At 38.7% G+C, this 266,958-nt stretch overlaps 43 protein-coding genes, 1 long non-coding RNA gene and 1 other non-coding gene across 59 annotated transcripts in view; 18 read left to right on the forward strand and 27 right to left on the reverse strand.

The window, feature by feature from the left end:
- LOC126634536 (uncharacterized) overlaps positions 1–4,703 on the reverse strand; it is a 6,003-nt gene extending 1,300 nt beyond the window's left edge. Inside the window, exons 1-10 of one of the 2 annotated variants that reach the window (XM_050305051.1) lie at positions 4,247–4,703; positions 3,209–3,590; positions 2,981–3,117; positions 2,418–2,531; positions 2,225–2,308; positions 1,849–2,016; positions 1,498–1,654; positions 819–979; positions 615–741; positions 1–430 (exon numbers count right to left, since the gene is read on the reverse strand). The exon at positions 1–430 is cut by the window's left edge and continues 1,300 nt beyond it. In XM_050305051.1, the coding sequence (XP_050161008.1) occupies positions 1–430; positions 615–741; positions 819–979; positions 1,498–1,654; positions 1,849–2,016; positions 2,225–2,308; positions 2,418–2,531; positions 2,981–3,117; positions 3,209–3,502 (1,672 nt within the window). In that variant the 5' untranslated portion in view covers positions 3,503–3,590; positions 4,247–4,703. Of the gene's footprint in view, positions 470–614; positions 742–818; positions 980–1,497; positions 1,655–1,848; positions 2,017–2,224; positions 2,309–2,417; positions 2,532–2,980; positions 3,118–3,208; positions 3,591–4,246 lie in introns of both variants that reach the window. The other variant, XM_050305050.1, reaches the window with a different exon arrangement.
- A 1,782-nt stretch (positions 4,704–6,485) lies between these two features.
- Positions 6,486–7,450, reverse strand: LOC126634552 (N-alpha-acetyltransferase MAK3-like). The gene is made up of 2 exons (XM_050305071.1): positions 6,945–7,450; positions 6,486–6,834 (listed from the first exon to the last, which is right to left on the reverse strand). Exons 1-2 carry the CDS (start codon positions 7,371–7,373, stop codon positions 6,628–6,630), a joined length of 636 nt encoding a protein of 211 aa, XP_050161028.1. The 5' UTR covers positions 7,374–7,450; the 3' UTR covers positions 6,486–6,627.
- A 1,009-nt stretch (positions 7,451–8,459) lies between these two features.
- On the forward strand, positions 8,460–10,168 carry LOC126634551 (cytochrome b-c1 complex subunit Rieske-4, mitochondrial-like). The gene is made up of 2 exons (XM_050305070.1): positions 8,460–8,808; positions 9,249–10,168. Exons 1-2 carry the CDS (start codon positions 8,634–8,636, stop codon positions 9,890–9,892), a joined length of 819 nt encoding a protein of 272 aa, XP_050161027.1. The 5' UTR covers positions 8,460–8,633; the 3' UTR covers positions 9,893–10,168.
- Positions 10,169–10,308: 140 nt separating this feature from the next.
- LOC126634549 (protein COFACTOR ASSEMBLY OF COMPLEX C SUBUNIT B CCB1, chloroplastic-like) lies at positions 10,309–12,115 on the reverse strand. Its single transcript, XM_050305066.1, has 4 exons — positions 11,574–12,115; positions 11,361–11,479; positions 10,741–10,893; positions 10,309–10,629 (listed from the first exon to the last, which is right to left on the reverse strand). The coding sequence occupies exons 1-4, from the start codon at positions 11,973–11,975 to the stop codon at positions 10,443–10,445; spliced, it is 861 nt and encodes a 286-aa protein (XP_050161023.1). The 5' UTR covers positions 11,976–12,115; the 3' UTR covers positions 10,309–10,442.
- Positions 12,116–15,472: 3,357 nt separating this feature from the next.
- LOC126634541 (histone-lysine N-methyltransferase, H3 lysine-9 specific SUVH4-like) lies at positions 15,473–22,353 on the forward strand. Its single transcript, XM_050305056.1, has 15 exons — positions 15,473–16,205; positions 16,313–16,402; positions 16,504–16,566; positions 17,097–17,151; positions 17,406–17,515; positions 17,792–17,968; positions 18,375–18,473; positions 18,688–18,786; positions 19,510–19,559; positions 19,651–19,739; positions 20,027–20,186; positions 20,332–20,437; positions 20,568–20,750; positions 21,331–21,567; positions 21,896–22,353. The coding sequence occupies exons 1-15, from the start codon at positions 15,786–15,788 to the stop codon at positions 22,007–22,009; spliced, it is 2,052 nt and encodes a 683-aa protein (XP_050161013.1). The 5' UTR covers positions 15,473–15,785; the 3' UTR covers positions 22,010–22,353.
- Positions 22,354–22,607: 254 nt separating this feature from the next.
- On the reverse strand, positions 22,608–24,290 carry LOC126634546 (FK506-binding protein 4-like). The gene is made up of 2 exons (XM_050305062.1): positions 23,830–24,290; positions 22,608–23,624 (listed from the first exon to the last, which is right to left on the reverse strand). The coding sequence occupies exons 1-2, from the start codon at positions 24,247–24,249 to the stop codon at positions 22,752–22,754; spliced, it is 1,293 nt and encodes a 430-aa protein (XP_050161019.1). The 5' UTR covers positions 24,250–24,290; the 3' UTR covers positions 22,608–22,751.
- Positions 24,291–24,508: 218 nt separating this feature from the next.
- LOC126634535 (alpha-mannosidase At3g26720-like) lies at positions 24,509–39,419 on the forward strand. 2 transcript variants are annotated; one of them, XM_050305048.1, is made up of 27 exons: positions 24,509–25,051; positions 25,135–25,309; positions 25,405–25,524; positions 25,662–25,745; positions 25,830–25,901; positions 26,012–26,125; positions 26,248–26,348; positions 26,428–26,521; positions 26,622–26,789; positions 26,895–26,984; positions 27,455–27,520; positions 27,612–27,668; positions 28,028–28,247; positions 28,358–28,503; positions 28,832–28,900; positions 28,991–29,050; positions 29,184–29,255; positions 29,681–29,728; positions 29,832–29,951; positions 30,225–30,290; positions 30,686–30,798; positions 37,941–38,025; positions 38,261–38,371; positions 38,444–38,539; positions 38,631–38,678; positions 38,786–38,854; positions 38,948–39,419. In XM_050305048.1, the coding sequence occupies exons 1-27, from the start codon at positions 24,660–24,662 to the stop codon at positions 39,161–39,163; spliced, it is 3,072 nt and encodes a 1,023-aa protein (XP_050161005.1). In that variant the 5' UTR covers positions 24,509–24,659; the 3' UTR covers positions 39,164–39,419. The 2 variants fall into 2 exon arrangements, with proteins under 2 accessions (XP_050161005.1, XP_050161006.1); XM_050305049.1 differs by having other exon boundaries at positions 24,510–25,051; positions 28,364–28,503.
- Positions 39,420–39,871: 452 nt separating this feature from the next.
- LOC126634534 (probable alpha-mannosidase At5g13980) lies at positions 39,872–48,066 on the forward strand. Its single transcript, XM_050305047.1, has 29 exons — positions 39,872–40,335; positions 40,431–40,514; positions 40,714–40,802; positions 40,890–41,064; positions 41,185–41,304; positions 41,499–41,582; positions 41,681–41,752; positions 41,855–41,968; positions 42,247–42,347; positions 42,432–42,525; positions 42,618–42,785; positions 42,876–42,965; positions 43,255–43,320; positions 43,428–43,484; positions 43,770–43,989; positions 44,103–44,242; positions 44,460–44,540; positions 44,708–44,767; positions 44,855–44,926; positions 45,046–45,093; positions 45,190–45,309; positions 45,755–45,820; positions 46,291–46,403; positions 46,511–46,595; positions 46,764–46,874; positions 46,968–47,063; positions 47,237–47,284; positions 47,441–47,509; positions 47,589–48,066. Exons 1-29 carry the CDS (start codon positions 40,132–40,134, stop codon positions 47,814–47,816), a joined length of 3,075 nt encoding a protein of 1,024 aa, XP_050161004.1. The 5' UTR covers positions 39,872–40,131; the 3' UTR covers positions 47,817–48,066.
- An 800-nt stretch (positions 48,067–48,866) lies between these two features.
- On the forward strand, positions 48,867–52,936 carry LOC126634540 (uncharacterized). Of its 2 annotated transcripts, none has more exons than XM_050305055.1 (9): positions 48,867–49,171; positions 49,383–49,435; positions 49,556–50,863; positions 51,164–51,252; positions 51,504–51,606; positions 51,703–51,807; positions 51,897–52,014; positions 52,301–52,477; positions 52,651–52,936. In XM_050305055.1, the coding sequence occupies exons 1-9, from the start codon at positions 48,952–48,954 to the stop codon at positions 52,803–52,805; spliced, it is 2,328 nt and encodes a 775-aa protein (XP_050161012.1). In that variant the 5' UTR covers positions 48,867–48,951; the 3' UTR covers positions 52,806–52,936. The 2 variants fall into 2 exon arrangements, with proteins under 2 accessions (XP_050161012.1, XP_050161011.1); XM_050305054.1 differs by having other exon boundaries at positions 48,868–49,171; positions 52,648–52,936.
- Positions 52,937–58,707: 5,771 nt separating this feature from the next.
- LOC126634545 (sialyltransferase-like protein 1) lies at positions 58,708–62,217 on the forward strand. The gene is made up of 11 exons (XM_050305061.1): positions 58,708–59,008; positions 59,110–59,189; positions 59,420–59,506; positions 59,612–59,689; positions 59,776–59,867; positions 59,987–60,188; positions 60,408–60,498; positions 60,663–60,721; positions 60,840–60,988; positions 61,152–61,233; positions 61,340–62,217. Exons 1-11 carry the CDS (start codon positions 58,882–58,884, stop codon positions 61,721–61,723), a joined length of 1,431 nt encoding a protein of 476 aa, XP_050161018.1. The 5' UTR covers positions 58,708–58,881; the 3' UTR covers positions 61,724–62,217.
- Positions 62,218–62,283: 66 nt separating this feature from the next.
- Positions 62,284–65,193, forward strand: LOC126634537 (putative pentatricopeptide repeat-containing protein At2g01510). The gene has a single exon (XM_050305052.1). The coding sequence runs from the start codon at positions 62,616–62,618 to the stop codon at positions 65,103–65,105; it is 2,490 nt and encodes an 829-aa protein (XP_050161009.1). The 5' UTR covers positions 62,284–62,615; the 3' UTR covers positions 65,106–65,193.
- On the reverse strand, positions 65,155–69,310 carry LOC126634542 (aspartokinase 2, chloroplastic-like). 2 transcript variants are annotated; one of them, XM_050305057.1, is made up of 13 exons: positions 68,476–69,310; positions 68,292–68,374; positions 68,151–68,191; positions 67,769–67,923; positions 67,477–67,626; positions 67,295–67,390; positions 67,088–67,204; positions 66,729–66,848; positions 66,551–66,643; positions 66,347–66,469; positions 65,967–66,083; positions 65,757–65,819; positions 65,155–65,528 (listed from the first exon to the last, which is right to left on the reverse strand). In XM_050305057.1, exons 1-13 carry the CDS (start codon positions 68,881–68,883, stop codon positions 65,388–65,390), a joined length of 1,707 nt encoding a protein of 568 aa, XP_050161014.1. In that variant the 5' UTR covers positions 68,884–69,310; the 3' UTR covers positions 65,155–65,387. The 2 variants fall into 2 exon arrangements, with proteins under 2 accessions (XP_050161014.1, XP_050161015.1); XM_050305058.1 differs by having other exon boundaries at positions 66,353–66,469; positions 68,476–69,309.
- Positions 69,311–69,645: 335 nt separating this feature from the next.
- Positions 69,646–72,931, reverse strand: LOC126634543 (transcription factor ICE1-like). Its single transcript, XM_050305059.1, has 4 exons — positions 71,526–72,931; positions 70,815–71,036; positions 70,536–70,706; positions 69,646–70,011 (listed from the first exon to the last, which is right to left on the reverse strand). The coding sequence occupies exons 1-4, from the start codon at positions 72,627–72,629 to the stop codon at positions 69,928–69,930; spliced, it is 1,581 nt and encodes a 526-aa protein (XP_050161016.1). The 5' UTR covers positions 72,630–72,931; the 3' UTR covers positions 69,646–69,927.
- A 2,577-nt stretch (positions 72,932–75,508) lies between these two features.
- LOC126582876 (short-chain dehydrogenase reductase 2a-like) lies at positions 75,509–78,213 on the reverse strand. 2 transcript variants are annotated; one of them, XM_050247107.1, is made up of 3 exons: positions 77,909–78,213; positions 77,717–77,800; positions 75,509–76,554 (listed from the first exon to the last, which is right to left on the reverse strand). In XM_050247107.1, the coding sequence occupies exons 1-3, from the start codon at positions 77,926–77,928 to the stop codon at positions 75,747–75,749; spliced, it is 912 nt and encodes a 303-aa protein (XP_050103064.1). In that variant the 5' UTR covers positions 77,929–78,213; the 3' UTR covers positions 75,509–75,746. The 2 variants fall into 2 exon arrangements, with proteins under 2 accessions (XP_050103064.1, XP_050103063.1); XM_050247106.1 differs by lacking the exon at positions 77,909–78,213 and having other exon boundaries at positions 77,717–77,826.
- A 2,238-nt stretch (positions 78,214–80,451) lies between these two features.
- Positions 80,452–83,812, forward strand: LOC126582875 (uncharacterized). Its single transcript, XM_050247105.1, has 2 exons — positions 80,452–81,291; positions 82,719–83,812. The coding sequence occupies exons 1-2, from the start codon at positions 80,743–80,745 to the stop codon at positions 83,433–83,435; spliced, it is 1,266 nt and encodes a 421-aa protein (XP_050103062.1). The 5' UTR covers positions 80,452–80,742; the 3' UTR covers positions 83,436–83,812.
- Positions 83,813–84,748: 936 nt separating this feature from the next.
- Positions 84,749–88,643, forward strand: LOC126633690 (pentatricopeptide repeat-containing protein At3g26782, mitochondrial-like). Its single transcript, XM_050304263.1, has 2 exons — positions 84,749–86,712; positions 86,819–88,643. The coding sequence occupies exons 1-2, from the start codon at positions 85,795–85,797 to the stop codon at positions 87,860–87,862; spliced, it is 1,962 nt and encodes a 653-aa protein (XP_050160220.1). The 5' UTR covers positions 84,749–85,794; the 3' UTR covers positions 87,863–88,643.
- A 1,546-nt stretch (positions 88,644–90,189) lies between these two features.
- Positions 90,190–93,436, forward strand: LOC126582112 (mitochondrial phosphate carrier protein 3, mitochondrial-like). The gene is made up of 6 exons (XM_050246116.1): positions 90,190–90,690; positions 91,301–91,662; positions 91,786–91,829; positions 92,507–92,721; positions 92,804–92,928; positions 93,020–93,436. The coding sequence occupies exons 1-6, from the start codon at positions 90,385–90,387 to the stop codon at positions 93,078–93,080; spliced, it is 1,113 nt and encodes a 370-aa protein (XP_050102073.1). The 5' UTR covers positions 90,190–90,384; the 3' UTR covers positions 93,081–93,436.
- Positions 93,437–93,845: 409 nt separating this feature from the next.
- On the reverse strand, positions 93,846–97,411 carry LOC126582111 (V-type proton ATPase subunit C-like). Its single transcript, XM_050246115.1, has 11 exons — positions 97,120–97,411; positions 96,942–97,010; positions 96,566–96,693; positions 96,353–96,452; positions 95,900–95,967; positions 95,669–95,810; positions 95,364–95,480; positions 95,032–95,157; positions 94,589–94,672; positions 94,425–94,504; positions 93,846–94,252 (listed from the first exon to the last, which is right to left on the reverse strand). Exons 1-11 carry the CDS (start codon positions 97,231–97,233, stop codon positions 94,150–94,152), a joined length of 1,131 nt encoding a protein of 376 aa, XP_050102072.1. The 5' UTR covers positions 97,234–97,411; the 3' UTR covers positions 93,846–94,149.
- A 347-nt stretch (positions 97,412–97,758) lies between these two features.
- TRNAK-CUU (transfer RNA lysine (anticodon CUU)) lies at positions 97,759–97,831 on the reverse strand. The gene has a single exon. It is a non-coding gene; the product is annotated as a tRNA-Lys (tRNA).
- A 228-nt stretch (positions 97,832–98,059) lies between these two features.
- Positions 98,060–100,776, reverse strand: LOC126583894 (B3 domain-containing transcription factor FUS3-like). The gene is made up of 6 exons (XM_050248437.1): positions 100,421–100,776; positions 99,194–99,283; positions 98,965–99,065; positions 98,797–98,843; positions 98,629–98,705; positions 98,060–98,533 (listed from the first exon to the last, which is right to left on the reverse strand). Exons 1-6 carry the CDS (start codon positions 100,766–100,768, stop codon positions 98,243–98,245), a joined length of 954 nt encoding a protein of 317 aa, XP_050104394.1. The 5' UTR covers positions 100,769–100,776; the 3' UTR covers positions 98,060–98,242.
- A 2,031-nt stretch (positions 100,777–102,807) lies between these two features.
- Positions 102,808–107,113, reverse strand: LOC126583067 (long chain base biosynthesis protein 2a-like). Its single transcript, XM_050247366.1, has 12 exons — positions 106,639–107,113; positions 106,480–106,545; positions 106,242–106,330; positions 105,991–106,136; positions 105,780–105,904; positions 105,606–105,699; positions 105,053–105,216; positions 104,599–104,760; positions 104,021–104,147; positions 103,690–103,856; positions 103,485–103,592; positions 102,808–103,333 (listed from the first exon to the last, which is right to left on the reverse strand). Exons 1-12 carry the CDS (start codon positions 106,762–106,764, stop codon positions 103,235–103,237), a joined length of 1,473 nt encoding a protein of 490 aa, XP_050103323.1. The 5' UTR covers positions 106,765–107,113; the 3' UTR covers positions 102,808–103,234.
- Positions 107,114–108,160: 1,047 nt separating this feature from the next.
- On the forward strand, positions 108,161–109,108 carry LOC126583923 (uncharacterized). The gene has a single exon (XM_050248467.1). The coding sequence runs from the start codon at positions 108,336–108,338 to the stop codon at positions 108,900–108,902; it is 567 nt and encodes a 188-aa protein (XP_050104424.1). The 5' UTR covers positions 108,161–108,335; the 3' UTR covers positions 108,903–109,108.
- Positions 109,109–116,764: 7,656 nt separating this feature from the next.
- LOC126582141 (protein AUXIN SIGNALING F-BOX 2-like) lies at positions 116,765–120,096 on the forward strand. Its single transcript, XM_050246155.1, has 3 exons — positions 116,765–117,895; positions 118,565–119,060; positions 119,162–120,096. The coding sequence occupies exons 1-3, from the start codon at positions 117,444–117,446 to the stop codon at positions 119,924–119,926; spliced, it is 1,713 nt and encodes a 570-aa protein (XP_050102112.1). The 5' UTR covers positions 116,765–117,443; the 3' UTR covers positions 119,927–120,096.
- Positions 120,097–120,348: 252 nt separating this feature from the next.
- Positions 120,349–122,296, reverse strand: LOC126582142 (cysteine-rich and transmembrane domain-containing protein WIH2-like). Its single transcript, XM_050246156.1, has 3 exons — positions 122,132–122,296; positions 121,725–122,028; positions 120,349–120,586 (listed from the first exon to the last, which is right to left on the reverse strand). The coding sequence occupies exons 1-3, from the start codon at positions 122,172–122,174 to the stop codon at positions 120,535–120,537; spliced, it is 399 nt and encodes a 132-aa protein (XP_050102113.1). The 5' UTR covers positions 122,175–122,296; the 3' UTR covers positions 120,349–120,534.
- A 1,491-nt stretch (positions 122,297–123,787) lies between these two features.
- On the forward strand, positions 123,788–125,724 carry LOC126582403 (GEM-like protein 5). Its single transcript, XM_050246546.1, has 2 exons — positions 123,788–124,587; positions 124,964–125,724. Exons 1-2 carry the CDS (start codon positions 124,041–124,043, stop codon positions 125,491–125,493), a joined length of 1,077 nt encoding a protein of 358 aa, XP_050102503.1. The 5' UTR covers positions 123,788–124,040; the 3' UTR covers positions 125,494–125,724.
- A 201-nt stretch (positions 125,725–125,925) lies between these two features.
- LOC126582404 (uncharacterized) lies at positions 125,926–128,629 on the reverse strand. Its single transcript, XM_050246547.1, has 6 exons — positions 128,322–128,629; positions 127,028–127,126; positions 126,825–126,933; positions 126,669–126,740; positions 126,538–126,543; positions 125,926–126,387 (listed from the first exon to the last, which is right to left on the reverse strand). The coding sequence occupies exons 1-6, from the start codon at positions 128,501–128,503 to the stop codon at positions 126,268–126,270; spliced, it is 588 nt and encodes a 195-aa protein (XP_050102504.1). The 5' UTR covers positions 128,504–128,629; the 3' UTR covers positions 125,926–126,267.
- A 19,878-nt stretch (positions 128,630–148,507) lies between these two features.
- On the forward strand, positions 148,508–149,808 carry LOC126634019 (uncharacterized). Its single transcript, XM_050304503.1, has 5 exons — positions 148,508–148,790; positions 148,925–149,014; positions 149,104–149,258; positions 149,351–149,452; positions 149,532–149,808. The coding sequence occupies exons 1-5, from the start codon at positions 148,686–148,688 to the stop codon at positions 149,635–149,637; spliced, it is 558 nt and encodes a 185-aa protein (XP_050160460.1). The 5' UTR covers positions 148,508–148,685; the 3' UTR covers positions 149,638–149,808.
- Positions 149,809–150,036: 228 nt separating this feature from the next.
- On the reverse strand, positions 150,037–151,448 carry LOC126634018 (CASP-like protein 1F2). The gene is made up of 3 exons (XM_050304502.1): positions 150,872–151,448; positions 150,638–150,764; positions 150,037–150,543 (listed from the first exon to the last, which is right to left on the reverse strand). The coding sequence occupies exons 1-3, from the start codon at positions 151,081–151,083 to the stop codon at positions 150,319–150,321; spliced, it is 564 nt and encodes a 187-aa protein (XP_050160459.1). The 5' UTR covers positions 151,084–151,448; the 3' UTR covers positions 150,037–150,318.
- Positions 151,449–156,625: 5,177 nt separating this feature from the next.
- On the forward strand, positions 156,626–162,154 carry LOC126582925 (phytyl ester synthase 2, chloroplastic-like). The gene is made up of 14 exons (XM_050247152.1): positions 156,626–157,534; positions 157,804–157,855; positions 157,980–158,035; positions 158,254–158,412; positions 158,667–158,771; positions 158,904–159,004; positions 159,296–159,417; positions 159,793–159,901; positions 160,201–160,331; positions 160,609–160,978; positions 161,091–161,204; positions 161,340–161,425; positions 161,556–161,665; positions 161,790–162,154. Exons 1-14 carry the CDS (start codon positions 157,105–157,107, stop codon positions 161,978–161,980), a joined length of 2,136 nt encoding a protein of 711 aa, XP_050103109.1. The 5' UTR covers positions 156,626–157,104; the 3' UTR covers positions 161,981–162,154.
- A 5,613-nt stretch (positions 162,155–167,767) lies between these two features.
- On the reverse strand, positions 167,768–168,947 carry LOC126582492 (zinc finger protein 3-like). Its single transcript, XM_050246647.1, has one exon. The coding sequence runs from the start codon at positions 168,945–168,947 to the stop codon at positions 167,997–167,999; it is 951 nt and encodes a 316-aa protein (XP_050102604.1). The 3' UTR covers positions 167,768–167,996.
- Positions 168,948–171,356: 2,409 nt separating this feature from the next.
- Positions 171,357–175,471, reverse strand: LOC126583890 (uncharacterized). Its single transcript, XM_050248432.1, has 6 exons — positions 175,202–175,471; positions 173,356–174,943; positions 173,016–173,267; positions 172,730–172,810; positions 171,713–172,309; positions 171,357–171,511 (listed from the first exon to the last, which is right to left on the reverse strand). The coding sequence occupies exons 2-6, from the start codon at positions 174,637–174,639 to the stop codon at positions 171,458–171,460; spliced, it is 2,268 nt and encodes a 755-aa protein (XP_050104389.1). The 5' UTR covers positions 174,640–174,943; positions 175,202–175,471; the 3' UTR covers positions 171,357–171,457.
- Positions 175,472–177,328: 1,857 nt separating this feature from the next.
- Positions 177,329–180,039, reverse strand: LOC126582352 (probable inactive shikimate kinase like 1, chloroplastic). Its single transcript, XM_050246493.1, has 10 exons — positions 179,259–180,039; positions 179,127–179,173; positions 178,967–179,021; positions 178,795–178,867; positions 178,614–178,701; positions 178,454–178,536; positions 178,217–178,343; positions 177,999–178,077; positions 177,847–177,911; positions 177,329–177,739 (listed from the first exon to the last, which is right to left on the reverse strand). Exons 1-10 carry the CDS (start codon positions 179,431–179,433, stop codon positions 177,671–177,673), a joined length of 861 nt encoding a protein of 286 aa, XP_050102450.1. The 5' UTR covers positions 179,434–180,039; the 3' UTR covers positions 177,329–177,670.
- A 154-nt stretch (positions 180,040–180,193) lies between these two features.
- Positions 180,194–185,426, reverse strand: LOC126582351 (uncharacterized protein At2g33490-like). 4 transcript variants are annotated; one of them, XM_050246490.1, is made up of 11 exons: positions 185,031–185,426; positions 184,567–184,639; positions 184,008–184,082; positions 183,672–183,733; positions 183,492–183,560; positions 182,993–183,021; positions 182,706–182,913; positions 182,360–182,611; positions 181,915–181,968; positions 180,765–181,806; positions 180,194–180,443 (listed from the first exon to the last, which is right to left on the reverse strand). In XM_050246490.1, exons 1-11 carry the CDS (start codon positions 185,142–185,144, stop codon positions 180,433–180,435), a joined length of 1,989 nt encoding a protein of 662 aa, XP_050102447.1. In that variant the 5' UTR covers positions 185,145–185,426; the 3' UTR covers positions 180,194–180,432. The 4 variants fall into 4 exon arrangements, with proteins under 4 accessions (XP_050102447.1, XP_050102448.1, XP_050102446.1 ...); XM_050246491.1 differs by having other exon boundaries at positions 180,194–180,597; XM_050246489.1 differs by having other exon boundaries at positions 180,194–180,452; positions 185,031–185,425.
- Positions 185,427–189,573: 4,147 nt separating this feature from the next.
- Positions 189,574–190,886, reverse strand: LOC126582904 (uncharacterized). Its single transcript, XM_050247131.1, has 3 exons — positions 190,154–190,886; positions 190,004–190,068; positions 189,574–189,893 (listed from the first exon to the last, which is right to left on the reverse strand). Exons 1-3 carry the CDS (start codon positions 190,509–190,511, stop codon positions 189,690–189,692), a joined length of 627 nt encoding a protein of 208 aa, XP_050103088.1. The 5' UTR covers positions 190,512–190,886; the 3' UTR covers positions 189,574–189,689.
- Positions 190,887–193,985: 3,099 nt separating this feature from the next.
- On the reverse strand, positions 193,986–195,616 carry LOC126583408 (NAC domain-containing protein 83-like). The gene is made up of 2 exons (XM_050247749.1): positions 195,031–195,616; positions 193,986–194,812 (listed from the first exon to the last, which is right to left on the reverse strand). The coding sequence occupies exons 1-2, from the start codon at positions 195,215–195,217 to the stop codon at positions 194,208–194,210; spliced, it is 792 nt and encodes a 263-aa protein (XP_050103706.1). The 5' UTR covers positions 195,218–195,616; the 3' UTR covers positions 193,986–194,207.
- Positions 195,617–200,002: 4,386 nt separating this feature from the next.
- Positions 200,003–203,057, forward strand: LOC126634188 (uncharacterized). The gene is made up of 2 exons (XR_007627244.1): positions 200,003–200,276; positions 201,191–203,057. It is a non-coding gene; the product is annotated as an uncharacterized LOC126634188 (long non-coding RNA).
- A 2,372-nt stretch (positions 203,058–205,429) lies between these two features.
- On the reverse strand, positions 205,430–208,047 carry LOC126583817 (glycerophosphodiester phosphodiesterase GDPD1, chloroplastic-like). The gene is made up of 7 exons (XM_050248340.1): positions 207,772–208,047; positions 207,498–207,679; positions 206,902–206,961; positions 206,520–206,801; positions 206,300–206,395; positions 206,006–206,202; positions 205,430–205,910 (listed from the first exon to the last, which is right to left on the reverse strand). The coding sequence occupies exons 1-7, from the start codon at positions 207,866–207,868 to the stop codon at positions 205,667–205,669; spliced, it is 1,158 nt and encodes a 385-aa protein (XP_050104297.1). The 5' UTR covers positions 207,869–208,047; the 3' UTR covers positions 205,430–205,666.
- Positions 208,048–213,222: 5,175 nt separating this feature from the next.
- LOC126633691 (double-stranded RNA-binding protein 5-like) lies at positions 213,223–215,368 on the reverse strand. Its single transcript, XM_050304264.1, has 4 exons — positions 215,161–215,368; positions 214,788–215,036; positions 214,449–214,668; positions 213,223–214,355 (listed from the first exon to the last, which is right to left on the reverse strand). Exons 2-4 carry the CDS (start codon positions 215,031–215,033, stop codon positions 213,370–213,372), a joined length of 1,452 nt encoding a protein of 483 aa, XP_050160221.1. The 5' UTR covers positions 215,034–215,036; positions 215,161–215,368; the 3' UTR covers positions 213,223–213,369.
- A 6,910-nt stretch (positions 215,369–222,278) lies between these two features.
- On the reverse strand, positions 222,279–226,001 carry LOC126582852 (probable protein S-acyltransferase 7). The gene is made up of 5 exons (XM_050247078.1): positions 225,571–226,001; positions 224,839–225,021; positions 223,835–224,131; positions 223,183–223,416; positions 222,279–223,072 (listed from the first exon to the last, which is right to left on the reverse strand). Exons 1-5 carry the CDS (start codon positions 225,667–225,669, stop codon positions 222,548–222,550), a joined length of 1,338 nt encoding a protein of 445 aa, XP_050103035.1. The 5' UTR covers positions 225,670–226,001; the 3' UTR covers positions 222,279–222,547.
- Positions 226,002–228,309: 2,308 nt separating this feature from the next.
- Positions 228,310–232,830, reverse strand: LOC126634246 (probable serine/threonine-protein kinase PBL7). Of its 7 annotated transcripts, none has more exons than XM_050304760.1 (7): positions 232,456–232,828; positions 231,418–231,563; positions 231,112–231,304; positions 229,972–230,360; positions 229,338–229,686; positions 228,869–228,996; positions 228,310–228,728 (listed from the first exon to the last, which is right to left on the reverse strand). In XM_050304760.1, the coding sequence occupies exons 1-6, from the start codon at positions 232,604–232,606 to the stop codon at positions 228,980–228,982; spliced, it is 1,245 nt and encodes a 414-aa protein (XP_050160717.1). In that variant the 5' UTR covers positions 232,607–232,828; the 3' UTR covers positions 228,310–228,728; positions 228,869–228,979. The 7 variants fall into 7 exon arrangements, with proteins under 7 accessions (XP_050160717.1, XP_050160716.1, XP_050160718.1 ...); XM_050304759.1 differs by having other exon boundaries at positions 228,310–228,733; XM_050304761.1 differs by having other exon boundaries at positions 228,310–228,733; positions 228,869–229,037.
- Positions 232,831–233,424: 594 nt separating this feature from the next.
- LOC126583930 (uncharacterized) lies at positions 233,425–236,422 on the reverse strand. Its single transcript, XM_050248476.1, has 7 exons — positions 235,972–236,422; positions 235,609–235,771; positions 235,239–235,439; positions 234,911–235,153; positions 234,391–234,538; positions 233,996–234,227; positions 233,425–233,905 (listed from the first exon to the last, which is right to left on the reverse strand). The coding sequence occupies exons 1-7, from the start codon at positions 236,309–236,311 to the stop codon at positions 233,568–233,570; spliced, it is 1,665 nt and encodes a 554-aa protein (XP_050104433.1). The 5' UTR covers positions 236,312–236,422; the 3' UTR covers positions 233,425–233,567.
- Positions 236,423–237,973: 1,551 nt separating this feature from the next.
- On the forward strand, positions 237,974–240,853 carry LOC126634215 (exocyst complex component EXO70B1). The gene has a single exon (XM_050304708.1). The coding sequence runs from the start codon at positions 238,074–238,076 to the stop codon at positions 240,495–240,497; it is 2,424 nt and encodes an 807-aa protein (XP_050160665.1). The 5' UTR covers positions 237,974–238,073; the 3' UTR covers positions 240,498–240,853.
- Positions 240,854–245,067: 4,214 nt separating this feature from the next.
- LOC126634411 (GRAS family protein RAM1-like) lies at positions 245,068–248,313 on the forward strand. Its single transcript, XM_050304923.1, has 2 exons — positions 245,068–246,063; positions 247,192–248,313. Exons 1-2 carry the CDS (start codon positions 245,068–245,070, stop codon positions 248,311–248,313), a joined length of 2,118 nt encoding a protein of 705 aa, XP_050160880.1.
- A 1,461-nt stretch (positions 248,314–249,774) lies between these two features.
- Positions 249,775–253,369, reverse strand: LOC126583261 (membrane-anchored ubiquitin-fold protein 4-like). Its single transcript, XM_050247588.1, has 4 exons — positions 253,159–253,369; positions 252,780–252,989; positions 250,684–250,854; positions 249,775–250,173 (listed from the first exon to the last, which is right to left on the reverse strand). The coding sequence occupies exons 2-4, from the start codon at positions 252,907–252,909 to the stop codon at positions 250,118–250,120; spliced, it is 357 nt and encodes a 118-aa protein (XP_050103545.1). The 5' UTR covers positions 252,910–252,989; positions 253,159–253,369; the 3' UTR covers positions 249,775–250,117.
- Positions 253,370–259,718: 6,349 nt separating this feature from the next.
- On the reverse strand, positions 259,719–260,470 carry LOC126634385 (glutaredoxin-C5-like). Its single transcript, XM_050304894.1, has one exon. The coding sequence runs from the start codon at positions 260,312–260,314 to the stop codon at positions 259,934–259,936; it is 381 nt and encodes a 126-aa protein (XP_050160851.1). The 5' UTR covers positions 260,315–260,470; the 3' UTR covers positions 259,719–259,933.
- Between the last annotated feature and the right edge of the window lie 6,488 nt (positions 260,471–266,958).

Raw genomic sequence — 266,958 nt, forward strand, 5'->3', positions numbered from 1 at the left:
CATAGTAAGAATGTGGCACATTAACTGCCTTCCAGACATCTCCACTAGCACATAATTGTGCTCCCTCGTTTACTGGAGTATCTGCAGTATTCAGATTCTCCGTGTAATCAGGTACATTTGGAGGAAAATGATCAGATTCTATAATGATATGCTTTTCTGAATCATTATCCGACTCTGCACTGAAATGTTCATCTGAATCTATATCTGTGGGGTTGCACTCATGACCTCTAGTAAGCTTCTGTGGAGACTTGTCATCTTCTTCCATGTCTGTGGGGTTGCACTCGTCACCCTGTATGAAACCGGGTACAGACTTTTCATCATCTTCCATGTCTGTGGGGTTGCACTCATCACCATGTAGGAGGCTGGGTACAGACTTTTCATCATCTTCCATGGGAGATTGACAGTTTGTTGCTCCAATATCTATCTCATCCTGAAGCACATGTTCAAGGTTGTGATTGCCTTTGTCATCCTGAACACCCCATCACAAACAGCCCAAAAAATATCGCACAACAATGGAGACAGGTTCATTAAGAAACGGATGGCTATGACGTCCGCTAAAACAGAAAAGAAAAAAAAAAGGAGGGGGGGGAGGAGATAAAGGCAGAATCACAAACCTCTATCAGAGACTTTAACCTCCTTTTCATGTCCTTCTCCAAAGACTTTGTCATTTGCCATCTGTGTAAATGCGTTTCTATCCAGTTTGCATAAGCTGCCGGGATATCTTTAATTGCCAATTGCAACCTGTATAAACAACACTATACTATGAGGAGGAAGACAATCAAATATAGAGTAAGATATATATTTCATTAGACACTAACCAGTGCTGATGCAACTTCTTCTGTTCTTCTTCCACAAAGACTTCATATGGTTGTACAACAAAGTTATCAAGGTTACCTAAAACCCGCTCGAGAGACATGGACTGAATGCTTTTGCCAGACTGCTTCAGGTTCTTAACAATTTCATACTGCTTCTTGCTAATCTGAAATAGTTAAAAGTACACATTCAGCAAGAGCCTCATTACAATTGGAATGTTATATATCATGACCCAGAGCAACAGGTATACAGAAAAAAGATGGCTGTGTGTGTGGGGAGAGACAGAAAGAGAAAGGAGTGTCTTGTCTATGTGTTGGTTTACTGGGCTCGAAAAATAAAACAAAGTATGGATGTTAATATCTGCTAGTTGCCAGCAGTTATGTAGGAAAAAAGTTAAAACCCATTCAAATAAACAACTTAGAGGCAATGAGTTCCAGACATAATTGTGTTCAAAACTTAACAACGTTTTTTCTACTTGAATTATTTGTCCTACTTAACAGGGAAACTGGGATGATTCTGTGTCTCTGCTCAGAAGCCATTAAGGTATGTGTCTGGCCATTTAAGTTTAACACACGAGCACTGATCCTAAAACTCAAGCCTGAGAGGTGACTGTTTAGGTTACGCAGACTTACATAATCCATCCATAATTTTATTTCGTTTCAGAATTACCAAATGAACACCAACCTTAACATACGACATGTATTTAGCACCATCGCTACTGTGGATATTGCGCTTGTGTAGATTGTCTCCTTTTTTGGATCTTGCTCCTGCATTAAGTGCTCCATCTGGTGTAACCCACAAATTTCTACCTTTGTCCTTTAGGAAGCCTTTCTCACGGATCCTGACACAATAATAACTTATAGATCTCATGCACGTCCAAAGTAGATTGATATATAAATGTGGCAAAAATTATCAAACGTCAACTGAACATACAGTAAGTAGCCATAGCCAAGTACATTTATAATTTAAGAAAACTAAAATGAACCTGGAGCACATAGGTGCTCTGGTAGGACTAAATGTGGATAGCTGAATTACCTGTTCTGAAATTCTCCTCCCTTGTTCACTGAGGAAATCTGGTTATCACTACTGCATGCTTTCTCCCAAGAACAAGATTCAGATGTAACCATGGCATTTTCCTCAAGATCATGCAATCTGGATTCATTTGCATGTGAAAAAATTGGTTTCTCAACATCAATTCTTAACCTGCATAAAGTATAACCCCCATGAGAATAGCACCCAAAGTCTCCAAGCAGTCTGTCAAATGACTAAATGAAAGGAAAAACACAATTTGAAGAAGAATTCCTCCTCCTTATAAATTGGTACTTGGTTGAGCATCAAAGGGAAGGTTTGGCATTCATTAAGCTCATAATTATGAGATGAAAAAAAAGAAGAAAATACAGTGAGCATCAACCTCCACATATTCTGCACAATTTCCTTTTCAGGATCCTTACAGCTTGCGCATCTCTCCTTCAACTTCTGTAAATATGCAATCATACTGCCACAAAAACCATAAAAAGGATTGTGACAGTATGTTTTAGCACAAGAGAGCCTTTCGAAAACAGTATTAAATGTATTACAGAAAAAAGTGGAAAAGCGTAACGTACTCATTATGGTACATCTGCAACTCATTGTAGAATGTTTTCTTATCAGTTATTAGATATTGTTCCCTACGAAGTATGGCATCAGGATGGAAATCACCTGAGCAAAGTGCAGCACCCCTGAAAGCATATATCTCAATTAAAATCATTGGTACACTATGGTCTTAAATTATTATTAATAAAAGAAGCTACTATTTAAAACTCACAAAGCTACAATAACTTCTTTCTTTTCTTTCATGTTAGAAATTAGAATCATCTAAAAGTGATACCTAGTACATGCACAACATACAATGTGTGAAAAAAAAAATTTAACAGAAAAGTTTCTTGTTTTAAATTTTCTGATCAAACAAATGGAACAGTAAAAATTTGATGTAACAAACTTTTCCCAACCACTTGAAACCCATTTTCTTACAAGAAACATGAACTAATTTAAATTTTGATTAGTCTACAAAAAGCAATATTCAGCAGTGCCGCATTTATTTACTCTTAAAAATATAAAACAAACTAAATTAATGGAAAAGAGGAGGAAAGGGACTGCATCAATACAAGTATAACATAAAAATACGTACCATTTAAGTAAAGGGTTTCCAAAGTCAAAGCAATCCCCAGCAAGCAATGCTTGCACAACTTCCTCTGCCTCTTGTCTGCTAGGAAGAAGCTCCATAAGATGATTCTTCTCATTCTCAGACAGATGAGTATTCCAAACCTGCATCATTGTTTAAACAATAGCATATTAGTTGCACTAATACAACATAAAGTAGATACATAATTGTGGCTAACCATAAATTAAAAGCTACCTCATATGAAAGCACATCTTCCAAATTTTCCAAATCATAGATTCCCTCAGGAACAGCAAAAACATCTGCCAATGTATTAACACTGTTGAAAGCAAAATCAAAAAAAGGCTTCAAATTTCTCCTACTTATGCCAATTTGATCCCTTTTGGCGACTACCATGTTCTGATTCCCATCCCACTCAAGAGAAATATGAGAGTTTACGTCTGAATCATCCTGAAGCAATCCAATATTTTTCTTTTTTGCTTTATGTTGCTCCCTAGAATTGCAACCCTTTCTCCACTGATCAGCCGCCATTAGCACAAGATGTCAAACAAAGCTCCGTCAAAGCATTATACCGTCATACATTATTACCTTTAACACATGCCGTCGTTTTTAATTGAACCTGAGATCAAATATCAAACATTTACAAGTACATTATAATCCATAGCTACAAAATGCCTCATAAATCAACTCAAACTGTAACCCGAAACACGTGGTGAACAAAATCAATGCAGCTAACTGGACTGGAGTGAGTCCATCTATCAGTTTGAACCGAGTACTTGCTTTGTAAATTGTAAGGCACTTTAAAGGAGTAAGCTACTATAAAGATAGAGTCAACGTCCAACGTCAATTTATTTATGGAGAATTCAATGGCATTACTTGAACAATTTAATCCCTCAAATGCGAATCAAAACACCCCTGAATTGTGCCAAATTAAAACAAACAAACAATTATATTAAAAAGATTAAAGATTGCACGCATTTGAAATAAAGAAAACTGAAATACCATAAAAAGATTAAAAATTGAACGCTACAACAGCAACTTATAGATGGAAGACGCAATCCCAGATACCCATACATACAAATTCGCTGACGATTGGAAGCCCACTCAGGAATCAAATTGACAATGAAAACCAACCGGATATGAAAAATTAAAGAAAAAAAAGAGGATAAAACATACAAGAAACGCATTCAAATACCTCATGCAGAAATTGAAAACCGGAACCCAAGACAACGAAATGCGTAATTTGACAGGAAAAAGAAAAGAAAAAGACAATACCTGAAACATCTGGTGATTGTTTAAGGCCTCGAACAGAAAGCCAATTAAATGCGGAGAACTGCGGTGAAAACCCAGAAAAAAGATTGGGAATTTGCCCTGAACAAAAACCCAATTAAAATGCGGAGAGAGAGAGACAGAGAAAGAGAGAGAGAGAGTGTGTTGGAGGGGGGGGGGAGCGTTTCGTATTATCGGATTGGGTTGAGGAGTTGGGAGAGAGACGTACGCCCACACCACACAGCATAAGAGAGCGTGAGAGAGAGAGACAGATGAGACGAGAGAGTGTGTGTGGCTTCGGCAAAACCGTTAATTTAACATTGAACGGTTCATTGGCGCGCTGGGGCGCGGCGCAGCGCGGCTCAAGTCTCAGCTTCTGCGCTTGCTCGGAGGCTGCGTCGATCCCGGATTCCTGATTCCTGATTCCTGATTGCAGCAGCAAGGTATGCGGTTAAGATAGAGTTTGAGAGAGTTCAAGTGTCTTTCGAAAACGTTTTTTATTCTTTTTATTCTTTTATTTTGTAGGATAAAATACTCCTCTAACGAACTTAAACTTTTAATTTGAAGGTTACACGGTTCAATTTGAGTTTGGGTCAAACCACTGTTATAGAAGGATGTAAATACACAATTAGCAAAAAAATAAAATAAAATGAGTCGAATCAGTAACAAATAAGAAGGCAAGAATTTGTGCTTTGTGTAAACTGTTGGGTTAGTAATGAAATTAATCTTTAAAAAAAAAAAAATACAAATTTGTGCTTTGTGCATGGCTTGGCTGCTGACATGACATTGATAGCGAGCCGTTCGAGTTGCCGTTAAAAACAAACTGGTAAGTTGACGGCAGTGTTTTAGGGGATTGGAGGTTTCTGGAGCCCGTGGACTTCTGGCCCCCGAGTAAACGGTTTATCCTTTTCTTATTCTTCCGCTTCCGGTATTCTCTCCCTCCATGGATAGTAATACGCCTTTACCATTTATGGTTTTTATATGTTTATTTATTTATTTATGAAGAAAATGGAGCCAAAAAAAAAAAGCAATATACAAAAGTTGTCTCCCCTTTTAATTTCCTTCCCATTTTTGGTTAGAAAGGCACCGAAAATATTTTTTTATTAAAAGTAGTAACCTTGATTTTTCATTTTAGTTGGACATTGAATGATGATATAATCGACGTAATTTAGAGGCCGGGCCTCGTTCGTAAAGCCCATATCCAAATTTCCCCGCCCTTGTTGGCCAGGGGAGGGGAGAGAAGAGTTCCAGAAAAGGGAAGTAAGGTAAGCGGATTAGTTGGCATTAATGGAATTCCAAAATAAAATAAAAAAGATGACAAAATTTTCAAGACAATTCATCATCATCTCTGCTTTGTGTAATTGTGTAATTTCCCCGCCTTTTTTGCACACTCTCTCCCTCCATCTCTCTCATTGTTGTTCTTCTTGTTATTGCTGCTGCTGCTGCTGTTGCTCCCTCTGATCAGATCTCTGGGGGCTTAGTTGTTTTATATTGAAAGACTATTACCTACTGTTTGGTTGTCGAGAAAACTAACAAAGTGACTGGAAAAATTAACTACTTTTAGTTTATCCAATAAACATTCAACTTAATTTTTGAAGGTTTTCGACTGACATTGAATGGTAATGCTGGATTTTGAGCTCCTCCGGATGATGAAGAAGATGAATCTTTCCTAGCCTCAAGCTTTGAGGTATTACATGCTGCGGCAGGACAGCCAATCACCAATCAATATCTACAACCTCAAGCTCCAGCCATTGATCTGTTGCAGTAGCATCTTCGTCCCAGACAGATTCTCACGCTGTACCATCACATATCATCAAGACAAGTGCTTGTCTTGGCGTTTCTTTTATTTGTTTTAACTAACTAATTAGTTGATGGTTATTTAATTTACCTAGTCTCCTACAGACAAGCAACAAGGAACACCCTTGCTAAGAGTAAGAGTCTAAGAGCCTAGAGGAGCAGGAAAGATGCTTGAGAAACGAATTCTATTTTTTCTCCCAGATCAACCTATAAAAAGACTACTCCAGCTCATCGCTATGCCTCTCCTCATCGCTGGGCTCCTGTTTGTCACATTGTTCCTCCCCATCACTCTGCTCCTCCTCATCGGAATATTGCTCCTCCTCCTGCTGGCTAGAATAGATATCCTGGATTTGTATTCGAGTGTAATACACCAATTAAGAGGGAGTAGTGCGCCACAAATTGTAATGTTGAATTGCATGAGATGAGCAAATTGTAATCTATCTTGCCGTTTTCAACCAAATTCTCCAGCTTTGAATTGAATTGTTTGATCAAGTAGACCACATTCGAATGAATCATGTGAAAAACAGATGCTTTTACATAACAAAAGAAATGGTCTGAATACAGGAAACCAAGCTTCTTGAAGCTCTTCGTCAATCTTCAATGGCCATGGCCATGCTGTAATTATTAGGCTGGGATTGGGAAGGAAGAGAGTAAGGAGGGCGGGGAAACAGCAGCTTCAGACGGAAAGCATCCACGCCGTTCAAGTAGTACCGGAATAGCCTCTTTGCCCGTATAAATCCAAGACGCCCGTACAGCGCCAGCGCTCCTTTATTTGTCACTTCCGCCTCCAACGTTACCTGAATCCAATCCAATCCAATCAATCGATCAATCAAATCATTCGTGACAACGGTGGCGACGCTAGGGCCCCAAAAGCAGATTGATTTTATTTACGAAATTAGAGAGATACCTCTTCGCAGCCAGATTCCCTCATGACTTGGATAGATCTGGTAACTAGTTGGGTGGCGATGCCTTTGCCTCTGTAGGGTTTGATGACGACGAGCATAGCGATGTACCCTCTGTAGGTGTTGCGGTGCTCCCCCATCTTGCACACCACCGTCCCCACGCACCTGCCTCCGTGGAACGCCATGAAACAGAGCTGCGGCCACAGATACACGAAGTACCGATAGGTGAAGATGGAGTACGGCTCACTCAGTTCTTGGTCCACCAGGCCCATAATTAGAGGCAGGTGCTCTTCTCCTCCATAGCTCAAGTACTCTATCTCCAACGCCGCCGACGACGACAAATTTACCTTCTCAATCTCACCCCCTCGTCCTCCGCCGCCGCAGCTTTCTTCTTCTTCTTCTTCTTCTATCTTACTGATTCCTTCCAGTTCCATATTTTTTGGTCAAAATTCCAATTCCATCACTCTCTCTTTCCTCCCTGTTTCGTTCTGTGTTTATGTGCGAGTGGACTCGACGATTTTCAGACGACGCAGATGACAATGCAATTGGATTGGATTGGACTGGACGGGGCCACACCTTTTATCCATTACGAAAACCCAATTTAAATGTTTATATCTCTCCATGACTCGGCCCAACACAATCATTAGCTTTGTGTGACCGACTCCATTTTTCACGTTTTACACTTTTACTAGGATCATTTAGTCAACAATCAATTTCTAACGGTGATTGAGGACAAAACTTCAAAAAAAAAAATTCACCTAGGCCACTTAGTACTACGATCTAGTAATATTCTCTTATTTGTAAGTGAGAAGTCTTAAATTCGATCATCACAAAAAAAGAATTTGAACCACATGATTGCTAGCGTATTGTGAGATTAAGTCCACTCCCCTTAGTATATATAATATAGTTTGTTCAAATAAAAAATATATATACAATCATTTGTGATAGCTTAAGTTCACACGCGAGAGTAATGTACTTAATAGCTCGTTTATGTTTATATGTTTATATATGAATATGCTCTTATATATTTAGATTGAAAACGTGATTTGCAACAACGCTTGTATTTTTTTTTTTTCCAAAGCGTAGTTTGGTACTTAATAACGTAGTGTAATAAAAAAAAGGCAAATTATGATTTTAGTTTTGGGAAGGTTCCCCCTTGTTGTCATAGGCTTTAATTTCATGATTTAAACTTTACAAATTAAAACTTGTTGAAATTTAAGAATAATGACTTAAATTTGTTAATTTTTTAACAAAAATAGAAGTCAGCACGCTTTGAGCATATGCGATGTGTTTTAGACTAGTTAAATGTCTAATTTACTTTTACATTTGTCACTCGTGCTTGCTAATTTGTGTGATGACATTGACTAAATGAAGTTATTTGTCCTTTTACATAGGTTAAATCACAAAACTAAAATTTAGCAAAATAGAAAAGTGAATCGATGGGATATGACGTGCCAAAATCAGGGCCGCCCGCTAAATATATCGACGACAAGGTCATTTCCATATTGGGTTTGTTCCAAAATTCCAATTTCCCATCGCGAGAGAAAATTGAGTTTGCCCGTTTTATCCTATCCCTCTCTCTCTCTCTCTCTCTCTCCACAGGCAGCATTTGTTTAGCGGCGAAGCCCAAAGACCATTTCGCAGCGCAACAGTAACAATAATTACAAAAAGAAGAAAAATAAAAAGGGAAAAAAATGTTGAGGGTTGCGGCGAGGAGGCTCTCTTCTGTGTCCGCGTCGCCATGGAGGTCCAACCAGGCCGCCACCGCCTCCTCCTTTATCCTGTCCCGAAATCTCATCGACGGCCGTGACTTCTCCGATGGGCTCAGATCCGCCTATTTCATCCCTGACTTGTATCTTCCGTCCAGAGGTTAGGGTTCCCCTCATTTCTCTTCCTCTTTCGTGGCTACTGCTTATTTAGGGTATTTTCCCCAAATTATTCGGCAGGAATCTGTTATTTAGGGTATTTCATCAGAATTTAATCGCTATTTTTTTGGGAATTGTTTGATACTATGCATTTTGGGGATGTGCAATTAGTTTAGTCTTATATTTAGCTGCCATTGATGCTGAATTTAATTCGCTACAATAATAATTCTGTATATTTCTGTTAAAATTACTTATAGAAGAAGAAAAGAAAAGACCAAGGAAAAAGGTCATGAAGCATCAAGTTTCAGTCTGAATGTTATTGGCTATTCGACGTCTTTAATAGCTGTTCCAAAGTTCACAGCTTTTAGTAATTATTCAAGTGTTGGGTCAATCAATGGCTTTTATTCTTATATTTCTCATGCTCTAATTGATCCATTTCTTCAGGTTTTGCGTCTGGTTCACTGACCCCTTCGGGGGACAACAATCTAGTTCCAGACGTTCCGCCAACTGTGGCAGCTGTCAAGAATCCTAGTTCAAAGATAGTTTATGACGAGTACAACCATGAGCGTTACCCTCCAGGTGACCCCAGCAAGCGTGCATTTGCCTACTTTGTCCTCACAGGTGGTAGGTTTGTCTATGCTTCTCTGATTCGTCTGCTTATCCTTAAGTTTGTGCTAAGCATGTCAGCCAGTAAGGATGTTCTTGCCATGGCGTCACTCGAGGTTGATCTCTCCAGCATTGAGCCAGGTTCAACTGTGACTGTTAAGTGGCGTGGAAAGCCAGTCTTCATCAGACGCCGAACTGATGATGATATCAAGCTGGCAAATAGTGTAGATATTAATTCTCTCCGTGATCCGCAGCAAGATGCTGAGAGGGTTAAAAACCCTGAATGGCTCATTGTTGTGGGAGTCTGCACGCATCTGGGTTGCATTCCCTTGCCGAATGCTGGTGACTTTGGTGGATGGTTTTGTCCATGCCATGGTTCCCACTATGATATTTCGGGAAGGATCCGCAAGGGACCAGCACCATACAATTTGGAGGTACCCACTTATTCCTTCTTGGAGGAGAACAAGTTACTGATTGGTTGAAAACTGTCGTTTCTGGATGAGTTCTTTTTCATAAGTTAATCAGATAATGTCGAAGATTTGTTACAAACACTTTTGCTTTTACTCTCTTTCCCCCTTGGTGGTGTTTAGAAATAGGGTTTTCATATTATGTAACTCTCGCTGGGTGGTGTTGCTATGGATTGTCAATAAGTTGCCTTGGCTTTGCTGAGCATCAACTGTACCAAAAGCGCCGAACTTTGCTCAACTGAGGATTCTGTTATTTATTTGGTCATTTATGCATCAAGAAAACTTTACTTATCTGTTGCGGCTTATTATTGTTGTTACCAAGTTGCGTTATGGTGCTCTCTGCCTCGATCATTAGATGCTGTGTTTGGATGAGGGATTGCAAAGTATCAAGGGATATGGAGGCTACTACGGTACTACGGAAGTAGTATGAATAGGTCAAATCGAATGATTGTATATACATATCTGAAAATCTTTCAAGGATCTAATACAGGAACAGCTTAATTTCCTAGTCTCCTCTATGACTCTGAGCAAAACATTGAATTTGACTAGAGATAGAGGTATTTCTTTATCTCTCGAATATGCCCTTAACATACACCATTCCTTTCTCACTCAGTTGAAGCTCCTTTCTCATTTGCTCTACTTGCTGATCATCCCCTTGAACGATGATCTCTGACTCTGCACCGTCGTCTTTGACCATCATTTTGACCTTGATCTGCTCCTTTCGCGATGCTCGCTTCCAGTAATATGCGCCCCTGTGTTCCATTTTGAAAACATCAGTACCTTTTTTGGTTTTGGAGCACACGTGCAATTTGACACAGAGAAGTGAAATGGAATTGAAGAGTGAGGTTGCAGGTAGTGCTTACGCCAATGGACTTAAGGCGGTGAGCAAAAACCAGTTATTGCCGAAATCAGGAACAGTTATGGTAAGAACAAGAGCTACGCTTGCGAGGCTGATGCAGGTGCAAAAAGTAAGCAATGCCGCTTGGCCTCGACTTGGAACCATCATGCCTTCAAACCTTCATACCATTCGAAGGCAAGACATAAGTATTTGAACAGATCTACGACTACATAAGGTCGTACCCAGTGCACAAGGCTCCCGCTTTACACAGGGTCTGGGAGAGGTGAATGTCGGCTAGCCTTACCCCCATTTATGGAGAGGCTGCTCCCAAGTCTCGAACCCGAGACCTACCGCTTATGGGCGAAGGCGCTTGCCATCGCACCAAGTGCGACCTCTAGATCTACGACTACATAGATGTTAGAAAAAACTTCTTGCCAATGGCAGGCAAACAATAAAAACCGTAGTGCAAACAAACACACATCAAATATGGAGATTTCAAGAAGAAAAAGAAAACATGCTATAGTTCATGGATAGCAAGTATGTTTGGTGACCTCGTCACTAATTCAATTTATATCGAACGAAGAAATTGACGTCAACTTTCAAATTGAGTAAGTTGAATGTAGATAAGGTGGAGGTGGGGCTTACGTAATGGTCTCCCCTCTATCAGTGACCACAAAATTGTTGCGAGTGAAAAAGGATAAGATTTCACCAGCGACTTGGCTTGGTGCCTTCTTCTCTTCACCTATAAACGTCTTTTGAACTACCTGAAATTCCACATATACGTACATATTAACAACTATAAGGGAAATCGAGGAGGAGGGCATAATTAATCTATACATGTAACAAGAGAAATTTGACCTTGGATTTAACAGAACGTTTGATGAGGGACCAAAGGCCAGGAACAGAGATGACGAAGAGACCCAGGGATGTGTAGTAACTGGCCAACGAATAACCCACGGCGCCTTCTGCAGCTCCAACCACAAACATGAGGGAGCTGCTGATGCTGCTGCTGGATGCGTTCAGTTGCTGCGGTGGTTCCAGTAAGAGTGGTACCAGATACGACGACGTACTAACAAGAGACTCGTGGAGGGAGCTCATCACCACCTCTCTCTTCTTGTTGGTTCCTAATGAACGCTGGCTCAGCCGCCATGGCTGCAGCTGCCTCTGCTCGTGGTGGGTTACGTGGAGTATTTTCAGAGAACGAGAACTAAGAGGGGTTGGATGTGGGTGCGGAGGGGATGATAGCACTTTCAGTGCCATTGCTCGCTCGCTCGCTCCCTCCCTCCCTCAAGAAATAAGGGTAGAGACAGATGGAGAGAGATAAGGATTTGGTTTTTCTGTTTACTAGCAGAGGGAGGCCAGGCTCTTCCTGTCTGTGGTCCTGTGGAATGTGGAGGTCCAACTCCTAAAGTACAGGGTGAATTATATGTGAACGTGATAGACTGACTGATAGCCGAGCCAAGCAAACTGCCGGCTCCCTACAAACGAAATGGACAATGGACGTGTTGCTTTTTGGGGCCTATTCCCTCGCAAATGGCCCAAATCCATTAACGATGAGGCAAGTAGGTACTGGTAATTTATTTATCTTATTTTAAGAAGAATAGTATTATTTAGACACAAAAATGAGTAATGTTACATTTATCAAAATTTTCATATTACATATGTATTATCTCTCTAATATAAGTAAGGCCCACTAATATTGGTGGGCTTCATCTCCATTAAAAAAGTAATATAAATGTGGTAACGATAGTATTTTTGTACAAAAATTGACATACTTTTTAGTACAAGTAACCTCACATGATAGTAGAGCCCGCCTTTATTAAAGAGTTGTCAAACAAATGTACCACTTCACTGTGTCCAAGTAGTTTTATTGTAGACCAAATGCAACTCGATAAGGTCTTTCATTGTGGTAAGTTTGAGTTTCTACATGTAAGATTAAAAACACATCAAAGCAAAATCTCATATCTTTTAATATAATGATATATTTGTGGATGCAAATTTCCGCCGTCTTCTTATTTGATGAAAATGCACCTGCACAATAATAACATATAAGATTAAGACCAAAAGCCTCACGCGCCTATGATGAATGTGAGGCTTTTGCCCAAAAATCTCCGATGCCAAAGTTAGAATTATGAAAATAATGTGTTTAGAAGTTTGTGGGTGGCAAATGCCTTAACTTTTTAGTGGGGAAACATAGTCATTTATAGGGGAGTGGCCGGCCTTATTTAGTGAATAGGGGTCGGCCATATATGGTCAAATTGTGAGTATAATTGTAAGATATTATATGAAATAATATCTTGCAATTAACTTGGCAATTAAACTTAAATTGAATATGAAAATTGGGAGCTACTTTTTGAATAAGGATTTGATGAGGAGTGATGAGATGTATTTGAATAAATACCATTTTGATTACCTTTGACTTTTCCTTGATTGAGCTGTTGTCACATCCCGACCCGGGGCGGACCACTTCCCGGGCCCACTCCACCACCGTAGTACGATATTGTCCGCTTTGGGCTTACCATTCCCTCACGGTTTTGTTTTTGGGAACTCATGACCAACTTCGTAGTGGGTCACCCATCCTATGAGTGCTCTGGCCTCCTTCTTGCTTAACTTCGGAGTTCATACGGAACCCGAAGCCAGTGAGCTCCCAAAAGGCCTCGTGTTAGGTAGGGATGTGAATATACATTTAAGGATCACTCCCCTAGGCGATGTGGGATGTTACAATCCACCCTCCTTAGGGCCCCGACGTCCTCGTCGGCACACCACGACTAGGGTTAGGCTCTGATACCATTTGTCACATCCCGACCCGGGGCGGACCACTTCCCGGGCCCGCTCCACCACCGTAGCACGATATTGTCCGCTTTGGGCTTACCATTCCCTCACGGTTTTGTTTTTGAGAACTCACGAGCAACTTCCCAGTGGGTCACCCATCCTATGAGTGCTCTGGCCTCCTTCTCGCTTAACTTCGGAGTTCCTACGGAACCCGAAGCCAGTGAGCTCCCTTTCACACCACGACTAGGGTTAGGCTCTGATACCAATTGTCACATCCCGGCCCGGGGCTGACCACTTCCCAGGCCCATTCCACCACCATAGCACGATATTGTCCGCTTTGGGTCCCGACTATGCCCTCACGGTTTTGTTTCTGGGAACTCACACAAGAACTTCCCAGTGGGTCACCCATCCTAGGAGTGCTCTGGCCTCCTTCTCGCTTAACTTCGGAGTTCCTACGGAACCCGAAGCCAGTGAGCTCCCAAAATGCCTCGTGCTAGGTAGGGATGTGAATATACATTTAAGGATCACTCCCCTGGGCGATGTGAGATGTTACAGCTGTTATATAATTTTGTTTTTTTCCCCAAAAATCCACATGTCACCTTCATAATTTCTTTGATTATTTTTGGCTCCACAAATACTTATACCAAGGAGTGAGAGTTTAGGCCACTTGACGTGAATGCAAAATCTCATGTTCAAACACCAAAAAGTACCAATAAGAAAAACACTTAAACTAAGTATACGGCTTGTAGTTCGATAATAGCGCTTACCTTTGCATCAGATGTCCAAATTTGATTAACCGTCTCACACTATTGATTGTTTGAGAAAAGTTTAATAAATAATTAAATTAAAGGATATGCAAAAAGTATTACTGAATGGTAGTTACCTTCTCATTGAATGATTTATATGCGTATTCACTAATGTTTACCTACCATGAATGAAGTGGAAAGTAACAAGTATCATGTGTTCACTAACATTCAAATGAATAACAAGTGGATAGGTCTTGATGAGTTTGTGTATGAAAATGAAGGTATCCTAAGTAAACATGCCTTAACAGCATATTCAACAATTTATCTAAATGTGACTTTTTAAATACAATTTTGTTGACCCGAACAGCAGTTTAAAAACTAAAATTTGTTGATTCACAAATTTACTTTTGCATACTCTATTTTATATTACTTTCCATAATGTGAACTCTTTTCAATATTTCATTTTTAGAAAAAAGTCAGACAAAAACATGTTAATATAATATAAATAATATTTAAATTTAAAGAGCACACGACATTTTCTAAATTTAAAACTCATTTGACATCTTTATTTTTTTTTTGAACAACATTTGACAGATATGTTGAAGCACAAAAGATTCTATGTAGCACTTTAAAAATGCTTTTATTTTTTATTATTTTTAAATATAAATTTGAGCACATATAACGAGGTATCCTTACTTTGTTTCTTTGAAAAACAAAGAGACAAAAATATTTTTATTTTCGCATTTGCTTGTTATATTTTTCCTTTTTTAAAAGGAAGGTGGTTTAAATGTGATATACAAAAGAAAGTGACTATTTCTTACATGATGGAGTGTGTTCAAATATCATCAATGATTAATTTAATATTTAATTTAATAAAAATTTATCGTTTAACAAAAAAAAAGAAAGTAGAATGCAAAATGAGATCTCCGAACATTTAATCTGATAATGTATTTTATCTTCGTTACCTACCTAAGAGTACCGTGCCTTTACTGTCAAAGAGTATTGTATCTATTGTTTTTTGAGGACCAAGAATATCCATAAACATATTAAAAACTTTATTTTACAATTTAATTATCTTAGAAAAATATCAGAAAAGGAATTTTACAAGTAAGGAAAAATACCCATAAATGTCTAAAATCTGACAATACACCAATTTACAAGGGAAAATGTATCTAATTATGGAAACTCTAGTTTCGATTTGACAAGAATACCCTTCCTTCCTCGGGAAGAGGCCAAATCTGAGGAGCGTTCAAGCCTCAAGCCTAAAGTGAAGGAGAGGGAGGGAGGAATGGTGATGAAGGGGCGAGGGCGGGAATCAAGGCCTGTCCGTACTCTTCCGAAACCAGTACACGACAGTCAACAGTGACGCCAGCAAACCCACGAATACGCCCCCACGCTCCCCCACACACACACTCTCTCCCTCTCTCTCAGCTCCCTAAACCAAGGCTCCAATTTTCATGTGTGACTCGACGCCTCCTGATAAACCCTAGAATCTCAAGTTTTTCCCAAAATCACTCTCTCGCTTCTGCAGATACCTTCGAGTGAGTGAAAAATGGTGGTGAAATCTCTGGTTCAGAGCTCCGCCGATGCTGAAGGAGGCGCTGACGCTGCAGACCCACGTTCCAAAAACGAGATTTCTTCGCCGCCGCGAAGGAGAACTAGTTCTCGCCTTAAGGGCAAAGAGAAACCCCAGAAGCAACTCCTGATCCGCAAGAGAGTTGCATTACTTGATGAGCACAGAGACGGAGGAGAGCAAGACGGAGGGGGAGACGGAGGTAGCCTCAGCAAAAGACCCAATGTCGACGGTGGAAAAAGCTCCCATGCTAAAAATGAGGCTGGCGACGCCGGCTCTAACGGTGGTTTAGAAGGCGGAGCCAGCAAACCCACCGATTCTTCGGTTGAGAAGAGCGACCATGCTAAGGTCAAAGAGACCCTCAGGCTGTTCAACAAGCATTACCTTTATTTCGTACAGGTTTGTCCTCGTGAGGATTGAGCTCAGATTTTACCCTATTTGCATGTTTAAATGTTGAAAATGTTTGTGTAAGAAGTACGGTCAACTTTTAGAAATTTGATTCATAGGAAGAAGAAATGAGGTGCAGAAAAGTGGAGGCTGATAAGAAGGCCTCCAAATCCGCAAAAAAGGGCTCGAAATCTTCGAAAAAATCTAAGGTCAGTTTATCTTACTTACTCTTTTGCTTAACATGCATGTGGTCTCGAGACTGAGCATTTTGGTCTTTAATATGTTTCCCTAAATGAACAAATTTCCGCAGAAAGAGGCTTCCCCGCCAGAGGCAAAGGCGTCAAAACGACCTGATTTGAAGGCAGTATCCAAGGCAAGTCAGAATGATTCTTGCCTCATCACTGTCTTCTCATGATAGACATATTCTTTGTGTTTTCACAATGTCATATATTTTAAATTCAAACGATCTTAGGTGCAAGTGCTGTGCAGATACTTCTGTTTTGTAAAGTGATTCTGATGTACTATTCTTAGGAATTCTGAAGTAACGTGAAAATGAATGGAACATTGGTGCTGGTGTTAATCGTTGTGACACGACTCTGGTTTTATGAGTTTCCTACTTGATATCAATATGACAACTTTGTTTTGTAATAACAGTCAATGATGTTCCTTTTAGTGTTATTCTTGTTGATTGGGGAATTTTTATTTTATTTTAATGCAATTAGCTTATCCTGATTTTGATGGACATGTTTGTCTTTCTTGTACCTTTCTTTAATAATAAAATTCGTGTTAGTGAGTAAAAGAATGATGTTCCTGTTGGGAATATGATGGTCACATTCATGATTATAAGGTCTGATGTAATCTGCCCCTGTTTTTCTCTTGCTTTTAAATTATAATGTCTAGCAGATGATGGAGAGAAAAGAAATTTTGAATGCCACTAAAAGAATCGGAAGCATTCCAGGTTTGTGATTCTCACTTTGGTTGATTGTGCCTTTATGCCATGTGCTTTTATTGGTTTTGTTGACTGAAATACATTTTGGTTTGATTATGATATGTTTATGAGATTGATAATTGAAAACAGTTACTCTATTCTTTAATAAAATTGTTTCTTCTCAAAAAAAAAAAAAAAAATTGAAAACAGTTGCTTTTGAAATATGTACTCTCTTTTTTCCGAAGATTTTTATTTGTGGGTGCTAAAGTTTCCCTTCCTGGCAGGTATTGATGTTGGGCATCAGTTCTATTCTCGGGCTGAAATGGTTGCTGTTGGTTTTCATAGCCACTGGCTGAATGGGATTGACTATATGGGGCAAAACTACGGCAAAGGGGTAATGCATACTTTTTCCTCTGTGGACTTGAAAACTTGAGAATAAACCTACAATTTTTTTTTATTTATTATCACTTGTATATTTATTTCATTATTAACAATTTAACATATTGTTTGGTGGGTAGGGGGTTGTCTCTACTGTGATTAGTATGTAATATACAAACGTCCAAAAGTGTTGATGTTGATGTTGGTCCTCTTTTCTTTTGCTCGTATGATGTTCTAGTCTAAGTTAATAAATAAGAAGCAACTTCAGATTTTCCCCTTGTTGTTAATGCAGGAGTACAGTAACTACACATTTCCACTCGCAGTGGCCATTGTTATATCTGGCATGTATGAGGATGATTTGGATAATGCTGAGGATGTTGTGTATACTGGCCAAGGTGGTCATAATTTGACAGGTGATAAGCGTCAAATTCGAGACCAAGTTCTAGAACGTGGTAATTTAGCGCTCAAGGTGTGCATATAGAGTCTTCTACTTTTTGTTTTACAATTTTGTTCTCCTTTTCCATTTGGAATGGTAGTTGTTTATACATTCATTTTATTGTTCGTCCTGTGTGTTTGCAATGTGAGTTGGCTATATCAGAGTAGTTAACTTGTGTTGGTTTCTTGTTAGTTGTCACTGCTTCAAAGTAACTTAGTCCTATATATCAGGTATTCTTATGAATCAATCTATAAATTAAACTGATAGTTATAAGTTCTCTTTTCAAATGTATGAGTTATTCTCTAACAAGGACCACAAGTAAGGATTTGGTTTTTAACGGCAGACATGAGGATATCCAATTATCTGAACCTTTGGTCTATAGGTTCCAATCGATAATCACAAACAATCTAAGAATTTTATATGTTCTCACAAATTGCAGAATTGTGTGGACCAATGTGTACCTGTTAGAGTAGTTCGTGGGCATGATTGTAAAAGTAGTTATGTTGGCAAAGTTTACACTTACGATGGTTTGTACAAGGTAAAATTCTCTGAAGCATGTTATTTACTATTTTTACTATTTGTTTTCTCTATATCTCACTAAAACCATAGCTATCACTTTAATTATCAAGCACTACTTGTTTGTTGAACTTTCTGCTGATGTTAACAATGAAACAATTAGTCAAGTAGTTGCATATAAAGAAATGGTAGATCGACCTTTTTGCTTCTGACTAACTTTAACTTTCATTTTACAGGTTGTTCAGTATTGGGCAGAGAAGGGTCTTTCTGGATTTACTGTTTTTAAGTATCGTCTTAGGCGTATTGAAGGGCAGCCAGTGTTGACCACTAACCAGGTTATATTTTTTTTCAGTAGTACTTTTTTCCATTACCGACAAGAAGAGCCTTATTTGAGGCAATTTTTGTCCAGACTATGTGTAGAAATTCTTCTGTTATTAGTTAGCAAACGGAGGAATTATTTTGTTTTGTCACATAATCTGTAATTTTTTTGTGTGCTACCATTTCTAAGTTATTACGATGGGATTAGTGTACATTCAAGATATAAATATGTATCTTGATATTCATAATACAGAAGAGACTATTAGAGTTTACTTAAGTCTTATTTGGTACTATAATTATTCATAATAAGGTGCACCAGAGTCCTCTTTTTTCTTAGTCTGCTCTGGTGTCACATCATTTGAAGACAATTCTATTTTAATATCGGAAATTTTCTCACTTTTTTCTTTCCTAGCAAGCATGCTTTAGTCCTTAATGTAATTTGTTATGCTACTGCTGTTATTTTTAATTCCTCTGTTTAACTTTAACCAATGTTTTGGCCCTGCTTTTCTATTTCAATTTTTTTGCTCAATTTTGTTGTTGTGCCTGTGCTCACAATTGAACTAGATTGCATTATTATCTCTAGGTATGGTAATATATCTCAGTGGGTTATTCCTGTTTATAGACTCAGAATTTCAGAATGTCTTGTCTCATTTTCATTTCGACATGTCTAGCATGGTGAATCAGTGAGCAACTATGTATTTGAGTTATTATTTTCTTTAACATGCTCAATCGTTTAGCAGGTTCAATTTATCAATGGACGTGTACCGCAGTCTGTAGCAGAAATACGCGGGTATTTGGTGGAACACAGTTAAAATGTTAACATATTTTAAACTTCGTTTCAAATTGTAATTGTAATTACATTCTTTTGTTTTATTACTAAGATTGGTGTGTGAGGACATCAGTGGGGGCCAAGAGGATGTTCCCATTCCGGCTACCAATTTGGTTGATGATCCACCTGTTGCACCCACAGGCAAGTTGAATTATCAAATTTTAGAAATTTTCCCCGTCTTGGACGCACATGTGCATCTGAATAAAATAAATTTTCCCTAATTATCATTGAGTTGTCAATCTCAAATTTTAACATCTCATTAATCATCTATTTCACACTACATGATTGTGTCCAATTCCTAGATGTGGCGGTTGAACTTTTTCATGGACATGTGGTCTCCTCCAATTTGTTCAAACAGTCACTTGAATGATTTTCTATTCTAGACTAGGGCAAGTACAATAATCTGGTGTCAAATTCTTAAATTTCAGGTTTCACGTATTGTAAGTCTATCCAAGTTGCGCAAAATGTGAAGCTTCCCACAGATGCCACTGGATGCAATTGCAAAGGTTCTTGCACAGACCCCAAGACTTGTGCATGCACCATGCTTAATGGCGATGATTTCCCATATGTGCAGCGTGATGGTGGCAGGTGAGCAAGACATTAAACATGATGCTGTATCAATGTATCTACATGAAATTTTGATATTAGATGCCTAATAGTTTTGGCTGATGTTATTGCTTTATGTTCTTAACTTCTTATTTGAGGCTACTTTTGCATATGTTTTATCTTCCAGATTAATTGAGGCGAAGGATGTAGTGTTTGAATGTGGTCCAAAATGTGGTTGTGGACTTTCTTGCATCAATCGTACTTCTCAGAGAGGGCTGAAGTATCGTTTTGAGGTGGTGTTATTGCTGCTACTTTGTTTGGTTATATCGAACATAAACACATGATTACACAAATATCACTGCTTAGCTATTGTCAAAGTGGTACATGTTTAAAATGAAGGTTCTAAATAGTGGGCATTAGCAGGTTTTCCGGACACCAATGAAGGGATGGGCTGTTAGATCATGGGATTTTATACCTTCTGGAGCACCAGTCTGCGAGTACATAGGAGTAATTAGAAGGACAGAAGATGTAGATAGTGCCTTAGAGAACTATTACATATTTGACATGGATTGCTTGCAAACGATGAAGGGGCTGGATGGAAGAGAGGTATTTCCACTGCAGCTGTATTCAACTTTCCAATATGAAATGCATTTGTCATTTCCAGTTTGAAGTCTCTCTGTGGCTTTCTGTACTGTTTGATAAAAGATCACATCTTTATTTGATAGCTTTAAAAACCTAGTGCGTGCAAACTGAATCTCCTACTTGGTTTCTGCATGCATGAATTAATTATCTCGGTAGTTAATGGTTGTTCTGATATATTTTTAAGAATTGTTGATGATGGTTTATATTTTGGCTTTGATGTATGGAAGAATTTAATCACAAAGTTTTTGTATGTACAGACAAACTTGATAATGAAATGTTGGCAGAGAATGACTATTTTGTAAACTTGTAGTTGTTAGAACATATGACTATTTTTGGATGAACACTGCCCACAAGTGGCTTTCTATCTAATGACGTCACCTTCATGACCATGTGGATCTCTGTGAGGAAACAGCCATTTGTATGTTTTGTGTTAAACTCAATTACACTCTGCCATTTCATATGACATCTTTCTTTGTCAATTAATGTATTTTGATCTTGCTGAGGGGCACCCCAGAGATATTTGTCTCATTTATCTTTTTGACAGAGGCGATCACAAGCTGTATCCATACCAGCAGTTCATTCACTGGAGAGACCTGATGATCAGAGCTCTGATAGCGGGCCAGAGTTCTGCATTGATGCAGGTTCAAGTGGAAACATAGCAAGATTTATAAATCACAGTTGTGAGCCTAATCTGTTTGTCCAGTCTGTGTTGAGCTCACACCACGACTTAAAACTAGCTCGGGTGATGCTGTTTGCTGCGGACAACATACCTCCTCTGCAGGTCCCTCTTTCTCTATCTCTCTTTCTCTTGGTCGTTTTCATCATCAGTCAATCTTGTTTGTTTGAGGTTGAAAATGGGAACGTTCCGAGATAAAAATGCTGGTAACATTTTTAAAAGGAGTAATGGGTTGTGTGTTTATGAACTTTGTAGCCAACAAGGTTAATGTCTTGGTGCTTTAAATTCTGTTGATTTTAGGATCCTGATATGAATTTGTTCTCTGTTGGACGTGCTTGGAATCTTCTTTATGTGGACTTTAACTGCGAGTTCCAGTACTTGGATCTTAAACTTAATTTTGGAGTGGCTGACATTATTTTTGGATTTATGACAGGAGCTCACATATGACTATGGCTATGCCCTTGACAGTGTCATGGGTCCCGATGGGAAAGTGAAAAAGATGTTCTGCCATTGTGGTGCCACAGGTTGCAGGAAGCGCTTGTTCTAGGTGATGAAACTGTTATTTAGGCTCTTGACTTTGCAACAACTCCAGGTTGTGGGTTTATTGTTGTATTGTTCTGTAATTCCGTCGGGGCTGATCTAACCTCTATGCTTTGGGAGATTGTGCTTCAAATGCACAGAAAAGGCACATGTCAAACCATGGAAACATTTTGTAACTCACATGTCAAGAGAGAAAATTGAATTGAAATATCAGTATTTCGGTCAAAAACTAGGAACCTTGCATTCACCCCCGTTCCCCGTCTGCTCTTTTGGGCATATATAGTGGAATGGGATGGGGTAACGATGCATTCTACTCATCTAATATATCATCGATCCATATTTCCTATGTCATTTATTTATTTATTTTTGTTTTGACCAAGTCGATCTTAGATTCCCTCGGGAGTCCAGAAAAGTAGATTTCAGTGCAATGCGTGAAGGCATTTGCTATTTCCGGCATGAAAAAGCTGCTCCCCGGACTGCTCAAGTTTATTTCCCTTGTCTGGAAAAGTTTAATTCTTGCTTGAATATTATTCACCCTTCCTTAACAGGGGACTTGGAATTAGGTTTTTATCATTCCAGAAATTATCAAGCAAATCACGTAGGGGTTATGAAGAATGCAAAATTGCAAACCAGTAAGCATTCAATCGCAGCTTTGTTAGAGAAATACATCATTACATTACACGAAAATGAAAATGGCAGTTTACTTAACTCTGAAATGTCACATGTCCGTCTATCAGTGAAAAATTTATTCACTCATCGAATTCCAAACTGGTTTTTGTCCGGTATTGGCGTCCAGTTCTCTGTATACTGCTTCTTCCATCCGTTGTTGTATCCGGTTCATCTTCCTCCATTGCGCAAACATCTTCGTTATCCTCCGCTGCAATGGCAAGTGGCATCACTTTACAAGCCGCAGATTCCCTTCTATCACCTCCTGGTCTCTCTGACTCCCCATCGTATTCTATCATTACAGCATCGCTTGATTTCTTTCTCGGTATAAATGTGACAGGTTTTGAAAGATCAACAGAAGCATCCTCAGCCTGTGGTTCCATAGAATTTGATTTCCTCACCAGATTAAGGAAGTCCATATAGGCTTGCTTGTTAGACTCCTCATCTACGTCACCTGATGAATCAAACGTATAATGCGTATATCTTGAAGGATTTCGTATATAATCCGGAACTGCAGGATTTTCATTTGAATGAGTTTCTACAGTAACATCTTTGGCTCCCTCACCCTCTACATCTTCATTACTTTTGCAGTTAGAGTCAAACCGGACGCGTTTTTGTGTTTTAGACGAGTCTAACTGATTATCATTCTTCCTCTTCAGAATCGACTTCGGGTTGGGAGCATCTTCAGAGATGTTTTCAGCAGCTATGGCAGATGGTGCACCGTTCCCAGAAACCCTGAGGGAGTCAATTTTTTGAGCTGCTTCAGCATCTTGTTGGAGCCTAATCTTAGCTGCCAGGTGATTGGCACGTGGGTCTCTAGTGAAATCCTTGATGGAACTAGGAACCTCATCTTGAGTGTCTATGTCGATACCATAGTCGTTGACATCCCTCATATACAAGCGATCTCCAGCAGTTTCCTTGCCAACAGCCACTTTGTCATATCCATCTTCCTCATCCTGCATACACAAGAAAAATACAGGTTAGGTTAATACAGGCAGTCCCAACCCTCAATCATCATTACAATTTGATTCAGCACTTATTTAATGTTCACAGGAATTAGGATCAATCATCATTACAATACTGATTTCGGATTTGCTCAAACATCGAATTACACTACATAGTGATGGCATGATAATCTAATCAAGATAGAATGATAAATACCTCGAAGTCGAGAGTACAGTCCCAGCCGATTGAGGATTTAATTTCCCACTCCTCTTCGTTGTAGTCGTCTGGCTTGGGCTTTGTTGCAGGCTGACTGGAAGAAGAAGCAGATGCATCTTCCTCCTCGTCTTCTTCTTTGTCTTCCAAGTCGTCGTCAAGGTCTAGAAGGTCCTCCTCCAGGTCGTCACTGAAATCATTCTTTGACTTTGGCTTTGATTTTGAGTAGAAGGGTAGGGGTTCAGCTTCGGGTTCGGGGCTGCCCTTGTCTCTGTTCCATTCCCTCCTCTCCATTTCCTCGTCTGTTAGGGACCATAGCGAACTCAGAGACGACGGTGGACAGCTCGATGGCGACGGCGATGGCAATGAACCGGCTAGCGAGCCGAAGATTTTGCCTACTCGAACTTTAAACGTGTCTTCCATGGTTGGGATTTCGAATTCTGAATTCTGAAAACCTCAATTAGGGTTTAAATGGGAAACCTATGGATTGCACCGACCATACTACAACGGCACATCCCGATTTGAGTGGGCCTAATCCAATTTTGGGCTACATATTGGAGATTGCCATCAATAGCCCGTGGGTTAAGCATGGGCTGGACTTGTCATAGGATAATAAGTGAAGAAAATTTTGTGTATATCCGTTGGAAATTAAAAAATAATTAAAACCAAACCATCACTTTCATGATCATCATCATTAAAATGACACGCGCCAGACCTCCGGTACTAGACAAGAAAAGAAGTTCTCGCTTTCCGGTGAAGCAAGTCCAGTGAGAGAGACCGATCGCTTATTGATATGCTCTTTCAGGCAATCTCTGAGTAAATAATTTCAGTATATGGCTTCTACCGCTGCGGCGTTGTTTCTGTTCACGGCGGTGACGGCGGTCTTATTGGCTGGGTTACCGGGAGCAAAATCGGAGTACATAGCTTATAACACGACGGCGGGAATTGTCCCCGGAAAAATCAATGTTCATTTAGTTCCCCACTCTCACGACGACGTCGGGTGGCTTAAGACCGTTGACCAGTACTTCGTAGGCGCCAACAACTCAATTCGCGGCGCTTGCGTTCAGAACGTCCTCGACTCTGTAATTTCGGCTTTGCTGGAGGAGAAGAATCGGAAGTTCATCTATGTCGAGATTGCATTCTTTCAGAGATGGTGGAGACAGCAAAGCCCGGCCTTGAAGGCTAAAGTCAAGGAGCTGGTCAGCTCTGGTCAGCTCGAGTTCATGTAAATATTTCTTTCTTTGCACATTTTTTTAACTCAATTGTTACTTAAATTCTTAGAAGCATTTTTTGGTTTGGGTATTGAAGAAATGGAGGAATGTGTATGCACGACGAGGCCACCCCGCATTACATGGACTTGATTGATCAGACAACTTTAGGCCATCAATTTATTCTGAAAGAATTTGGTCAGGTTCCTCGAATCGGCTGGCAGATTGACCCTTTTGGCCACTCTGCTGTTCAAGCTTACCTGCTTGGTGCTGAGGTATGATATGTAATCTACCCACTTTTTCTTTCATCAATCATCGCTTATTGGCTTATTGCAATTGGAACTTACTAGAAAATTAATGCTCATTGCAGTTAGGATTCGATTCCCTCTTTTTCGCTCGAATAGATTACCAAGATAGAGCTAAGCGACTCCGGGATAAGACTCTTGAATTTATATGGCAGGGTTCTAGATCCCTTGCTTCATCTTCGCAGGTCATCTTTCTTTAATTTCCACAGTATTCAACTTGATAACACACTTTTCTTTCTCTGTTCCTAAACCACATTTATAAAAATGTACTTTCAGTTATTTAGAATTCATTGGCTCTCTGTGTTGCAAAATTCATTTGCAGATTTTCACAGGCATTTTCCCCAGACATTATGATCCCCCTGATGGTTTCGTGTTCGAAATAAATGATGTGTCACCCCCTATTCAGGTACGGTTCCTAAAAGGTTCATACAATGCATTTTTTATTTCTTGAGTCTTGAGCTCCTTTTTCACTTGGGAAATTTGTATGAAGGATGACGTTCTCATGTTCGACTACAATGTTCAAGAGCGAGTCAATGACTTTGTAGCAGCTGCTTTAGCACAGGTAGGGCCTAAAACAAATTGTATCAACTATAATGTTTTTCTGTTTTCCCTCTGGCTTCTCTTACTTGATTATCAGTTGCATTCAGTAAATAATTTTTTTTCCCCCTTTAGGCTAATGTGACAAGAACAAACCATATTATGTGGAACATGGGGACAGATTTCCGCTATCAATATGCATATTCATGGTTCAGACAGATGGACAAATTCATTCATTATGTCAATCAGGTACTTATAGTACGGCGTCTAGACAATGAATGTACCAAGAAGACTTATATTGTTTCATCCCAGCCTTTAAACTATGAGATTGTAAGTGATAATTTGAAAATTTGGTTTCATTTGGAAAATAGGATGGGCGTGTCAATGCATTGTATTCAACCCCATCAATCTACACTGATGCAAAATATGCGACAAATGAACAATGGCCTCTAAAAACTGATGATTTCTTCCCGTGAGTTTAACAAATCTTTCCTTTTAATCCTACTTATCATACATTTCTAAGTCTTTGTATTAAGCGGTACCAATTTCAGGTATGCAGATAAACCTAATGCATATTGGACTGGTTATTTTACAAGTCGTCCAGCCCTTAAAGGTTATGTCAGAAGTATGAGTGGTTACTATCAGGTAAGATCTCCCGTCTCTTTTTGTGATGTGGTTCTAGTGTCAAGTAGGTTGGTCCTTATAGGTTTTCTAACTACTATTGCTTTCCTTGTTCTGCTAATAGGCAGCTAGGCAATTGGAATTCTTTCGAGGCAGAAGTGATTCTGGACCAAACACTGATGCATTAGCTGATGCTTTGGCTATTGCTCAACATCATGATGCAGTTAGTGGTACAGAAAGACAGCATGTTGCTGCTGATTATGCAATGCGACTGTCAATAGGCTATTTACAGGTCAAAGTCACTTTATCTTCCAATGTTCCCATTACACTTTTTCTTATCGTTGTTGGTATTTATTTTGATTTAATATGTAAATCATATATTCATATCTCTCTGCAGGCTGAAAAGGTGGTTGCTTCCTCTCTTGCTTACCTTTCCAAGTCAGAATCAAGATCCGGACAGGAGCAAACTGTCACAAATTTTCAACAGGCAATATATTTTAAAACTTAGCACGAATTTCTTTTATACTATGAAGGTTGAAAAGTGTGTGCACTGACTCTTTATAAAAAAATTGAAATTTGAAAAGTTCGTGCACTGGAAGAGTAGACAAATTACGTACAGTGGTTGAATTTAAAACTTGTACGTGCATGTCTATCTTTTATGCATACTATGCTAGCAAATCCTTATCCACAAGGGGTAAAAAGACATTTGAATCATTATATCCTTTTGTTTTTGGTATTTTGGTGAAAATTTGACAGGGACAGGACATAAACCAGTTGGTAGCCACACCACTCCTGGGAACAGGAGATACCAAGTTCAAATTACCCCTTCCCCAATTGTCATAACATTACTATTTTTTTTATAAGATCATAACTTTACTTATGAAATCTCTTTTGTACATTATTTTCCAAGAACTGAGTTGAGCATCTATTTAATCCGGCATATTGATTTGTTGGCAGTGTCCTCTCCTAAATATTAGTTATTGTCCTCCATCAGAAGCTGTCTTGTCTAATGGAAAAAACTTGGTAAGCATGCTATAACTTCTTAAGCTGTATGCTTACGTCAAACTACTGGCCTTTCATATCATTTTAACATCATACGGAATCCTCCTTGCAGGTTGTTGTTGTCTACAATCCACTTGGTTGGAAGAGAGAAGAAGTGATACGTATCCCCGTGAGTACTAATTTTACTTCTTCTTTCTTTCTTTAACCTTTAATGATGTGCTTATTGATATTATATCTGATCATTGTCTCTTATTGACAGTTTTAATGTTAATCAAGTCTTCTTATATCATCCATATCTTTCATCATCTTTTTGCTTTTCTTAGAGCCATGACGTGTATTTCTAGCAACTTACGATGAAAGGCACCATTCTGTACTTTGTTTAATAATCCGATAAATGTAGATGTTGTATCATCTGAAAGAGCCATCTTTTTTATGGATTAAATTTTACAGTGCTTGTTGGAAATTAACATAACCTTAAAATTTGATGGTCACTTCTATGTGGCTGACTGCAACACAAATTTGTTACAGATTTCCAATGAAAAGGTTACTGTTCAGGATTCCAGTGGAACAGAAATTGAAGCTCAGCTTCTACCCCTATCAAACGCTTCTTTGAGGTTAAGGAGTTACTATGTTAGAGCATATTTGGGTAAAACTCCAGGTGAACCACCCAAGTATTGGCTAGCATTTTCAGTGACAGTACCACCAATTGGTTTCAGTTCTTACATTGTCTCAATTGCAAAACAGACAGGTTAGTAATGCTACTTACATTGTAATGCATTGTTCATCTACAGCTGAACAAATTTATCTTGCCCTGTCACACTAGCAAAACATGTTATCTTATATTATTTTACTTTTGAGATAAAGGTAGTGGTTCAACTGTTTCCAAAGTATACTCGTCAGAGAGAAGTATGAATAAGACCATAGAAGTTGGGAAAGGAAGTTTAAAGCTGCATTATTCTGCAGATGAAGGAAAACTTGCTCGTTATGTTAATAGCAGAAGTCAGGTAGGCTTATGTTTTTTTCTTACTCATACTTTTATGTTGAGTTAATATCATTTTCTTTATCCCTTGGCGTCTCTTTTGTAGTCTAATAGCATGCTCACTGCATAGTTTTGACACTGCATAAAAGCAGAAGTTTATAGTTTCATTTCCTTTTCCTTTTCATGTTCCCCAATTCATATATATATATATATATATATATGTCTTTGAATCTTAATTTTTTTCACTTAATTCAGGGTGCACCTTTTAAAACATTGATTTTCACTTAATGTGAGTTTCTGATTGATGTATCAATAATGCTAACATTTGTTATGTAATATATTTTTAATTGAAGGTTACATCATCTGCTGAACAATCATATAGTTATTATAGTGGAAATGACGGGACTGACAAAGATCCTCAGGTGGTAACATACAGAATATCTTGTAGCTTTCATTGTACTTCAAATATTTTTGTGATTGATTATCATTTGGGATTTTAATTCTTTCTGAAGGCGTCTGGGGCATATGTGTTTCGACCAAATAGCACAGTTCCTATAAAGTCTGAACGGAAGGTAGTCAAATATATTAGCACTTGACCAAACTTTTTGTTGATGAAGAATGATCTTTTGCTCCTGATTTTTTTTTTTTTTTCAATTTAGATGAACTGAATGACTGAGGTTAAGCAAAGTTTTAACCTTTTTCCAGGTTCCTCTAATTGTCATGCGTGGTCCAGTTCTAGACGAAGTACATCAACAGCTCAATCCATGGGTATCTCAGGTGATTCAATTGCCAAAGAAAATGTAGTTGATGCTCTATGTTTATCAGCAAACCTTCTTAACTTTTGCAGTTCCGATTAATTAGGAGACAAATGTTATGGTCCTTACTCTAGATTTTCCTCTTTTTTCATTTGCATAAGAAATTCTATAAAAAGTTCACCTAGGTGCCTTGATAAAAAATCTTTTGGGTGTCATGCAATGTACATTAATTGAGGTTTTGCAAATTTCCATATGAATAGGTGAACTTTAGTGTAATGGTTTTATTTGATCCTATAATACTCTTCTTTTTGGTGCATGCACAACACTTAAACAATACGAGAGTGAGTGAGTTTTTACCGAGGAAGTGCACTTGTTTAAATTTTTTTGGATAGTAACTATTGCAGAACAAGTTGGTACTTATATTAACACAATGCCACGCACAAACAGATTACAAGGGTGTACAAGCAAAAGGATCATGCTGAAATTGAGTTCACTGTAAGTTTACAGTTGTGTACTGATGTAGTTAAAAGATAAACAAATTTTCATGTTGTGGTTATTATAGAACTTGTCTTTTTAACTGTTATGGTCATCACTTTAGATCGGGCCTATACCTGCGGATGATGGGATTGGGAAGGAAATCACAACTCAAATTACAACAGCCGTGAAGACCAATAAGACATTCTACACAGATTCTAATGGCCGGGACTTCATTAAACGGGTATTTTGATACTTGTTACCGCTTAGATCTTATTGTTTATTGTTTAATATACTGTGGTCTTGGAAGTTTTAGTTGCATCATTTATCACTGTGACAAATACAGGAACATCCTATTTTGATGTTCTCACAATAATTCTTAACCTGGCTATTTTGCCAAGTTTAAATTTCATGGATGGATAACCAGATATCTTGGAAGCTGCAGTATGCATAAGTTTGTTTTGGATTACATAGTGTTTCAGGGTAACTTAATTTATTCCTTTCAAATGACTGGCAGATTCGAGATTTCAGGACAGATTGGGACCTACAAGTGAACCAACCAATAGCTGGAAACTATTACCCTGTATGCTTCCTTCTGTGGCACACTTCAACTTTGATCTATTATGATTGCAGTCCATATTAGTGTAGTATGCATTAGTATTAGAGGATCTCTTGTTCTCTATTTCCTCAGTTAAGCCAGAAGCTCCCTATGGCCTGTTAAATTAAACTTTTAAGCTTGACATTGTAATACAATTATCAATCCAATCCAATCCCATGATAGCTTGGCTCAAGTGATTAAGTGTTGTTTCAGGTTATATAAACCAAAGATGTTGATTTAGGTAGGATTAAACCTTTAACGCAAGAGCCAACCCACTCCATGCCATCCCTCTCTCATTTATGTTACCCCCATTTGAGCTTGACTTGAATCTGATGTTCTCCTCATCTTTTTGACTTTTTCTCCTTTAATCATTCTTTCAGATTAATCTTGGAATTTATGTTCAAGATGGCAGTACAGAAGTTTCAGTCTTGGTTGATCGTGCAGTGGGAGGAACTAGCTTGGTAGATGGTCAAATAGAGCTGATGCTCCACAGGTGTCCATCAACTTTGCTTTCTTTCTATTTGAAGAAATAAATATAATGCTTGTTATTCTACTGTAATGCATATTACTTAAATTATTAGGATTGTCCAAGGGCTTTGCCCCACACCAAAAGGAATCTTGGTGGTGGAATGAGGAGGTACAAACAAAGGTGAAGGCTAAGAAGGAATGTTGTAAAGCCTTATACAAGGAGAGGACCGATGAAAATGGTGAAAGGTATAGAAAAGCGAAGCAAGAGGCGAAGAAAGCTGTCAGAGAAGCTAAGTTAGCGGCTTACGACGATATGTATAAACGACTAGATACCAAAGAAGGAGAGTTGGATATCTATAAACTAGCTAGAGCAAGGGAAAAGAAGACAAGGGACCTAAACCAAGTGAGGTGCATCAAGGATGAGGATGGAAAGGTTCTTGCTACAGAGAACGCGGTTAAAGACAGATGGAGAGGTTATTTTCATAATCTTTTCAATGAAGGACATGAAAGGAGTGCTTCTTTAGGGGAGTTGAGTAACTCAGAAGAGTGTAGAAACTACTCCTTTTATCGTCGAATCCGGAAGGAAGAAGTGGTTGTAGCTTTGAAGAAGATGAAGCATAGAAAAGCAATAGGCCCAGACGATATACCAATCGAAGTGTGGAAAGTTTTGGGAGAGACAGGTATAACATGGCTCACTGACCTTTTCAATAGGATTTTGAAAACGAAGAAGATGCCAAATGAGTGGCGAACGAGCACTTTGGTGCCTATCTTCAAGAATAAGGGCGACGTACAAAATTGCATGAACTATAGGGGTATTAAGCTAATGAGTCATACAATGAAGCTCTGGGAGAGAGTCATTGAGCATAGATTGAGGCAAGAGACACGGGTTTCGGACAACCAATTCGGGTTCATGCCAGGGCGCTCAACCATGGAGGCAATCTATCTCTTACGAAGATTGATGGAAAGATATAGAGATGGGAAAAAGGATTTACACATGGTCTTTATAGATTTGGAAAAAGCGTATGATAGGGTCCCAAGAGACATTCTTTGGAGGATTTTAGAGAAGAAAGGAGTACGAGTAGCATATATCCAAGCTATAAAGGATATGTATGAAGGAGCAAAGACTGCCGTAAGAACTCATGAAGGACAAACCGAAAGCTTTCCCATAACTGTAGGATTACATCAAGGCTCATCCTTAAGTCCTTACCTTTTTGCGTTGGTAATGGATGAGTTAACAGGACATATTCAAGATGATATTCCTTGGTGTATGCTTTTCGCAGACGATATAGTGTTGATAGATGAAACTCAGGAAGGGGTAAATGCAAAGCTTAACCTTTGGAGAGAAGTGTTGGAATCTAAAGGTCTTCGCCTAAGCCGATCAAAGACAGAATATATGGAGTGCAAGTTCAGTGCAAATGGAGGCCAAAACGAGTTAGGGGTGAGGATCGGAGATCAAGAAATACCAAAGAGCGACCGTTTTCGTTACCTAGGATCTATCTTGCAAAAGAACGGAGAATTAGATGGAGATCTCAACCATAGAATACAAGCTGGATGGATGAAGTGGAAGAGTGCATCCGGCGTGTTGTGTGACCGCCGTATGCCACTGAAGCTCAAGGGAAAATTTTATAGGACGGCAATAAGGCCGGCGATGCTGTATGGCACAGAATGTTGGGCGGTGAAACATCAACACGTACACAAAATGGGTGTAGCGGAGATGAGGATGCTTCGTTGGATGTGTGGGCACACGAGAAAGGATAAGATTAGGAATGAGGATATCCGGGGTAAAGTAGGAGTAGCCGAAATTGAAGGAAAGATGAGAGAAAATCGGTTACGGTGGTTTGGACATGTGCAAAGAAGGCCTACTGACGCTCCGATTAGAAGATGCGACTATGGGACAGAGGTTCAAGGCCGAAGGGGTAGAGGAAGACCTAGGAAAACTTTGGAAGAGACTCTAAGAAAAGACTTAGAGTACTTGGATCTAACGAAGGACATGACACAGGATCGAGCACAATGGCGTTCTAAGATTCATATAGCCGATCCCACTCAGTGACTTGGATTTTCCAAGTCTCCAACCAAGAAGTTTTCCTCACTCGGGAAATTAAGGGAACACTACCCCAACCTACATGCTCCACTCAGAAAGCTTCAACATACAAGCTTCAACAAAAGAAAATTCAAAGAACTTAGCGAAGAAGGCTTTGGTGTATTTAACACAATACGTTGAAATGAAGGAAAGCTTATTTATTGATATCCCCGATAAGCTACAAATATGTACATATACATGAGTCAAAATAAACACACAAGAGGGAGCCTTCACAAAGGTTGCTTAGGAGAAGTCTCAGCAGTCGGTAGAGCCCCAGAAAGAGAAGGCACCGGAGGGGGATCATTTGGAGCCTCAGTACTGGACAGAACCCTAGAAGGATGAGGCATCAGAGGTTGATCATTTGGAGCTTCATTACGCGGTACAGCCCCAGAAGACGAAGGCAATAAATGCCTTTGGAACAAACCCACAAATCTCTGATGATCAAGTAAAACCTGACCATCAGTTTCCTTCATCTGGTCAAGCTTCCTCTTCATGTTTGTAGCATAGTCATGTGCGAGCCGGTGCAACTGTTTATTCTCATGCTTGAGCCCTCTAATCTCCTGTTTGAGACTCATCACTTCAGCCGCCAATGATTCAACTTGGCGGGTTCGAGCAAATAGGCGTTGGGCCATATTAGACACAGAACCTGCACACTGAACACTGAGAGCCAGCGAATCCTTAACAGCTAACTCATCAGACCGTTTGGAAAGTAGTCTGTTATCTTTGGGAGTGAGAAGGTTCCTGGCCACCACCGCAGCAGTCATATCATTCTTCATCACGGAATCCCCAACGGTAAGAGGACCAGTTGGGGAGACGAAGGATGGGCGCCATATGTTGTCTGGAGAAGGCGGGGCTGCCTCTTCAACAAGGTTCAAGTCAAAACGACGGTCGGAGGGGCCAGACATTTTCAAAGGTGTTGAAGAGAGAAGAGGTCGGACAAATCAAGATCTTAGAAGTGCAAGAATGAAGCTTCTACTGGTGGAGATTCAAGTGTGCTTTGGAACTTAATGCCAGCCTCTATAAAAATCTGCACTCGACGGAGCTTCAGAAATCAAAGAGGCGCCTGCTCAGAAATCGAAGAGGCGTTTGCTTTCTCAAAAGTTGGGCTGCTTAGAGATCACGAGGGTTGATCTCAGAAATCGAAGAGCCGTTTGCTTTCTCAAAAGTTGGGCTGCTCAAAGACCACGAAGGCCGATCTCAGAAATCGAAGAGGCGCTCGCTTTCTCAAAAGCTGGGCTCCCTAGAGACCACGAGGGCCGATCTCAGAAATCGAAGAGGCACCTACTTTTCCAGCCTTGTCAGCACCTGTCACACGCACACTCAGCTTTGCGGAAATTATGGGCATTCTGTCAAAGACTTCTGGGGAAGTAGAAAACACATGAATCTTACTGTTCAATCACCCACTTCCCACACGCAACAATAGCTCATGGGTACCACAGATAACTTTGCCAAAGTTCTCTGCCAAAGTTGAGCACGTGAAGCTTGCAGCTCCCACTACATCGCTCTGACCAAGAAGGGTAAAAGAATAGCAAAGAAACAGCACTAACAAAGTTTAGACCCATAAATTTTGAAGGTATAGCTACCATATTATTACCCACAAGGGTAAAGGAACAGTACCACTGCTGGATAATTGGAAAGTCCATGTATGTCAACCTCTGTGCTTCGTGGCAAGGTAGACTAGCAAACATGCCCAACCTTTACTCACATTCGAGAAAACACTCCCAATAAGATTGCTTGCTCCAAAATCGAAGAGGCACCGTCCTCCGAATCTAAAGAGCCAGACTCCCAACATGACTACTTTCTTAAAAATCGAAGAGAGGGTAAATGAACAGTACCATTGCTGGATAATTGGAAAGTCCCTGTGTGTCAACCTCTGTGCTTCGTGGCAAGGTAGACTAGCAAACATGCCCAACCTTTACTCACATTCGAGAAAACACTCCCAACAAGATTGCTTGCTCCAAAATCGAAGAGGCACCGCCCTCCGAATCTCGAGAGCCACTCTCCCAACATGATTACTTTCTCAAAAATCGAAGAGACACTGCTCCCCGAATCTCGAGAGCCAGACCCCCAGCATGATTGCTTTCTCAAAAATCGGTGAGGCACCGTTCTCCGAATCAATCGAAGAGGCGCTCGCTTTCTCAAAAGCTGGGCTGCTCAGAGACCACGAGGGCCGATCTCAGAAATCGAAGAGGCATCTACTTTTCTAGCCTTGTCAGCACCTGTCACACGCACACTCAGCTTTGCAGAAATTATGGGCATTCTGTCGAAGACTTCTGGTGAAGTAGAAAGCACATGAATCTTACTGTTCAATCACCCACTTCCCACACGCAACAATAACTCATGGGTACCACAGATCACTTTGCCAAAGTTCTCTGCCAAAGTTGAGCACGTGAAGCTTGCAGCTCCCACTACATCGCTCTGACCAAGAAAGGTAAAAGAATAGCAAAGAAACAGCACTAACAAAGTTTAGACACATAAATTTTGAAGGTCTAGCTACCATATTATTACCCACAAGGGTAAAGGAACAGTACCACTGCTGGATAATTGGAAAGTCCCTGTGTGTCAACCTCTGTGCTTCGTGGCAAGGTAGACTAGCAAACATGCCCAACCTTTACTCACATTCGAGAAAACAGTCCCAACAAGATTGCTTGCTCCAAAATCGAAGAGGCACCGTCCTCCGAATCTCGAGAGCCAGACTCCCAACATGACTACTTTCTCAAAATCGAAGAGAGGGTAAAGGAACAGTACCATTGCTGGATAATTGGAAAGTCCCTGTGTGTCAACCTTTGTGCTTCGTGGCAAGGTAGACTAGCAAACATGTCCAACCTTTACTCACATTCAAGACAACACTCCCAACAAGATTGCTTGCTCCAAAATCGAAGAGGCACCGCCTTCCGAATCTCGAGAGCCAGACTCCCAACATGATTACTTCCTCAAAATCGAAGAGACACTGCTCTCCGAATCTCGAGAGTCAGACCCCCAGCATGATTGCTTTCTCAAAAATCGAAGAGGCATCGTTCTCCGAATCTCGAGAGCCAGATACCACAGACCACTTTTTCAAAGTGCTCTGACAGAGTTAAAACATGTGAAACTGGCAGCTCCCACTACCGTGCTATGACCAAGCAGGGTAAAGGAATAGCATTACTACTTGTTGTTAGGGAGACTCCTATATATGTCGACCTCCATCCCCAACGGACAGGCAGACCTGCAAAAATGCTCAACCCTTCATCATATCTGAGAGGGCACTCCCAACAAAGCCTTTCGAAATATTCAGCTTTCTTTCCCCCCGATAATACCTCTGCAAACAAGCTATACTAGAGCAAGAATATCTCATATCATCAGGGTTAAAAGCAAGAGTATCCCATATCATGCTTTTTCCCTGTTTTTTCTTTTGGCCTTGTTTTTACCTGCAAGACAAGGAGAAAGAGAGCAATCAGTCAGCACTTGGAATCAAGCTTCCAGCCAGGAACTGACTGCCTGGAACCCCTTACCTGATTACTTACCTGGCATTGCTCTCGAGTACTCATCTTCATCATCTTATGTTTCCAGGGAAGATTCCGCATCTGCTTGAGGAACAGATAGGGCAAGTGCGAAGGATACAAGGAAGCATGTGGAGACAAGCGTAACAGCACACGTGCCGATACATCCATTACTCTGTCAAAAGCAAAAGTATCCCATATCAGCAGGGTGGAACGTACTCTAGATTTGATGGACTTGTTTTGACCCTCAAATTCTTCAGTCGGCCTTATACTCTGGAGGAAACCAGAAAACCCTCCAGCTCAGTTCAAGAATAAGCCTGTGGAAAGTTACTTCTTCAAAAGCAAAAGTATCTCATATCATCTCTTCTCATTTTTCTTCTCTTTATCCTTCATGCTGCTGCAAGATGGGGAGAAGGTGAACAATCAGTCGGAGCTCTGATTGCTTACCTTGTCTGTCACCTCTTTCAGCAGACCCCCTAGCTCGGCGACTTGGGGGACTCCTACTACATGGTTTGTATCGCGCTTGACCAAGCCTGAAACTACAAGTAAGCTTCAAGTGAAATTGATACATTACCTTGTGCATCTCCACCAGTTAAAGATACCACCCCTGGATGGAGGAAGAGTACTTCCAGAGAAGATGCCACATCTACCTATGAGACAGATAAGGCAAGTCAAGACGACACCACACTCCGATACTTAGAAGTTTCGTGATTACGAGATCATTCTCCCACAATATTTCCTAATGTCATTTGTACTAAATCATTCACTCGTACTCACTAAAGGAGAGCTTGAACCTATGTACTTGTGTAAACCCTTCACAATTAATGAGAACTCTTCTATTCCGTGGACGTAGCCAATCTGGGTGAACCACGTACATCTTGTGTTTGCTTTCCTATCTCTATCCATTTATATACTTATCCACACTAATGACCGGAGCAATCTAGCGAAGATCACAAAAAGCGACCGTTTTCGTTACCTATGATCTATCTTGCAAGAGAACGGAGAATTAGATGGAGATCTCAACCATAGAATACGAGCTGGATGGAAAGAGTGCATCCGGCGTGTTGTGTGACCGTCGTAGGCCACTGAAGCTCAAGGAAAAATTTTATAGGACGGCAATAAGGCCAACGATGTTGTATGGCAGAGAATGTTGGGTGGTGAAGCATCAACACGTACACAAAATGGGTGTAGCGGAGATGAGGATGCTTCGTGGGATGTGTGGGCACACGAGAAAGGATAAGATTGGGAATGAGGATATCCGAGGTAAAGTAGGAGTAGCCGAAATTGTAGGAAAGATGAGAGAAAATCGGCTCTGGTGATTTGGACATGTGCAAAGAAGGCCGACTGACGCTCCGGTTCGAAGATGTGACTACGGGACAGAGGTTCAGGGCCGAAGGGGTAGAGGAAGACCTAGGAAAACTTTGGAAGAGACTCTAAGAAAAGACTTAGAGTACTTGGATCTAACGGAGGGCATGACACAAAACCGAGCGCAATGGCGTTCTAGGATTCATATAGCCGACCCCACTTAGTGGGAAAAGGCTTTGTTGTTGTTGTTGTTGTTGTTGCTTGCATTGTCGTTATCTCTAGTATGCTTCTGTTGTTTTGTAGGAGGTTGCTTCATGATGATACCCGAGGTGTTGGTGAGGTACTGAATGAAACAGTTTGCATCCCTGAGAAGTGTGAAGGTTTAACTGTAAGTATACCTCTTGAGCTACATCCCCAAGCATGTTTATCATAGCATATAATAATTATTTTACCCCACCAGCTTGGGATGGGAAAAATTTGACATTCAACCGTATGGATCTTTTTAAAGACAATTAGTTTAGAGCTGGAATTCAAAGAAAGACCTCTTCCTCCATTCTCCATTCAACGGTTTTCTTCAGCATAACATGATATTGAAATCATGTTGGCGAAATGCAATTGTGCAGATCCAAGGGAAGTTTTACGTGAGGATCGATAATCTTGGAGAAGGTGCTAAGTGGCGTCGCACGCTTGGGCAAGAGATAAATTCTCCGCTTCTTTTGGCCTTCACAGAACAGGTGAGGAAGTGCTTGAAGTTGATCAAGTGCTATCATGCCACGATGCTCAAATGGTGAAATTTCTTCTTGCAGGATGAAAATGATTGGGTGAATTCTCATGCATTGACTTTCTCTGGAATTGATCCTTCCTATGCTTTACCAAACAATACTGCTGTCATAACACTCCAGGTATTTCGGGGGATGCATTATGGGCATGTTTCTGATATCGGTACTCCACTCCATATTGTAATCTGGTTTGTTGCTTTCCTGAACATTGCAGGAACTTGAAAATCGGGAAGTACTCCTCCGGCTGGCCCACCTATATGAGGTCTCACTTTCTCTCTTACTCTTCTTGGTTTTAGTTTGCAGTAAGTTTTCACTTCAGTGCTAGATATTCGAATTCATAATTTTTGTGGCTGTTTGATAAATTTGAAGATTGGAGAAGACAAAGACTATTCTGTACTGGCGAATGTGGAACTAAAGAAGTTGTTCCCAACAAAGAAGGTAAAAGCAATGGATAAGCGCGTGATTCCCAGTACTGAAATTGAATGATCTTTCTTTTTAGTGAATGATTAACTTGGTTCTATTATTTTTCAGATCAGCAAAGTGACAGAGATGAGTTTGTCGGCCAATCAAGAAAGATCTGAGATGGAGAAGAGGAGGTTAGTATGGAAAGTAGAAGGTTCCGACCAAGAGTTCAAGGTGGTGAGGGGTGGACCTGTCGACCCTGCAAAACTGGTAGTGGAACTAGCTCCAATGGAAATACGCACTTTCATTGTCGACTTTGATCACCTCCGTATGTATGGTTCGTGAAAATGAAGGTTTTGTGCCTCTCGTACAATTGCATCGGAGTTGCGTTTTGAGGGCGTCTGAGTGTTCCAAGGGACACTCAGTCCTTGTTGAAGAGTTGTTTAGTAAATGTATGTATAGCGTAATAAGAATCTCCATATATGAAGGGAGAATGGTAGTTTGGTTAAATTTCCAGAAATCCGAATATGTTAAACTTAAAAACAAGTCGGAATGTCGTGGGCGAATAACAAGTTGGAACCTTCCTTTGAGAGTGCTTAAATGATAAGTGACATTTGTAAGTGAATTTTTTTTTTTTTTTTTCAATTCTAAGAAAAATTATTGGTATAATATTTGGATACCCACTATTTATGTACTCATCTTCTGATTTGGATACCCACTAAAAAAAGTATCAGGTGTTTTTTGTTTTTTAAAGTATACAAAAAAATCAGTAAACAATAAAATAGGCGTTAAAATATCGTTGAATAAAAAATAAAAAATAAAAAAGTAAGTACTCAACAACGAGTGTCCAAGTCCTACCCATTCTCGAAGTGAAAATAAAAATTTGAAAACTAACAAATAGAATCTCCTTATCCGAATTGAAATAGTAACACGTAAGTGGAAAAACATGTGAGTTTGGTGAATAAAACAAAGAAAGCCACTCATGAGCCATGAGTCATGACCTACACAGGAGTAGATAGAGTAGAGTAGAAGAGAGTACACTATAATAAATAAATAAATTCTGAAATGATTAGAAAAGTCGGACACAAACACGTTGAGTAGCATTATTGGAAAATTAGAGATGGAAGGTTGATCGATGAGCGAGTGATCATCGCCTCTCTTCTCTGACTTCTACCTTCTCTCTTCGACGGTGTGACTGCTGTTAACTCTCAATTGCTCTTGTTTCTGGAAATTACTCACTTTTTTACTCTTGAGAGCAGCTGCTGAGAGCTGACCTTCATCGGAGGAGAAGAGCCTTGCCAGTGCTACCGCTAATGGCGGCGACTCCGTCCCTCTTGTGCTTGCTTACGTTGCTCGTCGGATTTCTAGTCGTCGACTCCAAGTTTATTGCATACAACACTTCCCAAGGCATAGTCCCCGGCAAAATCAATGTCCATTTGGTCCCTCACACCCACGACGACGTTGGCTGGTTAAAGACCGTTGATCAGTATTATGTTGGCTCCAACAATTCCATCCAGGTATTCAGGCTTTTTGAATGTTTCTTATGGACTCTCTGAGGGTTGTTTGTTTCTTCTGATGATTTGATTTCATATTTTCAATGGATGGATAATAGGGGGCTTGCGTGCAAAATGTGTTGGATTCTTTGGTTCCTGCTCTGCTGGCTGACAAGAATCGCAAATTCATTTATGTCGAACAGGCAACCCTCTTTCTCTCTCTTTCTTTACTTGCTGCTGCTTCTGCTTCCATGTCGTATGATTCCAAATTGTAACCGTACCTCCAATCTTACCCAGTTTATATATCCACGGTTAAAAACTGGCACTTGGTACTTACTGCAAGATGATTACATAACATATAACTTGTATGTCTTGCTGCTTAATCAATGCATTGAATTGCAGGCATTCTTCCAGCGGTGGTGGAGAGATCAGAGTGACTCCGTCCAGAGTATAGTCAAGCAGCTAGTCACCTCGGGTCAATTAGAGTTCATGTAATCTAACATGCCAAAAACTGCATTAGCAGGTCTCTTTTCATTGTTTTGGTACTAACGCTTTTTTATTTTTTACCGTTGCTTCAGAAATGGGGGAATGTGCATGCATGATGAGGCTGCAACACATTATATTGATATGATAGATCAGACGACTCTAGGGCATCAGTTTATTAAAAGGGAATTTGATGTGACTCCAAGAATTGGTTGGCAAATTGACCCATTTGGGCATTCGGCTGTCCAGGCTTACTTGTTGGGAGCAGAAGTAAGCACACCTTTGGTTTTACCTTTGAACACAAAATTTCTTTTTTCTATGCAAAGAGTACAGCATTCTGAAATTGGCCAGAGCATTTTTACCGTGGACAACATTTTGGTGTTGATGTAGGTTGGATTTGACTCACTTTTCTTCGGGCGAATAGATTACCAGGACAGGGCTAAGCGCAAAATTGAGAAGAGCCTTGAATTTGTTTGGCGGGGTTCGAAGAGTCTCAGTTCATCTGCTCAGGTGACGAACTAAGATTGCTTTATGTTTTATATAGCATTTTTACAAATGGGATTCTGGACTTGCGCATATCATGATGGATATGCTTCCCTTTAGTCATTATTTAACACTAGTAGTGTAAGTTTTCTTTTTCTTTCTTGGCACCAGAAGATATTTTCTGTGCTGACTAACTTTGTTATTCTTCTAAACTGTTGCAGATTTTTTCTGGTGCATTCCCAGAGAACTATGAGCCTCCATCTGGTTTCTACTTTGAAGTTAATGATAATTCCCCAATTGTTCAGGTAACATCGTGATTCATAGACAAGTTTTTTAATTTTCCTTTGGTTTATTGAATATTTGCATGTTTGAATTGTTAAACTTAATCGCTATTCTGTTGAAGGATGACATCACTTTGTTTGATTACAATGTTCAAGATCGTGTTAATGACTTTGTTGCTGCTGCAGTAGCACAGGTACGTTACCTGGTTATCGTCAGCCAAATGCTCTTTTCTTTTTTCTATCATATGGGGCATGGGGCATTATTTTAGTGGCTGACAACAATTACTTATTCTCAGGCTAACATAACTCGAACAAATCATATAATGTGGACCATGGGAACAGATTTCAAGTATCAGTATGCACTCACATGGTTCCGACAAATGGACAAGCTCATTCATTATGTCAACAAGGTAATAATCGCTTAATGCGTTAATGATTCTGAACTGGTTTTATAAAATTATTACAGTCTCATTTTTAATGCCTCTAGGAAATATCTGAGTTAAAATGATAAACTGGATATTTTTTTCAGTCTATTACCTTATTTATCTAACACCCCCCCCCCCCCCCTCTCCTCTTCCCAAAAGACAATCTGTCCAAAGATGCAAACTGATTAGGAATTGTCTTGTATGACTTTTGTTGATTTCTTTTATGATTAAAATCCAATTTTCTTTTTTTGGCCACTTCCAAGGATGGACGTGTTAATGCTCTGTATTCTACTCCATCCATATATACGGATGCAAAGTATGCTACAAATGAATCATGGCCAATCAAGACAGATGATTTCTTTCCGTGAGTTTTTATTTTATTTTTTTAATCTTCCCCTTGACATATCAACTAACCGTACTGTAGAAACTGAAGTATGCACCATACCAGTTATGCAGATCGTACAAATGCTTACTGGACAGGGTACTTCACAAGTAGACCAGCCTTGAAACATTACGTTAGAGCAATGAGTGGCTATTATTTGGTATATTCTTGTAACTTTGCTATGTATCATAAATTAGTGTTTCCAGTTTGATGACAGATCGTCATATATGTATGTTTCTCTTGGATAACAAGGCTGCCAGGCAACTAGAATATTTTAAAGGAAGGACTGGTTCAGGGCCCAACACAGACTCGTTGGCAGATGCCTTAGCAATTGCTCAACATCATGATGCAGTCACTGGTACAGAGAAGCAGCATGTTGCCAATGATTATGCAAAAAGGTTGGCGATAGGCTACACGGAGGTACGAATTAGCTTTAACATCAATGTTCTTTTCAGTCCTCACTCTATTTGACTCAAATTTTTCATTCGCTTGTTCATTGTCTTTGTGCAGGCCGAGCAAGTAGTTGCCACGTCACTTGCTCACTTGGTTGAGTCTGCATCATACACTGGATCTGTAGATCCAACTACAAAGTTTCAACAGGCAATTAACTACGAGCCCCTAAGCTTGTATGCTATTTTTATATCATGTTACTTGACCTTCAACTGCATGGCTGGTGATAATTTGGATTTTGAACTTTAGTATGAGGTAGTAGCATAGATGAATTTAATTACTCTGTTTAAGATGAATATGCCAGTAAAGAAGGATTCTTTATAACGTAAACAATGAAGTAGAGTGAGTGAAATTTCAAATTCAAGCTAAGAAGAACAATTGATCTCTCTATCATATTTTCTTCTCTTTTTCATTTACTTTGTTTTCATTGATTCTCCAGTGCCCACTTCTAAATATCAGCTACTGCCCTGCATCAGAAGTGAATTTATCCCAAGGGAAGCAATTGGTAAGGAAAATAAAGTATCTAATGCCATCCTCTCAAGTGTATCAACCAAGTATGACTTTATATTCCACCTGTGAAATATATTTTCTGACGGTGTTTCTCGTCTATAGGTTGTCGTGGTGTACAATTCCCTTGGATGGAAGAGGGATGATGTAATTCGAATTCCTGTGAGTACTTCCTTTCAAGTTCTATCTTAGTGCTTTGTGAAATGTGTTAGTGTTTCCTCTCCGTTAATATAGAAATAAATAAATATAAGCATAAGGAGCAAAATCCTTGCAAGTGCCTAGATTTAGTTTATATGTTAACCAGGGTTGGTGAAGTCTAGCGTATTTGGGTTCCTAAAGTTCTATAAATTGGCCACCTTATAATTTATATTGTTAAATGAAACAAGCCCATGTGAATGCCAAGTTGATAATCAATAACTCACTTCGTGATATTTACGAATAATGCAGGTTATCAATGAAGATGTCACTGTTCATGATTCTGAGGGAAGAGAAATTGAATCACAGCTTCTCCCACTAGATGATGCCCATGTGGGCTTAAGGAACTACCATGCTAAGGCATACTTGGGTCAAACACCAACAAAGACACCAAACTATTGGCTTGCATTTACAGTATCCGTGCCACCACTTGGTTTCAGCACATACACTATCTCAGCTGCCAAAGGAGCAGGTCCGCTCCTATAATGGCTTTGAAATTTTCTTTTTTGTTAATGGGAGCATAGATGGAATCTATTCTTGCTAGGAATCTTAATTTTTCATTGATTGTTTCCCTTTTGGGTAAAGGTGCTGGTTCCACCAGATCATCTGTACAGACATTTCAAAGTAGGGAAGAGTCCACTATTGAAGTTGGTCAAGGAAATGTGAAACTCACGTTTTCTACAAATCAAGGCAAACTGACCAATTATGTCAATAGAAGAAGCTTGGTAAGTAATGCACCTAACAGTCGCGTAGTTACTATACCTGATGATTGCATTTCCTTATCCACCAGTATTTCCTTTTTACATATTTGTTTTTGATTGGTGTGATTCAGTGTCAGGTTATCGACGTTGTGATAGCTCTCTTAATCCAACTGCCAAAAAAGGCAATGGAATAGAAAGACAAAATTGTTGTAGCTAACTCAATTATTCATTTCTTTTGAAGGTTGAAGAATTGGTCGAACAGTCTTACAGTTTTTATAACGGATATAATGGCAGTGATGATAAAGCTCCTCTGATTCCTCAGGTATATATACATGCTGATAGAAGTTGTGCTCAGTTGCAATATTTCTTATTTTCTATTTTTATGTTTTCAATTTGAAGGACTTGAAAACTGATGATTAAGTGATCCTTTCTATGGTATCTACTTGTTTCAATATAAAATGTTTTATTGTTCTTTTTCTGTTTTTCTAGAATGCTGGGGCTTATATCTTCCGTCCAAATGGCACGTTTCTCATAAAACCTGGAGAAAAGGTGTGTTCTTTTACCTTATGAAAAATAGTTTAGACTCAGGCATAAGTTGGGAGATTGTTGATTAGCAACTGTTGTTTAATATTTCAGGCTTCTCTGACTGTCGTGCGTGGACCAGTAATAGATGAAGTACATCAACATATTAATTCATGGATATATCAGGTGCCAAGTGCTTGCCATCTCTGTATATGTTTTTTTCTTTGTTCTATTGCAGCCAGAGGAGCATCATTATTATGTTCTAAAATAAAATCTCAGTAATGTGTCATTGGATGTGTTTGTAGGTCACCAGAATTCACAAAGAGAAGGAGCATGTTGAAGTCGAGTTTATTGTAAGCTTACCAAATAAAGACAAAAAAATAAGAAAGTTGGAATAAAAATTGAAAATCATTATCAAGCCTATTCATTGAAAATCTTTGCAATTTCAGGTTGGGCCATTACCTACTGATGACGGAATTGGAAAAGAAGTAGTAACTCAACTGGCCACTACCATGGCTACCAACAAAACGTTCTACACTGATTCTAATGGGCGTGATTTTATTAAAAGGGTATACTAGTTACTTGCTCTTACAGTAGTTTATCTAGTTGTTTTGATATCATGTTGATGCTCAAAACTTTATAGCATCTCCAAATGAGTTAACAATTTTTTTTCTATACAAGTGTACTTTGCTAACCCATTTGGCACTTTTCTACTTTAAAAATTTGTCACTCCAACCCACTCTTCAGAATTTATCTTCCACTTTAAAATAGGAATAATTACTTGCATTCCTCCCTTGGTGGGATGAGCTCATTCCCCCACATGCAAATCAGAATCGTTCAATGTCTTAATCTTTATTTTAAGATCATCCTTACAAAAAATCATTCAAAAACGGAAATTGCTTAGTCCTTCAAATGTATCAAATGAATGGACAATTCATCATTTATATGTTACTTGGTACCTACACCGTTGATTTATTGTTGGCATAACATAATGCAAGGATCTCTTTTTTGCAGATTCGCGACTATAGAACAGATTGGGACCTGAAAGTGCACCAACCTATAGCTGGAAATTATTATCCAGTATGTTTATTTTTCCTTCCTCAAAGTAAACCTCTTTTTTTTTTTTTATGTGGATTTTCTTAAATATTTCTTGTATCGACTGTCTAATACTCAATTGTACCATAACTTACTCTGCCCAGGGTGCTGGGGGGTATTTTGCTCTTATTAACTTTCAGTTTTATTAGCAAACTGAGTTGAAGTTTGTATCAACATGTGGTTTGCACTTACACAGTGTTGTGCATATGGCTGAAAGAATACTGTGATCCCTCTCTTTAATTAGTAGAAATTCATGAATTAGAAGACATGATAATTCTATTTCCACTATATCCTTTTAAATAGAATAATAATTTCTCCATCTTAAGATTTTCTAAATCATATGCATATGTTTTTGTGTACAAATTTAGACTCCTTTGCCAGCTGGTTGCCATTGGATAGGTGAGGGTTGTACTAGTTTATTAGCTTCACATTTTTTTTCTATGTTGTCCTTGCAGATTAATCTTGGGATATACATGCAAGATATTAGTACAGAATTTTCGGTTTTGGTGGACCGATCTGTAGGAGGGTCCAGCACAGTGGATGGACAGATAGAGTTGATGCTCCACAGGCATGTTTTTATTCTTAAATAAGAACGACAGTCATGAATGTAACTATTTCATAAAGCATTCAGATTAAAGTCATGATTGGGATTTCCTTGTTTCTCTTACCATACAGGAGACTACTGCTTGATGACTCAAGAGGTGTGGCAGAGGCTCTAAATGAAACTGTCTGTATTGACAACGTTTGCAGTGGACTAAGAGTAAGTACATGCTACCTGCTTTGCAACGACTACTGTGCGGTGTTATAGACCAAACTGGAGTTTTGGTTGCGACCATATCTAGATGTGGTATAACTATTTTGACTATCCTAAGAGTTTAAGGTTGCCTAACTTTTAGTGTCCACCTCTTGCTTCTGTTAAACTTATCAGATCCAAGGAAAATTTTATTTCAGAATCGATCCCCTGGGAGAAGGTGCCAAGTGGCGTCGTACTTTCGGTCAGGAGATATATTCCCCTCTTTTACTAGCTTTTTCTGAACAGGTGAAATTATAAATTACAAAAAAAACATGAAGACATTTAAGTTTTATTTTAGTCTTGTGAGCTGCTCAATAATAGGCGACTCCCTTTCTGTAGGATGGAGATAACCGGAAGAATTCTCATGTAACCACGTTTTCAGGGGTTGGTTCCTCATACAGTTTACCTGATAATGTCGCTCTTATAACTCTTCAGGTACTTCAGGCTTATCTTGAATTTCAGATATTTCTCTTTAGCTTTTTCACTATAATTTTATCTGGATTAGGTGTCCAATTTAACTTTCCTAGAATTTTGAATTGAAATTCGAAACCATAACGGTAGCAGGAGAAAACAGACTTATGATATCCTGTTTTCTTTAATTTCCATAGGAGCTTGATGATGGAAAAGTTCTCCTCCGATTAGCACATTTATATGAGGTTCTAACTTCTCACTCATTCTACTCAACAATTTATATCTGCTCTAGTACTTCATTCATTTGTTTATAAAGTACTCTGTTAGAGCCAGCTCTTCACTTCCGATCCTCCACATTTTATTTACTACTACTGTTTTTTCTTGTTCAAAATGGAGCTCAGATTGGAGAGGACAGGGATCTTGCTGTAATGACAAATGTAGAGTTGAAGCAGCTCTTCCCCAAGAAGAAGGTAAAAGAATGAGCCACAAACATTAACCAGAGTTCATTGTTGAACCCTTTTCTTATAATATTGTGCTTTTCTGGTACAGATTGGTAAACTTACAGAGATGAACTTGTCGGCAAATCAAGAACGGACAGAAATGGAGAAAAAGAGACTCAATTGGAAGGTGGAAGAAGGCTCTTCATCAGAAGCAAAGGTTTCGAGGGGTGGACCTGTTGATCCTACGAAACTGGTTGTGGAACTTGCACCAATGGAAATCCGAACCTTTCTTGTTGAGTTTGACGAAAGCTTCCATCGTTATTTATTTGATGCCTAACCTAATGTGGCTGAAAATGTGGTGGAGGCTTGAGAGGGCCTTGGCTTCTGGAATCCTGGACTTTTGCTGTCATGTAAATAGACGTTTGAGTTATGTTTGTACCGTTGGACAAAAAACATAAAAATCATGGAGCCATGTGATTTATGAAATGAGGTTGTACTAAGTATCAAGTTAGCTAAGCTACTATTGCAAACGACCTGGATACCTTGTTAACTTGTGGCATATAGTAGCTGCTATGTGACTTTTGAAACTCCTGAGTGCAGATTGATCTTGAGGCCGTCGAAGAAATGGATGTCACCTACCCTCCTCAGTAAGTAGCTCACAAGTTTGCTCCTCTTCGGCCTCCATCTTATCCAACATGCTTTGGCTTTTGTTAGAGGAGGCTGTAGGGCGCACATGAGACTATCCTTATGCGCCATATCTACAAAGTCTGCAAAAAGTGTCTTAAAATTAAAGAAAAATAATCACTAACGCGTAACAACAAAGTTTATTATCATACAAAATAAGATTTGGTTGTAACATCTACTTGTATTTAATTCATAGGAAAACTAATGAAAAGAGCTTGAAAACATTAAGTTTTAATGATAAGGACAAAATAAAGGGTAAAATGAATAGTACCATGTTTGACTTATTAGTGTAAAAATGTGGTTTTTCATTAAAGTGAACAGTATCGCGAGTTTTTCGTTAAAACTCCCTTAATTCATTCACCATCTTTATGATCAGATTGTAATTATATTAAGTACATATCTGACTATTAAGTAGTCAGTTCCCCTAAAATAATAGTAATAATACTTGTTGGAGCCTTTCGACAAAACCCCTACCTGAAATAACTTTGAAGTCGGGTATATAACTACCGAACAAGGCAACATCCTTCCGAAAAGTTTACGGACCCTCGCTGCAATGGTTCGGAAGGATCTACCGAAGCCATCTAAGCCCAGGGGTTAAATTGTAATCGTAGCGGTGGTCGAACCGATATTCGGTGAAGATGCTCAAGGAGAGATAGGCGGGTGGGGTCCTCTAGCGCGTAATTGCGCTGTCCAATAAATACAAGAAAATAATAAAAGGGGATGGGCAAACGCTTGACTGGTGAGCCGATTAGCGAGAAGAAGAACAAAGTGTTTTTGGAAGAATTTTCATGTCCATCTTGCCCAACCAAGACCAAGGATCTATATCGTCATCTGCCTCTTCAGCTCCCTCTGTAAACCCTAACTCCCAACATGGACACGGCCACCGTCACCTTTCCCTTTCTCAATCTCAGCCCCAGTCGCTGTCTCCGCCGGATCCCTCCCGCCAAATTCTCGCATTTGGATCGCTTCGGATCTCCGACTCTCAATCTAGCTCCTCCGCTACTGGAGGTATCTGATTTTCAACTTCTTCAATCTGTTTCTTGTCTCGTTGCTTTGTTTCTTAGAAAATTAAAACCCTAGAATTTGAGCAAATTGGAAGAATCAATCTTTTTTTGGATGAGTGCAGCAGTTTGGAGTCAATTATTGATCTTCCCTCTGCTCGAAGTTGTTTGATTTTTACTATTTGAAATAGAATGTTGTTTAAATTATTCGTCTGCAGGCCTATCACCACCGGCACCAGCTGCAGAAGATTCTGGTGGATCTTCCCAGCAGGTATATTGACTTCATGTTTTGAACCTTTCGTTTTTTCTGCAGCACCCAACGCTTGTTTGATCTGAGAGAGCCATTGAGTAATGACTTTCAGTATTTGGTCATTCCTTGTCCTTTATCTAGGTGAACGAGTTAGGGATGCCCGGGGGTAACAAGACTTTACCTAATAACCACCACGAGACACATTCACAGTGCCACTCTGGTGGAGGTGGACGAGGGGTTGGATCACCCTGGTCTAGAGGGAAAAGATCAGGAACCTTTGGTTCTGGTTCAACTGAACAAAGTATCGGGTCTGCTGCTTCTCATGGAAACTCCACTCATCAAACAGGAAGGAAAGCCCAGCTGATGAATGGCAACCACTTGTTGAATTTTTATTATGACCCCATAGCTCGTCCTCAGCGTAGAGCTGCTCCTCCTCCTCCAAGAAGGCAGCACAAGAGGAAGCCTTACAACAAAGATTTATTTCTTCAGGCTAACTACAAATTTGTGGTGTTAGATTCAGGAAACTACTCAGCTGAATCGATGGATCCAGATAAGATGTTACAATGGGAGGACATCATTTGCGTGAGATATTCCACCCCAACTGTGGTTCAGTGTCCCATTTGTCTGGAATATCCTCTTTGTCCGCAGATAACCTCATGTGGACATATTTTCTGTTTCCCATGTATTCTGCAATACTTGCTGATGGGGAAGGAGGATCATAAAGGAGACTGCTGGAAAAGATGCCCCTTGTGTTTTGTGATGATATCACCTAAGGATTTGTACACTCTATTTGTGGAGAATGTCAAGCAGTATTGTGTTGGTGATACAATAGAGTTTATGCTTCTTAGTCGACAAAAGGATTCATTTACTTTATCCCATAAAAGTAAACAAGAGAAAGATGCCGTTGGAGGTTGTGATGATGAAAACTATGATCCCTTTTCAAAGTTTACATTTACATCAGATGTAGATCTTTCAGTCAGAAAAGCGATATCAGAGTTAGATGGTTGGTTGGTCAGGGCAGAGTCGGGGCTTGTTGATGACATAGAGAAGCTTCCATATGTATGTGCTGCAATGGAACAATTAGAACAGAGGAAGAAATATTGGAACGAGCACCGGGCTAGCGACAGTAATAAATCTTGTATATATAATGATCATAATAGTGGTTCTATCTTGTCAACTGAAAAATCTGCAAATGGTAACACTGAAGCATCTACATTTGGACATGCAAATCCATCCAATGAAGTCTATGACCGTAATAAGCGTTCAGACAATTTATCTCTGGAGAAGTCGGATGATGGGACTTGTTCAGACAACTCTGTGGATGCAGCTGAATCATTGGAAGGCCATGAAAATGTTTTGTCTTCTTCATTTGATGAAAGCAAGGGTGCCCGAGGGGACTCACATGACTCTGGAATTGTAAAGGAGAAGGAATCATACAATTTCTACCAGGTGACTGATAATTAGATATATTATTTCCCATTTTTCTTATTGCAATTATTTTGTTAGGTTGGTTTTTTGGAGAAATAATCTGACATTTTACTAAACTACTCATTGCTGTGCATAGTTGCAACTATCTTTGTCTTGTTTGCGACAGTTGCTTGACTTTTTAAAATTGCTTTCTATTTATATTCCTACTGGTTTGTATTTGGTGTGTTAGTCGGTCATTTGCTCCTCTCTGTCTTTGAACCTTTAGATTGAGGAGAGATTTCAATGTGGTTTTGCTATTTATATTTTATGTCTCTATATCAGGCTGCTGATGGTCAGCACATCATTCTTCATCCATTGAACATGAAATGCCTGCTACACCACTATGGGAGCCATGATATGCTACCACACAGGTATGGTCAAAAGCTTGCTGATTGTTTCTGCTGTATGCATAGACCATGCAAATTCTATGATAAAGTCCCCCTATATTCTTTCTTCTATAGGATGCATATTCTTTACCATTGTACTTGTCTGAAAATTTAGGTATGGTATTTGCAAGCGCGGCATTAAAAGAGGGGAGGGGGACGGGGAGTGCCCTTTTATTAACTATGGGTTCTTCTTATGTCAACTGAAATGTGAAAATAGGTCTAATTTGTTATTGCAGGATAAGTGGAAAAATTTTGCAATTGGAGACAGTGACTCAGACAGAAGCTATGAGGAGGCGCTACCGCTACTTGAGTCATTTTTCTTTAACAACAATACTCCAGGTACCTTTGATACATGATCCGAGTGAGATCACACTATAAGAGCATTATTGTTGCAGGCTGCGTATAGTATCTCATTATAATTCATTCAAATTTCAGTTTTGTGAGATTGATCTGAGTGAGGTATTGTCTCCTGATGCCTTGTCTCCCTTTATGGAAGACATAAAGAAGCGTGAAAAGCAGAGGAAACAACTTGCTAGGAAGGTATTATTAATTGCTTCTTCATTAAATACTGTGTAAAAATAACAGTAGTTTGTTCATGCTTTAAAATTATATGCTATTCCTATTTATAGGAGCAAAGGGAGAAAATGAAAGCTGAATCTACCGTGGCATATCCCATCCCCATAGTAGCAGGTTATGGACAGTCCTTTCATGATGGATCCCCTACATTCTCCATGGATGACTTCGAGGGTAATATAGTGTTCCTTGTATATGCTGTATATCTTTAGACACACGACCTTTTGTAGGCATATTTAGTCAGCTCAAGTAGTAACATTGGGTTGATTTGGAATAAATTTATTGTCCAAATAAGGAAAAACAAATTTGGAGTATGGCATGGCATGCATGGGTGCTCTAAGCTGTTAAATTAATTATTACCCTTTCTTGTTGAAGTTTGCAGATACATATTTGTACATACTGCGGTCTTATGTTAAATATCATTTAACAGTTTATTTGTTCATATGCTTCCTGTGTTCAGCTTTGGGAAGTTCTACAGCGACATCGTCGAGTTCTCCTGTTGTTGGGGAAAGGAAGCTCTTCTCAAGTGTTACAAGGCTTGGTTTTGCTGCTGCGCATGATTCTCCGGCCCTGAAACTAGAAGGAACCAGTTCTCTGAATGGAGATGGTGCAGGGAGAGTCTCTCCCAAGACAAATGGTATATAGCAAAATCTTGTTATACAGGTTGCTTTTTGTGCTTGAGATAATGTGTATGCAATCAAATCTCTTGTAGCTGAGGGATATTTGATCAGGGTCATACTAAGATAATAGTATGTTGTATCTCAAGAGTGTCTGGTTGCTCAACCTTTTCATTTGCTTCTTTGGCAGCAGGTACCCAGAATGCGGGTGTTACGTCATTTGCTAATGTAATCTCCAGAGCTAAGCCTGGTGAAAATATGGACCCGCCCAAGATAAATGAATCGGGAAAGAAGGGAAGGAAACCGAGTCGAGTCCTTTTGTCAACAGCTGGTGGTCGACGTTACTGATGAATTGTCAAAACCTCGAGTACTATAATGGTGTTGTCTTGTATCATATACCTTTGATGACATGAAAGTCAGTGAATGTATGACCATTATGTATAATGGGGTAGATGGAAAAACAAGAACCATTTCTGAAATCCTTACCCTCGTTTCTTTTCTTTTGTTTCTTTTTCTAGCTATTCCGTTTTTCATCTTAAGAAATCCAAACTAGAGAGGCTGAATCAATTGTAAGACTTGTTTCAAAGGGCTTCTTACATTTTTCTTTTTTCTAAATGCGCATGCAGAGGATTCAAAAATGTCGCCAATGTTTTACAAATTGGAATCCGCTAGAATTTTTAATTAATTGATTTTTAAAGTAGAACAATAGAAAAAAAAATACACACTAAGAATAGGGTGTCTCCCAACTATGTAAGGATTTCAGAAATGGTTCTTGTTTTTCCATCTACCCATTATACATAATGGTCATACATTAGACGACACCATTATATTACTTGAGGTTTTGACAATTCATCAATAGCGTCGACCACCAACTGTTGACAAAAGGACTCGACTCGGTTTCCTTCCCTTCTTTCCTGAATCATTTATCTTGGGCAGGTCCATATTTTCACCCGGCTTAGCTCTGGAGATTACAGTAGCAAATGACGTAACACCCGCATTCTGGGTACCTGCTGCCAAAGAAAAAAATGAAACAAGGTTTCCTTACCCTCTTTTTTTTGTTCTGTTTCTTTTTCTAGCTATATCTTAAGAAATCCATACTAGAGAGGCTGAATAAATTGTAAGACTTGTTTCAAAAGGGCTTCTTACATTTTTCTTTTTTCTAAATGCGCATGCAAAGGCTGCAAAAATGTCGCCAATGTTTTACAAATTGGAATCCGCTAGAATTTTTAATTAATTGATTTTTAAAGTTGAAAAATAGAAAAAAAAATACATCCTAAGAATAGGGTGTCTCCCAACTATAAATACATGTGCATATATTTTTTTAGAAGTACGATATATGTTTATGAATAAGAGCGAATAAACGTACATAAAAGAGGATAGGATGCACAACAATGAGCATCGATGAAAACTTTGCTGAGAATTTCAATCCAGACGAAGGAAAAAAGAGTGTCCAACACTAACATTACATAAATTACTATCCTCAAATAAAAGATCAATGATTACATCAGGGTTCCTCAAACCATGTTACTTGTTGTTCTAAAGCCAAACCACTCCGCGCCAATCTATGTGCCACCTTGTTGGCTTTGTTGGCTTCCCATCGAACGTCTGAAAGTCTGAAAGAGCGGACGGAGTGTGGAGCATCATTTATCACATGCCCCAGAGAAGAAGAGTCCGCTGCTTCCCCTACATTTAAAGCCCGCTAGAACCAAGCTTGCATCTCCCTCAAAATCAAGCATATTTGTCTTCTAAGGGCTGGTTTGGTATTGTTGTGTTTTAAAAAAAAACTGCTTCTGCTGTGCTGTGAGAATAAAGCTGTAGAGTGTTTGGTAAACTTTTTTTTATAAAAATGCTTTTGAAAGAAAAAAAAACAGTATTATAGTGTTTGTTAAACTTTTATGTAAAACAGATGTGAAAAAAACTGATTTTTCAAAGCTGGGTTTTGCATCTTCTTGTTTTTGGCTTTTTTCACTCAAAACTGTTAAAAAAAAGCTGAAGCTGAATGTTTACCAAACACAAAAAAGCTCCCAATTTTTTTTTATAGCAGTTTTTTTCAAAATCACCCCAGTACCAAACCATACCTAAATCCCGTCTGAGCAATCAGAACCGCAGCCCTTGCTGCTTCCATCTCGGCATGCAGAGGTGAACCCACTCCATACTTTTTCATAGCCATTGCAGCCACGAAACTACCCAAATGATCCCTAATGTGCCTTATATGTACCTTATAGATGTACATGCCCACCTTCTATAGCACGAGGTTTTTTGGGAACTCATTAGCTTCGGATTCCATCGAAACTCCGAAGTTAAGCAAGTTCGGCGAGAGCATTCCCAAGATGGGTGACCCATTGGGAAGTTCTCGTGTGAGTTTCCAAAAACAAAATCATGAGAGTGTGGCCGGGACCCAAAGTGGATAATATCGTGCTACGGCGGAGCTGGTATGGGATGTGACAGAATGGTATCAGAGCTACTCTGTTGTGTGGTGCGAGTGTGTCGACAAGGACATTGGACCCCTAAGGGGGGTGGATTGTAACATCCCACATCGACCAATGAAGAGAGGGTGATGTGTCTTATATGTACATGCCCACCTCCTATAGCACGAGGCGTTTTGGAAACTCACACGAGAACTTCCTAGTGGGTCACCCATCCTGGGAATGCTCTCGCCCAAACTCATTTAAATTCAGAGTTTCGATGGAATCCGAAGCCAATGAGTTCCCATAAGGCCTCGTGCTATAGGAGGTGGGCATGTGCATATAAGGCACAACATCTTCTCTTCATTAGTCGATGTGGGATGTTACACATTTTGAGAACTTTTATAAGATTTATTATAAGCAAAAACTTGAGTCACTTATTTTCTAAATTTAATTTAGGACATTCCAACGATTTTCGACACCTACAAATCTTTTTGGGGGCCTCGCTATTAGTTTATATTATTTTTCTATTTTTCAATTTTAAAATTTAATAAAAAAAATAATTTCGGGATCTAATAAATGGTAGGATCACGTCCACATGTCTTGCAATATTTTCCTTAACTCCAACGCAAAATATTTCCTAAAACTAAAAATTTCAATTTTTTCACAAAAACTATGAGTTATATAACCCATATTTTCTAATCGATTTTGGGAACTTTTACAAGATTCATTATAAGCCCAAATTCGAGTCATCCTAGTATTAATGTAGAACATTCCAAAGATTTTTGACACCTATAAATCTCTTTGGGCTCACTATTAGTTTATATTATTATTATTATTATTTTACTTTAAAATTTAAAAATGAATAAAAAATAGTTCTAAGACCTAGTAAACAGTAGGATCACTTCCAAAGGTCTTGGGGCATTTTCATTAACTCATACACAAGGTATTACCCAAGACTAAAAATTTCAACTTTTTCACAACGACTATGAGTTATAACCAAGGTTTTAAATATCGATATTATCGGCGATATTTCGCCGATAATATCGTTTTTTTGGAGGACGATATTTTTATACTCATCCACTTCATTATCGTCAATATATCGACATTTTTGTCGATATTATCGCGATAATATCGAAAAACGATATTATCAGCATTTTAATGCATTATTTGGGCAATATATCCCGATATTATCGATAATATCGCGAGATAAAACCCAAAAATACTTTAAAATGCTGAGAAGTCTCAACACATACTACACTTGATCATAGCCCAAAGGCCGAACAAGACATGCTTTTCCCAGCTTGGGAATGTGGCTTTTATAGGCCTTCTTGCTTGCTCACTGCCCTCGCGTGGGCGATGTAGAACTCTAGCAATAACATAAACCAAAACATTTTGCCGCAAGGGTTGGTACATGTTCCTCATTTGGCATCCTGATCATTATTTGGTGGGGATGAAATTCCATCTTTATCTCCTTTTTGGCATCTTGGATATCCTTGACCAGCTACTTCGTGCATGCCTGAATTGCATGGAAGGTAACCTTCTGATCTCCATGCATGGTTTAGATCTCAAGCCAATTAACACATAGGCTTGAAGTTTGAATTGGAACTCAGTCTCTTTGCACGCACGGTCACATAACACAATCCTCACCCATTCAACCTTTGCAATATTATCCCAGTAAAAACTGATCACTTTAACTTATCCATGAACTTGTGACTCTAACTAGGTAAGAGTCAGATCTAATTTGGGGCCTTCTATCCTATATTTGTGGACAACCATCAAATGCTAAAGATTAAACAAATATAATATGTTCTACTGCTTAGCAAAAAAGCTACAAACCCTTTGCTTATCAACAAAAAAAGACAAGTCCTTGCACTAGATATATTTTCAAATTACGTTGAGTAGCAACCTGATATATGTATTCGGACGAATTATAAAACAATTGACACACTCCTGGCTTCCAAAATTCAATTCTTTTACTTTATATAAACTTGAAAAAACATAATCGGCATCCAAATTAAAGTTTAGTCTTATTCAACGTATTGATTTTCAATCGTTAATTGATATACTATAATTTGGAACTTCAACGCCTAGACGCATGCTTATGCGTAAGAAATTTAAAGTGTCAAATTCGGCACATTATTCTTCATCATTTTATTCACTTCCTTTTTTTTTTTAATATCCTAAATAAAACCTCCCAATATTGTACTAATTCATTATATATAAATGATTATGGTGAGTTTAAACTTCTTTCATTAATTACTACATATTTTATACACTCACAATGTTTGCCAGCTCGCTATATAATCAACTTAAATCAGTTAAATCCATCATGCAATGCATTTTCTTCCAATTTTTTGTGATAAACTAATAGATAATTGACTAAATAAACATGCTGCAAAGTTTCAATAAAAATTTCCAAGTTTTTCTTACAATTTCCGTGGTTTCCATATTATTTTTATCGATATCGATAATATCCCGATATTTCCATCAATATTTCCGTGTTTCTGGACTAACGATATTTCCGATATTACCGATATTTAATACCTTGGTTATAACCCATGTTTTCCAATGATTTTTTAGGATTCTTACAAGATTCAATGTAACCCAAAATTTGATTAATTCTAGTCACACCACACGTTTAATACATTTTATTTAGGACATTCCCAAGATTTTGAAAACCTACAAATCTCTTTGATGGCCCCACTACTAGTTTAGATTATTTTTTCTATTTTTCAACTTTAAAAATCAATAAAAAATAGTTTCGGGTCCTAATAAATGTTATGATCACATCTAAAGGTCTTGCAACATTTTCCTTAACTCCCACGCAAAATATTTCCCTAACACTATGTTTGGATGAAGAAATTTAAGATTACTAAGAAATTTTCAAATGACGGAAATTGAAACGACGAGATTTTATTTTCTAGAATTTGAGAATTTTTCTGTTTCGTAAACCTAAAAGAACAATAGAATTGAACACGAAATTTGTTATTTTTAAATGCTCATTCATAGAAATTGGGAAATGAAACATATTTACATGGACTATAAACTTGAGAATTGGAGATCCCAAATCCAAGTTTTTTTCCACGCGAAAATACTAAATTTTTATGCTTATGAATCCAACAAGGGAATTAGTGTATGTCAGTTTATAAATTATGATTTTTACCAAAATTCCAAGTTTATTTCTCTTATCCAAACATAGTGTAAAGTCCTGCTTTGTGGTTTCAAAAACGAGGCAAGCTCTGCTCACAAAAAATGGGGTTGGCTTCTAGCATGCAAAACGAGACGGATTTTGTGCACGCAGAATGAGACGAATCCCATTTTGACATTGCTTTGGTCCTCACTACTATATCTTTCACTTATTTTTTAGTTTTTGACTCAAATATTCTACTAAATATACTTTCATTGCTCAAAAAACCTAAAATCGATTCCAAATGCCATATAATATTTTCCTTAATACTCACGAAAAATATTTTGCTAAAATAAAAAAATTTGCATTTTTTCCACAAAAAAAAAAGTAGGTTATATAGCTCACACATTTTTTTGAACAAATTGAAATTTTTGGTTTTGGGAAATTTTTTGTGGGGAGCTAAGGAAAATGTGGACGAGAGTGACTCAAGTTTTGGCTTATAATAAATATCTTAAAATTTCTGAAAATCGATTTGAAACGTAGGCTATAACTCACAATTTTTATGAAAAAAATTACAATTTTTAGTTTGATGAAAATATTTTGCATGGTAGCTAAACAAAATGTTGTAAGACCTTTGAATAAAATCCTAACATTATTAGGTATTAAACTATTTTTATTGATTTTTAAAGTTGAAAAATTGAAAAAAAAATAAAAATAAACTATGTAATTCAACTGGTTTCCTTGGCTGGGTATATGCTTCCCTGAATCAGAAGCTCGGGGTCGAATGTCGATAGTCTCACTCTCCTAGTCTCTCTCCGCGTGGCCTACTCGAGCTAAGCAGAATAAGAGACTTGCTGCTGTTATTGTTCGTTCGAGCAGTAGTAGAGCAATGAGAAGTCACAGACAGGCGTCGAGCAGCAACAATCTCAACCGGCGGCCCACTATTCTCTACCTGGTTTGCTCCGTCGCCTTCTTCTCTCTTCTCCTTTTCGCCATCCAATCCTCTTTATTCGCAGGTCCTCCCTCACTGACGTTCATATCTTTTCCTTTAAATCAAAACTAAACACTGTGTTTCACTCGTAATTGAATTTCTTTATCATTAATTATATGTATCCAGGTAATCAGAAATTAGATCTCCACACCCAACATGATGTTCGGGTTTTATCGGAATTCCAGTCTACTGTGAAGCAATGCGTGGTTAGTTTCTTATTTTTCACCGGATCTGCCCCCTGTTAATCCATTGTTTAAATTTAAATCTGTTCCTTTAAATCACTAATTCAAGTTGTCGATTCAGTTCAATTTTGTATATTTTTGCATTATACTGATCCAAGAATTTTGTTTTTGTTCCTTTCTTTCTTCATTTTTCTGTAATTTTTGTGTGTTTTTGTGTTGGGTATGAATTCTTACAAAGGTTAAGGTAAATGTAGGCAAACAGAGGGCTTGGTCTGACTGCACACATTATCGACCATTGTAATCTGACTCTTAAGTTCCCGGAAGGAACTAACAGCACCTGGGTCCGTCATCTACTCTTTACCTTGTCACCACAATTTCATCTTGAATTTTGAATTTTGATACTAGTCTAGTCTCCGATTGCTAATTACATGGGATTCGAATTGCAGTATAATGAGCAGTTTAAAAAGTTTGAAGCACTCGAGTACCACTACAATGTTTGTGAGGCACTTCTTTTGTGGGAGCAGGTTTGTCTCTCTTCTATCATCTGTCTAAGTGTAATTAACCCCTTAAGCCGATTCTTTGAACTGATGCTTTTTAAGGATGGATGCAGTACCGGAACATGACAACAGTACTGACAAGGGAGTATCTAGATGTTCGGCCTAAAGGTTGGGAGGAGTATGCAGCACAAAGGATCGCACAATTGTATGTTTGTCTACACGCTATCTCTTCCAAACCCGTGCTTGATTTCTGCATAGATTATAGAATACAAATGCCTACGAACATCAAGTCCATCTGTTTACCTATGTATTTTTTGGTTGTAGGGGAACTAAGAAATGCTACAATAAGACACTTTGTGAGGAACATCTTAATGTGTTACTACCAGCAAAACCACCTTTTCATCCTCGGCAATTTCGCACATGTGCGGTTGTCGGAAATTCAGGAGATCTTTTGATGACGGAGTTTGGAAAAGAGATTGATAGTCATGATGCTGTTATAAGGGACAATGAGGCTCCTGTTAATGAGGTAAAATAGCATGTTTGTTTCCTATCATCGGTGAATATATGGATTTATTTTTTCATGACGGACAGCCATTGGTTCTTCTGTGGTTCTAATTGGGAAACACAGCTTCTTAAGTATATTGTTATTTTTCAGTTTTACTCCTTTTATAGGCAATAGATTCCTATGGAATAATAGGCAGTAATTTAGTTGATAAAATTCTCAACTAGTCTTTCATATGTGTAGAAATATGCCAAGTATGTTGGTATGAAGAGGGATTTTCGCCTTGTTGTAAGGGGTGCTGCTCGAAACATGGTTTCCATTCTAAATGGGTCCGGTATGCTTCTAAGTAATTTGTGTGTTTTAATTTTTATTTCTTACTTTTGTGTGGCAAAGTTAATTTTTGTTTGTTGTATATGAGAAATCCTAAATCTTAATGGCTCTTCAGAAAATTTACTCAAAGTATGTTTCCATGTTTGCAACTTTCCCTTTCTTGTGCAGCTGATGAGGTACTTATAATCAAAAGTGTTACGCACAAAGACTTTAATGCAATGATCAAGGTGAAGATCGCATCTAAGGAGGCCAATATATATGTTCTATCTGAGTAGATAGAGTAGATAGTTAACACACTCCGTTTCCCGAGACTTGACTAACATTTTGGATCCTAACATATTGCAGAGTATTACAAATCCAGTTTACCTTTTCCAAGGTATTGTGCTCCGCCGAGGTGCCAAAGGAACTGGAATGAAATCAGTAGAACTAGCACTATCTATGTGTGACATTGTTGACATATATGGTTTCACTGTTGATCCTGGCTATACTGAATGGTTTGTTTCGTTTGGCTTTTACATGATATGCTGTTGTTATTTATTGGCAGGCATCATTAATAGCAAGCAAGGAATTATATTCCTACCTTTATCGTCAGTGCAATTCAGGTGTGACATTGTTTGTCTGTCGTCCTTTGGCTGACTAGTTTGTGCTTCGGTGTAGGACACGTTACTTCTCTACACCTAGGAAAGGGCACAATCCACTTCAAGGAAGGGCATACTACCAGCTCCTAGAGTGCCTTGGCGTAAGAACATAAACTTTTCTTATTTATTAGAATGTATGGAAGTTATAGGCTCATGCCTGAATTTTTATCCCCAAATGATTCAACTTTTACCATTTTTATATGTCAGGTTATCCGAATCCATTCTCCCATGAGATCTAAGAGGAAGCAAGACTGGTCAGATGTGCCAAGTCGGGAAATGATAGGCAGAGCTCATGCAGCTGCCTTGAGATTAAAGAGGGGTGAGGCTGGTGACTTGGGACAGTTTGGTAGTTGCAAGGTTTCGGGCAATGTGGACGCTGACAAAGTTGGGCCTGTCTCAGGCTCTCCAGACATGAGTGATAAAAGAAAGTTTTCAAATTACAATAAATGGGAAGTCTTGCCTTTCAAGAGTCTGAGGAAGGAGGCGCAGGACCACTACATTCAAATGGAAGGTGTTTCTCTTTACAAAATGGATGGCAATAAGTTGGATGACCTTGTATGCGTGAGGCATTCCTTAAAATCAGATGTTTAGCCAAGAAATATCCTGTGTTTGATTCTTTATGGACTTAATTTAGATGGTTTAGAGCAGACCCAGCCGTGTATTCCCGGTTTCTCCTTGACGAGTGGAATTTTCAGTGAGATGGTCTTCTTCCCGGTGGATTACAGAACTCGGCTTTTTTCACTTCTCTCGTTATGCTTGGATGAGTGGTCATGACATGGGAGGAATCTCAAGCTGCCTTAAGCAGTGGGAAAGATATCGCCAACAATACACTGATCGAATGCTCATATTTTTTTGGCTACATTCGTAGAGATTTTTGTTGTTGTTGTATTCGTAGAGATTTTTGGAAGTAGAAAGATGTATGGAAATACTGATATACACGCATGGATGGTGGCTTAATTAATGTTTGTTTGTTATAGATTCTTTTTTGTACATACTGCATAGACATTCATATCCAACGGAGGCATGTTAACTGATTGAAGTGACATTTTGTTTATTTGAGGAAATTTCAGTGACATTTTGTGGTAGATGTTATATTTCTCACTTTTAATTTTAAGTAACAATTAAGCTTTTCCTTTGGGTTGTATGGTTGTTTCGTTTTTTTTTTTTTTTTTTCGGTAAGAGGGTTACTTTATTATTAAAACACAAAATAAGTACAGAACAAAGGCCCAAATGCATAAATTACATAAGCAAAAGATGGACCTTCGTAGTAACCCAAGATCCCAAAATGTAGTTTGGAGCCCAAACAGAAACACACAAACAAACCCTAACAGCTTCTTCCACCCGCCGCCGCCGAAAGCGCCGCAACAGCACAACAAGCACGAGCCTCCACAGCCAAACAATGTACGGCATACATGGTTAGAAGAAAACGTGACCCCGTGTCATCTAATGGTTAAAACAGCTGATATATTGCATACGATATGATATGAGTCATATGACAGCATTTAGATCGGCAAATGCGCTCCTCAAAGTTAAAACTCCAACTCCAAGACCAAGAGTCCCTGACTCCCCAAAACCATTCCTTAATCCCAACCTCAACGCCCAAAACTCCGTTGATGCCCGTCTCATCAAGACGGGCTTCGATGCCCACACATGCCGGTCCAATTTTCTGGTCAAGAACTTCCTAAATCGAGGTGAATTGTCTCGAGCACGTCAACTGTTCGACCAAATGCCTCACAAAAACACCGTCTCCACAAACATGATGATTTCCAGTTACGTCAACTCCGGTAATCTTTCCAAGGCCAGAGAGCTGCTTGACACCATGGTTGACCGTACAGCGGTAACGTGGACCATACTAATTGGTGGTTTTTCCCAAGCTAATCGATACCATGAGGCATTTAAACTTTACGCCGACATGCACAGGTGGGGAACTAAGCCGGATTATGTGACTTTTGCTACTCTCCTGTCCGGATGCAGCGACATGGGAACCACCGAACAAGTAGTTCAAGTTCATTCACATGTCCTTAAGTTGGGACATGCTTCCACCCTCATGGTCTGCAATTCCTTGATTGATTCCTACTGCAAATCGCATCGCCTGGATTTAGCTTGTCGGCTCTTCAAGGAAATGCCCGAGAGAGATAATGTTACGTTCAATGCATTGATAACAGGATACTCAAAAGATAATTTGAATGAAGAGGCTGTAAACCTTTTTGCTCAAATGCAAAACTTGGGTCACAAGCCTTCAGAGTTCACTTTCGCAGCAGTACTTTGTGCCGGTGTTAATTTAGACGACATAGCCTTTGGGCAGCAGGTTCACGGTTTTGTGGTGAAGACTAATTTTGTTTGGAACGTGTTCGTGGGGAATGCATTGCTCGATTTCTACTCAAAGCATGAGTCTTCGGTTGAAGCAAGGAAACTTTTCGATGAGATGCCAGAGTTGGATGGTATTTCTTACAATGTAATCATCACATCTCATGTGTGGGATGGGCAATATAAAGAGTCTCTCAATCTTTTTCGTGAATTACAGTTAACTAAACATGACAGGAAGAAATTTCCTTTTCCAACCATGTTGAGCATCGCATCAAATACGCTGAACTTAAACATGGGTCGGCAGATCCATTCCCAGGCGATTATAGTAACAGCTGATTCAGAAATTCAGGTCGGAAATTCGTTGGTGGACATGTATGCCAAATGTGGCAGATTTGAGGAAGCCAAAAGGATATTCACAACTCTAGCTGACAGAAGTGCAGTTCCATGGACTGCAATGATATCCGGATACGCACAAAACGGGGTCCATGAGGAAGGCTTGGAACTGTTCAATGAGATGCGCAGAGCAAATGTTAGTCCGGACCAGGCTACTTTTGCTAGCATCTTAAGAGCCTCTGCGAGTTTAGCTTCCCTCTCGCTGGGAAAGCAGTTACACTCATCTGTGATCAAATTAGGATTCACATCCAATGTTTTTCCTGCAAGCGCACTCCTAGATATGTATGCAAAATGTGGTTCCATGAAAGACGCACTTCAATTTTTTCAAGAGATGCCCAAGAGGAATCGGGTCTGCTGGAATGCTCTGATCTCAGCTTATGCTCTAAATGGGGATGGCAAAGGCACTCTTAGATCATTCAAACAGATGGTTCAGTCTGGTTTCGAACCAGATTCAGTGAGCTTCCTAAGCGTTTTAACTGCTTGTAGCCACTGCGGGCTTGTTGACGAAGGACTACAGTACTTCAACTCCTTGACTTGCAACACTAAGATTGTTCCAAAGAGAGAGCACTATGCATCAATGGTTGATTTGTTGTGTCGAAGTGGGAGGTTCGGTGAAGCAGAGAAATTGATGGCTGAAATGCCATTTGAGCCCGATGAGATTATGTGGTCATCAGTTCTAAACTCATGTAAAATTCATAAGAACCAAGAATTGGCAGAGAGAGCAGCAGACCGACTTTTCAAAATGGGAAAACTTAGGGATGCAGGTGCTTATGTCAGCATGTCAAATATCTATGCAGCAACAGGTCAATGGGAGAGTGTTGGCAAGGTGAAGAAGGCGATGAGGGAGAGAGGAATCAGAAAGGTTACAGCGTATAGTTGGGTGGAAATCAATCACAAAACTCACGTGTTTACAGTGAATGACAAGAGCCACCCAGAGAGTGCGAAAATTATGAACAAGATTGACACGTTGGCAAAGGAGATGGAAAAGGAAGGATACAAGCCGGATATAAGCTGTGCCCTGCACAACGAGGATGAGGAAATAAAAGTGGAGTCTCTGAAATATCACAGCGAACGCTTAGCAATTGCTTTTGCATTGATCAGTACACCGGAAGGATCACCAATAGTGGTGATGAAGAACTTACGAGCTTGCACGGACTGCCATGCCGCAATCAAGGTGATCACAAAGACTGTTGGGAGGGAAATAATAGTTAGAGACTCAAGCAGGTTCCATCATTTTAGAGATGGGCTTTGCTCTTGTGGAGACTTCTGGTGACATTTCCCCGATCCTTGGGACGGGATTTCAAAACCATAACCCTTGCTCATTCTTTATTTCACCAAAAATATAATTATTTCCTAGTTAATTCCTTGCAACACAAGCATTACATTATCCAACATGATACAATATGGGTGGCGATACCACGTCTTCAATTCTAAACTGACAGCCCAAGGGGCAGATATTTTCCCCAGAAATGGTAGAACTAATGACTAAAGCTGAAAATCATATGGTGTGTAAACCAACGGTTCATTTTCAAAGAATCGAAGAATTGAATCTCCTTCAATGTTGCTCTGATACTAAGACCGAACCATTCTCCGATCCACACTCTACTTCAAAGAGATCGTTTCCAAAGAAAGCCTGGTGGAGAGCCCTTACGCACTGCTCTGCTTCATCGTCATTTACAACCAAAGAGATATTAACCTGGCCAGTGGTAATACGTAAATGGTGAATTCAACTAGGGAAATGATCAAATCAAATTTATAAACATTTTATAGGAAATCAACTGTAAGCACCCTATTCATTAATGAATCATGCCTAGTCGAAAATGAACTGGGATTTAGGAGAGACAGATAAAAGGGCATCAAAAATTTGGCTTTCCGTTTCACCGCTACAATGAAAAGAGAGAGAACTAGTGTTGTTAGGAGATACCTTGGATGCACCCTGAGAGATCATTTGAACATTGACTCCAATGGTTCGAAGAACCTGAAATGCCTGCCACATGCGACCAAAAATGTGAATACTAAAATCAAATATACGTGATCAAAGAGATAGCTAATGTTGGATGAAATTGCAGTCGACCAAAGAACAAAAGCAAATTAGGGGACATTCTTTAACTACTTAGCAAAACACAATCATTACCTTCTCTAGTATCAGTGATGACCTCTGCACATTTCCAATGAGAGATATAATAGATCTGTGCTGAAGAAGATTGACAACAGCAATTTTCTCAAGTTCTTCCGCGACATGGTCAAGTTCCTGCACGGAAGATACAGTATTCAATGAGATCTTATAAGAATGGCAAGCGAAAATTGACTGCTCAACCATCATCACTTCAAATATGATGTGTGCACATGATTGGCTACAATTTTTCCATACTATGCACCGACAAGACCAAACATGCATAAAATGAAAAATCATAACAAAACATACGCGGCCAATTTAATAAAGCTTAGATGCATGTGTCAAGTAAATTCCAGAAAATCATAACCAGTTAGAGGAAAAGGAAGATGAGATCATACACTTGCCTGCTGAATAAGCTCTCTGCTCCAAAGCTTTGAGGGATCCAGTGTCAAGGAAATACTAACTTCACTGGTAGCAACAACATCAACTGATATGCCCAAATCTTCGAAAGTTGTAAATACCTACATGGAAAATATCATAAATATAAGCCACCAAGTTATCAAGAGGACAACCAACAGAAAAAAGGTAATTTGTTTTCTCACCTTAGCAAGAAATCCATATTGACCCAGCATGCGAGTGCTAACAATATCCAACATAGTCACATTCCTTTTCAAAACGATGCTGGTTAATACAGCCTGCAATTGAGACAAAGAAAACTCAATGAAGTGGGAATCATTTTGACAGCGGAGTTCAATTTTCGAGCAGACTACTTTTACAAACCTTGCTCATATCTCTTGCATGGGTGATAACAGTACCGGGAGCATTAGGGTTGTATGAATTTTTAACCCTCACTGGAATATCAGCCTCTCTGGCCGGTCTCATGGACTGTGGATGCAAGACCTGCAAGAAGGAAAGAAAAATGATTAAATTATGTTTTCTTTTTTTCTTGTTGAACAAAAACAATTGTAACTAAAATACAGGTGGTCCAAAGCACTTCAAACCATTAGAAGAGGAAAACTGAGTATTTAAAGTCTCAAAAAAACTGTATTAAATAAGTCAGAAAACATTGCGTCTAATATTGGCACTTAATAAGAGAAGTGTTGCGAATATTTATGAATATTTAGCATCGTTATTGATACCTGAGCACCAAAATATGCAAGTTCGGCAGCCTCTTCAAATGTCAAATAAGGTACAGGTTGTGCATGCTGACATATGTTAGGATCACATGTCAAAACGCCATCAACATCCTTCCACACCTGTACGACATTGAGAAATAGGTCATATTTTGCTATTTTTAGAATAACTAGGAAATTGGGCAAAAAAAGTGAAAAATTATTTGAACTCACCTGAATTTCTCGTAACCCCAATGCTTTACCAATGGTTGTAGCTGTCAAATCACTACCACCTCTACCCAGTGTAGTCACAGCACATGATCTCCATCCCTGCAACCAGAAAAACAGTGTCAAGGGTGTTAATGGGTGAAATTTTCAAAAACTGAAGATATGTTGAAGTTAGCCAGAAGGGACACCTTTCCAAGGAAACCAGTAACAATTGGAATAGCAGGATCACATATCCAATCACCATGTAACCTCTTTGCGACAGCTGGATAAGTTGCCTCCAAAATGTCCGCATTTGTGAAGTCATCTGTGGTTATAAACCCAATTTCAAAGGCATCATACTGCCAAAACAACAAACACACAATCATATGAATTTTCTATCAGCAATAATGGTGCTAACAAACAATTAGGAATTCTTCAGAAATTACAGCTGGAAATTTGAGAGCACTTTTCACCATTAAATTAAATTGGAAAAGAACATACTTGGCGGGCTTTAACGCCAATCTTATTCAGATAGGCAACAAAAAGCCGTGTGGACATGCATTCCCCAAATGAAACCAGATAGTCTTTGGTTCGTAAAGTCAACTCTTTCATCATAGCAATTCCCTTCAGAAGTTGTTCCAGTTCTTGGAGGTGTGCTGCAAATCAGAGATAACAGGTATAGCCAAACAAATCAGTAGGATTACAATGAACATTGGTATACAAAGCCATGCTAACAGTACAGCCAAAGCTTTAGGCTGCTTAATATTTTGGACTAGCTGATATACAAAACAAAGATCATAATTTGCTTTATAAAAATTAAAAAAAAAAAAAAAAAAAGAAAAAAGGGTGAACTGTAAGTGCGGGTAAGAAAAAAGAAACTCACATGAAATGATGGAGCTGTCCACTCCAAGTTCTTCCACGGTCCTATTCAGAATAGGGTGATGCGCAATGAGAAAAAATCGAAAATCGAATTCTTTTTCCTAAAAAATTTGTAGAAGAAAGAAAAATATTTCACTGCTCTCACCTGAGATGTAATTCTTTTATGAAGCTCAACTCATCAATCATAGATACATTGGTAACACCGCAGGTGACGGCCTTTTCTCCTGCCTACTCATGAGAAACCAATCTGACCGTAAGTTGTTAATGGTAAGAAATGAAGGGATAAAAAGTTGGATGACATATCAAGTAATGTTCATATAAAGTGGTACCAGTAGGAGTTTGTTAGTTGTCTTTCCCATGGCAGAAAGAACAACGACAGGCCTCTCTTGTGGGAAGCTGAGTATAAGATCAGCAACCTCCCTCATTCTCTCTGCAGAAGCCACCGAGGAGCCACCAAACTTCATAACGCACGTCAATTGTTTCTCATTCTCGCCAAGGGTTTGATTGTCAGTCCGTTTCTTTTCAAGAACATCTGCAATCCCTCCCTCGCAACTGACTCTCAAAACCCTGCTCGTACAAGAAAAGTCTTTCGCACTTGCATAGAATCCATTGCTGGAAGCGACACAAGTTGCGAAACCAAGACTTTGTGACAAAAGTGGTTGATTGAAATGCAAAGATCTTTCTGAGGATGATGGGCACAGAGTTTTAACTCCGGAAAAATGCAAGGCGGTCGCCATTCTAAGATAAGTTATTCCGACGAATGATGTGAATGGAGTGTCTGAAACTGTTGATTGTTATGGCGCACAGAGTGAGAAACTCAAGATCCCAACACAGAACCGGAACGGCGCCGCGGAAAGGGAATGCAGAGAGAGAGGTGGCAGAGGCTCTGTTGTCCGTCGTAGATTCAGAGCGTTGAGAGGGCGAGATGGCGGCAAAGCTCTCTCAATACTCAAGGAATGCCGAAAGAATACCGGAAAGACAGACAGACACACACACAAATCAAACAAACCAAACCAAACCCAACCCTGGCGGCGCCTCTTCTTTTCGACGGTGTTGTGTTGTTTGTTTTTGACGCAGCTCCAAGGTTTTTGACTTACAAGTTCTGAGTCCACCAGAATTTGACAGAAATTTCGTAGGGGGGACGCCGCTGACAGAAAATGCGAGGTTGGCGGTTTAAAAATAGTAAAGTTGGACCAAACGTGGAGTCCAGAATTGTCTCCGTCTCCCATGGTGCGGTTCGCGTGGACACGTATGGACTCAGTTTGTACTGTGGGCCCCCATTCAGACTGTTTCAACAAGTACTTCCTTTGATTTGTCAAACAACGTTTTGGCACCGATTGCAAAGAAGCTTTTCTTTCTTAAGGTCGAAATTGCGTCCGGAGTTTAAACCTCGCTCTAATTTACTTAGAGTAGTAACATCGCTTGTAATTAAAAACAACTCGCAAACACACATTGTAGCCTACTCATGCATGCACAAGTAAACAACGACAGAGAAGAAATTAACATCAAGAGCTGAAGTTAGTTACTGAAGATAAGAGAGCAGTTTTGCCTGATGATTCAACATAACATAATCCACTACAACAAAACAGAAGATAAAAAACTAAATCTACGGACATCATCGGCTGAAATTCTTCGAGTTAAGCTCTATGGGCTCTATCGATGGAACAAAGAGAGGAGAAGGAAGCCGTTGCATTTACAAACTAGCTGGCTGAGTTGAGGGTGCCTGCCTGCCTTCATTTCTCCCAATTGCAAGGCTCCAATTTGTATTGCTCGAGTAACAGTTACATCATCATATCATGAAATCCAGCTGAATCCAAAAGTACTGCTTTTATTTGCTCTGGCAAGAACTGGTTTTCCCTGCATTGCTGTTTAACATACAAGGGATTATATTTTGTGTGTCCCCACAAAACCCAAAAACTTTACTAGTGCAAAAGATACAGTAAGAATACCAAAGTTGTATTTCATGACATTCCCGGAAAAAAGGCTCAGATGCAACCGAAACAGTTTTTATGCCAATCAAACTTTGTGACCAACCTCAAGTAATCTTTTTGGGATTAAAATCTTTATTTGATAGTCTATCTTCCAAACACAGTAGAATAGAAAGTTGAAGTTCAGAAGCAGCAAACATAGCAAACTCATCTTTCTTATCTCCCATGGTAAAATTGAAGATTTTTACACATAGTCAGGATAATACTATATATTAGATCTGGATGTCAAAAGGTAAAAGCACCAAAAATGAAAAAGCAGAACAGATGGATATGCATGTGTGTGTGTGTGTGTGTGTGTGTGTGTTAATTTGTGTTAACACAATTCACCCTTATGCTTCATATCCAGAACTGTACACTGTAAAAACAGTCTCAGCAATTCGCTATCCCAAAAACAAACATACCTCAGCTCGGAACACATCTAAAGCAAACCCATTGAAGCAGCTGATCACAGCCTGCTGGACGTCCAAATCAAGGTTATCCAAGGCCCTCATGGTAGAGAGCAAGAGACCTGGTCTCCGAGAACAGAACATGTGGATATTAACAGTTCGCCCTTCCCTTACCCGAACCTCCACCTGCAAAATACAGTTGACAAAATATTACAAGTTAAAGAAAAATCCTCGATCATAATTTATGCACCTTATACATGCTTCAAACTACAAAACCAGGTGAATAAAGCTTACCTTCGGCTGAGTTTTGGGGCTTAGCAAGGAGCTTGGGCAGAGCTCTTCTTTAACACGGCAGGGAAGGGTGGATGGAGTGGGTGTCAACGGATGAAAACTTGTTGAAGCAGGCAGCAAAGATCCGGGTGGAGCTGACTCCAGCTCGTTATGGAGGTCATTAATCCTTTGTAGAAGCTCTTTCAAATAATCAATTGCATCCCCTAGTATGGACGCCCTATCCATCTGTTTACAACATGACAGAATACTCATCAGGTGTTATGACTAATGAGCGAGAAGCCACAAATCACACAAGAAGATAAATCCCCCAAACAATGGCCAAACTTCAGGCAATATCAAGAGCCATCAGATCTGTCATGGATTTTCCAAAATATTAACTTCCTTCAAGTAAAACGACCAATTCGATGTAAAACACCACGAGTACTTCTCTTATACATCAATACAATAGTATGAATACATTGCCTTCTAAATGGCTTAAATTCACTGTAATTCTTCCGCGCACATCCAGCTGTTAAATTCAGCTAATTCACATACTTATAGTACTAGTTGAAATGAAAAACGAAAGAAACACAGTATAATTAGAACAAGAAGCTCACATAAACTAACGTAAAAAGACGGGGAAAGCACAAAGACTACATCTTCAGAGGAACAAGGCAAAAATAAATTAATGGAGAACTATGTCTAATAAGTATAGATAGTACAGAAAATGACTACCTTGCTTATCTTGGGTACAACAGACCTAAGCATGTAGAGCCTATCATTGAGCTTCTTCCTCCGCCGCCTCTCCGCCATCAAATTTTTGGCCGGCAAACCCTTCTTCTTGCCCTTCCGGTCTCCTCCCTCTACACCGGTGACAGTGCTGTTGGCATTCGAATTGCTTCCACCATTCTTCGCATTCTCCTCCACCTCCAATTGACTGTACTCATTGAAGTCATCCGAGTCATAATTCAAACCGGACACATCCAGACTCCCCTCCTCCATCTCACCCTCCTCGTTCCTCTTCCTTTTCTTCTCCAAACTCTCCAGTAGTCCTCCGTACCTGGGACCCGAAATCTCCAAATTTCCCAATTTATCACCCCCATCGCCTACAGAGTTTTGGCGGCGCTTCTGGAAAAGCGTGGGCTGAGCACCCATGGGAGGGAACAGGAGCTTAGCCCGGTTCAGCAGCTGAGCGCCGGCCGAGCCATCGAAGCCTTCGAAGCCAAAGTCGCCGTCGAGTACATTGGCGTTGTCCGTTACCGGAAGCAACCGACTGGCTGGAAACTCGGCGCTCGAACTGAGTTCGGGAGTACCCATTTGAGCATGAGAATTGAGGGCCGTGAAACCCATCAGAACAGAGGAATTGGAAGGCTGATTTCCCTGAAAGGAGCCCAGAAACCCAGCGTCGCAGCCCAGGTCGAAGCTGTTATCAAAAGGGTTGGAGCAGACGACGTTGAGGAGAGAGGAGAAGCAGGATTTTGGAGGCAAAAACTGCTGTGGCGGCTGTGAAGGGTCGAGAGAGAAGGCCGGCGACGGAGAACAGGAGGCGGAGGAGTCGATTGGTTGCAGAGGAGCAAGTGTAGTTTCAGAAGCTTGGGTGGAAGAGAAGGCATGGAGGTCTTGAGCTGGGTTGCTGAGAACGTTGTTCATGTACCAGTCACCTTCCAGCATTGATTTGAAGTTTGAAAAAGAAGCTCCCAAGCTCGAGTCTTGGTCGTTTCTTCTGGGCTCTGCCTCGTTGCTGTTGTTGTTGTGGGTGGTGGTGCTGTTTCTGGTCCAAGACGCTGCGTCGTCTTCGTCTCCGCCCATCCAAGCGGCGCCGCTCGACATCGGAAGCATGACTGTCTTTCTTCGCTTGTCAGGCTTTTTGTTATTTTTATTGAAGGTTGTCTGAAAGAGACAAAATAAAAGGAAGGGTTCAGTTACAAAGGTCCGGTATAAAACGCAGAAAAGGAGGGGAGGCCCTGGAGGGGAACTTTTTGCTCAGAGCTGGGTCATCATTTTTTTTAGAAGAAACGGAGGGATATAGATTCTCAATGTTTTGTTCCCTCTTTATTTCCAGCTGGGAAATGGAAATGGCTTCGTTCAAGTTGGAACGTTACGTTTTGTCTGTGCGTTCGCACGCTGGTGCATCCTTTTGGTTTGTTGCCTTGTATTACATTAGGCGAGTCTGTCTGATTAACATGCGTTACCAAGGTCCCCAAAAGAAAACAAAAGAAAAGAAAAGGCCCAACCCAATTACCTAAAGCGAGATGAGTAATTTTAACGGAAGCCCAATTAGCCAATCACTTTCTGGTTCACGTGTAATACTTCAAGCAATCAACACCAATTCTCTGACTTTTGGATTTTACGATACAGAAATATTAGAAAACTGTATTTGTAGCACTGGTTTTGGCTTTTGTCTTTTCGAACCAAAAATTTGTTAGTATTAGTTTATAAACTTAGAAGATTATTCTTCTTTCAAGTATTTTCGTTTTAGATTTTTTGTATCTTACTTGCATCTTATTTTGGAAAAAAGTTTTAAATTAGGTTTTATTAAAAGAATCAGTGATCCATTTTTTGACAAGTTTAATAATGAATTCTCACGAAATAGTAAAAACCAAATTAAATACACAAAATCTTAATATTACGTGACCGTATGATATCAGAATTACTCAACAGCTGGCATGGTTTAGAAATTATATTGCATATTGTGACTTCCACACACATACAATAAGGTACATGCACCAAGATAATGAAACAACTTTAAGTTGTGTTTTGCCATTTGCGCCATGCAACTTCAAAGTTCAAAAGTTCAAAGTTCAAAGCAAGACTTAACTTGGAATAAATTTTCTAAAGGAGAACCCAAGGTTCTCGTGATTCGTTGCGATTCACCGCACCTACGTACTCCCCGCAATAAATCTCACTATCTACAATTTCCTTTTCAACTTTGTTTGGGTGTTGAACGTTCATGTGTGTAAGACAAATTAACTTAATTAATTAGAATTCAAACACCTTTAATTAAGTGTTATTGAAATCCAACTTTCCGTTTAGAACGGTCTTAATTCACAACATCAACGTCAACGCCAATAAAACTAACTAGTCCAGTGTGGACTAGTGTGTGGATAAATTGGCTACATACATGGCATGCATGCAACTCACTACCAAGTCGTGAGATGAGAATTATATCATATATGCACCATGTTCCGACCAAAAATAAAATATCAACCATGCAATGCCAAAATATTAATTGTAATTGTCTCCAACGTACAAATTAATTTAGAATGTAGACAAATAAGGAAAAATAAATACAAAATGTTCCAAGTTTTAACTTGGCCGTTTGGCCGACATCAACATGCATACATGTGAAGTCTGAAGATTGAAGAGTGCTAACGATCGAAGACCTGTCCAAAGCGGTTCTGTTTACTACGTGATTGTGGTCTCCATATTTTCCGATAGTTTAAATTTTGAAAATTTATCTGATATATATGATTCATCAACACCACGAAAAAAGTGCAAGGTTATTCATTTTTTGTTGCAAGCTCCAGGCGGGTCCATGACAGCTAAAAGATTAGAGACAGGACCATGCATGCAGGCATATTGTATACCATTCGTAGTGAATTCACACTCAGCTGTGTGACCTGCGGGACCACTCTTATTAATAATATGCAGGTGCTCGATGTGGATGGCTCCACCTCTTCCTCTGAGCAAATAGAGAAACAACTTGTATTTTATCGCTACGTTACATTTTGTGTCAATGACACAACGATATGTAAAAACAATACATTTTGTATAATTGAAACACGACGTCGTCGTCGTCACATGACGGTTTATTTATGTTATGCAAATCATTCCCAATAAAATATGACGTTGAGGAGTGAACTCAAACAAGGTACCAACCGAACACTATATTGAAGTACTAATCAGTAAAAATCCCAAATTAAAAGTCATGCATCTATCAGCATTTTATAGAATCTTAGCCATTCAAGCAATCCGATGACTTAGGATTTTACACATCATTTACTCTATCTTTAACTTATTTTTCTTTTACGAACGTACGTTAATCCCATACGGCCGTTATCTCTTTTCTCTCTCCCTTCGTGTTTAGTTCCTCCCCTTCTATCTCTCTTTTTCTTCACTTCCTCCCACAGATTATTTCTATTCAGTTTCTTTTTCTTTTCAAACAAGAACACTTGTTGACAAATCCACACTGTACTTTATCAATTAGAAACAATTATGAGAATTGTTCACCTGATTGTATTATTTCTCTATGGCCTATGGGTACCGTTTCCGACTTCAAACATATAAACTAAAAAATATGTGTAATTAACAATTCTATAACCCATCCCTAAAGCTATAGAATTTCTCCATACGTAATTCGTAATTCTGAGTTTGAGGGCTCGTGGATTTTGATGGGAAGCAAAGAAAAAAGCACAATGCATAAGTCAGAAACAACATTTTATGAGAGGATATTCTGAAATGTGAAGTCTCATCGACTCTAAATGTTGGTTCGGCTGAATGGGCTGTTCCCCACTAGGGATTCTGAAATCTGGAAGGGCTTCTCGTGAAAGAGGGAGGGAGGAGATCAGGAGAATGGAGGACTGTCACCGTTTAACTTTGGATATGCAAATTTATCCCAAAGCTGATGTGGCTTCATTTAAGTTATTGAATTGTTTAGACGGCAAAGATTCTATAAAATGTGGTTAAATTAAATGCACAACATCTAAATGCAGGGCCCGAAGATGCAATCAGTAGTACTTAGATCAATCATGTGTGTGCATATGGACACACGTATGTACTTACACCATTTTATAGTTCCCCGGGAAACAATTCATCAACCTGATATTATATAGTACATACATAATCCAGCTTCTTGAAATAACAAAGAAACATGCATGTGCGTAATTGTGTACGTTGTTGCGAAAACAAGTCTAAACCTAATTGGAGTCTAGACTCTGGACATATACTAGCATTAAATTACACAGATTGACCCGGAGGAGGAGGGAAGCTAAGACTTTTGAAGCTGGTGAAGCCTCCATCGACCACCAGATTATGACCCGTCACATACTTTGCTTCATCCGATGCCAGATACACCGCAGCTTGCGCCACATCTATCTCCTCACACTTCGCACCCTTGAGCTCTCCCAGCCCATTCACTATCTCTTTAACCTGATCCTCCGGCGCCCCCGGATAAAGCTTCCATATTTCCCGCACCACCATTGACGTCGGGATTGGACTTGGCGAAATGCAATTGACTCGGATCCCGTTTCGGCACAGCTCGCTCGCCAGTGACTTGACCAGGCCAGGTATCGTAAATTTCGATATCGAATAGGGGTGAGGCCCAACCCCACCCAACAGCCCAGCTATGCTGGACGTGCACAGTATGGAGCCTGAGCCCGCAGGTATCATGACTCGTGCCGCATGCTTTATCCCAGCAACTGCGCCCCGCACGTTGACCCGGATCACGCGGTCAAACTCCTCAAGGTTCAGGTCAACGATGCTGGGCGGGAACGCTGGGCCTGTTATTCCCGCGTTGTTGTACATTATGTCAAGTTTTCCGTGACGAGCCATGGCGGTTTCTACAGCTTCTGCTATTTGGGACTCAACGGCAACGTCGCATTGGACAAAGTGGGCTGCGGGCCCCAGCTCTATGGCGACTTGTGGACCCAGCTCAGAATCTGAGTCTGCAACGATGACGTGTGCTCCATGTCGGATGAACTCGTGGGCCGTGGCTTTCCCAAGCCCGCTAGCTGACCCTGTTATTATGGCTACCTTGCCTTGCAGCCTGCTTTTTATCAAAGAAAGTATGCAAATAGATGATTAGATTCTTAATGTTAATATTATCGTTAATATGCAATGAAAAGAAAAGAAAAGAAAGGAACAACATGCGTGGTTGAATATCAATGAAAAGACAAGATCAGTCATGTCGTTTGAAAATGCCAAACGACGTCCGATTAAGAAAATGATTATTGGGGGCGGATTGATCATTCAATTACGAAGTTGTGGATCATTTTTCCACGCCGGCAATCACCCAAAAAAGCAACACCGCCCCATTCAAAATTTGATTCATATTAATTAATCTAAAGTGTGATTTGTGCGTAAAACTTTGAATAAAGAGTTGAATTTGATGCCTGATAATGATCAAGGTTGAAACGTAACATGATGTAAAAGTGGAGAATAACTTATCTACAACAAATTTGTTAAAAAACAAAATAATTACAACAAAAGTCATTGTAATGGTATTTTAAAATCAATTATACGTTGTTATACATGAAAAAGATCATACAAGACAAAACGTGATTAATTTTTAATATCAACGGAACGGTGTCCTAGTTGTATGTAGGTTATTTTCGTATAAATGAAGACAAATGGTATGAATAGTTACTTTAGATCTAACCAGGGGTAGCTTAAGCCTTGAGAACATTGCATGTGCTGCAGGGTGTAAATCTTAATCATTGCCAACATAATTATTAATCAAATACTCAAGTTGACCTCAATAAACTAAACCAGATCATATTGAAGAGAGCAGAGAGCAGAGGAATATGCCGAAATTAATTACTAGGAAATGAATTTAATCATGGGATCATTCATAACTCCATGTTATATGCATAATTTACTTAGAAACTGTTCAAGATGGTTACGTTTATACATATGTACTGCATAAATCCTCGCATACAGATATATATAACATGGTATATACTTAAAATGATATAGTACTACTGCGTACTGGGACAGAAAATAATAATGCCACAAAAACTATATATGCGTGCGACAATAGTCACAATGAATAAGGTACCGACGTAGGAGAGATTTCCATTAACAAGAGAAGAGAAGATGGGCAAAAGAAGGGAAATTATTAATTAACATCATCTACTATGCATGCATGTTTTTGGAATCGATGGATCTGCAGCTAAAACACCAGCAGATCATATGATATAGGTACATACCTTCCATGGCCAGCTGCGCCTCTCGTTGAAAAGGGCCTTGCTCGCTTACAGAGAAAAGCATTGCAGCTGATCAGCTTAAACTCTCTGAGAATAAAACAAATATTCCACATACATCCCTCATCAGTTTCCGTGAATTTCAGCTCATGTCAAATAGCATATATGGTATAATTGGTAAATAAGGTGTAAACTGACCTGGTTAGTGATCTGATCATATCTGCGGCAAAGATCTGATGAATTCTGAGGATGAGAGAGAGAGAGAGTGTGTGTGTGTGTGTGTGTAAGAGAGAGAGGGAAATAGTTGCTTGACCAGTGGCAGAACTCAAGGTAGCAGAAACAAGGCCCAGAATCTATTGGAATTGAAGAGCTAGTAGACACGCGTTTTCATGCACAAAGAGAAAGAGCACCAACCGAGTTGATGTTGAAGTTGAAGATGGTTTATAACATATGTGACCTATCGTATTTAATGATCCTAAGTTAAAAAAGCACAAGGAAGCCGAGTTATAGTTTTTAAAATAGATGGGAGTTATGCTAATTGATCAGGTTAGTGTCTCCTATTATTGCCATTCAAGTTTGAATTTTTAATTTTTAATTAAAATAATTTAAAATATAATATCAAACATGTTACTCTTACTACATTAATTTGTATCATATTTCTAATAAAGATGTGATCCACACGTGTTGTAAATCTTATCTCTATTAAAAATGCGATACAAATATAGTATAAAAATATGATAAATGTAAGACAATATTTGGCTACTCACCGATAAGTACCCAATTTTTACTTACCCGCAAGTGCCCAAAAATATTGTCAAATCTCACTGAGGAATGGAGGAAAGAGGTTGTCAAATCTCATAAGGGATATTTGAATGCATGTAGTAATTAGATAGCTAGATGTTTCGTTGCTAGTTTAGAAAATTTGGAGAGGTGCAGATGTTACAATAAAATTCGGGGCCACATACATTAGTGTAAGTAAAAATAAAATCCTCACCAATGAGGTACTCAAATATTATCCGCAAATATAGCATCACTCATATAATATTGCATATCTAAAAAGTGAACAATAGCTTTCAAACATAAAGAAACAACTTTGGTTTGTCAATCTTTTGGGCCACTGCCACCGGCCTGCCGGGAAATTCCAAGTAGAGCAATGACAAACGCATAGTTTAATATGGAGTGTGTAGAAATCTTTGTAGATCATATGTAGTTATGTACCGAATAATATTATATGTATATATGTATACGCTTGTGTGTATATATACACATTTCAATATAAGGAAAACTAATGAAAAATGCTAGAAAACTTTAAGTTTTAACGATAAAGACAAAATAAAGGGTAAAGTGAATAATGTTAGTGTGAAAATGTAATTTTTCGTTAAAGTAAACAGTACTGGGAGCTTTTCGTTAAAGTTCTCTTAAATATATCATGTTGAAGTTGAACACACATAGTGGATCATGAGAAATACGAAATGAATGGTTAGGAGTTATAAAGAATCAATGTGGGGGGTCTTAGGATGTAGCTAGGGTACTGCAGACTGCGGTAGCTAACAAAAAATAGGAAGTAAAATATGAAAAAAGAAATTAAAAGGGAGAGCAAAGCAATGATCGTAAAGAAAAGAATGGTGTAATATTTATTAGTTTAAAGATGTACATATATAATTGGATCTCAATATGTATTTAAGGAACAATTAAGCTATAATTAAGCAGATTGTTGAGGTTGTGGAGACAAACATCAGACAAGTGAGTGAAGCTACAATCTCAAAGTGCGGGATATTGCATATTTCTTGTCTATTAAACAAAACTTAAATTATTCCATCATGTTCCTTCTTTTTGTTGGCCTCACTGCCCTTACCTTATCATGTTCTGTACACACATACAAACAATTGATGAAACACTAATTAATTGATTAATTTGTCATTAACAAACCCCAATTATGCATGACCATGAGTAATTAAAGTAGTTCAACACTAGCAACTAGAGCAACATATGTATAATGCATGCATGCGTGGATCAATGTATTGTATGTATTTTGTGTGCGAATATAAATACTATTACTATATGGATTATGGAGGCTGTAATGATTGATGGGTGTTAATTAAAATACGTACTGTTGCAATATAGAATCTCACATCGGTAATGTTAAAATAGTATACAATTAATATATAAGAGTTTTCACTTTTAATATCACTGAAACATTTGTGATAAAATCTAACACATAATAATATTGATGGTGGACACGCATAGACCTACAAAATTTATCGCGTACTAGCTAATCCGAATATATATATTCTCTATTCTAGGATACTAGTCTAACTAGCTAGGCTTAGGTGGAGTAAGCATCAACGCCAAGCTTTATTTTGTATGGTTTATGATTACGAGAGATACGATGAAAGAGTTTGGATAGCCTAAGCTTGACGATCACGGACCACATGAGGGATATGGAATGAGTAAATTCAAACTTAAAACATCTTTCATTTGGAACAAATGAAGGAGAATCATGCGCTCTTATCATCAAGTGAAGTCCCTTTGGACTGGACCGTTTCCATTTGGAACAAAAAAGATAATAATAAACGGGCCGATCACTAAGTGGGCCGATCACGAAGACTTAACCAATGAGTTAAGGTCCCGGTAGTCCAAGGGGGAATACGACGTCGTAGGAGGCTTCATTTGAACATACTTGATGGTTTGAAGTTGATTCTTCAACAGTTGAGCTTGGATAACAGTAATTTCTGTGTTTCGTGTGAATGTTAGGAAGGGAAAGAGGAAAAAAGCGGCAGTTGTATTGACATTGATTGGGATACCATTACCATATAACTGGTGGGGGAGGACAGGAGGGATAGCATTGTCTGTCCAGTTTTCATATTGACACCGAACCATCCCAACATTCCTACAATACAATACTAGTTACAGTGTTGATATCATATGTACAACAAGTCAAACCACACAAGAAGCAGAAGCGGAAGCAGATCTAATTTCACAAATCAGTGCGCCGGCAGATCTCACTTCTCTCTCTCTCTCTCTGTAGATTGATGGGCGCCACTCAGTCCGTACAAGAGGTCGAAGAGGAAGACGAAGAAGAGGAAGAGGAAGAGAACGGCATCAATGGCGAGCCCAGCATTCGAAGTGGATTGGAATTGGACAAGGATTTGATCAAGAAGGTTCTAGAACAAGAGCCCGAGATGCTTTGCCACGCATCCGCATCCCCTCTCTCCCCTCAGCTCTCCACCTTGGGCACCCCGCGCCTGGGACCCTCCATCAAGGTGTGGGACCCCTACAACGTCCTCGCTCCGCCTTCGCCTCTGCCCCCGCCTCCCGGATTCTCCCGGAGCTTCTCGTCCAATGGCATGGAGGATGACCGATTCGTCACGGAGGTGTTTTTGATTAGTCACGGCGAGTGCGAGTTGAATTTAAGGCCCGATTTGGTGGGCGGACGGTGCCCGCAGGCGGCTCTGACTCCCAACGGCAAGCGCCAGGCCAGGGCCCTGGCGGTTTTCTTGAACTCCCAGAGGGTTGGCTTCAGTGCGGTTTACTCATCTCCTCTGGATCGTGCGCGCTCCATGGCGGTTTCCGTCTGTCAGGTAATTTTTGAATTGAAATTGTTTCATGTCGTTGAAGACTTGGAGTTTATAATTCTGATTGTGCATTGCAAATTTTAGAAAACTGACCATGAATTATGCATCGAATTTTGCCTATAGGAGTTTTACTCATGTCCGAAATTCGATAAGATTCACTTATCAGTGAGAGAGGGATATGTGAATTTGTGTGTTAACCACTTGCTGAATATGATTTTTTTCGTTTTAAGCCTTCCGTGGAAAATGGTAGCTTATAGTAGATTTTGCAATTGGTAACTCATGGTGCATGTAAGGATTTGCATAGCTGACAACGCATATTTGGGATGAAAAGCTTCGTCACATCGAGTTAATTGGTTTGTGTGATAGAATGAAAGCTATAAGTGCTATATGCATCACTACTGTCACTGTCCCTCATTGGCTCGGTCACTTGACTGGTTTAGAAGCTGTATGGTTCGTAGCTTTTAAGACATGGCTTCTTAGTCCAAGTAATGTGTTCTGAACTGTGAATATCCAAGAATGAGTAGGAGTATAATTGGAATTCATTTTGGCAGAATATATCATGCCCTTGAGTTTTTTGACTAAAACAATTCTCAGGATTAGAAGTTCAGGTCAGGTTTGATAGTGTTCCGTTTGGTTGACTTTTCCTTCACCTCCTCCTTCTCCTTCATTAAGTTTTAGGTCCCCTGCCCTTTGATTCCTTTTCTTCTTCATCAAGAATCATATAAGTAGGTTCCCCTTTTAGCTGACGATGTGACATAGATAGTGGTGGAGCCAGAATTCTGAATGAGGAGGGGCCTTTCACAAATATGTGTATATATATATATATACACACACGAGTGTGTGTAAAAAGTTTGATTCATAACATGTTGACATATGCAATTTGTGTAATCCTCACAAAACTGAAAAAATTATCTTAAATTCAATACTAAGAAGAAAAAAATGTAAAAACCTAGACAACGAAGTAAGAGGTAGGTTGTGGAAGACTAAAGAAAATACAAAGAAGTAGAAAAAGAAGGAAAAGGGGGAGAGGTTTGCAAATAAAGAAGATGGGTTGCTTAAGAAAATTATAGGATGTATATTACTGTTAGGTGAGAGAATCGAACCAGAAGTGGGGTAGCTTTTTCCATTTAAAATTGCACATCTCTTTTAAAACTCTCCTGCCAAACTTATCGTTTCATTAGACAGCCGAAAGGATTTAAAATCAAAACAACTTAACGACGTCGTTTGCTTCATCTTCTTCCATGAGGTTCACACCTCAGATGAAGTCAGGATGGGCCAGGGACTACCCTAGTCCCTTGGTGGCTCCGCCCCTGGACATAGACTGCTTTGTAGATATTGTTTCCTGATATGAGCAGCTAAAGAGATAATGCAAGGTATAGTGTAAGACGTTTTACATGTATCTAATTAGTTTTGTCGGGCTATAAATCATGCAGGAAATGAACTTTCCAGTTGGACAGATACAATCTTCAGATGCGCTTGCAGAGATGAGTCAGGGGGATTGGGAGGGGTGCCCTCGGTCAGAAATATACACAGCTGAACTTTTGAGCTTCATCGAAAGAGTTCAGCCTGATTTCTCTGCACCATCGGGAGAGTCACTTCGGCAAGTGGAATTTCAAATGGTTAGTTTTTTAAACGGGACAGTCCTTGGGCTTCCTGAAAAGTCGAGAGCATTCTACTCGTTCTCATCACACAATCAGAGTGAGAGTCAAGGCTTTGCACACCATAGTTCTCATGTATCAACCAACTCAGTTCATGACCGAGAGGGGCCTTCCCTCCCTCCGCCTAACTGGGATCTGCTTCACAGGCAGCGGCAGGGTCTCTTGAGGAAAAAGTCTGGTAAGAGCAGGCTACAAGTTGTGACTACAACTGGAATTCAGGAGGTTGAGGATGAAATTTCCCCCCAGGACGTCACTCACCAAAGTTCCCCGCATGATTTAAGTGGGAGAAGCTCCTCTTCTGCGTCTTGTATTGGTATATTCAGTCATGCAGTGCCAATCAAATGTCTCCTCACAGGCATCCTCGGATGCAGCCCATTAATGTCGCATAAGATTTGCATAGAAGACTCTTCTGTGACAGTTCTACAGCATTCATGGAGAACAGGTTGGCAGATAAAGAGGTTGAATGATACCGCACACCTCAGGCTTATGTAGTGGTTAGAGACTTGGAGTATCATAACTTGTTACATTATACCGACGATGGGAAAGTGAAGTTTCATTTCCCGGGATCAGTAGGTCACAAAACACGACATTTTTGCATAAAATATGCAATACCCTGCCATTTGTTGTTACATTTGCTATATTTATTTCCGAATTGTTCAACTCCGCAAAAGAAGAATGAAATGTTGTTGGAGTTGGATCCTTGTATCGGGTGATTCTTTTGATTTGTGGCATTTACAGGAGATGGTGTGAAGAATCATGTATTTCCTGTATATTTTGAAGAAATTTCGTAATTCATAAACTTTGCTCACGCATTTATCAGCTATATACATTAAATCTCAGTTGGAACAATCTGAGCTGGGTTTTGGTTATGCTCTTTTCCTTTTTTATATATGCATCTTTTTTTTTTTTTTTTTTTCCCAGTAAGAAACATTTCAAGTGTTTTTCGAACTCAATAACATTTTTTACTCAAAGTCCTTTCAGTTATTTTAGAGTTTGTTTAGAAGTGTTTTTAAATGAATGAAAGCGTTTTTGGTGAAAATATTTTAGAAACCAATATTTAGTAAAAATCCAAGTGGATCTTGTGAAAGCACTTTAAGTGCTTCCTGCAAGAAGTACATATATGGTGCTTCTCCAAAAGCAAACTAAATTTCACCAAAAACACTTCTAAATGAGTCATTGGAAGCTAGGTTAGATAGTTAGATGATTGTTTGGGGGTGAATCTTATATGCAAGGAGGTAGATTGTCTGCCTCCCATTTCCATACTTTTTTCATCCCCTCTTGTTTGTGTGGTCACGGTTAAGTAATGTCAACATTTTATATTGATACCTGTTAGAGAGAAAAAAGTATAGAGAAAGGCAAAGGCCATGGTTATTTTGGACTGCTTCTGTAACAAGTGGCACAAGACAGGACACACACAGGTACGGTGGTCACCAGACTCCAACAATTCTCACATGGGATGGATCATGATTCATGGATGATAGATGGATGGGGCCGGCAGCTGCAGCCGACAGTTGCGAATCGCATTGCCTAACAATTTTTAACCATAAAAATAAGGCATTCCATTATGCAGCACGTTATGGCTACGTCCTAGCTACAATATTCCAAACGCATCACAAATATATATATATATATATATATATATATATATATATATATAACTCAATTACGAGCCTTTCTCTTACCAAGCGGAGACAACTAGCATTAAACCACGAGCTAATTGGTAACTAACTTTACTATGGCAAATAAACAGAACAGAGAGAGAGAAAACAAAAAGGTTGATTTTCCATAAATAAGAACAAAAGAGAATTGAAAGTGCTGCTGTCCATCCCGTGACTACAACAGACAGTCACAGATGAGGCAGTAACAGTGGCACTCACACTCACACTCACTCACTCATCAATATCTTGATGTGCTTATAAACATACACACACACAAACATTGAACATCGAAGTTGAACCCCCCAGTTCAGAGTTCAGTTCAACTAGCCTAAAATCCAGAGATATCTGTGGAAATTAATGGCTCTGTCTGTCAGTAAATTCTCTGCAATTTTATGCACAGCCATCTTGTTTGCTAATTTACATGCTCTGTGCAGGTCATCGAGTGTGGTGCCAACGATTTCAGCTTCTCCAGCGGTTTTACCAAATGGAAATCCGCCCAGTAACAATATGTCGTCCTTCTTCCCTTCTCCAAGTGATGAAGCTTCTAATGCGTCAGATGCATTTGCACCAGTCCCAAGCTCTGGCCAGTTTGTTGGCAAAGTTTCATCCGCCGCTAACTCCAACTCCAACCGTCAGTGCGGTGCTCTAATGTTTGGTGCAGGGCTTTCTGCCTTGTTTCTCTTCAAATTTGCCAATGCTGCGTAACTACTCGAGTCAGTTGTAATTATGCCAGAGGTGTTATTAGACTCAATAAGGTCAGGTTTAGGATGAGGAACGAACGTATGGCTTGTAATTTGCTGTTTCTGTACTTTTCATGATTCTGTGGATCATTTTGGTTAGTTATGCCAGAAAGAACGTTGAAGAACTGACGTGCAGTCCATATAATCCATACTGTTGGGAATGTTCATGTTGTATCGATGTTGTTGAATATTTTGGATAACACGGTGTTCATACGTTAAAACTAACACATTATCGATGACATATTGAACCAACGTCATTTGGGACTAACGGATGACGGACGTATCTGTCATAACGTTTGCAATCTTTTCGTTGACTAATGTGCGACTTTACAAGGGCGGCTGAAAAGCTTTCATGTCAACAGCTCCAAAGGGATCTCATATTTGCAACCAGTTTGTTTGCTCAGCGGGAATCCAAAGCCACGAAAATCCCCCGGGAGAAGAATGAATGAATGAATGAAGATTTCAAAATCGAGTTTTTGTCTCGTGGGCAGACACCAATATTCGGTCACAGTTAACAACCCCAACCTCACAACCTGGTTCAACAAATACGTCGACAAAAACGATGTCCCCTCCTGGAACTCCGTCATTGCCGACTTGGCCCGCAGCGGCGACTCCCTCGAAGCCCTCCGGGCATTTTCGTCGATGCGAAAGCTCTCCCTCAGACCAAACCGCTCCTCCTTCCCCTGCGCCATCAAATCCTGCTCGGCTTTGCTGGATCTTCACTCCGGCGAGCAAGCTCACCAGCAGGCGTTGGTCTTCAGCTTTGCGTCCGACCTCTTTGTCTCCTCTGCCCTCATCGGTATGTACTCCAGGTGCGGTCGATTGACGGATGCATGGAAACTGTTCGATACAATTCCTTACAGAAACGTGGTTTCTTGGACATCCATGATCACCGGGTGTGTTCAAAACGACGCCGCCTGCCAAGCCTTGTCTCTCTTTAAAGAGTTGTTGATCGAGGAAATTGACAATGAGGATGTTTCCTTAGATCCTGTTGTTCTGGTTTCTGTTCTGTCGGCTTGTTCTTGCGTATCGAGTAAGGGACTTGCCCAAAGTGTTCATGGGTTGGTGATGAAGAGAGGTTTCGATGGGGATTTATGGGTAGGGAATACTTTGATGGATGCATATGCCAAATGCGGCGAGCTCGGTCTTGTTAGAAAGGTGTTTGATGGAATGTCTCAAAAGGATTTGGTTTCTTGGAACTCCATGATTGCAACTTATGCGCAGAGTGGATTATCTTCAGAGGCATGGCAAGTCTTCTATGGGATGACAAAGGATGGTGACAACCGCTACAATGCGGTGACATTGTCTGCTTTGTTATTAGCTTGTGCGCATGCTGAGCCTCTGTTAGTTGGGAAGTCTATACATGATCAGGTATTCAAATTTCTCGCAAGCCCTTTATATCATATCGCATTCTGTGGAATAGGTTATTACTGTAGGCTCTCATAACTAATGCATTCTTTGGTCTTTTTGTTTATAGGTTCTGAAAAAGGGCTTGGAAGAGAATGTGATAGTGTCTACCTCTACTATCGACATGTACTGCAAATGTGGGAGAGCTGACTTGGCAAGAAAGGCATTTGATTGCATGAAGGAGAAGAATGCTAGGACATGGACCGCCATGATTGCAGGTTATGGAATGCATGGCCGAGCCAAAGAAGCATTGGAGGTCTTCTATAAGATGATAAGAGAGGGTGTGAAACAAAATTACATAACATTTGTGTCACTTCTAAATGCTTGCAGCCATGCTGGTCTATTAGAAGAAGGTTGGTATTGGTTTAATAACATGAGCCACAAATACGGTGTAGAACCTGGAATTGAGCACTATGGGTGCATGGTTGATCTTCTTGGACGTTCCGGTGAACTTAACAAAGCTTATGATTTAATAAAGGGAATGAGGATTGGGCCAGATTGTGTAGTCTGGGGTTCATTTCTTGGGGCTTGCAGGATACACAAAAATGTGACATTTGCAGAGATTTCTGCGAGGAAACTGTTTGAGCTCGACCCTCATAATTCTGGGTACTACATCTTGCTTTCAAATATTTTTGCCGATGCTGGGAGATGGGAAGATGTTGAGAGGATGAGAATACTGATGAAGAATCGTGGGTTGGTTAAACCTCCTGGATTCAGTTTGGTTGAACTGAGAGGTATTGTGCATTTATTTTTGGTTGGAGACAGAGAGCATCCTCAGCATGAGAAGATTTACGAGTATCTGGAAAACCTGACAATCAAGCTGCAAGAGGTTGGCTATGCACCCAATATCAGTTCAGTTCTTCATGATGTTGATGAGGAAGAGAAGGAAATGGTCCTAAGAGTACATAGTGAGAAGCTGGCTGTTGCCTTCGGAATCATGAATTCTGTACCTGGTGCAACGATTCAGATAATCAAGAATCTCCGAGTTTGTGCCGATTGTCATACTGTTATTAAGTTGATTACAAAGGTTGTTGATCGGGAAATTGTGGTCAGAGATTCAAAGCGGTTTCATCACTTCAGGGATGGGTTGTGTTCTTGTGGAGATTATTGGTGATGGCTCGGTTAGAAGATGGCGATTGGTAGGCAAATTTGGCTCGAAGGTGTTGAGCAATGTATAGCATGCAATGGCTGTATAGGAATGTTATGACTAACATTCATATAATCAGTTTTGGGGAGGCTGAACGCTACTTCTGATAAGATTGTTTCTGAGTAACAAAAGACTGAGTAAATTATAGATCAGCCTTGACCAGGATTCTGGTCAAGAAACAGAACCACAAATCACTACTCTACCAATGGGATACTTGTCATGCTTACAAAGATGATGGCTTATTAAGGTGATGAAGGTTTCCAAGTTCCGGAATCTACCTCTCAACGGGCTCCCTCATTTTTCACTTTCATATTCGATCGACCACATGATTCCGAGTAGTAGAATGAGGATAGGAATCAAAGCCTCTAATCGAGCATCTTCAGACATTTGACAATTCCTTTGCTGTTTCCGGTGTTGCTAATGTTTTTGGATTTGTTTAGTGAACCAGAACTTCAGCATTATGCATTAGGGATTCACAAGTGAATTCGTGAGCTATGGCGTGGAGATGAAAAACTAGTGGAGCAACCGAACCATATGTTTCATCGACTCTGTATCCACATGTAGCCTTGATCTTTCAGTTCTTCAAATAGCGCTCGATTTGCATTTCTTTTTCAAATCTTCATATGTTTCATTTTGATTTCTGCGGGCCGTGGACATATTTTTTAGAAAAAGTGCGTAGATATAGTGGAAGGTAGTGAAATTTACCGGGAAGGAAAATAACTAATGATATTTCTTTTCTAAATCAAAAGGGTGTGATACTTTGACTACGCAACCAAAGTAACGTTTGCGAATTGCCAATTTGCCAAAGGATGCTTGTGTCCCATGGAGGACTTACTTGTTCTCCGCTGATGATAAACGAAGTTTTAACATTACAATCATAACCGTTCATTTCTTTGTCATCATCTAAAGATCATATTTGTAACAAATCATTCAATTTGGAGATCGTTTAGTTATTCATACATGTTAAACCAATTAACGTTTTAGTAACAAGTAGCATCATCATGAATCGTCAATTTGTTTTATGCATATAAATGACTAAAATATCTCTAAATTGAATAATTTTTTGCATATAAGATTTTAGATGATGAAAAAGAAAAATAAACAGTTTTGATTATAATGTTTGAACGATAAAAATTTGTTAATTGTAAGTAGAGAAACAAGTAAGGGCTGGTTTGGTATTGTTGTGCTTTGAAAAAAAATCTGCTATGAGAATAAGTGGCTGTGCTGTGAGAATAAGCGGCTATGAAATAAATCAGCAGAGTGTTTGGTAAACTTTTTTGTAAAAGTGCTTTTGGAAAGAAAAAAAGCAGTCTGATAATGGGTATTTTCATTAAAGGAGCATTGTAGCTCTGTGTGCTTTGAAAAAAAAGCCAGTTTTCCAAAGCTGCAAATAACAGCTTCAACTTTTTTCTTTGATTTCAGCTTATTCTCACAGCTTCCAAAATAAACATTTTTTTTTAGTTTACCAAACATCTAAAACCCTCACAACTTTTTTTCATGAGTGTTTTTTTTTAAGTACCTCATTCTCAAACCACCCTAAGTCAAACACTAGCCTTTGCAAAATTGGAAATGCCATATCTAAAGATTTTCCCTATACATGCCTACGAATATACCGATCCAGCTCCCCATGGGTCGGCATTATTCATGCCTCTTCTACGGCGTTTTCTTTTTCAGCCAGTTTCCTAAATAGGCGGTGTTACCCTTATATTGAAATTATTCTGATTTTTACCGACACATACAAAATTAAAAAATGAAATTCATAAATAAATTACTATATGCAATTAAATATTCAAAAAAAAAAAACATGAGTTAGAGTGATTGTAACCTCAGTTGATTTTCATTTTCACTTCTCTAGTCGCCAGAGACTTTCTCGATTACTCAAAACCGCATATAATTACAGCTTCTCATTCCTTGAAGTAGATCCATTCAAACGCCCACTTTGATATTTTGACCAAAACAAACCTAAATTGGCACCCGAACAAATAAAAAAGAAAGAGTAAAAAGACCTAGTTTGATGGCCGCCGGGCCCAAAAAATGAGAAAGGTCAGCCACGCTAAGTGGTATAATAGTAAATAAATGTGATCGACAGGGTCATGTCTTGGAGAGATTTTTCAGTGTGATCGGTATATGAGATGGTACATCACATATCATTATATAAATGTTGAGATATGTGTGTTAAAAAGTTAATAACAAAAATTAAAATTCCCTATCACTTACATACATATAATGTATTATCTGTGTTCCTGCCCACGACAAAAAATTTATCTTGAAATGATGCGAGGGTTGAGCTAGCGTCGGACCAATAGGCGCATAGCAAAAACCGGAATAAAAAAGGGCTAGAGGAGAGGAGAGGAGAGGAGCACCCCATTTCTAGCAAAGCATCTGGCAGCGAGAGTTTGGGAGAGAATACCTTTCTCTCTTCTTCCGTTTCCCCCACTCTCTCCTTCTTCATCTCCCAAATCTCAGAGCAATCAATCACTCTCTCTCCCATGGCTCTCTCAGACAAGCAGTCGCGTCAGGCTCTGATCCCGAGCTTCCTCTACAGCTCCTCGTCCTCCATCGCGCTGGAGAAGATGCTCTACGCCAGGCCTAGCGGCGGCTTCACGCCGACTGCCACCGTTGAAGGAGTCTCCGCCAGGAAGGGCCTCGTCATTCCGTCGCCCAGCGAGCCCTTGGGGAAGATCGAGATGTACTCGCCTTCCTTCTACGCTGCCTGTACTTTTGGAGGAATTCTCAGCTGTGGTCTCACTCACACGGCCGTCACTCCCCTTGACCTCGTCAAGTGCAATATGCAGGTCAGATCCCTAGCTATTTCTTCCCCGACCTTTTATCTCTGACTTAATTTTGATTATCTATGTTTATCATACAATTGCTTCTTTTATCTGATTAGATCTGTGCTATTTTTCTTCGATTTTGCTCGTAACATTTCATTTGTGTATGTATCTGTGTATGTATGTATGTATTTATTCGGATATCTTTCCTAGGTTCTTGGACTGTTCAGGTCTGTGATTTGTTATCCGTGGCTCACTTATTGGCTGTGAATTTTGTATATTTTGCTTCTTATTTCCACTGCATCATGATCTGAACTGGATCTGAATTCCGTCGAATTTTCACAATTCTAGGGATTTTATTTAATTCTTTATTTGTGCCCTCTCGATCATGTTGTTTTATTATATTTTGAGTCTTTGATCTATTGATTTTCAGTCTAATTCTGTATCGATTGATTGCTTGGCATTCTATATTGATTCCTTCATTTTGTTATTTTGCTTTGTAAGGCTGTCAATGTAAGATGTTTGTTTGGTTCGTATCAGAGACATTTGTAACGTGCACATATTTCTCACTTTATTTAATGGTGAAGGTAGATAATTTGATTGATGATGCGGGTATTATTTATTGATTTTTCAGATTGATCCCGCAAAATACAAAAGCATCACATCTGGTTTTGGAGTTCTGCTCAAGGAGCAGGGGGTTAAGGGATTTTTCAGGGGATGGGTGCCTACCCTCCTTGGTTACAGTGCTCAGGGTGCCTGCAAGTATGGATTCTATGAATATTTCAAGAAGTACTACTCTGACCTTGCTGGACCAGAGTTTGCTGCCAAGTACAAGACCTTGATCTACCTTGCTGGTTCTGCATCTGCTGAGGTCATTGCTGATGTTGCTCTTTGCCCCTTTGAGGCAGTCAAGGTCCGTGTGCAAACTCAGCCTGGATTTGCTAGAGGTTTTTCAGATGGACTTCCTAAGTTTGTCAGATCAGAAGGTGCTCTTGGGTAAGTTGTACTGCATCATTGTTGTAATATTTATGATTAGACACAGATGCATGTTTTGTTGCTTTCAGTTTCAAACTAAATTACCGTCGCTAAGATTAATGTGTGAATAATTTTCAATTTCAGATTGTACAAGGGTATTGTTCCACTATGGGGACGTCAAATTCCGTGTAAGTTGGAAAGATTTGAATACATGACCGTCTTTATCCTGATACTCATGTGAACTGCATATGATTTGAAAGGATTATTCTATTGTACCCTGATGCACCATATAGGGAACCCCTTTTAAACATGAAAGCGATAAGTTTAGAGATGCAATTGGTAACCACAAACTTAAAAACTGTAGTTTTGAACTTTTGAATACTACTTCTATGTCATGTTTACTATTCTGAAGTTTGTAAGTTGTTTTATATCTCATCATCCTCCATGCTTCTGCAAATTACATGGATTGTTTGCGCAATAAGCAATTGAGGTCATGATATTGTTGCATTTTTCTAGCTTTAGGTAGATTGCATGAATTTTCCGGCCACAAAAATAGCCATATTTATGTTGTTTTGTTTTAGATATAATCTTATGATCCATGTTTACTTCTTAATTGGGATTTGAGCCCTTCGGTGTAGCCTTCTGTTGTCATTTATTAAAACAAATATTTCTTGCTTGAAGCTTTGTGTGGGCCATGTTTAGATTTATCTTCAGCAAATTGCCTGTTTTATGCTACATTTTCTTTAAGAGGTTTCTGAAACTTGCCCAATAGGTGCTGAATTTGCATACTTGCGTTTTCAAGATATTTAATCTGTATTTCTTGTTTTGGTATGCTGATGACTTACCTACTTGTTCTTTCTTGCAGACACCATGATGAAGTTTGCCTCCTTTGAGACTATTGTGGAGATGATGTATAAATATGCCATCCCTAGACCTAAGAGCGAGTGCTCCAATTCTTTGCAGCTTGGTGTAAGTTTTGCTGGTGGATACGTGGCTGGTATATTGTGTGCTATTGTATCTCATCCTGCTGACAATCTTGTCTCCTTCCTCAACAATGCCAAAGGAGCAACAGTTGGTGATGTGAGTGCTATGGTTTCTGGATTTGTTGTAGTACATCTTCTTCCTTGCTCTGTTTTGATTGTTTTGATTTCTGGCTGTGCAGGCTGTCAAGAAGATGGGAGTGATCGGTCTCTTTACCCGTGGGCTTCCTCTTCGTATTGTCATGATTGGGACTCTTACTGGAGCTCAGTGGGGCATCTATGATTCATTCAAAGTTTTCGTTGGACTGTAAGTCATTCCTTCCTGCAACTATTTGTTCTGTTATTAGTTTATGTAAATGAATGGTTAGGTAAATTTTTGTGAATTGGTATATTTTCAGGCCAACAACTGGCGGTGCTCCCCCTCCGGTTGCTGCTGCATCCGAGCTTGCTAAGGTGTAAACCACTGGGTGATCAACCGCATCGACTTCGTTGTTTTTTTGAAACTGAAAATTTGTCATAGGAAATAAGCATAGGATTGCTGAAGTTGCTTAAATGGCTTCAAACAGGAGTATTGTTTCTTTTGCATTTGGGGATGGTTTTGCTCTCATCCTGTATTAAAAGACGTATTTGTAGTTAGATGAGGTGTGAATTTGAAATCTGATGTTAGTGTTGAGGAGAGTCCCCCTTTGTGGAGTGTAGGCGACAAAAAATAATGTTAGATGGGGTATTTTCTTTGCCATCCCAAAATCAAAAGGCATGGGAATTATGCCTGCATACGATTTTTGTTTCATTTGGAGACTATCCATTTGAGGTCATTCCGAGTTTGTTCTTTATTCATGCATCTTGCAATGCATCCGTCTACTTTTCTTCATTCATGCATTGCTTCTGTCTATATATTTCAATCTTGTGGTTCTGTTGATTTCCGCCACCCCGTCGGGTTTGAAGTTGATAAGTCCATAAAGGTTCATGCTGTCCAGATGAGATACTCAGAGGTTCATGTTGTTCATCGTTTCGAACTGAAACGATTTGAAATCGGTTCATGCTGTTCTTTTAAGGCAATTCTTGCTCCACATTTCTTGTTAGATTAAAGCGTAAACTTAATCCAATGTTGCAACAAAAGTGCAAGTTTTGATTGAAGGTTAGAAATGGGAGAAACACGCTCAAAAGTATGGAACAATATGCGTAAAAACCAAACATCCTCGCAAGAGCATTGAACAAAAGATGTCGAAGGGCTGAAAACCTAAGAGATATTATTCCCATCGTTTCTTTCACATAATTAAAGAAATAGAGGTACAGCCAAGAACAAAGATTCCATGCTCTGCAGATATTAGTACGTAGAGCCCCAAAAACTACCAAGTTTTAAGCACCAAATCAAAAGGAACCCTCACGAAGAATCCCAGAGCAGCAATTATAAATAAATAAACAAAGAATATGACTGTAAATGCTAATATACAAGTATCCCGTCCGCTCGCTGTTATTGTTGTCCAAAAAGATCCTCAGATTCCGACGGGGATAATCTAGCGCCCATTCAAACAAGATTGATCGTGAATGAAACATATGGATGTGCATCCGCATCACCTGCTAGACCAGGCACTCCTCCCCCGGCTTCATCATCAGTTTTCCAGAAGGTACTGCATTGTTGACAGACACATCAAGGACGTAAGGTAAGAGAGATGCGTTAAAAGCACACAGCACATCACACAAGGTTTCTTAGTATAGATTACAATTGATCAGTTATGTTTTATGGAAGAGTTAGGTTCTCCTTTTGTGTAAAACAAACAGAGAGAAAGCTTATGGACTTGCCTGTTGCCACTGTCGCATAATCCTTCAAGGATTGAACGAACTTTCTTCTCGGCTTTTGTATTAGGGGCTAGCACGCATGCCTGAAATTTCATTTGAATATCCACTGCTTAGTCAAGAGAAAATGCTTGGTCGTAAACCAGCGACAACAGATGAAACTTATTTACCAAGAAATTTGGGGGTAAACCATATCTCAAAATGCTCTCTGCGAAGTCACGTACAGCACAAAAATGCATCCAGGAGCTAAAAACCTGCAGGCGAGAAACTAGCACATTGAGTAAGAAATTTCCAAATCTGTCATAGGAGGGCATGCAAAAACAGGATATAATGATAGCATTAACAACATACGATAATAAAAGTACAACAATTCCACCAAGAATAATTCTGGAAAACTGTAACTAAGCAAGAGAGCGAAAAGCAGGCATTGTGCATGGAGGCCACTAAAATAAGGCCATCAGGGGAATCTTTAATTTAAGATTACCGGGTAGAGACACCCACAATACCACTGTCTTTCACAAAATGACCCATGCTACAGCAATTTTGCTACATTTTTACTGCACGGCCAGTGACATAACTTTGAACAAAGTAAACTGAGTGAAGCAAAAATTACCTCCCCGTAACTGGCATAGCACCACTGCAAAAGGGAAGCTCTTAAATTTTCTTGGTCTTGCACCAATTTTTCTAACTCCTGCTTTCGACTTTCTTGTGCTTCAGAACTGTATTCAAAATCACGAATCTGAACCACATGATAAAGAACCACGAGTCAGTTATAAAATTTCTCGGAGTGTAAAAAATGGAACTAGGATATTTGCACCAATCATCTCAATTGCAGTTACATTTATCATGAACAGTGATTTGATATGCATAAACTGATTAGGAGATTCATGTTTGCAACTTTCATGGGAAACCAGAACAGCATGTTCAAAAAACAAAAGTACTCACCTGGAACCCCTTTTCACGAGCACTTGTTCTAAAGTTATCTGCGACTCGATTAAACAGTGTTACACTGTAAAGAGCATATTCATTATCTTCAAATAACTTCTTGGAGGACCTGGGAACCTGAAAAATGCTTAATATGATCAAATAAGACTGAAAGAAGAAGGCTGCAATAAACATAAAAAAATAAAGTGCTAGCTGGTATTCCAAAACTTTGCAAGATAGGATGTACAAGTTGATCAACTATCTCCAACTGCCATAACCCGGTGTCAGTAGCAGCTGAAGTAAAAAGCTCTGGAGGAAAGTCATACCACATAGTTAGTCAAGGTCTCATAGCTTGATAGCCAATCCTTCTGAGAGTACTTGGGAACAATTGCAAGGAGGGTCACTAGATGTTCTGAAACAATGATGTCCTCTGATTTCACTAAACTGGAAAGATCACGAACTGCTAAGCTGAAAAAACACCGAAAGATTAGTAAACCAAGAATCGTAATAAAATAGGTCATACTATTGCAAAGATTAGAGTTATAGAAATATTATACCTTCCACTCTGCTTTCGATTGATAGCATTCAGTTGACTGCGGACATTATTATACTCGGCTACACGAACCTAAAATAAGAGTCATAAAATGGTGATTTATTTTTCTTGCAAAGAGTCGGACTAAATATATTTAAATCCAACTTATCATTAAGTTGCTTGTTTGGGTAACAAACTAAGAAAAGGATACTTTTCAGAAGTTATGCAACTTGTGCTAAGAGCTGGAGAAACTAGGCTCAGCACCATTAACTATAGTCATTCATTTCTCCAGCAACAAATATCATCTGTTATATCAACAAATTCCATCCTTTAACAACAACAGCTTGGGCCCCCTCATCACAACAAAGAAATGCTTGTAGTGACAACAACATATGGAGTATGTGTAGTTTATCACTCCAATAAGTTTATCGAGAAACTCACATCTCATCAGGTTGAAGGAAAAAATATGAAGCATTACCTTGAGATCATCCTCAATCTTTGCAACCTGACCATGTATGCTATCTATCACCTCCTTCAAAGGCGACATTGTCGGATACTTGGCTTCATCCCAAACGAACCTAATACAACAAAAATAAAAAATTCAATACTCAGTCACAGACGGTGACCACAGATAAACCAAAACACCACACCTCACGTCCATTATTGATCTCAATGAACTGTGAATTAATACCTGGTGAGGTATGAATCGACAGGCACTCCATCGACAGTCAGAGCGCTACTCTCCACGCCTGAAACCCTCTCAAGCTCCTCGATCTGGCGCCTGATCTTATGAGAAACACCCTCTACAAAGTTGTTGGACTGCAAATTGCCAAAAATCACAAAATTAAAACTAAAATTTACAGATCGGAGCAAAGAAAAAATTGCATCCTAATTGCGACAAATTAGACTTCAACAACTATAAAGAGATTATTCTCAGGCAATGAGATTTCAATCGGAAAAGGTAAAATGTCAGAAAATTATCATTGAAAAAAGATAATTATTGGTATATTAAGCTACCAAACAAGTTTCAGAATTCCAAATTATCAATACAATAATCGGGAGAATACCTTCAAGAGATCGTCGCTGAGGGAGAGAAGAGAATCCAGGGTTCCAACACGGAGATTAGGAATATTGAACTGCAAAAAGTGTTTGATACAATTAAATTAAATGAGAAGAGAAATGAATTGGAAGAGTTCAGATCAGATCTTGAAAAATCAGAAGAAGGAGAGAAATAGGAGTAAGTACTCTGTAGAGGGGAGTGTCGAAGGAATGCTTGGAGATTTTTTCCTGCAGACGGTTCCATAGAGAAGACGCCGAGTTTTGAACCGGCAGAGACACCACCCAATACCTGCTCGCCATTCAATCCACCCACCTAATCAATCCGCTCACCCTTCTCTCCTTCTCGCAGCTCGCTCTGTGCTTTTGCTTCTCACTCCTCAAACTCCCTCTCTCTCTCTCTCTCTCTGCTGAGTGTTGAGTGCTGCTTCTCCTTCTTCTTTTGTTTTCTGTAGATTTCTATTTTCGTGTTTAATTCCTGTTTTCTTTTTCCCTGCCAAAATTATATATTTACTAATAGGAAACTAATAAAAAAGGTTTGAAAATTTTGAGTTTTAATGATAAGGACAAAATAAAAGATAAAATGCATAGATTAACTTTTTAGTGTAAAAATATGATTTTTCGTTAAAATGAACAGTACCAGGTGCTTTTCGTTAAAGTACCTTTGCTTATTCTTCGGAAGCATCCTCATTCATTTCTTCGTAGGCTCGTAGCAACATAAAAAATAAAAATAAAAATAAAAATAAACCAATAACCGGGTAAAAACTGAAGGCTTCAACTTCAACACATCGGAACCCGCCAAAATAAAAAAAAATAAAAAAAAAGAAGCGCCCACCGTGGGGCTCGAACCCACGACCACAAGGTTAAGAGCCTTGCGCTCTACCAACTGAGCTAGACGGGCTGCCCATCTGTCGTTAGACAAAATTCCTTAATCGACGGTTAAGTAAACAGCATGAGTCAATTCTTGGATAATGTTAGATCTGTGGAACTAGATTACTCGTTCCAATTACATATTTTGTTAATCTTTTTACATATTCAATACTCATTTCAGTTTCTTGTGCAAGAAAATTGGGAGATTAATCGATATCATAAATCTATCCAGAAAATTAAACAAAATACATGTCACAAATTTCTACACTCGCTCCTGCCTTTATTGGTGCATACGATCAACTGTCAAAATACATTACAAAGGTACAAAAAGAGAGAGTCGGACTCATTTGGTCACTTTCACTTAGGTGGTTACATATTTTCATATAGCTGCATGCAATGCGCTTTATACTGATGTTGCACATATATTAGTTTACGCTAAAACTTAATAGAAGTCGTCAAGAGACAAGTTCTCAACAGATCCAAAACTTTCATGCAGAGACCCATTTCTGGAGTAGTTTGTCATCATTGATCCCCCGAAAAAATCAAGCAGAGAGTCGTTTGAGTAGGTGGTGGTGTCATACACAAATGACAAGCCCGCAGTCGTATCCTCTTCCATTTTCGGCATGTAAAACGAACTCGACTCCTGCATATAGAGGTCATTCACCGCAATGTTCATACCACTTATGTCTCCGTATACATGATCTTGGTCAGATGCCTTTCTTGCCTGAATGACCTGCAAATGCACATACGGTCAAGAACAACTTAATTAGTATCTGTTTAATTAATGATCAAATCATCTTGAACTGTATAATGGTCTGGTCACCCTACGTAATTCTGGTTGTGATTGTCTTGGTAAACCATGATATAATCTCCAAACTGCAAGCCATGTGCATTAACAAATTCACCTGAAAAAAAAAACATTCAACATTACAAGATTGATAATCCAATATAAGAACCGAATGTTTGATATAAGGGAAAGAAGGCAGAGATATGTACCCGTATTTTCAAGTACATACATTCGGCTGTTGTTATTAGGCCAAAACCTGATTAATTAGAAAAGGCAACAGAAGTAGATGACTTTTTGTGCAATCATAAATTGCCAGAAAATTGATCGGGGCTTGAAAGGAATAGAGAACTCGTTAAAGATATCGAGGAGCTTCAAACCTGTACTTGAAGCTCCAAACATGCAGACCATCTATGTCATCCATGTTGATTGCCATTCCTTCCTTTGATTCGAGGGTAGGGAGATGAGCCTCGGCTGCTTTCTGCAATTAAGTAAACAATTTGGCATTGTCATATACATATGAATCTTTAATAGCTCAATTAGTTAGCATGATACTATTCATATCATAGCCAGTGCCATTTACAAATGCGATACATATTGAGTAATTACCTTGGGGAGTATCATTCTTCTGAGAGAGCTCACATCACTATTCTTTAGCTCTTTTTGGAAAAGAAATCGCAACCGTGTTGGATCAATTACCTGAAGCATCCAGATCCATTCATGATATCATTGAAATCAGACCCAGGCAAAAAAAGATATGCATCGAACAAACTTGTCTTGAGATAAGTGACAAGTCACAAAGGTGCAATGTTTTTCTACCGTGTCGTGTCTTGGACAACAAATCAAATGATGATTAGCATTTTAGCAAAGTTGGAACCTTCAGAATCTAGAATCCAAGCTAGATTAATATTAGGGACTCTATATCAAATACGAATAAATCCAACTAAGATTCGCTCATCAAACATTACTATAAAGAGTGAACTTGTCAATTCTTCGGCCTTTTAACTAAAAAAAAAAAGGTGAACTCATCAATGGAACGGTTATTTAACTATACAATGTTCATATCGAATATGACAAATTCATACTATAGAGTTTCCCAGAATCTATATCTAAGGGGAAGGGGGTTTATGGGGACTCCTTTCGAACACATACAAATTTATTAGTAAAGGTTGTTATATACGTCATGTACGTTGACATACATCAATCTATCAGTAGATTTATACAGTTGGTGCCCAACCTGATCATGCCATCACATAGATTAAGTTCATAAATATTGGATCCGACTGATTCCATTGAACCAACAAATCATTACAAAGTAAAATAAAATAGTTAATATTTCAAAAGGAAATCCCCCCAAAGAAAAACATTCAATTGCCTTTGATTAATCATCCAAATCACAACATTTATAACGAAGCCGGAAACTTCATTTATAAAATTTGATAGAGTGATTAATTGTAAGTGGAAGGGTCATATATCCAGTCCTTGAAAAAGGTCAATCAAATCAATCTAGTCTTTGTACCAAAAAAAATTAAAATAATAAAAATAAATAAATGGAAGAAAATCAAGCAAAAAATACAAATCAAATTAACATACATCTGATGGAACAGTGTCAGATCATATGGACCGAAAACTAAAACATCAGATTTCAAGTAATTACCAAAGGGGGAGCACATAAATCTCAGAAAAATAATTAAATAAATAAGAAAATAATTCAATTAAATTTAACTCAAACAAAGAAGGGTAAAATTTGAAGAACAAATTAATAAGCAAATAATACTAAATTTATATACGTATGAGAAGTAGAGGGAAAAGGAAAGGGAAATTAAGGAAGCTCACACGTGCAGGAGGGAGAGTGGAGGGGGGTGGTAGCACGTGCGAGGGGTTGGAGGAAGCAGCACCAGCGAAAGAAGAGAGGTCGTGAAAGTTGATGATGGAGGATCGCCTATGTCTGGTCATTCGTTTCTTCCTGAGGACACCGAAACTGGTCACAGCACGGACAAGGTCATGGATCGATCCGCTCCGCTCCGACCCGTGAACTTTACTCTTGTGATCCGGGTTATCCTTGTCCCCCTTGGCAATGACAAGGCCGAGCTCAGCCCCTACACCTGCCCTCAAGCCAGAGGCCTCGGTTTTCTCACGAAGGCCGCCACCTGCTACAGCTGCTGCCGCCGCTGTTTGGTCCATTAAACCAAAAGCAAAAGTGTTAAAAAGCAAAGCAAATTACTAGTACAGGTTGGACCTTGGATTTCAGTAACAGTGGCTGTGAAGGACGCTCGGCAGTCGCGAAATGGGTGGGCTACCTCTTTGGAAAGAGAAGAATATATATCTAGCTTAGCTAGGTGGTTCTGGAGGTGTGTGCTACTCCCAGCTTAATTTGCTACCTTTTTCTTAATTTTTGTTTAATTTTCCTTTTTTTCTTTGCTATTTTTGGCAAGGGCTTTTGGAGAATAAAGTTGCTGCGGGTATCCTTGATTTTCCAGTGACATTTGTGCAGCCTGCATTTAGTCTTATCATGATTTATAAAAGCTTTTTCTTTGCTCTCTTTTTTCACATCTGTTTAATTGTTTATGTGCAAATGGGTTGTATGTATTAATGTATGGAAGAAAAAGCCAGATTTAGGGTTTAGCTATGGTGTTCGCAATGGAGCAATTTACAAAAGAGGACCTCTTGTTCTGGGTCGGATGACAAATGTGCAATATGCATTCATGGTTTTGTTTATTTTTATTAAACCTAGCTAGCTAGTTAACTTAATTATCAAACCATGGTTAGTGTTAAGAAGTGTGGAGGGGATGGTGGGGGAGGGGGAGGAGGGGATAAGGTGGGGGTGGTGGTAGTTGGAGAGTGGCCAACGGAGGAGTGACGGATGGACAGTGAAGACAGCAATGTTGGGCTGAGATGAACCTCCAGGTGTTGCAAAAGTTCTGACTCCCCATGCAACTGTGTAATCAATTCAATGGCATCTCTCCCTCCTCTCTCTCTCTCTCTCTCTCTCTCTCTCTCCCGACTTTTTCTCTTTCTCTTTCATGTGATGAAACCAGACTAGACACCCTCCTCTCTCTCTCTCTCTCTCTCTCTCTCTCAGCGAGACGAACAAGAGAGTTTTACGTATGGTAGGGATGAAGGAGGGTTTTCGGTGTGATACTCACACCATGGACTATTTTACTCACTAATCACATCAAGCATAATTTATTAAAACGGACGGCCGGGATCGTTTAATTCCAAAAATCTACGGCTATCTGATTTAAGTGACTATAAAAACAGACCTCTAGGCTCCATCCGATTTCCAGATTTTACGCCACTTATTCTGATTCACATTCAGACTTCGCCTTTTTCTTTTTATTTATTACGACATCCATTTCCATTTAAAACTTTGAATTTTTGTGCTGACATGAGCTCGAGGAAATGTACTCCTCTTTTAGTGTTCGAATTCGAATTTTCTTCTTTATAATTTAAAATTTGAAATATATTTTGTTGTAAAATATATAGCTGGAAATTTTGGGAAATACCTTGTTCAGGGTAAAAAAAAAAAAATTAAATATTTGAAATAAGGGGCATCAATAGATTTATACGTGAACAAAACTTTGAGACTCAAACATAACTATAAAAACAATTAAATAATTAATGATCAAAATTAAAATGGTGACATAAGGAAAAAATTTTGCACTATACATTGTATTGTGGGTAAATTTGGGAAATACCTTTTTTGCCCGTTATCACTCCTCTTTTAAACCTCAAATATGCTTCCGCTGCCACTTGGATGCCATGCAAAAGTGAATCAAATGATGTTTCTTTTTTAGCAATACTAGGTAAATCGATTTTTATATTTACAAATCATATCATTTGTCATTAATAGAAAATAAACATGTTAATTATATACTTAAATAGATGGTCGACCTGGTATTATCTTTTTTTTGTTCGAATAAATGAAGTTATAAATTAACAACTCTTAACTTAGACTCGCATCTCGAGTAAATAAAAGTGTTTATTCACCACTCTCAAGTGACAATAATAGTCATCATAGTTGAATAATTTAAATTTTAATATTTGCTTCTATAAGTTAATCAGCATCACCGTCACTTAAAAAATACATTCTAATTACAGCAATACCAAGGTAATTATTGTGTTCGAGAACTATACTGTGTACCATTTGCTGCAAATTGGCCTTGCAATTCGCCCATTTAATTTGAATTTTATGAACTGTTCAGGTGAAGAAAAGATAGATATTGAGTTGACCATTTGTCATTGTAATTGCTGGAAAATAACTAACAAAAATAGCAAATTCTGGTCACAAACTAACAGGTTCCATTTGTACAACTCTTACGAAGAAAAGAGAAAAGCAATATAAATAAACAAAACTAGTAGAAGTTAGAACAGTGAAACACTTATCCCTCCCAACGCATGAATGAGGCTGAAATCGACCATGTATGAACAAAAAACGCCCTATACGAGCGAAGCACGGTGCAGACCTTTGATATAGAGAGTACCACATTACAACGGGAGCTGATGATAAGGCAAAGTTAAATCACAAGGTACAGACTGACATACGTGATCAAATATCCTAGACTCTAGTCCAGCTTCCCCTGCCCCTTTTATGCCTCACAAATGACATTTCAATGCTCTAAGGCATCCCTCCATCTGCACTTTTGCTAATCAGTCCAGCTTCAGCAACCTTTCTTCTTCGGCCTGCGCCTTCTTTGGTTCAGCAGGGAAGTATTTTATGCCCACCAGATCGCCAACTCTGCCAATGACCTGAAAGAACCAAACCCCAAAACAATGTCAAGGCACAAACTCTCACATTGCAACCAATATTGCAACTGTGTTACAAGGATGTTGCATATAATTGGAAGAACATGAAGCCAGGGAATGGATGTCCAATAGTACAAGTTATACATGAATTTACCTCCAAGGCTTTGATCAAGTCTTCCCTTGTATGAGACGCGGATATGCATATACGTGCCCTTGCCAACAGTAGCGGGGTTGCTGGAAATGCTACTGTCACAACAGCTACCTGTAACAGCACCATTTATTCAGGGTAATTTAAGTTGACTTAGGAGCAACAGAAAACTATAACCATAGCAGACAACTGTGGGGGCACTTGGACTCACATTCTGCTTGAGGCACTCCCGTGAGAAGGCAGGAATTTTGGCTGGGTTGTAAAGCATAATTGGCATTACCGGAGAGTCATTATCCCCCAAAACCTCAAAACCCATTTTTTGTAGTTCTGACCTGAAAAAGTTGCTATTCTCCCGTATCCGTGCAAGTTTTTGGGCACCTATAAGGAAACAAAATTTTTTTCAGTCATCGTCTATAGAGAAGAAGCATTAAAGGCTAAAGACATTTGCAGAATATCTACTAAAAACAAGACATACCAAAGAAAACAGAAGAAAACAAAAACAAAGAGAAATTGAGGAGGCAGAAACAAGTATCTATCAGCACCTCTATTGGAACCATCCTCTCCAAGAAGGACCTTTATGGCGCATATTATTTGTTGGGCTGCTGGTGGTGATATTGAAGTTGCATAAAGATGAGCAGGGCAAGTGTACTTCAAGTATTGTATAAGCTCCTGGACATAACAGCATCGACCACGTTAAATTCAATAAGGAGCTCATGATGTCTTTTAAATAACTCTGCAAAGACGCACCATGTGAATAAAAAGATGGCATAACTGAGGCATTGCAAAGTGTTTGTTATGAAGAGAATATAAAAACTCAATACATGGTAATTTGTCTAACGGCTAAGAATAAAAAAACTCAATTTATCATGCAACAGAGAAAGCCTTCTGCCAAAATCAACAAATGCTTTTCAACTAAGAGTTAAAAAGTGTGTTCAGTCAGGTTGATCATCCAGAAATACCACTTAAGTAAAAGATACCAACAGCCAACCAGTCATATAGATTATGCAGAATTGAGTCTCTCCTATTTCAATGAATGCCTTTTCCACATTGAGAGTCTGGCTAGATCACACCATGCACTGATCAACAAATTCAAAGTATAAGGAAAGTTCAAAAAACAAACCTTAGATCCTGAAATATAGCCACCACATGATCCAAATGATTTTGTAAATGTTCCCATCATGATATCTACATCAGCTGTATTGACTCCTAAGAGCTCACAAACACCTCTTCCAGTTTTCCCTACCGCTCCAATGCTGTGGGCCTCATCCAAATATGTATATGCCTAAGACAAGAAAGGAAGTTGCTGAGAATAAATACATAATATCCAAACTGCTCAGTAATAGTTTAGTAAGGTAGTTCCCCATTAATTAGAAAAGTAATACAGTCCGTTAAAGGATGCTTCACAAAATGTTGATTTTATTCTCTGTTGTGACGAATGACCTTTAATATGCGTGCGTCTCTAAGTTTTAGACAAACCCATAAGAATTATATTTATCCTGTGAAAAATGAAATATACTGCATAGAACTACAAGACCAGACAACATATATTGAAGTGAAAGCTACCAAGGTGCAACCTTATATTTTTTGCAGATTGCTATAATCTCAGGAAGTTTGCAAAGCTCCCCTTCCATGCTGTATATCCCCTCCACAATGACAATTATCTTCTTCCAGGGTCTGCGGGTCCTAGGCTGACCCTCTGCGATTTTTTCTCTCAAAACTTCCTCTAAATGAGCAGGAGCTGTAAACAACGCAACAAGTAGATATAAGGGTGCAACTCCAACCTGAGCTTCTCATTTTTCTTTTAATTTTAATGAGTAAAACTCTATTCATGTTAGAAGCAACATATTGGAAATGCATATCCGATTAACAGCCCTTTCATTCGAGTAATTAAATAAATCCATAACACGGATTAGGAAAACGGGCAAATAACCGAAAAACCTGTCATTTACTTGCAAAACTCCTGCCTAACCCCACAGTCTTTGCAATTAAATATAAACTAACACTTCCTCAGTGTGCTCTCTTTGTATAAAAATATACACCATCATTTAAAACCTGAAATGTAGAATTTGATGCTGAGAACAAATCCTCAGCATCCACGCTATACAGTATAGTAACTAAAGAACTTACTATTGTGTTGGAAAACACAAACTCTAGCTCCAGATCCTCTTGCGCCATTGACAATGGAGTTGTGGTTCAAAGAATCACTAACAATCAAGCCTCCCTGTAAAGTCAAATGGCACATATTCAGATAAGGAATGTAACACAAAATTAGAAGTCATACATTTGAGAAAAGATGCAAACCTTCCCCATCAGAACAGGAAGGATAGCAGAGTTTGTAACATAACCCATTCCGAAAACTATAGCAGCAGGTTTCCCAACAAAATTTGCAACACACTCTTCCAGCTCATTATGCAAATCCGTGGTGCCTGGTGATAGAAGCAAATCATGGTAAATTCATTTAGAAAAATAGGTCAAACAATTTTTCCTTGCAAAGTAGTATTAGTATACCAACCGCCATCAACTCGGCTACTACAGGTACTGGGAGAATATTTTTTCAACGTCTCAATAGCGCGAGGTGTGCAGTACTCATCAGATGCAGCAAAGCCAAGGTAATTGTAAGATCCCAAGTTAAGGCATCTACTGGTTTTTTTGGTTAGTCTGCATCAGCCGAGTTACACAATGAGAATATAAATCAAGAAAACATAACAAAAGGCGTGAAATATACATGAAATTGCGAAATTGGAGGAAATTTGTAATCGTTACTTGAGTGTTTTGTTGTAGTCATTGGAGTAGCGTTCAACCACATCAAACCAAGCATCAGGAGCACTTGCAATAGGCCTATTGAAACAGTCCTGACCAGTCAAAACTTTAAAAAATTAACCAGAATTATCAATAATTATGTTTATGGGACTCCATGGAATTCATGCTTAATTGCAGGACCAGCTGCATCCATTTCATACAGCTGAAGAAATATAACACAATCAAATGAAAACCAAAATACCTGAATTCGAAGATAAAGCCGGCGTATATAGAAATCTTCAAGTCCTAAACAGATTGGAGCATAACCCTGATTTTTGCAACAAAACAATGCCTTTTTAAACATAAAATTACAGGAAAAACTAAACAATAGGAACAAAATTATGTACAATGATTACGGAACCTGCAAATTGCTAGCACTCCACCAGTCGATGATTTTGCGGAAGAAATCTCTGACTTGGCCGAAAACGAAGAGCAATCCATAGCTGAAGTACGTGGTTAACGCGGTTAAATAAGGGATAGCAATCATTTTCGCGGTGGGACGATTGTATGATCCGAAAGCTACGTCGTTTAAGCTGTTTGAAGCTTGGCGACGAGAACCGGATCGGGGAATCTGGGAGTTTCGGAGCTGTGAGTAGGAGTTTCTGAGGGTATGTAGTTCAGAGATGCGGTGTAGATCCGGTATTCGAGTCGGGTTGACCCGTTGGATGGGTCAGACTCGGATGGGGAAGAGGATGAGAGGAGATGGGAGGAGGGTGGTGGTGAATAGTCGTCCAATCTTTTACGGTGCCCCACTTTTTTTGTTTCAATTCATTGACCGCGTTGGCGCTGCCGAAGATTTCCGAGCCAACATCAAATTGGGAATATTTTACGCTTACCAGGTCATTAGAAACGGCGAATAATTTTCCCACCAAAAATTGACAACGAATATTATTTTAGTGGGAAATAAAGTTGAATGCGTTACAACTTAGAACTTGCTGGTTATGTAAAAAAAAAAAAAAAACTTTAACAGAAAACTTATAATACTGTTCATTTTAAAGAAAAACTACATCTTTATACTAAAATGTCATTAATGGTACTATTTACTTTGCCCTTTATTTTGTCATTTTCGTTAAAACTCAAAGTTTTCAAACTCTTTTCATTAGTTTTTCTAAAAAAAAACAGAAGGAAATCTCCATTTTCATTAAAATTAAAATGTTTCATGTGATATAAATAAGACATTATAATAGTTTTGTTTAAAGAGAACATATTATTGTTTTGAACGTAATAGCTTAGTCTATATTGTTCTAAGTTTAAAATTCATTGTATTGTTGTCACTTTTGATGATCCAATTGGTAAGTAAATCTTTGTTTGTCTTTCAAAATGGTCAATGAGTTCATTTCTAGCTCATACAGAAGCCAATTTGATGTAGAACAATGACAAATATCTAACGATATATTTGTGCGTAAAAGTGAACAAAAGTCGCATAATTGTTGCTAAGAGTTATAATTTGACAAAAAAATGACCCATAAGAATAAAAGAAAACTAATTAACAGAGCTTGAAAACTTTGTATTTTAATAAAAAAGACAAAAATGTGTTGTAAGTGAATAGTACAAATAATGACTTTTTAAAGTAAAAATGTAATTTTCTTTAAAAATAAACAAGTATCATAAGTGTTTCGTTAAAATTCCTGAAGAATAAAGGAAACAGCAATAGATTTCTTCAAATTGGGTAAAAATAGGTTTTGGGGAGGATTTGGTATGAGGTAGGAGCATAACGAGTGATTACGAACATTATAATGGATGTGGTTTAAATTTTTGAATAATATTATTCGTGCACTTGTTTTCAGACAATATCAAAAAATTTCCTTATGTATTTTAGAAAATTACTGAGTGACTTAAATAAATACAAATATGACGCAATTTGCTAACAAACAAAACCCTAAAAAAGTAAGATTAAAACCGAGGGAAAATTCTTGGTGCCGCAGGCGGCAGACCTCTCGTACGAATTGGGATCCCCTCGACAACTCTTTGTGGCGTTTCAAAACCCTAAACTTACCACCCAATACCAAGAGCTCCAATCTCTCTCCTTGTTAACCTCTCACTAAAGCTCACTCACCCATGGCTGAGACTAAGGACCAAGGCGAACTCACATTTCCCGCGAAGCGCAAACCCGATCTCAGCTGCGGCGACCAGCCCGACTGCCCCAACAAAACCCAGAAGCTTGAAGTTCCCGATCACCGTCCGTTGGCTGCCGAGCCACAAACTCAAAACCCAGAAAATTTCCACAACAATTCCTCCGCTGGCGAAGAGAAAATCTATAAGTTTGAAGCCAGTGCTGACCTCGAAGACGAAGACGAGGAGGAAGAGTACGACGCAGAAAACGACTGTGAAAAGTCTAATGGGAAGGCGGAGGTGAATCCCAAGGGGAAGGGGATTATGAGAGATGACAAGGGCAAAGGGAAACTGGTAGAAGAAGATGACGACGACAGCGACGATGATTCGAGCGACGGCGGAAGCGAATTTGAAGACGGAGACAGTGATTTGTCGGATGATCCTCTTGCGGAGGTCGATTTGGATAACATTCTTCCTTCGAGGACTCGAAGACGGCAGGTGCAGCCAGGGGTTTACATTGCTAATGACATTGGAAACGAAGAAGAAGATGACAGTGATGACAGCGATGATTGATTTGAGGAGGAAGGTCAGTAAAACCACCAAAATTAGCAGGCAAAAATTGGCATTATGTTTTGCAAAATAGTATTAGTAGCAAGTGATTCGATGAGGTTATGCTAATTAGTTGCTCTATGCGAACACATTGCAGCTAAGGCTGTGAATACTTTATGTAATTCGATCTAAGTATTTAGTCCTTATTGGATTCTATCATTCCGTCGGTATTATCCTCCTTCAACCTCAGTTTTGAAGTGTGTGTGCATATGTTTATGCTTTTTGTTAACATGGCAGAGTAGTGGCTACAAGCTGTAATTTTAGAAATCATGTGGGCAAACTTGATCAAAACTCGAACTTTTTGTTAGGAAGACAAAAGTTTTGAGAGCGCAAACATGTCGAACTTTCTGTAGTTTTAGTACCATCTCCTCTAGTCCCTGACCCCCTATGGGGATTTCCAGGTGGTTAGTCTTACTAATTCCACAGGCATCATTAAGGTTTAAAGCTGGACTGTCTCGCTGAAGAGTTTGCCTTGGCTAGAAATAGCGAGGTCACTTCAAGGAGAAAAAGGAGAGAAGATTCAGTAACCCTTAGCTCTAGTTAAGGAAGTGATTTATCAATTGGCCTTTTGAAGGACATCACTTGCCTATGCCAACGTAGCAGTTCTGAGCTAGGTCACTAGGTATGATGCTATGTGGGATTCTGTGATGTGGTACAGTCCAAATCACATTGTAGTTCTGAAGTTATCGTCATACAAGTGGATAATCTGTCATAGGGTATCCGTCTATTATTATTGATTGCTCCTTTTTCCAATCACATGAAAATACCATTACTTGGAATGGTCCAATGGAGAATGGAGGAATGATTTTGATGTGATCCTCACCTATAGCATTTTGTTTCGTTTAAATCTGCTTAATTTGGCCGAATCTTAGTCTCTTTATATTGTCTGTAGATTATGAATTGCGTTGCCTATGTGGTCAGTCTGGATCTGGAAGACTTCAGTGTCGGTAAATATATGCATTGGTTATACCTAATCTTCTTTGCATATGGAAATTTTAGTACTTATCTGCAAGGCCGGTGATTGCTTTTTTAGTTTTCCAACCCCCAAATCATACTAGAGGTCAAGGATTATTTTTCTCCATTGTTTGTTACCCATCTTTGTTTGACTATATGAGGAATCGAGGATCAAGTTCTATTGTCCCCTATATGTGGTGCCATCTGGAGACAGAGGGTTGTGACTTACCTGTAACACATGTTTTCCGCTCTGCGTTGGTCGTATAAATGTTGCTCTATTTCTTCTCCTCTTCCCTTGGCTGACACAACATATGGGTAACTGGAGATGACTATGTCTTAGATTTTACTGGTTGTTATGCACATATTTTGTGGAGTTGAGAGGTGCAAATTATATGGTCTATGCTGCCCCCCCTTTGTCTATCTATGCAGTTGATCTTTTCTTGTTTATTGTTTCTCTCTTTTCCACTTTTCTTTTGGTCTATAAGACACTTTTCTTTTGGTCTATAAGATGATATTGAACTGAAATGATTTCCTTTTCCCATTTTGTTCTTCTTTTGCACACTCCCCATTTTGTTTTGGGATGTTAAAAGCCCTTGGCATGTTCATTCTTGGAAGTTGGAAGCATCCTTGCCCCCAACTTGGGCTTTGGCCCATAAGTGGAGATCCTCTCACTGGTGGACCGAGAACTGAAAAGGCGTAAAGTAGATTCTGAGGACAGTTCCACTAGAGGACCCTTTTTCCTTCTTATTATTATTCTCTTAACCATTTCACTCTACAATCGAGCTTAATAAAATGACTTACATGGAACGGGTCATGGCCGTGTGCTGTCACGGTGCAATAAAACACCAACGGGGAACTTGTACTAGTGCTACGCACCATGTAGTGTGTTGCTTGTTTATAAAAGCCAAGGGCAAGTCTGAATCCCCATATTCAGCACCACCACAAAGATCACATGCATCGCATTAGCTAAAGAGTCAACTGGTCGTGCAGGTTTGTACTATGTATCATATTATATGTATCGAGTATGAAGTAGTATAATGTGGGGATCCAAAAAATCTGCACCTGGCTGGCCCATCTGTCGTCCCGCTAACTGACGTTATGAATTGAACTACCCTCCTCCATAGATTGCATTGCATGGCCCCCCATAGCCTTAGCCCTTGCCCCTTGCCCTACCTAGGTTTGTCAATTCTAATTGTTTTTCTTCCTTCGTCTTCCAAAAGGGGAAGGGAAGATGACGTCATCGTCATCGTCAACCTAGCTAACTATTAGCTAACAGTAACAAAAGTTATGTGGTCATTTAATTTCCCACTCTCTCTCTCTCTCTCTCTCTCTCTCTCTCTCTCTCTCTCTCTCTCTCTTGTTTATACAGATACCCGGGAGACGACGACCATGACCACCCATTCGTATTGTCTTGGTTTGCTAAGTTTGGATTACTTACTATCAAGCCACGAGGGTGGGGACAGACACTTCTAGCTACTGTATCACTTGCTTGGACTCGGAGTTGGGAGTCTTGGGACCAAGTTTTATAATTTATGACAGTTATACATAATATATTTGCCTTGCCTCTCTCGTCTCAGTCGCTTTCAGCCTACTTTCACCAAAGGTTCGAAAACGCAGTAGCAGCAAGACAACGGTGCACCTTCATTTTCATGCGTTATGATATCGCATGCCTTCTACACTCTCTAGCCCTCTACCCTCAATCTTTTTGTTCCCATTTCCTTTCTCGGATGCCAAACTATAGAGCACAGTACACAGACATCCGATAAATTCTTACGTCCATCCGGAGGCACGTATAGTATAGGGCACCAAAGGGTGGGACCGAAATATAAGGATTTGACGTTTTGTGTGCGCTATCTGGTGGTCACAAAATACAATCATCCCCAACACACACATTCCCGTAACTAAAACTAATTACCCGCAGTAAATAAGCGTGATTTGAAACTTTGAATTAGGTAGTTGTGTAAACTTGACGAACCTCCCATCACATGGGTGCAATACTAGTCAATAATTGAGGCAGCATATATATATAGAGAGGAAGATGGAAGAAATGATGATGACATGTGTTAAAAATCATATATATATATATATATATATATATGACTTTGGTGGCTTTCAGCTTGTTGAATTATGTAAGCCCCAAGTCCTTGTAATTATATGGGAGTGGGGCTACAATTATATTTAATTATGCCCCTCTTGGCCTAACCACTCCCGGCTTTTGAATGCAAATTCCGATCCTGTGATTGGATGATTGCATTAAACAAAATTCATGGTTGTATTACGTATTAGTTGGCAGTGGTAACTACAGTAGTAGGCTTATGCCAGACAAATATTGCCAGCCTAGAAACTACTCTCAATAATTATATAACCAAAACAAGGCCTTTTCATTTTAATTTATATTTTTATTTTAATTTGAATTTGTTCCACTCTCAACCAAGTTAAAGTGATCTTTGCTTCCTCGGCGGCTTTGGTAATAAAAGTCATGCAGGCGGCCAAGTCTTCAGACCTTGTTCGCGTGGTGGGTATATTTACTATTTAGTACGGAAAATGATCTTCTTCTCACTTCCTGGTTTGTTTTTTAATCAATCAATTATGCTTTGGTTTACCCAAGTTTAGAGATAAAGATTTTCTTTTTTCTTTTCTTTTTTTTCTTTTGAGAGGATCAGGATCTTCTGCATGTTTTTCTAAGGAAAACTAATGAAAATAATATGAAAACTTTGACTTTTAACGATAAGGACAAAATAAAAGGTAAGCGAATAGTATCAGGATTGACTTTTTAGTGCAAAAATATAGTTTTTCGTTAAAATGAATAGTACCAGAAGCTTTTCGTTAAAGTTTCTGTTTTTCTAAGTCTTATATTATGCAAGGCTGCATGGTATTTTACCTAAAAAAATTATACAGAGCAGATCCTGGTTCGTTTTAAGAAGTATTTGAAGCAAATGAGAGTGAAAATCTTTATGTTGTTTATGTGTAATAAGTCATTTCATAAGCAAATAGATTAAGAGAGATCCTTCAGTGTGTAGAAAACATCAATAACTTGTATTATAATATTTAATATACTAGACCGTGTTCTCGGCACTGAAAATTTTCTCAAGAATTAGGACCCGCCTTAGGAAATTGGCCAATAAAGTAGATATACGTGGCGGGCAAAAAGTCGCCAGTGCCAAAAGCAACGGGTAACAATTAACAAGTCACAAAAGGGTAGGGTATATGGTGCCCACCACCACATGGCCATATCGAAGCTCCTCTTTCATCCCCATCCAAATTCCTAATCATCTTTGCTCTGTGGCTCTCTTACTTTCTTTCTAGCTCGCTTGGAAAAGTTTAACGGCAAGCAGATAAAATTGGGAAATCAAAGCACTAACACACAGTAGCACATCACCACTTGGCGTCAACATTTGACCGTCACTGTTCACAGTGCATACATAACATACATAAATAATTCAAACAATCATTGGAGATTTCTTAAAAAACACATGTCACGCGACATTTATCCCACCATCCACTATTTATATAACACTATACTCTACGACCTAGCTTCCATAATTCTCTCCCTGTATAGACCTATTCCTATGCTACTATTACTATACTTCCCTTATCCTGATGCCATGAGATATTTTTCAATGTTTTCGGAATAGAGCGCGAAACATCATATGTTATTATAACAAAGTTTTTTTTTTCTTAAGTATCCATTCAATTTGATAATATGTGGTATTTCGCATTATGTTTCGTGTACACTGAAAAATTCTCTCAAAAAACATTAAATAATAAACAAGCTCATTGTATTTACAAATAATAAATTGTATGGTGCTAGCTAAAATGGACAGAGATCTCATCCGGATCTCCCCTACCAAATCCTAAGGATCCGGAGATCTGGATCCTTGAAATTTGATCAAACGATTACAATTATTATCACTTTTAGAATGACCCCCTGTTTGTAGCCGTTGGATCAAATTTCAATGGTTCGGATCTCTAGATCCTTATAATTTGGTGGGGTGAAATCCGGCTGGGATCTTTGTCCAGCTAAAATCATCTTAATACTTCATTAGCGTGAGCGGTATTGCAAAACTTTTGTCATATGACAATGCTTGAGGAGTCAAGAGTCTAAAACAAAATATTGAGTGCATGAAGAAAATGTTCTTAATCACCTAAGTTGCAAATTCTTATACAATTTTAGAATATCGATACAACAATACTTTTCGTCAAGAAAAAGAGATTAAAAAATCAATAAAAGAAAAGGACTTTTATTTATTTTAAAGTTTTTTCGTCCTTAAGCATTACATGTTTGGAAGATAGGAAAACTTCCTTTCATATAAATTGAAATGTGAGGAGGTTATCATCGTAATTGCGTCTAATTTGATTACATTTTATTTCAAGAACAAGTAAACATGCAGGTTTGACTAAAAACAGAAAGGGCACTTGCGCCCTTAAGCCAATCGAAGTTACTTTGCCTAATTATTGGGGGGCTTGTTTTTGAATGTCACTCAGGATCAGGTATTTTTTTCGTTTCACTAATCAAATTTACTAACTAAACATGTGTAGAGAGATGGCGATTAGGAAATTTTCGTTAAAACTGTCTGTCTCACATTGATTAAAACTAGTGCGGTGTGAAGTCGAGTAAAATCAAAGTACAATTGTACGAGGGTTTTATATTTTTGTGAGCACTATCCAGATAATGCAATGTGAATATCTTATGCAAGTTTTTCTGTAAATTTCAATTTTTAACTAGTTTAGATATCTTATGACCTGTTTGATATCCTATTTGAAATTTGTTATTATTTCTCAAAATATTTCTTGAAAATAATTTATTTAAGACTTAATAACTTGATTGGTTTGTGATTTAAAAATTTTAAATCTTACAACTTAAACTAGACAACGAGATCTAAAACTAGAGGACTGCAGGAGAGGGAGAGAGATGAGAGAGAGAGAGAGAGAGAGAGAGAGAGAGAGAGAGAGAGAGGAGGAAAGAGAAATAAGAGAGGGGATTGAACGAGATATAGAGGAAGATAAGTGTGAGAAAGAACCGAGATAATGAAGAGAGTGAATTGAAAGAGAGACTAAAAATATATAATAAAAAAAAGACGAGAGATAAATAGAAGAGAGAGAGAGAGAGATTTGGAGTGAGATGGGAGGAAGGAGAGAAAAGAAATAAGTGAGTTTAAGTTTAAAAACTCTAAAAACTCACTTTTTATGTTTTTAGAAAATATACTATATTTTTTGAGTTAGTCTTAAGTTTAGTTTTTGAAAATAGTCTTACCAAACAAGTTTTTAAGTCCTAAAGCTTAAAAATTGTTTTTGAGTTTAAAAACTTGGATTCAAATAGAGTACCAAACAGACCCTCAGATTCTTAATTGATTTTTAATTTCATTATACACGAATTATCCAAAAGAATAATTAATATATTGTGACACGAAAGCATATTGGAAAACGAAAATTTTGTTGATTATTCATTTGATTCAACAATTTAATATTATAAAAATGTGTATGAAGTAAAAATAATGTGCAATATCACACTCCTATAAGATTGACGCATGTGTGTGTGGGCGAGTTGTTGATTGATTCCTGACCGTCCATTATTCATGGCGTTGAAACAACTAACAAGGTGTTCATCTTCTTCCATGAATGAATGATGCATGATGAATCTATCCACGCCAACTCTCTGTGTACCGCGTACGTTCCCAGACACCAGTGAGCAAGTGATGCAACCAATTACGTGGGAGTATTAAAACTCGTACGGTGCACCATAACACACTGAATCAGATCATCATTGCACAATGTAAATAATGCAATTGCAATTGCGAAATGGGGGGCCACAGGCACAGAGCGCGTATCGCCACAAACTTATCCATATATCCACCATTTCAAGCAATCCCTTAGATTTTGTCAAGTAAATGTACCCCTTCTTTTATCTTTCTTCTACTTCTGAATTTCATTTCTTAATCATTCAAACAATGAGCAAGTATTAAAATTATTGTCCAGATAGAAGAGCTTATGTGCAAATACTATAACGATATTTTAAACCAATCTAAATACGATTGTACGTAATTAATTTAAAATATCAAAATGGTTTACTATATAATTCCCACAGTCACATATAACTATAACTTTTATGCACCCAAAAATATGATATTATAGCCTAATAATACATAGTTCACAATCACATAGACCCTCGCACACAAAGGATAAAGATACGTAAAGATAGTTCTACTTCTACTTTTTGTACACCCTTAATAATTTGATGTTGAATTATTTTTAATTTATCTGGTTCAACGGTTATAAATTAAAAAAATATGTACTAAAAGAAAAGGTTAAGTGTGCTATACTAAAGTAAAAAGCTAATCTATAATTAAAACTAGATTTTTTTTTTGGGAGAAACCAGGGGAGAGGGGGGGAAAACTGAGGCCAAAAATTTCTGACGCACAAAGATAAAGTTTTGATGGGTGACGAAATTTCATCCTACGCGGGAGAGTTAGTAAGTGCAATACTCGCTCCCGCACGAGTTGAGACAAGGATAAAACGCTGCCCCTCACATGGGATGTCGTAGCCGGAGAGAGCGAGTGTTGCATACTCGCAAATGAAGTGAGGAGCAATCTTTAAAACTTTATCAATGACCTGGCATTTTGGTAATTTGACGTCTCAAAGGAATATGATTTCTCCTTTCCTTGACAATCCATCACTCATCTCTTTAGTAATGACTTTGGCAGAAGAGAGAGAGAGGGACAGAGGGAGGGAGGGCCTCTTCGGAAGCAGTGATAAGGACACATGCCTGATCGCTCATTGGACGGTTTGGATTTGCTTCGTGTTCTCCATTAAGTCATGTAGGACCGTCGGATGTGAAGTAACCAGGGTTGGCCAAATAATAAAGCTGGGTTGGCTGTGGTTGGCGGGAGAGGGGTTGGTTCTCTTTAACACGGGTTGAGGTGGAAGGTTGAGCCTTTGGGGTTGAGGCTCACTCTCTCCTTCTCTCTCTCTCTCTCTCTCTCTCTCTCTCTCTTGTTTTTAGAATCATAAGATTTTCCATTTTGTTAATAATTTCTATTTCAGGAACTCGTTGTAGATTCTGAGAGATCTACAGCAAATATTTATGTCTGTTTTTGGTTCCAGGCCTGTAATCATCACTTTTTGATTTCCAGATGATCACTCGTTAGAATCAAAACAAAAAATATTTTCCTTTATTTTCGTCTTCCTTTGTTTTGTTTTTCTTACTCTTTCACTGCAGATCTAAGCTCGGGTGAAAGGGGTGATGTCAAACAAGATTTTCAATGAATAAAAACCTAGATCTTTGAATGTATTAAGATCTGTTGATCTGTTGTCATTCATGTAATTTTCTCAGATTCTCTTTCAAAGGACTCGGATTTCTGTGTCGAAATTTGTCACAGATTGAATTCCGGGACACAGATCTTGCACACGGAGAGTGAGAGAGAGAAGTGAGCTGAGGGTAGTTACTTGTTGGGTTTTTCAGTTCATTTTCTGGGAAAAGTTGATTTCTTTTTGTTGGATTTTCCCTTGACATTTTCGCGGGAAAGTGTGGGGTCGAATGGTAAGGAAAGAAGGATGAATTACTTTCCGGACGAGGTAGTAGAGCACATATTCGAGTCGGTGACCTCGCAGAAGGACCGAAACGCGGTGTCGTTGGTGTGCAAATCGTGGTTCAGAATCGAGAGGTTCAGTAGGGAGAGAGTGTTCATCGGGAATTGCTATGCGATTAGTCCGGAGAGAGTGATCGAGAGGTTTCCGGGGCTCAAGTCTCTGACTTTGAAGGGAAAGCCTCACTTCGCCGACTTCAATTTGGTCCCTCATGAGTGGGGCGGCTTTCTGCAACCGTGGATTGAAGCTCTCGCCGATGGCCGGGTTGGCCTGGAGGAGCTCCGGCTCAAGAGGATGGTCGTGTCCGACGAAAGTCTCGAGCTGCTTTCCAGGTTATTCCCCAATTTCAAGTCTTTGGTGCTTGTTAGCTGTGAAGGGTTTACCACCGAAGGCCTTGCTGCTATTGCTGCCAATTGCAGGTGACATTATTTACTTCTTTTTGTTGATAACGTATAAGAGTGTTGATTTCGCTTATTTTTTGCTTAACCTGGATTTTGTTTTGTGTTTTGTTGTTCTTGCTTGTTTGTTTTACATGCCCAAATTGAGTTTCTATTTTGTAATTTTATGACTAATCAAGTAGTGAAAAAGAATGTCAGCTAAGAAGCCCTTGGATTGCATTCGAAAAAGTTGATGCAAGCGTTGTTTTCTTCAATTTTTGTTTCATATTGTGACCTTGTCTTTTGGTTTTTTAGCCAATCTGGGCCATCCAATTTCGTTCTCTTTTACATTTTGAATATAGGCAACTGCTCCCCATGATTCAAAATTATTACTCTGTACATCATTTTGCATAATTCATACCGTAAATGGTTAATGGGACATCTCGGGTTTCTATTTTTCACAAGAACATGTATTATTTGCTTGGATGTAAATGGTTGCACAGAATATCATTGTTGTTTCTTCTTTCATCCGTTTTGTTTTCAAATTTTAACCATGTTCCTATGTTGTGAATGGAAAAACAATTATATCGAGCAGTGTGACATGTCGCTAGAGTCTCTATGCTGATTAACTTAAGTTGTGTTTTATGAATAGTTTGAGTTTTGCCTGTCATTTATCTGCTTGTAACTTCCTCCAACGTGTCTTCTGTGTAGGTTTCTTAAGGAGCTGGATCTGCAGGAAAATGATATCGATGATCATAGAGGCCATTGGCTAAGCTGCTTTCCTGAGAGCAGTACCTCATTAGTTTCCCTGAATTTTGCTTGCCTCAAAGGTGAAATTAATCTAGCGGCTCTGGAGAGACTAGTGGCGAGATCTCCAGACCTCAAAGTATTAAGGTTAAACCGTGCAGTGCCTCCTGACACTCTTCAGAAAGTATTGACGCAAGCGCCTCAACTAGTGGATTTGGGAACCGGGTCTTATGTTCTGGATTCTGATTCTGATACCTACAACAAACTCAAGGCAACTATTCTAAAATGTAAATCAATTAAGAGCTTGTCGGGTTTTTTGGAGGTTGGTCCTCGATGTCTGCCCTCTATTTACCCAATATTGGAAAACCTGACGTCTTTGAACCTCAGCTATGCTTCAGGGGTGCATGGCAGTGAGTTGATAGAGTTAATTCGCCAATGTGTGAAACTTCAGCGATTATGGGTATGCTTTGTTTGCCTTTGCTACAGAAAAATGATTCGTATCACAGCTTCTTAACCGAAAAAGAAAAGGGTTGATTATTAATCTTTTCTGTATTTATGCAGATTCTGGATTGTATTGGAGACAAAGGACTAGGAGTTGTCGCCAAATCTTGTAAAGAATTGCAGGAATTGAGAGTTTTTCCTTCTGATCCATTTGCAGCTGGGCATGCTTCTGTAACAGAAGAAGGCCTTGTTGCCATATCTGCTGGTTGCCCAAAGCTTCATTCGTTGCTCTACTTCTGCCAGCAAATGACTAATGCTGCTCTCATAACCGTGGCCAAGAACTGCCCAAACTTTATACGTTTCAGGTTGTGCATCCTTGACCCCACTAAACCTGACGCCGTCACCATGCAGCCTCTGGATGAAGGTTTTGGGGCAATTGTTCAAGCATGCAAGAAAATTAGGCGGTTGTCGCTCAGTGGCCTTTTGACTGACCAGGTTTTTCTGTACATTGGAATGTATGCTGAGCAGCTTGAGATGCTTTCTATTGCATTTGCCGGGGACAGTGACAAAGGTATGCTTTATGTGTTGAATGGATGCAAGAAGCTCCGGAAGCTTGAGATCAGGGACAGCCCCTTCGGAAACAAGGCACTTCTAAGGGACGTGGGAAAGTATGAAGCAATGCGATCCCTTTGGATGTCGTCCTGCGAAGTTACTCTGGGAGGCTGCAAGGCACTAGCAAAGAAGATGCCAAGGCTGAATGTGGAGATTATAAATGAGAATGATCAGATGGACCTTGATGATGAGCAACGAGTGGAGAAGATGTACCTGTACCGCACCCTAGTAGGGAAGAGAAGAGATACACCGGAGTTTGTGTGGACTCTATAGGTGCATTTTCTAGGTTGTCATTTTTTTTCTCTTGTTTAACTAGTTTGTACTTTGGTTAGGCTGGTTGAGAAGTGGATTTTAGTCGATGATTAGTGATAAGTTGTTTAAATTCAGAGAGCTTGGCCATTGTAATCTATGCTGTTATAAATAGATTCGAACCAGTATTCCAATTGTCTTGTTATTCTTTTACAACATCGTCGTCCCGCTGTCATATCCTCGCGGTGCCGAAGGCGATTGAGTCGGGTACTTGTTTTGGCAACCAGATGAGATAGAATGAGCATGTCTACCACCTGAGAGGAAGAGCTAGAAAATAGACGAGTCCAAACGTAGACAACTGTGTTCCTATCCAGTATCCAGGTGGGTGGATGATTCATAAACTTCGAAAAAACATAGAAAAGAGAGTAAATAAGTAGGCAGAGAGATTCATAAATCCACACTTGAAATCTGTAGTCTTTACTGCTGCAATTAACAAGTTTTAGGGTAGAACATTGCACGAAACAAGAATATACCATAAATCATTCCAAAAGCCCTCTCGAGTCTAACAAAGAACACACTATGACGCTCAAATTTATAGAAGTGGCTTAAGAAACAATCCATTTTCAATGTCATCAAAAGAAGCAGCACTCCTCCAGCAAACAACAGCAGCATAGCGCAGCCAAACTGCACAAGCAAAAGAAACAACCAATTAGTTCCCTCCCTTATCATTCGAAAGAAATAAAGGGTGTAATAACAAATTGAAGCTTCCACTTGATAGCATAATTATGATTTAGCAAACTGAAAGTTGGATCAAAACATAATCGAGATTAAGCAAATAAATCCTGTTCGTTAACGGGGCAAGCTTGAAATGTATTTGGCTTGAAATTTCTCACTCAATAGTCAATATTTTAGCTATTGTTCAAATCAGCTCAGAATTTGGATGACCCTAAAAGGTTACAAGAGGGCATTGAGGGAGTAACTAACGCCTGGACACAAGTTAAAAACTTTTGTTCAACCCTAGCATAGCAAATAGGCTTCTTCTAGGAGAGTCAGGTACGTGTTCATGATTTGACGGTCCAAGATTAAAACTTTGCAAAACTACAGAAGTGAACACTGCGCCATTATTCATTTGAAGAGCATATAACCTGGATGAATGCCAAAGCATTATTATATGAAGACAAAATGGCAAAGCAATATGTCGCATTCCTGTCTTCTCAGAAGAATCTCAGCTGTGCATAAGGTGAAAAACTGAATCTCAGCTGTGCACAAGGTGAAAAACTTTCTTACAACCAATGCACTATCACAATCACATCACCCGTCAAATAAATGTTTACCACATGTTCAAAAGGTGAACCACCCGTCCATAAACGCTTGCCAAACGGTGAATTGGTGACAAGAGAGAATCTCTCGTGCATAAGGTTTGGAGTAGGACAACAACTAGTTTGATATAGGTGATGTAAAACAATCTAACCGGGAAAAAAAGGATTCACATTCCACAGATACCAACTTACCAACCCAAGCCAAAAAGACAGAGTAGCACATATGGATATACGAAAGCTCGAGGATTCAATCCTTGAGGCTAGAGAGAATCTACCAACTAAACTACTTGGACATTCTCCAATCAAAATTCAAAAGCAAAAACCTTTATTCATGCACAGAAAAATTAAGCTAATTTAATGCAATAAATTAGATAAACTTTTGATCAAGTTCCAATTTTTTTGTTGCTTAACTAATCAAGTTCCAATTTTGTATGCAAGAATCAAAGGAAGAGAATCTGAAATGGCGGGTAAAGAGTAGAAGGCAGAGAGGGAAGATTACATACCAGCCTCGTAAGAAAGGCATACAACCATCTTCGCCTTGGTAATTGTTATGCTCACAGTGATAGTGCTGGTATTGCTGCGGAGGAGGAGGAGGTGGCGGAGGGTACCCCTGATTGAAATACCCTTGGTACCCCTCGTACGGCGGACCACGCGGGGGCGGAGGCGGACCATATCCGTGAGGATACCCAGGTGGTGGTGGTGGTGGTGGATAGCCTTCGTACGGTGGAGGCGGCGGAGGAGGGTAACCTTCGTACGGTGGCGGTGGTGGCGGAGCTGATGGGTACCCAGGAGGCGGATACTGATATCCTTCAATACAAAAATAATATGATCGATTAGTAAAAAGTAACTTTACAATTAAGTTGAAAAGATTTGAAATTCTGAAATGGAAGCGAGTTTGTTTTGGTTATACCTGGTGGAGGGTAGGGTTCTTGAGGAGCTTTCTGGTAACTCATCTTCTCCGATGGCTCTCTGTTCCCGCGGTCTGTGGTGGTCGGATTGTGAGCCCGATCAAAATATTTAGGTGAGAATTAATTAAGAAATCGAGTATCCCTATATAGTAACCGCGGGTCCCAGATTGTTGATATTGCCAGACTGTTCCTAATCATATTCGACCCGTTTCTGTGGGCTGGTTGGTGGGTCCTGTCATTTCAACCATACGATGCGAGGATAAACCCATTGTCATTTGGCGGGTAAAGATTTGCAAACCTCAAAAACCCAACGTAAAAAAAGCCCACTATTCAGTTGTCTTACCATATTCATGGCTTGTCCATAAGCGTTTTCGGTGCAAGTGTTTTAGGAACGGTTAGGTATCATATTTGAAATTTTTTATCATTTCTCAAAACATTTATTAAGAGCATTTCTTGAAAACAATTTTCTTTAAGACTAAAAAACTTGATTGGTTTGCGATTTAAAAATTTTAAATCTTACGACTTAAAGTAGACAAAAAGACCTAAACCGAGGGGTGTTGCAGGAGAGGGAGAAAGGAAAGAGGAGGAAAGAAAGTAAGAAATGATTGAAGGAAGGAGAAAGAAGAGAGAGGATCTGACAAGATAGAGAGGAAGATGAGTGAGAGAAAGAACCGAAAGAATGAAGAGAGTAGATTGGAGGAGGGACGAAAAAGGTAAAAAAAAGAAGATGAGAGAGATAGATTTGGAGTGAGAGGGGAGGAAGGAGAGAAAATAAATGAGTGGGTTTTAAGTTTAAAAACTCTAAAGACTCACTTTTTATGTTTTTAGATAATATACTATATTTTTTGAGTTAATCTTGAGTTCGGTTTTTTAAAATAGTTATACTAAACAAGTTTTTAAAGCCTAAAACTTGAAAATTATTTTTGAGTTTAAAAGGTTGGATTCAAGTAGAGTACCAAACAGACCCTTATGAATTTGAAATTGTGCTTTTACGACCAAGAAGAAACATCGCCAGAATCAATTATTGTAGTGAAAAAATGTTTTAACCCTTAAAGCAAAAATCTCAGACATGTCTTTTATCTCTTGTACTTTCCAACTCAAGTCAGCGAGGAAACAGCATTTAAAACAATAAGAATTTTCTTTAATTTTCCTTTAGTTTTGCCTATTTTGAGTATCCACGTAGAACATGAGGTTGTGGAGAGTACATGAATTGGACATGCTATCTTACTTGAAATATCTTATCCAGAAGCTTAAGGAAAGGGGCAATACTCGTTAGCTTATAATTTAGGGAACTTTAACGAAAAGTTTTCGGTACTGTTCATTTTAATAAAAAACCATATTTTTACACTAAAAAATCAATCTTCGTACTATTCACTTTAGTCTTTATTTTGTTCTTATCGTTAAAATTCAAAATTTTCAAATCATTTTCATTAGTTTTTCTTATAATTTATTAGGTTAAATGGAATATAACACGGTTAAGCGACCTCCTCCTCCTCATGAGTCCTCATCCTCAATGCTCAATTGCTTATTACTAAACCGTGTATTTGGATTCACAAGTCAACCTTGTCGCTTTCACATGCCCCGCAGTCACGAAACTCTCTCTAAAACTTGATATTTAATCATATATACACATCTGCCTTGTATATCTGGAAGGTCTTCAAAGGCAGATCTGATGTAATCCGTTGCTTCCGCTTTAAGTTTCAACCACCTTGTTTTCTTTCTTTTTTGATGACGATCCTATCCTCTCAACTTTTCCTTTTTGCATAAATAAGGTCTCCCAAACACTCAGAACCATTGCCATTTTCTGCAAACCACATCCAATCCCATTTAATCCATCAAACTCTTACACCAGAAAACACACATCGCGTTAGTTTCGTTTGTTTTCCATTACCTTCCAAGGTCCCAACAAAAATGAACCACCCCAACAACCAAGCATCCCAACCTCCTCTATACCCCTCCATTTCTCCTCCCTCTCACCAAGACATAAACCCCTTCCTCCCAACTCCTCCGCCTGAAGATATCAACCCTTTTCATCAAACACCTGCGCCGATGCCACCGTCCTCGTCGCCGCTAATCCATTTCGAAACACCTCCTAGCGTATCCTCACCTCAGAAAGGGAAAACCGAAGAGCTAAAACACACTACTCCTGATCAAGATGTTCCGTCGTCGTCAAGCGGCGCATCTCCTACGCTAATCCCACCAACTCCAAGTGAGGAAGAAAAATCAGCGCAGTGGGGGACTCACGTCATGGGGCACCCTGCCGTCCCAACATGCCATCCGGACAACAAAAAAGCAACTCTGTGGGGTGCTGCCGGAACCGAGCAAGCCCATAATCCCTACCTCCAGTACAAACCCCTTGACAAGTCCAACAACACCAGTCCATTGGAATCCATGCTCCAAGTCTTCAACTCCTGGAGCAACAAGGCCGAGTCCATGGCCAACAACATCTGGCACAACCGTATGTTTCTATATATATACATCTCATCTCTTATATGTCTATATATACACGTTACTACTTCAAATAAACCTTCCAAGTATATATCAAGGGGCTGTTTGTAACTGCTGCTTGAGAAAGCGCTTCTGGACTTAAGTCGTTTTGCCACAAGTGCTTTATGACAAATCACTTGACAGGTGCTTATCTAGGCACTTCAAGTGTTTCTAACAAACTCAGTCAGAAACGCTATTGATTGTAGAAACACTTTTAGCCATTCCAGAAGCACATAAATTTTCAGTGCAGGACTTCTTTTTTATCTTATGGACGCCCAAGATCGATTAAATTGATACACATTAACTAACATCTAAACTAATTTGATTGATTGATGATCTTTTGTCAGTGAAAACGGGGACATCGGTGTCTGGAGCAGCGTGGGCGAAGATGAACGTGACGGCGAAAGCAATAACAGGAGGAGGATTTGAGGCTCTGTACAAGCAGACATTTGCGACTTATCCCAACGAGAAGCTGTACAAGTCATTTGCCTGTTATCTGTCCACATCCACAGGACCAGTTGCCGGAACTCTTTACCTCTCTAATATCCATACAGCTTTCTGCAGCGACCGCCCTTTATCCTTCACCGCCCCCTCCGGCCAGGTCACCTGGAGCTACTACAAAATAATGGTACCATTGGGAAATATTGCAACTATCAATCCAGTGGTGATGAGGGAAAATCCAACGGAGAAGTACATCCAGATTGTGACGATCGACGGCCATGATTTCTGGTTCATGGGTTTTGTTAATTACGAAAAGGCGTCGAGGCATTTGAGCCACAGTATTTCAACATTTGTGGCATCTGGAGTTGCCGTCGAACCAGTCGTTGCTGCAGACAAGGACATTGCATACCAGAAGCCTGACAAGGCTGACTATTAGGAGAGCTACTCGTCTTGTTAATATTTTGCTGCTCTGCTCTGCACTGCTCGTGAAATCGTATTGTCTTGCTTTTTTTCTACAATATTTATTTCTCTCACCCAGTGTGCGAGTTGGATTTTTTCGTTATAACTCGGATCGACCGCGATTATTTCTTTCCGTTTCCAATTTTCCCAGTTATGTAATAAAACCTTTTCATATGTGTAATGTCACACAATCTAATATTCTCCACAAGACCATACATGATGCAAGTTGGCTCTCTAAGTTCCTTTACCACATTTCATAGATGGTGAATTCGATACTAAATTAAGCAGCTCATTGTGTGATTTAACCAAACCCCCCCTCCGCTTAGTGTAAGAATATCAATGTACTCAAAAAAAAAAATTTAAATAAATAAATTCCTTTACCACATCTAATATGTATTAGACAAATATATTAACTTGAAATCTAGTCTCGTTGCATGACTTATCATTAATTAAGAGAAACCGAACGTCTTTAACAATATAAATGCCTTAACAAATGAAAATAAATATTGCATCTTGATTCCTTTTAAGCTTAAATAGGATCAAATTTTCAAATCTCAAATGCAAAATATAACATTCAATCCAAAATTGACTAGCAAGTACTGATTCCGAAGCGCTACCAAAGACCTCCTCCTTGGGGTTACACCCGCTGTATGTATCAGTTTGTTCATCTTACACTAAGTTGTTAAACTAACATGTGCCACTAACTCAGGAAAATACCAACTCGCAACACCGCTTTAGCATCAAGCACTGATTAACGCTTCTTCTTGCTTCCTTTTGCAGCACCGGATTTGGATGGAGTGGCAACCAGGTACACAAATAGAACCACAATGGACACCACAGAGATCAGAGACCCATACTTTGCCAGAAGCCTCTGCATACAAGAAAAGGTCAAACTGTAAGGGGCGAAACAAAGGAATGTTAAAACTCCTTCCTCCATTCAGAAAATACAGTAAATTTAGCAAAAGATTTAACAAGTTTCAGAGGACAAAGATTCAACAGCATAAAAAAGAGTGTTTCATACCTTAACCTGAAAATTTTGGCCGCCAACAGAGAGAATTTCATGAAAACATAAAACACCACCTCAGTTAACACCGTAAAATTTATCCAAAATCAGATTGCATAATATAACCCTTATCTAATGAAGAAACTTACCCACTCAAATTTCTTCTCAGCAGGCCTGTCTGCAAGAACATCTAAAGGAAATATTGGAGTTGAATAAGACTCCTGTAAGAAACAGAAAAAAAGTCAGAAGGTATACATTTATTCAGCAAATATGAGTGGCAAAGGAACCGGCTGAAGACATCCAACCTGTAAAGCAGCATTTGTGGGAATGCGGAATGTAATAAGAGCTGGTGCACCGTTGAAAAGTAATTTTTCTTTGCCCTCCAATTCAAAAGAGTGGGATATAATGCCACCTCTGCAAATCCCATTTATGCAATCAATAACTAAGAACCAATCGGAGAGTAAGCCATGGAAAGCAGAAAATGTTACTAGAAAAAGTTGGAACTTACGCATCAAGCCTTTCCCATGACTTGGAAGTGCTACCACTAACAACATCGAAGATATCCTGAGGCCAGGTCTCATCACTCAAGCTTACATCATAAGCCGTGCTGCAAAGGAAACATTACAAGCTTTCGTTACTAATATATAAAAATACAAAAAATACAAAAATAAATCTCAGTTAACTTAAATACACAATCAATAGACAGGTGGATAGTCGAAAAAAATGAAAGAGTGAATTCCCATACAAAAACAAAAGCCTGCAGAAATGTGCAGAATTAAACCACTAAAGCTAATGTAAGAGGGCAGGAAAAGAGATTTACAAGTCCTCTTATACTTGACTTCAAAAAGCAATGTTCAGTTAGATACAGCACACAGACATGAACATACATAAAAACCAATTCCACAAAGTTAGACTTAGTAGTGCTCAAGTGAGTTACAGAGTGCTAGTAAATCCTGTCAACCGCTAACATGTCAATAAGATGCAAATTTGGGCATAGGGTTAGCCTTATAAAAGATTTAGCTTAAGGCATTTTATATTACCAAGCTATTTTATGCTGAAAGGAAACTCCAACGGAACATTAAAAACTGATATTCTTTCACAACTCGTAACACTTGTATTTGTATTTACTCCAACTCAAACAAGCATGTAACTTTCATTCTATCCTTCCACAAAAAGACCAATTCCTTCAACAATTTCTCTTGCCTCACCTTCCCCAAACATTTTCAGCATGCTTCAATTAGTTCCGGTAACAGAGTCATTTCCTATGCAATAAGTACAACAATACAAACACAGCTAATACTGTGACACTGAGATTCCAACAAAAATTCATGCTTATGTTATCAGATCAACCATACAGAATAAAAAACATTAATGTCTACAGCGGCATATAGACCATCAGTTCGGGATCAGTTGCCGAAACAATTCTGATTTGACTTTCTATCCAATACGGGAACAAGTAAAATTCCAAGATTGAAAACCCCATTCGTCTAATTTGTTCGAAATTTCACAGAAACCAAACAGAAACAGGATTCAACAAAAACAAATCCAATAAACAACAAACAATTTACAATTAAACCGCAATACCTAAGACAGACAATCCATTTCAACCGACAGGTAAGCTAGATAAACCCCACATGGAGATAAGAATAGATTAACATTAGCAAAAACAGCATACACGCAAGAGATCGAGCGGATCTAACAGAAAGCATGTAAAATTACTGAACTTTAAGCTGGATCAGTAAATAAAGAAGCAAATACAACGAAAATTGAGAACGGGAATGGAGGGATTAAGAAGAGCCTACGAAGATCCTTGGTTGTAGATGTCGATGGAGACAAGGACGCGCTCGGCGCCGGACTTGAGCCGGTTGAGGGAGGCCTTCTTGTGGGTGACGATGAAAGGCACGTCGGAGCTCGCGAGCGCTGACGTGAACAGAAAAAGAGCTACCGCCGTCGAGAGGAGAGCGTTGGTGATCGGAATCGCCATCTGGATTTCCGATGGAGGTGGTGGTGAGTCGTGATTGAGTCGCTGAGGTGAGGTAAGGTTTTGTTTGGTTTGGACCCGTTCGCAAATGCTTGGGATTCTCAACTCTGGAAAATGTTAAATTGATTCACACTTCCGGTCCAAGGGAAGACCCCTAGGGTCTGTTTCGTAATTAGACTTGATTGGACTATTATACGGTATATTTTGCTTGCTTTCTTGATTTTATTTTAATTTTTGACCTATCGTATTTCTCACCATATCAAATAAAGTCGTATGTTTGGAGAAAGTTCTCATTGTGATCGAAATACGGACGGTATACTACGTATTTTTATTTAAATGATGAGAAATTTTATTTTTCAAATTATTAACTTTTTAATACATATATTCTATCATTTCTATAATGACATCATTTTATAATTCGATCTAAAAATTAAAAAAAAATATGTGAAAAATAAAATAAGATATGTGGATTTCATGCCTCTTGCAAATTACAAAACAATCGGTAAATGCATGAGCAAAAGTCATCAACTAATTTACTGTTTCATTTTTATATTACTATTTCAACTAAAGTATCCTTCCATCCGGATCCTTCAATCTTGTCCTTCAACCGCATATCGAACGGCCATAAATTTTGTTTTTTTGCTTTTTTCTGTTTATCTTTTTCCTCTTCTCACTCTCTCTCTCCCGGACTCTCTTCTCTCTCTATCTAGAAGGACTTGGTTCCAGTTGTGAGAAACCAAAGACCGGAAGGCAAAGGTATGGGTCGGCAATTGGAGCCAACACCCATCGGAGAATGCAGAGAATTGAAGAATCTGGAGGATCCAAATTGAAGAGGTCTGGAGAGAATCTGGACCCGCCATCAACGACATCCAATATGTTTGCATATGTAATTTTTTTTATATAGCAATGTATTATTAGATCACGTAACAGTGAACTCATTCTATATAAGTCGTTCTTCTTGTATGCCGCATATATATTAAAAATTAGTTGTCTTGTTAAAACTTCGCTAGAAATTTCCTAACTAGATATATGGTCAGAATTTGAGGATTTAGCAATTTTCTTCATCATATTATTTTTGCTGTGAATTGAAAATAGTAATTATCTTCTTTGACATAGAATGAAATAACTAACAAGATTGACAACCATGCTCTATCGTACGTATGATATAGATACTAGTTATTTTGAGTAAAAGGAGTCCTCATCTTCTTTAATTTTTTAATGTGGGATTTATACTCTCAACAATATGCATGTAATGTATGTGCGTGTGTGTGTGTGTGTGTGTGTATGCAAATGTTGATATGAGGGAGAAGATCGAAGCTAACTGATGAGGGGCGTGTAGCAGTACGAAGTGATTTGGACTTGGAGGGAAGAGAAGAAGAGGAGGGCCTAGCATGAAAGAAAAGAGCCTGTGAGATTAGCCAAGGAGACTGCCTGGATTCCAAACATGAATATAAATTTTAGACAGACAATTAAATAATGCCATATATTCTTTCATGAAATCGGAGGCGGGCAAGTCATCCTTGGCTACCAAACAACGCTCTTTTCTTCATGTAAGGCCTCCAGCTTCCTGCGCATAGCTACTACATCAAATTCGATATCCCATCAACGTCGACCTTGCGATCTGTCACGTACAATGCACAATGCTGAAGCTGAATAAGAAGAAAGAAGGGTATAGCATGAGAAGAAGAGGCTGTCAAGTTAGCCAAAGGAGACCTGCCTGGTGCCTGCTGCTGGGAAACCCAACAACGTAGGACTCCTCTTGGATTGGATTGGATTAGAATTAGGAGAGGAAGCAGGCAAGTCATCCTTGGCTACCAAACAACGCTCTTCTCTTCATGTTATACACTCTCTTCAATATTTCCTTTCCTCCTTTGATTTGACATCTCTCTATCTAATCCAGTTATCCCATGCATGCTCTAATCCAACGCCTTGGACTCCCTATTTATAAGCTAGCTTGCATGCATGCCAGCCATATTGCCATGCAGCACTACTGAGTACTCATCGCTTTCGATTGAGACGAATAATATTAACCGTGCATATAGAGAGATAAGATTCTGATCATGGTCAAAAATTAGATCATCACCTGTATATCATTATCAATTTCTAGGCAGGGACGGAGCTAAAAATTTCTTCTAATGGGGGCAACCTGAAAAACACTAAGAAAACTTTATTATATTATGGTTTATAACCAAATGATAATGTGGATGATTTCAAATGACGATGTTCACAATTGCAATGTTACAAAAATTTCAGTAGTTGTGGAAAGTGGCAAATTGATGAGAAAAATATTAACACATGAGAGGCGGAGGAGGGGTTTTTCAGTTTGAATGACAGAACAAGATCACTTTTGTTCATATTATATTTGATATAGCGTAGAAGTAGTATGAATGTATGTTTGATATTAGATACATACTTTCTTCAAGGATAACACGTGTATATCTATAATTGCAGTATACAACTTAACCAACTAATTACTTGAGTGGGAGCATCTACGCCCAGGGCCTTCATTGGCTCCGTCCATGTTTCTAGGTTCCTTTATTATTTTACAATATATTAATTAATTAATTAATTTTCTCATTTCATTTCATATGGGATATAGCTTTGGCTGCCCATACCACCATATATATTGGAATATATTCTATCCTCCTCAACTAGGTGAATGAATGGGAATATGGGACCTCCTCCTCCTCCTCCTCCTCCTCCTCCTCCTCCTGCAGGCTCCAATATTATTTCTATGTATTTTTATATTCATATCCAACTTTCCTTGTTAATTCGCTGAATGAAATAGTTGTTCAGACAAAATTTCCACACAATTAAGCAAGAGACTCATAATTAAATGACCATGTATGCATTGTATGCAAATTGCACGTTAAAATTGGTCAATAAATATGCTCCATATGTTATTTATAACCGATCCTTTTAGCTGCTTTGAAGGACTTATACGCCTCAGTGGACTGGATCATGGATGCATCTCAGAGCCAAGATTTGCTCTGCAACTGGAAACACTTGCCTCTCTTTATTTAGTGAACTATTTAACTGTATATTTTGTATACCTAATTATAATTTGATTGCAATACACCAAGTTGTGCTAGCGTGAGTTGAGACTCACACATCGGCAGATTACTAGGTTGATACGAGCTTCAATTATAAGCGATTTTAAAGGCCCTCGTCAATAACTAGTTTTTTTGGGGATGGTACCGATGTTGGTGCGCTTGTGCATTCCTTGAGTCGTTATAGTGTTGGTGACTAGCTGATTTTATTATTTTCAAATTAGTATAGAATCTAATGCGCAAATAGATTAATTGCTCTCATCATTCAGGCCTCGGTATTTTTCATGACCACCTTTAAACATACGTTGAAATTTGAATAGAGATAGAAGAGAAGATTATGACCTCACATATAAAGGTAAGAAGAACAAAATCTAACATGAAATCCTTCTCCTTTACCTACAAGTAATATGGAACACTACTACTAGTAATACTACTCCTCTCTAGATAATAGATATCCCTTTCTATTCCTTTTTCGTCTATCGATCCCTCACATCACCTCACCTCTCTCACTCAGCCGTGATCTCTAGGGGAACATGATTCCAGACTTTACCAGTGGCATCGGTCAAGTGTCAACCCATTAATTGAGAATTTGAGAATGGAGATGCCCTACATAAACCCCCTAATCTTGCAAGGTCAAATGCCTCCCCACGAAAACCATAACCACATCTCCACCCTTTCTTTTTTCATTGTTGACTCTGGATGAGGATCCTCTTCGAATCCTATTTGTGAGGATCCGGGGATCACTTCTGTTCGCGTCAGGAATTTCCGTCGGGGACGTTTCCTGGCCGACGAGCGCACAGCTCCCCGGGAGGTTGGCGCCGGTTGAGGGCTGCTGTCGGGTTTCTGCTTCACTGTCGGGCTTTGTCGGGCAAGCCTCATCGGGCAAGGCTTATCGGGCAAGACTCGTCAGGCACGGCTTGTCGGGCAAGCCTGGTCGTCTTGCAGGTTCCTATCTTTGTGGCTTATCAAGGGTCTGAGAGCTTTTAGGGAGAGGTAAGGAGAGGAGTTTACAAAGAGAAATCGATACTACAGCAAGGTTGAACAGGGTAGCAGAGCTATTACAAGGGTTTGAGTGAAGGCTTGTCTCGAGAATGATGAAGGCTTGGGCTGACTACAGCTTCGTTTTGAAGGCAAATCTGGCTTTGAGCAGAATTTGTGCTTGCATTTGTTTGTTTGTTTGAGTGTCTTTAATCCTGATTTCTCTTTCTTCTTTTATAGACAACTCAGCTTGGCCTCTTGTAGCAGCAGCCTTGCCCAAATGCAACTTGAGAGGCAGTGACTCATCAGCTTTTTTACTTGTTCTGCCATTATAAAGTACTTTATGGGCTGTATAGCTGGTCAGTCTATACCACTTGGCCTTTGGGTAGGTGAGCAAGTGGTCTTCATGAGCTGCACCAAGTCAGAAAAGCCCTTTTCTGCTTTCTGGGCTTTGGCTGGGCTTAGGCCGATTCTTCTTTTAGGCATCCTCTTGGGCCAGCCCCTTTCCTGAGCCCAAAGTTCAAGTTTTGATCTAAACAGTGCCCCCTTCAATTGATATTTAGCCTGGAATTCCAGGCGCCAATATTGATTGAATAGCTGCATGCGGCTGCACCCTTGCCCTTGGAACTTGTGTCTTCTAGATGAAATTAATGGCACCCGGAGTCTCTTGATCTTCTCACAACCCTTGAACTACTATCTAGTATTCTTTATAAATGTCAGCGCTCTCAACAAACCATCCTCGAACTCAACTTTCATTCTCCCCAAGTGTTTCTTCTTTCTGAGTTTCCTCCCAAAACTGTGGAATGAGTTCTTCATATTTTAAGCGGAGTTTCCTAAAATTCCCTTTCCGTGAGAAAAAGAGTTTTCATCAAATAATCGCTATCTCCAACACCTTTGGTCGAACACCCCGTTATCTCCAACACCCTTAGTCAGGCAGTTTCCTCACGAAGGCTTGCTTTCCTGCTTGCTACCGTAATAAGTCGGGTTTCACCATCACATACGGTGATAGTCTTGATTGAGGATCCTCTACCAGGCGTGTCTTGGCCGCACAACCCGATCACCTAATCGGGTTCCATCCATGAAGACATCGAAAAATCAGCTGAAGATATCATTGCATCCAGAAGGAGAATTGATTGTAATACGTCGGCTTTGAATCTTTTGTAAATTTCACCAATTTGGCGAAATGAAATATACATTATTTCAGCAACTCTTGTCTTTCCGTTTTCTTGAATGATTGATAAATATACACTGCACATTGATATCCCGAAGCTTGCTTTACCTTGCATCCTCTTCAATATAACAATCTCTAACATCCCACAACGTAGGACAATATTTCTTTAAGAATTTAACGTTAATGGGATGTTTCTGCCTGTTTCTTTCAAGGTCCGCCAAGTAATATCCTCCTCTATCCAAAACGCGACTAATCATGAAAGGACATTCCCATGTCGGGCTCTATTTTCCAAAGCCCCTGAGCTGAGCTCCTAGAGGGATGACTGTCTTCCAGACTAAATCCCCTTCCTTGAAAGACTTCATCTTTACCTTTTTGTTATAAGCTCGGGCAACAGCTTGCTTTCCTTTTTGAATCTGGTTCAAAGCTTCAATTCGGGCTACATCCAAATTTTCAATTCCTTGACACATGGCTTCGATGTACTCTTCACTATGTAACCCAAATTGATTTTGAATTCTGACAAAACTTACATTGATCTCCACGGGGAGTACTGCATCTTGCCCGAAAGTTAAAGCATAAGGAGTTGTCCCTGTTCCTGCCCTCTTGGAAGTTCTGTATGCCCACAAAGTGTTCCCCAGATTTTCATGCCACTTTTCTGGACTATCTATCACCATTCTTTTGATAATGTTGACCAGGATCTTGTTGCTGGCTTCTGCCTGGCCATTTGATTGAGGGTAGTACGAACTGGATTGGATCATCTTTATTTTGCACTTGCTTGCAAACTCCTCAACTTCTTTTGAAATAAAAGATGGCCCACGATCCGTTACTATAGTTTCGGGCACCCCATATCTGTGCAGAATCTTGGTCTCGATAAAATTCTTGACTACGGCTGAAGTTATGGATTTTACTGCTGATGCTTCCACCCACTTGGTGAAATAATTCGTTGCTACAATTATGAAAGTATGCCCTTTACTAGAAGCTGGATAGATTTGCCCGATGAAGTCCATCGCCCATCCTCTAAAGGGCCAAGGCTTGACTACTGGATTTAAAGGTACCGAGGGCACATGCTGGAGAGGTCCGTGCCTTTGACATTCTTCATAACCTTGGGCATAAGACTTGCAATCTTTTTCCATGTCGGGCCAGAAATAACCATACCTTCTAAGCAACCATCTCATCTTCGTTCCAGCCTGATGTGCTCCACATACTCCTTCATGTACTTCGGCCATTACCCTCATGGATTCTTCTTGGCCCAAGCATTTCAATAGTAACCCATATGGAGTTTTCCTTAGCAAGTTCTTCGCCCATAAGACATACTTGGTTGCTTGCTGTCTATCATTCTTGCTTGTAGGCGAAGAGGGATCCTTCAAATGATCAATGATAGGTGACATCCAATCTTCTATCTTGGCTTCTAGCACCATTATATCTAGACTGAATCCCTTTTCTAAGATCGAATGAAGGTTTCTTCTTTGGATCTCGACATCTACCCCATATATTCTCTCTTGTATTGGCACTCCTGAGGCTAGTTGTGCCATCTCGTTGGCCGCTAAGTTGGATCCCCTGGGAACATGATTGACTGATATCTCAGAATCCCAGAAACTCAGTAATTGCGTAGCCGCCAAGTAATACCCCGTCATGGTAATATGTCTGCACTTGAACTCCCCATTTAACTGGTTTATTACTAACTCTGAATCCCCAAAGACCTCTACCTCTACTGCCCACAGATCCATCAAGATTTCCAGACCAATTATTAAGGCTTCATACTCTGCCCGATTATTAGTATTTCCTTGGTAGTCTAGGAGAAATGAGTAATAATGATAAACCCCTTGAGGGTTTACAATCACAATCCCTGCTCCTGAAGCCTTCTGAGTGTGAGATCCATCAAAATACAGCTTCCAATGAGTGATCCAGAGACCAGTCACTCTTCTTATTTCTTACTGGACCCAATCTTCTTTGCCCAAGATATCTTTTCTTGGCGGGATCCAAATGCTAGTGACCTCCAGGCTTCCTGGGATATTGATTACCTCACTTTGAGATTCTTGATGCTCGGCCAGGAAGTCAGCAATTGCTTAGCCTTTGACTGCCCTTTGGGGTACATACTGAAAACTGAATTCTGATAATGCTAGAATCCATTTCCCAATCATTCTTGTTAGCATTGGCTTTGACAACATGCACTTGATCACATCTGTCTTGGCGATGATGTGCACGTGACAAGGTAACATGTAATGCCTTAGCTTACTGTCAGTGAAATATAGAGCCAAGCATAATCTCTCTACTGGGGAATATCTTGTTTCTACCTCGGTTAGAATTCTACTGAGGTAGTACACTGCCTGCTCCTTTCCGCCTTCATTATTTTGGGCTAGCAAACTCCCGATTGACTTTTCTGAGGCAGAAATATACAGCTTCAAGGGTTTTCCCCTTTGAGGTGGCACCAACACTGGTGGAGAAGTCAAATAGGCCTTGATGTTGTCAAAGGCCTGTTGGTGTGGTGGTCCCCACTCAAAGTTTTCTTTATCTTTCAATCTTAGTAAATGAGTCAGCGGCTGGATCTTACCTGCTAAATTAGCAATGAATCTCCTCAAGAAGTTAATTTTGCCCATTAGCCTCTGGAGTTGCACTTTGTTGGTGGGTGAAGGTGACTCCATTATTGCCCGAGATTTGTTCTTGTCCACTTCTACACCTCTTTGATGCACCAGGAATCCCAAGAAGTTGCCCGCTCTTACTCCAAACGCGCACTTCTTTGGATTCATCTTTAATTTGTGGATCATCATCCTTGCTAATGCTTGCCTGAGGTTTTCCAGATGCTGCTCTTCTGTCTTAGACTTCACCACTATGTTATCGATGTATACCTCCATGCTCTGGCCAATCAGATTGTGAAAGATGGCATTCATTGCCCTTTGGTAAGTTGCACCAGCATTCTTGAGCCCGAATGGCATGACCAGATACTCATATGCCCCCACATGACCGGGACACCTAAAAGCTGTTTTGTGTATATCTTCTGGAGCCATCTTTATCTGATTATACCCGGCATTCCCATCCATAAAAGATAAGACTTTATGTTTTGCTACTGCATCTATGGATAAATCGGCCATGGGCATGGGATACTCATCTTTTGGTGTAGCGCTATTAATATTTCTGTAATCCACACAACATCGTACTGCTTTTGTTATAGCTTTTAAAACGGGTACAATGTTGGCCAACCACTCCACATATTTGGCTGGTCTGATAAAGCCAGCTTTTACTAGCCTTTCAATCTCTTCTTTGACCTTTTCTTCTATCTCCTTTGACATCCTTCGTGGTGCTTGCTTAACAGGTTCATTCTATGTTCCACCAAGGCTGAATCTAAACCTGGCATCTCAGTATAATGCCAAGCAAAACAGTCTTTGAATTCTTGCAAAAGGCAGATAATCTTTGCCCGATCATCAACCCCCAATAAACCACTAATTTGTATTGGTCTTGGATCCTCCTCTGTCCCTAGATCAATAACTTCCAGAGGATCTTGGACTTCTGGTGGTGGCTTATCTGGTTCTACACACAAAAATTTGACTAGCTCCGGGCTCTCGGGCAAGTCGTCTGGCCCATCTAGGTCATAAATGCACTCAGCCATTTGAATGGCCTTTTCCAATTCTTCTCTGCAAGATTCTTCCTTGCTTTCATGCTGGCTGGTTGAAGTTCCCATCTGCCATTCCTGCTCTTCTTTGTCCAAGAGCTCCCTTTCTTGCCTTATTCCCTTCCCATATACCAACAGTCTTTTAATCAGGGATCTGACTGCCATTACCTGATCTTTCTTCTTTTGTTCAGTCATTGATGGTGTAGGGGATTTGGGAGGATACAAGGTCTATCCCACTCTTTTCTAGTAAAGAGCATTCCTTGTTCCAAAAGCTTTTGGGCCATCACCTTGGTAGGGCGGCTGTTCTCATCAGCTCCTGAACACTTCAAGATTCCTACGTTGGGGTTGTAGAAACTTGCTTCCGCAACATTAGCTGTGGGGAGAAATGGCCGTAATTCGGCCTCTACCATCTCGCAAAAGCCTGGTCCTTCTGTGCCCGCTTCATGATAAACAGCCACTTGTTGATGAAGAGTTGAGGGTATGGCTAGACTTTGATGGATCCAATCTCTTCCGAGTAAGGCTCCATAAGTGGAGGTGCAGTCCACCACAAAGAATGCCAACATGATCTGTTTAGATCCCAAATCCACTTCTAAAGGCAATATCTCATGAGTTTTGGTGATAGCGCCCGAGAAGCTAGAGACCGTGAGGTCTGTAGGAATAAGATCCTCCGTGCCTCTTCCCATTTTCCTCATTTGCTTGGATGGTAACACATTAACAGCTGCCCCCCCATCAATTAAAATTCTTTTGAATGGCACCCCTTCCAAATGAGCAACAACATATATGGGCTTCAGATGATTGGCCAACGAGATGTTCGAGCGGCTAAACACCATTTCGTCTGTATAAATCCTGAAAGGACCATCTTTGGACGCTTCAGCGGATTCAGCCTTGCCCGACTCTCCTTCTTCGACTACCTCCATATTGACATGTGTCATCATTGGCTCAGTTGTCAAGTAATCACCCTCCATAGTAGCGGGCTGATCAGGTCTGGCACCAAACATGGCGGATAATACATACGCCATGTTGATATGAAAATTACTAGGCTCGGGCAGATCTTCTTTCTTGCCCCCAATCTGGTCCATGAATTCATCTAACCAAGCCATCGCATCTGCTGGAAGTAGTGGTTCCAATGTCCTTTCTTGTTGATCCATGCCGGCATACAGCGTTTGCTTTGGAATTTCACCAAAAGGATCTACCAATGGCAGAGAAGGCGGTCTCCTTTCAGACAAAACAGTTACATCCGGCTTCCATCCGGGAGTTGGTACCATTATTAGATCTTCTTGAGCCCGCCTCAAGATCCTATACTTCCCAGGGTGTTGGTTCTGCGGCACGTGATTCCCCTCGCCTTCTGTCTTGCTACTGGCCTTTTCCACCTCTTTCTTTCTTCTCCAGCGGAGCTGACTACTTCCCCCAGATGATGTCTTCTCCAATTTTTGATTTTAGGAGGCTTCAGATGTTGCGGGGGTCTTCAGGGAATTCATGTAGGCTTTGTGCTGCCTTTGAACTTTTCTGACCATGGAGGCTCCCATTTGTTTGGTAGGCTGTTAATTCTTTCCAACTACGTACCATTTTCACCCGAGGTGGGTAGGATTTCCTTTTCTGACAAGATTTGTTATCCCATCAATCCTCTTGATTTCCTTCCCTATATGGCCATATTGAGGATGATCTGCATCCCTCCGTGTTTTGGCCTCCATATCTTCTGCCTCTTCAGAAGCTTCATGGTTTCAGAATACTTCTGATAAAGCTTTGGGTTGGGAATCACCTCCTAATCGTTGAAAAACGCTTCGGGAATTGTCTTTTCTTGTAGCCTGCTTGATCTTTTCGTGGGCTTCTCTCCTTTCATCTTCTTCTTTCCTCCTGATTAGTTCATGATCAATGAGGATTCCAGCTGGGGGAATTTCGAGCTCACACTCGCATTGGCACTTACTACACATAACCATCCCCTTGATTATGGCTGCTTTTGGATATTCGGGCGATTTGATTACCCTTCCTGTAGGTTTTTTAGCCAGTCTTCCTTCCTCCACTTCCCTTGTGATTTTTTCTTTTCCCTTCTCAGCCCATGCCATACTGATCATATTTATAGGGGCCTCTGAGAAGGGAACTGCAGGTTTGTCCACCACCAACTCTTCTGGCTGGCTGGTTTTAAGTCTCTTTCCCTCGGGAGAAACCAAGTCTGTTTCTTTTCTGGAGCCTGTGGAGGCTTTCTCCAATCTTTGCAACATCTGTAGCAACGTGGTTTTCAAATCTTCTGGCATTTTGACATATATCTTCTGATCAAATGTATCCCATCGAGCGTGCCAAAACTATGTTCGCGTCAGGAATTTTCGTCGGGGACGTTTCCTGGCCGACGAGCGCACAGCTCCCTGGGAGGTTGATGCCGGTTGAGGGCTGCTGTCGGGCTTCTGCTTCACTGTCGGGCTTTGTCGGGCAAGGCTTATTGGGCAAGACTCGTCAGGCACGGCTTGTCGGGCAAGCCTGGTCGTCTTGCAGGTTCCTATCTTTGTGGCTTATCAAGGGTCTGAGAGCTTTTAGGGAGAGGTAAGGAGAGGAGTTTACAAAGAGAAATCGATACTACAGCAAGGTTGAACAGGGTAGCAGAGCTATTACAAGGGTTTGAGTGAAGGCTTGTCTCGAGAGGGATGAAGGCTTGGGCTGACTACAGCTTCGTTTTGAAGGCAAATTTGGTTTTGAGCAGAGTTTGTGCTTGCATTTGTTTGTTTGTTTGGGTGTCTTTAATCCTGATTTCTCTTTCTTCTTTTATAGACAACTCAGTTTGGCCTCTTGTAGCAGCAGCCTTGCCCAAATGCAACTTGAGAGGCAGTGACTCATCAACTTTTTTACTTGTTCTACCATTATAAAGTACTTTATGGGCTGTATAGCTGGTCAGTCTATACCACTTGGCCTTTGGGTAGGTGAGCAAGTGGTCTTCATGAGCTGCACCAAGTCAGAAAAGCCATTTTTCTGCTTTCTGGGCTTTGGCTGGGCTTAGGCCGATTCTTCTTTTAGGCATCCTCTTGGGCCAGCCCCTTTCCTGAGCCCAAAGTTCAAGTTTTGATCCAAACAACTTCATCGTGTGGTCAATTTTCGTCAGGTATTGTTTGTGTTTAATTTTAAATTAAAAAAAAAACTCAAAATGATTTTTGGCCGCAAGATGACAGATGAACGGACACAATGTAGTAATCTCCGGAATCCTCACAAATAGAATCCGGATGGGATCCTATCCAGTTAACTCTAGCTCAATCTCATCAACTTATGGTTTTAAAAAAATGATTTCCAACACTAATTTTTTCTCCTCATACTTCTATTTATATGTGGTCTTTAATTTTCTTTTAGTTTGAGATATGTAAGGGCGATCTTGCATACAACCGATTGTGTGCAATCTTGCATGTCTCACAAATTGGCGAGGCCAAGATCAAAATAGATTTGAAAACGTGGATTATAACTCAGTTTTTGTGAAAATTTTGAAACTTTTAGTTTTAGGAAATGTTTTGCAAGAGCTAAGGAAAATGTTGTAAGACCTTTAGATGTGATCCTACCATTTATTAGGTCCCGAACTTTTTTTTTATTGGTTTTCAAAGTTGGAAAAAAAATATATAAACTAATAGTGGGGCCCTCAAAAATAATTTTTTATGTGTCAAAAATCTTTGTAAAGTCCTAAACTAATATTAAGAAATATGTGGTGTTTGAGAATGACTCGAATTTTGACTTATAATGAATCTTGTTGATTTTTTAAGTCTCGAATTTTGATGTTGTAAGACCTTTGAATGTGATCCTACCATTTCTTAAGTCTCGAAATTATTTTTATTGATTTTTAAAGTTGATAATTGAAAAGGTAAACTAAACTAATAGCGCGGCCCTCAAAAATATTTGTAGGTGTCGAAAATATTGGGAATGTCCTAATATTAATTTTAGGAAACATTTGGGGAGACGAGAATGACTCAAATATTGACTTATAATTAATAAATTTTGGAAAATTTTCCAAAATCGTTTTGAAAACATGGGTTGTAACACACAAATTTTGTGACATAGTTAACATTTTTAGTTTTTGGAAATATTTTGCGTGGGAGCTCAATGAAATGTTACAAGACATTTGGATGTAATCCTACCATTTATTAAGTCACATAACTATTTTTTATTGATTTTTAAAGTTGAAAAATAAAAAAATAATATACACTAATAGAGGGCCCCCAAATATATTTTGTGTGTTGAAATTTTTCGGGATGTCCTAAATTAATTTTAAGAAGTATGTCGTGCGACAAGAACGACTCGATTTTAGGCTTATCATGAATTTTGTAAAAATTCCCAAAATTGATTTGAAAACGTAGGTTATAACTCACAGTTTTTGTGAAAAAGTTGAAATTTTTAGTTTTAGGAAATATTTTATGAGGTAGCTAAGGAAAATGTTTCAAGATCTTTGGATGTGATCCTATCATTTATTAGGCCATGAGACTATGTTTTTATTGACTTTTGAAGTTGAAAAAGAGAAAAATAATATAAAATAATATTGGGGCAACTAAATATTTTCTTTGTGTTGAAAAATATTGGATAATGTCCCAAATTAATTTTAAAAAATATGGTGCAAAGAGAAATTGACACACCCCTACCCGGAATGTCCACTAGGACTCCGAATCGAGCTATGTTGGCCGACACCTGAAAGGTGACGAAGCCATAAAGTGTGATGATGTGGAAAAATGTGAATAAATTTAAACTTAAGAGTGCCTAAATACTAGAGTGCACCGGTGAGCGGGAATGAACCCACTTTACACGTGACGTTATAGCATAAGCAAGTACAAAAGAGTGAATTAAGAATCGTACCCTCGAAATAATCTCCAATACTAAGAATCGCCACGAATCTTCGACGATAAGAAAACTCAGCTAATAAGACTTGGAGGGTGAAGACAAGACAAATGTGAGTGGCCCTTGTAGACATCGAAATTTCGGTAAATAAATGTTGACCGATAAATCAAAGTTTCAACGCTCATGCATTACATAAATTTTACACGTAGTGTGTGTCTAAACAAAAAATCGAAATAAGTTGGAAAAGTCATCAAACAGGACACGTGTCAACACTTGGCAGAAACGACTTATTTCATCTGGAATATTATATTCAAAATTAGGCCTTGGAAATTTCTATAAATATAAGGCTAATTCATTCATTTGAGGGGAGGAATTCATATTACACCTTGAAGCTCTGAAGCTCTGAAACTCCGAAGCTCTCAAGCAAATCCCGAAGGATCAAGAAAGCCCTTTTCGTTCTTCATCAAATCTTCCTTCAAGATCAAGCCCCGACGGCCCTTGAGGAAAGTGTTCTTCGTTCTTCGTTCATCGTTCTTCCAAGATCAAGCCCCGACGCCCCTTGGATCAACAAGCCACCGTTCTTCAAGATCAAGCCCAAAAGCCCTTGAAGATCCGTTCATCACTGTTCTTCAAGATCAAGCCCAAAAGCCCTTGAAGACCCGTTCATCACCGTTATTCAAGATTAAGCCTCAACGGCCCTTGAAGAAACACTCATCCTCAAGATCAAGCCCCAACGGCTCCTTGAAGATCCGCTCAAATCCATCTTCAAAGATCAAGCCCACGGCCCCTTGAAGAAACTTCCAACAGTTCATCCAAGATCAAGCCTCGACGACCCTTTGATCAACGAAATATCCACAAATCAATACCTTACGGAGATTGAATCAGAGGATCAAATTTAAGAGAGATTGTAACCCAAAATCATCAAATACAAATATTATTTTGTGCACGTTGTTCTTGTCTCTTTCGTTTCAGGAATTTTCCGTGTTCACAACCCTGTAAATAAAATTTTAATAGAACCCATATAAAACATTATAACCCATCGCTACAACACCTGTATAATTTCCAGAAAATATCATAAATATATCACAATACAGCATCTCGTCAGCGATATCAAATAATCATGTGATTAATAACTCATACTAGTACACAAGTCGGAGTCACCTATGGTGACCTGTACGACTTACCCATATCTCATCACATATACTAGTTCATCACATATTTCATCACATATGCTAGTTTATCACATATTCATCACATATGCTAGCTCATCACATATTCATCACATATGCTAGCTCATTACATATTCATCACATATACTAGCTTATCACATATTCATCACATATGCTAGCTTATAAGTCGGAGTCACCTCTAGTGACCTATACGACTTATCCATATCTCCTCATATATCTCATTAATCATTGCTAGCATATAAGTCGGAGTCACCTATAGTGACCTATACGACATATTCGTATCTCATCGCATATGCAAATGATATGTCAGCCAGATCCACCTCTTGTGGCCTGTACGGCTAAGTCCATAGCTCATATCTCACTCTAGCCGGAGTCACCTCAAGTGACCTATACGGCACTACGCCTGCACACGAGTCGGAACCACTGTAGTGGTTCCGACTTATATTTCACCCAATTTTATCGCTTGGCTATTATGAGAGAATAGAATTGAGCATAATTATATTTCACCCAATATTGTCGTACAAACCTTTGTTTTAGTGGTTCTGACTTATGTGCAGTATATTGCCGTATAAGTCATTGTAATGACTTCGGCTAGATTGACTTTTGAGCTATGAATTCAGCCGTACAAACCACCTCAGGGGTTCCGGCTAACATATCATATTTCCATGAAATCATTCTTACCTGGATTGTTTACTTTGTTATATTTTGGCATGGCATACATATGAATATGATTATGTGAGCATGAATTGAATTGTTATTATTTCAGATATATATATATATATATATATATATATATATATATATATATGTATATGTGCTTATATCTTAATTCTGGGAAAATCTTACATGTTTTACAGCGAAAGGTTAGTATGTTGATAAATGAAATGATTTTGTAAAACATTTGTTTTTGCCCACTCACGTTTTCTGTTTTGCACCCCTCCAGGTTTTAAGTAAGCTTGTTGTTGGTGGCTTGAGGATGTCGGCAGTTCTGACTTATCCAAATAATAGTAGGACATTCCTGGTACTGTATAATTAGTATTTGTCCTACTGGACTGCACCTAGACTTTTATGCTCTGATTAGGAGTGTTTACTGTTGGAACTAACTTCTATCACTTTCTGTTTAGTAGTGCACTCTAGTAAGTTGGTTTTCAATTATTCGTATATTTCTTATCTTTATTGCTTCCGCACTGTGCACATGGCTACGTCACTCTCACGTGACGGCCATCATGCCTTGATCTCGGTCGAGATGTGTCAGGTTGTTACAGAATTACTCGAATTTTGGCTTATAATGAATCTTGCAAAAATTCTAAAAATTGATTTGAAAACATCGGTGTTTTGTGAAAAAATTGAAATTTATAGTTTTAAGAAATATTTTGTGTGAGAGTTAGGGAAAATGTTGCAAGATCTTTGGATGTGATACTACCATCTATTAGGCCCATAAATTATTTTTTACATATGTTTAAAATTAAAAATAGAAAAAATAATAAATAAACCAATAGAAGGCCCCCCAAATATATTTTTATGTGTCAAATGTTTGAAGATTCCTAAAATTAATTTTAGGAAGCATGGGGTGCAACAAGAATGATTCCAATTTTGGCTTATAATGAATCTTTTAAACATTCTCAAAATCAATAAAAAAACGTAGGTTATAACTCATAGTTTTTGTGAAAAAAAATTGAAATTTATAGTTCTAGGAAATATTTTGCATAGGAGTTAAGGAAAATGTTGCAAGACCTTGGATGTGATCCTACCATCTATTATGTCCACAAACTATTTTTAACTCACTTTTAAGTTGAAAAATAGAAAACTAATAATAAACCAATAGAGGGCACCCCCAAATACATTTTTATGTGTCGAAAATGTACGGAATATCCTAAAATTAATTTTAGTAAACATGGGGTGCAAAGAGAATGACTCAAATTTTGGCTTATAATGAATCTTGTAAAAATTCTCAAAATCAATAAGAAAACGTGGGTTGCAAATCATAGTTTCTGTGAAAAAATTGAAATTTATAGTTTTAGGAAATATTATGTGTAGGAGTTAAGGAAAATGTTGCAAAACCTTTGGATGTGATCCTACCATCTATTAGGTCCCAAAACTTTTTTTTTTTTTTTGACACGTTTATAAAGTTGAAAAATAGAAAAATGATAATAAACCAATAGAGTGCCCCCCAAATACATTTTTATCCGTCGAAAATGTAAGAAATGTCCTAATATTAATTTTAGTAAACATGGGGTGTGACGAGAATGAGTTAAATTTTGGCTTATAATGAATCTTGTAAAAATTCTCAAAATCGATAAGATAACATGGGAACTCATAGTTTCTGTGAAAAAAAATTGAAATTTATAGTCTTACGAAATATTTTGTGTAGGAGTTTAGGAAAATGTTGCAAGACCTTTGGATGTTATCATACCATCTATTAGGTCCCGAAATTATTTTTTACTTATTTTTAAAGTTGAAAAATAGAAAAATAAATATAAACCAATTTAGGGCCCCCCAAATATATTTTTTGCATAAAAAATGTTTGGAAGGTCCTAAAATTAATTTTAGAAAACATGTGATGCAACAAGAATGACTCAAATTTTGGCTTATAATGAATCTTATAAAAATTCTCAAAATCGATAAGAAAACGTGGGAACTCATAGTTTTTGTGAAAAAAAATTCAAATTTATAGTTTTAGGAAATAGTTTGCTAAGGAGTTAAGAAAAATGTTGCAAGATCTTTAGATGAGATCCTACCATCTATTAATTCCCGAAACTATTTTTAATGATTTTTAAAGTTGAAAAGGAGAAAAATAAATATAAACTAATAGAGCCCCCCCCCCCCCAAAATATATTTTTATGTTTCAAAAAATGTTCAGAATGTCTTAAAATTAATTTTAAGAAACATGTGGTGCGACGAGATGGACTCGAGTTTCCGCTTATTTGTAAAAAAATTCAAAATCAATTAGATTATGTGGGTTATAACTCACAGTTTTTGTGAAAAAATTGAAAATCCATAAGAATTAAGGAAAATGTTGCAAGATCTTTGGATGTGATCCTACCATCTATTAGGTCCCAAAATTATTTTTTACTGATTTTAAAGTTGAAAAATAGAAAAATAAGTATAAACCAATAGAGGGTCCCCCAAATACATTTTGATGCATCCAAAATGTATGGAATGTCCTAAAATTAATTTTAGTAAACATAAGGTGTGACTATAATGACTCAGATTTTTAACTTATAATGATTCTTGTAAAAATTCTCAAAATCAATCAGATAACGTGGGTTATAATTCACATTGTTTGTGAAAAAATTGAAATTTCTAGTTTTGGGAAATATTTTGCGTAGGAGATAAGGAAAATGTTGCAAGACATTTAGATGTGATCCTACTCTATATTAAGTCCCGAAACTATTTTTTAACACATTTTAAAGTTGAAAATAGAAAAATAATAATAAATCAATAGAGTTTTTATGCGTAAAAATGTTTGGTATGTCCTAAAATTAATTTAGAAAACATGGGGTGTGACGAAAATGACTCAAATTCTGGCTTATAATAAATCTTGTAAAAATTCTCAAAATCGATAAGAAAATGTGGGTTATAACTCACAGTTTTTGTGAAATATTGAAATTTATAGTTTTAAGGAACATTTTACATAGGAGTTAAGGAAAATGTTGTAAGACCTTTATGCGATCCTACTATCTATTAGGTACCAAAATAATTTTTTACTCACTTTTGAAGTTGAAAAAAAGAAAAATAAATATAAACCAATAGAAGAACCCCCCAAGGGTTTTTATCACAAATGGTCCCTAAAATTGACCCACTCCATCAAGATGACATCTGAAATTGAAAATTGATCAATGTAGTCATTGAAAATGAATGTCGCAAATCAATGTGATATTTCCATCAAAATTCCGTAAAAAATTCTATTATGTGCTGATGTGGCACATAAATGGATTCCACGAGTTTAATTAAATATTGTCATTTAAGTTAAAAACATTTAAATAATAAAAAAACAAGTTTTTATTTTTATTTTTTAATTTAAAACTCAAAAATTAAAAAGGAAAAAAAAGATGACTACCACTCCAGGTCCCCAACCTCCAGATCGAAGCCATCGGCGTCGGCAACATGGTCTTCTTCGACACCCACATACCACCAAGTTCCTCATCTCCCCATGAATAACATCCACGCTGCCCTCGTCCACTTCAAGCTCGAGTCCTCCATCAAGTCTGCTCCCCCATTGCCCTCAACGCTTAGCAAATTTCCTATTCATCTTCTTGTTGGACTACGGCCTATTCCGCGAAAACCTCAGAGTCTTCGACACCGGCAATGACCTCCGTTACTTCAACCTCTTCCACGCCCAGACTGTCGACGTTGACATTAACATGGTCTTGTTGGAAACGGATTGGCCGTCCAAAGGCGACTCGGTTTATGTAGACTCGGGTGGGCCGGAAGGGAAGAAGACGATGAACAGTCATCTTCTTCTTTTTTTAATTATAAAAATTAAAAATATTTTTTATTATTTAAATACTTTTAATCATAATATTTTATTAAATTTATGGGACCCAGTTATGTGCCACGTCAGCACATAACTGAACTTTTGATGGAATTGTAAAAGAATGACCACATTGATTCGCAACATGTATTTTTAGGGACTACATTGATTGATTTTCAATTTCAGGGACCATCTTGATGGAGTATGTCAATTTCAGAGATTATTTGTAATAAAAACCCAAAAAAATGTTTTTATGTTTAAAAATGGTTCGGAATGTCCTAAAATTAATTTTATGAAACATGCGACGAGAATGACTCAAATTTTGACTTATAATAAATCTTGTAAAAATTCTTAAAATCTATTCCAAAACGCAGGTTATAACTCACAGTTTTTGTGAAAAAATTGAAATTTATTGTTTCAGGAAATATTATGTGTGAGAGTTAAAGAAAAATGTTGCAAGACCTTTGGATATGCTCTTACCATCTATTATTTTTTGGGAACTTTAACGAAAAGCACCCGGTATTGTTTACTTTAACGAAAAACCACATTTTTACACTAAAAAGTCAATTCTGCTACTATTCACTTTACTCTTTATTTTGTCCTTATCATTAAAACTCAAAACTTTCAAGCCATTTTCATTAGTTTTCTTTATTTTTACTTATTTTTTAAGTCGAAAAAAATAGAAAAGTAAATATAAACTAATAGAGGGCCCCCAATATTTTTGTGCCAATCAATATAAAAGGAAGTCAGATCTGAGAAAAGATAGAGAATGAAGGAAGGAGATGTTGTGAGGCTGTGATTGAGTATAGATATTGATTTGGAGTGGAGAAACATGAATTAGATTAGTCTTAAGTTAACTAAGACAGTAATTGCTGCTAATAAGACTGAGAGGTAAATTTACAGATTTACTGATCTTAATGAAAAATGCAGGGAACAGAAATCCAGCTTGGCTTAGCTGTTGAATGTCAGAAGGCCACACTATCAGTTAAAAGGAGATTGGCATGTGAACAGTTGACCTATTTTAGTCAGGTTTGTATTTATGCTGTAATCATTCATTAGTTCAATTCAAACATACAGCTTATGCTTCTTTCGGATTTACTTAAACGTCTGCAATTATATGCTAAGTTTCTGTATACTGTGTTTGTTCTGTTTTTCGAGATCAGGCCTATCACTGCTTGTCAGGATGTGACATGAATAACTGGTGTGAGAAGAAGCATATCTGGTTCCTCAATTGGAAATTTCCCGAGTCAAAGGTTTTAAGTCGATATTGATATGAAATTGTTCCCCTTTCTGCATATATACAATCAATATGTATGTATATCATATGTAAATGTCTGTGCAGGCTGCATCGTATTACTATCACGGTCTGATCCTTGACATGGGCAATGAACCGTCCTGCCACGTTAGCGCTGCATGTTGTTTTCTTGCGGCGGAAGAACTTCTATCAGAGAGCAGGAAGGCTTGCTTAACCTTTTGCCTTGCAGCTCCAGTTACCAGGTGGATATTATTGACCATTCTTGTTCCTTTTTCATAAGTTTTAATTGCCTTGATGTTCTTGATTTATTTATTTTATTTGTTTCTAAATTCAGGGCTCCTCCACTCTGGGGAGCTATGAGGCATTTGCATCAGAAAATTCCTGAAGTTGCAACAAGGAAATCCCAGATGTATGGCTACCTTTTAGAACAAGAAAAGTAAGGGGCCATTATTTTCTGTATCTTCCTCTATTATCTAAGTCCCCAAAACATCTAATTAACCTTAGTGCGGATGCAGGGTTCTACAAACATTGCCTGACCTGCCAGAATTTCAACTGTCATTAAGACCTGATGACTATCATCTACCCGATATCGACCCGGCCTGGGATTCCGAAAAGTGGTAAGCTGAAGGCCAGACCTTGAAAGCGCACCCAAAAGACAGCGAAGACGAGACAGAGACTCCAGAGTGATCCTTTTAGTCCAGTATTAATCATGTTATTAGTGACTTAAACATACAAAGGGGTCATCTGTTAGTGACAAGCTTGTTGAATTAAATGGCATGTCCTTTTTTGTTACACTGACAAGTTACCTAATTGCAATCGACGTGGCTAGGGAATTAAATACTGCCCCAACTTATTTTCTTAAGTTGTCAACGACCCAAATAAATGTCCTCCCTTCAAACTTGGAAGGAAACAAGACGAACCTACCTACAACAGGACGTCATTGTGGGGCATTCTTATTGCTGCGTTCCGGTTACAGGTAAGTTTTTCTCGTTAGGAGAAGAAAGGCAAGAAAGCTCCAAATAGGCAAATAGTTTGTGCAACATTTCCTAATCCAAAGAAGCCACAAGTTCCTCAACCATCAAGGAGACAGTAAGTACAAATAAATACGATTAAGTAGCCATAATTTCTACAGGGGTAATATGTAAACTAAACCGTTAAGAAACCATATGTACATGCAGCACAAGTTTGCAAAGGTCCCAAATGCTAATTAACAAGACATAGCAAATTGATCAACTGTGATATTTTCGATGTCGTTTTCGGATGATGGATGGGATACATCTCTTGTAAATTGTATTGGCGAGTTCATTCAGTAGGGCGAGGCATGAGATTGTGAGCACCCATGAGAGTGAGAAGCAAGTAGGCAGAGAAAGCCAAGTAAGAAAACACAAGAGAGACGGTCATTTTGTTGCAGAACTCCTTCACATAACCGCACGTTGGCTGCCAAGTCATTTTCTTCTCTCCATACTTCCCCACGTACCCGATTGCCGTCGCCGCTGCGCATCCGGATATCATTAGCACCATCAACGCCTGCGATACAAATTACAATTAATTAACGTTACAATTTATAACGGGAACTGTTGTTGGAACTGCAAAAAAAAGTCGAGGGACGCAATTTGCTAACCGTGTCGTGCAAGAAGAGAAAGAAGTAGTTTTTGAGGTGTTGATATGCTGGACGGCTTAAGAAGGATACAAAGATCAATGAGAGCACTGAGAAGGTACACACCACAACATTAGCACCAACCAAGAACCTGTGACAACAGAGACACCCAAAAGGAAGTTAATAAATAAATAAAAATGATCATATCTGTTGTAAAAAATTGGATCTTTGATTTGTTTTTTGGATCTGGGAGTGTACCTGAAGGCAGTTGAGTAGGAGTAGTGAGCTTTGAACTCGAGTCCGAACACGACGACGGATTGGCCGTTGGTGACTGTAACGGAGATGGCGATGAGTGTGAAGAATATGGCTGTGATTCTGAGAGCAACTTGAGCGGTCAACGGAGTCATCATCCGCCGTGTACCGCCTGAAGAAGTGACTTGGAGCACGGAGGAGCTCTTCTCTGAGGCCATTTCGATTCGATGGTGGGTTGTTTGACTCTAACCAACGGATACAGAACACGGAAACAGAACAGGGGGAGCCTAAATACAGCAGAAATGCAAGAGTCTTTTATCAAATGTGGAAAAAGCCAGAGAAAATGGGATTGCGAGGGGCGGTTGGCAAAGAGCAAGGTGGAGAAAATCCAGTGGTGAACTGTGATCAGAGGGTTTTGGAGATGGTAATAAGTGAGTCCAACCTAACTGGGACGGACAAAGGAAATGCCTTTATAAATGGGTCCTTTGTCCAAATTTAAAGGCAAATTCTGAGAAAAAAGGGACCCGGGGGATTTTGGATTTTGGATTTTGGTGGAGGGTCAATGACTTTTACAAAACTCAACAAGTGAGACACGTTAAAACACTTACACTTCTCTTCTGTATTTTAGTTCTTCTAGCACACTGTACTTACTTTTTTTTGGTGAACGGAGGGGGCGAAGACATCCATACCAAACTTAAGCCATATCATTAATAACAATAAAGCGATCCATATGGACTTTTGCAAGACCATCCGTTAAATACTACATAAGCTATTGGGGAGGGAGCTAAAAAATGTACGAACCAAGGTCCAAACTATAACTCTATTTGGCTAGCTGATCTGCAATATTGTTCAATTTCATGAAAATATATTTTAGCTCATTCTCTTGGATGAACACCTTTGATTCAGATGATCTTCCTCACAAACAAAAGGATGTACACAACTTAATCAGGTGCACGTGATATGATATGATGGAAGTTATTGTGTTTCACTACTCTCTAGTTAGGGGAAAATTACGTAGTTAAATAAAATAAATTGAATTGATACGAAACATACAGCTCAAATAAAATGCAAAAAATGTCAAATAACTTAACCCAAAAGCAAATATGATTTTGTTTTCTAAGACTGGGTAAGGTAAATTAAATTATTCATGGTTGAATTAGTGGCAAATTACACAATAAGTTAAAATAAATTGATTTGATGTGAAACCTAACGCTCCAATAAAATGGCAAAAACAGCAAGTAACTTAACCCAAAACCAAAAGCAATCTGGTTTTATTTTCTAAGACTAGGCAATTACATTAATCTCACAATCTTAAAAGATATGCAATGATGTGATTCTAACATACGAGGTCCACGATATATAATGAATTGTCATGCAAGCCAAGTATTCTTCATTTAGACCCAAACATAGGACTCAACCGAAACTAAAGAGTAACTATTACAGAAACGCAGTGACGGAGCCAACATAGGGTCATTGGTTGTTATTGACCCCAATAACTTTAAAAATCCTATGTATATTTACTTGTATATTGTATTTGACCTCTACAAACAACTCAGACAAACTAAATTACGACATCCTCATCCTACTTCTTCTATTTTCTTCTATTATATTTGTCTTCATTTTCTCTCTTCTTGTGTGAAATGTTATAGTTGAAAAGCCTTGAAAGTCTTCAACATTACTCCATAATATCCTGCATCCACCCTCAACAAGCATGTACAAGTAATAGTAGTCGTCGACGACATATGTTGACATAAAATTTAGGCATATGTTGGCAAGAATTGACAAATGCCTACTAGGTGCTCGACGAAATAACCAAATAAAGCTTTTTGATTGATATTATGACTCCATTATTTAAAAATTATAGCTACGCCACTGCAGAAACGTGTCGTATACCTCTAAGAAATAGCCAACTAAAGTCATATTATTTTTGCATGATCACCTAATATGCGGTTGCTACTTTGTTGCGAGTAGAACCAACGTAATACAGGTTAGGTTTGTGTGAAAGAGATTGGTAGGGTTGGGTCCACGTAGTGGAAGGGTTTTTATGATGTACTGGTTGCAGGTTGGTTAATTTAATGGGAAATTTACAAGCTCCACCAAGAATAATTGAATATGGAGTAGCCAATAGCCACAACAACGGAGACTTGAGAGTGTGGCTCATAGGCCCAATAAGGCCTGAAATGTAGGCCTAACGATTATGATGGACCGGTCCACTCAGAGAACTGACCATAACAGTTGCTTGGCAATGGCGGGCCATGACTATCTTGCGTGTATCCTTATTTTGTATTTTATTAAGAGAAAAAAATTGGAAAATTGAGAGGTAGAGACAACATAACATAATACAACGTTAGAATTATGGAACTTTAACGAAAAGCTTATAGTATTGTTCACTTTAACGAAAAACCATATTTTTATACTAAAAAATCAATCATGTTACTATTCACTTTACCCTTTATTTTGTCTTTATCGTTAAAACTCAAAGTTTTCAAATCATTTTCATTAGTTTTCCCCTTAACTAAAATAGAGGAAAACTCCAACCCCCTTGACCAATCAAATCATGAAACAAAAAGAAAACAACCTAGATCGGGGCAAGTCACATGACTCATGACTGAGAGTGACACAATAAACTATGAAAGTTCCGGCACTATTAAGCAATCGATTGATAACGATTTCGTTTTCAATTTTTATTTTTAATTTTTTTTAAATTAAAAATGAAATGATTATCAAGTAATTTTTAATTTGGTCACAATGAGAGCAATGGTCACAAAAGAAATTTATGAATAACACCAGCCATGATCAATTGGTGTTGGTGGTCCAGCTGGAGAGATTTTTCAATGTGATTGGTACATAGGACGGTACATCACGTGTCACTATACAAATAATGAGATATGTGTGTTAAAAGTTAATAACTTAAAAAATAAAAAATTTCACAATTTATATAAAAAAAACGTTATGTACCATCCGTATTTCGATCACAATACAAAATTTCTCGTCCAGCTGTCCTGTCTTGTGAACAGTCCCAAGTTTCCATTTTTTTTCTTCTTTCTATGAGGAAATAGTCCCAAGTTTGGAGTTACACAAATAAAAAATAGAGAGATGAAGGCCAAGATTAATTGGCACATGTTGAGTTGTAGTTTAATCATCACTCCTTGTACTATTCTGTATATATACTTTCTAGAAGAATTACATAAAACGATGATCCTGTGTTTAAGTTGGTGTTAGCTTAAGGAGTTAATTAAGCTGTTTGGGTGAGTAAACAATTTCATAATTAATTTTTATGCAGTTGAGAGTGACACACGTTCATTAACCAACGATTCAATTACACCCAAACGAATAATATAAAATAAGAACAAAATGCAAAAAATTTTGACATGGGGCAACATTGGCGAAAAATCTAAGAAGTATATAAATACTTTTTGAGTTTTTTTTTTTTTTTTTTTTTTTTTTTGGGATCAAAGAAGGAATTGGAGTTAAGTATGACAAAGTTGAAAGTTATTTAATTTTGTGTATTGTTTGGGGCAAGCAAGCGAGCCAGCAACCCGGTCCTCTTCAATTCATGCACACTAGTCCTTCGTCTACTTTCTTATTTATATTGCTGAATCAGTCCATCAAAATGTTCCACTGCTCTTTCTGAAGTTACAAACTAGTTTCCTCAATCTATTTCTAATTTATAAAATACAGTCGGTTTATTAAATTCTCATTTTATCAGTATCATTGTATAAAAAATTTGTCAAACAAGATGAAGATATTGAAGGAGATTTTCCTAGACACGGGACAACGTTATTCCGAACTAATAATACAATGTCACGTGAAAAATGTTATAGCACATATATCGTATTATCCACTGAAGATGTATAAGTAATGATAGATTCTTTTATATGTTTAGTTGAAGGGAATTTCTCATAAATAACCAATATTTAACCCCTAATTTCATAAATGTCAGTTTTTATAAAAACTATCAATTATAGCATAAAACATGCTTTAAATAGACCAAACTGCCCTACAAATTAAAATCAAATTACACAACACCTAAAATCGTTGGAATTCATTTTCATTCAAACTCACAACAAGATTGTTGTCACCGAACCACCCACTGCCGCAACCCTCTCCCCTTCTGGCCTCTGCTTATCCTTCTCCTTCATATTGTTTTGAAATGTTCAATTAAAAAAATTACAATAATAATTAATTTTTGTTCTTATACTTTCGGTATGCCTTGGAAACCTAACAAATCAAAAGGAAATATATTGGCAAAGTTAAAAAGGGTTTGGCTAATTGGGAGCGACGACGGCATGTTGCCATATATTCGCAGATCATTAGGAGCTCTTCGTTCTGTCAAAAGCCCATCACAATTGCATGTAAGCAACAAATTCCATTTTTTGTTGCAAAACCAAAATTGTAAACAAAACAAAACATTTATGATTATTTAGGAGGTGGGGATTAGACCATGAGGTGTGGATGGTATTGCTAAATATCAAATTTTCTTGGAAATGAATTCAGGTTCATTCATAAACAAGTGGAATTACCATAATTTTATCTAATAATGTTTGGATTTAGGGTTTGTTATTAACTTTGAGGGTATTGAGGTCTATTCCATTGAAATTTTGGATACATTTGATAGTTTTTATAAAAATTGATATTTACGAAATTAGAGTAAATTTTGGATGAGTGCTGATAATCTCACCCCATTGTCCTATTTTTTCACCCACACGTTTTAGTAAAAACTTAAAAGTATTAATAACATGTTTATCATTATATAAAAAGACTATTAAACCCTTACCCCATTTCTCTCCCCCTCTCTCTGCGTCCCCGTTTCTCGCTCCCCCATTCTTCTCTATCTTCCGTTTCATTTCTCATCTCGGCTTCTGCACTGACCGCCACGGCCATAAGCACGGAGTATCAAGGGGAGCACGACAGAGTTGTTGTGATGGAGGAAGGGCAAGAGGACTAGTCCTTTCCTCTCGGCCACGTCACGTCTCTCGTTTGGAACTTAAATTTCAATTTCCATGGATTTTGAATGGTATCGTGGAGACTGAGAGGGTCATCAAAATGTTAATCAACTTTTTAATTTCTTTCTTTTGACCTCAAACTTCATTGGTTGATAGTTGCTACAAGTGCAAATGATTTGTTGCAGTAATACAGAATCTAGAGGTTCATAGCTTGTGGAACAAGATTGAGAAAATGGAATTTGAGAAGAAGAACTACAAGGTTACTTGTCTTCTTTTCTACTTGGACCTCCGTTGACCCATTTTCTCGATGTTGTCAAAAAATCATGAAATGCTTTACGTCCGTTGATGATACTGATTTCTCTATGGGCGTTGTTGAGTTGAAGAGGTAATCTTAGTCTATGAAAATTCCTGATTTCATAAGTTGAATTAAGGTATTGGATTCTGGTGTTTTGGGTTGCCAAAGTAACGCATTTTGCTGCTAAAGGAAGTTCCAGAGAGACTAGGGGTGGAAGCAGGATAATGATGGGGTGGTGGTGTGATAAAGGTTATTTTATGAATAATAGTGGGTAGGAAAATAGATTTTAATTTTTTTTATTTTTACGATGGATGAGATTATAATGGGATGTGAAAATAAGACAACGGAATGAGTCTAGTATCAGCGTTTTGTATATATATGATAAATTCTCTCGGTTGAATGCATTATTCTTTACCTAAATGGGACCCTACATATACAAGCTATGTAATAATTCCATAAAAGAATACATTATGTGGCAGTGACATGCCATCCAAGTGCTAACGTTTCTTTCATCCCAAATTGGACAAAACTGCGAACGACAATGACAAAGAAGCGAGAAAGGAGGACAATGCCACCGTAGACAACTCCACAGCCGCCTCTCTGGATTTTAGACCACCCGCGTCTCCTCCGTCCATCGCCCTCCTCCTCCACTGTTGTTACGTAGTAGGAACACTTTTGTTTATTGCCCTTGTCAAATCCAAATAATATCGTTTAGTAGAGCCGGCAGTGTTCTACCTTTCCACTTGAGCTGCCGACAGTCAAAGTGTTCCGGCAATCCAAGCAAACAAGACAAAAACAAAACACAAAAACAACAAAACAACTTGTATTATTTTATGAAGACAATATAAGGCCAGCAATCCATCTATTTAATTTCAACGCTTGAACTTTATTCCTCAAATGGAAAAATAACTTTCACTAACAAGCGTTCAAATCTCTAAATACCGCCAGCAGGAGCCATCGGCCGATTCGGCCGTCCCGCCAGCTGCCTCTATTATTACATGGCCTCCACCGGAGTTTGTCCTTTCCCCGCCCGCCTGCCATCCGTTATCCGTCAGGAACTGACGTCGTCGTCATCATCCTCATCCGGAAGATCAAAGTTCAATCCGATCTCGATTCCGTCGCGGAGGCTAGCCGCTGCGTCAACAGACCACACTCCGACGATTCTGACAGCAGCGAACATCGGAAGCGGCAGGTCGTCTGAGAAGGAAGCTCATACGACGACGACGACGACGTCAGCTGCAGAGACCAAGAGGCTGGCTCGTCAGGAGGAGCACAGGTTCGATGCGGAAGAGCAAGGCCTGAGCTTGAAGGATTACTTCGAGCAAGCCAAGGATTTCATCAGCTCCGACGGTGGACCGCCTCGCTGGTTCTCTCCTTTGGGCGGCGGGTCCCGCTTGGCCGATTCTCCTCTGCTTCTCTTTTTGCCTGGTAATAAAAATCCCTTCGCTTTTCCACTTTATCCGACTTTTACCTTTTCTTAGATCTCTGCAAATGATGCCATCATCACCATCATTGCAAATGTGAGCTTTCAATTACGAAAAAATGATTCTGATTTGCGATCGCTCACTAACATAAAAAGCTCAATGATTATCGCACGAGTCTAATTACTGCTCAACCTTATAATTTTCTTTTCCTTTATTCAAAAAATAATTCGACTTTATTTCCATTTTTTTTTATCTTTGGAATGAATCGTGCAGGAATTGATGGCACTGGACTTGGGCTGATAAGGCATCATCAGAAACTTGGAAAGTACGTCCTATCACAAATTTGTTTGAGTGCATTTCGGAATTGATAAGTTAGTTCCTCCTGCTAGAACTAATTTAATTACTTGATTTGATATCATATATGCTTTTTTTTTACTTGATATGTGAAGGATTTTCGATGTCTGGTGCTTGCATATCCCTGCCAAGGATCGAACAACATTCACAGGTTCTTCCTTCTTCTTTTTCTTAAATGCATTTAGAATTGTTGATCTTGTGTTGCACAAAATGTTTGCTTCATCCGGTCCTCATAGTATTCGTAACAGTGGTGAAAATCATATGTGGAGAAGATAAAATGGTGCACCTTGTTTCTGTTTTCCTATTTTGTTGGATGAAAGAGATGAATTCATATGTAATTTGGTTGTTTTATTAATTTCCGTGTGCCAGACCTAGTGAAGCTGGTTGAAAGAACAGTTCGGTCACAGCATCATCTCGCACCAAATAGGCCTATATATCTTGTTGGAGAATCTCTTGGAGCATGCCTTGCGCTTTCTGTGGCTGCCCTTAACCCTGATATTGACCTTGTTCTAATTTTGGCTAATCCAGGTAAGACGCTGCTTCCTATTAAGTCATTTGATTCAAAGTTTATAGATTCCCGGATAAATAAGTACTAAATAAGCATGCTGAGATATGATGTATTAAATGTATTAGGTCCATTGAATTTTCACCAATTCCTCTTAAGATAAAGGCAAAATGCTTAGCATTTATATAAAAGCCAAATAATTTAGCTCTAAGACAGAAGTTATTCAATTGATACTTTTGCTCACTCGGGTTAGCTCCTACCTGGTATCCATGTGCAGCTACGTCCTTCAGCAAGTCCCAGCTTCAACCATTAATACCTTTACTGCAGATCATTCCTGACTCATTTCCTCTCAGCCTTCCTCACATACTGAGCTCAATGACAGGTCTGCTTTTCTTTATTCCACCTTTTATTATGTTTGTTGCTCCAAATTATGATGAATTGTTGGCTCATAGTTCATGTGCGTGCTACAAAAGAATTTTATTCATTAACCTGCAACTCTTTTTCATGTATTTAGGTTTTCTGATGGGTAACTTGGAGACGGGAGTTGGACTTCTTCTGCCGCGGACAGTTGAGAAGCTATCACGCGATCTTCTTGCATCAGCATCTTACCTCTCTGTAAGACACAACTATGTAACAAACTAACATTACTTTCACCCACAAGTCGGATCACTCTATGCACTTATTCAGAATCTGTTCAATCCTCATTCCATAGATGGATACTTATGATGCTTTAGACGTGTTGCTTTCAGGGATCTCTTATGTAGCATTATATGTTATCATATAATCAATACTCTTGAAGTCGGTAAAGAGATTGGTCTCTTCTGATCTTTTGTGTGTATTCTGCGTACTTATATCTCATGAAGTGTAGTTGAATCTAGTGGAAAGAATTAATGGTTGAAGCCACAGGTTCTTGCTGATATCTTACCTAGAGAAACACTTCTGTGGAAGCTACAAATGATTAGATCAGCATCTCCATATGCCAATTCACGTCTCCACGCTGTAAAAGCTCAAACGCTGATACTTTCCAGGTCTATTTATTTATTTCTGCTTATTCGTTTGATAGTGACTAAGAAAGCAGTCACTTACAATTGATAATTTAAACCCACCCACCCACCCCTCTTCTCCCAATTAAAAAAGAAACAAATTCAAGAAAACTATTCCGAAACAAACGTTGGAGGACTCGACTTGATGTATTTGTATTTCAACGCTACTATGGATGATTAACAGACCCGAAGAGTTTGCAAGTAAACATTTAAAATAAGGTGTAATTTGAGTTTACGGAAATTTATTTGAATAGTTGTGATCTACTGGTCAAGTATAGTCATGCATCAGAGCACTTTACTGCTTTCGATTGTCATCTTTCTAGAATGATGAGGCTAACTTATCTTTTATTTGTCTATTAGTGGACAGGATCAGTTGTTACCTAGTCAAGCGGAAGGAGAAAGACTGAAACACACCCTTGCAAAATGTGAGATTCGTATGTTTGCTAACAGCGGCCATTTCCTCTTCTTGGTACGCTGTTTTCTCTGTGTGCTTGTGTACAGTCTTATTGGTGATAGTATAAGCCCTGATAAATAAGTGAATTTCTCTCTGCTACTTTTCCAAACCCAACATCTCCAAGGAAAAAAGTTAAATAGTAGAGTTAGATTCTTAGGGTCATTTAATTAGAGTAATGAATCAACTTTTGTTGAATTTGCTACTGTCTGCAATTTCTAATATTCCAATGCTATGCTGTCATTTTTATAACCAAATTTTTTTGAGTTTGTAAGTTTTTACTCTGATATGTTTATTGTTCTCGCAATCCATGGCAGGAAGATCCTTTTGATTTGGTAACTGTCATCAAGGCAACTGGTGTCTATCGTCGTTCCAGTACCCATGACTTTGTTACTGATTACATACCGCCAACACCTTCAGAAGTCAAAAATATAATTGAATCAAACAGGTGGGTGATATTTTCATGGAATTTACAATTGCAGTTGTAGTTTCTGCTATCCTAGCTGTCGATGAAGCCCCCTACATTATGTCTCTGTTTATGCTTAATGGTTTGATCCTAGACATTAGCTTTATTTATATGTGTCATATTATATTGAACCACACACAAGAGAGCTGATGGAAATTATGCATAAGCTTGCTTCAATGTTTCTAACCAACACCCCTCCCCTTCTGCAACTTTTTTTTATTTTTTATACTAATGTCTGATCACTGTGCATTATGCGTAGATTGTTAACCACGGTCACTAGCCCAGCGATGTTCTCAACTTTACCAGATGGGAAGATTGTGAGGGGCCTTGCCGGGATTCCTTCTGAGGGTCCTGTATTGTTTGTTGGTTATCACATGTTACTGGGGTTTGAATTGGCTCCCATGGTAACTCAGATGATGGAGGAAAGAAACATCCTAATGCGAGGAATAGCACATCCGATGATGTTTATAAAATTGAGAGAAGGAAAGTTTCCTGATCTATCAGCATTCGACACATTCAGACTTATGGGTGCAGTTCCTGTCTCTGGTGCAAACTTTTACAAACTTCTCTCTACAAAGTCTCACGTCCTACTCTATCCAGGTGGAGTGCGTGAGGCTCTGCACCGGAAGGTAACAGTCACTTTATTATTGTTATTATTTTTGTCTGAGAAGACTAGATAAACCTAGAATCCAAATATCTTAGTGGATCAGTTCCACTAAACGTAACTTGGAACGTATCCAGGGGGAGGAATATAAGTTATTCTGGCCAGAACAGTCTGAGTTTGTGAGAATGGCAGCTAGATTTGGAGCCAAAATTGTACCTTTTGGTGCCGTTGGAGAAGATGATATTGGTGAAGTAAGGCTGCACTCCTTGTTTTACATTTACTGTGATCTAATTTATCTTTCCTTGCTAAATAAAAGCACAAATTTACTGAGCTTTGGTTATTCACACCACTCATTCTCAGAATAATTATTGACATCTTTGTAACAGCTATTTTTGGATTATGACGACCAAATGAGAATTCCTCCGCTTAAGGACTTTATACAGGAGTTAACAGATGAGGTTGCGAAAGTGAGGTAATTGATCTGAGATGTTCTCATAGAACCATCCATCTTCGTGTCTTCGTGTGATCATACATTTCCTCGTCATCCTTGTTTCCAAAGATTAACTTTATCGTTGAATATCAATGTGATCTTGTGATAACAGAAAGGGCGTTGGTGGGGAGGTAGGAAACCAGGATGTACACCTACCAGGAATCATACCGAAAATTCCTGGCAGGTTCTATTATTATTTTGGAAAACCAATTGAAACAGAAGGTAAATTGTGGGTTTCGATTCTGCGGTTCTAGATGCATACTTATTTATGTGTTTACGTATGATCAATTCATCAGAAGTGCAACCTGTTTGACTTTATTTGAATGTTATTGGGAACCATGTGAAGGGAGGAAGCAGGAATTACGAGACAGGGAGAAAGCCCATGAACTGTATTTACAAGTGAAGTCGGAAGTTGAGAATTGCCTTGCTTATTTGAGGGAGAAAAGAGAGAAGGATCCGTATAGAACGTTATTGTCTAGGATACAATACCAGGCCATGTCTGGCCTCACATCTGAAATTCCGACATTCGATATCTGACCGACGAAGAAATTCGTCAATGATCTTCCTTGTTCTCCATCGGTTGCTAGTTGGTACTCAAACCTCACGCCACAATATGCAGGCCAAATTTGATTCAAAGTTGTATCTGGTTTATTTGTAAAACAGGGGTAATATTCATGCCTATTTATAATAATATAGTTGAATTCTTTGAAATTCGCTATCTTTTTTTTTCGGGGAGATCTTTTAATATGCCGAGAACATGACAGATATTATATATGTTTTGTTAAAAACTTGAAGGACAAAAACTTTAACCAATTGCATTATGACACTAAGTGTGTTAGGTCGTGCTTCTGCACACAAATATTTTTTTTTAAACATACGATATTATTTACACTAAAAGATATATATTTTTTTTTAAACATACGATGTTATTTACACTCAGGGGGAGGGGTGGGCTTAGTCACACAATGATGTATAGCAATAATGTGGTTCAAATTTACCTTTGGCAAGAATTGAACCCAAGACCCCTCACTTACGACAGATTTTTCAGTGTGACCGGAACAGGGTGGTACACCATGTGTCACTATACAAATGGTGGGATATGATGAGTCAATATTATACTATATATTTTACCCTAATCTATGACATTTGGTGAATTTTGATACTTTGAATTGTGTTTTCAATATAAGACATTTGACTTCGTATTGAGCATAAAGTAATCAAACGGACAAATTTTAGAGTGATTCCAATTGGAGGATGTTCGTGAGTCTTTCAAGATGATTGTATCAAAGTTTCAGATTTTTCTACTTAGCTGTTTGACTGTGGCGATGAAATAAAGGCCCAATGTGCAGGTTTTCCAGATTGATGTATCTGGACGTTTTGTGTATTTTGGAGGTCAAAATGTCATATTTTGAGAAACATTCCTTCTAAGGATTTGTAAGAGACGTCTCCAGCTTTCAAAAGAGACCTTTTGGAACCAAATCAGACTTGATTTGGTCAGTCAAAAGTCTGATTTCTGAGAAGTTCGAATTTTAGTTCAAATAGGAAATCTTTTATTTTTTGTTTTATTATTTTATTATGTTTCCTAGTTTTATTCCACAACCTTTTAGGGTTTTATTTTGTAGTAGTATAAGTAAGGATATTTAGCCATTAGGGTTTAGAAAAAAAGAGAGAAGGAGATGCACTATTTGGGATTGAGGATTCAAGTTTATTTCCAAGGTGTTTTCTATCCATGTTTATAATAATATTTTGTTTTATGATTGTTCATAACTTTTTTTTTTTTTGCTAGGGCGAAACCTTGAGCCTTAGCAAGAATATGTAGTTTTTTTTCAATTTACTTATGATATTATGCATGCATGTTTTGAATTATTAATCACCTTTTTAAACTATCTACGTGTCTTAGTGATTCGCGACCATTAGGATATTTAGAAAATTAATTTGATGCAATTTTGGTTTGAATGTTCATTGAAATTGACACTGGCTTCTTGTCGTTAATAATTATAATTTCACTTAAGATGAACGCCTTTTAAGGGTGCATGGTTTATCAAAGGATTTTCATAAAACTTAATGAGTCTTTTATGTTCATATTTGATACGAACATCCGGACGGGTTGGATGCAAGGAAGAAAATATCGGTAATATCGGAAATATCGGTAGTCCGAAAACACGGAAATATCGATGGAAATATCGGGATAATATCGATATCGATAAAAATTACATGGAAACCACGGAAATTGTAAGAAAAACTTGGAAATTTTTATTGAAACTTTGCAGGATGTTTATTTAGTCAATTATCTATTAGTTTATCACAAAAAATTGGAAGGAAATGCATTGCATGATGAATTTAACTGATTGAAGTTGATTATATAACGAGCTGGCAAACATTGTGAGTGTAGAAAATATGTAGTAATTAATGAAAGAAATTTAAACACACCATAATCATTTATATTTAATGAATTAGTTATCAGCAATAGTTTAGGGGTTAAATGATAGTATATCCATGTGCATAGTTAGTCATAAACTTAAGGTGCATTTGTTTCACCGGACTATCTTGGACTAAATTAAGTTCAAGAACTAAATTGGATTGGCTTGACGTAGACTAACTAGTATAAGAATAATTGAATATTTGGTACATTGTTTGACTAAATCATGGAATAATTATTTTTGGGATCTAAATATTTTTTTGTCATTTCTTTATTTCTCTCCCCCCCCCTCTTTCTTATCCTTTCCAGATGCTTCTTGTTCCTTTTTTTTTTTTTTGGTCAAAGCTTCTCCGTTCCTTTCTACTCATTCCTTTTCTTTTTCCTTTCCATTTCAAATTTAGGAACTGGGTACAAGTCGATGAACCCCAACTAGATAAAAGCAAAGTTCTAAAAGACATTAGGCGCTAGTCGGGCGGTGAACTGGGGCCTAGCGCCTAGGCGGGCTAGACGGATTTAAATAATTTATAAAATATTATATAAATAAATGTCTATTTACAATTAAAAAAAACTATATACTTGTAGTTGTAATATATTGAGAATTTGAAAAAAAATTAAATGAAGTATAGAGACCTTATTGAGTTTATTGGAGGAAAAAGAGACACATGGATTGCTTGCAAAGCATAATGGTACATCAAATATGAGCTCTAATATGGCCCATCGGCTTAAAGCCCAAATATCATCACATATTTGCTTCTATATACTAAACAAAATATAAAAAAATAGAAAAAAAAACTGCCTCTTTGACCTTTCTATTCTATGCTGCTACTTTAGTCTAGAACCCACAAAAAGTTGCAGACTTGCAGTGCATTAGTTCTCTTCGTAATTATCGAGTTCTGAGATCTAGGTTTTGAGAAGAAAAAAAAAATCTCAGGAAAATTCCTAAAATTCCCCTTTTCTTCTTTGTAAATTTGTAAATTTGGGTTCGAAACTATCATTATCTAAGTTTTTGATTGTTGTGTTTTGAATCCTTTTATCTGTATCTCTCTGTTTTGGCTTCATAAATTTTTGGGTGTCTCTTTTGATCTGGTGGTCGATGAATGGGGAGTACGAAGCTTTTGGGTTTGTAGGATGGACAGAGCTTCTGGGTTTCAAGTCTGAAATGAAAGCTTCTGGGTTTGCGCACAGCTTCTGGGTTTCCACAAAGCTTTTGTGTTTTTGGTTCCGCCTTGCACCCGCCTTCCTCACCGATCCCACCGACGACAACCCCACCTCTGTCGTTGACTCCAGCGACGACCACCATGACCCTCAATCGCCCCCAAACCCCAACCTCAACCTCCACAACAACCACCCATTCTCCTCCTCCCCCCGCGGAGCCTGCCTCGCCGGCGCCGCGCTCGCCTCCGTCTCTGTTCCACGTCTGCTTCAACCAAGACCACGCCTGCTTCGCCGTGGGGACAGACCACGGGTTCTGGATCTACAACTGCGATCCGTTCCGCGAGCTTTTTCGTCGCGACTTCAACAACGGCGGGGCAATCGGCGTCGTTGAGGCGCATATCTTGGGTTTGAGCCTGGATTGCAAAGAGAGATCTGGGCAGCTGGGACGACGCAGCCTCGGCTGCCTTTCCGACGACAGAGCCACGACGACTTTTTCGATAATATCGAATATATCGCGATATTATCGATATTATCGATAATATCGCGATATTTTGACGATAATGAGACGGATACGTGGGAAAATATCGGTGTCTCTGAAAAACGATAATATCGGCGATATATCGCCGATATTATCGATATTTTAATCATTGGTTGGATGTTAGATATACGTTTATGTTGGAGGTTCCAAGTAAGATATATATTAGGAAAACTTAACCTTCAAAATATGCATGAATAATTCAAAAGTAATTGGAAGAACTACGTAGAATTGTTAAGGTGACGGCTGAACTCTAGGGCTTTTACAAACTGATTTTCTTTAAATTGGTTTCTAGTTGATTTATTTAATTGTTTTTATTTTAAAATGTTTTTATTATATAAAATTCCAAAATCAATATTTTCCAAACTTTGTTTCAAGTAATTAATTAAGAATTAGTTCAAATACAAATTATTAATTCAATCATTGTGGAAAACGACCTTACTTGAACTGCTATATTACGACAACCTTGTACTCTTGCAAGTATTTTTAAGTGTTTTTATCCCTATCCTATCAAGAAATTGGCACCGTTGCCAGGGATTGTTTCAAATAATTTGTGTTTATCTTATTCTTAGTTAATTATTTTTGTATATATCTTTTATTTATTTGTTGATTTTATTTTTTATTTGTTTCGCAGGTTATAGTTTGTTGATCTTGAGAGCAATTCCATGATGGAGATACCATCGGCTGGAGATTTGCCTTTATGGGTTTCTTTAGCATAAAAGGGTTTTTATGGATTTAAACCTACAATTTGTGCTCTTTGCTGTTTAAAGACCCATGACATTTTGCAATGCCCCGAAAGGGAATATTTTCCTGAATTTGTACAAAAGCATATCAATATGAGAAACAGCTCAAAAAGGTGTCGGAACGATCCCTATTCAGAATTATACACTCCAGGTTTGAAAAAGCATCTTCATTTTATGTGGGAATGTAATCTACAGTATTTTGAGCACCCTGATGTGCCACAAGAGCTTCCGGTGGAAGACAAAATATCTATATTGTTGGAATCATCTGAATTGTACATTGAAAGAACCAATCAAGAATTTCATATTCAAGCATTAAACTATGGGTATAGCCATAAAGGTGAAGAGGAGATTGTCGTAGGAACTAAGGAGCAATCTGCCACCCGTTCACATCCAGGGAGGAGCAGCACATGCTGATCCTATAATCCCACCAGAAAGTTAAAACTTAAAAAATTAAATTTCCGATCACAATGAAAATTTTCGCATCATTTAAACGTGAAAAAAAGATACCACTAAACTTTAGTACTAAGTAACAAATTTCTCTCCCTTTTTGAGGTTCCTTTTTATTAGTATCTGCTGTATCTATCAGTCTCTATCTTAGTAGTATCTGCTTTATCTATCACTCTCTATCAGTCCCGCGAAAACACATCCATTGTTTATACGATAAATCAGTCACATATCAAATCTGGCATATGGCTCTCGACCCTTGTGCCCAAAACACACCCATTCATGTGCCGTCATTTTTCAATCTGTCACATAGTTGCTGCCAGGGTTCGACATTTTCTTTATAAATTAGAATAATTTAAAATGTCGACCTCTTTATCAATATTTCATCTAAGATTCGACGATTGATTTTATTTCTACGATCCTATGAACACGTTGGAAACTTGAGCATTGTTGAAATGAAATTTCAACAAGCCGGACCAAAAACAAGAGGAATAATAATATTTCCAATCGGCTGCAACTGCAAGCAATACCATTATTCCTCCGTAACCAAATCAGCCAGCTGTTGCATAAAAATTAAAATGTAAGTGGGAGGTTTTCTCCTCCTCAAAAGCAGCTGAGGTGGCCCACTGTACAAAAACTGAACCACAACTGATCGACGAGCATAATATCGTGATCGATCGCGCGCGCGCCGCATATTGCAGGGCATTTTTCCAGAATTCAGAAGGGTAGATTCGTAACATAGAAATTTAAATCATCGATGGTCCGATGCCATCTCGATTGGTGCCAAAAACTACATCGATTCATTTCATCCCTGTTTTCACAACACATTTTTGTTTTTGGGATGACACTTAATTTTGACATGCACGATCATCATCATCATCATCATCATATAATAAAGAGAGAGAGAGAGAGAGAGAGAGAGAGAGAGAGAGAGAGAGAGATCAATGCAGAGTATAAAGCTTGAAAAATTGATTGATTCATGTAACAAGATGTCAAACTCATTACATATCAACTTTGAAGCCCAACATTTCTGACTTTCTGTAACTAATTTGCAAAACCAAATAAGAAAAAAAACCTACAAAAAAACAGACCCACAAGCACTTTTCCACTTTTCGCTTTCCTTCCATATCTTGAAGACTTGAATCATCTATTTCTAAGAGCAATTGAGTTTTTTTTTTCTCTGGAAAAAGAAGAAAACTGGGCTGACAGATTTTAGGAGAGAGCACTGATAGGAACGGTGTAAATTAGGAATGATGATTAAAGGCGGAGGGAGAGGTCAAGGCTGTGAAGAGTGGGGTTGTCACGAGGAGGATGAGCGGCAGTGGCATCCTGAGGATGGCGATGATAATATTGATGGGTGTGGGAAGAAGGGGGTGCACGTGAGAAGAGGGGCTGAGGCAGCTCGGAGGTGGTGGGGCCGTCAATCATCTGGGGAAGAGAGCAAGTGGAGGCGGCGGCAGGGATGTGGGGGTGGTGGTGGTGATGGTGGTTAGTAGTGTTGATGTTGGAGAGGTCCACCGCCCAATAGTAAGGTGGCTGGTTGTCCTGCTGCATTATGTGCTCCATCTCCATTAAAAAGCAGCTGCTGCTGTCGTGTACGGCTGCCTCTGGCTGCTGCTGGTGGTGGCTCCGCCGGAGCTGATGGTATTGGTGAGGCCCAGTTGAATATTGTTGAGCATGGTCATCAGTATCATGATGCTGACGTGGCGCGTTGATGGGCATGATCTGATATTGAGAAGGGGGAGGTGAGACATTGAGAGCAGGGACATGATGAGGGTGGTGAGGAGAGTGGGTGGGAACGGAGGAGCAGCCGCCACCTCCGCCGGCGCCAATAAGAGACCTGCGAGCGGCGGCTCTCTCCCGCTTGTGGGCGTTTTGGTGGCCGCCGAGGGCTTGGGAGGTGTAGAATTTGCGGGAGCAGTAATGGCATTGGAAGATGCGATTTGCAGCGGCGGTGGAAGAAGAAGCTCGGCGAGCGTGGGGGGTGGTATGGGGCTGAGGATGGGTAGGAATTTGGTGGGACGAAGGCGTTTTAGTGGGGGGCAGGGGAAGTCCGGGGGAAGAAGAGGAAGAGAGGAGGTTATTGAAAAGGAAGGGGGAGGGAGAAGAAGAAAGAGAAGAGTTGGGATGATGAGGATAAGGAGGTGGAGGGGGAGGTGTGTTCGTCTGAGTTAGGAAGTCATGATACATCTCATCCTCTGCCTCCATTGAAACACCAATACTTGCAGTATCAGAGAGCACAGAGAAAGCTTATCTCCCTCAGTAGACTGCAGGTGGGTTTTAGTGTGAGAAAGAAGAGAGAGAAGGAGAAGAGGGGTTTATGGGGAGGGAGGGAGGGAGGGATGTAGGTGTTATAAAGGGTGGTACAGAGGAGGATGACACGAGTGGAGTCGAGTGGAGGAATAAATGGAGACAACGGGGTCAGTACAGATTTCATATTTGTCTGTAGCGATTACAAAAACTGTTGCAGTTGGGGGCGGGAGGAGGGACGGAAAGATATGATTGGGTGCCGCCAAATGACACGACTACCCCCACTCCCCATTGCACAACAATTAAACATAGATATAATTAAAAACAAGAAGAAAAATCAAAGGATAAATATGGAAATTTAGTTGGAAGAAAGGATAAAATTGGGACTTGAAGAATGCGTAGGTACGTTTCTGTTTACCAAGGTTGCCCTTTGCATAGAGACATTTTTAGTTGTGATGGAAACATAAGTGGTACATCACATATTTTAATAGGAGTTGTGGGAAGTTTTATTTTTTAAGTTATTAATTTTTTAGCACATATATCCTACCATTTATATAATGATATGTGATGTACCACTCTGTATACCAATCACGCTGAAAAATCTCTCATTCGCATGGTATGCACAGAAAGTGACGAGTTGGAGCACATTGGTTGAAGTTGTTAAGCGTGACTAACTAGCTTGTATCATATCCTATCAAATCATATTATTACCACTGATTTAATAATTATTTAGTTACTAATTAATGAGGTTGATTTTCTTTTCAGAGAAATGCTAAGAAGATTATTTTAAAGTGAGATATTTCATGAACTTCCCACCAACTCATATTTTTTGCACATTGTTTTATAATGTCGACACATGATTTGGAAAAAGAAAAAAATAAAGTGACGGAAAGTCCAACTTTTGAGAAAGTTTCCTTAACATTTCCTATTCTTTTAAAATTAAGATTTTAAAGTCAAAGTAAATGGAAGCCATATAATATTCCAAAATGCAATCAAACTCCACATACACACACTTAAAAGTTAAAACAACACACTCTTGATTCTTCTACCCCAATAACAGAGGTGAAAAAAAAATGAAAGAAAGAGAGAGGGGCAGAATAGGAATTAAGGTGAAAATTAAATGGATGAGGATCCTGGAAAGGACGAGCCCCTAATATAACTGTTTTGTCTCTGCATATTCTCTCTCTCTCTCTCTCTCTCTGCCCTCTTCCTTCATGATCTGCTGCAAATATTCCTCTCTCTCTTACCGTCACTTTCTCCGTGCTCACTGAAGATGGATGAGAGGAGGACTGATACGCTCTCATATATTCATTTGTGTTGTGTGCATGCGACGTTATACAATAGAAATGCCTAATGCCTAATGCCTGCTGACTAAACACTGACTGACTCCCCACTCTTTCACTCTATAATTTGATGAATCTGGATCCTCTTTGTGAGGATTTCGGAGATTCGTGAATCGTGTCCATTCATCGTACATCGTGCGGTTAGAAATCATTTTAAATATTTTTATTTAAAATTAAACACAAATAGTATCTGACAAAAAATGACCACACGATATACGATGAACGAATACAATTCACAAATCCTCATGATCCACACAAAAAAGATCCGGAGAAAATCTAATGGGTAATTTGATATGTTAATTATGTAGTTGCGTGGCGAGCAAGAAAACCCTAGAATGGCATTGCTCTCTTCCTTCCTTCCTTCCTTCCTTCCTACTTGATTCCAATTGTTTTAAGTAAATTTCAATTAGCAACTTACAATAACAACGTTTCCTTTAGTGCATGGCGTCACTTGTCGGATACAGCTGCCGCTTGTAAGGTAACAAGGTTGGCTAATTCCCTTTCATTCCAGGTGTCATGCCGCCAATGGCTGGCCCCCTTTGATTTTATTTATTTAACCTTGATTAACCATGATACATCAATCTAATTGACTCAGCTCACCTCGAGCCTGCCACATCAATCTCTTAACCAAAATAAAAAATATTTTTAACAATACACTTCCAACTCCTGCTCTTCTAAGGTTCTCATGTGAAGATTCAAATGCATATTAATCACAAAATTTTATTAATTTAGATCTAAGTATTTAAAATATTTGACAACTTAATAAAATAAAATTAAGCAAATGAGTTTCTTAATTGTTCATGAATTTTAATTTGGATTGTCTTTTTGTAATTTGCATAGAGAGACCCTCTTTTTTCCATCCCCTCGTCACTTTTGCGTCAATTAACATTTTTTTTTTCCATTGTTGTGCGTATGTGCGGCTGATGGGCCCCACAAATTCAAACACGACATCGGGAGTTTCCCGCCAAAAATAACAAAGCGCAATGGCCCGGCCCAAACTAATTTCCGTGTTACAAAATATCAGTCACCATCACCAACCAACCAACCAAAAGAAAGCTATATATATATATATGAGAATATGTACACAGTGGAGTACAAAAAACAAAAACAAGGGAAAATGACGCTTCAGTTGATGTCGAAGTATTTCGGATCCTCCGGGAAATGGTATTCCACGTTCAACTGCGATTAAAAGAACCAAAGAAAAAATAGAGCATAATCAGCTAAGCTTGCACAAGATATAGCACAACGCGAAGACAAGGCAAATTTATAGGCATTCATATTTGCGCAGCAATGCAAAAATATCCCCTTCATCAAGATCACTTTTGTTTTGATATGTGAGCGTTTGATGCGTTTGCATGACCAAGTAAATATGCACATTACCTCTCCCTCATCAGCGTCTGTGTGGCGTTGAGGAAACACGACCCTCAAGTCATTGTACAGGAAGAATCTGCGCTCCCCATCCATGTCTAAGCCTGTTCTCTGTGGTGTAGATAGGGGATCTGATTTGCACCTCTGGACTGTCCTAGAACTTTTTTTGGGAAAAGGGCATATGAAACGGAGATGGAGAGCATAGCGGAGAGCACCGTTACTGTTTTGATTGAACCTTGAACAAACATGTCCGTGCTTCCTGTCGGTTCCATAGCATGCATCAGCAAACTCGCGCTCCTTTCCATTGCTGCTTCGGTACTCCTCATTGTTGAGGCTCTTCTCAACAAGGAACGAAGCATTGGATCCCCTTCCCAGTTTAGGGGATAAGTTGGAGATATCCCCCTCATCTATTGAATCCACAAAATTAGAGTCTTCACTTCTAATTTCAGTTTTCTGATCCACAGATCTTGTTGTAGGTACAATGTCTACTCCGGCTGTATTCTCTACTTCCTTCTTCTCTATGACTTTTGAGTTCAGATCAGTCTTCCCATGTCCCGACTGGGAAGAATTTGGGCTGCATGCTAAGGTGACCTTCTGGCGTAAGAAAGTCTACTTTGATTTGAACAGATAAGAAATGAACAGAACAAAAAAAAATATTAAATTAGCCTCAGAAACATGGAATATCATAAACCACACAACATAATTCTATAGTCCTTTATTGTTTTTCATACACATTGAATTTATAACTACAAAATCGTTTCAAAATCCATCAATGCAGCTTAAAGGCAATATAATTCACAAGTTGAAGTTAAATTATAGGTAGAGATCTAATTCAATGCATGCACGGTATACAATTTAGAAAGCTGTATGAGTTGCTATGTAAGCATACATTCTCCTTGGATGCGGGATTACAACTCCGCTATATTTCAAATTTATAATGATAGATAAATTTTCAACAAATTATATTTAATACAAAGTTCGTAAGCATCACATAGTATAGTAGCGACAAGATACGAACACTCAACTTACTTTGCTACCAGCTGGCATGTCGCTTAAATCGTAGTTACAAAGAAAGGTATGAATAGGTGTCTTCTCTGGATTGCTTAGAACCTGCATAAATCAAAGTATGGAGAGCTTAATTTAGTATGATTAATAATGATAACCAATCGCAATGTAACATGCTCCATAAAATGACGATTTCAACAAGTAATTCAGTCAAACAAGTACTCTGGTAATGAAAAACTTGACCCTTTAATATCTCTGGCAATAGATAATAAAATGGATGCTTATAACAGGAGGAACAGACAACAAATACCAATTGTATACGGCCCTTCACAGGAATGCGCAGGCGGCTTGTGACAATCGGTGAACCATCATTGCTGAGGCCTCGTTTAATCTTTTGTACTCCACTCCTATTCAATGCAGAATTTCTCGAAAGATGTATGGATGCGCAATACAATAAATAACAATCACCTTCTACACTAGTTACTGAAAAAGGAAGCTTCTGTGTTTGCGGAGAAAAGTTTCCCCCAGTGATGCTTAGCACAGCCAGAAAACCATTGATTCTCTACATATTTAAATACTCCAGCAGTTATAACATAGCAACAATGAATAATGTACAGGATTTACTACACAGCAGAAACATAGACACTAACCTGACTGGGTTTCCCTGATATAAACCGACCAGACAGTAGAGATTCTTCGAATGAACCAACCAAGGATCTCCCGACAGAAAGCCCACTCATGCACTGGGAGTTGGGAGCTGACCCGTGGGACAAAGAATAACTTATGCCAGTACTATTCTCTAGAGAAGATGGAAGGAATTCCCTGTGAAAAACATCAACATCTTCCAATAATTTACTAGCAATCTTAAACTCCCCTAGTTCAGGGGAAAAGATAATGTCTGCATCAGACTTGTCAAGTGTTTGTTTTACGTTCCTTAAGGTTGAATGACAATCCTCCAACTCTTTGTCAGTAGTCCTGCAGCCCCCTGCAATTTTCAATCTTTCAGACAACCTGGGGCCAAGAGGTGACAAAGGATGCAAAGGTGAGATCACTTCCTTTGGAGATATGGATATTGCCCCACTTTGGATTTTTGCATTAGTCCGCTTTCTCAACTCATCACATCTAGGTGCAGATTGATAACTATTTCGAGGTCCGATATCCTTGTTTTCCAGCAAAGGGCCATTCGTGAAAAAAATGGATTCCATAATACCACTATCATGTGCCATGCTCTTCTGCTCCAAGCAACTATGTAGAGACCAAGTTGGCATGGTAAAACTACGTTTGCTCCCAACATTTGCTTTCTTATAATCATGTGCGACAGACGTACTAAAATTATCACTCACAGCAGGATAATTTGCTCCAGAAGTTCTGCAACCAATGTTTAAATGATCACCTTCAAACTGGTGCGGAAAAAGCATAGTATTCAAAGAGGACAACAATCGCTTCCTGACTAGAGACCCACTGGTCACAATTCCATTAGTTGTGTCATTAACTGCAGAAGCGGAGTGAACGTGCCCACATGAAACACGCTTGGAGTCATCATCATTTAGAGAACTTGTTCCGCTTGATTCAAAGCCTACAATCCTAGAAGCAGGGGTCAGAACATTCTGTCCATTTCTTGGGGTGATCTGACCAGCTTTATCAACAGAAACAATTGACAAACCATGAACATTGTTAGTGACTCGCGCGGTCCCTCTAAATCCAAGTGAATGATCAGGGAGCTTTGAAAATTCTAGGGAGGTCCTTGTCTGGTAATCTCCTAAAGAGGAGCATAATGGATTCCCCCCCACTTGGCTTGCACTTCCACCAAGCATCCCATCCATATCACATGTGCTCATACTTGAAAATCGAGGCGGGCTTTGTAAAAAGGACCCCAGACAAGCAGCTCGCACCTCCTCAGAAGTTCCAGTTGAGGGTACCTGAGGCAATCCCATTTCTAAATTTCACAGGGTTGATCACCAAACAGAATGGGAAGGGATGTCGAGGGAATCGGATCAGATCAGCCCATCAATTGATAGAGCTGTACTTCAAAATGGTGAGTATAAATAATAAGTGCTCTTAATTTCTGCTTCAATTAAGAACACAAGTGGTCTGTAGAAGCTACCAAAGGCAGCCAGAATTCAAACATCTGAGTTACCACTCTCTCCAAAGAGAAACTTAAGCGCATGGGAGTTGTGCGAGGATCATAGGCCTCCCTCGCAGCAAGTCATGAAATGCCTGAAGAATCAGTAGCCAGGCCTGAAACAATATTCACATGAATGAGTTGAGAAAACGCGAAAAATGATGATCAAAGCACTGATCTTAAGAGCAAGAGCAATCCGAGTGCAGAACGGACGTATACTCGAGACGACCAAGAGAAACAGAGGCCGCCATGAAAGACGAGGACGGACTGACTTATTTGACTGGTTTTACTAGTAATACATATAATATAATAATAGAGACGGATTAAGTTAAAAGAGAGTGATTAGTAATTTAGCAGTAGAAGAGAAGACGCACCGGCACCACCGAGAGAAGCGGAGATAAAACAACGAATCATCTCAAAAAATATGATCTTCCATGCAAACTGCGATCCTGTGAAATTAACCACCGCCGATGCTTCTGAATTCCGGTTGAAAGCAGAAAGGACAAGGGTTTTTGTTTTGGTTTTGGTTTTGGCTTTGGAAGAGAGAGAGAGGCAGAGACCAAATACAGGAGGAGTCTGAGAGAGAAGGAGAAAAAGGAGGCCAAGTTTATAAACCCAATCCGAATCCCAATTCTCCCAAAATACGAGAAGCGTCATCCCCATTCCCATGTTCAATTTCTTTTCCTTTTCTCGGCTGTAATTTTCAAAATCCTCAATTAATATATATTTTAAATAAAAGTTTCGGTTTTGTTTATTTTAACGTAAAATCATATTTTTACTTTAAAATATCAATCATGATATTATTCACTTCTAACTTCTTTTTCTTATTATCGTTAAAACTAAAAAAAATTCAAATATTTTTCATTAATTTTTCTTATTTTAAAACGCATTTCCATTCGTTCGCAATTTCGCACCGCGTTGCCTTCTCTCCCCTCTGTCTTTCTCTTAATTTTTTAACTTTCTTTTTACCTTTGGACGCTTTGAGTTTAAAAACGAAACGAATCTTACCCTGCCTGACGGCCTTTCACTTTGTATGGTTTTGCATATGCAATCTCTACGTACAGAGATCTACCTCCACGTATAAAGCGCGCTCTACTAACTATTTCCCGCCTCCACTGCCACTGCATTTGCTTTTATACCTACTTTCCCACGACTAAGTTAGATTTTTTATTGTGATCGGTATATATAAGATGATACATCACGTGTTACTATATAAATTATAAAATATGCATGTTAAAAATTTAATAACTTAAAAAATAAAATTTCTCACTACTTACATAAAACCACGTAGTGTAACACTCGTGTTCCGATCACAATAAAAATTTTCTCCACAGTAAGAGATTTTTCAGTGTGACTGGCACACGAGATGGTACATCACATGTCACTATACAAATGGTGTGTTAAAAATTTAATAACTTAAAAAATAAAATTTCTTACTTCTTACATAAAAACATGTAGTGTAACACTTGTGTTCCCGTCACAATAAAAAAAAATTTCCATGACGAGAGATTTTTTAATGTGACCAATATACGAGATGGTACATCACATAACAGTATACAAATAATGAAATATATGTGTTAAAAATTTAGTAACTTAAAAAATAAAATTTATCGACAGTAAAAACATAATAATCAAACCAGGAATCTCAAGCACAGTCCAATCTCATCATCAAAGTCCCCTTCCAGCCTCATGCCCACTCTTCCTTCTTTTTCAAAAACATTACTCCATGTCACTTTTGCATGGGCCTCCGAGCATAACGCGGCAGCTGGCGATCCAGTAGTCAACTTGAGACGTGTTCACATTTAAACAGATAACCACTCAGTCAGTCTACTGACGACGACCCAATTGAGTCAGGACGGGACTACTCAGGAGGCTTATCCTGTCCCCCGTGCTAATTTCATTGTTTTTGCCACAACACTTTCTTTGCTCCTTTCAATGCACCACCCACCACCAACCCGCCTTATTTTCAATTGGGCCAAGCCCCAAACTTTAAGGGCCTACTGCTTTGTATAGGGCACGTGGTGTCACATGACAGGATGTCAGGATCCTACGACTCCTCTGCCAATTCAATTGTTTTCTGACTTCTTAGTATTATAAAAGGATAATGTTAGAGAGAATAAAATTTTGAACTAAATTTGTAAACTAAAATGATGTGTCATCAATAAGAAATTAGCATATTAATTAATACTTACGTAATAATCTAAGAAAAACTAATGAAAATGGATTTAAAACTTTGAGTCTTAACGATAAGAACAAAATAAAGGTAAAAGTGAATAGTACTATGATTGACATTTTAGTGTAAAAATATAGTTTTTCGTTACAATGAACAATACCGAAAGCTTTTCGTTAAATTCCCAATAATTTAATCAACAACCACCTCAATTAGTTTACAAAATTTAGTATAGAAATTTAATCTCTCTAACAATTACCCTTTAGCAAAACGATAAAAGCATATAGTTTTGGAGAAATAATTCTCACCACCCTTTCTCACCTCATACACATTCTTCTATTTTATTAAACCTTTAGATTAAACAATTAAAAGTAAAATCAACAAGAGCAGAGCGTCCACAAGGTAAAAAAGGTGCGTTGAAACTTGAAAATACTACCACTACACTAACATCTCGTTCCATCAAAGTTTTCCAATTTCTCGGGAATGAATTCCCAGCCTTTAAATTCATGAGACTTGCTAATGCCAATGCGCCGTTTTGGATGAGGAAAACAAACACAGAATTGTAGCCAACACACGACATGCACAAAGCTTCAGGTTGCCATCCCCAGAATTTGATATTACAGCAGAAACTAGTTCCAACTGATGAAAATGGGGGCTCTGCACTGCCCGACTGTCAAAAAGGTCTTGCCGCCGCTTCCATCATCTTCTTTACTCTGGTCAGTTTCTCCATCTCCTTCAGAACCTGAATCCACAGATAGAGAGGAAAACAATCCAAGGGTTTGCCTCCTTAATCAGTTTGACTTAAATTTCAAACAATGTATGCATTTCAAAACTAGCCTCCTTAAATACCTCCAATGCCACGTCTTCTGTGGTTACATCACCAAAATCATCATAACCTAATTGATAAGCTAGTTCTGATCGGACAAAAACAAAATCGTTAGAACTGCCGAGGAAACATAATCTAATACATTAAGAACAAGGAAAGATTTACAGAGTTATACTTTCAATGGAAACGGTTGCATCAGCTGTTTCATATCCACCTCTGACTTCTTCATACATAGTACTCAGGTGAGTCAAAACCTGGTTATCAACATCAGAAGTACGAATTATCAGGACTAAGCTGCTGCACAATGTTAAGTGGTACAGTCCATTTATTTTCCTTCTCAGGCCAACAAGAGTACGTTGTATACGGTTATAAGTTTGAGGAGGAAGAGATGACCTCTGGATAAGATGCTGAAGCAGATACGTTGAGTGCAGGAAGCTGACTTTGATCTTCAATCATGCCCCTGGCCACCAAGTCTAGAGGTACATCAATCCATATAGAGATTCCATATCTCAGAAGAGCCCTATACATGTTCTGAAGCGAGTCAGAAAATGCACAACTAACATTATATATAAATAAATGACAAAGGATTGTAACAATGATGTCAGAACTAAGTGATCTTGATAATCCTACAGATTAGTTGAACTCTGAACTGCACCATCTCCAGCACAAACCACCAATCGACCCATGGATGATAATTGCTTCAATACTTCAGTCTGCACCAATATCTCAATTTATACATGCATAAAACCCAAAATAATCCACATCAGAATGATACTTCGAAAACTATCACCTCAGATTCCCGATAACCATTTGTGTCAGCCTCCCTAAGCAATTTGGCAGCAGATCCACCGCCAGCAGCTTCCTCAACCAAACTATCACTGGACAAAACAACACAAATTACAAGTTCAGCTAATACATCTAGAGCAAAGAAACTTATCCTGGTATTTTATAAATGTAGCATATAGAGGTACCTGTCAAAGTAATAATACCGCAACACATTGGCTAGGAGCTTCCCCAAACTGGTTTTCATGGAGCTCTTCATGCCTTTTCCACCAAAACGATCATCATCATTCTATTTCGTAACACGCAAGGCAAGGATTCGAGTTTTGAATGCATTTTAGCACCGAGTAAATTAATGCTTACCCACAAGAAATATGGAAGTTCCCTTCAGCTCAGGGGTTATATCTATTGCCTTGTTCTGAATTAAAACTGAACAGTTACAATCAGCACTTCAAACGAGAACAAAATTAAAATTTCAGAATTCATGATGAAACACAGGCGAATCCATGAACATGAAGCTCACCTTCACTGCCGAAGACGGGTCAGCTACAGAAACCTTGGCTGCTGAGCCTTCAAATAAACAAAGTGACAAGAGCAAATTATCAAACAGGGCGCGCATGAAAGCATAAATCAGAAATTAAAAATTTTAACTCACTTGAATCGCCGCCGTCGGAGGCGGAGCGTGAGGCGGCGAGAGGTTTTCGGAAGTGGGGGCGAGACGTAGTCGGAATTGAGAAAGTGGAAGCCGGAACTTGAGAGTGGCGGAAGGGAGTGCGGAGTGGGAGCTTGGAGCAAGACGAATGGGGTAGGAGGCTCCTTGTTATCTCCATTTCTACAATTTACAACAAAACGGCGGCGGCTTACGGCTTTTTGCTTCCTCTGTATTGGTAACGATATAACTGTTAACAAACTGTCATCACCTTATCCGCCCAGGCCGGTAGCTACGATGAGGAGGAGAAGGTACTTGGATTTCAACAGCTTGAAACGACGACGTATCGTTATCTGTTAAACAGCGAAAGTTTAACCGGCCCAGGTCCATTCCTAGTTGTGCAAGTGTTGTGTTGTTTTCTGGGCTCTGGCCCGCCCCAGTTCGAAAAAAACTAAGATTAATCAAAGTCTACAGTAAATTCATATGATAATTTCCTTTTGCTACCAACACCGTAGATTTATATTCAATAAAATTAAAGAAAAATTAATTAAAATAACATGAAAACTTTAAATTTTAACAATAAGAATAAAATTAAGGATAAAATGAATAATACCAGATTTCAATTTTTAGTGTAAAAATGTGATTTTTCGTTAAAATAAACAGTACCGCAAACTTTTTGTTAAAGCTCTCTAAAATTAAATACATATAAACGAATAAATAATATCCGATTTGATGGATATTTGATCCAAGGGACAACTTGAGCGTCCATTCTATGAGATCAAGCTTAATAATACTATGGCTAGTTGACAATAAAAAGTGTAATAGAAAGGATCTATGGTGAAAACAAATGTATAAGCTTGTGGATTTTATTTTCTAACATTCAGCAATCCACCTGTTTCCGCAGGTTCAACGAACGCAAAAACCTTTTCCAGCACTGGTGATTAACAAAATTCTTCATTTGAAGAAATATATATGAAACATCGTAAAGACACGACTTTCGTACAGTTTAGTTCTCATCATAAGCAACAACAAAGAGAGACTAAAGGTTGGGATGAGAAACTAAACAATACATTAAACATCATATTTACAGACCTCTGTACTTAAATGAAAGAAAAATGAGACCCGAAACAATCTTACGAGGAAACCTGAGAAATTCACTGCTTCACCAATCTGTGTGATATCAGCTCCCACCTGCATGCACTGAAGATGCTCAAAAATCAGAATTGCTAAGAACAGGAATTATCATTCGGCTGTGGATGTGGAAGATGACTGAGCAGGAATCAAGAGAAAATCTGTAAATTTTATGCGGACAAATAGGTAGGGCTTTTGCCGTATGATCACAACCCTAGCGGAACAAATAATAAATTAGATGGCAAGAAGAATGAAGCACAAACTGTTCCGACATCCACCCCCCATCATATATTTGTCCTGTGCTGGAGCAATTTAGTTCTAACTTCTAAGAAGAAGGGAACATCAACTGGTGAGGAAAAATACTGAAAAACGCACGCTAACCTCGAATCGGACTAGAGCGAGAGGCCACTTCAGAAACATTTGATACTGGTTTGAGGTTTGATAGGGAAATTGGCGTCAATGGAGGTGAAGCAACTTCTTCAGCCTTGCCTGGAACTTGAGGAGACTCCAAATGTCTTGCTACATGCAATGCCATTGCTCTTTGACTGCTTGAAGGTATGGAGAAGCTTCGGGGAACTATCAATGGTGGAATTGGAAGTGGAGATGCTGCATTTGATGCCAGTGAAGGGTTTTTATTAGGCATGCTATGTTCTTGATTTCTGGAAACCAGTGGAGCAGAGTGACCAACAAATCCCGACGACTTTGTTGGTTTGGCAGCTGATGAACTGGGATTTGTTGATTTGGCAGATGATGAACCGGGGGGTCTAGGAAGCTCATGAAGCTCGCTTATCTTGGGTGAAGAAACACGGGGAGGTGAAGCACATGGGGATACCTTTGGAGATGAAGAAGGTTGGGGATTTGGTAAACGAGACAGCGTTCCGGAAACTAGTTGCGGTAGTTCAGTTGATGCAATGGGACCACTGGCATGTAACACAGGCTTTGATGATGACGACTTACTAGGTATTGGACCGGAGAAAGCATATCTCTTGATCTTCTTTGTATCAGATGCATTCAACGTATCAATCTGTGGAAGTGCAAGTCCCTCCAGGGGAGGAGGTAGTTGGGTGGAGGTACTATTGACATTGCTCTCTTTTTGTACCAGCTGAGCTTTTGTACCAGATGCATTCAACGTATCACCAGGATCTTTCTCTTCCAATGGGGAAGAGTGCCATAAGTTTTGATTGCGTCTACTTGGCCCTGTTCCTGGAACCGCGCTACTTGTTCTTGAAGAACTCAAACCTTTTGGATCAATAGGTGTGGGCAGTACATATGTATTAGACTTCCGTGCTGCTGGTGCCTGCAGTTGTCTAGCTTTCTCAGCAGGATCAAACTTCTTCTCTGCAAAAATTGGGGCTGAGTAGCTGCCTATTCTTGGTTCTCTACTTGAGGTCCTCAGACCCCATTGGTTTCTATCTAGATTTATCTACAAGGAAAAAGATTTATGAATACAATACTTGGAGTTCAAAGGCAAACATTTATGTCTTCGAAGTTTGGTTTCAAATCTACCATTCAGAAGGCAATGAAATCTTACATCTGCATATTCCACTCTTGTAGCTTTAGGAGACAAAAGTCCCACTTCATCGACCTGAGAAATGAGCAGCTAGATCATAAAAAAAAAAGGTCGTACCCAGTGCACAAGGCTCCCGCTTTACGCAGGGTCTGGGACAAACAAAATATGACAAAGAAACCATAATGACAAAAGTTCACACTGAGCACTATGTTGAACAACAATTGAAACCACCAACAGTACTGGCACTTGGATCAATATCAGCATAACTAAAATTTGAACATTATAATCTTTAATAAAAACTAATACATAATGTTGATGAAGTTAAATGTCACTCATACGGAAAAGGGAAATTCAAAATCCAGTAGATAGATTATAGTATAATCTTTGAGAGTTTTACCACCGCATGATAAACAGAGTATAGTGCCTCAAACAAACAACATAAATTCCTAATTACATTAGACCTCACCTCCATTGAATTCCTTGATGCGGAGGTGACATCAATCCCCTGCTTGCTTGATATATAGTTAAAACTCAATTCTCCATCTTCATTAGAATCATAGCTATTTTCACCATTATCCTCAACATCATCCCCAACATCATCCCCACCATCATCTTCAAGTCCACTGAATTGGTACTCAATATGATGCTCCTCTGTAACCAATCTTACGTGCGGCTCAACAACCTCAAGTGATTTAAGTCCTTTCCGGAAGAAATTCAACTGATTCAAAGAACAAGAATGCCAACTTTGAGTCAAACTAATAGAAGAACGGGACTTTTGAAGTTTTATGATTGATTGGAGATATAAAGAAAACCTGAGCAGCATGATGACGAGCTGCCTGTGTTAGAAGACTTTGAGCCTGTCCTTGCTTCAGAGACTTCAATCGGAAGACACATAATGTCGCCTCCTCATCATATTCATCATGAGCTACTTGCAATTGCTGCAAAGTAAAATTGTCACCCTTTCCACGTTTTGACCTCCCTTTTTCTTTCTGTTGTGCCACCATGTAGTCATACACTTCTCTGAAGATTTATACACCAAACCAAATTCAGAAGAAGTTTACTTCTATTGAGTAAAAAGTTCAAAGAGAGTGGAATAGACCTTTTCTCGTCACATTGTCGCTTCATTTCCTGCATATGATAACAAGAAAGAAAATTCAGTGATACAAACCCAAGGGAACAGAGAATAATATATAGATAACAATGTATACAGCCACTGCGTCTAGGTGAAACCAAAGGAAATGGAACCTAGACAAAATCCCTCTCAGGTGCAAAAGGTAGGGTTCCATTCACTGAATAAAGTCAACATCTCCAGAACACCATTAGAGGTTAAAGTTTACAAAAACCAATTACCAAGCCTGCACCAAGCCCATGGCATATTATGCTCACTGCTGTTTTGGGCATGCCTAGCGTGCTATTTTGGGCAGGTCCGAATGCAACAGGAACTTGAAATTCCTTTTTATTTGTGACACAGCTAGAGTACTTAATAATCAATTACAGCAGAAATCTCTAGGGTAGAAACATATAACTGCAAGGCGATTGAGGGTTTATTGATAAAACCTCTAGTACCAAATAAAATAAGAGAATCCACATGAGCAAACCTCAACTGTCCGAAGCTCATTGAGAAGTGACTCCGATGGGTTTGTAATTGTCAAAAATATATGAGAGCGCTGAAGTAAAGAAAGCAATTAGTTAACACAAAGTTAAGGTGAAGGTATTTTGGTTAAAGGAAAGGATTAAAAAGATATCATGATGAGCACAAAACAACAGTAAGAACTCACATAGCTATCAACAAGTTTTTGAAGTTCATACTGCACCTTCCCTAGCATCAGAAATACTCTACCTGCATTCCAATTAAGTACAAGGCATATGAATCATAAAATCCTCAATACTCACAAAAAGAAAAAGAAAAATCTTCATAATTAAATTCACAGATATAATACAAATGCTATGTTCATCTCAAAAGACTAAAAATCACCAAACTCAGATTCATGGACATAATACACATGTTATGTTCATCTCCCGATAACCTTAGCCATGGGTGAGAAAACAAAGCTTGAAGGTTTGCCCACCTCCATCCCACAAAAAACCAGGGTCAGATACTTTGGTTGACTTACCACTCGCTTCATCATCATGCAATGCAGTTTTTTCCAGTAGACAAGCACCCATTTCACGCAGTGACTCCGAGAATTCTGAAAGTACAGATTAGGTCAAAGGGAAGAACTCTATGGCGTTGAGTTAATTATCTTAAAGTTAAATCTCATAAAATAAACATTTGGAATTCCAATAATTCCATATGATTTGTAGATAACTCAAGAATTCAGAATTACCAATTTTTGTTGTCATTTCCTCAAATAATACCTAACCTTCATAATAAGCATTTGAACTCACGGTGAATGGTAGAAGAGTAGAATGTTAGCTGTCAAGCAGCCCCTATTAATCAGTCCTTGCAAGATTAAGGCATAACTTTTCTTCCAATCAAGATTTCGTGAGGGAGTTATAATATGTCAAAAGTGTCTTAAAGTGGATAGGTGTGTCATATATGAGGCATAAGACCATGTTCTACATTTTGGTGAAGTCGACAAACTTGGGCATTCTCCGTTATCGAAATAATAAAAACATGTAACCATCAAATTAAAAACTAATGTACATATGAAAGGGAAGCAGAGTATTCACCATATGCGCTGTTTGCTGTAGCAGCAGCTGCAGAGAGTAAGCTATCATAGCAATTTCTCATATCATGCATGGCCTGCAAAATGCACACAAAGTCTCACCAACTAAATTTTCCAGTAATTACCACTACTGTTTGCAAACTACAACATAAGTGTGAAGCATAGAGTTTCTGGATCCATTAATCCTCCATAATCATATCTGCCGCCACGCAAACTAGCTACAATTCACAGTCAAATCAATCATCCACTCAAGATGCGAAGATCCAGTAATTTTCAAGAGCAGCTACAAAGCTTAAATCACTGATTGAACAACTCCGGAGTAAATATTATATGAAAATTTTCCTCAATCAAACAGAAAAAAATCCTCTGAATTCGCTTATTTAGCTGGAGAAAGACTATTCAGCTTCTTTAGAAGGTCCTAAAGAAAATTATACTCATAAAGTCGAAATAAATAAAACAAAACTGTACCTCAGCCGCCTGAGCGAGCTCGTCGACCTGAGCCAATGGTTGAATGTCTCTCTTATCTTTGGCATCGTTTTTGTGCAGTTCGAATCTCCGAAACATGCCGAGCGAGGTCTTCATTTTTTCTGAAAAACCCTAACGCAATGACCGGGGACGACGACTCAGAGCGACTCACAGTGTGAAACTCAAATCCCTGGAAATTCAAAAACGCTCGACTCCAAATCGACGACTGCGATTAACTCTACAGCTTCAAACGACATTCGAGAAGGGGGATGACGAGGAGGAAGAAGGAGCTACTCTCGGTGGACCATACAAAACGACTTGTAGCATATCAACGAAGAAGGGGAGAGAGAGAGAGAGAGAGAGAGAGTGGGAAATGAAAATAAAAATGGGAAAACAAGAAAGAAAATGAGCAGAGGGGAAAAAAGGATCGTCCTCACGTCATTTACCAGAGTAAAAAGCGCGCACTGACAAAGAGACACGTATTACTGTAAGGGTAATTTGGTAACCGGAATCTCGATGCGAGTAGCTTCAAGCAATGGGACAGTGGTGGAGCAAAAATCCACCGCACGCTTGTCTAGGGGGAGGATTTGGATTGTCTGCCCTCTCCATCCTATGCATTTTACATCTTCTTCTATTTCTGTGGTTACGGTTAAACTATATTAATTTTTTATATTAATTTTTTTATATAAATAATAAGATAAAAATAATAAGAATATAAAATATTAACATAATTTAACCGTGATCGCAGAAATAAAAAGATACGGGAATGATACCGAATAGGAAGGGCAGACACGTCCCTAGGGGGATGGGCAGAATTCTGACGTGGAGACAAAAGAGTGGCGGGTGAAAGTGACACGCGGGCGTTTAGTTGTAGCGGATGGATGACAGTCAAAGTCAGATATTGATGACGAGGAAGAAGCGGTTCTAAGACGAAAACTGTCCTACTTTGACCGCGCCGGTGGGTGGGTCAGATCCGCACCTCCACTCATGTCAAATTACCGTTTTTGCCATCTCAATTTGGTGAATGAGCGGGCAATGTAGAGCTGGTTTAGTATTGCTGTGCTTTGAAATAAATAAAACTGTTTCTGTTATGTTGTAAGAATAAATTTATTTGTATTGTTTCACGTTTTCAACTTTTTTTTCATCCAAAACGGTTAAAATAAGCTATTTTAAATATTTATCAATCAACTTTTTTTTATATCTATTTTTTATAAAAGAATCTCAGTATCGAACCAATATGTCTTGTCTTTAAAGGAGATGTCTAACTAAAATATATGAAATTTAAAATTGATAAACCATGTGATACTTTGCCATCTTTAAAATTTTTATTTTTACTCGATAAGTTAAATTAAATTATTATTTTATTATATTAAATTATTATAATAAATTTTATGAAACAAAAAACAATAATATAATACATTTTACAATTAATTTAAAAAAATAAAATTGCTGTCAACTTTAACACTCAAGTGAGTGATGCCAATCTATATTTACCACATCAGATTTAACTTTTTGGTTGGCAACAAGAGAAGTGTCTTAAGTAGATATATAACAATTTTTAGTCACAAGTGTTCCTTTATTACAGTGATGAAGAGGAGTATTGCCCTTACACCATAGCGTGGGTTCAAATCATGTTGGCTCCCTAATCTAACATCTAATTACTCTAATGAGTTATTAGATTTGATTTTGAAGATATCTTACCAAGTGAGGCCAAATAATTTATTGATTTTTGTTTCACCTAAGCTACTGTTTTTTTTTTTTTTTTTTTGCTGTGTGACGTAAGTCATCCTTGAATGCACGTTATACCCTATGCTATTTTGGATGTGTAAAGTTGTGTATAAATGGGATGAATATTAAATGATTTTAATTTTACTGTATTTTTTATCATTTATATTTCAGCTACTTTACAATTTGACTTTATTTTCATGTGCTTCGGATTAGCATTGGTTTGCTTTCCATCTGTCTGGGCCGCAGATTTCAATCTTTGTATGTCTTTTCTTTTTCTTGTATTATTAACGCGTGAGTGGTAAAAGTGGATGTGTTCTTCATTAATCTTTGGTTTTTGGCTCCATTGCTTACTGATCCAATATCATCAGTAGTAATTTTTGTTTTGGTGTCCAATTTTCTTTTTTGGTCAGATTTCAACGTGTTGTTTCAATAACATCCTCATCACAAAATGATTCGAGTACCACTCAAAATTGTGGTGTTTACATATTTTCTAAATGGATCTTAAAATAGGTACCCATTAACAACTCAATGGGTTGATTAGCTACCTCTAGTCCTTGTCCTCTTCGTAACACGGTGAAACTTTTACATGTCGGACATGAATGATAAGCCTTGTTATTGTCTTTGTGCCGTCAATAACTCGTGTCAAGTATATACATGCAATTCATAAAGATGTAGTTAGTAAACCAGTAAACCACAATTACTGGTTCATGAGTACAACAACCTAAGGCCATCTCCAACCGAAAAGTCTAGAGGGTCAGAGGGCTAAAAATAGCCCGAAAATCGTCTCAAACCGAGGGCTAGGCCAGAGGGCTGTGGAATCTGAGAGGGCCCCACGAAATCGGAGAGGGCTGGAGGGCTGGTTGCAAGCAGCCAGCCAACCAGCCCGGGGCTGGCCAGAAAATTGCTTAATCCTGTAGGTTATAACCGACAGGAATACATTTATATAATTTAATAATATAAATGTATTCCTGTCGGTTATAACCAACAGTAATACATTTACATTAAATACAATATATGTATTCCTGTCGATTATAACCGACAGGAATTCTTAAAAAGAATTTCAACTCCAACGGCTAGCTGGTGCCAGTTACCATTGGATTCAAATTTTTATTTTATTTTTTTTAGGTTTTTTTTTGGGGCCTTTTTTTTTTTTAATTCTCAAAAATTCTATTTTTTTCTTATCAATACCTAAACCATTCATTCACCATTCTTCACAAAAAATTTAAATTTAAGTTAATGTTGTTTTCAAGTTTAATTTGTAGTTTTTTAATTTAATTTGTCATTTTTAAATTTTAGTTGTAGTTTTTAAATTTAAGTTGTTGTAGTTTTTAAATAATAAATTATGTTTGGCCTTATGCCTCTTTGGCCTTCGGTTGGAGACGGTTTTTTGTGACATGGCTAAAACGAGCCCTCTGACCCTCTGGCCCTCGGTTGGAGACGGAGACAAATATGGCAATGTATTGTTCATTAAAATATTAATATCTTAGAGGATCTTGGAGGGCCAGAAAGCTAAATCGAGCACTCTGACCAGCTATCGGTTAGAGATGGCCTAATGCTAAGGTTCGTTTGCATAAAGCAAATCAGAAAAAGTTAGATCCCTTTAACTCATTTGGACCGCTTCCATGTGTAAATTGATGCTGGACTACACCTAATGCCACATTGATCGGGAAATGTGACCAGGATCTATAGGTACCCCTTTATACTCTATAAAGAAGGTGTATGCTTTTATAACTTTCGCCGTTGCCAAATTGCCTTGGACATTTCAGATAACTTCACATTAAATACAACTTATATTATCCTCTATTCAAAAGGGAGGCAAACGATCGATGCAATCATTGAAAAGGTTTTGGACCAATTGGGACTCTCATTTGAAACATTACAAGTAAATCAGGACAACTTAATAACTTGTTCACTACATACACACGCACATATAAATATACTTTTCGTCTCAAGGAAGTGCCTTTTGGCTTGTCAGCATATGTTATAAGGGAACTAAAGTCACACGTTTTTTTGAGTTTGTTATATGCCTTTCTTTATTTTTAGTCATTAAATTAAGTAAATCAAATAAAAACAACGGATGTGGTAAAATTGATGTGTGTTCATCATTTTTCATCATATAGCAAAAATGTGGTTCTTCAAAAGAAACGTACAGTTGCGATTTGAAGACACAAATGGCCTTTCTTTAGAGAGATGTATCTTTTTCATTTTATACTGTTCATTAGCTTGCCCTTGAATTTATAGGGGGAGTGGGGAAATGAAGAAAATGAAAGCGACATATGGAAGATATTATTGTTGTTTGAATAAAGACTTTGACAGGTCAAAATTCGGAAAGGTGTGTTACGTTTTCCTGAAGCCTAAGGGAGGAAATTAAAGGGGAGTGCTGAGGGACGAGATGAGACACAAATTAAAGATGGATCCCGGAGGAGCAGCAATTTTCAAATAAAGCTAGCCGCCTTTTGAAGCATTGCCTGAGATCCCTGTGATACATTATTTTCCGTAGAAGTCAGGACACAAAGTTTGCAGTGGTCGGTGCAAAGTTAACCCTGACTGAGGGTAAACACCCATGCATGCATGCATGTAGGGTTTTGTGGTTTTATCTGCATGACAAATTGTCAATCTGAATTCTCAATCATGCCTAGTTCTCCTAATATCTATGAAAATAATGTGACTCTGTACCATGATGAACTTTTTATTACATGAAAGAAATAAGAGTCGGATATATAAAAGATCAATATATCGGGCTTCATCGCATAAATCATGTATACCCTTGTGACTATACATGTTTGGGGGGGGGGGGGGGGAGATCTCGATCGAGAAATGGAAGGAAAGCTGATCTATATAAATATGATGCATGCATGCGTCATTAATTAATAATTCAATATGATACATACTCATGATGCATGTACATGCAGATTAATTTAACGAAGGAATGAATCAATTTCCAGCAGCAACCATCTTTTGGGGACTTTGTGACGGTGAGATTGGATTGTTGTGGTGGTGCCAGTTGGAGACGTGTAAGTAGGACTTAATTCTTTTCGTTTGCTTGCCCTTCGATAACGCACCCCTAATTTTTCCTCGTGATCTCCCTTTGCTCTCTTTTTTCACTAATTCATCATCCTCTGATATTCCCTGCAGCACCTAATTAAAAAAACAGAAAAGCAAATTAGCTAGGATTTAATTAATAATTAATCAATTCATTAAGCAGTATATATAAACGGATAGGGCTTGTACTTTTAGCTATCAATTACCTTGTTGGTATGCCGATATTCCGCTGAATTTGCTGCATGATCTTTAATATGATCAGCATCATCACCTGCAAAATGATTATGTATTATTAATAGGTTAAATTATTAACTAATGAACAATAATATTATTCAGACATAAAGACACACTAATACCGCTGATGGGGGTGTGGTGCCTATCTTCTTCATCAGAGTCGTCGTCAATGCAATAGTCCCTAAAACTGGGGGATCGCGGACAATTTATGAAGCTATCCTCCCTGTCACCACCGTTGGGTAGCATTTGGTCACGATCATCGTCATCAAAATCTCGACGGCCGCCCGGGTAATATTGGCGGCCTCCCTTATTCGCTGTTGCATGTGCATGTGGCAGCTGCTTCTCCTCCTTTGTGTGCTCTCTGACCTTCTCCACCCGTCGTAATCTCTCTTTCTCTTTCATTTCGTCCTCCTCGGTATAATTGTCATGCATGCCCCGTTCCTTCACGAGTCGATCCAACCTTGAAATGCCGCAACCCATGGCGGCTGGCTGGCTGACTACGACGAGGCGGCTGCGCCTATAGGTATCGATGCACGAGGAGGAGAGACATGAACGGTAAACTTTAAGAGAGATCAATCAAGATGGTGTTGCGGAGAGAGCGATCATTAATCCGATCGGCAGCCCGGAATTAATAAATCAAAATAATTGAATAAAATTGATCCAGTCTAAACGGGTCGATCAAGAGAGTACGCTGTCCGACGTGAAGGAAATTAATTAGAAAGAAAATGAGAAAATTAATATTCACGGGAGTTGAAATGAGGGAAGAAACGAATGTTGCGGGGTTAGGACGTTCATAATTAACCATCAACCCAGCACCAGAGGTCCAGAGGGATTGGCATGCCCTACTAAGCTACGTAAATTGCTTAACTAATTCATAATTCTGTTTCATAAACACATGCATCTATATATACGTGTTATTTGAAGAAAGTTTAAGTTTCGCTATAAAATTAATTGGTAATATAAGAAGTAGTACAACTCCCTATAAACCTTTGTATAGTTTAGTCATTCATTAATATGAGACTGTATCCTCGCATTCTCACACTATTACTGCTATATGATAACTTTAATTTGTAGAACCATTAATTAAGAACCCTCTTTGTGCTTGGCCTTTAATTTTGTCTTGGACCCGTATATTTACTATTTAAATGTAACTTTGTCTTGGATGTTTGACACACTTGTTAGTGCACTCTCTAATTAATAAAATTGTATCTTACTATTACACACACACACGTGTGTTTTATTGTATTAAAAAATGCAAATATGTTATTTTGCATGTCTAAATTGTATCACGTGTTTGTTCATGAAAAACTTGACAGGCTTCAATTACCAACAGGCTTGTGTTTTTGGATTAGGTCAAAAATCCACAGCAAACGTGATGATGGGCCGTTCTTTTGCCAAAGGGCCATTCTTGTTAAGCCTCTTAAAACCTTCCTGAGGTTTCTCAAAATGTAAAGTAGGTCTTTCTTTCTTGGCTGATGTATACGTGCACGCACAAAACCTCACGTAGTTGGATTTGAAAATTCCTAAATCCAATGAATATTAGATGCAAAAACCTAGCTTAAGATTCTTCATTGGTAACGTTCGAATGTTCTCCAAGACAGAGTTAATAGGTAATTTAGAAGGAAATTTCTGTGCGAAAGGGAAAGATACATCATACATGTATAGGAAGGAGCTGTTTCTTCTGGAAATATTTGAATTGAATGCATTGTCCTGGCCTACCACAACGACTAAGCCCACTTCACATGTCAGATCACTCACATATATCCAGATTAATTAATTTCACCTTCTACGCCACTAAACGAGTAACGTGCATAATTTTACTTGCTAATTAAGCCTTCCAACTACTGCCACGAGTGCCCCCACTCCTCTTATTTTCGGTAACATGAGAAAAAGGACCAAAAAAAGCACTAAAGAACAACTAATGTAACTATAGCGATATCAAAACAGTTATTGGAAATAGTTTATACTGAATAAATAGGAGGTTCTGTAAATTCTTGAAAATTTATCTCGCTATTCAAATCTAATTTGGCTAGCCCTTCGGCTGCAAAATTATGTTTTCTATAACAATACTGCAAATTGCAACTTCAGTTCTCTTTGATCAAACTTTTGCAATCAGAAACAAGACCATAGAGATGATAATTAGGCTATGAGAACCATGAAGGAAGGAAATCACCAAAGCGGAGAAACTCATCTTTCAATTTTAATGTTATATAATTAGATAACAATAACATTGTATCTATATTGTCATAAAGATTAACAAATTGACCCACCGTACTACTATTTTGACCAAAAACATTTTTAACCATTTTTTTAATTTTTTTCCAAACGATCACTTTGTCTTGATGTGTGACTGACTCGAATTGAGTCTTTAGTCTTTGCCTTGCCTTGCCTTGCTTGAACTACCAAGTAAAATTGCATTTGTCTTGCTTCAGCACTTGATTGACTGCTGTGAGTTTGCATTCCCGTCTGGCCCACTATGCATTGGTCCCACATGTCTTATGCCGTGTTGTTCTAGCTACTTCTAATTACGTTTGTGATTAAATCTTCAGAACTGTGCACAGTGTATTATGAAAATTAGGGTATAGTATCAATGGGTTTAAATGGTAAAATCTTAATAATCAATAAGATAAAAGGTATCATTTAGTACTACGATCTTGTGGTATTTCTCTTTAATTATAAGTAAGAAGTATTAAGTTCGAATTTCGTGAATGACGAATTCAATACCAATATCGATGTATTCAAAAAAAATAAAAAATAAAAAAAGATAAAGGCTGTAGGAATAAATAGCAGGAATCTTATTCTCAAGCTCCCAAGAGAGGTTGCGTTATCCCAACTCTGGAAGTACATATAAAACATTTTGTGCTTTGTTACCCTTCCCCAATACAACCAACACCCTTTTTTAATTACGTGATAATCAATTAAACAATATAATTAATCATCGATCGCATACATGGTCGAAGAAGACATAATCTTCTTCATTTTTAAAGAGAAAGGATCCTCTCTGGATTTTTTTTCCACTAAGTCCACCAAGGCATATAATTCAGATATTTGAAATTTGATTCAACAGTTACAAACATGAGTTTATTTAAGAGTTATAATAACTTTAATAATTTTATTAAATTTCAAATGTTCGAATTGTGTGCCTCGTGAACTTTGTGAAAAGGATCCGAACCATTTTTTAAATTCCAATTATTGTATATTAGGGACTAAAATGCCAAAAGGTCATCGAGCTAGGTTCCATAAGGCGAAGCATTAATTTACTTGTATATTATGGATGGGGTATTGAGTTATGAATTGTATAGAAAAAGAGGGGCGCGAGTCTGCGACTTCCCCCACCCCACATGTGCTCTCTGCCACCACCAACATATTTCTGATTATTTTATATTTACGTGCCATGATTAGATTAGATAATATAGAACTAATAAAAGAACCTCTTTTCATTTATGCCCAGAACCAAAAAGGCCAAGATCAAAGAAGATTTTTCAGTGTAATCGGTTTATGGGATGGTACATCACGTATTATTATATAAATAGTTAGATATGTGTACTAAAAATTTAATAACTTAAAAAATAAAATTTATCACTACTTTAATTAAAACACGTTATGTACCACTTGTGTTTCCTTCACAATTAAAACCTCTTATCCTTTCCCTATGTGTCTTTGGATTCCTTTTTCTGGTGTAGCAATCTTGTTGCTTTCTTAGTAATTTATGTACCATTACACGAATAAATATTAACTATTAACCATCATCATATTATATTGATAGATAGATATACCCAATTCAATGGGGTCATCTTTTTGTCTCAGAAATCATTTGCCCCTTTTGATAAGAAAAGAGAAAAACTACCTCCAGATTTACTCGGAAACAAATCATATGCCATCTTTGCATTGCACCACTTTATTTTCCTCTCAGTATTGTTATATATGGTGATTTTGATCAATTAAACCAATAAATACTATAAGAAACTGTTGACAATAACCACTGATAAGTCTTTTACTTGCAACAATATGAATGCCTCTTGCTGTTAGAGTGGCCATTCTCATTTAATTTGTTGCTCAAGAGTTGGATTACATGATGAATTACACGGAATTAAGGAAGCTTAACCAAAGCTATCGTGATAGTACTACTGATCTTAAACAAAACACGATTAATGTGATCAATATATAATAACTTAGCTAAATATTAATCGGCATGCTAACACTGTGTCCCTCCTGATCATCGTCTAGCTCACCATTGTCATTGGAAGAGAGCTCATGAGTGATGTCACTCGAGCATGATGGGGAAGAAAGTGTTGTAAGATCAGGATCCGAACGTCGTGAATGATCATCTGCCGAGATATAATCCTCCAATAATCTCCGAGTCTTCTTGCAGTTTGATGAGCGTTGAGAAACGACCCCCATATCATCTGATGTTCTTTGAGTAGGCCTTCTCTTTTTCTGAAATATGCGACAGACCACCCAGTTTCCGGATTCCTTTTCCAAAACCTGGGTTGGATTTGCTTGAGAAGCCAACAGGCGGTATTCATGCATGAGCCATCGAGTTTGAGTGGTAGTATTAGTACTCCCATGGTGGTGGTGGTGGCAACGGCGGCGCTTCCTTTCACAGAAAACCAACGTCTTCCGGATCCCAACGGCTTCATTGGATTCAGAATTATTAACAATCTGCTTCTTTTTGCCAATAGGCTTCCAGTATCCACATCCAGCAGCTCTCTTGCTGTTGATGCCAACATTCTTATTCATATTTTCATTGTGAAAGAAATACCTTTTTCCCCTAACATCACCTGCACAGCCCAATAACGATGAACCAATTAGCTAGCTAGCCTTGCTTTATAATTTGAATAAAACTCCGATATTAAAAGGAAAGTGATTTCCACACACTTCCAATGATTTATGCTCATCCATGTTCTTTTATTTCATTTAAACATGAATAAATTAAAGGATGAAGTCTGCAGAGAGAAAAAACAAGATCAGTAAGAAAAAAAGCATGAACAAAACTAACCCGGCAAGCCCCAGGGATGAGTTTCGAAGACATCGAACTCTGGAATGATGGAAGCAGGCAATGGGGCGGCATGAACCTTCCTCATCAAGTAGTGAAGCACCAGCTCCTCATCCGTGGGACGAAACCGGTACCCAACTGGCATCTTCACTCCTCCATTTATAACATAGTTTTCTTTAATATTCTCCATCTCTCTATCTATATATATTTGATGGATTAATTAATCAAATATCTGATGAATGATTCAGCTTGGTTTAGCTTAATTGAAGCAGAAGCAAGTAGTTGTGTAGGAGAGGAAGAATATATGTTAGTGTTGGGCAACTGCAACAACAAGAGAGAGATGGAGAGAGCTAGGAAATTTATGGCATGTGTGGAAGTTGATTCAAAAGTTAAAGCAAAAGGAGAAGAGTTGGGCGGCAGCTGGCAAGCCTGCCGGTTGTGTGCTTGCAGTTGCAGATTCGAGAGTGAGGAAATCAACACATATATATAGATACATAGACAGACCTAGAGGTGTCGTTTTAATAAATAGAGAGGGGTAGTGGCTGCAGTGCAGTGCAGTGCCAGGAAACTCTTGACTCGTGGTCTGACTCGGAAGCTCTTCTCCTTCCTTGACTCGGGAAAAGAATTGGTTGCCGCTTTATTTTGACGGGTCTTTGTGCCCACAACCGTGTGAGGACTAATTGCCTAGCTTTTGGTCAATAAGCATGCTTTTCTTCTCTGTTAATGAAAAGTTAAAACACTGTTAGCTAAGCCCCACGTGTGACACGTTGTGTGCTGTATCTGACATGTATGGAGGACTTTTTTTTTTTTTTTTTTTTTATTTTTATAATTTATATGTTGTTTTGGTCTCGTTCACCAGTCACCTACTTAAACACGAACTCTCTTGTTCTAACCTAGCTGTAATTATATTTCTTGACTTTCCTACTTTGTGCTTGTTGTCCCGACTCTCCTTGTGGATACAGAAAATCTATATAAACTGTACATTTCGCAAATATATTTGATTAACCTTATATTTTCATGATTTCTTGCAAAGTACGTTTCTAGTAATTATTGATTTAAAGAATCGGAGGTGTATATATTAGAAGATTTGACAGCATTATATGTAGACATCATTTCCATCAAGACATAAACTACAATCAGTTTAGGTTTTGAGGAAATAGTTTTGTTTTAGCCAAATTGCTACCTAACATATATGGGAAATTAAGGTAGTGGTCTTTACACATTCCAAAATTTATCTCTCACGCATCGTTTTAATTTTTAATATTTGTTTGCTCTTATTCGATACTTGTAAGATAAAGACAAAAGGATGGAAGAGCATATAAATATTAAAAAATTAAAAAAATATATGTAAAAAGTAAAATGAGGTACGTTAAAATTACTATCCAATTAAAACCGAGCCCCTGTCAGTTTTGCATGTCAAATTGGCAAACTGCATCTGGAATAGTGATTTCTACGGTGCATAGTGTTTTTGGAGTTGTGGACCTTTTAGGAAAATCAAGCTCATAACGACCATCTGTGATGAATTTTGAGTTGAGGAATGAGAGAATGAGAAATGTTAAGAAAATTCTTTCAAAAATATGATAAGAATCCATAAAAAAAAGCACACTTTTAAAAATCACTTTAACATTTTTCTAAAAAGTTTTCAAACACAACAACACGATTCATCAGAGATAACAAATGGCCTCGAAGTTGAAACTTTGAAGAACACCAGACGCTAAATATGTCTAGGGCGATGAGCGTGTTTGATTAAAACACTAGTTGAAGAAAACATACTATTAAATGTGCTCCGCCTTGTGCCTTGTAGTGTGGTCTTGTCTCGAAAATTGAAAGACGTATTGTGCTGCAGTGAGATTCGTTATCGTGTGGATGTGGAGATGCCCATTAATTACTACTCTTGTCAATTAAACTTTGGATTAATTAATTCATTTTCTTCCTTCAAGAACCTAATCCCAGCTGTTTGCGTATAACACTAGGATTTAACAGTTGGAAGCTAGCCATCTAAAAAGGCAATTTATACAGCAAAATTGATGCCTAACTAGTAGAAGGATTCTTCTCTGCAATTTTGTGGTTCATTTCAATAATTGTCACATCTTTTTCAATTTCGACCGTCGGATTAAATGAATTGAAAAAAAATAAATGATATAATTTAACAAAAAATGTGTGAGAAGTAACAAAAGTTTGTGAATAGCGCATCCCATTCATCATCCATACAACTTGAGAAGGGCATTTCCCACTTCAATAATATTTTTCTTTGGAGAATATGCTCTTTCCAACAAAATAAATTGAATAATGTACGCATGTATGAAACCTCAAGTTTAAGATTGGGCTAAAGGAACGTCACAAAGCCCAGGGTATGATTGGGATGCAACAGTTTAGGTCCATTTATGTAAATTCATTCATGCAATTACAGGATTTGCTACAATATTTACATGTATTTAATAAAATCATCATCTGACGATCAGATATAATTCATATGAATATATGTTGTTAATACAATCACCACCTTATGCCAGGGCGCTCAACCATGGAGGCAATCTATCTCTTACGAAGATTGATGGAAAGATATAGAGATGGGAAAAAGGATTTACACATGGTCTTTATAGATTTGGAAAAAGCGTATGATAGGGTCCCAAGAGACATTCTTTGGAGGATTTTAGAGAAGAAAGGAGTACGAGTAGCATATATCCAAGCTATAAAGGATATGTATGAAGGAGCAAAGACTGCCGTAAGAACTCATGAAGGACAAACCGAAAGCTTTCCCATAACTGTAGGATTACATCAAGGCTCATCCTTAAGTCCTTACCTTTTTGCGTTGGTAATGGATGAGTTAACAGGACATATTCAAGATGATATTCCTTGGTGTATGCTTTTCGCAGACGATATAGTGTTGATAGATGAAACTCAGGAAGGGGTAAATGCAAAGCTTAACCTTTGGAGAGAAGTGTTGGAATCTAAAGGTCTTCGCCTAAGCCGATCAAAGACAGAATATATGGAGTGCAAGTTCAGTGCAAATGGAGGCCAAAACGAGTTAGGGGTGAGGATCGGAGATCAAGAAATACCAAAGAGCGACCGTTTTCGTTACCTAGGATCTATCTTGCAAAAGAACGGAGAATTAGATGGAGATCTCAACCATAGAATACAAGCTGGATGGATGAAGTGGAAGAGTGCATCCGGCGTGTTGTGTGACCGCCGTATGCCACTGAAGCTCAAGGGAAAATTTTATAGGACGGCAATAAGGCCGGCGATGCTGTATGGCACAGAATGTTGGGCGGTGAAACATCAACACGTACACAAAATGGGTGTAGCGGAGATGAGGATGCTTCGTTGGATGTGTGGGCACACGAGAAAGGATAAGATTAGGAATGAGGATATCCGGGGTAAAGTAGGAGTAGCCGAAATTGAAGGAAAGATGAGAGAAAATCGGTTACGGTGGTTTGGACATGTGCAAAGAAGGCCTACTGACGCTCCGATTAGAAGATGCGACTATGGGACAGAGGTTCAGGGCCGAAGGGGTAGAGGAAGACCTAGGAAAACTTTGGAAGAGACTCTAAGGAAAGACTTAGAGTACTTGGATCTAACGAATGACATGACACAGGATCGAGCACAATGGCGTTCTAAGATTCATATAGCCGATCCCACTCAGTGACTTGGATTTTCCAAGTCTCCAACCAAGAAGTTTTCCTCACTCGGGAAATTAAGGGAACACTACCCCAACCTACATGCTCCACTCAGAAAGCTTCAACATACAAGCTTCAACAAAAGAAAATTCAAAGAACTTAGCGAAGAAGGCTTTGGTGTATTTAACACAATACGTTGAAATGAAGGAAAGCTTATTTATTGATATCCCCGATAAGCTACAAATATGTACATATACATGAGTCAAAATAAACACACAAGAGGGAGCCTTCACAAAGGTTGCTTAGGAGAAGTCTCAGCAGTCGGTAGAGCCCCAGAAAGAGAAGGCACCGGAGGGGGATCATTTGGAGCCTCAGTACTGGACAGAACCCTAGAAGGAGGAGGCATCAGAGGTTGATCATTTGGAGCTTCATTACGCGGTACAGCCCCAGAAGACGAAGGCAATAAATGCCTTTGGAACAAACCCACAAATCTCTGATGATCAAGTAAAACCTGACCATCAGTTTCCTTCATCTGGTCAAGCTTCCTCTTCATGTTTGTAGCATAGTCATGTGCGAGCCGGTGCAACTGTTTATTCTCATGCTTGAGCCCTCTAATCTCCTGTTTGAGACTCATCACTTCAGCCGCCAATGATTCAACTTGGCGGGTTCGAGCAAATAGGCGTTGGGCCATATTAGACACAGAACCTGCACACTGAACACTGAGAGCCAGCGAATCCTTAACAGCTAACTCATCAGACCGTTTGGAAAGTAGTCTGTTATCTTTGGGAGTGAGAAGGTTCCTGGCCACCACCGCAGCGGTCATATCATTCTTCATCACGGAATCCCCAACGGTAAGAGGACCAGTTGGGGAGACAAAGGATGGGCGCCATATGTTGTCTGGAGAAGGCGGGGCTGCCTCTTCAACAAGGTTCAAGTCAAAACGACGGTCGGAGGGGCCAGACATTTTCAAAGGTGTTGAAGAGAGAAGAGGTCGGACAAATCAAGATCTTAGAAGTGCAAGAATGAAGCTTCTACTGGTGGAGATTCAAGTGTGCTTTGGAACTTAATGCCAGCCTCTATAAAAATCTGCACTCGACGGAGCTTCAGAAATCAAAGAGGCACCTGCTCAGAAATCGAAGAGGCGTTTGCTTTCTCAAAAGTTGGGCTGCTTAGAGATCACGAGGGTTGATCTCAGAAATCGAAGAGCCGTTTGCTTTCTCAAAAGTTGGGCTGCTCAAAGACCACGAAGGCCGATCTCAGAAATCGAAGAGGCGCTCGCTTTCTCAAAAGCTGGGCTCCCTAGAGACCACGAGGGCCGATCTCAGAAATCGAAGAGGCACCTACTTTTCCAGCCTTGTCAGCACCTGTCACACGCACACTCAGCTTTGCGGAAATTATGGGCATTCTGTCAAAGACTTCTGGGGAAGTAGAAAACACATGAATCTTACTGTTCAATCACCCACTTCCCACACGCAACAATAGCTCATGGGTACCATAGATAACTTTGCCAAAGTTCTCTGCCAAAGTTGAGCACGTGAAGCTTGCAGCTTCCACTACATCGCTCTGACCAAGAAGGGTAAAAGAATAGCAAAGAAACAGCACTAACAAAGTTTAGACCCATAAATTTTGAAGGTCTAGCTACCATATTATTACCCACAAGGGTAAAGGAAAAGTACCACTGCTGGATAATTGGAAAGTCCATGTATGTCAACCTCTGTGCTTCGTGGCAAGGTAGACTAGCAAACATGCCCAACCTTTACTCACATTCGAGAAAACACTCCCAATAAGATTGCTTGCTCCAAAATCGAAGAGGCACCGTCCTCCGAATCTAAAGAGCCAGACTCCCAACATGACTACTTTCTTAAAAATCGAAGAGAGGGTAAAGGAACAGTACCATTGCTGGATAATTGGAAAGTCCCTGTGTGTCAACCTCTGTGCTTCGTGGCAAGGTAGACTAGCAAACATGCCCAACCTTTACTCACATTCGAGAAAACACTCCCAACAAGATTGCTTGCTCCAAAATCGAAGAGGCACCGCCCTCCGAATCTCGAGAGCCACTCTCCCAACATGATTACTTTCTCAAAAATCGAAGAGACACTGCTCCCCGAATCTCGAGAACCAGACCCCCAGCATGATTGCTTTCTCAAAAATCGGTGAGGCACCGTTCTCCGAATCAATCGAAGAGGCGCTCGCTTTCTCAAAAGCTGGGCTGCTCAGAGACCACGAGGGCCGATCTCAGAAATCGAAGAGGCACCTACTTTTCTAGCCTTGTCAGCACCTGTCACACGCCCACTCAGCTTTGCAGAAATTATGGGCATTCTGTCGAAGACTTCTGGTGAAGTAGAAAGCACATGAATCTTACTGTTCAATCACCCACTTCCCACACGCAACAATAACTCATGGGTACCACAGATCACTTTGCCAAAATTCTCTGCCAAAGTTGAGCACGTGAAGCTTACAGCTCCCACTACATCGCTCTGACCAAGAAAGGTAAAAGAATAGCAAAGAAACAGCACTAACAAAGTTTAGACACATAAATTTTGAAGGTCTAGCTACCATATTATTACCCACAAGGGTAAAGGAACAGTACCACTGCTGGATAATTGGAAAGTCCCTGTGTGTCAACCTCTGTGCTTCGTGGCAAGGTAGACTAGCAAACATGCCCAACCTTTACTCACATTCGAGAAAACAGTCCCAACAAGATTGCTTGCTCCAAAATCGAAGAGGCACCGTCCTTCGAATCTCGAGAGCCAGACTCCCAACATGACTACTTTCTCAAAATCGAAGAGAGGGTAAAGGAACAGTACCATTGCTGGATAATTGGAAAGTCCCTGTGTGTCAACCTTTGTGCTTCGTGGCAAGGTAGACTAGCAAACATGTCCAACCTTTACTCACATTCGAGACAACACTCCCAACAAGATTGCTTGCTCCAAAATCGAAGAGGCACCGCCTTCCGAATCTCGAGAGCCAGACTCCCAACATGATTACTTCCTCAAAAATCGAAGAGACACTGCTCTCCGAATCTCGAGAGTCAGACCCCCAGCATGATTGCTTTCTCAAAAATCGAAGAGGCATCGTTCTCCGAATCTCGAGAGCCAGATACCACAGACCACTTTTTCAAAGTGCTCTGACAGAGTTAAAACATGTGAAACTGGCAGCTCCCACTACCGTGCTATGACCAAGCAGGGTAAAGGAATAGCATTACTACTTGTTGTTAGGGAGACTCCTATATATGTCGACCTCCATCCCCAACGGACAGGCAGACCTGCAAAAATGCTCAACCCTTCATCATATCTGAGAGGGCACTCCCAACAAAGCCTTTCGAAATATTCAGCTTTCTTTCCCCCCGATAATACCTCTGCAAACAAGCTATACTAGAGCAAGAATATCTCATATCATCAGGGTTAAAAGCAAGAGTATCCCATATCATGCTTTTTCCCTGTTTTTTCTTTTGGCCTTGTTTTTACCTGCAAGACAAGGAGAAAGAGAGCAATCAGTCAGCACTTGGAATCAAGCTTCCAGCCAGGAACTGACTGCCTGGAACCCCTTACCTGATTACTTACCTGGCATTGCTCTCGAGTACTCATCTTCATCATCTTATGTTTCCAGGGAAGATTCCGCATCTGCTTGAGGAACAGATAGGGCAAGTGCAAAGGATACAAGGAAGCATGTGGAGACAAGCGTAACAGCACACGTGCCGATACATCCATTACTCTGTCAAAAGCAAAAGTATCCCATATCAGCAGGGTGGAACGTACTCTAGATTTGATGGACTTGTTTTGACCCTCAAATTCTTCAGTCGGCCTTATACTCTGGAGGAAACCAGAAAACCCTCCAGCTCAGTTCAAGAATAAGCCTGTGGAAAGTTACTTCTTCAAAAGCAAAAGTATCTCATATCATCTCTTCTCATTTTTCTTCTCTTTATCCTTCATGCTGCTGCAAGATGGGGAGAAGGTGAACAATCAGTCGGAGCTCTGATTGCTTACCTTGTCTGTCACCTCTTTCAGCAGACCCCCTAGCTCGGCGACTTGGGGGACTCCTACTACATGGTTTGTATCGCGCTTGACCAAGCCTGAAACTACAATTAAGCTTCAAGTGAAATTGATACATTACCTTGTGCATCTTCACCAGTTAAAGATACCACCCCTGGATGGAGGAAGAGTACTTCCAGAGAAGATGCCACATCTACCTATGAGACAGATAAGGCAAGTCAAGACGACACCACACTCCGATACTTAGAAGTTTCGTGATTACGAGATCATTCTCCCACAATATTTCCTAATGTCATTTGTACTAAATCATTCACTCGTACTCACTAAAGGAGAGCTTGAACCTATGTACTTGTGTAAACCCTTCACAATTAATGAGAACTCTTCTATTCCGTGGACGCAGCCAATCTGGGTGAACCACGTACATCTTGTGTTTGCTTTCCTATCTCTATCCATTTATATACTTATCCACACTAATGACCGGAGCAATCTAGCGAAGATCACAAAAAGCGACCGTTTTCGTTACCTAGGATCTATCTTGCAAGAGAACGGAGAATTAGATGGAGATCTCAACCATAGAATACGAGCTGGATGGAAAGAGTGCATCCGGCGTGTTGTGTGACCGTCGCAGGCCACTGAAGCTCAAGGGAAAATTTTATAGGACGGCAATAAGGCCAGCGATGTTGTATGGCAGAGAATGTTGGGTGGTGAAGCATCAACACGTACACAAAATGGGTGTAGCGGAGATGAGGATGCTTCGTGGGATGTGTGGGCACACGAGAAAGGATAAGATTGGGAATGAGGATATCCGAGGTAAAGTAGGAGTAGCCGAAATTGTAGGAAAGATGAGAGAAAATCGGCTCTGGTGATTTGGACATGTGCAAAGAAGGCCGACTGACGCTCCGGTTCGAAGATGTGACTACGGGACAGAGGTTCAGGGCCGAAGGGGTAGAGGAAGACCTAGGAAAACTTTGGAAGAGACTCTAAGAAAAGACTTAGAGTACTTGGATCTAACGGAGGGCATGACACAAAACCGAGCGCAATGACGTTCTAGGATTCATATAGCCGACCCCACTTAGTGGGAAAAGGCTTTGTTGTTGTTGTTGTTGTTGTTGTAATACAATCACCACCTAACCATTGTGATGGTGATTGTATTATGTGGTAGCAAAAATCCGTCGTCTTTAATCTTGACGAATTCGTACCTACAAAACAATCAACACATCTTATAAAAAAAACCAAAGACGCACGCACCTACAGGGTGGGGTAGGAGAGGGGGTTTGGCCAATGGATCTCTAATGCCTAAGTTAGTTTATCTTAAAATAATGATTGTTTAGGGCTTGTATGTGTAGCAAAAAACACCAAGATTCGGTACAGATAGAGGTATTTATAGGAGGAGGTGACCGACCATAGTGTTAGGGAGTAGCCCTGCACATGACGACATCATATTGGAACCAAACCATTTGGTTTTGGTTTGGTTAAGTTTCAAAGGGTTTTGGTTTCGATAGGCATTGATTTGGTTTTGGTTTCATGCAATTCAACAAAAAAAATGTTGGTGTTTCAGTTCAAGTCACTACTATGAAAATTTGATCGTTCGACCCTTTCTTGCTCCCTTTCCATTTGGAGACTTACTCTTCGAAGGTTTATGAGGCATTTGAGCTTATGAACGGGCTTGAGAATGCATTCAAGCTTGAGAATGCAATACTTAGGGAGACTTTGGACTTTGTGAAAGTGAAACCAATGGATGATACACCATTAAGGGTTGGTTTGGTATTGCTGTGTTTTGAAAAAAAAAAATTGTTTTTGCTATGTTGAGAAAATAAGTTTATTTTTGCTGCTTCACGTTTTCAACTTTTTTTCACCAAAAACTGTGAAAATAAGTTGTTTTTAAGTGTTTACCAAATACCTTTTTGAGCTAAATTTTTTTTTATATCCACTTTTTATAAAAGTACCTCAGTACCAAACTAGTACTAAACTTTGTGAACTATAAGCTTGAGATTGCCTTGGAGCTTCTTGTTGTGGTTGTAGATTAAAAATAAAAGAGTCGATGGTTAAATTCGAATTGATCAACACTACACAACACAAAAACATAAACACATAAATTACATTAGTTGTTATTTACTTTAAAAAGCCTAAAAATATTTTTTTGTATTGCAATTTGGTTCGGTATTAGATATTAAGAACCGACACCAAACCCTCTTTTTTAACTTACAATTCGGTTTCAAAACCTCAAAAACCGAACCGCTCGATTCGGTTTGGTCCGGTCCATGTTTGAGTTTCGATTTTTGGTTTGAAAACCTTGAGAATACAGAAGTTGCATTGTGTGAGTTGCATTTTGTGGGAATGTTCAAAAGTTTTGAATCAAAATCAATAAGAATTCAATGGGGTTTATAGAAGATATCAAAGATCAGCCAAATCATTAATGTTTTAATTTTAGTGGTTTTATTTTTATATTTCACAAGATTCGTTCATTGAATCAGTTTATACATCAAATATTTAATGACGAAATTAATATCCACTAAATTATAACGCATCAACTGAACAAATATATATTTTGTATTGACGAAGATGGATATAATCATTAATCGATAAAATATCTATTATCCAGTGGGTATGGCTATGAACAATCCCCGATAATGAATTTATGGTTATGGATATAGTTGATTTTCGTAGTTATAAGAATGGTTATAGCATTTTCGTACCCAACCCGAATACCCGAACCGTTGCTATTCCTTTAAGTTCTGAACTAGAGTAGTGAAAGCTAGAGAGATTAAGAGACGAGAGAGAGAGAGTAGAAGATGAAAACAAACTGCTGATGCTCAACTAATTAACATAAAACTTTCTGTTCTGAGATACATATGGAGGAGCGCACAACTTATGTGTATAGGATTTGTGACTCTCAAGGAACTAAATTATATGTACAACAATACTGCATATATCCTGATGCGACAACCTCCACAACCTGATTAGTGAGTATGCATATGCTTATGCCCCCTAATTTAATTTTACAAAGAAGACAAAATCTTGAAAACAATCTCAAAGCTGTATCAACTCCGGAATCAGCTTCAATAGAAAAGAAAGCTCCCTCTCTGAGAACTCCGGCTTTGATTTCACCTGCATTGGCCTGTCTTCTTCCAACAAACGCTTCCCCCCGTCTTCCTCCGCCCCACCTAATGGCTTAATCATATCCGACACCGCCTCCGTGATCTCTTTCACAAAATCCACTATCACTCCCTCGACCCCCATTAGGTATTGCATGTAAACTGCTTCCGGCACATTGCTGCAATTTCATCATAAATTTTATGATCAATTTACATTCCTTCATAATTTTTGAAATTCAACTCGCATTAGGCAAACAGAATTCCGCAAGCTTACTTCAATTTGCCGTAAGTTAGGAGTGAAAGCTTGGCCTCTTTGATCTTGGTTACCGCCCCGGGATTTCTCAACACGCCTTTAACCTCCGACACAATACCTTGTAAACCACCCTCCGAACACAGTTTTATCGCCTCCTCCAAAGAATTCCTTCGCACATCATAGTAAAGCTCAGTCCCACCATTTGTTAAGAAAAATACCTGCCATCATCAATTCATTAAGCACAATAGTTAGTAACTCGTCACATTAAACATTGATCGCATTCAAAAGCAAATTATACATGATAAAAGTGCTTACAGGGTAGGTGTTCTGCAACTTTTTAACCAACAGGGCCGCATCAGGTTGGAAGCTTGAGAAAATGATCGGCCTATCTCTGCCACACTCAAACACCACCTGTTACACAAAATTATATTCCAGATGAGCACAAGCATTATCGAAACTAACAATTAGGCCTCGTTTGGCGCCTCGGATTTAAACTCGGATACAAATATAGAAACACAATGATCGATGGACGTACTTGGAAGACGGACTGAAGGACGCGGAAGAGATAGTCCTCCTGGTAAACAATGTTATCATCGAATTTCAGCTCGATGTTGAAGCCGAGAGACGGATCGACCTGCTCAAAGGCCTCTTGGAGCGTGCAGAGGGGGTCATCATTTTCGACATCCCATTTTACTATTTTACCATCTTTGGTTTTCCTCAACTGTGTCTTTCCTTCCTTCCCTGGCTCTCTTTGCGGACCATAATTTAGGAATTCGGACAGACTCAGTTCGTTAATTCTCCTCTGAAACACAGTCCCCTGATGAAACCAAAATTTAACTTGTAAGTTGAAAATTAATTACTAGATGATCATAAAACGATAGGTAAAAAGCAAATGGAGGGTGGAAAAATAAGCTTACATTTTCTTCGGAGAGGATGAAGTCGTCGTGGAAAATGACCGGACAGTCATCTTTGGTTACCTACAAAAAGCCACCATCACTTTCCTGTTTCAGTTTTTTTTTTCCTTACTTTTTTTTTTCTCTTTTTTTTTTTTCATCCACCTCCATTCTTTTTAATCCAATTTCCAAAGATTAAGGAAGGAAAAAAATGCAGAAAAGGAGATAATCAGTACCATTTCAAACTCAAAAACGGGTTTCCGGAAACAGAAAAACAAAAGACTTGATCTTGATTTAGGAGCTTATTAAACCCCACCTAGGAAATTCACCAAAAATAGAAAAATAGCCAAATTACAGAAATACCCTAAAACCCAGAACCGGCTTTTCACTAGACTCGATCAAGATTCAAACTTTCGACCCAAAAAAATCAAACTTCGGTCTCATGCAAATGCCGACAAAAAAACCCGCGTACGCGGCGGCAAAAAAATGCAGGTGGGGTTCAAAGTTTCGGCAAATTCAATCAAATAAAAAAACGATATACCCAACAAGCCCACCCACATTGGGACCGTTGGTTTGATTGAATTGAGAAAAGATATTACACAAAGAGATTAAGGCCTCACCTGAACATCGAATTCGACGAAATCGATGGGGAATCTGGCGGCGGCGTTGAAGGACATGATGGAGTTCTCTTTAATGGCTCTCATTCTCCGATCGGACGACTGTAGCGCGTTCATTCCGTTCCCTCTGTGTCCGATCACTAGAAACCTGGGTATCCGCGGTGCCGCCCGATTCATCTCCGCACCTATAAACACAATATTATTCAACTTAACAACCTTCTTAATTTAATGAGAGGATGATAAACTAATTAGAGGACTAATTAATCAAAGATTATACCTTTGGCGAACCGGGAGGAGTAGAGCGCCATAGAAGCATTTTCCGGCACCTGATCGAGATTCGGGACGTCGGAGACGTGGACGGCCTTGAGAGCCATAATGTTTAAGATTAAACAAAAAGAAAAGGGAGACGAGAGAGGATGCTGGGAAGCGAAAGAGTTGTGTAATACGTTGATGGAAGGACGAGTGTGGGAAGGAGGAGGATGGGGTATTTATTTTGGAGGAGGAAAGGCGGAGGAATCCTGCTCCCACTACTGAGGGGTTTTGTCCGCAGCATATTCCCCCTACCATCTTCTCATATGCTCTGGATATTCCATTATTCCTACCCCATTTTCACCAAATATCCCGCGCGTTGTTTTTTTTATTCCCTTAATTCATCCAGCATATTTTCACATTGGTCAACCGTCAACAGTTCTAATTTCTGTGTGGAAAAAAATGAAACTTTAACGAAAAACTCTTGATACTGTTTATTTTAATAAAAAATCAAATTTTTACACTATAAAGTCAATTATGATACTATTTACTATACAATTTATTTTGTTTTTATAGTTAAAACTCTTTTCAATCCCTTTTCATTAGATTTTCTTAAAAAAAAATTACAATTTTGGAAATCGCGGGAGTCGGGAAGATGACGCGAATGCAAAACTAATATTGTTTTGTTAAAAAAAAAAAAACCTAATATTGTTATTTTCTACGGTCAGGACAGAAATAAAATTTGATTTTTGTTTTACGAAATGAAAATATAAAAGCATAGAGCGCCAAGAGATAAGCTCCGCCGCGTAGCGTAGCGACAGCGCGGTGCGAAAGTGTCTGGTCTCTGACGCCGCTAGGTGCGTAGGGATGATTGTATTGTATGCATGCTTCCACGTCTTCGCATTACAGCTACCGTGACGTTGCCATGTTACGGTTTCTCTTTGTTATGCGAGTATATTGTATTGGATTCATCTAAATTACAATATTTTTCCAGGCGATAGGAGTCATACATCACATTGAACAATTTACAACTTATGATTGCACGATTCTGTTCCTCATTGCATCCAATTTTTGTATAAAAAAACTCCACTATTGTTGAGTTAGCTAGAAATTAAGTTGGAAAACGATATCGATATTGAACCATTGACAAAACCAGTATTAATCTCTTAATGATAAAGGCGAAGATGCATGATGTGTAGCCCTCATATTATAACATAGACTAATAAGAACCAACCAAATGATACAGTTTCCCCAACCTAACAACATACATGCAATCTCATCTCATCTCATCTCAACAGGTGGTGCCAGCAACCATCCACATTTGTTCCTGTCTTTTGTGAAACGGGACTAACTAAGAATGCGTCCAATGAGGGTTTACGTTCAGCATTTCCAAAATTTTATGGGCCATCTAGCTTTTCTCAAACTATGCCCCTCTCTCATACCTCGACGTTTCATTCTCTTGATACAATTTTCTTGACCTATTTATTCTATTATTGGAATGAAACGTTAAGGTGACGGTATATATGTGATGTGCAAGTTATTCTTTTGTATATACACACACACGTAAGTATATGTGTGTGCCCGTCTTTACCTAATATGCATGCATACAGAATACATATTACAAATAAAGGGGGAAATGAAAGGAATAGAAGAAAGGTAGTTTGAGTATGAACTTTGAGGCCTAATTAAATTAGGGAATTTTAACGAAATGTTCTCGGTATTGTTCATTTTAACGAAAAACCACAATTTTACACTAAAAGGTCAATCATGATACTATTCACTTTACCTTTATTTTGTTCTTATTGTTAAAACTCAAAGTTTACAAACTTTTTTCATTAATTTTCCTATTAAATTAACCCATTAATAATTAGCGGACACTATCACTAGTTACTTTGGAGTTGGATGGTGACTAAAGCAAAGAGAATCTGGTCCCAGTTGTCATCAGAAATTACAGTGGCCATTGGGAGCGATTGATGAAGCCAATTTCTTTCTTTCTTTCTCTCATCTCATCTGATCGTACGTTATTTTTTTTGCAGAAATCTATCCTTTGATTTGTCTTGTTTCGGATTTTAATTAATTAGGTCATGGAGTTCCAATGTGGCACTCCTCTCTCATATTGCATGCTTAAATTATTACCGCACTTTCTTCACTTTAATGAATCATATTCCATCAAATATATATATATGTATGTATATATCGATCATGCATGTCGGAGAAACATGCTTGAGAACTTTATTAGAATACCAGCTCCTTGCTAGCTCGCACTTTTTCCTATAAAAAAAAGCGCATCGTAATATGATCCGTGATTTTCACAAATTTTATTTCACTCACAAACCTAAGTATTATGATCTATTGTTATTCATCTTCACTTGTAAGTGAGAATTTTAACTTTGTTTATCGTTAAAGAGGAATTTGAACCACATTATTACTAATTCATTGTGAGGCTTATCTCACTCTCCCCTCTAATGTAGATACTATTGTTTTACGGAAAAAAAATTTGTCACTTTTGATTATTTAACAGAATAATGCATTCCTGTTATAATGTTCTTCATATTTAAGGTGTCATTCCTTCCTTTATAAATATCAATCACAGTTTGACATATATACTGAAATATCTAATTCAAAGTACAAAACAAAATAATTAGGAGTTGGAATACATGCAAAAACCTATTCCTCCAAGTAGACCTATAAACGGGTCGGGTTTATTGAGTTTGGGTCGGGTTCAACCCGACCCGTTAACAATTATTATTATTAATTTTTTGCATAAAGTTTATTTTTTGTTATTAAGACTTTACTAAAATTACTAATAACAAAAAATAAACTTTGTTATTAAGATTTTGTCCCGATTCAATAATGCAGTACTATGTAGGGGTGGGTTCGGTACGGTTACCGTACCAAACCCCTTGTACCAATTACTATACCAAACTTTTGGTATACCGAAGTGCGGTATTGCTAAAAGTTCGGTTGGCATGGTATGGTAATGGTAATTGCCATTTTGTTTTGGGACAAAATCTGTTTTTGTTTTTTTAACCCAATTCGAGGGCAAAACTTTTTTTTTGTACCTTTATCTCATACATTATAGATTAAATTCATCTATTATTCATCATTCACAATTCACACACATAATAATTCAAATGATGCATCAAGATTCATCATGAAAATTAAGCTTACAATCCAAATAGAAGTTACGAATCAAAACAAATAGAAGTTAACAATCCAAATATAAATTAAAGTTTCAAACCAAATGAAAATTGGAAGTAAACTTCAAAAAGGAGAATTCATTTATCAATTATTCAAGCTTAAAATGTCAAAGCTTGTGGAAGAGGCATTGAACTTGTAGAAGATTGAGTTTGTGTCAATCCTACATTACAAACAAAGAAAACATATTAATTAGTAGCAAGAAGAATTAAAGTTGAAAACCATTTAATAACAAATTTACTAAAAAAATTAAAACATATCTTTCTTGTTTTCTCTTCTTTCATTTCCTTGTAAAATTGAAGCATATCTTCCGTTGGTTCCTTGTAGAAGTTTATTCATCTGCCCTAAACCAACCACTAGTACGCACTAGTGCCTCCATTATTTTAGGAGTCAAGGATACCCTAAAGGGTCCACAACCCTCCTCCCTAGGCTAAATGCATTTTCACTAGCAAAAGTAGAAGTGGGGGTTATAAAGATATTTTGGCTATTTGCGAAAGAATTAGGAACTCTTTTGTGTTTGATTTCCACAATTTCAAGAGATCAAAGGCGCCAACAACAATACTAATATAAGTAGGGTTTTATTTTCAAATTATTGGAATATTATAAATATGTGTTATATAATTATCTATTATATAATTTCTAAATTCTATATTATATTGTATTTTCGGTATGGTACGGTAATACTGTAGTAATGGTATCCATTACCAATACCGTACCATGAAATTTCGGTGCGGTACAATACCGTACCATTACCGATTGGTACAAAAAATTTGGCACAAAATCGGTATGGCACGGTTGGCAATTCGGTTGGCACGGCAATTTGGCAAAAAAATCCACCCCTAGTACTATGTGAAAAAAACAACTTATAAATAACATTGTATTATTAATTTGCAAAACTAATAACGATAAATATGTTCCATTCAAGTCATCCAATACATGTTCTAATAGTATAAGGCGTTTCCTCATGCTTTCATTGGGCTTTTCTTTGGGTCAATTGAAGCTGTAGAATAGCCCAGCCCAGCTAAATCTTGTGTTGTGTTCTCATCTGATTGGGCTCACTAGGTTCAGAAAATCTAAAGACTGAAAGAAAACCATTGTTTAGATTCATAGACATAGGAATTTAGAATTTCCGCGTGAAAAAAAAAAAGACTTAGAATTTAAGACCTCCAATTCCAAGTTTAAATTCCATGTAAATAGGTGTCATTTCCTAATTTATATAATTGAGAGCTTAAAGATAACAAATTCCATATTCAATTCTATCGTCCTTTTAGATTAATCAAACAAGAAAATTTACAAATTCTAAAAAATAAAATATCGTCATATCAATTTCCGTCATTTTAAAATATTTTAAATTTCTTCATCCAAACATTTATGGGACTTACTAGTCATTTTAACTTATTTTTCATGTTCTCATTAAAAGATTTTCCAAACCTTAAAAATCACTTGAGACCTAATTTTTTCGTGTAATTTTCGTGGCACTCCAAGTTTCTTAAATTCACTTTTGTCTCTATAAATACCAAACCGAAAATTACCGTCACCAAAAATAAAAAACTTAGGTTTGGTTTTTGGTATGTGCAATAGCAACTGTACAACTCCAATGACACCAACACAACACAAACACAACGGCTACTGCTCTCTCATTCATTCAAAATAGCATAAGCTCTAATTAATATAAGTAGCTCTTGCAAGGCAGATGTGGTGATTTTAATTCCACACATTATTATAATATTGATGGAGAGCAACTTATATAAAACGAATTTACCGTTTGGATGTTTTCATCTACTGATGAGGTTATGAAGTACTGTATATAAATAACTAAATATTTCTCCACATGTTAATGCCCTACGTGACGGTGAACCGATTTCATATAAATTCTTCCTCTAGTGAGGAGGAGAGGCTATTGAATTAAATAAACAAACAATACGCAACGGGAAGAAGAAGAAGATAAGATGAAGAAAAAGCTGTCTGCCTCTCTCTCCTTCTGAGGAGGGGACTGAGACGAAGAAGTTGAAGAAGTGAGCATTAATGGCGAAGACAGAAGCATTAAATATTTCAAGGGCTAAATTAATTGCTGCAAGTGACTCTGTTGGCCCTCTTCAGGCTGCCTTCATTGCTCCCCCCCTCTCATCTACCTTCTCTCTCTCCTCTCTCTCTCTTCCCCCCCCCCCCCTCCCCCTCTCTTATCCTCTCTGCAACTGCAACCTACCTCTTCAATCTCTCATTTATTGCTCTCTCTCTCTCTCTCTCTCTCTGTGGCCAGTCCGCCAGTCACTGGGCTGTATTTAATTGATTCATGCCAAAGGTGAAATATTATATGAGATATCCCCATCATCCTTTTATACAAAAATTCCAGCATGCATGTAATAACATGTCATCCCAGCTGCTTAATTTCCATCCAAGTAAAAATACATTAACTTTTAATTATGGTTTATATAATCTTATTACCGTCTTTGTTGCCTCCTCCTAACTGCAGCTTGTTGAACTCGGAACCCAGCTGCCGAGTGGAACTTGAACTTGACTCGGGCATCTTCGACTTTGAGCTGCCTGATGATGATGAATTAGTAGAAGCACTTAAACTTAAGCCTGCTTCTGCTTCTGCTTCTGAAGAAATACCCTTCATTGCCATCACTTTTGTTGGTGAGGAGGGTCTCACCGGTGCCGGTGGTGCTGCACAAACTGGGATCACCGATCTCATTTGAACTGCAGGTGCAATATTCCTGTGAGGACTTAACCCTCCACTATACATGTGGAATCCACTAGTCCGTCTTTCTGAAATCTTGACACCGGGCGCGGCCTTAATTGGACCGGACAATTCAAAAGCGCCAAACTTTCCGGCAGTAGACGGAGGAAATTGCCTGTATGGAGAACCTGAACCAAATATACCACTTGAATTTGAACCACTAGCACCCTCCGTTCCAATACCAAGCCATTCTTCCTCATCCCTTTGGTGCTCTTCCAATGGAGGTTGGATGACTTGTGAACCTCCCCTCGCATTCACTTGTACTGGGATTGGCCTATAATTGGATAACGGCGGGTAGGAAGGGGACTTGTCTTTGTTGAGCATTGTAGTTGGTAGCAAAATCTTCGAGGCGGTTCGAGGAGGAGGTGGAGGCAGAAGAGATGTAAAAGTGCTCTGCTTTTGAACTGTTGAAACTTGTGGAACCAAATCTGTCAACAGATCTATCAGCCTCCAGTTTTGATTCTGTAGAGAGCTAGTACTACAACTGGACGAAGATGACGACGACGACGATGATCTGACCATTCTTCTTCTTGCTTGAATTGGATCCCTCCTCCTCATAAATTGCTTGCTATTATTATTGTTGTTGTTTTCATCTTTGGGTCTAAAATTTGAGAGCAACCTCGTCACAACAGCCTGCTCTTCTTCTGCTTCTTTGTTCGCGAAAAAACCCAGGTCTGGAATTGCACAGAGATTTTCAATTTCATGAAGCAATTGCATGATGTGAATCAAAACACAGTTAAAACAGAATATGCAGAGAATACACATACTTCTTTTCAGGGCAGACCAGGCTGCAATTGCAGCATTCTTCTCTGCTTGCTTCTTGGTTTTGGCCGGCTCGCCGGTAAAATTCATGCCGGCAAGCTCCACGGTACACGTAAAAACCGGGACGTGGCCGGGACCTGATCTTACAGTGGTGTACACAGGGAGCTTCAGCCCAGCTCTGTGAGCCGTTTCTTGAAGGAGGTTTTTGTAAATTCCAGTTTCATCCTTCACATATGTATATAACATAAAGTTCAAGCAAAAAACTTGCTAATTAATTAAAATTTAAACGTAACTTTAAAAACAGAGAGGCTTTTGGTAGTTGTTAAAGAAAGTAATGAACTTACTAGAACTCTGGCAGTGAGAGACCTGGACGGGCCTCTGGTGGAGAGTTTATTGAGGGCAACTTCTGCAGCAGCATGCTCCGCCTGTCTCAGTGTGGTGCAGTAGGCCGGGCTTTGGAAGATCTCGCCGTTAAAGTTGACGGAAGCTTTGAATCTCGGCGCATGATCGGGTCCTTCTCTGGTGCAGGCATAGGAAGGGAGGTTGAAACAGCTTCTCTGCGCAAGCTCCTGCAGCTGGTTCTTATACATCTCCTTCAAAACACACACATCCGTAAAACCATCAAACCTCCCACAAAACATAATTAGAAGAAAAACCCACCATTTCAAATGGCAAAAAATACAAAAAAATGCTAATTAAAATAGTTAAGAAACTTACATGTAATTAAAAGCAGGAGCCTTTAGAGGTATCAAGAGTGAAAGATAACCAACAGAACTAGTTGTGAGTGACCAGAAGATTCCTCAGTCAGCCCTACATTGGCTGTCTATGAGGACAAAGGCATCTAATAGTAAATGTCTTCTGAGAGAGAAGAGGTGGAGAAGAGAAGATGAAGAAAGAGAGAATACGAAATGAATTGGTGAAGCTTTAATTACTCTTGGCTTCTTTTAGCGAACTTTTTCCTAATACCGTTCATTTTAACGAAAAATCATATTTTTACATTAAAAATTCAATTTTGATACTATTTATTTTATCTTTTATTTTATTCTTATTGTTAAAACTCAAAATTTTCAAACCATTTTCATTAGTTTTCATTCCTCTCTTTTCCTTCCGTTTCATTATTTTATTCAAACTTTTTGAGATTTTTTTTTTACCGACGAGGGAAGTGTACAGGATTATTTACTGTGTTATTAATTCAAAGCAAATCTTTTCCCATTACAGAGCACAGTTTTCTAGCAACCAGGATTGAAGAGGAGCCACAAGCCAATATCTAGCTTTTATTTTCTTCCTTTTGGGGAAACCAGAATCCAGCTACCAATATAACCCTAGTGCCACAAACCCGATTTTAGTTAAGTTGATTACAACAATGTGTTTTTTCTTACCGTTTTAAAGTTCGAATCTTTGTGTCGGTAATTTACATGAATTAACTAGGATGTTGCTAAAAAAAGATTACATAACCCTAGTGTAATAGATAAGGTCGCAGTCCCTGCAGTAATACATAGTTTTGGAGAAAAATAGAGACCATATCATGAACCACATTCTGTATCTGCATCTGGTGTTTATAAACAAATGACTTTTTAGTCAAAATAATTCATGAAACTTGCATAACTCCTCACTGTTAACCTATATCAGATGATTAACATATACTGTAATCTTGTATACTGAATCAAGAACAGAGAAGAAAGAAAGAGAGACTCGAGAGAAGTTTAGGAAGAGAAGAACTATATGTTGTATTTCTTACTGATTAAGTAATTACATGATGAGTTCTTATATATATACTATTACATATAACAGCTAACTAACTAACTATACTAGGATTGTGACAAGTGTCACAATATTAAAACACTATACTCTAACATCCCCCCTCAAGAACATGCGGTGATGAACCAAGCATGAGATTGCGGCAATGAGTTCGGAAAAGAGGACCACTCAAGCCCTTGGTAAGAATATCGGCAAACTGCTCTTGAGAAGATACAAATTGCACGGATAGTTGTTTCTGTGAGACCCTTTCGCGAACAAAATGGACGTCGACTTCGATGTGCTTGGTCTTTTGATGCTGGACAGGGTTGAAAGACAAGGCAATGGCTGACAGATTGTCACAAAAGAGGACAGGCACACTAGGTAAGGGAATGTGCAGAAAAACTAACAACTGTTTGATCCAATCCAACTCAGCAGATGTAAACGATAAAGCTCGGTACTCAGCTTCGGTTGAGGATCGAGAAACAGTTTGTTGCTTCTTAGAGGACCAGGAAATCGGACTATTACCCAAAAAGACCACCAAACCAGTAGTAGATCGCCTGTCATTAGGGTCCCCTGCCCAATCAGCATCACTAAACGCCTTCAACTGCAAATCTCCTTTAGTATATGATATACCAAACTGCATTGTGCCCTTCAGATATCTTAAAATGCGTTTAACCGCAGTAAAGTGGGACACCATTGGATTCTGCATGAACTGACACACTTTGTGCACAGAAAAAGCAATGTCAGGCCGTGTGAAAGTCAAGTATTGAAGAGCTCCTACAAGACTTCGATACAACGTAGGATTGGAATAAGGTTCCCCATCCTCCTTCAATAACCTGTTGTAAGGAAGACATGGGGTATCACACGGTTTGGCTTCAATCATTTCAGATTTAACCAACAAATCCTCAACATATTTGGTTTGGGACAGGAACAAACCATGTGCAGTCTTAGTGATTTGAATCCCTAAGAAGTAGTGGAGTAGGCCTAAGTCCTTGATATCAAACTCAGTGGTGAGAGCACTAATGACCTGTGTAATTGCATCAGAAGCATTGCCAGTTATAATGATGTCATCCACATAGAGAAGCAACACCACAATTTCATGACCAACATGCTTAACAAATAGAGATGAGTCAGAATATGTGTTCTCAAATCCCAAAGAAGGAAGAAACTGAGTAAAGCGGTCATTCCAGGCCCGAGGAGCCTGCTTGAGACCATAGAGAGATTTAATCAGCTTACACACCAGAGAAGGATGATTTGGATCTTCAAAACCTGGAGGTTGAGACATGTAGACCTCCTCTTGTAGAAGTCCATGCAAAAACGCATTTTTAACATCCAACTGGCGAAGAGACCAATTAAACTGAGCAGCCAGAGCAAGAACTAACCGTACAGTAGTAGGTTTCACTACAGGGCTAAAAGTCTCCCCATAATCCAATCCGGGTTCTTGACTGAAGCCCTTAGCAACTAACCGGGCTTTGTGTCTTGCAATAGACCCATCTGAGTGTCTCTTAATCTTGAAAATCCATTTACAGCCAACCAGGTTCTTGTTTGCTGGTAAGTGAACTAGACTCCAAGTGCCTTGAGCATGTAAAGCATTAACTTCTTCTTTCATGGCTGCTAACCACACAGGTACTTTGATGGCAGACTTATAACTAGCTGGTTCCACCAAGGATAGATCAGTGCCCCCAGAATCCTGAACACTGGCTAAGAGAGCCTTCTTTTTGAAAATCCCACTTTTGCTTCGGGTTTGCATAGGATGCAAATTAAGTGGAGGAATGGGCAACACTACTGACAGAGTATCAGGATTAAAAATAGGTATTTCTGATGCAGAAGTGGAACTAATATCAGGTACCACAGGGATCTGAGAAGAGACTTGGATTGGAGCAGTAATGGACTGAGAACTTGGAGAGACTTCAGGTAAATCCAAGGCAGAAGGTTGATGAGGTGATTCTGGGATAAATGAGACAATTCTATTTTCGGGAGTAACTATAGGGGCATGACAATTGAAACTAGGAGATGGATATACAACTCTATGTGCAGTGGAAACTGTGTTGGAAGATGCAGTCAATAAATCTGTGTAGGGAAAATGTTGTTCATCAAAGATAACATGCCTAGAAACAAACACTTTCTTTGTAGACACATGATAGCATAGATAACCTTTATATTTTGTGGCATACCCTAGAAACACACACTTTGTGGTTTTTGCTTGTAGTTTGGTACTATTATAGGGTTTGAGAAGGGGAAAACAAGCACATCCAAAAATTCGAAGATGTGTAAGTATTGGATATGTCCCAAATAGGATCTCAAAAGGAGATTGGTTATGAAGGACAACAGTAGGCATTCGATTGATGAGATAGGTGGCTGTTTGACAAGCATAAGACCAGAACTGATGTGGCAACTTGGCTGTTTGGAGCAGTGTGATAGTGGTTTCAATGATATGTCTATGCTTCCTTTCAGCTACCCCATTTTGTTCAGGGGTATAGGGACAAGATAATTGATGTGAAATGCCTTTGTCAAGAAGAAAATGTTTCAATTTGAGACTGGTATACTCTCCCCCCCCATCAGATTGAAGAATTTTAATTGAGGCAGAAAACTGAGTAACAACAAAGGAATGAAAAGCAACAAACGTAGAGAACAAATCAGACTTGTTTATTAAAGGGAAAATCCAGCAATATCTGGTACATTCATCTATAAAGATGGTGTAATATCTATAACCATCCACTGATATACATGGTGCAGGACCCCACAAATCTGTATGAATAGTTTCAAAAGGAATGACTGACTTCTTGACATGCTTTGGAAAAGGGAGCTTGCTAAATTTGCCTTCTAGACAGGTATGACATAGCATAGGTAACGAGGATTTGGGAACAGGTACATTAGATTGATGCAACATCAGAGAGACAACATTATTTGATGGATGACCTAACCTATGGTGCCACAAATCAGATTGAACAAGTTGTCCAAGAAAGGCCTTAGCTTGATTATTCTTCTGGAAATTGGAAGTGGACAAAGAGTGGATAGGATACAGCCCATTACTGCACAAGCCTTTGTAGAGGATCCTCCCTGTGGTTTTGTCCTGAATCCAAAAACAAAAAGCATCAAATATAAGCCAGCAATTATTGTCAAGGCAAATGCGATGTACTGACAACAGGTTCTGAGTTAATTGAGGAACACAGAGCACAGAGGTCAATTTGATTGGAGAAACTGATGTATGAATAGTAGAATGACCAACATGAGATACTTTCAAACCTTCCCCATTTGCAGTGTGAATTGTTTCATTTGATGGATATGGTGATGCCAGGGACAGATTAGTCAAATCAGCTGTCATATGATTGGTGGCCCCAGAGTCCGTGAGCCACACTTGAGAAGGACCTGAAGAACTGGATGACTGAGGTGCAGAGTTGTGCACTGTGTGCATGGCTTGCATAGGGGGTTGCGGTGCATGAAACTGAGAAGGTGTGAATGAGGAATGCTGAGGAGGAGCTTGATAGGAATTATACTGAACAGGCGGTGGTTGCATAACATATGATGACTGTGGAAACACAGAAGAAGGGTTATGCATTCCCATGTAATTGGGACCCTTATCATTATGGAAGCAATACCAAGTGGTATGGTTACTTCGACCACAAATGTGACATTTTGTTGGCTCATGTGAAGAGGCTCCACAGAATGGGGCAGTATGTCCCGCAGAATTGCACAACTGACAAATGTGAGGCATGGGTGCAGAAGGACGACCAAACGGTTGACCAGGAGATGGACCAAGAACTCCAGGATTAGAGGTAGGAAGCATATGTGCCATGGGGGAAAACACTGGTCTAGAGTTATAAAATCTCGAGCCCTGATTGAAACGACCTTTGCCCTTGTTCTTGTTCCCATTATAGGGTCTAAAGCCTCCAGTGACTGCCTAAGATTGACCATGATGAGGAGAGAAACCCTGAGACTGAACCGAAGCCCCTTTTGTGTAAGTGGAACCTGTATTAGCAACCATAGCTGTCAGAAGAGGATTATGTACTGAATTATCAACAATGATTTCCTCTGCAAGTAACTGTGACCGAAAATCTTTCAGTGAAATCACACTTTCACGCCCCCTGATAACACACCGGAAAGTGTTATACTCAGCAGGTAAACTATTCAAAGCAAGAATAACAATGTCTTCATCCGCAAAAAAGACCCCAGCAGCAGACAAATAGTCTCGAGCTTCCTTAATGCGATGAAGATATTGAGAAATCGAATCGGACCCCTTTTTAATAGTTTGCAAATTGGATTTCATCTGAAAGATGCTAGTCCGAGAAACAGTTGAAAATTGTTCCTTTAACCTAAACCACAGATCCTTGGAGCTAGTACTACCAATCGCACAAGACATGGCAATAGGAGATAAAGTAGCAGTAATCAATTGCATAATAGCTCGGTCATGCATTTTCCATACTATATATTCATCATTCAGAGAAGAAGAAGAGATACCAGATTCACCGGATGACGAAGCATATTGAGATGGACAGGCAATCGAACCATCAACATACCCCATGATGCCATTGCTATCAAGCAAAAGTTGCATCTGGAAGTGCCAATTGAGATAGTTCGAATCATCAAGCTTGACATTAACCGACGTAGAAATGGAGGAAATCAAGCCCGTAATTGGAGATTGAAGGAGTTGTAGTTGTGAAGCAGTCACCATCGTGAATTCAAGATCAACTTGTCAGTGAGACAATACAACAAACACAAGGTGTGCAGAATTGAGCACGTACCAAAGAAGAGCAAAAGAACGATAGGAAACCCTAGAAATTGCAGAAATGAGAAATAGAAGAAGACGAATTCGGATCAAGAAAGAAGAAAGAAACCAATCCGAATCAGAGAAGGCGGAAGCAACAGAGGATCGTATCTTCAAGCGTAAGCAACAATGGCGATTGATACCATGTTAACCTATATCAGATGATTAACATATACTGTAATCTTGTATACTGAATCAAGAACAGAGAAGAAAGAAAGAGAGACTCGAGAGAAGTTTAGGAAGAGAAGAACTATATGTTGTATTTCTTACTGATTAAGTAATTACATGATGAGTTCTTATATATATACTATTACATATAACAGCTAACTAACTAACTATACTAGGATTGTGACAAGTGTCACAATATTAAAACACTATACTCTAACACTCACTTTGGTTTATGAAATTTGAAATCAATAGAATTGGTCTTTGAGTTTGTCCATCATTAATTATTTAAATCCTTCCTTGAAAAATCTTTAGTAAATAAGAATATAATAACTAAAATACCCTTAATTTTTATCAAATCATTTTGGTATATTGTTTATTAAATTGAGGGCATATTTGTCATTTTAATTCTTATTTAACATAATTTTGCACGGAATGACCAAAATGATTGATGGTGAACAATCTCAATGATTACTTCTATTGATTTCAAATTTTAGGGACCAAAATTATGTTTTATACAAATATTTTGATTAAAAAACCTAAACAAATTAACAATGACAGCGTTCGGGTTTAAGGTATGAATGCAATTAAACATCACCTTGGTTCCATGGCCAGCGCTTTCTCCGGCCTCCTGGCCATAGCGTTGATTAGCCTTTCACTGTTTGACTTTGGAGTTGTTTAATAATATAAATATAGCTCTTAGTTGGTGATCTGCATTAGAAAAAATGTAACGAACGTTAAATTTAGTCTTGGGGAAGAGTGTAGACGAGCCAAACATTAATCTCACTCACCTAGCTTGTTTAAAGAGCTTTTATTTTAAGAAAAACTAATGAAAATAGCTTGAAAACTTTGAGTTTTAATGATAAGGACAAAATAAAGGGTAAAGTGAATAGTATCATGATTGACTTTTTAGTGTAAAAATGTGGTTTTTCGTTAAAGTGAACAGTACCGGGAGCTTTTCGTTAAAGTTCCCTTTATTTTATGCAGAGGAAATGTGTGGAACTTCATTTCATAATTGCCCAAAGTCTCGAAACCAAAAACTAGAGATTTCGATTTAATCGCGGCCCATGGGAACTGCTTTTAGTCCCGTTAATAATAACAACACGTGACGGTGTAACAATAACTAACAATATAGAGTTGGTGAACCAGAGAGAGAGAGAGAGAGAGAGAGAGAAACTCCACAATGGCAATACAATTAGGAACTAACTAATTCCACAAATGCAATACAAAACAAGAAAGCTCACTCATACAACACACAACTCCTTCCTAAATTGCACAATGGCCAAACCCAACACCTTACAAGAAAGCCCCTTTACCCGTATTGCACATAATATTAATGTTGGACTTAAATGGCCGCGCACGAAAACAAACCGCCACTCTGCTGGACAATCAAATCTTCGGGTTCGCTAGTCTGCTGGTCTGTCGCATTTTGGCTGCCTATGTATGTCGGTTCTCGTTCGTCGGGCCACCGCTGCTACTCCCGCCCATGCGGTTTGGTTCCCCGACCCTAGCTGCCAAGGCAAGAACTTCTGGGGACATTTCCCAACTTCCACTTTTCCTTCCCCAGCTGGCTCGCCTGGGATGCATTCCAGCACGATCCACAGTTTCATCTACTGTCGTCCTTATATCCGGGGATACTTCACTTAATTCACCATCTTTTACATTCACGCGATCATTGCCGTTATGCTGCCCTTCGTAATTATCTCCCCCAGCACTCATGTCACCCCACACGGTTTTTCTGCCCATTTCAATGTCCTCCACAGCTTTTCCCATATTTGGGCTCATAAAACCCCCACCCCCTGATCGAGGAGGTAACGCCGGCTCCCTTGGCACCTTGTCCCTGAAATGGTTCTTAGACTCGGGAATGGCGGTACAAAATATCTCCTTGAAATTGTCGACAACTCCCTTGTTATAGGGGTTGGCTCGCCTATCATATCGGTACCGGAAATTCTCATATGTAGTCTGTAAAAACAATGCACACAGATATAAGCTCATGCTCATGCTAATATAAGTATCACACAGATAAAGTTCTATGCTAGAGGGTTGTGACGGTTCAAGATGGGTCTCCTCACCTGATTTGTACTGATGAGATACAAATGGAAGGCAGTAAGGCCACCAACAAACCACATCGATATGAAAGTGTAAATTATTAGCACAATAGATGCTGGAGTTTTAATCATTGCCTTCCAAATCGTTGTCTCCTCAGCTCCCATGATCCTTCTAACGTACACCCAGCAGAATGCAAAAACATATATACAAAGAAGAGTTGTGTTGAAGACAAACATGAAGAAGAATCGATAGTTCCTCTGCAACCAAATTAGTGAATGTTCAGATTCATTTTCCTTAGACTCAAAGTTTCACGCATCAAGTATCATTTGAAAGGAGACAACTGAGAAGCAATCATATAAGCAACATGAGTTAATTAAATCAAGCCAAATCAAGAAATATGTATCGATGATTGTACCTTCTATCTTAGTCATATTAGGTCTTTTCACAAGCACAAACATTTAACCAGATAAGCTAAAGGACATCTATGAAAATGTTTAATTCAATGTGAAGATTTATATATTCCAAATCTTTCGTACATTACTACAATAACTATGGATAGTACAAAAGCATGCACACATGGTGTGTGTTCACGCCCACAAGTGTGCCTGTTTGTCTCAATTCATATTCATTGGCAGAGGAATTAGAATACATGAATCTAATGAAAGAATTACTTACCAGACCAATACACTGCCCAACCCAGGGACAATGATGATCGAATCTTTCTACACAGTTGTTGCATATTGAACAGTGGGAGCAGCGAGGAGGTCTATAAAGCATACAAGTATCGCAGTACTTGATCTTGACAGAGATTCCATTCACCTCAACTTCTTTGATGCGAGGCAAGCGCAACTGTGGAGTTTGTCCAGCCCCACCTTCTATATTCCCATCAAATCCTTCAGGCTCTGGGGGGTGTGTGTTACGGGGAATTATACCAGGATCTCTTCCAGAGGTAAGCAGGAGAAGAACTAAATCCTGTAAATAGAACATTGCGTCAGCATTTTTCACAAAGTGCAAATGCATCGACATTTGTATAGTTATATCACTATATCCACCTGCTAATGCGTGCTTCTGAGGGAACAGTTTTACTAGAACCTGCAAAACTTATTACAACAACTCTACAAACCTAACTGATTATCATTTACACAATTCTTAACGTAAGAAAACTAACTACCAAAATAGACTCCTAAACCTAGTCAGATAGGAGCCTGTCTAAAGTGGTAGAGGTAAAGAGTATTGTACTCAAAGGAAGTGATATTCTCCATAAGAACATAACAGCAACTTATATTGATCCATTTCTCATCACAAATGCTATCCTCCATAACTTACCATGCTCCTCCCTAATCTCTTTGACTAGAGAACAGCATTTTTAATGTGCGGTCCAACCAATGTAAGTTTTACACTCTTTCAACTAAGGAAAACTATAGGAAACTTATCATTCCCATTTGGAGCATGCCGGCAGTACTATAACAACGTACAACACTCCATTGCAATGCAGTACACTCAAATACTACACATATGTATACACACGCACACATGTATGCATACACCAAGAGAGAGACACATACATATATATACACAAACAGAGAGAGTTCCTTTCGACATAACATAGCAGATTTTCTGGCAAAATATAAAATTCCTTTACACAAATAAGATGTGTGTGAATTGGAAAGAGAACTCACATAAACTGTGAATACAACAGCGACAGCCATGATGAATATTCCCAAGTGATGGGAGTAATGATCCATCAACTTTCTGGCAACAAAGATGCAGAATATTGTGACAGGAGCAACAATCAGAAATATGGTCAGCCCCAACGATCTTACATCTGGTCCGAAAACAAACCTCCCCTGAAAGAAAAATATCTGCAAAGAAGCAAAAACACTACATTTATGTAATTTTCCACAATGCCATTCATGACAAAGCAAGCTACTGCCCTGCAACCACCATCTGAATTCTAAAAGCAAAAAGCTTGACATCCCTATGATTGTAAAACGTTATCATTATGTTCATCAAACTATAAACACACGCCACCAACACTTTAATTCCGTCTTAATCAACATAAACTTAGTCGAAATCATCCTTATACTCGCTTTCGTCTCAAATGTATATGCAATCTCTCATTTTTACATCCTTTTATTACTTTCAAATTCTTCACAGGGGAAAAATACGAACTTTGATTATTTGACTAAAAAAAAGAAAAAAAGACATAAAATTGCGAACAATTACACCAATCTTAACAGCATAAAAATAATAAAAACCCTGTCGATGAAAATGCATGAGTGGAACCATACTACATGAAGCTCTAAAACTGAAATTATTCCGGAAAAAATGGAGCAGAAATGGAACAAGAAAGAAAGAAATCTGAGCAGCCGAAAGAGAGAAGACGAAAAGGAGAATAAAAGGGGACTGACATTGCTGCCCTTCCAATTCTGGTAGACTCGCAAATCATCGGCGGCGCCGGCGGATCCGGAAGCCGGATCCGATCGCTGCGGTGGAGGCACCACGTACATCTCTTCCTTGCCGCCAACAACCACCCCTTCAGCTTCAGCTCGTTAAGGACGTCCTCGCTCGATTCCCGATACAGCAATGTCGATTCCACTCTCTAGTCGTCGCTTTTGACTTAGCCGCGGACTCCGAAGCAGAAATAACGGAAAAGTGGAGCTGAAGCGGTCGATCGGGTCGGGGGAAATTGCTAATGGGTCGGGCTCCGGCGAGCTGGGCGACAAGGCGTGCGGGCGGGTGGGGTTGAAGCGAAAGGAGCAAAAGGGCTTTTCATCATCCCTTTTGGTGGCTTATGTTATGAGCAGCAAAGGGCAGAGAGAGAGAGAGATAGAGAGAGAGAAAGGTTTGCTCATCACTGCTGTGCGTCTGCGCTTTACAGAGGGGATTGGGTGACGTGGCGTGATTTGATTGGTCATAGGGGTTTAGGGCTGTACCGGCTGTAGTTGGTGAACCCAACAGAGAGAATATGTAAGCGCTACGCAGCCCCTTCGCTTCTAGTCCGGTTTTTTACGAGCCCTTACCTTTGGACTGTGTTTGGTTGAGTGAAGAATTGCCTTGAGGTATCTAAAACCCTATGCAAAAGATTATAGATTTCTTAATCTACACTCCATATGCTCGTTTTAATTCCTTATTAGATTAAATACTGATTATTTCTTAATCTAGATTTTTCTCTTCTATTCAACGAACCAAAAGAGAAAGAAAGAAGAAAATCAGACCATTGAAATTGGTCAAATAGAAAATATGAGTTATGAGATTCTTGAATGCCGACGTCGGCCCAGCTTTATAGTTGAAAGTGTCCGGATTGTTCGGTTTCTCTCCTTCGTTGATTAAAACAAATGAGTAGAAAATAAAAAACTAAATATTGTAAGTAATTATATTTATGATTAAAAAAAAGAAAGAAAAAACAAAAAAAAACCTTTCGGCTTCATTTGACTCATTGGATTGAATTAAAATGATTAAGTCTATAAAATCAAAGATAAAGTAAAAATGAAGGTGGATGAGATTTTATCTTAAATGAATTAGAAGAGAATTAATCAAAAAGAAACTTCGTAAGTTTTCTTGATGAGTACTAGCATTTGCCTACATACTTTGTATGTATTAACATATATTTTTAGAAAATGAGAAGGAGAGAGGGAGAGAGAGAGAGAGAGAGAGAGAGGGAAAGAATGTGGGGGGAGTGGGAGGTTTTTTTTTTTTAATATTGGAGGTATTTTAACCGCACCTGTAAGTGAGGCTTCAATAAAAAAAAAGTAAAATTTGGACATGTGAAATTACAATATTACCCTTTTTGTGTGATAGAAGACTAAGTGGCTTTTTTATCATCTTTTGATTGACAAAGAGGGTTTCATTAATTAATAGAGATTATACCTGGAAGTTAGATACAGTTTTTTTTTTTTTTAATTTTCTTTTTATTTCTTTAATCAACATGTCTTGTATATAGTAAATTATCCATTCCCTTTTGATCCTCTATCCGCAACGAGAGCTTTGTTTCGGGTATGCACATACTTGATGGACTCATTGTTGTAAACTTGGACGTAGATGAGATAAAGTACTGGTTTGGTATTGAAGTGATTTTATAAAAAATAGGTATAAAAAAAGCTGAGCTAAAAAAAGTGTTTGGTAAACACTTAAAAACAACTAATTTTCACAATTTTGGATGAAAACAAAAATAAGTTTATTCTCACATCACAACAAAAACAGTTTTTTTTCTTCAAAGTACAGCAATACCAAACCAGCCCGAACCAGCAACAACAAGAAAACGAGACTCTTTGGTGAAAACCATGGTAATTGGATTGCGGCATCATCCATGAAAATCTTTATGATGGTTGCAGTTGCACATTTAAATTTTAAACTCAATCCGACGTTGGAATTTGGACGACGAAGCCATGTGTGCATCATTACACCAATATATTATACAAACACAAGCTGCAATCATGCTCTTTGCTTAATACATACTTAAAGATTAAAAGGATTAAACTTCTTTTTCCCTTCCTAATTTCGATAAAAAGAAGATTAACTTTAGAGATATAGGAATTTAATTAATTGAAATTATTTTTGCTCACCATTTTTCAGTGATGGTAATGCTCAGTGAGGAAAAATGCACTCCTAATTAATAAAATTAGATGCAAGAAATAGTACTGTTTTACTGAAAAACAATAAATTCGATTTTTAATTATTTTTTTACTGGATTTAAAATTCTCCACATTTTACGTTTATTTAGTGTAACATAGAATAGCAATATAAATTTCGATTGTAATGAGAAAAAAAATTAAGTTTATCAAGAGTAGAGCTGCTATATATTTATCATATTTTTACAAGCTGCTGTTATTTATTAATGTTTTGGTTTCAATGTGCTTTGGGAAACGGAAAATTGAAAGAGATGATCAGCAGCCTCTGGATCACAATACATTTGCCTTGGGGAAACTATGATCTACTTTTTACTAGAAAAAACCGAGTTTACTATTCAGAACCCAAGTACTACGTAATTTACGTCATTGATTTGCGTGAGATGAGCCCACGAATTAAGTTAATGGGAAATTTTGAATTAAATTGAATAGTCCGAATTGTCTGCTCGAATAGTGAAACCTGGAGATAATCTTTGTCTATAAATTTGACATGAACGCTTCCTTTTTTTGGTGGGTAAATAGTAACCGGTAAAGGTAAATCATTATTTATAAGAAAGGAGAATAATAATTCACAAGGTTTGAATACCAACATAAAACAGAAATAACTAACAATGTCAATGTACTTAACCACGTCATGACTACATGATACAGTAGAAGCAAAACCCTTTGCTTGCACGGAGGGCAACATCAACAGACAAAAAAGGAAGACTGCATCAAGGCACGCACAATCTCTGAGCACCACAAGCTTTTTCTGTCTACATTCCACAGAAGGCCTCCGTTCCTGAATAATCGAAAAACATGGAAGTCGAAGGCTAGACGAGTACATGCACAGCACAACCGTGGGAGGCTCGTTCTCATTCACAATCTCCACCAGGCGAAGCGTTTTGACTGCAGAATGCAGTTGCTTACGTTTTCCATGGACTCCATAATTACCGTGCCCTCTAAACTATCATGTATCATCACAAGACGAACAATCAACAAAAAAATGCTCATGAGATTCTGGGAAAGCTTGGAACAAAACATACCATCTGCTACAGCCTGCAGAGAGTAAGGAGGATTCCGTCAAGAATTCACAGCTTACCTTTGATAGCAGACCAAAGGTTGAAGCTCGTCCTTGGGACATCGTTGCTAACCACACCATATCAGCCAAGGCCTGGAATTTCTGAGCTTCTTCGAAGCAGATCTAGTAGTATTATAGAGTTACAGACCCTGAGCCACCAGCATTCAGAAACAACTTATCTAGGGAGTTCCTGATTTCAAGTCAAACATTTGGGGAAATAAATTTCCAATCAAATAATCGATTCTGCTCTCTATCAGTATCAAAAGTTATTCCCCGAAACAAAATGAACTCATGATTTTGCGGTGTTCTGCATTTTTGAAGAAAACAAATCTGAAACTATTGCATATTGACTTAAAACTAAAACTACTTCGGGCATCAATTCAGCCAAAGTTAAAACTTCCACAAGAAAAGAAAATTTTCTAAGTAAATTCAACCCAGATATTGCACTATCGAATTAGCTATCTAAAGTCATCATCAGTACTTTGTGCACCTTGTCTTCGTTTGTCTCTCCAAGTCTCTCCCCACATCTTGGCCTCTGCAACCGCTCTCTCTCTTTCGGACTCCTTTTTCAACATAGCCGTCGTTTCATCTGGAGTGTTAGGCTCTGAATTCTTTATGTCAACCACTTTGTTCTCATCTGGTTCGCTATACAGGCGGGAGGTCAAGTAATTCATAGCAAGCACCACTTCAGTCATGGAAGGCCGGGTACTGGCATCCTCCCTGAGACACATGAAAGCTACTTCAAAGGCTTTCCTCAATATTGATACCTGAAACCGACCTCTAAGAAGTGGATCTGCAAGTTGCGCAATATTCTTGTGGTCTTTCATAAACGGACGTGCCTACAAAGACGAGTAAATAGGATCAACCATGGATAATTCCATTTTCATAAACTGAGCACAGTACTATCAAAACCATTATTTATTGCTAAATCTGCTATGCATTCTTTTCTCTTAAAAAGAAAATTATTAGGTAAAACTGAGGCATTAGATTTATGCAGAGAAAAGATAATGATTGCTCACAATTGTCTTAACAACTGAATGCGATAACCGCTACCAAAAATATGCAGATGTAATGTTGGAATACTGGTACACATCACAATAACGAAATGAAACAAAATGAATTACCCACTCAACAAGATGTTTTTCACGACCAAGACTGCTATCGACCGCCTTATGTCCAGTGATCAGCTCCAGCAATACTACCCCGAAACTGTAGATGTCAGACTTTGCCGTCAACTTTCCACTTTTAGCATATTCAGGAGCACAGTAGCCATGTGTACCCATGACCCTGGTGGAGACATGCGATCTATCTCCTGTTGGACCAAATTTTGCAAGCCCAAAATCGGAAAGCTTTGGGAAGAAATCTTCACCCAATAAAATGTTAGCTGATTTTAGATCCCTATATATCACAGGTGGATCAGCCTCATGGTGAAGATATTCCAATCCTTTGGCTGCACCAGCAGCTATCATCATCCGTTTATTCCAATCAATTGGCTCCTGACCCGGTGGAAGATCTGGCAATGGTTACATGGGGAGGTTAGCACTTCAGAAGTCTTTAAGTAAAAGATATATGCTAACGTGTTCAATGAAATGGGATTAGCATTAGAGTCTAGAGACATAAATGTTTTAGAAGTTAGACTGTGATGGTTAAACACCGGTTGGAAACGTCCTTAGACCTCTACAGTGGTACTACTAACTTTTACATACAACTTGTACAGATTTGAAACAAAATTTCCTGTTCAAGTCGCGGTATAAACCAAATGTATAAACCAGTGTTGAGGTGAACTACGACATAGATTGTCCATCATTTATTAGTTGTGCATGCGTTCTATTACCCGGACTAGAGATGACTTCAACCCCATAGATTGAGGAAAAATTCACGTTCTTCAGTTATTAAATTTAAAACCAAGATACATTATCTAAAGATACATTAGATGACCGGCATATGTGATGCTATAAAACTCATATCTTAATTTGGCTAGTTAAAGTTCTCAGGAATGTGACTCGTTGGGAAATCTGAACATAAGCACTTACAATCCATTTTTTATAACAGGAAGGAGTTCACGAGTTACACTATTGTAACTCTGGTTTGGGTCTTTCATTGTTTCTGTTTACCCTTTTTTTGGTTGATTTTGTGAAATTTAGAAAGGTCCTCTGTAATTTTACAAGATGTATAATTGAGTAAAACAAGTAATGAGAACTTGGCATGGGAGGAACTGCATATCGTGTTATAAAGTGAAAAATGAATGGCATCAAAGCATGTACCATGGAGGTGGTCTGCCAAGGACCCTAACGGCATGTATTCGTAGACAAGAAGGCGCTGCTCTCCTTCAGCACAGTAACCAATTAAACTGACAAGATTAGAATGTCGCAAAAGAGAGAGCATGAGAACCTCCACCAGAAACTCCTTTTCTCCTTGAAGACCTGTCTGATCAAGTTTTTTTACGGCAACAGCCTGCTTTAAATTGAATAACACAAATCATGAAAATCAATAAAGTGATGGGAATGAAGATATCACTAAATTCAAATCATAAAAAGTGCAGAAGGTAAGTCAGCCCTCGAAACACTTACTTGACCAGAGGCCAGTTTCCCTTTGTACACAGGCCCAAAACCACCTTCTCCAATACAGGAATCCGTCCTAAAATTTTTAGTTGCGGTTGCAAGCTCACGAAAAGTGAATGTCTGAGCCTTGTTATTTCCATTAATTCCATCTTCTTCTGGAGCAGATTATCATACAAGATTCGTTAACATCTAATATGAACTCCATACAAGAAGCAGATTATCATACAAGATTCGTTAACATCTAATAGATCCATCGTGTATAGTCAAGACACAAACCGTATAAGCTCAAATTCAGCAAAGCAAGCAATATCCTAGAAGTACATTCTGACTATAAAAAGCTCAGCTACGAATTAAACATCGTTTTTGGTTTGGGATACACAGCCTTCTGGTATGACTTCAACATTAGCTATTGCTGTCATCTCATTTATCCTACTTAACCTTCAGAATATTTCTAGCTTTCTCACTTAACGATTTCGCATTCACACATTCTACTGCCAACACTCTTCCTATATCGCCATCTTCACGCCAAGATTCTTTTTTTTTCTTTTTTTTTAAACCGCATCATGTTAAGTTATTAAATCTAAACTTAAGAGTTTCAATCTATCAATTGTCACTTAATTTCTCTGCTTCCCTTCAAAGTTTCAAGCGGATGTGTCATGACATCCCAGTCGAAAATAGAAAAACCCCTTCAAAAGCGTCAACTTCGACGAGAAACTAAAAGAAGGAAACTTGGGAGTTGTGATTCAAAAAGATGAGTCATTTTTCAATGGAAACCCGAGAAACTGAAGGTGGTAACTGGTAAATTACAAAAACAAAAACCCCAAATCGAGAAAACTCCAAGAACACGATCGCATTCAGTTAACAATGCATGCAATGAGAACCCAAATTCTGAAAACAAGAACGAAACAGAATCATCACCAAGTCTTTTCTTCAAGTCTAAAGTTTTATGATCGGATTAAACTCGCATGGCATTATTCAAACTGGTAAAAACCAAGAAATTATACCAGAAACAAAGAAACGCAATCGCATTCAAAAGATTTGACTGACCGGAAGATGACAATTGAGTCACATTTTCTTGAGGTTTGTTGTTTATCGTCTTCTTCTTGTCGGCTTTGTCGGTTTTGTCGTCTTTGGCTTCGTCCGTACCGGTCTCGAGCTTCCTCCCCTTCCTGAACCCGAAACATGGGCAATAGCCCATGTCGCTCCACCAGATATGAAAAAATGTTTCCGAAAAATCCCAATCACATGATTAAAACCCCAAATTAAGCATTCAGCTTAATTTCTTCTCCCTCATCAGTCGAGTTTTCTACACGATATCTAGAGAGAGAGAGAGAGAGAGAGAGAGAGAGATTTTGCGATTCCGAAACGCGCACACACGGTTGGGAGAAAAAACGACGTACCACGGCGGACGAGGAGTGACAGAGGGAGGATCTTTTTAAATAGGAGAATCCATTCTGTCTCTATTATCTTGCCAAATGCCAAATATGATGATGTCACACTCCCACCATCTCTCTTTTTGTATTTATTATTTACTTTTCGGTCAACTTGTTCTTTTTTCTTTGACATTCTTGCTTCTTAATTACTCATAAAATAATAATTAATATTTATTTAGAGGCTAAATATTAAATATTACGGATTAAGTAGTATATCGTCTGTTTTTGGGAATTAACTTAAATTATGGATACAAATCATACATTCATGTTTATACCCTTCAATCTTCCGTGATTTTGTTTCCATTCAAGCAGTATTCATTTTCAAGTAGTGTTCAATCGATTACGTATTAATCAGTATTGGATTAATTTTGATCATTGACTCCGAATATCCAACCCATTAATTCTTTATAACATACATTATTATTATTCTTGTGAAATATCAAAGCCATAGGCTTTGACGGTGATAGAACGGCGAAACCTTCCGTTGACATTGGTAGTTAAAAGATGACGGTGAAGCTTTCGACGGCAGCCGGCGCTGCAACTTAACCGAGCAACAGTTCGACGAAGAGGTGCTTGCTAGAAGTAGAAGAGAAAAAAACTCAAATTTCATAAGCTGCGTTTGCTAGTAATCTTACAAGTATAAAAGGTGGACGACGAGCCAAAACATATCAGTGTCAATGTCAATGTCAATGTGTAATGAGCACGAATGAAATGCAATGTTAAATATTACAAAAGGAACGGAATAGTTTTCACAACCACTTTCTTTGACCTACAAAAAGACTGAAGATGATTTTCGTTGATCGTCCCAAAACCGGATAGCTCAATGCCGTACTCGGCCAGCCTCTTGATATCCCTAGGAAGCGGGGACTGCCAAAGACCATCCCACCACGCCGGAGGGAGAAGTGGTGTGAAAGCACATTGATTAGGCTGGCCATGGCAACCAAGGGGACCTGCAAATCTGTTCCACACATGCCCCCAACCAATCTGAAACCTTAAACCTCCTCTCAGCAAATCACCTTGGAAGCTACTTAAGAATGCAAAACTTGAACCAGTTGGTTCGTCGCCTGAGAAAGAGAGAATAGAACGGAGATTATAACACTTTTGAGCCACATTTGTTAACAGATATGATTCAAGCACTATATGCATGTATGTACCAAGACTGTTTGCGGCAGCCAGTGCAGCAATTAACTGAGCATAGGTAGTCCCAACACGCCTGTGAGCCCCAGACACAACAGCATGTTTTGCCCGTGATGCAAGAAAGAAGTCCACAAAGGCAACCCATCTCGGCGCTGGACCCCAATCTTTCACTCTAAACTCTAAACTGTGCAATCCTTTACGGCCATTGGATATATTTCCTTTGAAAAGTTCATAATCAAAGTGAATAACCTAAGAAAAAACAATGATGAATTAAAATCAAAAGGACAGATATTGATTGTTGAACAAGTGTAATAAAAGAGACTTTCAATACGTCCAGTTATAATTTCACGAGTGATATAGAATGCATTTATGCAATAGGATTTCAGATATTCCACGGATATAAGTACGTTACCTCTGCAAATTTATTTATATTTGGTGTAATACTTTTCACAAGAGAGGGATTGTCAGACACTAACACCACCCTAGGCTTTGGGGATTTGCCAAGATTGTGCACGGCTTTTTTGATGCAGTTCACTGCTGCCTGTGCAGCTCTCACAGACCTGGAAACAGGAGGCAAAAACCTGTGTCATTGATTGAATTCATAGGAGAATACGTGGCATTTCTCTGTGTGTGCACATGTTCGTGTGACAGATTTCCGATGGTATCAACTACCAGGGAGAAGCTTACAGATAATAATACTTCGAAATGAGTGGACCGCAAAGATGAAGCAAAACCAGTGGTATTGTTTTAATTGCCAACATTAGAATTTCTTTTCAAATTTTCACTAAACTACATCCATTTCTGTTCTGTAACATTCAATGCTTAACAAGACTAAGATGTCCTACCTCATCAACCCTATATTTCTGAACCTCGTATTAATGTAGTCAAAGAATGAATCAAAAGGCAATGAATTAAAAGGCAGGTTGCTTTACTTATTCATGAGCATTCGCATGTGCAGTGAAATATCAGGTTCAGCTCCACCAAGAACCCAATTGACTGCTTCCTGGACATCCTCAGAAGGGGTTATAAGCACTCTCATCAGCTCCCCAAATACATTAGGCCGAGAATGGAGAACCTCTGGCTTCCCAAATAAGGCAGAAGCAGCATTCCTCATCTTAGGGTGGATGTTCTTCAAGAAAAACTGGGCTGCCACAGCATCATTCGTACCTTGGAACCTGCCGGAATAGTGTCAACAATCATGTGATGATATCTAATCCGATGATGAGTTATAGGCAATATCTTAGCACGTTTCTCATTTACCATATAATCGGCTGCTTCCATTTCATCCAGTTGCTACACAGAACGTTTGTTTGTGCTGGCTTCTCAAAGTCATCAGTCCTCATAACCAGTTGCCTCCCATACTTCTTCACACATTTATTAAGTCTCCACAGATGCTTAATTTCTCTCATCGTAAAGGAAAATTTGGAATAAGAAATGTAATCCCCGAAAGGGAATTTTCCCCTGCAACAAGCAACACCAATATGAGCACAAAAAAAAACATATATTGCTGCAACTTAACATGCTTTAGCGGTAAGCGAATGAGCAGCTCTTTCTAACAATTCAGGTTACAGCAGGAAGAACACTACGATGAAATACGAAAAAGAAAGGCTTGAGGAAAGAACCAATATGCCTGGTCTGCCCAATGATGAGGGACCGGTTCAACATTATACTCAACGCGGCACCGCTTAAGATTTTGTACATTTCGTTCCCGAAACCCGCCTCTGATGCTTTACCCATCACAAATCCGTGCCGACAAAACTGTGCCGGTGGAAGATTTCTTACCCTGGAAGCACCTGAAATTGAACGAACCGCATGAGCTTCCTTCACCTAAAAGTTCTACTCAATAAACCCCAACTTCTACACTCAAACTCAAAAGTATGATGCCATCAAGTTTGACAAACCCAAACAAGAAATCAATAATCACTTCAACAAAAAGCAGAAAAATTATGTAAAAGCACTTTTAAAATCAGCAGAAAAATAAGAGTAACAATACCATTCAAGTCAAAGTGATGCTGAATAAACTTCCTGACTCTGAGACTCTCCTCCCAAAACCCTCCTCCCCCGAACTCCTTTCCCATCTCCTCCACCGTCGCGCACGAGCTCGATTTTCTCTTACTCTTGCCCTGCGGCTCCGTCTCCCGCTCAACTCCGCCGCCGTTTTCAGAATCTGAATCCGAACCCAAATTTTCAATTTGCATATAGAAATCGGGGCTCGTCGGAGGATCGACTTGTCGTAAGTTGAGCATCAACAGCCCCATTCCAGCACACAACGCACAGACTATCAGAATTGATCCGACGGACACCCTCCTCCTACCCCAAACGCCATATCTCATCTTTTCCTTCTTCGTTTTGTCTGTGCGTCGGTGATTGGATATGGATCTGGAAGCCACAGATCACTCGCTTTGTCGCCGCCCAGCTCTAACAGTGAACAAGCTCACTCCAAGTGGCTGATTCGGACAAACTACGAAGATACTGGATTTGGGTTGGGCCACATTTGAGGCGGGCCTTTTTTTTCTCTAAATTGAACTTGGACCCCGTTTCTTTCTAGCCGTGGCCCCCAAGTTTTAGGTCATTTTTTAAATTAAACCATTGTGTTTCGACCTTTTCAAATTGCACCATAAAATTTTGAAAAATTTCAATGTATATGTTTTTTGGATGAATCCAGGGTATTCCTCACACGTAGGCGAGGATTAATCCCTCGAGTTGGGTTGGACCCCATTCGGAGGGCAAGATCTCTCAATTGTCAATGTATATGTTTTCACAACTTAATTATATGATCTTTGACACTGCTAAATTGGTAATGTAGGTATCCGTTTTAAGGATGTGTGTAAGTCACAATTACACCATTCACCATTGATACCAACATGTTGGATTGGTGTTCTAGAAAAAAACCAAAGCTCTGAACCACACTTTTAGTTCATGCGGTACAATCAACCTTTAACTGGGTTATCATGCTTGTTGGATCATCAAATAACGAAAGATACCGAACAATCGAATAACTAGATGATAGTAAACTGATAGAATTCAAAACTTAATGGTGCAATATGAAAATTAAAACCCCGTATCCCTTTTTGAACAATACTCTAAAATTGAAAGGTATAATTGCATGGTTAGCGCTATCCACACACTCATTTTTACTTCTTACATACAATTCTTGATTTTCGATCATCGGACTGGATAAGTTGAAGAAGATTAATGACCAAAAACCAACTAGAGTGTGTGGGAATAAAAATAAATGTGTAAATAGCATTATTCAAACTTCATTTAGCCTTAAGTTTATTCACATTATTATAATGTATTAAAACTTTAACCATTCATATCGTACGAGAAAAAAATAGGCCTATAATTTGGAATGTGGGATGATTGCATTTAAAAGGTGGAACCCATAGCTACCAAGTCAAATAGAGATTTTTTCAGTGTGTTAGGAACATGGCCGTTACACCAAATATAATAATATAATTAGTTGGAAACTCATTTTTTTTCAAGTTTTTAACTAATTGTATTATTATACTTGGTGTACCAGACCAATAGTGGTTCAAATTATGGTTTAATACTTAGTTTAGGTAATAAGGTGAAACATTGAAAGGTTGTGCCTATTTTAAAAGGAAATTGTTATTAGAACTTCAAAATTCTCATTCTACACTCCAAATTTTGTATATTTAGAAAGAAAAATACACTTATGAGGAATGTAGAATGAAATTTTTGAAGTGTCAATAACACTTTTGTTTTAAAAACGACCCCAAACTTGAGGGGTGCAGTTTGTAAATAGCCCTAAAAGTATTAATTGAAAAACAAAAACAAAAATCAGAGGATGAGAGACGTGGCGACCACAAAAAAGAAGGAGGGGGAGGGAAAGGCCAGTCAACGGTCAAGCGTTCAGATTTGCAACCACCAAAACACTCGAACGAACGAACACCACGTCCGTACGTTCCCCTCTCTCGCGCCCTTTCCAACGACCATTTCAAACCGTCCCTTAACAACAAAATAAAAATAAAAATTCAGAAATTCAAAAAACAAATAGACAAATTAAAGAGGCGGAGAGAAAGAGACGCAAGCAAATCATTCCGTCCAAAAATATTCCCACAAATTTGAACAATGGAAAAGAACCTTCCGGAGAAAGACGACCAGCCCAAACCCGACGTACCGCCACCGGACTCCTCCTCCGCCGCTGCAATGCCAAAGCCTAATGACGATAACAAGTCCGCTACTACTACAAATCCCGATGGAGACGATCGTAAGTCCGCTGACATAAAGCCAGTTGATGATCAGAAGTCGTCTAATCCAACGGCTGAGGTTCACGATGAGCATAATTCGACTGCAAAGCTTGACGATCCGAATGTTAGTGATGTGAATCCATCTGAGACCAAAGTTTATCAGGGGAACGAAGGTGATGACCCGGATTACGAGTTGAAAAGTTTCAGCAGTATGAGGGTCAATAGTAAGAGGGTGAAGGATTTTAACGCTGAGAATGTTGAAGATCAGAGCGATCCACTTCCGGTACTGGATGAAGACCCGGTTCTGGAACCCGAACCAGAACCGGAAGAGGATCCGACCCTCGACAAGGTCTCGGAGGATCTCGACCGCTGCATCTCGTGTCTGCCTGAATCCCAAAAAAATGAAAACGACGTCGTGGACGGTGTCAGCTTTCCAGATGAGCTTCCGAAGCTGGTGGGAAAGTTCTTGAATCTGGTTGAGGATGAGGTGGTGTCGAAACGCGACTCCGGCGACGCTAAGGTGAAGTGGTGTCAGGAGCCTGAGAACGACGCATTGTTTCTGGATTCTCTGGATCGGATACGGAGGCTGAGCAAGTATCTCTCTTTCCTCGGATTGAAATTCGAAGAGAGTCACGGGGCGTTGATCAACCGCCTCGGAAGCATTCAGCACAGAGCGTTGCTGTATCTGGAAGAGGAATTCAGAATTCTTCTAGAAGAATCTAGAACCTGCACCATCACTGACTCTGTATGCGGCAGCGATCATAAAGACAATAAAGATCACAAAGATAGCAAAGACCATAGTACGAAGGGCGGGAATAATAACAACGACAGCAATAAGCAGCAGGATCAACAAGATCAAGAGAGCAGCGGCGGCGCATTGCCAGATCAGGCTGAGTCGGGTGGCGGCGGAGATGAACTACAAGCCGATCAGTTTCTTGGATATGCTCAAGAGGTGGTGAACAATCTGAACAAGATAGCCAAAGAGATGATATCAGGCGGATACGAAACAGAGTGTTGTGAGGTTTACATGATCTCGAGAAGGTACCTGTTCGGTGAGACTCTGCACGAATTGGGATTAGAGAAGCACAGCCTCGACGACATTCAGAAAATGCATTGGGAATCGCTCGAGAGAGATATCATCTCGTGGGTGAAGGCCTTAAAGGAATGCGCCACTGTCTACTTCTCCGGCGAGCGAAGGCTCGTCGAGGCGGTGTTCGCCGACTACCCGTCGATATCGTCGAGCCTGTTCAGCAATTTGGCTGGAGGAGTGATGATACAGCTTCTCAATTTTGCTGAAGGAATCGCGATATCGAAGCGGTCGGCGGAAAAGCTGTTCAAGACGCTGGACATGTACGAGGCGTTGCGGGAGGTGGTCCCCAAAATGGACACCTTGTTTCCGGTGAACTGCGTGAACGAGCTGAAGCACGAGACCTCCACCGCCCGGACCCGCCTTGGCGAGGCGGCGATTTGTACTTTCTGTGACCTGGAGAATTCGATTAAGGCCGAGACAGGTCGAAACCCGGTTCCGGGAGGGGCAGTCCATCCGCTGACCCGTTACACGATAAACTACCTTAGGTACGCGTGCGAGTACAAGGACACGCTGGAATTGGTTTTTAGAGAGCACTCGAAGATCGAGCGCGCAGATTCGACGAGTGGGCCTCATCGCGGCGAGTACGAGGCAGGGGAGGGATCCGGGAACACCAGTGAGAACCAATCGCCGTTTCACTTGCAGCTGATGCGCGTGATGGACTTGCTGGACTCGAATCTGGAGACGAAGGCGAAGCTGTACAAAGACGTGGCGCTGAGCTCCATCTTCATGATGAACAACGGGCGGTACATCCTGCAGAAGATCAAAGGGTCGGCGGAGATCAACTTGCTTATGGGCGACACGTGGTATCGTCGGCGGTCGTCAGATCTAAGGCAGTACCACAAAAATTACCAGAGGGAGACATGGAACCGGCTGCTGCAGTGCTTGAACCCCGAGGGGCTGAGCGTGAACGGGAAGGTGGCAAAGCCGGTGTTGAAGGAGAGGTTCAAGAGCTTCAACGCGTTGTTCGATGAGATCCACAAGACGCAGAGCACGTGGGTGGTGAGCGACGAGCAGCTGCAGTCGGAGCTGAGGGTTTCGATATCGGCGGTGATGATTCCGGCATACCGGGCGTTCTTGGGGCGGTTCTCGCAGGTGTTTGACGCGGGTAGGCAAACAGAGAAGTACATAAAATTCCAGCCGGAGGATATAGAGACGTACATTGATGAGCTATTTGATGGAAACCCCAACTCCTCCGTATTCAGGAAGAAACCATAAATTACAACAAGAAGAAAGACCCTTTAATGGCAGTAGCAAGCTTGAAGACGAAGCATAAATTAATCGAGGATCAGAATGTGCTTAGCGAGGTGTAATTAATCACGTGATGATCAACCGAACAGGTGAAATGTCCGAAGTACCCAGATCAGATATGGCGTTTAGAAATTTCATATATGCTTTTGTTTATTAATTTTCAATTTTGTATGAACAGTTCTCATCATATTCATTCTTTAAACCAAACCCCTCAGTCCATTTGTTTGTCTAATCCCTTCCTCAATTGCACAGCCCCCACAGGCTCACAGCCTAATTATTAATTAATTAATTATTGTAATTTTTTTGGTTTCTGATTTGATTAATTTTTTACTTTTTGGTTGTTATGTAATTAGAGAAAATTATAACAATAGTTCCTCAACTTTAACTTAATTAGAGTAATGGTTCTCAATTAAAAATTAATGACTATTGGTCTCTTAACAATCAAAACGTGCAACTATGGTTCTTAATTTTCGTCCACATCTTTAAAACTTCTGTTAAAATGAGTCACGTTCCAGCCCCAGTATACATTTTCATGAATACAAAATATATGTTAATTAACCAATCAATCAGGCTCCTTGGATCCAAACTGTACATGCATGAATATTTATATCCCATTCCAGCCCCAGTACATCACAGAACCATACAAGAAAAAAGAAAGGAAAAAAGAAAGCCGATTCCAAGGTACTGGTTTTTCTTTTGATTAAGTCGAGTTCCGAAAACTAAACACGTGTGGATTAAGTCTTATTTTTTCTTCCCACCCTCTCTTTGAAGGTCTGAAGTTCAAGGCGTTTAGGCTGTAAATGCAGAGATTGGCCTGTTTCGATTTGACTGCGATTTTATCTGATGTGGATTTGTAACCAGGAACATTGCATGCAGAAGAACAACTCTACATCAAGCTTGCCTAGCAAGAGGATACAATTGCTGAATCTTCTGCACATTTAATCCCTTCAACAGATGGGATTTCCAACTTGTACACCTCATATCTGTTTGTAGTTCTGTTCACCGAGAACGATATGTGCTCTGAGGTTCTTGGCGAAACCGCTTGGAATATGCAATCGATTCTTACTTCAGCATCTGGTAAAAAAGTTAGTTAGGACGCATAAGTGTGAATTACATGCTTCAGTTTTGTTAGGGTAGCGATTTTTGCAGTATATAGTTTATGTTTATACCATCTGCGCTCTAAACTAAATATTGACGAGTTATGATTTAGCATCACCTAGTAGGAAGTATCTGTATTTGGAGAAGGCGATATACCCTAAACCCTAATTTTTTGGTTGGATGTACGTTGAAGAATTCTAAAGAATTAATCAAGTGATTTTTCAAGCTTAAAACGTAACCTCTATACTATACCGATATGTAGTAGTGAATCATTTTACTTATGGCCTAAACTTTGTTTTCGTGTTATAGAGAAATGTGACGCTTGCAGGGTTCATAGTTTTTATGAATAAAGATGACCATAAATTAACGTCAAAAGGTCAGGTCATTGTAACTTATACTGTAGGTATGAGCTTAAAAGTAACAGACGTCCCTCATTTTTCTCACAACTTTTCAGAGTCCCATATGTCTTTTGGGTCCGGACCCAATTTATACAATTAGTACTTAAATAGTGGCATAATTAGTGATAATAGCCGGAGAAGAAGGGATTTTCGGTAGGGCCTATTAACGTTTTTGTCAACTCTAAAATAGTATAGTTCTTAAAAACGAAAGATAAAAGCCCAAAGAAAGAAAGGATAAAGGCCCAAGGGAAGGAATACCAAGGCTCAACAGAACTAACAGAATGATCTTGAGCGCTATAGACAACCGCTCAACAGTTTGGTTTGCTTGCAAGCAATAAAGCTAAGCGCTTCCTCATAAAGTACTTTCCGATTACTGACTGTAAGTTGGCATACTAACAACTTTATAGCACGAAGTTCTTGAGGCATGTCTACTCGGGTACTAACCCCAGGTCAAGTGGTGCCCAACAACGAGAACATAAACCTATGAAGAGGCATAAAGTCTAACAGATCAAGCACTCAAGTGTGGATTTCCACAAACACCAAGGTTGAGCAAGGCACTCAGTACACGTTGGCCAAGAAAACATGCAAGTGGATCTAAATGAGTGTCACTTTGTTACCATGTGTCGACTAAAGATTGGGAGGGCAACTAGCAGGTCATGTCAACACTCTTGGTTCATTAAATGCAAAGGTGATGGAAAATTCGAGCCCAGAGACTTGGGGTTCATTGGGGGCCCATATAAGGAGGACGAGTGCCCCTTATAACAGGTCGGGTAAAAATAGTGAAAAGAGAGGCTAGAGTATACTGAGCGCTTATTGTGACCTTTGTTAAGTTCTTATCGTTTCAACTCTGAGCCCATCTTGGACTGACCACACTGTTCTTTGTTAACAAGGTTGTCTAATTAAGCATTGTTTTACACTGAGTATTGTGTTTAATCATATGAAGAGATCAATAATGTTTATATAAGATGTGTTTTACGAATGACATTGAGTCACCCACTACATAAGTTTTTTCTCATAGAAGAAAGCTACCAATGGAGTTGACAATTACATTATTTGATTAATGAGGTTTCTATTTGGTAGTGCTTTGACTTGGCCATATGTTTGGGCAGAATATAGACCACGCCAGCAGATCAGTTAAAATCCCGCGTGCCTTGTACTTACATAGATTATGCCTTGTGACGGTAGAAAAATTTGTATGCAACATGTGTCACGTATTTGCAATGTATATTTTACATTAACACGTGATATTGCAAATCAGAGACTCGCCATATGTGAATACGAGACATATATTGCATACAACAAATCGACGCAAGTGTAAGTATTTCTCAAGGACTAGCCATTAACTGGTGGGGCTGCAGACTTATACTCATGTTTAACCATGAACTATATTAATTTGAATTAAATATTGAACTAATAATAAAGCTGCGATACATGAACATGGATACATATACGAAATATGACATGACACGAAACAAGGATACGTCAAATTGACAAGAAGAATTGTTGTATGATCACAAAGAAATACAATACAACACAAGAATACGAGAGAATATCAGTTATCACCGTGTCCATGCATCGTAGTTATAAAGCAAAGACTGCAGACAAAAGAGTATATCGATTTGATGACGATGGAGAGAGACGGAGAGGAGTTTGCCGCTGAAGAGGGCAATGAGGGGAAAGGGGACGGAGAGTTGAGACAAGCACTTCATTCCTTTGGCAAATCCAAGGCTTAGGCGGCGCCACCTACGCCACATCCGACGACTTTGCCAATGTCCCCTTCTTGGCCTCTTTCTTCCTCCCCTCTCTCTTACCGCGTTTTCCCACTTAATTAATTACTACCTACCTCTCTCAAATCATCCCTTTGTCTTTCTCTAAACTCCACACTTTCCCTTATTGGCAACCGAATACTATCTTATAGGTAAACTGCAAGGTTTTTCATATGAACATGGAAAAATAGCATGTTTTAGAGTGGTTTAAGAACTTTTGGGCATTCTTTTTTTATGTGGCGATTATAAGACAAGTTTTATCTGTAAGTCTTTAATAATTCATATCAAAGCCTGATTTTACCATGAAACAAAGAAAAAAAATTGTCTTTCTCTTAAGAGTGGACCAACGAGGACGTTTTTACCTAAATTTTAACATGCAAATCATCCTGTACTCCTCTTTTACAATCGGACCATTTCCTTGTGCCTCTAACTACCCAATTGTACCCATTTACCTTAGAAAAAGTCTAAAGATAGTGAGAGAGAGTGAGAGACATATAATAAGCCTAGGTATCTCATTGTCAATATCCATTTTTCAAGTCCTTTTCGCAATTGCGATGATTAAAAAGCCCTTCGTCCAACCAATGGCCAACAATATTAATTTACATCAAAGTAACAAGAAGATTTTTATTTATTTTTGTTAAGAAGATCTATCACAAGTATTCCAACCTCCTTGTTCTCAGCTGGGCCGGCCCAAGAAAGGTGGGACCCGAACAAACTGAATTTGTCTCTTGTGCTCACCAAGGCCATAGCTAGTGAACATACAGTTAAATCAGGTACAAAAGACGACAAAAGAATGCCCCTAGAAAACAGCTATGCTTGGTACAATGGAGATGAAATGGAGGTAACGAAATCACAACCTACAAACACAAGCCATTCGTTTTATTCGTTTTAATATTTTATCCCTAAATCTCTTTAACCCTTTCTTACACAATCTTGGGCCAACACACAAATCCCAAACCTTAGCTCCTTCTAAACAACAAGTAGAGAGAAAAAAGAGTTTCTACTTTTTCTCTATACCAAAACCAAACTCCTCTATGCCTAGCTAACTAGTCTAAGAGCTCAATTACCACCTTAATGAGAGCTTAGTTAGCTGCTCTAAACCCTAGTTAATTACTCTAACATCGTATTTATATTTTTCATCAGTATTGTTGGGTCGTGTCTTAAGTTCAGTTTGGCCGATCATCCTCTTGAACCCATCATCGCTTGATAGTTAGCTATATATTAATATTTGTGTTGTGGATAGCTAGCTAGAAGGATCAATTGATATTAATCACCATGATGATCAATACTCATTGTGGAAGCATGGGGTCTATCAAGAGTGAGAACTCATGCAGCTCCGACCTCAAACCCCCGTCTCCGACTGAATCCACGACGATGTCTATGTCCATATCAGAATCTAAGAAAATCACAATTCCTCCATCCTCAGAGTTGGATCAGCAGAGCACCCTAACTCCGCCGAGCCTCAACTTTCCAACGCTCAAGTTCGAGCTAGACGATGTTGAAGTCCAATCTCCCGACCATTCCATCTGGGAGTCTTTGTTCTCCGAGCAATTCGAAACCGATTTTATGATCTTGTCGCCCGTCCCAAACAACATGCCGAACTCTCCCCAAAACGGTGGTTCTGCAACTCATCAGAATTACAATTACAATTACGCTCAGTCCATGCAAGGGCAGAGCCTCTCGGGCTGCTCTTCCCCTAGGTTTTCGCCGCACCTCGGAGCATTCAGCAGCACCCATAACCCTAAAGGCAAAGGACTCAGCCCGCTCCGTAGGGTTTTCAACTCTCCTGTTAACCAGTACATGGAGCCGGCTGATCAGAACACGCAGTCACTCCCTGTTCCTGTTTCCATCGAAGACTTCTTGGACGATTATGAACGTGACGGATTCATAGCCGCATTCCCAACAACAGCATCGTCCAAGATATCAGGAAGCTCGTCACAGTCTTACAATCATCACGATCACTTGCCAGCATCATCGACAGTTCCATCCGCCACGTTGGACTGCATGCCGATGTATAACTCTTCGAGGTTTAGTAGATCGGCGAGTGAAGCGTCGTTGGTTACGGCTGGTAATTCTCAGCTGACACAAGAGAGAAGCAGCGGTAGCGGTTATCAGCAGATGAGCGGCGCGCCACTTTCACAACAATTGCAACAAGAACGCATGCAAGAGAAGCAGCAACAGCCGCAAAAACAACACCACCACCAACCCCAACAACAACAGAACCTTCATTATAATATGATGGCGCCTGCTATCCCTATGGCACATGAGCAGGTGAATTTTTGTATCTTAATCATTTAAATTTTGTACGTGCATACATCTTACTTAATTGAACGATGTAAACAAGAAGATACATTATCGGTAAGGGCAGTGCGAGAAATTTTTCATTGTGACGGAAACATGAGTGGTATATCACGTGTTATTATATAAGTGGTAGAAAGTTTAATTTTTTAAGTTACATATTCCACTATTTGTATAGTGACATGTGGTGTACGATCCCGTGTTCCAGTAATATTGAAAAATTTCTCGAATAATGCTAGGGAGACTAGATTTGTAGACAAAATTTTGGAAATTAAAGGACATGAAAGTTGATGATTTGTTTATTATTTAAGTATTAATAAACGTGTTTATTCCTATTAGTGACCCATCATTTAATTTGCAAATTTTATTTTCAAATTTATCTCTCTAACATTATCCTATGGGTAATCTTTGACTATGCATATTGATCATAGGATAATCTTTGACTATGCATATTGACCAACAGAATACTTTGATTAGAATTTAGGGTCACTAATATTTTTGTAAATTATATAATGTGTATAGTTGAATTTATTTTTTTAATTATTAAAGAAAAAATTCAACTTTCAATTACTACATCATCATGTGGCCCACAATACATAGTCTAAATATATGATCTCTCCGGTAGCACTCTTATCAAATTTGAGGCCGACTTCATTTGTTTATTTTTAACAAGATATACTATGACTCTATGAGATATAATGTGTACGAGTCGGTCAACACATTTGATGACACCTATTATTGTTGGAGAAGCTTTTGATTACGATTTGTTATATTATCACGCGTGATATAATCAATTTAATTACCTTTTAATGCATAGATTTATTCGTTAAATGAAAACTTATATTATAATACTTGAATTAATAATATCACGTGACTATAAAATCACATCTAAAAAATCTATTCCCGTGGAACAAACTTCCTTACCATTGTATTATATATTGATAAGATCACAAACATCACGTCCTCAACTATTCATCTGCAGCTGCTTTCACAATTAAATTGTATGCAGCATTTTTGCATAACGTGTACACAAATATTGTACATGTAGCAACCCTAAATCCTCTCATTAATGAATCATTCCATGCACGTATGAATATGCAGGAACAAGATAGCGGGCTCCAATTGCTTCACCTCCTTCTTGTTTGCGCCGAGGCGGTTGCAAAAGAAGACTACATGTTAGCAAGAAGGTACCTCCACCACCTGAACCGAGTGGTGACGCCACTAGGCGATTCCATGCAGCGTGTTGCTTCATGCTTCACAGATGCCCTAAGCGCACGCCTGGCCGCCACTCTAACCACAAACCCTAGGGCTTCCGCCCCACAACCCTTCTCTCCGTTCCCTCCAAACTCGCTTGAAATCCTCAAAATCTACCAAATCGTCTACCAAGCCTGCCCCTACATCAAATTCGCACACTTCACCGCCAACCAAGCCATCTTCGAGGCGTTCGAGTCTGAAGAACGTGTACACGTCATCGACCTAGATATTCTTCAAGGGTATCAGTGGCCGGCTTTCATGCAGGCCTTAGCTGCCCGCCCCAGCGGGGCTCCCTTTCTCCGCATAACAGGGGTGGGCCCCTGCATAGAGGCAGTGAAAGAGACTGGCCGGTGTTTGACAGAACTAGCCCTATCTCTTCACGTCCCGTTTGAGTTCCATGCAGTTGGGGAGCAACTTGAAGATCTCAAGCCACACATGTTCAACCGGAGGATTGGCGAAGCGCTGGCTGTAAACACGGTGAACCGACTCCACCGAGTTCCGGTCAATTACCTCGGGAACTTGCTAGCCATGATCCGTGACCAAGCACCCAACATTGTGACATTGGTGGAACAAGAAGCGAGTCATAACGGGCCCTACTTTTTGGGCAGGTTTCTCGAGGCTTTACATTACTACTCGGCGATTTTCGACTCGTTAGATGCGACCTTTCCGCCGGACTCGGCGCAGAGGGCGAAGGTGGAGCAGTACATATTTGCGCCTGAGATCCGGAACATCGTGGCGTGTGAAGGGGCGGAGCGGACGGAGAGGCACGAGAGGTTGGAGAAGTGGAGGAAGGTGATGGAGAGTAAAGGGTTTAAGAGCGTGGCGCTGAGTGCGAACGCGGTGACTCAGTCGAAGATATTGCTAGGGTTGTATTCTTGCGACGGGTATAGGATGACGGAGGACAACGGTTGTTTGCTCTTGGGGTGGCAAGACAGGTCTATTATGGCTGCTTCTGCATGGAGATGCTGATTTTTTTGCTTCTACGTACACGTACGTGCCTGCTAATTTGTTTTTTTCTTTCTAAATTGGATCAGATTTCCATTTTTTTAGAAAATATTATTTGTCTAATTAAGAAAACCCATGCAAAAAATCCAAAGAAGAAGAAGGTTAGAGAAAACAACGAAAAGGGTTGAATTTGTTTGCTGGGTAGAGAATGATCCTAAGAATATAAAGTCAATATTGATTGATCCCTTGATTCCATTAACTTACTTAAGAATACAAATATTATTCTTTCTGTTGATTAATGAGGAGAAATATTAAATCATTGTTTAATTAATTATTCTTCTTGCTCAATACAGGGTCGCTCCAGCATTGTGTCGTAACCATTGGACTCTGAGATGAGAGATTTTTCAATGACCGTCACACGAGGTGGTATACCACGTGTCTTTAAATAAATGGTGGGATATGTGTGTTAAAAGATTAATAACTTAAAAATTAAAATTTTCTACCACTTACATAAAAACACATGGTGTACCATTCGTATTCCCGTCACAACTAAAAATTAGCCCTCTCAGATCTCATAACAATTGGTAATGGTAAGGTGCGTTCAGGAAGGGATTTTATTATTCATTTCGTTTCTTCTTTTTTTTTTTTTAAAGGAAAAAAAAAGTGAGTGGTGATATTTAATTTGTTACTAATATATATAATTATATATGATATATAATTATTTGATGGCAAAATAGCCAGGCAGATAATCTACTACATCTGTCACAGTCAAACAGAATGCAAACTTTAAAATTGGAAGCAAAGTAGTGTATTTTTCCCTTAACTGTTATTTTGTTTTCTCCATTGTACACTGTTTACCTGTATAAAATTTGGAGTTAAAATAATTTTGAGCATTAAGGCCACAAATAGGTTTTTACTAATACCATTAGGGTAGCCAAGCTTTATTTTAGTTCTCTCCAAGCTTTCGTTAACCCTACATTCACATATTTAGTGCAGATACATATTTGACTGTTAAATTTGATCCAACATAATTAATTAAGTAGTTAAAAATCGTTGGATTAAATTCAATAATCAAATATATGTCAACACTGAATGCTTGTAGGTACTAAAAAAAGATTATTAAGTATTGGTCAAGTTTCAGGGCCTGCCTTAATAGTCGGCAATGCAATAGTATTTGCCCAAACGACCAATAATTGAAGAAATTTTTTGGTATGCCGAAGACATGGCCTAATATAATTCGTTGCAATTTTTTTTTTTCAAATTTCCAACCAATAATGAAGCATAAAAGAATCAAATTTACTCAGCCTTTTTTGACTTCTGACTCGCATTCAAAGAAGCAAAGAAGCAAAGAAGCGAAGGTAAAATCGCTCAGGTTTACAACATTCTCAGAGCAAATTACAGAGGAATCATTCCCAGAACGTTTGACAATAATTATGTTTAGTTACTCATATGATCAAAGCAATTCAACACCACAGCGATCCGATGGACCGACAAATATCGCATCATATTGCCACAGCATCGTATTCTTTCAACAGGAATTGAAGTATAAACGGAGAGACCATTCGATTCACATCAGCATCTTTCGTAAATATAGATACAAGAGCTATAAAAATACACCAAGCACGCGTCCATTTTATAAAACGCCAAGTACTTCACTAATATGCACTGTTACACAGGAATTCCATCCAACAATCGCGTGACGATGGGGGATTGGACTGTGGTACAAATTATTTTCTCTCCAGCTACTCTTAAACATGTTCCAGCAGACCTCAGCAACCCCAAGGCAACCTCACGGTCTTCACCGTGCTTGCCACCACGACTCACTCTCTTACAATATCGAACAAGAACACATGCTTTTCCTTGGGACCTCATCAACCTTCTTCTCTGTTCATGAAAACAGAAAGAAAAAAACATTCAGCAAGTGAAGCTGATATCAACAAATATGTAACGTGCATCACATGTTGCGCGGGAGTCAACCTTTAACACATAATTGATCTCAGCTGAAATGAACTAGAAATCTAGCACCATCATAATATATCAAAGAAAATGGAATCATAAGTTTTCTGCAGGATGCTGAGCGAGGACAATCCTCTAAGGTGCCCGTGATCGCCCAAAAAGAGAATTAGCAATGAGACTAGTTGATTCTACCCGTGCTTTGGTAGTGCCAAGGAAAACAAAAGAACACTTCAAGTTCGTCACATTAAACAAGATAAAGGGACGTAGGAAGAGCCGCTAACCCGTAACAGACCAGCCATAAACAGGGGAAAGAAATATTGGCTGCTAGCCTAGGTCGTAATAGTAAGAAATCTGACCAAAAAGGCATAAACATGTACGCAAAGTACCAATTTCACATCAAAAGAGATATCACACTCAACAATCTAAGATGAAAAATACCTGTTTTTGCTTTCGCTATAGAGGGCTGAACAACAACATGCATGGTGATAATCCCGCTTGGAAGCTCTCCAAATGGTGCTCTACACTGGGCAACAGTCTTGTTGTTTTCCAAAATCTTCCCAGCATTTATCAATTTTATGTCGTTTGCTCCTTTTGGTGCAATCTTTTTATCTAATATCATAGCATTTAAAAAATGTTAGAGGATAAAAATGATGAGCAGATTAAAGTTAAGAAGCATAAGAAAATAATAAAAAAGAAGAAAAGGGGACATGCGTATTGTAACGAAAATTCCTCCACACTCCTGCTCAATATAGTTCACTATCTGAAAGTCATAACGTAGCAGAACTGGTAACATTAACATCAGAGAGAGAAACTTCTTAGCAAATTAAAAATTAAAAAAAAAAAAAAAAAAAAACCAATTGCTGTAAGATTTTGAACACCATATTTTAGAGATTCAGCCACCTTGGTTTGGTATAGGCTTTAGACCTAGTTTGGAAGTGAGGTGCTTAAAGAAAAAGCACCCATGAAAAAAAGCTGTGAGGGTTTTAGGTGTTTGGTAAACTGAAAAAAAAGGACTTATTTTAGAAGCTGCTGTGAGAATAAGCTGAAATCAAAGGAAAAAGCTGAAGCTGCTATTTGTAGCTTTGGAAAACTGGCTTTTTTTCGAAGCACACGGAGCTACCGTGCTTCTTTAATGAAAAGACTCACTATCAGACTGCTTTTTTTTTCAAAAGCACTTTTACAAAAAAGTTTACCAAACACTCAGCTGATTTATTTCACAGCCGCTTATTCTCACGGCACACCCGCTTATTCTCACAGCAGCTTTTTTTCAAAGCACAGCAATACCAAACCAGCCCTTAGACTGAGGAGATAACTTACACCTATAACTTTTACAAGATAACCATTGAGATATATACACAAACCCCATGGTTAAACATTTAAAGCCCATGTGTGCGAGAAACGTCTAGTGAATTGCAGACAAGTCCACTACCTCCTCAAACCACACACTGGTACTAGAATGAAGCAACAAGAAAAAGCACATCAATAATAACTATAAGTTTGTTTTACATACTAAGTAGTAACATAAAGGACCCAAAAGCATGTCTTCTCATTATAAATCTCAGGTATGCTAAAGAAAGAAAGCGGCCTATTATAGGATTAAACAGATCCTTATCACAAATCGTCAAAATAAGCACACAAAAAAAACATTGCCTTCATAAGCATGAAGATCAAGACAAGTTACACAGTCGTGTTCTAATCACTTAGGCGGACAAAGTCTGCCGGACTAATGATTCAGCCCAACCAAGATGTCATGAAGAATAATCCTATAAAAATGGTTTTCATAGGCACCATTATCTGGGTCCAACGATTGGAAGTGGCTTTAACTGATAAAAATGCTTCTATTTCAAAAATAATTCAAGCAGATCCGTCGGTTCATATCTTCTTCTTCAGAAAAAATATAAACACAAACCTACTTGTCTAAAAGTAACTTCTCTGGTCCATGGGAAACAAATCATAGCTTTCCAACTTTCATTCATATCTTCAACTGCACTTCTAAATTCTCGCTTCCCACATGCTTCAAACAGAAAGCAAGCGGTGGTGTGCCAATATAAATTGAAAGTTTGAACACAGCTTTTCCAAGTTCAATGTGAAAACTATATTTAAATAAAATCTGGAAACCAGAACTTCACAAATACAAAACACCTGAAACAAAGAGCTACCAGAAACAACAGAAATATTTTTGTTCAATGTATATATAATAAAATTTTATCTCAACATCCGAATGTGCTACGATTCATAACTTGATTGCTTGGAATCAGGGAACCCAATTGAAACTGAAACAGATCAACTCCGAAACATCGCACATTTCAAGAGTGTTAACAGAACTCAACCCCTTCTGTAGAATTTAAACTTAACAAAAATTACGAAACGCCAGCAAAATCTGCACCTGAAAAGAGTAGGTCTTCACCAACAGAATGCTTCAACTAGAAATATCCAAACGAAAATTGGATAACATTGAACCCATGAGAGTGGCATCCACTACTAAAAGTAAAAACTTGCAAACAATCATCAAATGCGAAGTGGAGGTCACTGACCTTTTGGCCACTCGGCCACGATTCTCTCCTTGAGCATTGCCACAGTGGACGCCGGCGAGTACCGGAACGGGCCGATATCCGATCCATCATACAGACGGAACTTGAGCTCCACCAGGTCCTCCTCCGGCATTTGAAAAAAGCTCAAAACTTTCCACACCAACTCAACCACGCAACCCCAAAACGCTTCCACTCCAATACTCTGTTTACTTCCTGACCACCAAAAAAAAACACCCAACGTAATCACAATTTTGATAATCCCCCAATAATTAGCTCATTTTATCACTGCATTAGTACTGGACAATTCTTCATTTTTTCAGGAAACAAAAACAGATAAAATCGCCAATTAATCCGTAATTATCGGAGTAATCAGGAAACGTACCGAAAGGAAGACGCGGATTGGGCGAAAGGGAGAGCTTTGTTGCTTTGCCTCTGCGTGTCCGATTAGGGTTTTCGGCGAGAAGAAAACTTCAAGACGCGATCTTGCCTCTTTGGGATATTTTCTCGAGCAGAAGTAGAAGAAAAATAATTCAATTTTATTTTATTCGGAAGCAATTGCTTTCGATTTTTCTAATTTTCTCGGGACGAAGAGAGAAAGTTTAAAAAAAAAAAAAAAAAAAAGGAAAAGAAATTAGTGAGATTTGGATTTTGAATGCTGTCAGTCAGTAAATGGTATCTGGTTTTTTTTTTTGTCAGTAAAAAAGTAGACCATGTAAGAACAAAAGAATCTGGATCCTCTGGTTCGGGAACACATGCAGTTGGAAATTCTATCAAATGAGAATATTTGTGTGCAGAATTTATATGAGGTGGCGCGATGTGATTGGCGATGTAGAGTGAGGTGGCGGGAGTTGGGAGTAGGAAGGGTCGCCTCTCTTTCTGTGTCCGTTAACATTGACCAGAGTTTTTTTTACTTTTTTTTTTTTTAACAAACGTACATTGACCAGAAGTTAGACTTTGACGCGTGGGTAGATATTTTTTTTCTTTAATTAAAGAAAATCTGATATATTAGATATTTAGTGCTAATTAGATCGCTTGACGTAAACACCCACATTTTATCTGCGCATCGATCAACTTCATCATGTGCTACTATAAGTGCAATTCACCTTGATTTGATTTAACATTAAAAATATAGCTAAATTAATAGTTTAATTTACCCTAATGAAAAAATTTGGAACATCGCAGTTATCTGTGTTAGAATATATGCGGACAGGTAGTGGTACGAACTATACGATTGTCACACAAGAAAATTACTCATATACACATGAATGGAGTCATTCTTTGTACACAAATGATATAAGAAGATGAGTGAATCATACTCGGGTTATGTGAGTGAAAAGAAAAATACCCTTCATTATACTATCCTTGATTAGGAGGAGTTTCTCTTTTACAATTAAGGCATAATCATAGTGGCATAACCCCTTCAATGAATGTTTGACAAGTACCCAAAATATGCACCATCAATCTAATAAATATTTGTCAAATGATGTATTTTGTTACAAGAGAGAGTTTCTCTCCTTGTACTAGTGAATTAATTTTAGTCTAAAAAGCCCTGCTGCAGTTTTTGGGCTTTGGGCCTCCCATGTGTGAATGAGTCCATCCACCAACAGTTAAATGGTAGGTAGATGTGAAGGTTGCTAATTCCTACACGAAGGGTTGATTATTACATTAATGCGTAAATTACATAAAATTACTTTAATTATGAGTCTCACAATAATTTTATACCTCATATTTTAAACATTGCAATATCATATCTCAACTTATGAATTCGTTGCAATGTTAGACCTTCGTTAGTGATTCCATCAAATTAGTTAAGTGCTAAAAAACGCTAGGTGCTAGTCGGGCGGCGAGCTAGTACCTAATGCCTAGGTGGCTAGGCGGGGTTTAGGCGGATTTTGGTAAATTTCTTGTGTATCTTGTAAATAAGTGCATATTACAAAAAATTATGGGAAAATTATCCTATTCATTTCAAATTTTTATCAAGGTCTTTGGGTATTAATAACATCATTAATTATTTGACTAATAAAATATTTTTATTTTTAAATAGATTCCTTTAGTGTTAAAAATGTTACAATTATTATACTTATATTTGTGGCTAAATTTGTTATCATATATTTTTATTTTTAGTTTGTACCACTTTTTAATTTGCAAATATTTTTTAATTTGTACCAATTTTCTTTTCATTTTTTATTTGTACCCATATATTAGTTTCTTTTTGTGCCCATATTTTCTAAAGTTTTATTTGTGTTTGTACCCATGTGTATACCATCACATGACATTATATATTTAATCAATGATAGAAAAATTACATAAGTTATATTTATGTTTTATGCATAAACTTTGTATCATATATTTATACTTTTAGTTTGTACCCACTTTTAATTTGCAACAATTTTTTTTAAAATTTGTAGTATTTTCTTTTTAGTTTTATTTTGTACCCATTTATTAATTTCTTTTAGCACCTATATTTTAAAAAATCCATTTGTAGTCATAATTTTTAATATTTTATTTGTACCCTAATTTATTTATAATGTACCCATTCTTCTTTATTAATGTACCACTTTGTTATATGTGAAATGTACTACTTTTTTTTTAACACTATGGATACATTCTTTTGCCATTTATTATTTCTTATTTTTACATAGTTTTTATCCATTTATTCAATTAAAATGTTTAAAATTTTTTATTATAACCGTTTCTAATAGTATTATAATGAGGGATTTTAAATTTATAGGATTATAAATCTCATAAAATATCAAATAATTAATGTCAAAACTATAAAACTATAAATATTAATAGTAATATAATGAGGTGTACAAAGTCAAGGGACCTTGATCAAACTTTGAATACTATTAAGTTTTATTCAAAGAATGTTAATGATTAGAGACCGCAATCAAATTATCCCTAAAATTATACTTGTATGAAATATATGGATAAGATAATTAAAAAATGATAAAATGCAAAAAGAGTATCCAACAAGTCCAAAATTTAAAAACACATTAAGCATATACGCCATATAACCATAGTGATGAGTATTGTAGGATGACATATGTACAACAAGTTCACAAATTTAAACCACTTAGATTTAGATAGGATTTTTTATTTTAGTTTTTAATTTCATTATAAAAAAAAACCGCCTAGCCCCGCCTAGAGCCCATCCGATTTTTCCAACCGATTTGCAAGAAAATGCCTCGGCTCACCACCGCCTAGCGCCTTGGCCGTTTTTTAGAACATTGATATTTGCTGACGTGGTAGTCCACTAGTGCCACTCACATTTTTTTATATATAAAATAAATCATTTAAAAAAATAAATTTTGTATGTCAAAATTAAATTAAAAAAGAATGGGTCCCACCCCCTTCAAATCACTCATACCAGCCTTATGCTCTCACCGACCTCCCATTTCAGTTTGAATTCAAACGCTGAATCCATTCTCTGCCATGCCTCCGTTTAAACTAAACTCTGAATTCAAACCTGAAACCAAACCCTAAATTCAAACATTTCTTCTCTCCTACTCCCACTCGTTGATTCAAAACCAAATCCAACACAATTCAATCCCTACTACTATCCCTCAAACCGCTCTGCGACACTCTCACCACAAACCCCCAAAACCCATCTCAGCCCCCATCACCCCTAACCCACCTCCCAACTTGCACCCTCACCACCCTCTTCGCCCTTTTCGTTCTCAAATTTTGAAATTGATTGTGGAGAGAAAATTGATTGTATAATAGGTAGAGAATCAAGCTTGATTTTTTTATTAAGCTCAAGAGGAAGCTTTAACTTTGTGGAAATGGAGGAAATTCGATTAAGCTCACGAATGTATTGAAAAGCTCGGTGGCCACGGAGAAGCCCAACGGTGGAATTGGAATCAAAGAGCTGCATTTCAACAAAGATGACGGCGACGGCGACGGCGGAGGATCAGCCGAGTTCGAGCCGAGCTCCATGTTCTTGACAAAGATGGTTCAGAATTTCATCGAGGAAAGCAACGAAAAGCAATCATTGGCTGTGACGAGGTGTAGCCAGAACCGCTGCAACTGCTTCAATGAAAACTGCAACAACAGTTCGGACCTCGATTTCAGATCGGAATTTGAGATCTCCAGACTGATTGGGGAGATGTTAGAAAAGAAGGTGGATTCGGTGATTTGAAGGTTGTGGGGCCCACACTTTTTAATTTAATTTTTGACAATCATTTTTTTTAGAGAAGTATTATTGGTACTCAAAAAATCTCAATTTACACTCCTCACAAGTGTATTTTTCTTTTCTAATATATAAAGTTTGGAGTGTAAGTGCTAATAACAATTCTTTTTTTTTAAATGATTTATTTTATATATATATATATATATATTTTAATGGCACAAGTGAGTTGCCACGTCAGCAAATATATGGGCCATTTATTGCCAAATCAACTTAACGGCTAATTTGACGAAATCACTATTAGAGGTCTGACATTGCAACGAATTTGTGAGTTGAGGTTTGACATTGTAATGTTTAAAACATGAGGTATGAAATTGTGGCGCTACCTATAGTTGAGGTAGTTTTATGTAATTTACCCTACACTAATCCAAGAAAGATGATGCTCCATTTGGGTCAATTTTTCTAGAATGTCGGAATACAGTTCGGTATATTAAGGTGTAATGGTAATTACTTGCAAACTTGAAAAAAAAAATATTTTCAACCAATGCATGAGCATATAACTTCACTCTAATCCACTGCTCCAAATTTAGTCACATACGATCGCATGTAGTCTAATTCCCAATATAATGTACTTCGGGAGCCTCCATTCTCTTTCACTCTTTTGTAATAAATATTGTACTGATATTTGGTCTACTAATTAGATTGATCAGGGACTCGAATCAAAATGATTCTTAGATTTGTTTTACAAAAATACATCGGCCATGCGGTGAAAATTTTACGTGTACAAAAATATTTTCCACGTAATATAACATTTCACGAGATATAATATACGCACCACAATTTTGATATGTACCGCTTCAACTAATAAAAAAACAAAAACACATTGAAATTAAGTATATCGCAAGTTCGCAACACCTTGTGTCGATATTTTGGTACATTGAAACCTTCTTACCAAATGTGTCAACTTTATAGATCTACATGCCATCACCCCTGGTAAGAAACCGAGCATTTCGTGATTTAAAAATGCTGATTCTCGCTAAATCATCACTAGTCCATCTTTTTGTCATAATTTATCAATTTCGTCACTCACAAATACTGTAATAGCAATAGGAAGATGCAACACATGGAAAAATTTTTAGTTTTTAAGTTATTAACCTTTTAACACACATATCTCACAATTTATATAAGGATACATAATGTAACCTCTCATGTTATGGTCATACTGAAAAATCTCTCTATCACATCTATCTCCAGTCACACCACCGGCTCACCTGCTAAACTAAACCTAGATCATCATTTGACGTCCTGTCCTCCTGCGTGGTGGAATTTGACTATGTTGTTGTAGGACGTGGCTACGAGGGTTACGATCTTGTAGCGGGACCCATTGGTCCCATTCCACGTAACGGAAAAGACATGAGCCTACCATCCATCCATTTATCATGATCACCGTGGAAAAGTTTACCGATTCAATGAGCTGGCCAGTCAAAGCTTGATCATGGACCGTCAACGTCTGGTGGCTGCCACAGTGGAGTTGGGTATCTATCAATCACAGCAAAAATAACGGAGTCGATTAAACTGGCAAATTGTGCGGCGCAAACCTGAGAGATATGTGGATGCAAATACTCCAAAAGTCGAAGAATGATAATGAAACGGTCACATGCTTCGTCATAACATGAGTGCTACGGCTTGTTTTTTATTAGTGACAAATTATATGAGACGTGTTTACAATATATAAAGTGCGTATAGCGTGATTACAATATATAAATCACGTACGGCGTGTTTACGATATATAACTCGTGTATTTAAGTACGCGAGAATATTAATAAGGTCGTTCATTGCAAAATTGTATTTTAGAATTTTGAATTACGTGAGAACATTATAAGAAAAAAGTCAGTGACGCATTGGCACCACTGCTTTATGCTTAAAACCGATGCCATTAATATCTAAAAGCTAGCCTTTTGTTGCCACTCAGTACTACAGTCTGGTGATATTTCTCTTCATTTGGAAGTTAGGGGTCTTAGGTTCGAATCTCGTAAATGACGAATTTAATACCAAATTAGGCTGCTCATTGTTTTGTTTTATCGAACTCTCATTCCCTTAATATAAAAATATCGATGTACAAAAAAAAAAAAAAGCTAGCCTTTTGTTTGCAAAAGGAAATATTTTTGGCCCTTCTCTTCTTCCTACGCTTAATATTCTTTGAAAATTTACATATATGGCAAATTAAAGACATGGAACGCAGCCTAAAAATGTAACAATATTGTTAATTAGCTCTCCAAAAATGCAAATAAATCAATGAAACAAGAGACAGAGACAAAGACAAGGTTGTGGAGATTAAAGTAAAATATTTAACTCTTTTTTTTTCTTTCCATTTTTTTGTATACAGAGGAGGGAGCAATTACACATCTATGAATTGAGAGATTTTTCAGTGTGACTGTCACACAAGTGGTACACTACATGTTGCTATATAAATGGTGGGATATGTGTGTTAAAAAATTAATAACTTAAAAAATAAAATTTCTCATCATTTACATAAAACCACGTGGTGTACCACCTGTGTTCCCGTCACAACTAAAAATTTCACCTCTGAATGCCCACAGTAAAGAGAAATTTTTAGTTGTGACGGTACACCACGTGTTTTAATAGGAGTGATGGAAAATTTTATTTTTTAAGTTATTAACTTTTTAGCATACATATCTTACAATTTGTATTATTGTATAGTGATACGTGGTGTACCACCCCGTGTATCGGTCACACTGAAAAATCTCTTCACAGTAAAAGCCTGAAGACAGTCCAACACCCTCGAGAAAAGATAAAGGAAACCCAGATGAACAATTAACTAGCTAATTAAGTGACATTAGTGATTAATTAGTGTGTCCAAAACGGAGGTGGACTCACAAAAGCCACTCCTCTTCCTCCGCCTGCCTGCCCTTATGTAATTAATTAAGTAGCAGTACAAATCATGATTTTGTTTTCCCTTCTTTCGTACAACAAAAACTATCTCAAGACAGAAGAGAACGAACAAATCTCAGAGCCAGAGAGCCCCGGCCTCTTTGAGAAGAGGAACAAGAGTGCCGTTGATATGAGAGGCCATGACTCTGTCCATTGCGCCGACGAGTTTGCCACCGATGAAGACGACGGGGACGGCGGAGGAGGTCCCCAGCAGCCTCATCAACGCCCTCTCCAAGTCCTTACCTCTGGGGTCCTCGTCCAGCTCGTACACAGTGGGGTTGACGCCCATGCCGCAGAAGAGGCGCTTGATGGCGTGGCACATGCAGCAGCTGCTTATACTGAATATCACCACCGCGCTCTCCGACGCCATCCGCTCTATGCGCTCCAGAGGGTCCTCTATGCCCATGGAGGTTCTTGTGGGCATGCAGGAGCCCCATGACTCGGTCTGGTAGTGCATTGTGCTAGCTTAAATTGTTGAGGAGGTTAGGGTTCAGGTTGAAGTGAAGCGAAGGAATGTATAGATATCTGACTAGAAAAGCGGCTTTCTGGTTAAGTACTTGGGAGTTCAGAGGAGCAGTAATACGAGTATGTGAGATTTTGGTGAGGAATGGAGGAGAAGAGGGTCTGTATTTATAGGCCTGTTGGTTCAACTTTGAAGGGTATTTTTTTCCTTCCGTTATATTTTATTTATTTAATGGGTATTCTTGGAATAAAGATAAAAATAGTGGGTCTAAATCTAATATTGTAGTCGTCAGCGCATGCAAGTTTTCTTTAATTCTGCAATAATATTTATAATTAAAAAGTCAGATTTTCTTATATTAATTTGAATAAATTTTGAAATTAATGGAGAATAATAATACAAACAAGAGAGCTTATAATATAGAGAGGAGAGGAGACATGAAGGTCAGGCTTTTTCAGGAGAGAGTTGGGCAATAGACGGCTGCGTCCGTCCTTGTTGTCGGCCCTACGCCATCCGATTAATTATCAAATTTATAAAATTAAAAAAAGCAAGAACGTGCTGATCACAAACCTTTGTTCCTTCTGTTGACGAAAAATTTACCCTCGGAATGCTATTCTAATTAAGAAAACAAAATTCTATTGATACCGTTGGAAAATTGTAATTTTGGATTAGATCGAATTTTGTAGACCCCGGCAGAGCTAAATTAGGATTAGATGAATATTCTCAAGCTCCATGATGTATTATTGTATATAATGGATTAGTACGCTTTTTAATTTCTGTCTTATCGAAAACAAATTCTTCCATATATACAAAATCTGGTATATATATTATCTTGTTCTTCTATATTGCATGTCGGGGGATGGGGATTCATATTCATTACTAGTTATTTTATACTATTTTATACGTTTTATCCTTTGAGTTCATCTTTTTCACTTAATACTAATAGATATGTGCCTATTAATCTTTCTCTAGAATATAATCTTATTAATTTTCAAACTTAATAAGTTTAGTTAAGTTGGCTACAACAATATACTATTCTTCTTAACAAAATTAGACTCTTCCTCTATGTCATTTAGATGAATTTAGCGTAGACTATCGCATGTATCAAAATCTTATCTATGGGAAGCATTAAGTTGAAGTCTACGTTAATTCAAAAAGGGGATACTAGGATAAAGTTATAGTGTAGTGCTATTCACATGCACATCCTTTTTACCTCACACACACTCTTATTAATTTTTGTTTATTAATCTACTTCAATTGATTCGATTTGACAAAATAAGAGGGATAAATCAAATTAAGTGGCTTATTAATTAACGAGTATAGTACTACTATACTAAATTACTAATAATGTTTTGTTAGCTTTATTGGCTTTGAATGATTTGTAATGAATAAATGTAGCAATAGGTGGGGGAACATGCATGCTTGGCTCCATGGCTCACAGCGCGCATGCTTAGACATGTATGCAGCATGTCCAATGTGTGGCAGTAGCTTTTTCATTATTTAGGGTTTCATATATATAACATTTCCTGAATCTCACTGATCAATTTCCAGTAATAGTACTTCTAATTAATATTACAGATAAAGGAGAGAGCCAAACCAAGCCAAACAAAACCCAGAGAGAGAGAGAGAGATGAAGTCCGTACAGGCTTGGCGGGAAAAAGTAGGGTTTTCTGCTTGTAGTTTAGTTTTTTGGGGTCGCTAGCTCTCGGCAGACTGAAGAGTGAAGAGGTGATGCAGTGCAGTGCACAGGCACAGAGGCAAGCAATTAAGGGTATGTCCTGGGCGCGAAGGATATGCATGGCCTAATAAAAGTCCCAGCGGGAGCAGGAGCTGGGCGAAGAAAAAGAACTTGATATTATTCGATTCTGCTTCGTCACTTGTCTGCCTCTTATTTAATTTTCTACCCTCTTCCCTTTTCTGTCTTCACGCATACGCCATACCAACGTATATCTGTAAATATTGTTTACATGCATCATGTATACACCCACGTATATATACATGCAGCCCGTGAATACCTGGACTTCCTTTATTTTATGAAAGAGCCTGGACTGTAAACACTTCGATATATATATATATATATATATATATATATATATATATATTTGTATATGTGCACACACAAACACATATAGGCTTCTGCACTACACTTTTTTTTTTGTCAAGGGCTTAAAGGATTGAAATGACACAACAGGCATGAATGTCCCTCCACTCAACGTACGTACTATCTATATGACTATATGGCCAAAACTCAAAGGAATCCAACGGTTTAAAGTTTAAACTTTCAACAAACAAATCAAGGGACTCATACCATAAAAAAATCTCCTATGCTCCAGTATACGTGCATAGTTTGCATTGCATGAATAGATGTTGTAAATGGCCAATATATATAGCTTATTGCTGATAAACTAACATCAAAAGATTTGTATTGTGTACTATATACTGGTGCATATTAAAAACATACTTCATTGTATAAAAAATTGTGGCCGTGGGATGGTAATGTACAATTCATCGGACGGCCGGGGGTGGACGGTGGAGGAGTAAACTTTGACTCTCGGGAATCTAATTCTTTTTTAAGTGGGAAAGGGGGAAAACCAATAAAGAATATTAGATTCAATCGTACAAAAGTTGTGTTCGGTCTAATTGTTTATGGTAAATACAAAAGTTGTATCGTTGTGTGGCATTTGGCAGGGATGAATTTAAAGGTCGCGTGATGAAATCCTCAGCTTTTTGGGATTTTGTCGCAACGTTTATCTTCTTCTCTGTTATCAGCTAGCAGCTGATTCATTATTCAGACTGGTAATTTATGATCAGTTTACCATTTAGAGAGGAACATGCAGAGAAAAAACAGGCCGGAGTGCCCAGAAATATCCCAAATGAGGAATGAGCATTTATAACAAAAAAAAAAAAAAAAGGTTCCAAAGGAATAAGCCTCACTTTTATTAAAATGTGAGAGTAGGTAAAGTGATCAATAACATGGTTCAAATAATTTTATTCGAACTTGTCGATGCTATTGTAATCCGCTCAAAGTGTAGTATATGTGTGTATCACATAGTAGTGTATGAACACACTGAATTCGGCTCCATATACACAAGTTTAGGGTTTCGCTTTAAACTTAAAAAGAAACACTAGTGAAGTTCACGCTTGTTTTAAATTAGTAAAACGTAAACACAGTTAATTATGAATTTAATATCTTTATGGAAAGCATTTTATGGGTCCGGAGCAGCACGAAGAAGAAACTTTATGGTATATTAGGTCGGCATGCAACTATTTGACCAAATATTTTATTTTGGGGTAATGCATTTGTGAATAAATCTTATAAACTTAATAATGTGTCATCAATAAAATGAACATGTTTATTAATGCTTAAATAATAATTAAATCATTAACTTCCATATCATTTAGTTTACAAATTTAGTTTTCTTAACATTACCGTTTTCTTTATTTGGCATGCACTTCCCCTCTCTCTCATGATGGACGAGTTTAATGTCACGAAGCAGCATGATATAATATTGTTTAAACTTCTCTCTATTTAACAACACTAAATCAAAACACTTAGAGAAATGAAGAGCTCATTTGAAAGTGTTTATAAAATTACTGAAAACACTTTTGGAATCATCCATTAGTCAAGATGTAAATGACTGTGGAAAAATATTTGAAGTGCTTTTTACAAAATGTACTATTTTATGCTTCTTGCTGAAAATACTTCAAGTAATTTTAAAATTAAAAAATAATTTGAACAAAAACACTTTAATTCATTTTAAAAACATTTCCAACGAGAGACAGAATACACATGTATAAGTTGTTCTCCTACTTAAATACTTCCATGATCTGAATGGTGATGATGATGTAGTTTTGTTGAGCAAAGTCTGACGCAACTATCGTTTTAAAAAATTAAAGTAAGAGGCAATGCTGGTTACTACTTTAGAGAATGGTGAATAATATAAATATTTGGCCATAGCTCCTTGAGCCGTTAAAGCGAAACGACATGACGGCTTTTCTCAGCCTTTGTTCCTCAACTTTGCTAACCGGATGACGTTAGCCCACCGTTGACTGCTTTTTCTTTCTTCCTTTCCCAACTTTTACTGCCCTTCTAGCCTCCCATTTGTCGCTTTCACTTTCGCTTAAATTTATATTTAATATTATTAATAACTAAGTTTGGTATTTGGCCAAAAAAAAAAAAAACTAAGTTTGGTACTTACAAATATATTTTTTATTAATTAAATATGACTTATGGTCATGAACATTAGTTATGTTATGTTTTTTTTTTTAAAAGAGGAACAATTGGTGACAAGTCACGGTTCACTTTTTTCAGGAACTTCCAATATCAAGGCCATTTTCCTGTTCTTTTTAGGAATTTCAGCTTTATATAATCTCTATTTGTTTGTTTATTTATTAGTGTGTGTGAACACAAATATATTTACAAAACTAGTGGTAGAGAGAAAAAGTGTTCTAAATTGAGAAATGTTAGTAATCTTTTTATTTACACTTTGTTCTTTAATTTTTTTATATACATTTTGAATAATGTATTTTTAGACCATTCTTTACAGAATTATTAAATTAAAAAATATTTAGCCATCTAAAGATCATCAAATAAACAGATAAATTATATATTTTCAATTAAATACTTAGTTGCTTATACATTTTTTTTATTTAGTTCATTTTACGGAGTTAACTTTTAAATAATTACTTATAATTTCGATCATCATATAACGTTTGAAAATGGTAAAACAAAATATCACCTTTAATATTTGCAATTGGAATTTAATGTCCTATGTCGGTGCTTTTGTCTCACCATGTGGTTCCAACATTAGTAGGGCAAGTAATCAAACTCAACGTCATGCCACACGGCAATTTGTGGTTTCATCTCTTCTGTCTTGGTCCCTGATTGGCTCCCTCCATTTGCTTAATACTCACGTCAGTAAAGAACGTGTTGAGAGTAAATTTTACATCGAAAAAATAAGAGAGCTTTGTATATATTTATAAGTAATTAGACAATTTTTGATACTGTCAATTGATTTTTCGATCGAATTCCGACTTCCTTTTCTTTTTTATTACACTTTACACTTACTGTTTGGTGTTTTTTCAAGATTTGCCAGCAACATTAACAAATTATTTGTCGTTTGTTTGTGTCTTTGCTCTTGACCATATAATATATGCTGCCTGTGGGGACTAGGGAATGGGGAAAGGGGAGAGGGTCGAGTCAGATTCCTTTATTTAGTACGCGGAACTTTAAGAGACAAAGTTGGGCACCATGTTATGTTATATGTGTTATGACAAAATTATAGGGGTGTGCTATCCACACACCCAATTTTACTTCTCACACACTCTTTGATAATTTATGTTCGTTGATCTTCTTCAATTCATCTGATCGGACAGCCGAAAATTAAAAATATGTGTGAGAAGTAAAATAGGGTGTGTGAATATCACATCTCAAATTATATTGTGCTTCCGGGGCAGGGGAAGGGGAAGACAGTTAGTATCCATTCTAAATTAATGCAACTATACTCTACAATCTCAAAATTAAAGGAAAAACGCGACTAATGTCATGCTGAAGTCTGCCAGACGTTAGATTGACTGAGCATCTAGGGCCAGAAGTGTTTGGGATAAGTTGGGGAGGATAGGGCCCACTGATTGCCACGGCAACGTGGTACTGCCGGAGGTTTTTTGTTTGGGGTTTACGTGCAACTCTTGCTCCTTGGTATGGTGATTTTGGTATGGGTGGAGTTTCTCTAATGTCGTGGTTCTTATATCAATCCCATCAAAACGAGTTTTATGCGTTTTGTCTCGTGGTTTGATACAGTATTTTTGTATCACTGATCAAGAGACGATTTTTATGCGACGATATGATATGTGTTGTGGTGCTGGGCATGTTAATGTATAAGTAAAAGAATGAGACGGTAGTAGACAATGGTCTGCGTCCATTTCCACTACTCGCTTATTTTTCACTTCATATTTTAAGGAAAACTAATAAAAAAAAGAATGAAAACTTTAAATTTTAACGAAAATGACAAAATAAACGGTAAAGTGAATAGTATTAGGATTGACTTTTTAGTAGAAAAATGTGAATTTTCGTTAAAGTGAACAGTACCGGGAACTTTTCATTAAAATTTCTTATATTTTAAGCCAGTACCGGAAACTTTTCGTTAAAATTTCTTATATTTTAAGCCATTGACAGACAGTAGAGAGAGAGAGAGAGAGAGAGAGAGAGAGAGAGAGAGAGAGAGAGCAACGACGTCCAATCAGCAAACATGCATGATGCATACATATGGTCTCCGTTTTGTATTGTAAGAGATGCGGGGCACGTCGTATTCGTAATTGTATATACGATAAACTGAGCTCGAAAAAAAGAAAGCAGGATGTGCGCAAGAGAAATAAGGAGATTATCATTTTAATAGGCAATGGTTGCATGTTCATCTTGATATTTTGTCACGCATAAAAGTTTAGTGTTGTGCTTATGATTGTCAAGGTTTTCTTTAGGCTCAAGATTTCAATCCAACCTTTTCATATTAATTTCTTTCATCGGATTTGATTTGATGTTTTTGGCTCCTATGATGTTCAGACAATCTGCTACTTGTGAGATTTGAGTAAGAATTTAGTCTGGGGATTAGGGAAGGGAGAGAGGAAGAAAGTCAAAGATGCAT

This window comes from Malus sylvestris, chromosome 9, assembly GCF_916048215.2.
Source record: "Malus sylvestris chromosome 9, drMalSylv7.2, whole genome shotgun sequence".
Classification (NCBI taxonomy): domain Eukaryota; kingdom Viridiplantae; phylum Streptophyta; class Magnoliopsida; order Rosales; family Rosaceae; genus Malus; species Malus sylvestris.

What these genes read in the sequence shown, in the direction of transcription:
- LOC126583408 (XM_050247749.1), bottom strand. Translation starts at nt 195,217, where the DNA reads ATGGAGAATATTAAAGAAAACTATGTTATAAATGGAGGAGTGAAGATG. An exon ending in TCATCCCTGGGGCTTGCCGG is followed by an intron (nt 194,813 to 195,030) that starts GTTAGTTTTGTT and finishes TGGGCTGTGCAG; the next exon opens with GTGATGTTAGGGGAAAAAGG.
- LOC126634537 (XM_050305052.1), top strand. Translation starts at nt 62,616, where the DNA reads ATGAGTCATATGACAGCATTTAGATCGGCAAATGCGCTCCTCAAAGTT.
- LOC126634551 (XM_050305070.1), top strand. Translation starts at nt 8,634, where the DNA reads ATGTTGAGGGTTGCGGCGAGGAGGCTCTCTTCTGTGTCCGCGTCGCCA. An exon ending in CTTGTATCTTCCGTCCAGAG is followed by an intron (nt 8,809 to 9,248) that starts GTTAGGGTTCCC and finishes CCATTTCTTCAG; the next exon opens with GTTTTGCGTCTGGTTCACTG.
- LOC126583894 (XM_050248437.1), bottom strand. Translation starts at nt 100,768, where the DNA reads ATGGACCAAACAGCGGCGGCAGCAGCTGTAGCAGGTGGCGGCCTTCGT. An exon ending in GTTTGGAGCTTCAAGTACAG is followed by an intron (nt 98,844 to 98,964) that starts GTTTGAAGCTCC and finishes CTAATTAATCAG; the next exon opens with GTTTTGGCCTAATAACAACA. An exon ending in ACAATCACAACCAGAATTAC is followed by an intron (nt 98,534 to 98,628) that starts GTAGGGTGACCA and finishes GTGCATTTGCAG; the next exon opens with GTCATTCAGGCAAGAAAGGC.
- LOC126582852 (XM_050247078.1), bottom strand. Translation starts at nt 225,669, where the DNA reads ATGTACGTGGTGCCTCCACCGCAGCGATCGGATCCGGCTTCCGGATCC. An exon ending in TTGGGCAGTGTATTGGTCTG is followed by an intron (nt 223,417 to 223,834) that starts GTAAGTAATTCT and finishes ATTTGGTTGCAG; the next exon opens with AGGAACTATCGATTCTTCTT. An exon ending in ATCTCATCAGTACAAATCAG is followed by an intron (nt 223,073 to 223,182) that starts GTGAGGAGACCC and finishes TTGTTTTTACAG; the next exon opens with ACTACATATGAGAATTTCCG.
- LOC126634215 (XM_050304708.1), top strand. Translation starts at nt 238,074, where the DNA reads ATGGAAAAGAACCTTCCGGAGAAAGACGACCAGCCCAAACCCGACGTA.
- LOC126634018 (XM_050304502.1), bottom strand. Translation starts at nt 151,083, where the DNA reads ATGGCCTCAGAGAAGAGCTCCTCCGTGCTCCAAGTCACTTCTTCAGGC. An exon ending in TCCTACTCAACTGCCTTCAG is followed by an intron (nt 150,765 to 150,871) that starts GTACACTCCCAG and finishes CTGTTGTCACAG; the next exon opens with GTTCTTGGTTGGTGCTAATG. An exon ending in TTCTCTTCTTGCACGACACG is followed by an intron (nt 150,544 to 150,637) that starts GTTAGCAAATTG and finishes TTTGTATCGCAG; the next exon opens with GCGTTGATGGTGCTAATGAT.
- LOC126582142 (XM_050246156.1), bottom strand. Translation starts at nt 122,174, where the DNA reads ATGAGTTACCAGAAAGCTCCTCAAGAACCCTACCCTCCACCAG. An exon ending in AGAACCCTACCCTCCACCAG is followed by an intron (nt 122,029 to 122,131) that starts GTATAACCAAAA and finishes TTTGTATTGAAG; the next exon opens with GATATCAGTATCCGCCTCCT. An exon ending in ATGCCTTTCTTACGAGGCTG is followed by an intron (nt 120,587 to 121,724) that starts GTATGTAATCTT and finishes TTGCTTGTGCAG; the next exon opens with TTTGGCTGCGCTATGCTGCT.
- LOC126634552 (XM_050305071.1), bottom strand. Translation starts at nt 7,373, where the DNA reads ATGGAACTGGAAGGAATCAGTAAGATAGAAGAAGAAGAAGAAGAAGAA. An exon ending in GGGAATCTGGCTGCGAAGAG is followed by an intron (nt 6,835 to 6,944) that starts GTATCTCTCTAA and finishes GATTGGATTCAG; the next exon opens with GTAACGTTGGAGGCGGAAGT.
- LOC126582141 (XM_050246155.1), top strand. Translation starts at nt 117,444, where the DNA reads ATGAATTACTTTCCGGACGAGGTAGTAGAGCACATATTCGAGTCGGTG. An exon ending in GCTATTGCTGCCAATTGCAG is followed by an intron (nt 117,896 to 118,564) that starts GTGACATTATTT and finishes TCTTCTGTGTAG; the next exon opens with GTTTCTTAAGGAGCTGGATC. An exon ending in TGAAACTTCAGCGATTATGG is followed by an intron (nt 119,061 to 119,161) that starts GTATGCTTTGTT and finishes GTATTTATGCAG; the next exon opens with ATTCTGGATTGTATTGGAGA.
- LOC126634540 (XM_050305054.1), top strand. Translation starts at nt 48,952, where the DNA reads ATGTCCATCTTGCCCAACCAAGACCAAGGATCTATATCGTCATCTGCC. An exon ending in CTTTAACAACAATACTCCAG is followed by an intron (nt 51,607 to 51,702) that starts GTACCTTTGATA and finishes TTCAAATTTCAG; the next exon opens with TTTTGTGAGATTGATCTGAG. An exon ending in CTCCATGGATGACTTCGAGG is followed by an intron (nt 52,015 to 52,300) that starts GTAATATAGTGT and finishes TCCTGTGTTCAG; the next exon opens with CTTTGGGAAGTTCTACAGCG.
- LOC126633691 (XM_050304264.1), bottom strand. Translation starts at nt 215,033, where the DNA reads ATGTATAAGAACCAGCTGCAGGAGCTTGCGCAGAGAAGCTGTTTCAAC. An exon ending in CTCTCACTGCCAGAGTTCTA is followed by an intron (nt 214,669 to 214,787) that starts GTAAGTTCATTA and finishes ACATATGTGAAG; the next exon opens with GATGAAACTGGAATTTACAA. An exon ending in CTGGTCTGCCCTGAAAAGAA is followed by an intron (nt 214,356 to 214,448) that starts GTATGTGTATTC and finishes GTGCAATTCCAG; the next exon opens with ACCTGGGTTTTTTCGCGAAC.
- LOC126582925 (XM_050247152.1), top strand. Translation starts at nt 157,105, where the DNA reads ATGGCCTCCACCGGAGTTTGTCCTTTCCCCGCCCGCCTGCCATCCGTT. An exon ending in AATATAATTGAATCAAACAG is followed by an intron (nt 160,332 to 160,608) that starts GTGGGTGATATT and finishes CATTATGCGTAG; the next exon opens with ATTGTTAACCACGGTCACTA. An exon ending in GTGAGGCTCTGCACCGGAAG is followed by an intron (nt 160,979 to 161,090) that starts GTAACAGTCACT and finishes GAACGTATCCAG; the next exon opens with GGGGAGGAATATAAGTTATT.
- LOC126634385 (XM_050304894.1), bottom strand. Translation starts at nt 260,314, where the DNA reads ATGCACTACCAGACCGAGTCATGGGGCTCCTGCATGCCCACAAGAACC.
- LOC126582352 (XM_050246493.1), bottom strand. Translation starts at nt 179,433, where the DNA reads ATGGAGATAACAAGGAGCCTCCTACCCCATTCGTCTTGCTCCAAGCTC. An exon ending in CTCCGACGGCGGCGATTCAA is followed by an intron (nt 179,174 to 179,258) that starts GTGAGTTAAAAT and finishes GTTTATTTGAAG; the next exon opens with GCTCAGCAGCCAAGGTTTCT. An exon ending in CTTCAGCATCTTATCCAGAG is followed by an intron (nt 178,078 to 178,216) that starts GTCATCTCTTCC and finishes GTTGATAACCAG; the next exon opens with GTTTTGACTCACCTGAGTAC.
- LOC126633690 (XM_050304263.1), top strand. Translation starts at nt 85,795, where the DNA reads ATGAAGATTTCAAAATCGAGTTTTTGTCTCGTGGGCAGACACCAATAT. An exon ending in GGAAGTCTATACATGATCAG is followed by an intron (nt 86,713 to 86,818) that starts GTATTCAAATTT and finishes TTTTGTTTATAG; the next exon opens with GTTCTGAAAAAGGGCTTGGA.
- LOC126582112 (XM_050246116.1), top strand. Translation starts at nt 90,385, where the DNA reads ATGGCTCTCTCAGACAAGCAGTCGCGTCAGGCTCTGATCCCGAGCTTC. An exon ending in TCGTCAAGTGCAATATGCAG is followed by an intron (nt 90,691 to 91,300) that starts GTCAGATCCCTA and finishes TTGATTTTTCAG; the next exon opens with ATTGATCCCGCAAAATACAA. An exon ending in AGATCAGAAGGTGCTCTTGG is followed by an intron (nt 91,663 to 91,785) that starts GTAAGTTGTACT and finishes TTTCAATTTCAG; the next exon opens with ATTGTACAAGGGTATTGTTC.
- LOC126583817 (XM_050248340.1), bottom strand. Translation starts at nt 207,868, where the DNA reads ATGGCTCTCAAGGCCGTCCACGTCTCCGACGTCCCGAATCTCGATCAG. An exon ending in CTCCTCCCGGTTCGCCAAAG is followed by an intron (nt 207,680 to 207,771) that starts GTATAATCTTTG and finishes TTGTGTTTATAG; the next exon opens with GTGCGGAGATGAATCGGGCG. An exon ending in AGTTGCAGAACACCTACCCT is followed by an intron (nt 206,203 to 206,299) that starts GTAAGCACTTTT and finishes TGATGATGGCAG; the next exon opens with GTATTTTTCTTAACAAATGG.
- LOC126634545 (XM_050305061.1), top strand. Translation starts at nt 58,882, where the DNA reads ATGAGAAGTCACAGACAGGCGTCGAGCAGCAACAATCTCAACCGGCGG. An exon ending in AAGGAACTAACAGCACCTGG is followed by an intron (nt 59,507 to 59,611) that starts GTCCGTCATCTA and finishes TTCGAATTGCAG; the next exon opens with TATAATGAGCAGTTTAAAAA. An exon ending in CACTTCTTTTGTGGGAGCAG is followed by an intron (nt 59,690 to 59,775) that starts GTTTGTCTCTCT and finishes GGATGGATGCAG; the next exon opens with TACCGGAACATGACAACAGT.
- LOC126634411 (XM_050304923.1), top strand. Translation starts at nt 245,068, where the DNA reads ATGATGATCAATACTCATTGTGGAAGCATGGGGTCTATCAAGAGTGAG. An exon ending in TCCCTATGGCACATGAGCAG is followed by an intron (nt 246,064 to 247,191) that starts GTGAATTTTTGT and finishes ATGAATATGCAG; the next exon opens with GAACAAGATAGCGGGCTCCA.
- LOC126634542 (XM_050305057.1), bottom strand. Translation starts at nt 68,883, where the DNA reads ATGGCGACCGCCTTGCATTTTTCCGGAGTTAAAACTCTGTGCCCATCA. An exon ending in AATATGGATTTCTTGCTAAG is followed by an intron (nt 66,470 to 66,550) that starts GTGAGAAAACAA and finishes TTTTCCATGTAG; the next exon opens with GTATTTACAACTTTCGAAGA. An exon ending in CATCACTGATACTAGAGAAG is followed by an intron (nt 65,820 to 65,966) that starts GTAATGATTGTG and finishes CGCATGTGGCAG; the next exon opens with GCATTTCAGGTTCTTCGAAC.
- LOC126634535 (XM_050305048.1), top strand. Translation starts at nt 24,660, where the DNA reads ATGGCTTCTACCGCTGCGGCGTTGTTTCTGTTCACGGCGGTGACGGCG. An exon ending in AAAACTGATGATTTCTTCCC is followed by an intron (nt 26,349 to 26,427) that starts GTGAGTTTAACA and finishes TACCAATTTCAG; the next exon opens with GTATGCAGATAAACCTAATG. An exon ending in TTTTGGCCTTCACAGAACAG is followed by an intron (nt 38,372 to 38,443) that starts GTGAGGAAGTGC and finishes TTCTTCTTGCAG; the next exon opens with GATGAAAATGATTGGGTGAA.
- LOC126583890 (XM_050248432.1), bottom strand. Translation starts at nt 174,639, where the DNA reads ATGGGATTGCCTCAGGTACCCTCAACTGGAACTTCTGAGGAGGTGCGA. An exon ending in TATCAGGGAAACCCAGTCAG is followed by an intron (nt 173,268 to 173,355) that starts GTTAGTGTCTAT and finishes TTAAATATGTAG; the next exon opens with AGAATCAATGGTTTTCTGGC. An exon ending in TGAAGGGCCGTATACAATTG is followed by an intron (nt 172,811 to 173,015) that starts GTATTTGTTGTC and finishes TGATTTATGCAG; the next exon opens with GTTCTAAGCAATCCAGAGAA.
- LOC126634541 (XM_050305056.1), top strand. Translation starts at nt 15,786, where the DNA reads ATGGTGGTGAAATCTCTGGTTCAGAGCTCCGCCGATGCTGAAGGAGGC. An exon ending in AATCTTCGAAAAAATCTAAG is followed by an intron (nt 16,403 to 16,503) that starts GTCAGTTTATCT and finishes AAATTTCCGCAG; the next exon opens with AAAGAGGCTTCCCCGCCAGA. An exon ending in GTGCAGCGTGATGGTGGCAG is followed by an intron (nt 20,187 to 20,331) that starts GTGAGCAAGACA and finishes TTTATCTTCCAG; the next exon opens with ATTAATTGAGGCGAAGGATG.
- LOC126634546 (XM_050305062.1), bottom strand. Translation starts at nt 24,249, where the DNA reads ATGGAAGACACGTTTAAAGTTCGAGTAGGCAAAATCTTCGGCTCGCTA. An exon ending in ACTGTACTCTCGACTTCGAG is followed by an intron (nt 23,625 to 23,829) that starts GTATTTATCATT and finishes TTGTGTATGCAG; the next exon opens with GATGAGGAAGATGGATATGA.
- LOC126582875 (XM_050247105.1), top strand. Translation starts at nt 80,743, where the DNA reads ATGGGCGCCACTCAGTCCGTACAAGAGGTCGAAGAGGAAGACGAAGAA. An exon ending in TGGCGGTTTCCGTCTGTCAG is followed by an intron (nt 81,292 to 82,718) that starts GTAATTTTTGAA and finishes TAAATCATGCAG; the next exon opens with GAAATGAACTTTCCAGTTGG.
- LOC126634019 (XM_050304503.1), top strand. Translation starts at nt 148,686, where the DNA reads ATGCAGGGAACAGAAATCCAGCTTGGCTTAGCTGTTGAATGTCAGAAG. An exon ending in CTTGCAGCTCCAGTTACCAG is followed by an intron (nt 149,259 to 149,350) that starts GTGGATATTATT and finishes TTCTAAATTCAG; the next exon opens with GGCTCCTCCACTCTGGGGAG. An exon ending in TACCTTTTAGAACAAGAAAA is followed by an intron (nt 149,453 to 149,531) that starts GTAAGGGGCCAT and finishes GTGCGGATGCAG; the next exon opens with GGTTCTACAAACATTGCCTG.
- LOC126582404 (XM_050246547.1), bottom strand. Translation starts at nt 128,503, where the DNA reads ATGGCGATTCCGATCACCAACGCTCTCCTCTCGACGGCGGTAGCTCTT. An exon ending in TCATGGGAAAGGCTTGATGC is followed by an intron (nt 126,934 to 127,027) that starts GTAAGTTCCAAC and finishes TGGGATTTGCAG; the next exon opens with AGGTGGCATTATATCCCACT. An exon ending in CCACAAATGCTGCTTTACAG is followed by an intron (nt 126,741 to 126,824) that starts GTTGGATGTCTT and finishes TGTTTCTTACAG; the next exon opens with GAGTCTTATTCAACTCCAAT.
- LOC126583923 (XM_050248467.1), top strand. Translation starts at nt 108,336, where the DNA reads ATGGCTGAGACTAAGGACCAAGGCGAACTCACATTTCCCGCGAAGCGC.
- LOC126582351 (XM_050246489.1), bottom strand. Translation starts at nt 185,144, where the DNA reads ATGAAGACCTCGCTCGGCATGTTTCGGAGATTCGAACTGCACAAAAAC. An exon ending in GCATGATGATGAAGCGAGTG is followed by an intron (nt 183,734 to 184,007) that starts GTAAGTCAACCA and finishes ATTGGAATGCAG; the next exon opens with GTAGAGTATTTCTGATGCTA. An exon ending in ATGAGCTTCGGACAGTTGAG is followed by an intron (nt 183,022 to 183,491) that starts GTTTGCTCATGT and finishes TATCATATGCAG; the next exon opens with GAAATGAAGCGACAATGTGA.
- LOC126634543 (XM_050305059.1), bottom strand. Translation starts at nt 72,629, where the DNA reads ATGCTTCCGATGTCGAGCGGCGCCGCTTGGATGGGCGGAGACGAAGAC. An exon ending in GCCCCAAAACTCAGCCGAAG is followed by an intron (nt 70,707 to 70,814) that starts GTAAGCTTTATT and finishes TGTATTTTGCAG; the next exon opens with GTGGAGGTTCGGGTAAGGGA. An exon ending in TAGATGTGTTCCGAGCTGAG is followed by an intron (nt 70,012 to 70,535) that starts GTATGTTTGTTT and finishes TATGTTAAACAG; the next exon opens with CAATGCAGGGAAAACCAGTT.
- LOC126634549 (XM_050305066.1), bottom strand. Translation starts at nt 11,975, where the DNA reads ATGGCACTGAAAGTGCTATCATCCCCTCCGCACCCACATCCAACCCCT. An exon ending in AACGTTCTGTTAAATCCAAG is followed by an intron (nt 11,480 to 11,573) that starts GTCAAATTTCTC and finishes GTGGAATTTCAG; the next exon opens with GTAGTTCAAAAGACGTTTAT. An exon ending in ACCGCCTTAAGTCCATTGGC is followed by an intron (nt 10,630 to 10,740) that starts GTAAGCACTACC and finishes AATGGAACACAG; the next exon opens with GGGCGCATATTACTGGAAGC.
- LOC126582403 (XM_050246546.1), top strand. Translation starts at nt 124,041, where the DNA reads ATGAACCACCCCAACAACCAAGCATCCCAACCTCCTCTATACCCCTCC. An exon ending in CAACAACATCTGGCACAACC is followed by an intron (nt 124,588 to 124,963) that starts GTATGTTTCTAT and finishes ATCTTTTGTCAG; the next exon opens with TGAAAACGGGGACATCGGTG.
- LOC126583261 (XM_050247588.1), bottom strand. Translation starts at nt 252,909, where the DNA reads ATGCCGGAGGAGGACCTGGTGGAGCTCAAGTTCCGTCTGTATGATGGA. An exon ending in CGTGGCCGAGTGGCCAAAAG is followed by an intron (nt 250,855 to 252,779) that starts GTCAGTGACCTC and finishes CTATGATATTAG; the next exon opens with ATAAAAAGATTGCACCAAAA. An exon ending in TATAGCGAAAGCAAAAACAG is followed by an intron (nt 250,174 to 250,683) that starts GTATTTTTCATC and finishes TTTCATGAACAG; the next exon opens with AGAAGAAGGTTGATGAGGTC.
- LOC126634534 (XM_050305047.1), top strand. Translation starts at nt 40,132, where the DNA reads ATGGCGGCGACTCCGTCCCTCTTGTGCTTGCTTACGTTGCTCGTCGGA. An exon ending in AATTCATTTATGTCGAACAG is followed by an intron (nt 40,515 to 40,713) that starts GCAACCCTCTTT and finishes ATTGAATTGCAG; the next exon opens with GCATTCTTCCAGCGGTGGTG. An exon ending in ATAGAGTTGATGCTCCACAG is followed by an intron (nt 46,404 to 46,510) that starts GCATGTTTTTAT and finishes CTTACCATACAG; the next exon opens with GAGACTACTGCTTGATGACT.
- LOC126583930 (XM_050248476.1), bottom strand. Translation starts at nt 236,311, where the DNA reads ATGAGATATGGCGTTTGGGGTAGGAGGAGGGTGTCCGTCGGATCAATT. An exon ending in CTCATCATTGGGCAGACCAG is followed by an intron (nt 235,440 to 235,608) that starts GCATATTGGTTC and finishes TGCTTGTTGCAG; the next exon opens with GGGAAAATTCCCTTTCGGGG. An exon ending in GGCTGCCGCAAACAGTCTTG is followed by an intron (nt 233,906 to 233,995) that starts GTACATACATGC and finishes TCTCTTTCTCAG; the next exon opens with GCGACGAACCAACTGGTTCA.
- LOC126582904 (XM_050247131.1), bottom strand. Translation starts at nt 190,511, where the DNA reads ATGGGTTGCGGCATTTCAAGGTTGGATCGACTCGTGAAGGAACGGGGC. An exon ending in GCACCACACCCCCATCAGCG is followed by an intron (nt 190,069 to 190,153) that starts GTATTAGTGTGT and finishes ATCATTTTGCAG; the next exon opens with GTGATGATGCTGATCATATT. An exon ending in AATATCGGCATACCAACAAG is followed by an intron (nt 189,894 to 190,003) that starts GTAATTGATAGC and finishes TTTTTTAATTAG; the next exon opens with GTGCTGCAGGGAATATCAGA.
- LOC126582111 (XM_050246115.1), bottom strand. Translation starts at nt 97,233, where the DNA reads ATGGCGAGCAGGTATTGGGTGGTGTCTCTGCCGGTTCAAAACTCGGCG. An exon ending in CTCGTGAAAAGGGGTTCCAG is followed by an intron (nt 95,158 to 95,363) that starts GTGAGTACTTTT and finishes CATGTGGTTCAG; the next exon opens with ATTCGTGATTTTGAATACAG. An exon ending in GCTATGCCAGTTACGGGGAG is followed by an intron (nt 94,673 to 95,031) that starts GTAATTTTTGCT and finishes TCTCGCCTGCAG; the next exon opens with GTTTTTAGCTCCTGGATGCA.
- LOC126582876 (XM_050247106.1), bottom strand. Translation starts at nt 77,826, where the DNA reads ATGTGGAATATTTGTTTTATTCTCAGAGAGTTTAAGCTGATCAGCTGC. An exon ending in GGCGCAGCTGGCCATGGAAG is followed by an intron (nt 76,555 to 77,716) that starts GTATGTACCTAT and finishes GATAAAAAGCAG; the next exon opens with GCTGCAAGGCAAGGTAGCCA.
- LOC126583067 (XM_050247366.1), bottom strand. Translation starts at nt 106,764, where the DNA reads ATGATTGCTATCCCTTATTTAACCGCGTTAACCACGTACTTCAGCTAT. An exon ending in GCTATATTTCAGGATCTAAG is followed by an intron (nt 104,148 to 104,598) that starts GTTTGTTTTTTG and finishes TGTTATGTCCAG; the next exon opens with GAGCTTATACAATACTTGAA. An exon ending in AGAGGATGGTTCCAATAGAG is followed by an intron (nt 103,857 to 104,020) that starts GTGCTGATAGAT and finishes GTTTCCTTATAG; the next exon opens with GTGCCCAAAAACTTGCACGG.
- LOC126582492 (XM_050246647.1), bottom strand. Translation starts at nt 168,947, where the DNA reads ATGGAGGCAGAGGATGAGATGTATCATGACTTCCTAACTCAGACGAAC.
- LOC126634246 (XM_050304755.1), bottom strand. Translation starts at nt 232,606, where the DNA reads ATGGGCTATTGCCCATGTTTCGGGTTCAGGAAGGGGAGGAAGCTCGAG. An exon ending in GGAAACTGGCCTCTGGTCAA is followed by an intron (nt 231,305 to 231,417) that starts GTAAGTGTTTCG and finishes TTCAATTTAAAG; the next exon opens with CAGGCTGTTGCCGTAAAAAA. An exon ending in CTTGGCAGACCACCTCCATG is followed by an intron (nt 230,361 to 231,111) that starts GTACATGCTTTG and finishes AACCATTGCCAG; the next exon opens with ATCTTCCACCGGGTCAGGAG.